The sequence below is a fragment of the Hypanus sabinus genome, chromosome 9 (genome assembly GCF_030144855.1).
Source record: "Hypanus sabinus isolate sHypSab1 chromosome 9, sHypSab1.hap1, whole genome shotgun sequence".
In the NCBI taxonomy this organism is placed as follows: Eukaryota; Metazoa; Chordata; class Chondrichthyes; order Myliobatiformes; family Dasyatidae; genus Hypanus; species Hypanus sabinus.
The window spans coordinates 153,374,772-153,605,952 of NC_082714.1; the positions used below are offsets into that span (position 1 = coordinate 153,374,772).

Below are 231,181 nucleotides of genomic sequence, written 5' to 3' on the forward strand. Positions count from 1 at the left end.
CGTTTGGCTGGGTTAAATAAGCTATTGTATTGACGGGTCTTTTATGCAGGATTCGATGGTATGTTGGAGTAATGCTGGAGATGAATTTACACCAAACAGGAGCCTTGTATACTGGAGCAAGCCTTTGTGGGTTGCAGTAGTACTGAGGTTCTTAGACTGCCCTTCTAGCTCGAGCTGTGGGCATGCATGTGCGAGGTCAAGTTTAGTGAAGATTTTCCGCTTCCTAGTGTTGTGTAGGTGTCTTTGGAGTTGGGTACGTCTCGGTGGGTAGGCACTGTGACCTTGTAATCTCCACATATCCTTACACCCCCAGCACTCTTGAATACTGGCACAATGGGGGTTGCCTAGTGTGGGGATCTCTCAGGTTCAATTATCCTGTTTTCCTAAAATTGTGAAAACACCGCCACAGTTTTGGCGCGAAGTATGTACGGCAGGGAACATGTCTTGAAGAACTTTGGTTTGTCTGTGCCTGATTCTAGAATATGTTCTGTGGTACCCTTGAACTTACCTTCGTCAGGGTTGCTGAAAAGAAAGTTATACTGCTTGAGTAAGCTCTTGACCGAGATGTCAGTTTTCATCTGATACACACATAGGACGGACACTTGCTGTAGCTAATTGCACGTGAGTAACTTCAACTCCTCCCTTAGTGACATGCACTAATAGTTGGTGTGATCGATTTTCATGCTCAAGAAGATCCCTGTCACAACCAAGCAGTTGTAACTGCTCCTCTATGCAGGTATTCAGTCTGTAATGTGGGGGCGTAAGAGTCTTCAAAGAGTTAGGGCTAAACATATCTATATATGTCTTCACTGCAGATTGTAACAGCACATCCAGTGTCGAGTTCAAAGGGAATGGGTCGCAGTTAATCTTTAAAACCATCTGCATAGGGGGAACTGGCCCTAAGGCATCTGAGTGTGCTACGAACACGCCACCCCCCACCCCCGGCTCCATAACTGTGTACGATACGGTTGTAGAACATTCTGGTTTAAATGGAGGCCAAGATCGGCAAACTCTTGCCAAGTGTCCTTTCTTTTAGCAAGTATTAGCAGACTGAGAGTTGGTGTCAACAGTCAGTAGGCTTCTGGTGAAATTCACCATAACAATAACATCAGAAACGCGGAGTATAACACCTTTTCTTTTAGCTAGGGACACTTTATCAAGGTAGGTATGATCTGCTGCAGTTGCTGGTGATAGGGACATCGCCTCTCCTTGTACTTTGTACTGTTGCAACAAAACTGCGTTCTCATCTGTCAGTTCCAGGACATTAGCAATATCAAAGTCTGGCTTTAAGTGTGAGCTCTAGGTCTGTCAATAGGCAACGTTGAATGTGAGCGTCATGCATGCCAATGACCAGGCAATCTCATCATATCTTCTCGAACAGCACCAAAATCACAAAATTTGATCAATTTTCTTAATTTAACAACAAACATTGCTACGGATTCATTTTCTAAAGGAATACAAGAATTGGATCTAAAGCATGGCACAATAACTGATGATTTAGGATTGTAATGAGATCCAATTAATCTCACAAGTTCCTCAAGATGTCGAAGAGGGCAAAGCACCAAACTATGGACAATTTCATATGTTCTTGGACAGCATACACTGAGCAAGATGTTGGCTTCATTATTGCGATCAGTGATGTTGTTTGCCATGAAAAAAAAACAGTTCAACCATTCGACATAAACATTCCCAGGGTACTGTGAATCACGGTATTTTTCAACATTTCCAATTATGCTCATTGTTCAAATGTAAGCATGTTTTCCAAAAGAGTGAGTACTGACGAAGAGTCTCGGACCAAAACGTCGACAGTGCTTCTCCCTATAGGTGCTGCCTGGCCTGCTGCATTCCACCAGCATTTTTGTGTGTAACACAGATTTAATCCCATTTTTGCCGCCACTGTTACAATTCAGGAAAGACCTGGAGGTTCGAACAGAACGTTTCTCGTGTATAGTGCTGCTGAATCAGTCAGCTTGTCTCGCAGTCACCCGGAAATGGTGAACACATTCACGCGCACAGGATTAGTAGCTCAAACGTTAATTGACAGATGGACAAGCCCGCAAAATCGACCAATCCCATGATGCCACACATCAGACTGATAAACAGTCACATGGTGGATAGGACACTTTCCAGTCCTGAAGATCGGTCTCAGTCCAAAACACTGACTACTTATTCACTTCCATAGATGCTGCCTGTCCTGCTGAGTTCCTCTGGCATTTTGTGTGTGTCTCTCTGGATTTATGTTCTTTTGGCAGATTGTTATCTCGGTTGTTAAGAGAAGCATGCTCAAAATGCTGGAGGAACTCAGCAGGTGACCCGTTTGTAGCAAGGGGAATAATTGAGCATTTACCCTGTTAATCAAGCTTGGTGACAGCCCTGCTCTATGATGAATTGTAATTTTATGCACTTAATTTTTGTGTAATGATACTTCATTTATTTCATTCCCTTCTGGAGAAATTGACCTGCTTTCACTAAAAAAACTTTTAAGAAACTTTTAAGGGTCTTTTAAGAGACTCCTGGATGGATACATGGAGCTTAGAAAAACAGAGGGCTATACTGTATGTAAGCCTAGGTAGTTCTAAGGTAAGGACATGTTCAGCACAGCTTTGTGGGCCGAAGGGCCTGTATCATGCTGTAGGTTTTCTATGTTTCTATATTTCTACTTTCTGCTTCCCCATTTTTTAAATAAGGTCTGTTTTCTGAGGAAATTGTCTTTGCTTGCTGTATAATAGGTTCTCAGTCATACCCTGTCCTGCCATCTATTCGTTGATGGAAGTACTATTGTCAATAAATACTCTGCAAAGGAAAATGTATTCTGAGATTCAGAGACTTATCATATGAGGGGCATTTGATGGCTCTGGCCCTGCACTCTCTGAAATTCAGAGGAATCAAAGGGGATCTCATTGAAACCTATCAAATGTTGAAAAGCCTCAATAGAGTGGATGCAGAGAGAGTGTTTCCTATGGTGGAGGCGTCTAGGAGCAGGGATCCCAGCCTCAGAATGGAGGAACATCCATTTAGAATGGCAACGAGGAGGAATTTCTTTAGCCAGAGAGCTGTGAATCTGTGGAATTTGGTGGCCAAGTGTTTAAGGCGGAGGTTGATAGGTGCATGATTGGTCAGGGCATGAAGGCAGGAGATTGGGACTGAGAGGGAAAATGGGTCAGCCATGATGAAGCAGACTTGATGGGCCAAATCTATAATCCTATCGTATATCTCATGGTCTTATATGAAGCTTCTTGTTTTTATGGAACGATCTATGACAGGAAATAAGGAGGATATGAATGTTATAACTGTGGGATTTTGCAAATTTTAAATGAAAAAGGGTTTGAAAAGGAATATAACTTTGATTTCCATTTTCTGGCTTCAAGGTGAAGATAGCCTGCAAAGTCAGCCTCTCTATGGAGAGATTAACTGATCTCGCTCCACATTAAAGGTTTATTATTATATTGTCCTGTGAGTCATAAAACTCTGTTTATCTCTGCCACAAACCACATGGCAACTCTTGTGTTAAGTGTTTGTGGAGATGAAAAACATGTAATAAACCTACCGGAACTAATTAGAAAAGGCAAGTAATAAAACATCGACTAAATTAGTCTTTAAAGGCAAAAGGCCGATGAAATGAGGATCACATCAGTGCAGCTGAACATTGACTAACATTTTGTTTTGCTTGTGCTTGCGACTGTGGAGGATTTGAGGTGGGGAAGAGGCATCATCACCTTAAACTCTGCTGTTGTACAAAGGTTGAACAAAATTCTGGCAATGGGAGCTATAGAAGGCCTTCAAAGGAAGTATGATTTAGCAGAATAAACAGACTGGTAGGAACTGTCGTAAGCTTGAGTTGGTACAGTGTAGGAGGAGACACAAAGAAATTAGAAAAAAGAAATCAAAAAGAAATTCGAAAGAAATACATGTGAATGAACAGCATTTGTGAATACCCATTCAAAATTCTTTGTCGTAGATTAATGTTCATGTCTCCAATGTCTCACATCTATCACAATAAGAGCTGCAAGAGGGTAGCAGTCAAATCACTGGACTGACTGCCACTGCTCTGATCTGCAGTGACACAAGAGGCATAGATGTTGGAACTAAGTGGGTGAAGTAGCTTCTGTGAAGTGAAGGATCTATTGATGCATGTTCCCTATGCAATCTCTTGTTTTCACCATGACATCTGGGCAGCTGAACTTCAAGTACTTTAATAAATATCTGGCATTTAAGAAAAACATTCATTTCAGTAATTAACCGATTGTCATTAGGAAGTCCACCTAGTTCACTAAGAGCACAGTACTGGGTGGTATGGTAGCGAAAAGCTTTACAGTGCCACCAATCACCGATTGGGATTTAGTTCCTGCCACTGCCTGTAAGGAGTTCATATGTTCTCACTGTAACTGCATAGGTTTCCTCTGGGTGCTCTGGTTTCCTCCCACCTCCCAGAAACAGATGGTTGGCGTTAGTAAGTTGTGGGCATAGAAAGTCCGTTATTGATTTCCCCTAACATGAATGAGTGGTCAAGACTTCAAGATTCAAGATTTCGAGATTGTTTAATGTCATTTCCACTATACAAGGGTGTGGTGATGTGGGTAGTATGGTGGAGGTGTCGATCAGCTTTACTGCTTGATCAGTTGGGAAAGTTATGATCTGGGCCATGTATCTCAATGTCCTGTGACAAAAGGACCTTAAACTGTGGCCCTGCTCCAAAGGGATGTTTGCAATGTCCATTGGAGTTCTGGACCTTGTATTGTACCAGACTCTGCCATCCGACAAGGGACAGCAACCTGCACTGGAAGACCAGTAAGTTATGTCAGAGCAGAAGGGGCCTTTCACTGGGCAGATAATCTTCCAAATGCAGTTGGTATTTAAGGATCGACTTTCTTCGCCATACATGTTTACTTGTGTTTGGAATTTGCTGTGTTTTATAAACATGACATGCAACAAAAACATCATTGTTTCCATGTTTGCTGTATCATACATTCTCAACCACACCCTGCCCTGGTGACTGACGTACTATTGTCAGTAAATATATATATATTTTGTCAATAAAAGACACAGGAATGTAAGGATTAATCTATGAGAACCTTTGATGGCCCCTGTCGTGTTCTCACTGAATCAGAAACAGAATCAGGTTTAAAATCACCGGTGTAATGTCGTGAAATTTGTTGTCTTTGTGACAGCAGTACAAAGTAATGCATGATAATGGAGAGGAACATGAATTATGTTAAGTATATACAGTGGCATGCAAAAGTTTGGGCACCCCTGGGCAAAATTTCTGTTACTGTGAATAGCTAAGCGAGTAAAAGATGACCTGATTTCCAAAAGGCATAAAGTTAAAGATGACACATTACTTTAATATTTTAAGTAAGATTACTTTTTTTAATTTCCATCTTTTACAGTTTCAAAATAACAAAGGAAAAGTGCCAGAAGCAAAAGTTTGAGCACCCTGTATGGTCAGTAATTAGTAACACCCCCTTTGACAAGTATCACAGCTTGTAAACACTTTTTGTAGCCAGCTAACAACCTTTCAGTTCTTGTTTGGGGGATTTTCATCCATTCTTCCTTGCAAAAGGCTTCTAATTCTGTCAGATTCTTGGGCCGTCTTGCATGCACTGCTCTTTTGAGGGCTATCAACAGATTTTTAATAATGTTTAGGTCGGGGGACTGTAAGGGCCATGGCAAAATCTTCAGCTTGCGCCTCTTGAGTTAGTTCATTGTGGATTTTGAGGTGTGTTTAGGATCATTATCCTGTTGTAGAAGCCATCCTCTTTTCACCTTCAGCTTTTTTACAGACAGTGTGATGTTTGCTTCCAGAATTTGCTGGCATTTAATTGAATTCATTCTTCCCTTTACCAGTGAAATGTTCCTCGTGCCACTGGCTGCAACACAAGCCCAAAGCATGAACAATCCACCCCTGTGTTTAACAGTTAGAGAGGTGTTCTTTTCATGAAATTCTGCACCCTTTTTTCTCCAAACATACCTTTGCTCATTGTGGCCAAAAAGTTCTATTTTAACTTCATCATTCCACAGGACTTGTTTCCAAAATGCATCAGGCTTGTTTAGATGTTCCTTTGCAAACATCTGATGCTGAATTTTGTGGTGAGGAAGCAGGAAAGGTTTTCTTCTGATGATTCTTCCATGAAGGTCATATTTGTGCAGGTGTTGCTGCACAGTAGAACAGTGCACCACCACTCCAGAGTCTGCTAAATCTTCCTGAAGGTCTTTTGCAGTCAAACAGGGGTTTTGATTTGCCTTTCCAGCAATCCTATGAGCAGTTCTCTCAGAAAATTTTCTTGGTTTTCCAGACTTCAACTTGACCACCACCGTTCCTGTTAACTGCCATTTCTTAATTACATTACAAACTGAGGAAACGGCTACCTGAAAGCGCTTTGCTATTTTCTTATAGCCTTCTCCTGCTTTGTGGGCATCATTTATTTTAATTTTCAGAGTGCTAGGCAGCTGCTTAGAGGAGCCCGTGGCTGCTGATTGTTGGGACAAGGTTTGAGGAGTCAGGATATTTATAAAGCTTTGAAATTTGCATCACCTGGCCTTTCCTAATGATGACTGTGAACAAGCCATAGCTCTAACAAGCTAATTAAAGTCTGAGACCTTGGTAAAAGTTATCTGAGAGCTCAAATCTCTTGGGGTGCCCAAACTTTTGCATGGTGCTCCTTTCCTTTTCTTTCACTCTTAAAATTGTACAAAACAAAAATAATACACTAATCTTGCTTAAAATGTTGTAAAGAATGTTTCATCTTTAACTTTGACTTTTGGAGATCAGTTTATCTTCTACTCAATTAACTATTCACAGTAACAGAAATTTTGACCGGGGTGCCATTTTGTCACATATTATGAAAGATGGATCTGAATGCCTGATTGCATTTGCTTCAAGATCACTGATGAGTGCAGAACGCAACTATGCACAGATGGACCGAGAGGCCTAGTATGGGGAATAAAGAAGATCCACCACTACCTCTATGGACAAAAGTTTACGCTAGTGACAGATCACCAGCCCCTTGTGTCCATTTTCAAACCCAGGAAGGGAATTCCAGTGATGACTACTGCCCGGCTCCAATGTTGGACACTGTTCCTAGGAGTTCATTCTTATGACATAGAGTTCAAGGGTAACAAACAACACAGCAACGCTGATGACTTGTCAAGTCTTCCTCTATTAGCAACTGAAGAAGAAAAGAATTCATACTGTGACCCAGCAATGGTGTTCCATCCTCACTGCCCTGATGGACCAGTAACAAATACAAAGGGAAACAAGGAATGTCCCGACATTGTCAAAAGTCTATGACATCACCATGCAAGGATGGCCAGCTCATAGTAACCCTATGTTTCCAGAGTTCTCAGCAAGTCAAGACCAACTGTTGGTGTGTCAAAGAACTCTGACGTGTGGATCTTATGTTGTGGTTCCCTCTAATTTGCACACCAGAGAGTTAGAAAATCTGCATGAAGGACACCTAGCTGCAGTTAAGATGAAGAGTCTCACCTGGAGCTACGTGTGGTGGCCGGGAATAAATAAGCAGATTGAAGACTTGACCAAAAGCTGTTTTATATGCCAAAATGTCCAAAATGCACCCCCACAGGCACTGTTACACCTGTGGGAGTGGCCGTCTTCACCATGTCAAAGAGTACATATTGACTTTGCTGGGCCATTCTTGAAGAGATAATGGTTATGGTCTTTCAAGAATCAATTGATTCTGGCATGGTCCCAGAAGACTGGAAGACTACAAATGTCACTCCACTCTTTAAGAAAGGAGGAAGGCAAAAGAAAGGAAATTATAGGCCAGTGGTTGGGAAAGTGTTGGAGTCGATTATTAAGGATGAGGTCTTGAGGTACTTGGAGACTAATGATAAAATAAGTCAAAGTCAGCATGGTTTCTTGCCTGACAAATCTGTCAGAGTTCTTCAAGGAAGTAACAAGCAGGGTGGACAAAGGAAGTCACAAGCAGGATGTCATTTACTTGGATTTTCAGAAGACATTTGATAAGGTGCCACACATGAGGCTGATTAACAAAGATAAAATCCTATGGCAGTACAGGAAAGATACTGGCATGGATAGAGGAATGGCTGACAGGTCGAAGGCAGAAAGTGGGCTACCAGTATCTAGTGGTGTTCCTCAGGGGTCAGTATTGGGACCATTACTTTTCACATTGTTAGTCAATGATTTAGATTATGGAAATAATGGCTTTGTAGCAAAATTTGCAGATGATACAAAGATAGGTGGAGGGGTAGGTAGTGCTGAGGAAGCAATGAGATTGCAGCAGGACATAGACAAATTGGAGGAATGGGCAATAAAGTGGCAAATGGAATACAGTGTTGGGAACTGTACGATAATGCATTCTGGTAAAAGGAACAATAGTGCAGACTATTATTTAAATGGGAAGAAGATTCAAACATCAGAGGTGCAGAGGGACTTAGGAGCCCTTGTGCAAGACTCCAAGAAGGTTAATTTACAGGTCGAGTCTGTGGTAAAGAAGGCAAGTGCAATGTTGGCATTTATTTCAAGGGTAATAGAATATAAAAGCAAGGAGATAATGCTGAGGGTTTATAAGACACTAGTCAAGCCACACTTAGGGTATTGTCAACAGTTTTGGGTCCCATTTCTCAGAAAGGGTGTGTTGTCATTGGAGAGAGCCCAGAGGAAGTTCATGAGGATGATTCCGAGAAGGAAGGGGTTAACTTATGAGGTTTGGCAACTTTGAGCCTGTACTCACTGGAATTTAGAAGAATGTGTGGGGATCTCATTGAAACCTACCAAATGTTGAAAGGACTAGATAGGGTGGATGTGAACAGGATGTTTCCTATGGTGGGGGTATCCAGATCTAAATCCCTATGGTGGGGGTATGTAGATCTAGCCTCAAAATTGAGGGGTGACCTTTTAGAACAGAGGTAAGGAGGAAATTTTTAGCCAGAGAGTGGTGAATCTGTGGAATGCTCTGCCAAAGACTGTGGTGGAGGCCAAGTCCATGGGTATATTTAAGGTAGAATTTGATAGCTTCCTGATTGGTAAGGGCCTCAAAGGAATTGGCAAGAAGGCAGGTGTATGGGGTTGAATGTAGTCCAGGATCAGCCATGTTGAAATGGCAGAGCAGATGATGGGCTGAATAGCCTAATTCTGCTCCTATGTCTTATGGTCCTATGGTCTTATGGATTCCATGTTCCTGATTGCTGTGGAACTGGTTGGAGTCAACCACCTCAGCAAAGACCGTCTCTGCTCCGAGGACCACCTTCACCACTAACTGCTTACCCAAACAAATCGTGAGTGACAACTTACCACAATACACATCAGAAGAATTCCGTCTGTTTATGAAGAAAAATGGTCATTTCAAGTCAGCTCCTCACCACCCAGAAATGAATGGGTTAGCTGAAAGGTTTATCCAAACCTTCAAGAAGTTCATTAAAATGATGGGGAAGGAGGACATTTCCCTACAGCACAAGGCAGACAACTTTCTTTTTGTGTATTGGAACTCTGCTCATGCAATGACAAATCAAACAATGGCACTGCTGTTCATGAACAGGAATCTGAGATCTCATATAGAACTCCTAAAACCTGACCTCCGGAGGGAAGTGCAGGATAAACAGTTCAGCCGGTTACCAAGTGAAGCAGCAAGGAGTTTCGAGATTGGGCAGGACGTCTTAGTGCATGATTGCCGAGAAGACAAGTGGATATCCCGTAGGATAGCTGATACATCACTGACGTACACGGTAGATGTTGGAGATCAGACATGGAGCTGTCACGTGGACCAGATACTGGATGCTCAATCGAAGAACACACCTGAGTCGACTGCATCCAACAAGATGGACACATTACAGTCACTGGACTTACCTCTCAACGATGATCATGTCACTGAGAGCAATGTGACAATGAAAATCAAGAACGTTGTCTTACACAAGACTCCTATCAAACCTGATGCCACCCCACTGGCCCAGAGGTGCAACGGGAATGTTATGGTTGACAAGGCACCTACCAAACCTGTTACCACTCCACAGGTCCACAGGCACTATCCTGAAAGAAATAGAGCCCCACACAAAAGACTGAACCTTTCAGAACTGTGAAGTTAGTTATGGACTGTTATTGTGAAAGCATGTTTATTTAGCATATGTGTATATCAGAGGGAAAATGAATTTTTTGTACATATACAGTTTTATGTTGCATTAATCTAAAGGGTAAGAAGTGTGATGTGACACCAATCCCCCTTTCTGGTAACACATTGATCCGTTGTCTGTGCATGCACATTGTTCCCCCTGTCTCTCACCGTAACGTGAATACACCAGTTAAAGCCTGAGTGTGTGCTTTTATTTAATTAGTATGTAGTTGGACATGGACATGCCACTCTCCATGGTACATCTGTAGAATTTTGTGAGCGCCCTTGGTGACATACCAAATCTCTTCAAACTCCAAATTTAATATAGCCTCTGCCATTTGTAGCTGCTTCGATATGTTGGGTCCCGGATAGAGCCTCAGAGATATTGACACCCAGAAACTTGAAATTGCTCACTGTCTCCACTTCTGATCCCTCAGTGAGGACTGCTGTGTATTTGCTCATCTCACCCTTCCTGAAATCCACAATCACTTCCTTGGTCTTACTGATGTCGAGGGCAAGGTTGTTGCTGCGACACCACTCAACTAGCTGGTATATCTCTCTCCTGTACAGCCTTTTGTTAACATCTGACATTCTGCCAACAATGGTTATATCATCAGCATATTTAGAGAGGGCATTTGAGCTGTGGCTAGCCGCACATTCATGGGTATAGAGAGAGTAGGACAGGGCACTTAGCACACATCCCTGAGGTGCGCCAGTGTTGATTGTCAGCAAGGTGGAGAGGTTATTTCCAATCTGCACAGATGGAGGTCTTCCAGTTAGGAAATCAAGGATCCAGTTGCAGAAGGAGGTACAGAGGCCCAGGTTCTGAAGCTTTTCAATCAGACTGTAGGAATTATTGAGCTAAATGCTGAGCTGTGGTCAATAAACAGCATCCGGACATACTGTAGGTATTTGTATTGTCCAGGTGATCTAAGACCACGCGAAGAGCCAATGAGATCACATCCACTGTGCACCTATTGAGGTGATAGGCAAGTTGCACTGTGCCCAGGTCTTTGCTGAGGCAGGAGTTAATTCTAGCCATAACCAGCCTCTTAAGGCACTTTGTCATCATACATGTGAGTGCTACTGGATGATAGTCAGCCTGTTCTTCTGCCCTTCATGGGCACTGGTGTGATTGCTGCCCTTTTGAAGCAGGTGGGAACCTCCAACTGTAGCAGTGAGTGAGAGATTGAAAATTGAAAAGTTTAGAAGATTGACAGGTGATCTCTTTGGAACCTATTGAATATTGAAAGGCCTAGATATAGTGGACATGGAAGAAGAAATTGATACTCATGCTATCAGGTTGAAGGCTATCCAGACCAAATATAAAGTGTTGTTCCTTCATTCTGAGGATTGCCTCATCTTGACACAAGAGGAGGCCATGGACCAACATGAGGGAACGGGAATGGGAGTCAGAATTAAAATGTTTGGTTGCTGGGAAGTGCAGCTTTTAGTAGATGGAACGGAGGAGCTCAATGAAATGGTTCCCCAAATTACGACAAGTCTCACCAATGTAGAGGAGCCCTCATTGGGAGCACTGGGCACAATAGACGGCCCCAGCAGATTCACAGGTGAAGTGTTGTCTCATCTGGAAGGACTGTTTGAGGCCCTGAATGTAAGTGAGGAAGGTGAATAGGCAGGTGTAGTATTCTGGCCTCTTGCAGGGATAAATGCCGGGAGGGACGTTAGTGGGCAGGGAGGAATGGACAAGGAAATCACAGAGGGAGCAATCATTGCGGAAAGCAGAAGCAAGGAGGTAAAAATCTGTTTTGTGGTAGGATTATAAAAAGTGGCTTAAATTGGTTACAGTGCAGTGACAGACTTTCGAAGTGATAACTAGAATGGTTGATCGGATTAATTGCTTGTGGGAAGGAACTATTAAGATGGTGTTAAGTTTTTGTTTTAATAGCCCTATAGTGTTTTCCAGAAAGGAGGTTTTGGAAAAGGCAGTTGTGTCAGCAATGGCTTTTCCTGTCTGCTTCTTTGTCCTGGACAGGTCCGTCCAGGTCAAATTTCCAATTTTTCTATTGGGAGCGACCAATAGAGAAGGTTAAAGATTAGCTTTATTTGTCACATGCACATGAAAACATACAGTGTAATGCGTCTTTTGTGTCAATAGGCAACACAGTCTGAGGATGTGCTGGGGGGAGCCCACAAGTGTTATCATGCTTCCAGAGCCAACATAGAATGCTCACAAGTTATTAATCCTAACCCATGTGCCTTTGAAATGTGGGAGGAAACTGGAGATCTGGAGGAAACCCACACATTCCCGGGGAGAATATACAAACTCCTTACAGTGGTGGGAACTGAAGTCCAATCATGCTAACACATCCTGCGTTGGGCAGATATTTTGAAAGAACTTCAATAAATACTGCCACACAAAATACTCTGTACAGAAATGCTGTCCCTTTCTCCCATGCTGTACTCTCCTCTCCTATCAGATTCATTCTTCTTTGGCTTTCACTTCTTCCACCTATCCCCTGCCAATTTCTCACTTCATCACCCTCCCCTATTCACCTTCCCCTCACTTGGTCTCAACTATCACCTGGAAGTCTGTACTCCTTCCCTACCCCCTCCCTTCCCCGCCCGCACCTTCTTACTCTGGCTTCTTCCCCCTTCCTCTCTAGCCCAGATAAAGGGTCTTGCCCCAACCATCAACTGCTTCCTTCCCTCCGGAGATGCTGCCTGACCTGCTGCGTTCCTCCAGCATCTTGTGTATTTATTTTATAAACTTGACACCTGCAAACAATTTCCTAACCTTAAAGATCCACACCAATTCACCCCACAGCTTCTCTCTTCTGAAGAATGGGGACCCTTGCGAGTTCCTAATCAACATAGCCTGTTAGTCTATTTAGTGATTCAAGATTCACAATTCAATTTCAAGTTCAACTTTATTGTCATCTGACTTTACATACATGCAACCAAACAAAACAATGTTCCTCTGGACCACAGTGCACCCACAAAACATATATCACACACAGCACATAAAACAAAATATTGCCATAATAGTGTCAATGCTTTGGATGGCTTTGTGGCTGGCTTTGCAGACGATGCAGGGACAGGTGGTGTTGTGGAAGTGGGGAGTCTGCAGAGGGCCTTGGATGGATTTAGGAGAATGGACAAAGGGGTGTGGATGGAGTACAGCTTGGTGAAGTGTATGGTCGTGCACTTCGGTGGAAGGAATAAATGTGTAGACAATTTTCTAAACAGGGAGAAAAATCAAAAAATCAGAGGTGTAAGGGGTGTTTTTTTTCTTCCTTTCTTTTTCCAATGTTTCTTTTTTTCTTCTTTTTTCTTCTTTATTAGTTATTAGATTAGTAGATTAGCTAATTTTGCATTATATTTTTTTCTTTTTTTTGTTTTTTTTATATCATATATTATGAAATATTTAGACTTACCATGTTCATACATATACTGTATGGTTTATGTCTTGGTAAACTCATTTATACTGTAACTATTGTTTATGTCTTTTTTCATCTGTAATGGAATTTGTATGTTTGTAATTTCTTTATTAATATATCATTTGTATTCTGTCCATATTATTAATAATAATAAAAAGATTTAGAAAGAAAGGGGTGTTCCCTAGATGTAAGAAAGGCAACTGCAATGTTAGCATTTATTTCAAGAGGACTGGAACACAAGAACAAGGTTGTGATGCTGAGGCTTCCTAGGGCATTGGTTGGACCACACTCGGAGTATTGTGAGCAGTTTTGGACTTGTTGGCTGAGAGATGTGTTGGGGAGGGTTCAGAGGGGATTCGTGAGAATGATTTCAGGAGTGAAAGGAGTGGTGTGTGGGGAGTTTGATGGCTCTGGGCCTGTGCTAGCTGGAGTTCAGAGGAATGAGGGAGGGGAATCTCATTGAAGCCTATCAATTGTTGAAGGACTGGGGTGGAGTAGATGGAGAAGGGATGTTTCCTGTTGTGGGTGAATCTGGGACTGGGGGGTGTATCCTCAGTGTGCAGGGATGTCCTTATGGAGCAGAGAAGGGGAGGAGTTTCTGTGGCTGAAGCATGGTGGATCTGTGGAGTTTGCTGCCAAAGATGGCTGCATTCGTGATGGAGGTAGATGGGTTCTTGATTGGCCATAGTGTTGTGTTTTGTGGGGAAGGGGTTGGTGCAGGAGGCTGGGATTGAGAGTGATGGGAGATCGACCATAGTGGAATGGTAGAGCTGACTCAATGAGATGAGAGACTTGGTTCTGCTCCTACGTCTTATGGTTTTATAAATGGGTTAATAAAATATAATTCAGAATGCATATAGTACACAGCACAGGTAAACAGCAAGCAGGAAACAGCTTGCTGTCCTAGTGGTGGCAGAGTATTCATTACCCTCACAGCCTGGGGGAAGAAGCTGTTACCCAGTCTGTCAGTCCCAGTCCTGATGTTCCTGTACCTCCCTCCTGACAGTAATGGGTCAAAGAGATTAGGGGATGGGTGGCAGGGATCCTCAAGCACGCTTTGTGCCCTTCATATACAACACTCCTGGTAAGTACCACAAACGGGGTGAGGGAGACCCTGGTGATCCTCTCGGTGATTCCTACTGTCCTCTGTAGGGGTCTTGCGGTCTGATGCCTTACGGCTTCCGTACCACACAATGATGAAGCCAAGCAGGACCTTCCCAATGGTGCTTCTGCAGAAAGTTTTCAGAAGTGTGTGGCGGGGGAGGAATGCGGGGAGTATTCCTCGCGTCCATCTCCTCAGAAAACGTAGGTGCTGCAGTGTCATCTTCACTAGTGACGAGGTGTTGTGGATCCAGGTTAGATCGTCTCTTAAGTGCACACTAAGGAACTTCAGGATTGTTTATTGTTTTCTTCAGTACACAAGTGTAAAGGAGAATGAAATGACTGTTACACCGAATAAATGAGTATTAAAAACACAATAAATATAAATATATAAAGCACCCTATAATGCACAATGTTCAGTTAACTATTAAGCGTAGCTGCTTACAGATAAGAGTAGCTTATGTACATAGATTGATTGTATTTAGATAAAGTCAATACATCTAAACTATTCTTAGATGGGTGCATGGAATGCTTTGCCGGTGGCAGTGGTAAAAACAGAATCAATAGGGTCTTCTAAGAGGTTTCTTAGATAGTACATGGAGCTTTGAAAAATAGAGGGCTATGTGCTAGGGAAATTCTAGGCAGTCTCTACAGTAGGTTACATGGTCGGCACAACCGGATTGCCGGAGAAAGACACGTATTTAATATTTCAGGTCTCCGACCTTTCATTAGAACCTTCCCACGCGTTATTTTAATTCCCCTTATCGCATCGTGGGTATTCCCACTTCTCTCGGCCATGTGCTGTAAATTTAATCTGCTGTAAATTTCTATGTCCTATTTTAATCTTATGTATTCTATGTAGATCATAAATTGGACTCTGTTTATTGGAAGGTGCCCAAGCCATTGATTGTCACAATCCTTCTTGTCAATAGAGCAACAAACTATCAGCCGGAGGAGCTCAGCACTTTGAGCAGAATCTGCGAAGGAAATGTTTTATGCTGGAACACCTCATCAGGACTGATGCTGGGTTTTGACCCCAAAACTTTGATATTTTCTTTCCCCCACAGATGCTGCTCGACCCACTGAGGTCTTCCAGCAGATGGTCTGTTGCTCCAGGCTCCACCATGTGCGTATTTCCTCAGGGCACCAAACGCAATAATGCAGAAATCTCTTTCATGTTTTCAAAATCTTCAAAAGGCAAAATCAGAACAAGAATCAGAATCTGGCTTAATATCACCGGCATATGTCTTGTAGTTTGTTGTTTCTGAGGCAGCGTCGAGCGGGCAGCGGAGTCCATGGAAGCAGAGTCCTGGGCTTTGGCTAAGTGGGCTTCGGCGTAAGGGGACTTCGGTAAACCTGTGTGATTGCTTGCTGAAGGGAAGAAGGTAAGGTCGCTAGGTGCTTTTTAGACTTATTCTATTAATTCAGTTCAGGTATGGGGGAGACAGTCAGAGCAGTGGTGTGCTCCGTATGCAGTATGTGGGAGGTCAGGGTCAACACAGTTGTCCCTGATGACCACACCTGTAAAAGGTGCGTCCAGCTGCAGCTCCTATCAGCCCGAGTTAGGGAGTTGGAGCTGGAGCTGGATGAACTACGGATCATTCAGGAAGCAGAGGCAGAGATAGATAGGAGTTATCAGGAGGTAGTCACACCAAAAAACCAAGAAGTAGGCAGATGGGTGATGGTCCAGAGATGCAGGGGGAGCAGGCAGAGAGAGCAGAGCACCCCTGCGGCCATTCCCGTTAACAATAAGTATACCGTACTGGATACTGTTGATGGGGATGACCTACCAGGAATGAGTTGCAGTGGTCCTGCCTCTGGCACAGAGGTTGAACCCTCAACTAGAAAGGGGAGGAGGGAAGAGAAGAGAGCGATAGTTTTAGGGGATTCTATAGTTAGGGGGGCAGATAGGAGATTTTGTGGGGCAGATCGGGAGTCTCGGATGGTATGTTGCCTCCCTGGTGCCAGGGTCCGGAACATCTCAGATCGGGTGCAGGCTATTCTTGAGAATGAGGTCATGAACCCAGATGTAGTGGTCCATGTAGGGACCAACGATGTAGGTAAGGTGAGTGAGGGAGTCCTGCTTAGAGAGTTCAGGGAATTAGGAGTGAAGCTGAAAGGCAGGACCTCCAGGGTGACAATCTTGGGATTTCTACCTGTGCCATGTGCAAGTGAGGCGAAGAATAGAATGATTATGCACATTGATACGAGGCTGAGAGCATGGTGCAGGAAGGAAGAGTTCAGGTTTTTGGATAATTGGTCTTTGTTCCAGGGACATTGAGATCTGTTTCGAAGGGACAGTCTACATCTGAACCGGAGGGGTACTAGCATTCTTGCAGGAGTGTTTGCCAGTGCTGCTCGGGGGGTTTAAACTAAATGTGCAGGGGGCAGGGATCCAGATCCAGAGGGTTGGTCAGAAGGAGCATGGGGTTAAATGTGTAGAAGGTTTGGGTGATCTTGAGAAGGTCATCAAAATTCAGGGTGCAATTAGCCCGATGGAAGTTCAAGGAGCTGGGTTAGGTACAGCAGACAGTGTTTTAAGCAAAGAGAGGAGGAATGGGCTAAGAATTCTATACTTGAATGCGCATAGTGTCAGAAATAAGACAGATGAGCTTGAAGCTCAGATGAAAATGGGGAACGACAATATTGTTGGGATAACGGAGACATGGCTGCAAGGGGATCAGGCCTGGGAATTGAGTGTACCAGGGTACACGTGTTATCGTAGAGACAGAAATATGGGAAGAGGGGGTGGGGTGGCCCTGTTGGTGAGGAATGAGATTCAGTCCTTAGCAAGAGGTGACTTGGGAACAGGGGAAGTAGAGTCTGTGTGGATTGAGCTGAGGAACAGTAAGGGTAAAAAGACCCTAATGGGTGTTGTGTACAGGCCCCCAAACAGTAGCGTGGATATTGGGTACAAGTTGATTAGGGAGTTAACATTGGCATGTGCTAAAGGTAATGTAGTCGTTATGGGAGATTTCAACATGCAGGTGGACTGGGAGAATCAGGTAGGTGCTGGACCCCAGGATAGGGAGTTTGTGGAGTGTCTAAGGGATGTATTCTTGGAACAGCTTGTGCTTGAGCCAACCAGGAACGAGGCTATTTTGGACTTGGTGATGTGTAATGAACAGGAATTGATAAGTGATCTTGAAGTAAAGGAGCCATTAGGAAGTAGTGATCATAACATGATAAGTTTTTATCTACAATTTGAGAGGGATAAGGGCAGATCAGAGGTGTCAGTGTTGCAATTCAATAAAGGAGACTACGGAGCCATGAGGGAAGAGCTGGCCAAAGTTAAATGGGCGGATGCCCTGGCAGGAAAGACAGTGGATCAGCAGTGGCAGATATTCTTGGGCATAATACAAAAGATGCAAAAGCAGTTCATTCCAATGAGAAGGAAGGATTCAAAGAGGGGGAAGGGGCCACAGTGGTTGACAAAGGAAGTCAGAGATTGTATAGCATTAAAGAAAAAGAAGTATGACAGGGCTAAGATGAGTGGGAATACAGATGATTGGGAAAGTTTTAAGGAACAGCAGATCTTAACTAAAAAAGCAATACGGAGAGAAAAAATCAGGCATGAGCTCAGTCTAGCCAGGAATATAAAAGGGGATAGCAAAAGCTTTTTTAGCTATGTGAAGAGAAAGAAGATAGTTAAGAACAATGTTGGCCCCTTGAAGAATGAATTGGGAGAAATTGTTATGGGAAACAGGGAAATGGCAACAGAATTTAATGCGTACTTTAGATCTGTCTTCACCAGGGAGGACGCAAGCAATCTCCCAGATGTATGGATGGGCCAGGGTCATAAGATATCAGAGGAATTGAGACAGATTGACATTAGGAAAGAAACTGTGATGAGTAGACTGGCAGGACTGAAGGCTAATAAATCCCTGGGTCCAGATGGTCTGTATCCGAGGGTTCTAAAAGAGGTGGCTCAGGAAATTGCGGATGCATTGGTAATCATTTTCCAATGTTCCTTAGATTCAGGATCAGTTCCTGAAGATTGGAGAGTGGCTAATGTTATCCCACTTTTCAAGAAGGGAGGGAAGGAGAAAACGGAGAACTATCGCCCTGTTAGCCTAACGTCAGTCTTGGGGAAGATGCTTGAGTCCATTATTAAGGACGAAATAGTGGCACATCTAGATGGCAGAGATAGGATTAGGCCGAGCCAGCATGGATTTACCAAGGGCAAATCATGCTTGACTAATCTGTTGGAGTTTTTTGAGGGTGTAACAAGGATGTTAGACGAGGGTAAGCCAGTGGATGTTGTATACCTAGATTTTCAGAAGGCATTCGATAAGGTGCCACATAGGAGATTGGTGAGTAAAATCAGAGCTCATGGCATTGGGGGCAGGGTTTCAACATGGATAGAAAACTGGTTGGCAGATAGAAAGCAAAGGGTAGCAGTGAATGGGTGTTTCTCGGACTGGCTGGAGGTGATTAGTGGGGTACCACAGGGCTCTGTATTGGGACCACAGCTCTTTACGATTTATGTCAATGATTTAGATGAGGGCATTGAAAACTATATCAGCAAGTTTGCTGACGATACTAAACTGGGTGGCAGTGTGACATGCGAAGAGGACATTAGGAGAATACAGGGAGACTTGGATAGGCTGGGTGAGTGGGCAGATACTTGGCAGATGTCATTCAATGTGAATAAATGTGAAGTTATCCACTTTGGAAGCAGGAACAAGAGGGCAGAGTATTGTCTGAACGGTGTAGAGTTAGGTAAGGGAGAAATGCAAAGAGACCTAGGAGTCCTAGTTCACCAGTCAATGAAGGTGAATGAGCAAGTGCAACAGGCAGTGAAGAGGGCAAATGGAATGTTGGCCTTTGTTACAAGGGGAATTGAATACAAGAGCAAGGATGTCCTTTTGCATTTGTACAGGGCCCTGGTGAGACCACACCTGGAATATTGTGTACAGTTTTGGTCTCCAGGTTTAAGGAAGGACATTCTGGCAGTTGAGGAAGTGCAGCGTAGATTCACTAGGTTGATTCCTGGGATGGCAGGGCTGTCTTACGCAGAGAGATTGGAGAGATTGGGCTTGTACACGCTGGAATTGAGGAGATTGAGAGGGGATCTGATTGAAACGTTTAAGATAATTAAAGGATTTGATAGGATTGAGGCAGGAAATATGTTCCAGATGTTGGGAGAGTCCAGTACCAGAGGGCATGGATTGAGAATAAGAGGTCAGTTATTTAAAACAGAGTTGAGGAAAAACTTCTTCTCCCAGAGAGTTGTGGAGGTGTGGAAAGCACTTCCTCGGAAGACGGTGGAGGCCAATTCTCTGGATGCTTTCAAGAAGGAGCTAGATAGATATCTGATGGATAGGGGAATCAAGGGATATGGGGACAAGGCAGGGGCTGGATATTGATAGTGAATGATCAGCCATGATCTCAGAATGGCGGTGCAGACTCGAGGGGCCGAATGGTCTACTTCTGCACCTATTGTCTGTTGTCTATAGTACATAGCAATACATAATAACAAGATCTGTGAATTGCTGTAAGTGTTAAATTAAATACGTTGTGCAATAAAAAATAGCGAGGTGGTGTTCATGGGTTCAATGTCAGTAGTTTCCTCTCCGTTTTCACTATTGCCAGTCATGAAATTCCCGGGGAGAGACTCAGGAATACCATCACACTTGGATGTAGAAGGATTCTTCATTGCTGTTCCCTATCAGCCTTGTTTTACCAGTCCGGGTTGTCAGCCCTGAGCTGAACCTGGAGAACCGGTGCCCGGGTCCACTGCAAGTCTGGCCTCTACTCTTTGACCTTGCGACCCCACCAAGAGCCAAAGCATTAAACCCCTGACTCCAGCCAGCATAACTCTCCAGGTCACTGAGGCATGCAAGCCTCCAAACTATTGCAAGGTTTGGTCCTCTTGGAGGAATATTTTTTTTTGTAATTTTAACTTTTAGTTACGTATTGCAAAGTACTATTCCTGCAAAACAACAAATTTCACGACATCTGCCAGTGATATTAAACCCGATTTTAAGTTATAGATTTCTGGTCCAAAAGGCACAATCTTAGTAATATTTGCAGAAATGAAGGGACTGGAAATACTCATAAGGTCAGGTAGCATTGCCGGAGGGAGACACATATTTAATATTTCAGGTCTCCGACCTTTCATCAGAACCTTTCCACGCGTTATTTTAATTTCTCTTATTGCATCCTGGACGTTCGCACTTCTCTCGGCCAACTAAATGTTCAAGATTGAATGAGCTGCGCAATATCAAACAGTCGGCTCTTGTATTTCCAGTGCTTGGATCCGATTTGTAATGTATCCCAAGTAACAGGGTGCCTTTGTTTACAGGCGTACGTCGAGCTTAATGCTTCCAGCGTGAAAAAAAAAGTTGTAAATATGCGGCGTGCGGTATGCTGCAGCGGATCTGCTCTCCGCCGCGGCTACTTCGACTTTGGACATGCCTGCGTGCGGAAGGTGATGTCGAGGGGGAGGACGGAGATGTGCTCGCCGTGGTGATGCGAGGCTGGGAGACGGCGAGCCCCGAAGTGCGGCAGTCATTGTTCGGAGGTGGAGGCGAGGGGAGGGGGAAGGGTGTAAAAGTCTCGCATTTGTGTATCCTGGGGCCGTATGGAGTGTGAGTCCGGCCTTTTGAGTAAAATGCGGAGTGCATGCAACAAAAGCTGCGCACCGGGAAGACGAAACCTTCAGAAAGGAAGCAGTTTTTGCTAAATATATTGGATGCAGAACGGCAAAAAGGTGGTGGTGGTGGTGGGGGGGAAAGAAATCAGAGATTTTCAGCCGGTTTGGTTAGAAGGCACACTGAATGTGATGTCGGCAAGACGCTACCATAACTTCCGGACCGTCGCATTTTTTAATTGAGAGTGGTGCAGTTTTTTTTGTGATCAGTATTTACGGGGACTGGGAAGAAGAAGGAAGCCGTGAAGGAGCAGGGGGTTGGAAAGCGGCGCATGCAGCGGCTCGTCTTTGTGGAGGTTCCTCGCCCCTGTCCGCCGAACAATAGAATTGACCCCGAAAACTCATTGAGGGGAAGGCTTGTCACTCTTCCTTCCAGACCCTCGGGGGCTTTCACCGTGCAAATCCTCCCCGTGCATTAAAGGCGTGCGGGGACGCGCACACGCGGACGCGGAATCTTTTTTTTCTCTTCTTCACACACTCATTTATAAGGAAGGGGACATGGCTGTTGCAGGAGGGCTATTCCACCATGGGATGCCACAACTCGACCACGGGGTCCAGAGCGAAACCCAAATCGCGGAGCTGTGCAGGAGTTTGGAAGTGGGCACCGTCATCACTCTGTACTTCTCCAAGAAGTCGCAGAGGCCGGAGAGGAGAACCCTTCAGGTGAAGCTGGAGACCCGGCAGATAATCTGGAGCCGGGGTCCCGAAAAAGTGGAAGGAGAAAGTAAGTTGCTTATCGCTACGCATTAACATTGAGGACCCTAACTTTGGGAATTGTTTATACCCACCCCCCGCCTCCCAGTTCCAAACTGTTCACAGAGACGGAGGTAAAACAGAAAGGGTTAGAAATGCTCAGCAGTTCGGACAGTAACTGCGGAAAGAGGAGCCGTTTATGTTTCAGAGGACAGGTTTGGTCAATCAATGGTAATGTAGTATGGGGAAGGGACATGGCAGAAATACTCAGCAAGTTGGTCAGTTTCTCAGAATCTGGTTTAATATCACTTAATATGTTATGAACTTTGTTGTTTTGCAGCAATAGATTGCAATAAATAAAAAAAACTTTAAATTGCAATCAGAAATAAATATAAATTAGTACAAAACACGAGTAGAACAGTGAGGTAGTGTACATGGATTGAGTGTCCATTTTCAGAAATCTGATGGTAGAGGGGAAGAAGCTGCTCCTGAAATACTGAGTGTGGAAAGAGAAACAGTTTATGTTTCAGGGAACAGATTTAGTAAATCGGTGGCAATGTCTGGGTAAGGGAGCTGCCAGAGATGCACAGCAAGTTGGTCAGCATCTGTGGAGGGAGGGAAGTTGCTGGTCTGGTAACCATTCCATCAGAAGGGGTTTTGATGAAAGGACACCAGTCTGGAATGTTGGCTTTGTGTCTCCCTCACACACTGCAAAGCAAAAGAATACTCACTCATAGCAGATGGAAAGTAAGTGTTGGACCTGATTGTGAAACTCAGGGTCACGGATGGCTTGGGATTTTCAATTATAATTCCCATGTTGTTCCCTGTTACATGGAAGTCAGCATCTTGAAACGTTAATGCCTGCTATATTTTAGGTTTAGTGATGTGGTACAATGATTGGAGGTGGTTAATTACAGGATGTGCAAACCTGAAATACATTTCCTTGAGGAAGTTAAAAGAATATCTGATCAAGGTGTGTGAAACAGCTACAAAGGATTTTATTAAACTTGGATCTGAGAAGCTGTTTTTTTGTGGCCAGCAGTTATTGACAAGGGTTTATGATCTTTAGAAGTTAGTGAGGCCATACAGGTATGATATTAGGAAGTGTTCTTTTAGACCCAAGAGTGTCTGCAGATGCTGGAAATCCAGAACAACACGCTCAGAATGCTGGAGGAGGTCGAGCAGCATCTGTGGAGAGGAATAAACAGTCGATCGGGACTGGAGAGGAAGGGGGAAAGAGCCAGAATTAGAAGTTGGTGAGAGGAGAAGGACTACGCGCTGTCAGGTGACAGGTGACACCAGTTGAATGGGAGGGGCGATGAAGTGAGAAGCCAGGAGGTGGTAGGTGGAAAAGGTAAAGGATTGAAGGAGGAATCCGATAGGAGAGCAGAGTGGACCATGGGGTAAAAGATAGGAGAAGAGGTACCAGAGGGAGATGATGGCCAGGTGAGGAGAAGACGAGGTAGGTGGGGACCCATAAAGGGGAGTGGAAAAAGAAAAAGGTGAGGGGGTTGGGAAGTTGGAAATCAATACTTGTGCTGTCAGACAGATATGAGGTGTTGCTCCTTAAACCTGAGAATGTCCTCATTATGGCAGTAGAGGAGGCCATAGACCGACATATTGTAATGGGAGTGGGAGGTAAAATTAATATGGGTGAGGCGGCCATGTGCCTAGACTGAGAATGAGATGTTTTTCCTGAAACTTAATGTTTGAGCTTGTTGTTAAGAGAAGACACGATCGTTTATCAACCTGCAATGTTTTAGAATTTAGAGTCAGTGCAGAAGCAGGCACTCTTGAGTGACTGAGTCTGTTCCAGCCATCAAACACCCATTGACATTGATCCCACTCTGTCACCCCCAGTATCCCCGCAACTCCCACAGATATTACCCCTCACCAACACACTACAGTGGCCAGTTAACCTACCCTTGGCGGGGGGGGGGGGGGGGGGGTTGGGAGTAAACCAGAATGCACTTAGGAAAGCCCCGCGGTCAGAGGGCAAGGGTGCAGACTCAACCCAGTGCGAGATAAAGCAGAGGCCAATTGGCAGGAGGCAAAGGGTGGGAATAAAGGGAGCCTTGTCTGGTTGGCTGCCAGTGACTACTGGTGTTTCTCAAAGGTCTGTATTGGGACCGATTCCTTTTATGTTATATGTAAATAATTTGGATGATGGAATTGGTGACTTAGTTGCTAAGTTTGCAGATGATATGAAGATGGGTGGAGGGGCAGGTTGTTTTAAGGAAGTAGAGGGGCTACTTCCTTAAATACAAAAATCCGTGGCACAAAGGGATTTAGGAGTCCTTATGGGGATTCTCTAAAGATTATTTAGTAGGTTGAGTCTATGGTGAGGAAGGCAAATGCAATGTTAGCATACATTTCAAGAGGACTAGAATGTAGAAGCAAGGATGTAATGCTCAGACTTTATAAAGCACTGGTGAGGCCTCACCTGGTATATTGTGGGCAGTTTTGGGCCCCTTGTCTTAGAAAGGATGTGCTCAAACTGGAGAGGGCTCAAAGGAGGTTCACGAAAATGATTCCAGGGTTGATTGGCTTGTCATATGAAGAGCGTTTGATGGCTCTGGGCCTGTATGCTCTGGAATTTAGAGGAATGAGCGGTGATCTCTTTGAAACCTATCGAATGGTGAAAGGCCTTGATAGAGTGTTTGTGGAGAGGATGTTTCCTACGGTGGAAGAGTCTGAGATCAGAGGACGCAGCCTCAGAATAGAGGCGTGTCTTTTTAGAATGGAGATGAGGAGGAATTTCTCCCCATAATCTTTGATGCCATTACTAATCATAAGTCTTTCAACCTCCATTTTAAATATATTTAATTACTTAGCCTCCAAAGCCATCCATAGCAATGAAATTAAAGATCAAACACGAGGAAATCTGCAGATGCTGGAAATTCAAACAACAACACACACAAAGTGCTGGTAGAACACAGCAGGCTAGGCAGCATCTATAGGGAGAAGCGCTATCGACGTTTCGGGCTGAGACCCAAAGGAAAGATAGTAAAAGATTTGAAAGCAGAGGGGGAGGGGGAAATGTGAAATGATAGGAGTACTCTGGAGGGGGTGGGATGAAGCTAAGAGCTGGAAAGGTGATCGGCGAAAGTGATACAGAGCTGGAGAAGGGAAAGGATCATGGGACGAGAGGCCTAAGGAGAAAGAAGGGGGGGAGCACTAGAGGGAGATGGAGAACAGGCAGAGTGATGGGCAAAGAGAGAGAAAAAAAACAAACAATTAAATACGTCAGGGATGGGGTAAGAATGGGAGGAGGGGCATTAACAGAAGTTAGAGAAGTCAATGTTCATGCCATCAGGTTGGAGGCTACCCAGCCAGTATATAAGGTGTTGTTCCTCCAACCTGAGTTTGGATTCATTTTGACAATAGAGGAGGCCATGGATAGACATATCAGAATGGGAATGGGACGTGGAATAAATTCATAGCAATGAATTCCCAGATTCACCCCCCTCTGGCTGAAGAATTTTCTCCTCATCTCTGTTCTAAAAAGTTAACAAATTTCACGTCACATGCCGGTGATAATAAACCTGATTCTGATTCTAAAGGGACGTCCTTGCATCCTGTGAGGCTGTGCCCTCTGGGCCTAGACTCTCCCGCTATAGGAAACATCCTCTCCAGATCCACTCTATTTCGGCCTTTCAATATTTAGTAGGTTTCAATGAGATTTCCCCCCCCCCCCCCCCCACACCCCTTACAACTCCTCATATGTTAAACTTTTTCATTTCTGAGATCATTCTTATGAACCTTCTCTGGATTCTCTCCAATGCAAGAACATCTGTTGTTAGATAAGAGGCGCAGAACTGCTCACAATACTCCAAACGTAGTCTGACCAATGCCTTATAACGCCTCAGCATTACATCCTTGCTTGTGTACTCTGGTCCTCTTGAAATGAACACTAACATTGCATTTTCCTTCCTTACTACCGACTCAACCTGCAAGTTGACCTTAAGGGCATCCTCCACGAGGTCTCAGATCGTAGGCTGTGAGGCAGTGTGATAATAGAAACTTTGTCCCAAAATCTATGTGTTTATGGTCAAGTTTTCATAACCACAGGTTATTAGGTAAGCAAGTGATAGGATCAAAAGCACATCAGTAAGAGTGGAACTTTGGCTGCGAGATGTTTTTAAAGACGATTCTGTGTATAAAGACCTTTTCAAACCTTGAGGACTCAAGGAATTTGACAGCCAAAGAAATGTTTTATTAGTAAGTTTTAGTAATACCAGTTTTGTACGAGCAGTGATGTGGTAGTGACCAAGTAGCGCCTCTGATATTCTCTGGCTGGGAACGTGGAGATAAGTTGTCTGCTTGAATTTGAAATGATGTCCTTGGCTCACCTATGTGAGACAACAGGAAAGGATACTCTTGGAGCCTCCAATGGTGTTGGTGTGTTAATCTGGTCTGTTCGTTGAGTAGGACAAATAACTATGATCTTTAGTTGTGCTGCTGACTGAGATGTGGTTGACGTCTGCCTGGTGATTGAGGGGGCAGCATGGTTTTATTTCTGTTGTATGTACTGAACCATTTCCCCTTGCCTCTGATGCATTGGTTAGAATTGAATGCAGGAAGATGTGTCCCATTTGCAACATTTTGTAGGGATTCTTGTTCCTTGGCATTGCGGACAATTTGCTGCACTTGACTTTACCTGATAAGACCATGAGACATAAGAGCAGGACAAGAGCAGTGGCCCATTGAGTCTATTCTGTCATTTTATCATGGCTGATCCAATTTTTCTCTCGGCCCCAATCTCCTGCCTTCTCCCCATATCCCTTCTTGCCCTGACCAATCAAGAGTATATCAACTTGTGCCTTAAAAATAAAGACTTGGCTTCTGCAGGTGCTTATGGCAAGGAAATCTACAGATTCGCCACTCTCTGGCTAAAGAAATTCCTCCTCATCTCCAGTTGAAAAGGACACCCCTGTGTGTGTTCTGGTCTTAGACTCCCACCATAGGAAACATCCTGTCCAGATCCACTCTATCAAGGCCTTTGACCATTCAGAAGTTTCAGTGATGAGACCATTGTGGGAACTGCCATGAAACAGATTTCTGAACTGGTTCACTGTTCTTTCTGTGGCTGGGAGGAGACAATAGATCTTGTATTTATAGAGTGTATTGCTGGTCAGTTGTGCAGTGCCATCCGCACTGGGCTTCAAGGTGAGTGGTCCCGGGTTCGAACCCAGCCTGCTCCTTGCACGCTTTCCGTCCGAGCTGGGTTGAGCGTCAAGCTAGCAATTTGGACTCTCAAAAAAAAAGTCAGAATGCTAAAGAAGCGACAGTTGCCTCCCAGTGTGCCACAAGGTGTGAGGAGCAATGATATGGAGTGTGAGAGGTTGCAGCCCCTGTTAGAGTGTCTGAAGGGGCTGCTCCTCAAGTTCTGGTTGCACTTCAGCCCTGCACTTCTGATCCTACGGTCCCCTAGTCAGGGGATTTTCTGGTAGCCTTGATCCTAGGCCTGGCCATTCACAGGTCCAGGCGATGGGGAGTTGACAGCTCTGCCTGAGCTGCATATTTGCCCCTGTTCCAGGGTTATGTCTGTGCCTAAGTGTACTTGGGGGAAAGAGCGTACAGTCTCTTATGGGCACCGTGGGAAAGTTCTGAGAACGGTGGCTCCGCAAGGGCTTGTAGGCGTAAACTTTTGTATGTTTGTGGGGAAAAAACAGTGGACCACCCATGGATAGGGTAGAAGGTTCCTTGCTGGGTGGGTGGTGTGAGAGGTAGAAAGCTACTTCAAAGTTCAAAGTAAATTTATTATCAAGGTATGGATATTTCACCATATACTACCGTGATTAATTTCCTTGCAGGGAGTTTCAGGAAAGTAATGATGCATAATGGAATTTATAAAAAAAATGTACATAAATGAAGACTGGCATGCAACTAATGTGCAAAATGAGACAAAATTTTCAAGTAAAAAAATATAAATAATTCTGTGAGAATGAGTTGTCGATTCTTTGAAAGCAAGTCTGACGTTAACGGAATTAGTTCAAGATTGTTGATGGTTACACTTAAGTTCACAAGCATAAAGGAGAGCAAAATGATTGTTACTCCAGATCCACTGCAGCGTAAGAAACTACAATATGCATGAGTTCAGAGTTATGATGAGTGAAGTTATCCGTGCCACTTCAGGAGCCTGATCATCGTAGGATAATAACTGTTCCTGAACCTGGTGGTGTGGGGCCTATGGTCGCAGTAAGAAGAGAGCATGGCCTGGATGGTGGGTGAACTTGATGATGGATGCTGCTTTTTTTGTGGCAACTCTCCATGTGAATGTGCTCAGTGGTAGGAAGGGCTTTGCCTGTGATGGAGTGGGCTAAATCTGCCTCTGCTGCCTAATCAGGGCTTCTCGGCTATGAGAACCTGCAGAGTACTATTGATCAGGCACTCTTCAGCATGGCTCATTTCAAATGCCATTTCCAATGAATGTCATGCAGTGACGTGCCTTTTCCCCTTATACTCACAGACTTGTGGCTTGTATGAAAACTTCCCTCATTTATCTCTGGATTCCAATATGTTTTTCTCATTTCATTTGAAGTTTTTTTTCTCTGCTAAGCACATCACTGTGGAAGTCTGGCATTTATCGACCCATTTGCTGTGAATGTTATTTACTGGTGCACATCAGGGGTCTGTTAGGAATCGCAAACAGACACAGGAATGGTCAGGCATCTTCAGTGGGACAAGAAACTGAGTTAACTTTACAGTTCTGACACCCTTCTTGCATGACCTGTTGAGTGTTTCTCGCATTTCCTGTTTTTATTTCCAATGTGTCTTCCTCGTTTCGATTTCCATTGACAGCTAAGCTATGTTGACAGGTCTGAAGTTGTGTCCCAGGCAAAAATATGCAAGGATGGCAGGTTTCCCTGTTTTTAATAGGAATGGTTGTGTCCTTGCATTGATCTGGTAGGATTTTAATATGAATTTATTAGTGTAAGTTTATCATATTGTCACACAGGATATTGTGTCCGGAGGTGCAGAAGCCTTAGGTCCCACGCCACCAGGACCAGAAACAGTTATTACCCTTCAGTCATCAGGCTCCTGAACCAGCAGGGATAACTTCACTCACCCCAACTTTGAAACTGATTCCACAACCTATGGACTCAGTTTCAACTCATGCTCTCAACATTATTTATTTATTGTATTCGCAGATTTTGTCATCTTTTGCACAATGGTTGTTTGCCAGTCATTGTGTGTACTTTTTAATTGATTCTACTGCATTTCTTTGTTCTATTGGGAATGCCCGCAAAAAAGTGCCTCAGATGACAAGTATGGACTTTGATAATGCACTTACTTTGAATTTTTTTTTGTCATTGTAAGAGTAGCCCTAACTAGACCTGTACAGATGCTCAGCATAGTATCATCAATCGATTGTGCCAAGATGCCCTTTATTTTCTCCTCCAATACTGTGTGGAAATATTTATGTACTTTAATTATATTTTAGTTATACAAATAATAATGCAAGAGATCTGCAGATGCTAGAAATATTGTGCAACAAACACAAAATGTTGGAGGAACTTGGGCAACATCCAGAGAGGGGAGTAAGCACTCATCGTTTCAGGTCTTTATTCTTTGGAGCCTAGAAGGTTGAGGGGGGGCTTGATAGAGATATTTAGAATTATGAGGGGGATAGATAGAGTTGACATGGATAGGCTTTTTCCATTGAGAGTAGGGGAGATTCAAACAAGAGGACATGAGTTGAGAGTTAGGGGGTAAAAGTTTAGGGATAACACGAGGGGGAACTTCTTTACTCAGAGAGTGGTAGCTGTGTGGAACTAGCTTCCAGTAGAAGTGATAGAGGCAGGTTCAATTTAAAGTAAAATTGGATAGATATATGGACAGGAAAGGAATGGAGGGTTATGGTCGGTGGGACTAGGTGAGAGTAAGCGTTTGGCATGGACTAGAAGGCCAAGATGGCCTGTTTCCGTGCTGTAACTGTTGTATGGTTATATGGACCTGATAAAGGGTCTTGGCCCGAAACGTCAGCTGTTTATTCCTTTCCAGGGATGTGGTCTGACCTGCTGAGTTCCTTCAGCATTTTGTATGTGTTACCGCATTACCAAATAACCTCCAACACAGCAGCATCTTTCAGCAATCTGAGGACTCTTTCCTCTCTATGCCTTTTCATTATTGATCATCTTAAGAGTTGCACATAAAGGTGCAGCAGGAACTATGAATGGATTACTTGTGAAATTGTTAGCTGGGACTCACTGTGAAGCAATCCCTTCTCCAAGATCTTTTAGTTTCTTGATATTCATTGTGTAGGTCCATTCGGGGAGAGTTTTCTCGTTTTTAAAAAAAAACTTTGGCTTTGTAAGTTCAAGACAGAATGTGAGGAATTGGAGGAGAAGAATCTGATGATTATACACTCAGTGGCCACTTTATTAGATACAAGATGTACTAATCAAGTGGCCACTGAGTATACGTTCATAGTCATCTGTTGCTTCAACCCTTCCGATTCAAGATTCAATGTATGTTCAGAGATGTTCTTCTGCACTCCACTGTTGTGATGTGTGGTTATTTGAGTCACTGCCACCTTCCTGTCAGCCTGAACCAGTCTGGCCGTTCTCCTCTGACCTCGCTCATTAACAAGGCATTTTCACCCACAGAACAGCCAGTATTTGGATGTTATTTTTGTTTTTTTGCACCATTCTCGTGCACTCAGTCTGTGTTTATTTGTCTGATCAGGAGCAACCACCACTTTGACTCTCCCAAGAACATGGATGAAAGGAAAATGGTGGGTTATGGGCTGTGTAGGAGGGAGGGGTTAGGTTGATCTTGGAAAAAGTTCATATAGGTTGGCACAACATTGTGGGCTGAAGGGCCTGTGTTCTGTTCTGTTCTACCTGCAAATGTTACACAGTCAATAGGTGAGCTCCTTCAGCAGATTAAAGTGGACACCTTAAGTGGGTCTTTTCAGCCACATCTCCTGAATCATTTGTATTTGTTGTCTTGATCTGTTGTTGGTGGGGAGGAAGGGATTTGAACTTGTGCTACTGCTTGATCACAAGACTTGTCCCCAGATGCCGGTGCCGCTGGACTGAACAAACTCGATTTCTGTAGATGCTGGAAATTCTGAGTAACACATGCAAAATGCAGGAGGACTCAGCAGGTCAGGCAGCCTCCATGGAGGAATAGAGTCGTCACTTTGGTCCGAGTAATGTTAAATATGTTGGGGGGCAGGATGGAGATGCGTCTTTACTGAAGGAAGAGTAAGGTTCTCCTTCTCTCCGCTATCCTCGGGCGAGGTGTAGCACCTGCTTTGACCCTCCCACCCCCGATCAGGGTCAAGTGAAGCCATGGGAGCAGGTGGTGATTAGTACGAGCAGCCAGTGCATATCACAAGTCCTGGTTATGCAACCACTAACGCCAGGCGGACAATCTCTGAAGAGTATTGATAATGGCTGCAGTCACCCGTCTTGTAAAGACACTGCCCAGAAGAAGACAATGGCAAACCACTTCTGTAGAAAAATTTGCCAAGAACAGTCATGATTATGGAAAAACTATGTTTGCCCATGTCATACAGCACATAACAAACAAACAAATGAACAAATGTTAAATATCCTTTTTGCTGCTGTCGTTTTAGAATCAGGTTTGGACGGTTTCAATCAGTGGCTTAGTTGATGCAGAACAGCAAACACCAACACTCTCAATGATTGAGGAACTGCCTCTTCCCCTCTGCTGCCAGATTTCAGAATGATCTGTGAACCCATGAAGTACTACCTCACTATTCCTCTTTCACGTTATTTATTTATTCCAAAGTATGTAAATGTTATCACATGGCACCTTGAGATTCATTTTCTTGCAGGCATTTACAGGAAAATAAATAAATAGAACTGTACATAAACAAGACTGACAAACAACCAGTGTGCAAATGAAGGCAAATTATACAGATAAAAAATTAATACTGTACAGTAAAAGTCCTTGGAAGTGAGTGTGTAGGTTGTGGAATCTGTTCTGAGAGGAGGTGAATGAAGTTATCCACATTGGCTCAGGGGCCTGATGGTTGTAGTAATTTGTGGTGGCGTATAGTAGTTTTAAAAATTTCTGCACTGTACTGCTATCACAGAACAACAGATTTTACAACATTGATAATAAGCATGAATCTGATTCCGAAGTGTCCAGTTCACTGTTGGATAGAGGCTCGTTTTACCTATTACCCAAAATGTTGACTGCCTGACCTGCTGAGTTCCTGCATCATTTTGTGTCTGTTGCTGAAATTTCCTGCATCTGCAGAATCTCTTGCGTTTGTAAAGAGCAGCAAACTTGGAAATATCTGAGTAGATAAGATCATCAAAATAGAGGCAAAGGGGTGCGTTTTGAACAGCCAGCGGGCTGAGGTGGGTGGGTGAGGTACGGTGAGTTGAGGTGTGTCATTGTTTTTGAGGAGTTGAGATGTACGATGGGTGGGTGCCAGTCAGCAGCTCATGCAAGAATTCGAGTACGGACGTGTCAGAAGTTTGACAAATAGTTTCAATGAAAGGCAAGTGTGGGTTGGGAATGCATACATTTGATGCAGTTGTGTGATGGCATATTTGGGCTTGAGCACATCAAGGGAACTGAATTCCAATCAGTCGAGTCATTATTGGGAATCTGATTCAGCATCTCCTGTGTGGATAGATTCAGCTTGTTTTCTACCAGCTTCCTACCACCTGATTATGTCACCCAATAAGCATTTAAATAAATGGAGGCAGATAAGTGCTATTTAGTACTTATTATGGATGTGTGTAACTGACTTGTCTTTGGGTGTGTTTACTTCACTCGCCTCAACTCTGAGTTAATTCAAGAACCTTTTGGACTCAGTTCAATAATTCATGTTCCCAATATCTATCTGTCTGTCATTTTTCATTGATTCTGTTTTATTTCTCTGTTCTACTGGGAATGTCTGCCAGAAGATGAATCTCAGGTTAGTATATGATAACATTTTGCATACGTACTTTGACAGAAATTTGACTTTGACTTCTCCTGGGTGGGCTAAATGCTGCCATCAGATCAGAGGCTCCCATCCGTTCGTGGCCTGTCTGTCTGGAGTGTGCACTGACGCCGCGGCGTTTCTGCAAACGTGCAAACCAAAAGAGAAAGCTGTTTCCTGGAAACAGAGATTTTGAGTTTAATTTTCTTTGCTTTACTTTTATTTCTCTGTCTCTGGCTGTGAATGTCGTCACTGAGGTTATCTCTGTTACTGATTACTTTGAGTAAGTTCTGTCAGGCTGTCACTATCCCTTCAGACATCCCGATGGCCTGGGCATCGCTGGTGAGACCACTGGATCCCCTGTCCCTCCGCAAGCAACAACTCAGCTCTGTTGGCCGCTCTTCCACTTCTGAGACCAGTTGAGAGTAAACGCAATAGAATGTGACTAGAATCACTTATGTGGTCACACCAGCAAAGGGCAGCTGTTTATTCCACGATTATGTGGGATTGCCAAAGCATAATTTAGGTCTGATTGTTGATCCTTTTTGAACCAATTTAAAATATACATTCCTGACTGTTTCCCTTTTCTCTACATAAATAGCCAATCCCTAATTGTAAGAAAGATGGAAAATGTTTAATAAATTGAAAACTTGTGAATAGAAAAGGCTGGGTGAAATGACTTGGGTGTTTCAGTAATGTATATTCCCATGGGCAGTGCTGGCAACTGTTCATTACAGTGAAAAATAGATTCAAGATATGAACCCTAAAATGTCAAAACTTATAAAATGAGTGTTAGTAAGCCTAGGATACCTGAATCTTGTCTCCAGGATTATGTTGGTCCCTCATGAGGTTAGTGGATGATGTGACATGTAGTGGTTAATGTATCGCTTTATAGCACTAGCTGTACGATGCAGGTTCAATTTCTGTCGCTGTCTATAAGAAGTTTGTACATTCTCCCCTTGGCTATGTAAGTTTCCTCTGGGTGCTCCAATGTCCTCCCAAGCTCCAAAGACGTACCAGCTAGGCTCGGTGGTTTGTAGGCATGCTGTTGGTGCTGGAGGCATGGTGGCACTTGTGGGCTCCCCTCCCTGCACATCCTCAACACAAAACAATACTCTCGTGAACCTCCTCAGGACCCTTTCCAATGCCAGCACATCTTTTTTTTAGATAAGGGGCCCAATACAAGACTCCAGGTGCGGTCTGACCAATGCCTTATAAAGCCTTAGCATTACATCCTTGCTATTGTATTCTAGTCCTTTCAATTTCAATATAAATGGGAACATTGTGTTTGCCTGCCTTACCACTGATTCAATCTGCAAGTTAAACTATCCGGAATCTTGAACAAGGACTCTCAAGTTAATTTGCTCCTCTGATTTTTTAAATTTTCTCCCCCACTTAAAAAATAGTCCATGCCTCTATTCCTTTGACCAAAGTGTATGCACTTCCCTATGCTATATTCCATCTCTTTCTTTGCCCTGTCTGTGTAAGCCCTTTTCCAGAAGCCTTGTTTCTTCAACACTAGCTGCCCCTCCACTTCGTATTGTCGGCAAACCTAGCCACAAAGCCAGCAATTCCTTCATCCAAATTATTGACGTACAGGTGAAAGGGAGCAGTCACAACTCCAACCCCTGCAGAACACCGCTACCCGCCGGCTGCCAATCAGAAAAGATCTCTTTTATTTCTTCTCTTAACCTCCTGTAACACCGTGGGCTCTTAACTTGTTAAGCAGCCACATGTGTGGCACCTTGTCAAAGGGTTTCTGAAAATCCAAATACACAACATCCACTGGCTCGCCATTGTCTATCCTGCCTGTTATTTCCTCAAAGAATTACAACAGATTTGTCAGGCAAGCTTTCCCCATGTTGACTAGCTTGTCACGTGCTTCCAAGTACCACAAAACCTCATCCTTAACGGACTCCAACATCTTTCTAGCCAATTAAGTTAAGCTAACTGGCCTATTATTTCTTTCCTTTGCCCCTTAATTTTTAAATATTTCCTTCTTAAAGAGTGGAGTGCAATTTTCCAAACCACCTGAACCATTCGGAATCAAGTGATGCTTGAAAAATCACTACTACTGCCTATATAATCTTGTCACTATCTCGTCAGCTATCTCTTTTAGAACCCTAGGGTGTAGTCCATCTGGTCCAGGTGACTTAGCTATCTTCAGAATTTTCAGTTTCCCAAGCACCTTCTCTTTAGTAAAAGCAACTGCACTCACAATTCTTATATTCTGTTCGTGTTTTTCACAGTAAAGACTGACACAAAGTATTTATCAAGTTTGTCCGCCATTTCTTTGCCCTTATTACTACAGCATCGTTTTCTAGTGGTGCAATATCCACTCTTGCCTCTCTTTTACTCTTTATGTATCTGATCTAAAAAAAGTGCATTATATCTTATTTGATATTATTGAATAGCTTGCCTTCATATTTCATCTTTTCTCCTTATGAAATTTTTAGTTGCCTTTTAAAAGCTTCCCAATCCTCTACTTTCCCACTAATTGTTGCTATATTATATGCGCTCTCTTTCGCTTTTATGTTGTTTTTGACTTGTCAGCCATGGTTACCTCATCTTCCCTTTGGAGTACTTCATCTTTGGGATATATCTCGGCTACATCTTCCGAAATGCCCCCAGAAACTCCAGCCAGTGCTGTTCTGCCATCATCCCTGCTAGTTTCCCCTTCAAACCAGCTGCTCTATCATGCCTCTGTATGTCTCTTTCCTCCCCTGTGTTACTGATATCTCATTTTAGCTTCTCGTTCTCAAACTGCAGGGTGAATTCTATCATATGTCACCGCCTGCTAAGGGTTCCTTTACCTTAAGCTACCTAATCAAATCTGGGTCATTATGTAGCACCCAATCCAAAATTTCCATTCCCCTAATGGGCTTAACCACAAGCTACTCTTAAAAAGCTGTCTTGTAGGCATTCTACAAATTTCCTCTCTTGGAATCCAGCACCAATCTGACTTCCCCAATTTACCTGCATATTGAAATCCGCCATGACTATTGTAACATTGACAATTTTACATGCACTTTCTATTTCCTATTGTAATTTGTAGCCCATGTTCTGGCTACTGTTTAAAGGCCTGCATGCTTGTCCTAGCAGGGTCTTTTTACCCTTGCAGTTTCTTAACTCTACCCACAAGGATGTTACAATATGACCTTTTTCTAAGGATTTGATTATTTTTTTTACCAAGAGATGCACCCCACCCCTCAGCCTGCCTTTCAATACAATCTGTAACCTTAGATGTTAGGCTCCCAATTATGATCTTCTCTCAGCCACGACTCAGTGATACCCACAATGTCATACCTGCCAATTTGTAACTGCGCTACAGAATCATCTGCCGTATTCCATATACTGTGTGCATTCAAATACAACACCTTCAGTCCTGTATTTATCACCCTTTTTGAGTTTGGCCCTCTGTTACACTTTACCTCATCCTACTGACTGCATTTTGTCCAATCATCTGCCCGTCTTTCCACACAGTTTCACTACACGCTGCATCTAGTTGTATACCTACTGCCCCATCCTCAGCCCTACCACTTTGGTTCTTAACCCCTGCCAAATTAGTTTAAACCCTCCCCATCAGCTCTAGCAAGATTATTGGTCCTCATCAGGTTAAGGTGTAACCTGTCCTTTTTGTACAAATCACACCTTTCTGCTGAAAAGATCCCAATGATCCTGAAGTCTGATACCTTGCCCCCTGCACCAGCTCTTCAGCCACACATTCATCCTATTCTTACCCTCAGTGGTGTGTGGCACAGGCAGCAATCTAGAGATTACTGCCCTAGAGTCCTGCTTCTCAGCTTTCTACCCAACTCCCTGAATTTTCTTTTTAGGACCTTCTCCCTTTTCCTACCCGTGTCATTGGCATAATATGTACCGTGACTTCCAGCTTTCACTGTCTCCCTTTAGAATGCCGTGGACCCAATCTGAGACATCCCTGACCCTGGCACCTGGGAGGCAACATCCCATCTGAATGTCTGTCTCGAATCCACAGAATCTGCTGTTTGCTCCTCTAATTATGGAATCGCTTATCACTGCTGCACTCCTCTCCCCTTCTGTTCTGAGCCACAGAGCCGCATGCAGTGCGCGGTCACATTTCATATTTCACTGTATGTTTTGATGTGCACGTGACAGATAATGCAAACCTTGATCTTAAAAGCTAAAGGCTTTGGCTTTTGTTGACTTTATCTCTGTCAGCATCTCATTTTAAACAGGCAGGGATAAGTCATGATTAAGAACAATAATGTTTACGAGATTATATTCTTTTCTCACACCCCTGTCTGCCCACGAACTGTGTTTTTAGAACGTTGATGTCCCACCGTAGTTTCAGATGAATTAGAAGGCTACTCAGCCCATGTGCTAGCTCTAATGAGGGCAATCCTATCAGTCCCATTTCTCATTTTTTCTCTCTCTCTTAAACTTGTAAGCGATGGTGAAAAAAACTATCGACCAGCAAATTACTTTTCCTTGGGTGCAGTTCTGATTCTGTTTTGAAACCCGTGCTTGGTTCTGTGTTTACAACCCTTGCAGTCTCAACACAATTGTTTCTGAAATGGGTAAATATTTTCCTCATGATTCCCCCATTGTATACTTTGCTGAAAATGTTGTCCTTGGTTCTTGAACCATTGGATGGCAGTCAAGTGAATGGACAACGAGGGACAGTGAATCCTGAAGATGGCAGTAATGCAACAGTGTGGATGCCAACTGCCGTAAAAACTCAAGGAAGACGAAGAAGAACCATTGGATCCTGGGAGCACTTCCATCCATCCATCTGAACTAGTCATGATTTCTTTGGTTGAAGGACAACATCTAACCTTGTCGATGGAAATGAATTAAGATTTGACTATGGGATTTTGAGTACATGTGGTTTAGGAGAAAGAGACCCTGTGCTTACCCTCAGGCCAATTTGATGAATTGGATTTCTGGCGATATTGTGGTGAAGAAAGCTTTTGGCACACTGGCCTTTGTCAGTTTGGGCAATAAGAATTGAACTTGGGAGGTCGCAGTGCTTGTACAAGGTTTTGGCGAGGCCGCTGTTGGGGTATTGTGTTTGGTCTTGGTCACCCTCTTATAGGAAAGATGTTACTGAACTGGAAAGAGTGCAGAAAAATTAAGAAAGATGTTGCCAGGATTTGAGGGATTGAATTGTACTATTGAGTTATTATATAGGGCAGTGGTCCCCAACCACCAGGCCGTGGACTGGTACTGGGCTGCAAAGCATGTGCTACCGGGCCACGAGGAAACAATATGATTTGGCGGTATGAAGCAATATGAGTCAACTTTGATACGATATCAAATCATATCGTTTCCTTGCGGCCCAGTAGCACATGCTTTGTGGCCCAGTACCGGTCCGTGGCCCGGTGGTTGGGGACCACTGATACAGGGGCTCCCAACCTTTTTTTTACAAACATGGTGTTATCTATGTCACCTGCCAGGTACAATTATAACTTTTAAAAGACATTTGGATAAGTTGATTGGAAAGTTTCGGAGGGTTCTGGACCAATTGCTGACCAGCTTGGATGGGGCATCTTGGTTAGTACAGCTCTATAAGCTGTCTCTTTTGGAATGTTCATAAGGTTCAGGAGCAAAATTAGGCCATTTGGCCCATCGAGTCTGCTCCGCTATTTCAACATGGCTGATAAAATTCCCTCTCAGCCTCAATCTCCTGACTTCTCCCTGTATCCCTTCATGCCCTGACTAATCAAGAATCTATCAACCTCTGCCTTAAATATACCCAGTGACTTGGCCTCTACAGCCCCCCATGGCAATGGATTCCACAGATTCACCCCTCTCTGGCTGAAGAAATTCCTCCTCATCTCCATTCTAAAAGGACACCACTCTATTCTGAGGCTGTGTCCTCTGGTCTTCGACTCCCCCACCCTAGGAAGGACATAAGGAGGATTTTTCTACCTTTTGAGATTAATCAGACGAATATGTGTGATTCATGTCACACTGACAAAAGCTAGACCAGGTCAATTCAGCAGATCTCACCTGAAGGATCGTGTCGAATTAGTTGGATTCATTATAACAGCTCCATAATCACATTTAGGGCTGCTCATCTTGAAGTTATTAATCTCGTCACCAATCCTCCAGGGTTGGTTATTTTATTTTTATTCAGTCTTTTTTCTGCCTCATAGCCAGGAGCATTAAAGTTGAAGTGCAGATTCAGTGTAGTCTCATTGACCACTGGAGTAGGCAGGAAAGGATGCATGCTCTTCTCAATGTTTCAGGTGCTTCTGTTCTGATAGAACATTTTGATAGAACATTGATTAGTACAGCACAGTACAGGTCCTTGGACCCATAATGTTGTGCCGACCTTTTAACTTACTCTAAAATCAATCTAATCTTTCTGTCCCACATAACCTTCCATTTTTCTTTATCCATGTGCTTATCTAAGAGCTTATTAAATGCCCCAAATGTATCTGCCTCTACTGCTTGCAGGGCATTCCATGTTGATAGAACTCCCTGTTTATAGAACTTAACCTCTGACATCCCTCTTGTATGTTCCTCCAATTGCCATAATATTATGCCCTCTTGTTTTAGCCATTTCTGCCCTGGGAAAAAGTCTGGTTGTCAACTCTGTCTATACCCCTTATCATCTTGTACACGTCTATCAAGCCATCACTTATCCGCCTTCACTTCTAAGAGAAAACCCCTAGCTTGCTCAGCCCATCCACATAAGATGTGCTTTCTAAATTCAGGAAGTATCCTCTCCACCCTCCCTAAAGCTCCCAGGTCCTTCCTATAATGAGTGGGCCAGAACTGAATACAGTATTCTAAGTGTGGTCTAACCAGGGCGATAAAGAGCTGCAATATTACCTCACACTTGAACTTGGTCCCTTAACTAATGAAAGCCAACACACCGTGCACCTTCTTAACAACCCTATCAACTTGTGCGGCAACTTTGAGGGATCTATGATCCGGAGGAGGCAAAGAAACAAGTTACTTCTCCTGAAACCGTCCACTGCTGTTGCAGATTAAAAGATTTGTCGGTGAATTGAAAACCTGTTGTCACCAGTGAGGCTGGCCAGTTGGTTCTCTCTGGTACAATTGCTTTTGTCTGAGGCATCACTTCAGAAAAGAGAGGGCAGTCAAACAAACAGCGTTTAAGACGTGCCTGGGTAAGCACCTAAAATACAGGATATGAGCCAAGTGCTGAAAGGTGAGATTAATACAGATGGGTACTCATTGGTTGGCACTGATGGCCTGTTTCTATGTGATTCAGTGAGATTAAAGTTTAAAGTACATTTATTATCAAAGTATGTATACTATATACAACCTTGCGATTTGTCACAAAACAAAGAAACCCAATAGAACCCATTAAAAGAAGACAAACACCCTATGTGCAAAAAAAGGAACAAATCACACAAACAATAAAAAGTTAATAACATTCAGAACTAAAGTCCATAAAAGTAAGTTGACAGCCATGAAGCCAGTCATCACTGCAGCCAATCCAAGAGCTCGTTAGTTGCAGGCCACAGCCTCTGTTCGGTGCAGAGATGAGTAAACCTTGCCAAGCAACAAGGTGAACACAGGCCTGTCCCTCGCCTCCAGCCCTCAATCCGAAGGTAGAGCGTTCCTATGAAACCGTTTGTAAACCGAAATGTCGTAAATCAAAGAAGCAATTGCCGTTAATTTATATGGTAAAAATTTTTGAGCGTTTCCAGACCCAAAAAATAACTTACCAAATCAAACCAAGTAACACATAAAACCTAAAATAACATGAACATATAGTAAAATAGGAATGATATGATAAATATATACCCTATATAAAGTAGAAATATTGTATGTATGGTGTAGTTTCACTTATCAAACTCAGGAGGGCAGCGAGCCAAAATTGATTTGGAGAAGAAAAATCGGCACGTACACGCATGTGCACGTACATGGATACGTACGCACGTACACGCATGTGCAAACAACTACCTGCGCAAGGCTTCACGGTCATTGTAGTCTTCTTCGGGGTAAACACAAGTATAAAGCGGGCTTTTTTCGTAAAAGTGAAAATCCTCTTTGGTTAGCGAAAACGGGTACTAATGTAGGCCTTTTGTAACAGCGAGCTGTCGTAAAGCGAATGTTCGAAAAACGGGAGTCACCTGATATACCAACCTTCTCAATCTGGCCCAAAGCTAAAATCGGCCAAGCCTCAGCTTGTTCCTCACTCTCAGAACTGAACACTGCTGTTTTCACGTGCTCTTGGACCTGGGCCCCTCTGCCTCTAGTCAAACAATACATACTGTGCCAGTCACAGTCATCTTCCATTCATGTGGCAAAAATGTCAGGTCATATAGGCAGTTCAAAAGCACAACTTCAAAATGGAAGTTGTAGGCTATAGATAGTGATAGTTTCCTGGAAAAAATGTGAGTAATAAATGAATAGTTAGTAGTTTTGTTTGTTTCCAGCAAGGCATCGCTGTGCTTGGAGCACCATCTTAAACCGGATATAGAACAAGCATTATTGGTTTGCTCAAATTATTCACTCAATTTGTCTTTTTTTGCACATTAGTTGTCTGCCAGTCTTTGTTTAGGTATAGTTTTTAATAAATAATTTTTTTTATATATTCCTAAAAATGTCTACAAGGAAATGAAACTCAAGGTAGTTTATGGTAACGTGTACTTATAAATTTTACTAAATAAATTTTATTTAGCGTTTGACAATAGTTGTGTATCTTGCTTTTACTTTGGAGCAAGTGGAGGCCTTTTTGAACCACTGACATTATTGATACCATTTGCTTCCCAGAGGAAGTGCTCTACATCTCTTTCATGACACAAAATAAAGGCCCAATGTGTCTGTAAAATGCAGAAGCCCTATAAAAGGCTCCATCCAGTGTAGTAGACAATCACAGTACATCATGGGCTGATGACAGAGCAAGCCTCTACCCTTGCGAGTAGGGTTGACACAGAGCACGGGCAAGAATAACCACCCAGAACCCTACTTTTACCGGACTACGTGAGTGATGGACTTTGCTAAACAAAGGCGGGTGTCATTGGATGTGTGCCTCTGTTGGGGGCAGTCCAAAGATGGGACAAATTTGCTAGTCTGGGAAAATGATAGATTTCTAAATCTAGCCTACAGCCAAGGTTAAGAAAGATAGAGAAAGCAGAAATCATAACGTTTATCATATTTTCTTCCAACATGGAAGGAGGTCATTGGACGTACTGAGTATCTGCCTGCACTTGGACCAATTCCATTTTCTCCTGATCTTATAAGGTAATTTCTTCTGTGTCCATCAACTCTGCCAACTTCTACCATTCACCTTGCATATAGGTGCAATGTGCTGTGGCCAGTAAGCTTACAGACCTGTATGTTTTTGAGATGGGAGAAGAAACCAAGTACCTTCAATAATTCTGTGAAGTCGCAAGTGAAATGTCTCAACTCCACGATGGCCATACTGGAGGTGAGGATCGACCGTGGGCCCGCGGCCAGTGAGGTTCGTGTGGATAGAGTTGGGAGGAAGCCAGAATAAGAAAGTGCAGCGAGGGAGAGGAGTGCAGGCTGGCAGGTGATAGGCAAACACCTATTGGAACTGTGGTAACACCATCACTAAGTTATACCCATAACCTCTTGCATCTCATGTTTCAATATTTATTGCTTACTTATTTACTCTTACTGTTTTGTTTTTTTTTGTATCTGCACAGTTTGTTGTCATTTGCACATTGATGATCTGTCTTGTGTGTGGTTTTTCATTGATTCTGTTGTGCTTCTTTATATTTCCTGTGAATGCCCACGAGGAAATGTGTCTCAGGGTTGTAGGTGGTGACATATATGTACTTTGATAATAAATTTACTGTCAACTATGAAACTAGGTGAGGAGGATGGTGGGTGGGTGGGGGAGGATGTTGAAATAGGAAGCTGGGGGGGGGGGGAGTGACTGATGAAAGAGATGATGAAGAATCTCAGCCCCAAAGCATTGACTCTTTATTCCCCGGCAAAGATGCTGCTTGATGTGCTGAGTTCTTTTTGTGTGTATTGCTGTTAAACCAGGGATTTCCGACCTTTTTTATGCCATGGCCCCCTGCCTTTACCTGAGGGGTCCTTGGAGCCCGGGTTGGGAATCGCTGTATTAAACACTTGAGTTGCCTAAATGATAGAACGTGGAGTGTTTCAGTGGGATCCGCACACTGCCAGGAGAACCGAGGCCCAGGCGTTGACTGTTTACTCTTTTCCATAGGTGCTGCCTGGCCTGCTGAGTTCCTCCAGCATTTTGTGTGTGTTGCTAAGTGGAGGAGGTTTACTTCAGGCATGTGATGTAGCTAATTCTCATAATGTGGATGACTTTGCTATGATGACAAAGCAATGGTAATGGCCTCCAGAGAGATCTGATCAGGAATCATGGCGAAGCAAGAGCGTGGTTGGAAGAGGTTGATAGACTCGTGGGGAGACGGGGTGTACCTCAGCGCAGAAGAGTGCAAAAAAAATGCATGAGAAACACCTAGAGTCGAAGGAAAAAGGTTGTAACCAAATAGAACTTAAATGTGAAATAAAGGCTGAAAAAAATCTATAACCTTCAGGTTTTAAAGTGACTTTATTGAGAAATGACTTTGGTTAGGTCATAGTTGGCACAGGCTGTGTGCTTGTTATAGCTACATTTAATCTTGCGGCAATCCATATTTTCTCCTGGCTGAGACCCTTCCATCTTCTCCTTAAGCCCAGCTCAGTGGAACTGCAGGTATCAATAAGATTGAAAGAGTGCAGAGAAAATTTATAAGCATGTTGCTGCAGCTCGAGGACCTGAGTTATGGGGAAAGAAGGTCGAATAGGTTAGGCCTTTATTCTCTGGAGCGTAGGAGAATGAAGAGAGATTTGATAGAGGTATGCAGATATTATGAGGGATATAGATATGGTAAGTTCAAACAGGCTTTTTCCATTGAGGTTGGGTGAGACCAGAACTGGAAGTCATAGGTTAATGGTGAAAGGTGAAAAGTTTAAGGGAAACATGAGGGGAAGCCTCTTCACTCAGAGGGGGGTGTGAATGTGGAATTAGCTGTCAGCGCAAATGATGAGTATGGGTTCAAGTTCAACAGCTAAGAAGATTTTGGATAGGTACTTGGAAGGAGGGGTATGGAGGTCTGTAATCTGGGTCGAAGGGATGAGGCAGTTCATTATGGACTAGGTGGGATGAAGGGACCTGCCTGTTGTACTGCTCTATGACTCTGCTCTGCTCGCTACCCCTTCAACCTGAACAAAGATGGCGAGTTGTCCTCCAGCAGTGTCTCACCTTGCCTGCCAAACTTCTTACCCCTGTAATATCTTTTCTGCATGAGATCGGTTGTGGGGTGCTCAGATCAGTTTTCAGAGGCATACGGGATACATTCATATCTTGTCTTTTATTTTGTGTTTCGCCAAGATAAATGGGTTTATTATTCTCACTTGTACTGAGGCGCAATGAAAAATGTAGTTTTGTGTGCTCTTCACACAGATCATTTAATCACATCTGCAGGCAGATAATAGGTGTAAGACCATGAAGAGGGCAAGAGTCCATCTTATTGTACAAGAGCTCCGTCCAATATTCTTATTACAGAGGGATAGAAGCTCTGCTTGAGCCTAGTGTTAGGTACTTCAGGATTTTTGAGTCTTCTGCACGATGGGAGGGGGAAGAAGAGAAAACATCCAGGGTGAGTGGAGCCCACAGTTTTGTTGGCTGCTTTACTGAGCAGTAGGTTGTGGAGGTTTGCTCATTCACTCTATCGAGACTGGAAAGGCGTAACGGGTCAGGTGGCTCCCTCCTGTGCTTTTGTAGCAAGAAGACTTTCTTCACCAGAACTGTTCGGGCTCCAGTGTCATTGATCCCTGACCACATCCTGGGGCTCAGCTGGGGTGTGGAAGTATGATAAACTGAGCTGTGCATCTGATGTCAGTGTAGCTGTTTCCATCTTCCGTAAAGAATATTGCCCCCCTTTTTTTTACTGAACCGCATTGCTCATTTCTTCCTTTACCCTCTTCTTCCACTTGTTAACACACAAGATTCTGCAGATGCTAGAATCCGGAGCAAGACGTGCACAATTCTGGAGGAACTCAGCAGGTCAGGCAGCATCTATGGAAATGAATGAAAGGTTGACCTTCTCCACACCAGCCTATTACCTCTCCCAGGTGCCCTTCCTTTCTCCCATGATCCACTCTCCTATCAGACTCCTTCTCCTTCCCCTTTCCTTTTCCACCTCTCATCTCCTGCTTCTTACCATCCACCTGTCCCCCACCCATCTGGCTTCAGACGTCTCCTTCTAGCTTATACTTCTTCCCATCCCCCACCTTCTTATTCTGGCTTCTTCCCCCTTCCTTTCTAGCCCTGGCGAAGGGTTTCGGCCTGAAACATACACTCATTATTCCTCTCCATAGATGCTGCCTAAGCTGCCGACATCCTCCACCATTTTGTGTGTGATCTTCCATTTGTTGTCAGCTTGTGTGCAAATTATCGGCTCGTGTTTGGTATTTGTTTCTCCTTAACTGCAGTCACTGTGTCTCTCAGCATCCATCATTAGAGATCGGCACCACCCAAGTCATGCTCTTCTCGCTGCTGCCATCAGGTAGAAGGAACAAGAGCCTCATGACTCGCACCACCAGGTTCAAGAACAGTTATTACCCCTCAACTATCAGACCCTTGAATAAAAATGGAAAGCTACACTCACTTGCCCCGTCATTGAAATGTTCCTACAGTCACTTTAAGGACTTTTTCTCTTATTATCTCATGCTCTTATTGTTTATTGCTATTCATTTATATTTGCATTTGCACAGTTTGTTGTCTTCTGCACTCTGGTTGATCTTTCATTGATCTTGTTGTAGTTACTATTCTATCGATTTGCTGAGTTTGCCTGCAGGAAAATGAATCTCATCGTTGTGTTTGCTAACGTACATGGTAGTCTGATAATAAGATTCACTTCTGGTCTTGTTCATTGCATCCAGTGCTCTCAGTGTGTCCTGCTCTACATCGTTAATACCAGGAGCAGACTGGGTGCCCGCTTTGCCAACTTCCTGTGCCCTGTCCTCCGTGGACATCTGGTGCTCCTGGTTGCTGGCCATTTTAATTCTCCTTCCCATTCCCACCATCGCTATGTCGGTCCTCAGCCTATCACTGTCGGGGTGAGATTAAATACAAGCTTGGTCAGGGGGTCCCTGGCATAAAAAAAGTCCCTGACTTAGAGGAACAGTGAGATCAAGTGTGTAGATAAGGAGCACAGTAAACTGAGACAATACAAGGCCAGGACCAGCAGTGACACTGTAAGTAGCAGCTAGCATAACGTTTTGTCGTACAGGTGACCCGGTTCGATTCCCTGTAAGGAGTTTGTATCTTCTTACTGTTACGTACCCCGTAACTGGGTGTCTTACCAGCAAAGACAGAAGTGTCCATTGGAGTCTGGTACTATTTTCAAAACAGTGTTTATTAGTAAAATATACGAATCAATATCAACAATGCAAATATACAGATGATACATGTCGAGTTGTTGTGGCCATTCAGGTATGACCCCTCTGTCCTTTAACTCTAGACCTTTCTTCTATGGTGGACTTGTCACCCAGGCAAGGGTGGACACACACACAAGCCCCCACTGGCCTCGCTGTAAACACTGTGAGTTAAAATTGACTGATCCTTCGTTCGGTCTCCGATGCCCCACACTTTTCTCGTGGGTTCCAACACTTAAGTAGTGCTCACCAGTGTGTCTCTTGGTGCGTCTGAGGGGTGTTTCCCCAGACCTCGCTTTTATCCCCACTCACGGGGTCTCAGGTGTCAATCAGTTTTGAATGGCTTAGTCCATCAAACCAGCCCACTCTGGCTGTCCACTGAGGAATTTTAATGAACAGAATGGTACCAAGTAAACAGTCCTCTCCGGAGCCGTGAGTCTTACAGGAGTCATAATATGGTCTCTCTCCCCCGGTGTTGTCTCGCCCTTGTCTGAAGCAAATGTTCCAGTCCCAATATGTTTTTGTTCCATCTCTTTCTCTCTCATTAGCAGCCTGGCAACAGTAACGGTTTGTAATTCTCCCGGGGAGGGGGACATGGGCAGCCCTGTACCCTTCTGCCCATCAGAGTTTTTCATCTTTCGTAACATTACCATGTCCACGTGGGTTTCCTCCAGGTGCTCCGGTTTCCTCCCATAGTCCAAAGACCTACCAGTTGGTAGGTTAATTGGCCATTGTAAATTGCCCCGTGATTAGGCGAGGATTAAACCGGGGGATTGCTGGGTGGTGCGGTGTGTAGGGCCGGAAGGACCTTTTTCACGTTGTATCTCAATAAATAAAATAAAAACATAGTATATGACCAGGGAGATGAAGAATGGTGGAAAAACAACAAGGTTGGAGGTCCACACAAAATGCTGGAGCAACTCAATTGTTCAGACAGCATCAGTGGAGGGAAATGGACAGTCAATGTTTCTGTCTCGAACTGGACTGAAAGATAAAGGGATGGTAGCCAACAGAAAAGGGTGAACTGCAAGAACTGGCTGGTGATTGGTGGATCCAGGTGAGGAGGAGTGACAGGTAGATGGGAGCAGGAAAACAGATGGAAATTAGCAGGTGATAGTGTAAGTGACAAAGGTGTGACTATCATGAAAACTGATGGGAGAGGATAACATCAAATGAGAGAGATGGAGAGAGCAGATGGGAACTGTGTGGAGGGGTATCAATGGGAGGGACATGTGATAGACAGGCAGATGGTGTGGGTGGAGGAGCTGGGGTGGATGTAGGAAGAACTGGGAAGGTCAGGAGGAGAGAACAAAGGGTTAGGATCCATAAGAGCATAAGATATAGGAGCTGAATTAGGCCATTTGGCCCATTGGCTCTGCCATTTGATCATGGCTGATTTTTTTTCCATTCCCCTGCCTCTTCCCTATAACCTGTGACACCCTTACTAATCAAGAACCTATCAACTTCTGTTTTAAGTATACCCAATGACTTGCCCTCACAGCCATCTGTGGCAGTGAATTACCAACCTCTGGTAAAAGGAATTCCTCCCCACCTCTGTCCAAGTGGAACCTCTTTCTATTGTGAGGTTAGGATCCTTTGGTCCTTGACTGTTGGAAACGTCCTCTCCACATCCACTGCATCTAGGCCTTTCAATATTTGACAGCCTCAGAATCGATGCAGAATGGCCTAATTCTGCTCCTGTGCCTCATGGTATCAAAACATATAATTGCTTTACTCGTCTGGTCAAAGTCACATCCTGTCTGGAATACATTGGCACTGGCTGGACCAGACGGTGATAGAACATGTAGGCGATACTGGTCAGCCAGTTGTAAGCTGTGTGAGCGAAACGTGAGATGTTCTTACCGTTTGCTTTTGGCCCCTTTATATCAATGAGGAAGACTGAGTATAGACAGGATGGTGTGGGACTGGGAAGAAGAATGAGTGAAGTGGAACTGGAAGCTTGAGGTGGTTATTGAGGATGATGTACGTGCGTTCAGCAAGGTGGGCACCAGAGCCCTTTCACTGGAGAGGAGTCCACATCATGGTGTCCAGAGCAAATCGGAAGAGGTGTAGGAGAATCCTGCCTCACTCGGAATGGCATTTGTCTTCAGTCTGCACTTCTTACACAGTCTGGGGGTGGAGGGGGGAATGTGACTCCAGTCCCAGCAACGTGATGGTCTGATCATTCAGTCGTTATGTGCTGCGTCGTATGATTCCAGTCACATTTCGCTCTCAACTGGTCTCAGAAGTGGAAGAGCGGCCAACTGAGCTGAGTTGTTGCTTACGGAGGGACAGGGGATCCAGTGGTCTCACCAGCAATGCCCAGGCCATCGGGATGCCTGAGGGGATAGAGACAGCCTGACAGAACTTACTCAAAGTAATCAGTAACAGAGATTATCTCAGTGATGATTCACAGCTGCAGACAGAGGAATAAAAGTAGTTAAAGGAAAGCAAATTAAACTCAAAATCTCTATTTCCGGGAAACAGCTTTCTCTTTTGGGTTGCAGTGTCTGCAGAAGTGCCGTGGCATCAGTGCACACTCCCGACAGACAGGCCATGAACGGATGGAAGCCTCTGACCCAGTGTCACCTCTTAGTCAGCCTGCCAGTACAAGTCAAAGTATGTATACAACCCATCATCGTATACCACCTTCAGACTCATTTTCTTGCAGGCATTTACAGTAGAACAAAGAAGTACAATAGACTAAATGAAAAACTATACACCAAGACTTACAAACAATCAATCTGCAAAAAGGAGATGGGGAGGAGAGGGAGAGAGCAAAGGAGTGAATACACACAAGAAACAGAAGAGGTCTGATTCGCCCACTGCCTGAATAATCTCAACCTAACCCTAATGTGCAGCCACTACACTACCCTATCCACCAGAGTTGAGGCGAGTGAAGTAAACACACCCAAAGACAAGTCAGTTACACACATCCATAATAAGTACTAAATAGCACTTATCTGCCTCCATTTATTTAAATGTTTATTGGGTGACATAATCAGGTGGTAGGAAGCTGGTAGAAAACAAGCTGAATCTATCCACACAGGAGATGCTGAATCAGATTCCCAATAATGACTCGACTGATTGGAATTCAGTTCCCTTGATGTGCTCAAGCCCAAATATGCCATCACACAACTGCATCAAATGTATGCATTCCCAACCCACACTTGCCTTTCATTGAAACTACTTGTCAAACTTCTGACACGTCCGTACTCGAATTCTTGCATGAGCTGCTGACTGGCACCCACCCATCGTACATCTCAACTCCTCAAAAACAATGACACACCTCAACTCACCGTACCTCACCCACCCACCTCAGCCCGCTGGCTGTTCAAAACGCACCCCTTTGCCTCTATTTTGATGATCTTATCTACTCAGATATTTCCAAGTTTGCTGCTCTTTACAAACGCAAGAGATTCTGCAGAGGCTGGAAATCCTGAGTAATGCACACAAAATGATGGAGCAACTCAGCAGACCAGGCAGCGTCTATGGAGAGAGATTAACAGTCAATGTTTCGGGCCAAGAGGCTTCATCAGGACAGGAAAAGAAGGGGTAAGAAGCCACAATGAGGTGGTGGGGGTGAAAGGAGACTAACCTGGCAGCTAATAGGTGAAACGAGGTGAGGGGAAAGGTGAATGCCCCCTCCAGCTTGCCAGCCTCTTTCCAAGAGTGAACTGAGCTTTTCAGGATCAGAATCAGAATCCTTTGTTATCGCCAAGTATGAGGACACATACAGGGAATTTGATGCCAGTTTTCCTGAGCTCTCTCTGTATAGAATTAAAAGCAAACAAAAACAATAGTGTAAATAATCATACACTATATACCATGAGGTCCACCTCATTGAATGTACAGGTGGACTTGATTTATAATAGACTAAAATGCAGGTGTTCATAAGACTGATGGCATACGGAAAGAAACTGTCCTTGTACCTATTTGTCCTGGCTTACACTGATCTAAAGCGCCTACCAGAAGGAAGGACTTGGAACAGGTGATGTCCAGGGTGTGATGAGTCTACAATAATGCTGCTTGCTCGCTTCCTGACTAGATGCATATAAGTCCTGGACCGAGGGCAGCTTCACACCAATAATCCTTTCCGCAGCCCTGACGGTTCTTTGGAGTCTATTCTCGTCTTGTTTTGGTAGCTGATCCAAACCAGACAGTCATGGACGAACAGAGAACAGACTGGATTATTCTTGAATTGAATTGAGTCAGCAGCTCCTGAGGCAGGTTGTACTTCCTGAGTTGACGTAGGAGATACAACCTCTGCTGAGACTTTTGGATAAGAGATAAGAGCCTTTCTGTTTCAAAATCAGAATCAGGTTTATTATCACTGTCGTGAAATTTGTTGTTTTGTGACAGCAGTACAAGCGCAAGAAATGGGGGAAAAAATACTATAAGTTACAACAAATGCAATTATTACAACCATCAGGCTCCTGAACCAAGATGGATAACTTCTTCTCTGAACTGATTCCACAACCTACACACTCACTTTCAAGGACTCTTACTGTACAGTATTAAGTTTTGATCTGTACTATTTGTCTTCATTTGTACACTGGCTGTCAGTCTTGTTTATGTATAGTTTTTCATAATTCCTATTTATTTTACTGTAAATGCCTGCAAGAAAATGAATCTCAAGTTAGTATATGGTAACATTTACGCACTTCAGTTAAAAAAAAAAAATAACGTGAAAGAGGAATAGTGAAGTAGTATTTCATGGGTTCATGGATCATTCTGTAATCTGGCAGCAAAGGGGATGAAATTGTTCCTAAAACATTGACAGTGTTGGTGTTTGCTGTTCTGCATCAACTGAGCCACTGACTGAAACCATCCAAACCTGTTTCTAAAAGGACAGCAACATAAGGATATTTAACATTCATGAGGAAATCTGCAGATGCTGGAAATTCAAGCAGCACGCACAAAATGCTGGTGGAACACAGCAGGCCAGGCAGCATCGATAGGGAGAAGCACTGTTGACGTTTCAGGCCGAGACCCTTCATCAGGACGAGTCTTTAACATTAACAGGAATTTAACATTCGTTGGACACGCACAAAATGCTGGAGGAACTGAGCAGGCCAGGCAGCATCTGTTTTCTCTTGTTTATGATTTAACATTCGTTCTTTTGTTTGCTATATTCTTGGCACATTTTCCTACGGAAGTGGTTTGCCATTACCTTCTTCTGGGCAGAGTCTTTATAAGACTGGTGATTCCGGCCATTAGTAATATTCTTCAGAGATTGTCTGCCTGACATCAGTGATTACGTAACCTCAAGGGAAAACCTAGCTTGACAAATCTGTTGGAATTCTTTGAAGAAATAAAAGGCAGGATAGGCAAAGGAGAATTGGTTGATGTTGTGTACTTGTATGTCTGGCTGGCTGCTGGTGACTAGTCATGTTCTGCAATGGTCTCTGAGTTGGGACTGATTTTTTTTACATTATATGTCATTGATTTGGAAGATAGAATTGATGGCTTTTTTGCAAAGTTTGCAGATAATATGTGGATAGGTGGAGGGGCAGGTAGTTTTGAGGATGAGGTTGTAGAAGGATTTAGACAGATTAGGAGGATGGGCAAAGAAATGGCAGATGGAATAGTGTCGGGAAGTGTATGATCATGCACTTTGGTAGAAGAAATGAAAGGATTAACTATTTCCTAAATGGAGAGAAAATACAAAAAACTGAGACGCAAAGGGACTTGGAAGTCCTTGTGCAGGATTCCCTAAAGGTTAATTTGCAGATTGAGTCAGTGGTGAGGAAGGCAAATACAATGTTAGCATTCATTTCAAGAGGACTAGATTATAAAATCAAGGATGTAATGTTGGAATTTAGAAGAATCAGGGGTGAACTCTTTGAAACCTATCGAATGGTGAGATACCTCCATTTTCCCATTATCCATGGAGTTTACGTCAGTTTTGTGTCCACTATAGCCTACATGTGTATCCAACCCTCTTGCTGTATTAACCTGGTGATCTAAATGTACATGCTTCCTGTTTGAGTGTCGAGATTAGTAGAGTTAATGATCATAAGCCATAGGAGCAACAGTAGGCCATTTGGTCCATCAAATCTGCTCTAACTTTGACAATATATATGTGTATGGTTGAATGACAATAAACTTGCACTTGAATAGTAGCTTCCTATTGCTAAGGAATATGAGTGAACCTAGAGTTGTTTTAATACCAGTGCATTAAAAAACACTTCAGGTATCAGTTGGTTCTTAATGTGACTGGCTTTGGTTCCGTTACACTAGTCGTGCTTAAAGACGCACCCAGGGGTTGCTAGCCTGGCGTCCACAGACCCCTTGCTTAATGGTATTGGCCCATGGCATAAAAAAAGGTTAGGAACCCTGGAAGCCCAGCATGAATGGCAAATGGAGTGTACACCCCCACCTACCTGTGGTCCCCACTCACTCTACTGTGAACTCGGAGCCTCTAAAACTACAGTGGAAGCAAATCAAAGTCAAGTTTATTGTCATACGCACAACTACTAGTAGGCAAAGCTGCAATTAAAAACTCACTCACAGTAGCATCACAGACGCATTTGTTCATTGAGATATAACACAGAAAAGGCCTTTCCAGCAATTCGAGCTGCTTAGCGAGCCCCCACTTTAATCCGAGCCTAATCACAGGACAATTTACAATGACCAATTAACATACCAACCAGTACATTTTTGGACTGTGGGAGAAAACCAGAGCTCCCAAATAAAACCCACACGGTCACAAGGCGAATGTAGAAACTCCTTACGGACAGTGGAGGGAATTGAACCCGGGTAGGGTAAAGGGTTGTGCTAACCACCACACTACTGTGCTACCCTAGCATTTTATGAATAGTGTTCACAAGAAAAATATAAATTAAATGCAATTGTTACAAGAAAAAGCACAATTGAAACAAAAAAAAAACATTCAATTTTAGCGCAAAATGATGAAAGTGTTACAAAGCTGTATTGATCAAGGCTTTGTTGGTGAGTTGAAGATCTGAATAGTTGAAGGAAAGCGGCTGTTCTTGAACCTGGTGGTGTGGGACTTGAGGCTCCTGTACCATCTGCCCAGTGGTAGTTGCGAGAAGATGGCATGGCCCAAATGGTGAGGGACTTTGATAATAGGGCAGCTTTCTGAAGGCAGCACCCCCTGTAGATGGTAGGCAGAGGTATTGGGCAAAATTCATTCCTGTATGCAGCTTTCAACATTCTTGTGCTTTTAAATCACTGTGCCAGACCATGATGCAACCAGTCAGGATATTTTTAGTAGGACACCTGTAGAAGTTTGTTACTGTCTAGTGACAGTCTAAGTACATGGATGGTAGGGGAATGAAAGGCGATGGTCCTGTCGATGGGAGAAGGCAGCTTAAATGATTTGGCATGGACTAGGTGGGCTGAAGGGCCTGTTTCTGTGCCGTACTTTTCTATGACAGGCAGAATCTCCATAACATCCTAAGGAAGTAGATGAAATTTAAAAAAAAGTATTTACACTCACCAGCCACTTTATCAGGGTACGCCTGTACACCTACTTGTTAATACAAATATCTAATTAGCCAATCACGTGGCAGCATGCAAACGTGGTCACAGCGTTCAGTTGTTCAGACCAGACATCAGACTAGAGTTTTTTTTAAAAATCTAAGTGACTTTAATTGCGGAATGATTGTTGGTACCAGACTAGTGGTGTCTCACAAACTGCTGGTCTCCAGGGATTTTCACACACCACAGTCTCCAGAGGTTACAGAGAATGGTGTGAAAAGCAGGTCACCCAGGGAGTGGTAGTTCTGTGAGCAGAGCCACTCTGCTCATGAGAGAGGTCAGATGAGAACGGTCAGACTGGTTCAAGCTGACGAGAAGGTGACATTAACTCAGATAGCCACCGGTCTGCAGAAGAGCATCTCTGAATCACAGACATGTTGAACCTTGAAGCAGATGGGCAGCAATGTTTTTGGAGAGCAGTGGTTTCCTCCATAGAGTCGTTCCATAAGCACAATCTTTAGTGTGTTTTTTTTATATAGTGGGTGCATGAACGGAGACTTTAGCAAGTTCTAGAAATTTCTGCAGGTCTTTTGCTGTTACCCTTGGGTTCTTTTTCAGCTCCTTCAGCATTGCACCCTTTGCTCTTGTTGTGATCTTGCAGGATGCCCATTCCGAGGGAGAGTAGCAACAGCACTGACTTACCTCCATTTGCAGATGATTTCTCTTACCTTGAATTGATGAACACTCAGGTCTTTGGAAATGCTTTTGTAGTCATTTCCAGCTTCATGCATCTCGACATTGCCTCTTCCAAGGTCCTCTGAAAGTTGTTTTGATTGTGGCATGGTGTACATAAACAGATCTTTCTTGAGAAGAGCAGGCTCTGTCAGTAACCTGACTTTGTGATTTTGTTTATATATAGAGCAGGGCACCTCTACAATCCACACCTCCAATCTCATCTCATTGATTGAAACACCTGATTGCAAATAGCTTTTGTAGAAGGCATTACCCCAGGGGTTCACATACTTTTTCCAACAGATACATGTAATATTGGATCATTTTTCTCAGTAAACAAATTAACAAGTATAATGTTTTTTGAGTTTATTTAATTGGGTTCTCTATCTAGTTTTGGGACTTGCATGAAGATCTGATCACATTCTAGGTCATATTTATGCAGAAATAGAGAAAATTCTACAGGGTTCACAAACTTTCTAGCACCACTGTATGTTCACAAATAATGTCAGGTTATTTTATTAAGCATTTGTTCAGTCTTTCCTTGCAAAGTATTGCATTCTTCTCCTCACTTCCTGTAGTAAGCAGGCCAAAGTTCTAATGTGCCAAGACTTTTCAGGGAAGGATGTGAAAAATATAAACACAAGAAATTCTGCAGATGCTGGAAGTTTGAAGCAGCACACAAAATGCTGGCGGAAATCAGCAGGTTAGGCCTATGGAGTTCCTCCTGCATTTAAGATGTGAAAAAGAAGCCGAGTCAGAATGTATGCTGAAGGCATTAGTCAAATTCTTGTCATCTTATTTTTAGAGGAGTCAGATGGTCAATCTCTACGGTTTATGCTGATAAAACAAAGTTAGCATCAAGTGGCTTTTGATTGTATCAGAAGGCCCCCGTGATTGCTTTAATTTGCATGTTACTGATCCAGTTTCTGTTAGTGCATTTGTGGCTGGAATCTTGTTACCAGGTCAAGGCATGCACCTAGGTAATCCTCCCCAGTGTTTGAAGTTGAGAACAAAGCGATTGTGGACACAAGACGCTCTCATTATCTGAGTGCCAAGGAGGGTAGTGGTTTGTTGTTGTACCTGAGCTGCATGGGTGGAAAGATCCCAGGAATGGGTTTATTATCTTCACCCACAAAATGCTGGAGGAACGCAGCAGGCCAGGCAGCATCTATAGGAAGAAGTACAGTCGACATTTCGGGCGGAGACCCTTCATCAGGATAATGTTTGACGAAGGGTCTCAGCCCAAAACGTCGACAGTGCTTCTTCCTATAGCTGCTGCCTGGCCTGCTGCGTTCCACCGGCATTTTGCGTGTTGCCTGAATTTCCAGCATCTGCCGATTTCCTCGTGTGTGGCTTATTATTGAGATACCGCATGGTATCCTCCATGAGATCCTCCAGCCCCTCGAGACACGCCACTCAGCAGCCCGCAGTTTACCCCTAGCCTAATCACAAGACAATTTACAATGGCCTACTAACTGGAACGTCTGTGGAATGTGGGAAGAAACTGGAGCCCACGGAGGAAACCCATGGGGAGAGTGCGCAGACGTCTCCCAGGCAGCATCACCTGTGCTATAAAGTGTTGTGCTAACCACCATGCTATCATGCTGCCTTATCAATCTAACCCGTTCCTCATTATCCCAAATGTATGAAACGAGCTACAGTCATTGGGAGGATGGGGAGGGGGGAAGGAATCAATTGGGTCTCAAACATTATTTATGTGGACTAGGGAGCTTTGCTGTGAGAATGGGACGTGAGCATCCCAACTACATAATAATCATTTCTCAAAGCCCTGAGATGATGGGAAAGCACCCTCTTGAACTTCAGTCAAATTTATTGTCGTGTGCATAAGTTTGGTGAGGAAATTAAAAACTTGCTTGCAGCAGCATTACAGGCGTATTGTACAGAGAAGATAAAGATTAAAGATTAGCTTTATTTATCACATGTACTTTGAAACATCGAAAAGTACAATGAAATGTGTTGTTGCGTCAACCAACGCAGTTCTGAGGATGTGCTAGGCACAGCTTTCAAGTATCACCATGCTTCAGGGCCCGACGTTGCATGCCTAGATGCTCACTAAATCTAACCAGTACGTCTTTGGAATGTGGGAGGAAAACCCAGCGATCACGGGGAGAACGTAAAAACTCCTTACAGGCAGCAGCAGGAATTGAACCCCTATTGCTGGCACTGTAGGGCGTAATGCTAGCTGCTGCACACACACAATGAAAATTTTACGAGGCAGTGAAGAGACCAAGATAAACACAAAGTGCACTGCAGATGCTGTGGTCAAATCAAGACGTACAAAAATGCTGAATGAACTCAGCAGGTTGGGCAGCATCCGTTGAAAGAAGTAGTCAACGTTTCGTGTCGTATCTGTGACCCTTGGCAATCGACCACAGCTCAGCACATCACAGGAACCATCCTCCCCTCTGTGGGCCCAGCCTGTGCGAAGTAAATCAGCCAGCATCATCGAAGGTCCTATACATCCTGGATATTTGGTCTTCTCCCCTTTCTATTCGGGGAGAAGATACAAAGGCATGGAACCATACACTACCAGGCTTAAGGATGGCTTCTATCCCACTATCAGCAGACGTCACTGTCATCTTGACCTCTTATGTAAGATGGCTCCACGATCGACCTAATTATGATCTTGCAGTTTATCGTTTACCTGCACTGTACTTTTTCGATAACTTTTACACTTCATTACAAATTGGGAGGCACATTTGTGTAGCCTTTACAGCGTACCAGCTGGAAGATCGGGGACTCGACTCCCACTGCTGTCTGTAAGGAGTTTGTACCTTCTCCCTGTGATTGTATGGGTTTCCTCCAGATGCTCCTTTTCCCTCCCATATTCTGAACATGTGAGGTAAGGATTAGTGAGCTGCAGGCATGCTACGTTGGCACCCGAAGCAAGGCGACACTGGCAGGCTGCCCATCACAATCCTCGCTGATTTGGTTTGATGTGGGCAACTGTATGTTTTGATGTACAAGTGACAAATAAAGTTAAACTGTCTTTTTGTGATTGTTTTACCTTATTCTAGCTCGGTGCACTGTGTAATGAATTGATCTGTATATGCAAGACAAACTTTTCACTCTACCTTGACACCTGTGACAATAATAAAGCAAACTTCTAATGATGGTACCCAATGAACCTGTGTAAACGGGTTTTGTGGAGTTGCTGCAGTGCTTTTTCCAGATGACAAGGCACTCGCTGTGTGCTGTGTAGGGGAGGAGTGAATGTTGTGCTCAGACAGGCTCTGGACTTGTAGGTGGTGGAAAGGCTTTGGGGGAGGAAGATATTGCAAACTTACGCAGAACGAGCAGCTTCTGAGATACCCTTGTAACCGCAGTGTTAAAGTGCTGACACTCACCAACACATACTACAGACTGGCTGATATTGATGAAACTCTCACGAACTGCTATTAATAAATCATGTACTTCAGAGTCAGAATCAAAATAAGACTATAAGATGTAGGAGTAAATTAGGTCATTTGGCCCATCGAGTCTGCTTAGCCATTCAATCATGTCTGATCCTATTCTCCCCTCCTCAGCCCCGCTCCCCAGCCTTCTCCCCATAACCTTTGATGCCGTGTTCACTCAAGAACCCATCAAGCTCTGCCTTAAATACCCCCAGTGACCTGGCCACCACAGCTGCCTGTGGTAATAAATTCCACAAATTTGCCACCCTCTGGCTAAAGAAATTTCTTCACATCTCTGTTTTAAATGGACGCCCCCCCTATCTGGAGGCTGTGCCCTCTTGTCCTAGATTCCCCCACCATGGGAAACAACCTTTCCACATCTACTCTGTATAGGTCTTCCAACATTCGAAAGGTTTCATTGAGATCCCTCCTTATCCTTCTAAATTCTGGTGAGTATAGACCCAGCGCTATTAAACATTCCTCGTATGATAACCCTTTCATTCCCTTGTGAACCTCCTCTGAACCCTCTGCAAATTAAAATAATTCTGAGAACAAGAGTAATAAAGAGACCTTGGAAGTGAATCTGTCGGTCAGGCAATTGGTTCAGAGTAGTGGTGAGTGCAGTTATCCTTGTCCATTCGGGAGCCTGATGGGTGTAGGGTTAAAACTATCCCTGAACCTGGTGGTATTGGGACTTGAAGCCCCTGTACCTACTGCCCGATGGTAGTAGCAAAGGCCATTATAAGGACTAAACCCAATGCTAGAGTATTTTATTAGTGACTGAATTTAAAATTCCCTTATAAAATTGCGGGATTCAAGCCTCAATTTCTGTTGAAAATGTTGCCACAGGAGGTGTCATTATTAGGTCAGCAAGCTGTTTACTCTATGGTGTACTGTTTACCTGTGCTGCCTGCATTTTGAATTATATTTTATTAACTTGTTTATGGTGATATTTTGTTTTACGTGCTGTGTGTGTGTTATATGAGTTGTGGGTGCACCATGTTCTGGGGGAACATTGTTTCGTTTGGTTGTATATTTGTACAGTCAGATGACAAACTTAAACTGTATCTAGATTGTTAAGCCTAGGACTGAACTAAGATGTTATCATAATTCATACGTAAGAAAACTGTGAAAGTCTATTGTGGCTTTCCCTAACGAACGAGGAAACTCATAGCGGTAGCAAGTGTAACTAACACTTGAGTTTTTTTTTGCCAGATAATTGCCTTGCAGTTTTGTAGTGTTCTACATTATGCCTGAAGAGAGCTTTGTGAAAATAGTGTATTTGGACTGTGGATTTCCCACTAGCAGGAGAAAGGGAGAACATTTCACACAAGTACAGTCGGCCCTCCTTATCAGCGAGGGACTGGTTCCGGGATCCCCGTGGATTCCAAAATTCGTGGATGGTCAAGTCCCTTATTCAACCTGTCTCAATGCGGTGGACCTTAGGACCCAGCGGAACTCCAGACCTCATTAACCTATCTCAGTGCGGTGGACATTCGGACCCAGTGGCAGAGATCTAAATCCGCAGTGTTTCTGTTCACGAAGATAATCACGATCTTGATTGAAAATAAAGTGAAAATAATAAAGCGATTGGAAAGAGGTGAAATGCCATCGGTCTTTGGGAAAGCGTTAGGCTACAATCGGTCAACAATCGGAACAATTTTAAAGGATAAAGTGAGAAAGGCTCTGCCCTGATGAAAGTTACAATTATTACCGAGCGATGCAGTGGTTTAATTATTGGGTTTTGGGTTTTTGATCCTCCACATCAACCCGGAATGGTGGAGAGCGCACTCAAAAGTGGTCTGTCACTGGCTTGCACTTGGGAATGGTTCCCGAGCCCGGCGCTGAAACATACATTCTTAAGTGTTTTATATGCATAGAAAGGTAAAATATATACTATATACTAAGACCAACGTTTGACTAACTGACGCTAAATAATACCGGATGTACCTGTTCCGACTTACTTAGTAAGAGAACTTAAAAAATTTTTTGATCCCGATCCAGGATAATCCACGCACATGCTCCCGTATGCTTTAAATCATCTCTAGATTACTTATAGTACCTAATACAATGTAAATGCTATGTAAAATAGTTGTTATACTGCATTGTTTAGGGAATAACGACAAGAAAAAAAGTCTGTACATGCTTGAACAACAAGTGCTGGAAGAGCACTTCCGTGTTTTCGTGTTTCGTGGTTGGTTGAATTTGCGGATATGGAGGGCCGACTATATTTCACAGTGTAAAGTGTGCTAAGTAGGTGTTGCTCCCTTGAGTCATTCCACACCGTTGTCAATAATAGCACATCCATGTCAACTGCGTGACCTTTGCTCTCTTTGTGGCCTGGAAGGAAAATGCTGAGTTTATTCTCCCTAACCCCTCTCTGCCCATCTGATCTCTTTGCAGTTTCCATCTTTCTTATTCTCTGCCTCCTTCTCTTTCACTCTGCCTTCTCTCATTATTCTACACCCTCTCTTTCTTCCATTCTCTCTCACTTTTCTTTCTTCTTCAGTCTCCTTGTTCTCTTTCTCTTTCTCATGCACCCACACTTTCTCTCTGCCCACCTCTGCATTGCATTACACCAGCATGTGGACAAGTATACAGTTCGATATTAATTTGTAAGCTATGTCACCCATTCGTACATGCTGGTTGTCTGTTGAACTTCCATTTTTTTTTGTAAAGTTCTTTTCTTCTGATGAAAGCCTTTTTAACAAGGGTTTAGAGTTCCCTTTGTTAACGTTAAAATCTACAGTTACTTGTGCATGTTGTGATGTTTGCTTTACTTTTCACACACAGGAAGTCATTGCTCTGTGCTGATCAGGGTTTCACAAACAACTTTTTTACCACTTTAACGGAGAGCAAGAGGTTGACAGGGCTGTGGCTGTGGGACATGATTGTCTGGATGAGTAACTTTGGGTTTCAGTCTTTGTGTCTGTTTCCCTGCAGTATGGGATTGGGAGTCTTTTTGTTTGGAATTGGAATTACTGAGATACAGTGAAAAGCTTCTCTTGCAAACTGTTGACACGGGGCAGATCATGACATCATGCATTGAGGTAGAGTCACAGAAACGGTTCCTTTGGCCCGCCTACTCTATGCTGAATTATTATGCTGCCTCGTCCCATCAACCTGCACCCAGACCAAAACACTCCATTCACTGTCCGTCTCCCCTTCCCACCCACTTGCCTTCTCCCTCACCTAGCTTCACCTGTCACCTTTCAACGTATACTCCTTCCTACCCCCCCCCCACAAAACAACCTTATTGTGGCTTCTTCACCCTTCTTTTCCTGACCTGATGAAACAATAACAGAATAAAGTGTAATAGCTGCAGAGAAAGAGGAGTGCAGGTACAAGATCATAATGAGGTAGACTGTGAGGTCAAGTGTCCAACTTATCACACTAAGGAACTATTTAATAGCATTGTAAAGTGGGACAGAAACTGTCCTTGAGCTGGTGGTATGTGCTTTTCTATCTTTTTATGTGCTTTTGGCCATGCTTTTTCAGGCATTTCTATCTATTACCTGATGGAAGAGGGGAGAAGATAGGTAGATACTTTATTGATCCCAAAGGAAATTACAGTGTCACAGTAGCATTACAAGTGCACGGATATCAATATTGGAAGAGAAGTGGAAAGAATGAAAAATAAGTAACCACAAACAGTCTAACGGGGGGGGGGGGGGGGGGGTCATCACTTCCCTGGCTTTAGATTGACTCATTATAGAGCCCAATGGCCGAGGGTAAGAATGAACTTAAAGCACTCTTTGGAGCAGGACGGTTGTCTTAGCCAACTTTGTCTTAGGAGAGAGAATGTCTGGGGTTGGTGAGGTCTTTATGCTGGCTGCTTTACTGAGGCAGTGAGAAGTATAGGCAGAGTTTGACCCAGCTTTACTCCTCCACCTGATCTCCGTGACCCTTCCACCTTAAGTTTGAAGTTTCCAATTAGTTAAATCTCAGCAGCTTTTTGTGAAGAGGATTCCAGGCTTCGCTGTCCTCTGTGCAGTATAAAGGATGCTCCAGCATAACCTTGAACGTACTTTAAGCTGGTGCCTTTGTCTCAGAGTTGCCCACTTTGCTGGTCTCCAATGTTCCTGGTAGATTGTATTGAAAGCATGGTATAGAAACTGGCCATTAAGCCCAGTGAGTCCATGTGTCTGTGTCAGTGTTTCTGCTGTAGATTTGACAGTAATAAACCAAAAACCCTGACTTCCCCCCTCTAAATCTATCAGCATAACTTTCTCAGTGGCTTGTTCAACCTTCCCTTAAATGGATCTGCACTATTTGTTTCAATGAGGTCCACATTTTCACAACCCACTGGCCTCTAACCTGATAGCAGGAACTTCCAGTAATTTTTGTCCCTGCCCTTTCTCCATTTTTCCATTCCCCATTCTGGCTCCCCCTTTCTCACCTGCCCATCACCTCCCTCTGGTGCCCCTCCTCCGTCCCCTTCTCCAATAGTCCTATCAGATTCCTCCTTCTTCAGGTCTCTTCCTTTTCCACCAATCACCTCCAGCTTTTCACTTCACCACCCCACCCCGCAACCACCTACCTTCCCGCTCAGTTATCATCACCTAACACCTTCCAACTTGTACTCCGTCCCCTCTCCCCACCTTCCTTTCCAGTCCTGTTGAAGGGTCTGTCCAAAACATTATCTGTTTATCCTGCTCCATAGATGCTGCTGAGTTCCTCCAGGATTTTGTGTGTATTACATTGGGTGAAGAGATTGGTTCCACGTTTCCATTGGGTTTCATGGTGATTTTCTATGGTTTGGTCTTCTACACGGGTAGAATAATTTTCTCTCCCGTGCAGTCAGTCAAGCCTTTAACTGGTTTTAAATTCTTTTATTCAGAGAAAGAGACCCAACTTGTTTACTTTTGTCTCTCTAGCCTAGTATTTCTGACATTGTTTTTCTAAGACCAGCTCTGTGCCAGAGCCTTAGTTTCCTTTTTGCAATGTTCTCCCAAGAACAGTACGCAGCACTGAAAATGTGTGCTAGCCAAGGTGTAGTACAGATATAGCATAATTTTTCCCGTGTTTCAGTTCTGAAATAATCCCAACTGAATGGGCTTTCTTTTTGTGACCTTGTAGAGCCAGGCACAATGATGAATGATCACTGAATGTGTCATTCACCATGGAAACAGGCCCTGCGGCCTACCTAGCTAGGTGCGTGAGGTGTATATAAATCCTAGACAGGGTGAATACACACAGACCTTTTCCCAGAGAAGGGGAATGAATGTTTGGCATGAGAAGGGAGTGATTTCAAGTTCAATTGTCATTCAAGCATACACTGCTAAATGAAACAGTGCAGAACACAGTACATACAGCACATGTAGTTACAATACCACATTCAGTCATAAAAAATATGAGCACAAGTCTCTAGGTGGTATGGTCTGAAGATTGATGTGCATGGGATGTTGTCCTGGAGCCACATTTCTGCAAGAACAAGAACACTGAAGTTCCTCATCTCACGCTGGGTCAGCCACAGGCAGCCCTGCTTGTCTTTAGGGAGTGAACACCAGGGTGAAGCACCAATGGGAGGATCCAGCCTCCAACTCAGCACAGATTCCAGTGTGCCTGCTGCACCTCTTTCCTCTCAGATACCACCACCGGCGCCTCCTCCCTTGGGTGGCTGTGGCATGTGGGCCTGGTCTGTGCAACAACCATGGCCTCACTGCTTCCCCACCATCGGACTCACCAATGAACTGGACTGGGAGTGTTTTGTATTGCCGGTGTCCATTAGGGTCTTGCGATCATTTAATCATAAAGATAATCATTTAAGGCAAACATTTGCACAGTTTGTTGGACTCAGAGAGGGTGCTGTGACCAAATACGCCTCAATCTTAAAGGACATTCTGCAATTAAAAGGGAACTATGAAGCAACTTCTTCACTCAGAAGGTATTACGACTAAGTAACAAGCTGCCAGAGAAGGGTCTCAGCCCGAAACGTCGACTGTACTTCTCCCTATAGATGCTGCCTGGCCTGCTGCGTTCCAGCAGCATTTTGTGTGTGTTGCTTGAATTTCCAGCATCTGCGGATTTCCTCGTGTTTGCCGGAGAAGTGTTCCCTCTAAGCTGGGCGAGTGCATGGCCAAGCAGTAACTGAAATGCTCCCGTGCACATAGCTTATGTTACTGTGTAGCTGGAATTTTCTATAACTGTGGGCCTGTTCCTCTGCTGTACAGTTCTATGTTCTATGTTAATATAATTTTGAAATTATTCTAACAGATTAAAAGTGGAATGGATGGATGATCTAATGAGGATTAACACATATCTTTAATCTGGAAGCAAAATTAGTCTGGACAGTGTTTATAGAAAATGCATTTGTAATAAAGTCAAATGAGGAAAACGTTTATGAAATGTGAGTTTTTTTGTTCTACTGATTTCATTATACTCGTGATTGTGAACAAAGTGACTGGAGAAACATTGAGGCTAGTGGACACAAGTTTATTCAACAAAACTGTGCAGGTCTCATATTCAAGACACTCTTGAACGGAGAGGCCTGTGTGACCCGATATTACATAACATTTTCTCATGCTAAAAATCAAAGGTAGCAACAGGACAATTTTATATTTACAGTGTATTACAAAGCTTCCTTTCAATTACATACAGTTTTCAAACACCTCTGTTGTGTCTCCATAACCACATAAAAACACGCATGCAGGAGATGGCTTTAACTGGTGTATTCACATTGCAGCGAGAGAGAGCAATGCACATGTACAGACAACAGATCAGATTATAGTGCTAAGGGGGATGTCATTGCTCTAAACAGCATTGCAGGTGTATGAGTTGTCATTGCATGAACAGAGTTTCGATACACAATAAGGAAGTTGTTCGCCTTGTGCTGCAGAGTCCATTCTTCTAATGGACTATTTGAAGGTTTGGATAAACCTTTCAGCTAACCCATTTGTTTGCAGGGTAGTAAAAAGTTGACTTGAAATATCTTTTTTTTCTTTTCTCTTTTTTTTTCCTCTCTCTGTCCCTCTCACAATCATTCCTTGCCTGTTCTCCATCTCCCTCTGGTGCTCCCCTCCCCCTTTCTTTCTCCCTAGGCCTCCCATCCCATGATCCTTTCCCTTCTCCAGCTCTGTATCCCTTTTGCCAATCACCTTTCCAGCTCTTGGCTTCATCCCTCCCCCTCCTGTCTTCTCCTATCATTTTGGATCTCCCCCTGCCCCCACTTTCAAATCTCCTACTATCTCTTCTTTCAGTTAGTCCTGACGAAGGGTCTCGACCCAAAGCGTTGTCTTTGCTTCCTGTAGATGCTGCCTGGCCTGTTGCATTCCACCAGCATTTTGTGTCTGTTGCTTGAAATATCTGATGCCACTTCATAAACATTTGGAATTCTTCTGACATGTATTGTGTCTGTTGTTACTCACAATTTTTCTGGGAAGCCATTTCTGGCAAAGGTGGTCCTCAGAGCAAAAATGGTCTTTGCTGAGGTGGTTGCCTTCATTGGATTAATCTCCAGCCAATTTGAATGAGCATCCACAGCAATTAGAAACATGGAGTCCATGACTGGCCCAGCAGTCCATATGTTCTCTTTGCCATGGTGAAGATGGCTACTCCCATGGGTGTAATTGTGTCTGTGGGGGTGCATTTTGAACTGTTTCTGGCATCCTGTACAGCCTTTAGCCAAGTTTTTAGTCTGTCTATCTATTCCTGGCCACCACACGTAGCTCCGGGCGAGACTCTTCATCTTAACTGTACCCAGGCGTCCTTCATGCAGAGCTTCTAACACTATGGTGTGCAATTTAGAGGGAACCACAACACGAGATTTACACATTAGCGTTCTTTGACATACTGACAGTTGGTCTCTCCTCACTGAGAACTCTGGAAACATAAGGTTATCAAGAGCTGGCCATCCTTGCTTGGTGATTTTACAGACTTCCATCAATGTCGGGTCGTTCCTTGTTTCCTTTGTATTTCGGAATTTGTTACTGGCAACTGGCAGAAGAGATGCAACACTTCTGCTGGGTCACAGTATGAAGACCTTTCTTCTTCAGTTGCCAATAGTGGAAGGTGTAACAAGCCATCAGCATTGCTGTGTTGTTTGGTACCCTTGACCGCTACGTCATAAGTGTGGGCCCCTAGGAATAGTGCCCAATGTTGTAACCAAGCAGCGATCATCACTGGAATTCCCTTCCTGGGACTGAAAATGGACACAACACTGATCTGTTGCTAGCATAAACTTTTGTCCGTAGAGGTAGTGATGGATCGTCTTTATTCGCCATACTCACTCAGCCTGGTAAGCTCTTTACCAGGGTCCTGGAGGTGCTCTTCATCATTCTTAGCAGTCACAATGTTGTTATCAAGGTAACTTTGTGTTTCTGGGATATCTTGGAGCACTTGGTCCATTGCTCTTTGCCAAACTGCTGGAGCTGATGCGATGCCAAAGACGAGACTATTATGCTAGAACAGTCCCTTGTGAGGATTGATTGTGAGGAACTTCCTACTTGACTCCTCAGTCTTCCATTTGCCAATGTCCTTGTGACAAGTCAATCTTTGAAAGCCTCTCCCCGCCTGCCAAAGATGCAAAAATGTCTTCTGTTTGTAGCAGGGAACACCGAACAGTATGCAGCACAGGGTTGATGCTCACCCTGAAATCCCCACATATGCGAATGGCTCTGTCCTTTCCTTTCTTGATCACCGTGGCAATGGGCATGGTCCAATCACTCCACTCAATCCTACAGAGAATTTCAGGTGCCTCCAAGTTCTGCAGTTCAGCATCCACTTTAGGACGTCGTGTGTAAGGTACTGGATGTGCTTTATGGAATCTTGGTGTTGCCGTTTCATCCAGTTCAACTCTGGCCTTCATGCCTTTGAGTTTACCAATCCCCTTCTCAAACACCTTCTCATTAGCATTAAACAGCTGTGCCGGTCTCGGTTAGTGCTACCACTTGGGCTCCCGTTGCCTTTTGATGCCACACTGAGAGCTTTGATTCAGTGCCAGTCTAGTTGGATTTTTCTCAATCATTCACATCCGAAAAGTGCTGGCCCTCCACTTTTCAACACATAAAGCCCTAACTGTTGTGTTCAGCCTTTGGGAGACACTTATGCCTGTGTAAGTCTGTAGCATCACTGAGGTCTTCTCTAATGATATCTCAGAAAACAGTCTGGTGTAGTCAGCCTCTGGAATTATGGACAAAACTGACCCTGTACCCAGCTCCATTTTCAGTTTTACACTGGACGCATTTATTGTGATCCATTGATTTTGTGGTCTGCTTCAGTTATACTATGCAGTTCAAGGCATGACAGTTCACCTTTGTCAGACTCTTAAGTCGTCTGATTCTCTTGCACATTTGGTAACGTAATGCATTTGCTTAGTTTTGTGTTTAAGACTCTTCACCTGCTTTGTGTTTTTGTCTGTCTTGCACTCTCTGTTGATGTGACCTTGTCTGTGACACATTCTGCGGAGTTTTTCTTTGAACCAACAGTCATTTGCGTCATGGGAGGATTTGCTGCGTCGATAACATCGTTGTCTTTTTGCATCATTTGGGGATATTTTGTGCATTTCATATTCTAATGCAGTTCTGCTGCATCCTTTGCTGCAGTCTCTAATGATATTTCAATGGTTAATGCCCGTTCTAAGGTTAGGTCTCTTTCCAGTAGTAGCCTATACTTTGACTATGCATGCCACATACAAGCCTGTCCCTTAACATACCAGAAAGTCCATCTGTGAAGTGTCATTACTGGGAAAGTTTGCCCAGTTCTGCAATGTATTCAGAAATGCTTTCATCTTTTAACTGATTCCTTTTGTAGAATCTTAATCTCTCATCTATTGACAATGGTTTAGGGCTCAAGTGATTTTGTAAAATGGTTTCAATTTCATCGAAAGTCTTGCTTGCTGGCTTTTCAGGGGTTACAAAGTTACGTAGAGACTGTATGTCCTTGTACCCAATAAGCTAAGTGGTATAGGGACTTCCTTAGCTCTCCCACGTTACAACAGTAGTCCCCAACCTCCGGGCTGCAAAGCATGCAGGGGTGCAGCGGTAGGCGGCACGCACCCAGCACAACTTTAAGAAAAAAGCCAAAAATAAACAAGCTAATTAATTAGGTGCCGCCCGGCACGTAAATCTCTGATCTGGACCGACATTTATGTGCCGGGCAGCACCTAATTAATTAGCTTGTTTATTTCGGCTTTTTTCTTAAAGATGTGCTGGGTGCATGCCGGCTACCGCTGCACCCCTGCATGCTTCGCGGCCCGGTATCGGTCCGCGGCCTGGAGGTTGGGGGCCACTGACTTTACAATACAGTTCAACTCTCTCGGTATACGACTTTCAACCTATGTAATTTGTCAACTTTCCTGACTGAAGCCATCAGATTTGGTGCGTCTTCCACTGTTACTCACAGGCCCTTAGGCCTCCTCATGCAGTTTAACTCTCACTGTTCAGTTACACACCCACGCTCCAGATACCCAATGTGAATGTTAATCTCCACTGACTCTGGGCTACGTTCGTGCATATTCAGGCACCTGAGGTCAAAAGGAGCGTTTCTTTATTTGCAATCAAACCCAAAATGTAGCTCCAAGAAGACAATTGTTCAGAGCTGCATTTTAAATTCAATCTACAAGCCACATTCAGATCTGAAGACTGGCTGCTGTTAAAACTAGCATTTGCTATATACCATAAGTCCAGAATATGTCCTCACGCTTTTCAATTATATAAATTCATAGTATGTATATTACTAAAAAACTATCTATAGTGCCACGCAATTTTCAGGCCTTGTAAACATTTCCTGTTCACAGCAGTTTTTTGCTCCATGTTGTTTAAAAAAAACTTGGAGGGAATATTGGTTGAGGCACAATAACAATAATACCATTAAAAATAAAACAACACACTAGTCCTGATGAAGGGTCTCGGCCCAAAACATCAACAGTGCTTCTCCCTGTAGATGCTGCCTGGCCTGCTGCGTTCCACCAGCGTTTTGTGTGTGTTGTTGTTTGAATTTCCAGCAGCTGCAGATTTCCTCGTGTTTGCATTAAAAATAAAACATTTGGACAGGTTTGCTGATGGGAAAGGTTTAGAAGGACATGGGTCTAATGCTGGCAAAGGGGCAAAGGGTTGTTTCTGTGTTATACTGTTCTGGGATTCTATACCGTCCCATTTTCCAGCACTCCTGATGCAAGAGTGACTGTCACCCAGTGATCGCAGCGCTCCGTGATCCCCGTATTCCTCCACCCTACCTGGCTTCACCTGACGATGAGAGGCTTGGAAAAGCCTGGATTACCACACCGCTGGGCCTGTGGCTCGGCTGCTTTCAAGTGTAGAACCCACCCCAGTAGCTTGCTGGGTTTTCCGCTGGTCTGATCCCTGCTCAATCCTGTCAGGACACCCAGAGGGGGACCAAAGTGATAGGGTTGGGGCTTGGGACAAGATGCTGAGTGGATGTTTCCATTAATGGGGGAGTCAATGATAGGACAGTACGTCCCTTTAGAATGGAGATGAGGAGGAGTTTCTTTAACCAGCGTGTTGAATCTGTGAAATTCATTGCCACATGCGGTTATGGAGGTCAAGTCATTGTTTATATTTAAAGGGGAGGTTGATAGGTTCCTGATAAGTCAGGGTGGGGAGAAGGCAGGGGAATTGGGTTGAGAGGGGTACTAAATCAGCCTTGACGGAATGGTGGAACAGTTTCAATGGGCCAAATAGGCTACTTCTGCTCCTGTGTCTTAGGGTCTTTCAGTAAGACAGTAGAGGTGGAGTAAAGCAGCAGGGCTGGGTTTGGGACAAGACAGAAGAGGCTGATGTACTGAAAGAGGAAAGGTTGTGTTTCATTACCCTCTGCCTTCCCTGCTGGCGGTGCTGATACTGGCCCCCTCCCGCCCCTACTCCTGTTACACTGCTGGCAGGAAGCCACTTCCTTGACAGGAAAGTGCTGACTACAGCTGGCACAGTACCCAGTCTGCTCTTGCTATACTTCACACATATCTGATTTTGAAGCACCATGCTAAATAGCTGCTAACTTCCTTTTGTGTGCGGTACTTTTTTTGCAGCATTTTGGAGGTGTCACTGTGCAAAATGCTTTCCTCAACTGCTCTTTGAACCTGCCGTCGATGCCTTTTACATTGAAACTGTGAATGCAAGGGATTGTGCAGATGCTGAAAATCTGGATTCTGCCTTCTTCCCCCCCCCCCCACTTCCTTTGCAGTCCCAATGAAGGGTCTCGCTCGGCATGAAGGGTTGACTGTTTATTTCTCTTCATGGATGTGCCTGACCTGCGTCGTTCCTCCAGTGTTTTGTGTGTGTTTCCCTTTTAGATCTGAAGGTGCGTTTTACATTGCAAAGAGCACAAATGTGCAGGTGGGACCCGGCCAATCAGATGAAACCCATTCCATTGAGTTAACCAGCAAGGCAATGTTTCTGCTTATGTCCAACACTGCTGCCATAATTCCTCCTCCCGATGGGTGAGAAACTTCAGCTTCAAGTTTATTAGAACCTAGAACGCATTACAGGCTCTGATGTTCTGCTGACCTTTGAACTACTCAAACCAACCCTTCCCTCCCACATAAACCTCCAATTTTCAATCATCCTTGTACCTATCTAAGAGTTCCTTAAATGCCCCTAATGTATCTGCCTCTAGCACTTCCTCCACGCACTCTGTATAAAATAAAATAAAAATACCTTTGACAACCCCTTTGTATTTTCCTCCAATCACCTTAAGGTTATGTCCTCTGTATTAGCCATTTCCACTCTGGGAAGAGGATTCTATCCACTCAATCAGTACCTCATATCTTCTTGTACATCTTAGTCAAGTCGCCTCTCATCCACCTTGGCTCCAAAGAGAAAAGGCCTAGCTTATGTTCAACATAACACGTGCTCTCTAATCCAGGCAGCGTCCTGATAAATCTCTGCACCCTCTCCTAAAACTTCCACAACCTTCCTATAATGAGGGATCAGAACTGAACACAATATTCCAAGTGTGGTCTAAGCAGGGTTTTCTACAGCAACAACGTTATCTTGCGGCTCTTGAACTCAGTCCTCTGACTAATAAAGGCTAACACAGCATGTGCTTTCTTAATGACTTTTCAACACGTTGTAAGCAACCATGCAGAGAGTATAGGCTTTTTACAAAACCTCAATACATTACAAGATGATCATAAGACAGAGGAGTAGTATTTGGCTATTTGGCCCGCCATTCTATCATGGCTGATTTATTATTCCTCTCAACCCCATTCTTCTGCCTTCTCCCTGTAACCTTTGACACCCTTGCTAATGAGGAGCCTCCACTTTAAATATACCCATTGAAGTGGCCGTTCCAGCCACCCGTGCTGATGAATTCCACAGATTGGATCAAACATAATTGGGCACCGTGGTAGCAAAGCATGTGTAATAGCACGAAGCTATTACAGGTCAGGGCATCAGAGTTGGGTGTTCGATTGTGGTGCCATCTGTAAGGAGTCTCTGTACGTCCTCTCCGTGCAATGCGTGGGTTTTCCCCAGGTCCTTCGGTTTCCTCCCACGGTCCAAAGATGTACTGGGTAGGTTAATGGTCGTTGTAAATGGTCCTGTGTTTAGGTTGGGGTTAATTGGGGCAACATTGCTTGAGGGGCCAGAAGGGTGTACTGCACGCTGTTTTGCTAAGTGAGATTAACATAAATAAATACGATGACATGAACTTAAATTACCATGAATTAGATAGTAATGAGATCCAAGACGTGCCCTCTTCTCACTTCTACCATTAGGGAAAGGTACAGAAGCCTGGCAATGCACACTCAGTGTTTTTGGTGCAGCATTTTCCTCTGCCATCAGATTTCTGAATGGTCCATGAATGCTACCTATTTTTCTCTTTTTTTTTGCACTGCCTTTTTATTCCTTATCCCCAGCTATGGGTAAATAGCCTTGTGGGCAGCCTCGGGAGAGACGAGGGCTACGGGAGTAAACCCAGACTGCAAATCTGGAGTGGAGCCCCTAAGGCAACTGGATGTGATTGAACAACCTTCTGGCAGTTCCTGCAGCCAAGCTGGTGAGAAACGTATTGCTTCATAAGTTTTCCTGTGGACCACACTGGTGAGGCCGAGAGGGAGATCTTGACAACTGAGCATCTCAAGATCTCCATACCCTCCGCCCAGGCTTGTGATGGTGATTATCATCACCCATTGTCCTTCGAGACAGATGGTGCCAACCACCACCATTTTTTAATGGTAACTTATAATAATTTTTACGTGTCGCACTGTACTGCTGCTGCAAAACACCAAATTTCACAACATATGCCAGTGATTAAAAAAGTTGATTCTGATCCTCAACTTCAGCCATTTGCAAAATAACAGCAAAGTAAGTGTAATGAAACTGGTTCAAGATCGAGAGAGAGGAGAAAAGATGGTGGGAGGTAATATTGCACAGGTTGGCTTGCGAAGCTGATGGTGGAGGGGAAGGAGCTGCCACTGAACACTGAGTTGTGGGTCTTCAGGTTCCTGTACCTTCTGTCTGATGGTCCCATGGACGTTGGACATCCCTGGTGATGGATGCCACATTCTTGAGGCATCGCCTCTTGTAGATGTCCTCAATGGTGGAAAGAACTGCACCCAGAAGGAGAATGTTTCTGTTGCTATGAAAACTCCCCAGACAGATGGGGGCGGCACGGTAACGTATCGCACTTACAGCGCTGTCTGTAAGGAGCTTTTACATTCACCCCGGGACCTAGTGGGTTTCCTCTGGGTGCTCCTGTTCCCCCCACATTCCAAAGACATACGGGTTAGTTGATTGTGGAGATGCAATGGTGGTACCAGAAGCACGGTGAACCCTGCAGGCTGACCCCAGCACGTCCCTGGTCATTGTTGCAATCGACATGCTTCACCGTATGTCTCAATGTACACATGCCAAATACAGCTAACCTTTAAAGGCACTGTATCAGATCAGAGACCCTTTGTCAGAGCTGAGAAGAAACTGCTGGAATAACTCATTGGTCCAGCAGCATCTGTGGAAGCAGAAGGTTAGTTGACATTTTTGATCAAGACGCTGCATCTGGAACTTCCACAGTCTCTTGCCTCTCCACTCTCAACCTCGGTGCAGGCTTTTGACCCGAAACGATGACCGTTCCTTTCCTCCTCTCAGAAGCTGCTCGACCCACTGGTTGCTTCCAGCAGGTTGTTTGTTGCACCAGGTCCCAGCATCTGTGGTCTCTTGTGTGTCATGTAAAGAAGGTTACAAAGTGTCAGTGTGCAAATGGGAGTCAGAGAGCAAAAATATGAGTGAAAGAACATGGGAGTTGTGATAGAGCAGGAAGAAACACTCCACAGATCAGGCTAGAGTAAAGAAAAGCAAGAAAGAAAACAAAACAAGCTTAAGTAATACAGTGGATTCCAGTTAACCAGGGACAAATCAGGACCCAGGCATTTTGGCCTAATTAATCAGGTACCCATTTCATGGAAACATTTAAAAAGGTAAACAAAAGACAAACTGAGTAACAAATTACAGATGTAAAGATGAAACACAGAACAAATTAGAGCACTAACAATACTACTGCAGTAGTATAAAACTGTGAGTTAGTTATTGATGGAGGATTTCATCCAGTGTATATTGCTGTGTTCTTTTGATTTAGTGTAAATGAACAAAGTTGGTACTTAGTGTAGATAATTGACTTTAGATTGCCTTTAGACAATCCTTTCAACATTGCATCCTCCAAGTCTTTGTTTTCATTATAACATTCAGGATAATTGTGGGTATCCTGAAATGCAACTTCCTGAAGTAGTGAAATTGTTTCATTTTCGCTTCCTGGTCATTTCCGACATCTCCAACCCTGAATGTTGGAAACTGCAGTGAGCAAAACAGTTCTGAATTTCCTTGCTGCTTATTTGTCACCAACTATCAGTGCCAAAAACTGATAGATTTTTGAACACAAAACACAGGTAACTGACGCTATTTAGAAACTGTTGGATCTAAGCATGGCATAGTGTCTAACAGTCACACAAGTGTGCACAACTAACACTAGTTAGAAACTGTTCAGCACAGTCTCCAGTCCCAGTTAATCAGCGTAGATTCCCAAATAAATGAAGACAGTCCTGGCTATTTTCTTGATTAGTTTTTGTTCTTCAGGATTTGTCCTAAATAAGTGGCTGCCTCGTTTAAGCAATGGGCCAATTAACTGGAATCCACTGTATTTCTGAATTGATGAAGGTAGAGTGTTATATATCGACAAGGGAAAATGTGCAGAAGCTGGAAATCCAAGCAACACACACAAAATGCTGGAGAAACTCAGCAGGCCGGGCAGAATGTATGGAAAATGGTGCAGTCGACGTTTCGAGCTGAGACCCTTCAGCAGGACTGGAGAAGGAAAGACGGGTAGGAGTTAGAAGGAGGGGAGAGGGGAATATGGATTTTAGTAAGGTGTTTGACAATATTCCATGTGGTAGGCTCGTTCAGTAAGTCAGGAGGCATGGAATCCAGGGAAACTTGGCTGTGTGGATTTAGAATTGACTTGCCCACAGAAGAGACAGTGTGGCAGCATCGGTGACTTCTGTTCCACAGGGATCTGTTCTGGAACCCTGCTTTTTGTGAAGGGTGGGTTAGTAAATTTTCAGATGACACAGAGGTTGGTGGTTGTCATGGGTTACAATGGGACATTGGCAGGATGCAGAGCTTTGCTGAGAAGTGGCAAATGGAGTTCAATCGGAAAAGTTTGAAGTGTTATACTTTGGAAAGTCAAGTTTGAAGGCAGAGTACAGCAGGATTCTTAACAGTGTGGAGGAACAGAGTAATCATAGGATCCACATCCTTTGATCCCTCACAGTTGCTGTGCATGTTGGTAGGGTGGTTAAAAAGGCATATGGTGTGTCGGCCCTCATTAGGGGATTGAGCTCAAGAGCCATGAGGCGATGTTGCAGCTCTATAGAACTCTGGCTAAGCCACACATTAGAATATTATGTTCATTGCTGGTCATTTAGGGAGGAAGTGGAAGCTTTAGAGAGGGTGCAGAGGAGACTTACCAACATGCTGCCAGGATTAGGGAGCGTGTTGTTTGAGGAAAGACCATGCAAGCTAGAGCTTTACTCATGGGAGTGAAGGAGGATGAGGGGGAGGGATGGAAAAAGACAGACAGAAACAGATTCTCCTGCATTCTACTTGACTCGTAAAGGTCTGTCCCTTGCAGCATTCGTCTGTCCTTCCCCCATCCTCCCCGTTGCTTCTTTGCATGCTCTGCTGCTCCTCCCTCCCTCCCTCCGTACCCTGAACGTCCCTGAAAGGGCAGGATCAGAGCAGTAGTCTGGGAGAACTTGTGGAGGATTTGGAGGTACCAGAGACAAGTGCACAGGCACATTGGATCTAGAGACAGCCTTTGATTCTGTGCTTCAATTCAGTGTAATATCGTCACTGGTACTGAGAAAGAGTGAAAGGCTTGACTTGAGTATTGTTCATACACATGAAATCACTGAGGTAGAACAGTGTGAAGTAGTTAAACTCAATAAAGTATTAGCTGCACAGAAAGTACAGTGCGGGTGCACGACATGCAAAATTGTGATTTTTTTTTTATCGTGTATGATCCTAAACTCCATAGCCATGTTATTAGGTACACATGTACACCTGCTTGTTGTTGCAAATATCTAATCAGCTAATCATGTGGCAGCAACTCAGTGCATTAAAGCATCAGATGTGGTCCAGACCGTACATTAGAATGGAGAATAAATGTGATCTAAGTGACTTTGACTATGGTGCCAGGACGGTGGATTGAGTATCTCAGAAACTGCTGATCTCTTGGGATCTTCACGCACCGCAGTCTCTAGAGTGTACAGATTAAAGCAAAAAACATCCAGTGAGCATTAGTTCTGTAGGTGAAAACCTGATAATGAGAGAGGTCAGAGGAGAATGGCCAGTCGAGTTCAAGCTGACAGGAAGGTGACAGTAATTCGAATAACCACACGTTAAAACAGGAAGCACAGAAGGTACCTAATAAAGTGGCTGCTGAGTGTATGTAATCGTCTGATAACGCAGGGTAGAAGCTGTCCTTGAGCCTGACCTGGCGGTATATGTTTCCAGGATATTTTCAAAATCTAGTGCCCGATGGAAGGGGGAGAAGAGAAAATGTCTGGGGTGGGTGCAGTCTTTCATTATGCCGACTGCTTTTTGAGAAAGGGATGGAAGTATTCAGTAACCACAGTTGAAATAATTTTATGAACATCCAAATTGATGCAAATTTAGCATTTTCAGTCGGACAGCAGTGGTGGAGGGGAAATGGAAAAATGTCACATCTGTTACTTCAGGAAGGGCGTATCTGACGTAATACTGAAGTGCAGCGTTGGGGTGGCGTCGATGGAATTTTACCCTTTGTGCTTATCTTGATGATAGTTGTCATACTGCACCAAGATGATGCCGAGTAATAGACCCCACCATCAATCTCCTGACCACAGAGGGAAAAATATTTCTGTTTTATCATTGCAAAGGCCAAGATATCTTAATTTGCTACTCGGGTAAAGTTGATGCTTTGGGTTAGTGTGGTGTGGCAAGTGCTGTTTCTATTGGGTAAGCTGCAACTTGAAAAAGAACTTTCAGACTTTGAAAGATGTTCAAACAGATTTTTAAAAAATATGTGCTTTTGATTTCATCTGTGAAATATAGGTCACGTTTTGTTGGGGCAGGAAACCACTTTTTTTGGCAGATATCTGCATTCTTTAAGCACTTCTTCACTGGAATCGGTAGACTTCATTCAGCTTTAATAAGGTTTACGGCAGGCGAGTACCTGAGTGATGAATGCTAAATGCTCGTGAGAGAGAGAAATCTAAGCAGGTTGCTTGCCTGGATTAGAGAGCATGTCATAGGTTGCGTGAGCTGGGGCTTTTCTCTTTGGAGTGGGGAATGAGAGGAGCACAGATAAGAGGTGTACAAGACCGTACGAAGCGTTGCTAGAATGGACAGCCAGCGTCTTTATCCCAGCACGGAAATGACTACCCTGAGAAGGCATAACTCTAAGGTGACTGGAGGAAAGTTTAAGGGAATATCAGAGAGTGGAGGTGCATGGAATGCTTTGCCAGGGGTGGTGGTAAAACCAGATACAGTAAAGTTACAGTTTCAAAGCACTTTTACTATCGAAGTATGTATATAGGATACAACTCTGAGATTCATCCTTCCGCAGGCAGCCACAAAACAGCCATGGGACCTATTGAAGAAAAATCAAGCACCCAACACACGATTTAAAAAAAAAAGTACAAATTGTGCTAATGCTAAAAAAGCGAGTGAATGGCACCTAGAGTGTGAACCATCGAGCAAGTTGTTTTCAGGATTGCTGTGTTCGGTTCAACGCCACACCAGTAGGCAAAGCAGGCCGTCGGGCCACTCTTTGCCGAAGTACCCCGGTCCGTATCAACTGCCCCGCCCAAACTGCTCAAAATCAGCAAAAAAAAGACCAGTAACCAGAATCCAGGAATACATGCAACAGGAACCTCAAAGTCCCCAAAACCCTTGGATAGGCACATTGCTGTTAGAGTAAAGGAGGGTTACCTCGGAGGGAAAGGTTAGAATGATCGTAGGGTGGCACATTAACACAGGGGTTAGCACAGGGGTCAGCAACGTTTACCACTGAAAGAGCCACTTGGACCTGTTTCACACAGAAAAGAAAACACTGGGAGCTGCAAAACCCGTTTAACATTTAAAATGAAATAACACTGCATACAACGTTTTGTTTTGCCTTTATGCTATGTATAAACAAACTATAATGTGTTGCATTTATGAAATTGATGAACTCCTGCAGAGAAAACGAAATTACATTTCTGCATGCAACAAAAACATTTTGAACTCCGAAAAAAAGACATTGGGTTGAAGGTTACTTTTAAGTAAAATACTCAACGTCTATTTGAGTCCTTCTTGTATTTATGAAAAACGCCAAACTTAAATTTGCCGCCAGCAGCAAACCAAAAATAACGTCAGCCAGCAGTCAACCTGAAAAATAAAAGGACTATTTCACTGAACAATGAAAACATATGAATATACGTAAAATAATAGGCAATTAAAATATTTATCATACTTGTTCAGGTTGACTCATACCTGACAATGCAGTCGTATTCAGTAGGGATGGATTGATGCTTAGGGGAGTGACCGGGAAGGATAATGTGTTTTTTTTCCTCTCTGAACTCACAGAAGCGTTTCCCAAACGATGTTTGCATTGCTATGATTGCAGAATGTAAATACTCCGAATTTATCATGTCGTGACCTTGTTTGAACTCTCTCAAATTGGGGAAGTGAGACAATGTGCCTTTCTGTAAATCTCTGGCAAGCAATGTCAACTTGCGCTGGAATGCCAAAACATCCTCCAACATGTGCAGGGCTGTACGTCCTTACCCCGTTGAAGAGCTGTGTTCAGCGTGTTCAGGTGCGCTGTCATGTCTACCATGAAGTGTAGCTTTTCCAGCCACTCTGGCTGTTCCAGCTCAGGAAAGTTGAGCCCTTTGCTGCCCGGGAAAGTTTTCACTTCTTCCAGACACGCGACAAAGCGTTTCAGCACCTCCCCTCTGGACAGCCAGCGATAAAAACACGTTGTAGCGGTGTGCTACACGCAGTCAGTAAACTGCAGTCAAAGATAGCTTTATTCGAACTAAACAGCCTTGCTTTTAAGCCTCCCTCAACCCGCCCCCCATGGGCGCGGATGCTGCAAAAGACACGTACTCACAAACCCCCATAGGCTATCTCCCTTAGCCTGAACGCTGGCTAACTGTGAGCCGGTTCGGATGTGTCAGGAAATGGGTCGCCACAACGTCTTATTTAGATTGTACAAGATCACCATAATCTTCAGATTTAGATTTACATTTCAAAAACTAACAAACTAACATAAAATACATTTTAATTAAATACTGACCATGTAGCGGTGTGCTACACGCAGCGCTAAAATTACGACACGGAGTCGGTAACTGCAGTCGAAAGAAAAAACTTTATTCGAAATCTTCAGCCTCACTTTTAAGCCTCCCTCAACCTACCCCCCCATGGCGCAGAGGCTCCAAAGCTCTGTGCTCGCAAACCCCCGTAGGCTATCTAATTGTGAGTTGGTTCGGATGTGCCAGGAAAAGGGTCGCCACAACCAATTATTTCCCAAAGCAACAGGGAGCCGCAGCACAGACGTAAAAGAGCCACATGTGGCTCCGGAGCCGCGGGTTGCCGACCCCCGGGTTAGCACAACGCTTTACAGTACAGGTGACAGGGCTTCATTTCCTGCTGCTGCCTGTAAGGAGTTTGTGCGTTCTCCCCAAGGGTGCGTGGGTTTCTTCCCGCGGTTAAAAGACTGTGCTGGCCATTAAATGCCAATTTACATTAACCTTACACTAGTCCTGTTTCTATTTCTGAGTCACGGGAGACAGCAGATGTTGTGATAGGGTGCAAGGAGCAAGCCGCTGGAGGGCGTCACTGGGTCAGGTGGTCTCTGGGGGCAGAGTGTGACCGTTGAGATTTTGTACCCAAGACGCTGACCAACACTCTGCCTCCGTAGATGCTGACTGACCTGCTAAGTTCCTCCAGCAGTTTGTTTTTTCTTTCATTTTTATTTTGCCAGTGTTTCTATCAGTTTCCCCAGATATCACCAATTACCCATACTCTAGGGGCAATTTACAGTGACTAATTAAACTGCTGAGCTATAGCTGTCCCTTAGGGATGTGGGTGAAAGCCGGAACATCTGGAAGAAATGCATGCAGTCACAGGGAGAATTTGCAAACTTTACAGTCCCCAGAAGGAAATGGACAACATTTCAGTCCAGGTCATAAAGTCCTAGGAAAGTACAGCACAGTGACAGGCCCTTTGGCCCATCTAGTCCACACTGAACCATTTCAACTGGCTACTCGCATTGACCTGCCCCCGGACCATAGCCTCCCATACCCCTACCATCCATGTACCTATCCAAACTTCTCTTAGATGTTGAAATCAGGGTCACATGCACCACTTGGGCTGGCAGCTCATTCCACACTCACACGACCCTCTGAGTGAAGAAGTTTCCCCTCGTATTCCCCTTAAATTTCACCTTTCACCCTTTACACATGACCTTTAGTTGTAGTCCCACCCAACCTCAGTGGGAAAAGCTCACTTACAATTACTCTATCTATACCCCTCATAATTTTGTGTACCTGAATGGGCAAAAGGTTTCAATCTGAAACATCAACCATCCATTTCCCTCCATGGATGCTACCTGACCCATTGAGTTCCTCCAGCCTTTTAAGGTGTTGCTCCAGATTCCAGCATCTGCAGTCTCTTTGTGTTTGCACAAGCGTCTTTGGGAGTGTCAGGATTGAACCGGTGTCACTGTGGCTGTGGAGCATCTCTACAAAGGTTTCCACGGTGGTGCTGAAACAGAGGCAAGGGAGCAGCAGTGACCAGCAAAGCAACAACACTTTTATATTAGTGCAGCAGAGAAAACGCTTGAGAGATGTGATCAAGGGCTCTAATAATCATCCAAAAAACGTTGCATTCCAATCGCGCATACACGTTTGCCCCACAACATTTAGCATGTGTGCCTTCTGAAAGGGGGCAGATATGCCTCCAGTTTCAGTAAAGTGAAACTGCACAAGTACATGTACGGAGCATCGCAGGCACATAGCACCGTCCTGAATACATATCATTCAGAAGAAAGTAGAAGTCATACACAACTTTTATAGGAAAGCACTATTGAAATTGAAAATGTTCATTTCAGTGTAAAGTGATCAATTAGTCATGGTGTTGCTCTACCGAAGTAGCAGTTAAGGTCAGACATCTCATGCTCTCAGATTTACCTTTTTGCATTTGCACATTCTTCTTTTAAAGATTGGTTGCTTGTCAGTCTTTGGGTATAGCTTTTCGTTGATTCTATTGTGTTTCTTTGTCTGCTGTAAATGCCTGCAAGAAAATGAATTTAATGGTAGAAATGGTGACATATACACACTTTGATAATGAATTTACTTTTGAACTTTTTGAACTTTTATGCTGATTATGCCACGAGCCAAGTGGTTGGAGGGAAGTAGCTGATCTTGAACCTACTGATGAGGGACTTCAGGCTTTTGTAGCAGCAAAGTGGCATGGTAAGGAGACATTTGTCAAGCTGGGCCTCTTCCATAATGCTACCTCTAAAGTTCCTGATTTGGAACAGCAGGAAAGTTACTCTGTGCATCCCTCATTAAGGACCCTCAGCACTGTGGACGTGTTCTCTTCTCCACACTACCATCAGGGAGGAGGTACAGCAGCCTGAAGACCCACACTCAACGTTTAAAGAACAGCTTTTTCCTCCGGTCCATCAGATTTCTGAACAGTCCTTGAACTCTACTTCACTATTCAGCTTGTGCTATTTATCTTTTGTAACTTATCATAATTAGATTTGTCTTGCACTTGCATTGCTGTCACAAACCAAAGCATTTCATGACATGTGAATCTGATTCTGATACTGATTTAAGCAAACTGGGCCATTTATCCTGGATCAGAAAGTTGCAGAAGGTCACAGGTTTGGGGAAGTGTCAAAGAAGTTGCTAACAGTAATCTAAGCTTAGTTATAACCTTACTTTTAATGAATAATTAGTGGTTATATCAGCTTTGGTCGTTTGTGGAAACCACATAACTACTTAGTATGTCTGTGATGTTCACAATGATTTTGAAGTGTGTTGTCTGTTCAGGGGATTTTAAAACCTGCTCACATTGACTTTATTTTTTACTTTGAAACTTACTTTAAAAACTCTTATGAACTTAATTATACGTACAAAAACCTAACATCAGTATCTTTTTCCCATGATTGGAATGTTTTTGCTCTAGAGGGCACGTATTTAAGATGAGGAGAGAAGGAGAAGGACATTTTAAATGCACGAGACAAGTTTTGTTTTACACAGAGTTGTGAGGGTGGTGGGGGCACAAGAGTGTTTAAGACACTCCTAGCACGATGTTATTGCTGCGTGGACTGTTCAGGAATTTGATGTTTATTTCTGGTGCCCTCCGTAAGGAGTTTGTACATCCTCCCTGAGGAATGTGTGGGATTTCCCTCAGTGTTCTGGTTTCCTCCCACAGTCCAAAGATGTACCGGTTGGTAGGTTTATTGGTCATTGTAAATTGTCCTGTGATCAGACGAGGGTTAATCAGTTTTGTTGGGGGTTGCTGTGTAGTGCGGCTAGAGGGTCCTACTCCGTGCTGTATCACTAAACAAACAAATAAATAAATTTTTCAAAAATTAATGAAATAAAAATATTTCCCTCCATGAAATGCTACCTGACCTGCTGAGATCTTCCAGTCATTTTGTTTGTGTTGCTCTGTCACCTGCAGACCTCTTGTCTAATGGGTTTATGTAGTTTGGCTCAACATTATGGGCTGAGGGCCATGCTGTCTACTTAAGTGTTCCATTAAAAGCATGAAAAACCCAAGGAGCTGGGTGTAGAGAAGGAGACTCCCTCTCTTTGTCAGTGCTGTGCCAGCAGGTCGATTGAAGATGTTGTGGTGGAACAGAAGAGCAGTTATGTTGGCATTCGATGCACCGGACCGCTCAAAATTTAACGTTCCAGTGTGCAAGTTTTGGAAGCCTAAGATGTCCTTGACGTGGACTGACTGTTATTTTCCAATTGGCCCGTTGGCTGATGTTCTTGAGGGAGGAAGCCACTGCCACTGAATTCCTGAGCCCATTGCTAATGCTTCGTGAGCAATGACCTTCCATTTTGTGATGGTACTGGAACCAATTCCTTTCCTCAGCGTTGGAAATAAATTCAAAAGCAGGAGTATCGGGTTGGATATATTTAAAGTGGAGGTTGATAGGTTCTTAGTTAGACAGGGTATCAAAGGTTTATTTTACTTACTTATTTAGAAATACATCACGGAGCAGGCCCTTGCGAGCCATTGAGCTGCGACTATTTACAATAAGCGATTAACCTATCAACCTGTAATCTTTGGGCTGTGGGAGGAAACCAGAGCATCCGGAGGAAGTCTACACGCACATGGGAAGAACATACGAGCCTTCTCACAGAGGACCCTGAAAGTGAACTCCAAACTCCGATGACCTGACCGGGGTTGAGAGGGAAAATAAATCAGCCACGATTGAACGGCAGATCAGTCACTGGGCCAAATTATCTAACTCTGCTCCTATGTCTTCTGGGCTCATTCCTGCCTGAATCACTCACGCCTGACTGGAGTTGCAGACAATGAAAATGAATGAGAAGTTGCGTCCTCTCTATTGCCATCCCAGTACAGTAACCTCAGGAAACTGAAGGCAGTTTAGTCTGACCATAAGACATAGGAGCAGAATTAGCCCATCCGATGCATTGAGTCTGCTCTGCTCTGGTTGAGAGGGGTAATAAATAATGGCTGATTTACTACCCCTCTCAACCCCATTCTCCTGCCTTCTCCCTGTAAACTTTGATGCCCTTAATAATCAAGAACCTATCAACCTCCGCTTTAAATATACCCAATGACTTGGCTTGTGCAGTAGTCTGTGGTAATGAATCCCACAGATTTACCACCCTCTGGGTAAATTTGTCATATTTGCTCTAAAGGGACATCCTTGTATTCTGCGGCTGTGCCCTCTGGTGCTAGACTCCCCCACTACTGGAAGCATCCTCTCCACATCAATTCTTATCTAGACCTTTCAATATTCAATGGGTTTCTATGAGATTCCTTCCCATTCTTCTGAACTCCAGGGAATAAAGGCCCAGAGCCACCAAAACACTCATTGGCCCTTTCATTGCTGGGATCATTCCCGTGAACCTCATTGGAGGCAGGTAGGCAGGTCACAGACTGGGAGGTGAGCCAGTTTATAGAGTAGGAGAAGAATGATGGTCATGCGGGTGGGGGGGGGGGGGGAAGCAGGTGTAGGTCACTTGGCCCTTAAACCTGCCAGCTCTCTCTTCCCTATCCCCTCTCTCCTCCCCTTTCCCGCCACCCTCTCCCTCCACCCTCTCAATCTGCGCTACCAGTCTTCCTCCCCTCTTTTTTCTTTCTCTTTCCACCCCCTCCTCCCCCATCCCCGTCTCCTCCCCCTCGCTCCCCACCCCTCTCTCCACCCCCTCTCCTGTATGTGTGCCTCTATCCTACACACACACACACACACACACACACACACACATCTTCTCTATCCAATCTAACTTTGCTTTGGTTGTGACACAGCAGATGACATGTTGGCTGCATGAGAGACTATTGTAAGTGTGTATGGCTTGGCTGCTTGCAGTGCTCACCCTCTGTGTGTTTTAATTGCTTTGGAGATTGTGTAAAAGTTGCTGCAGTACTATTTCAAAGAACAGCAAGGGAGCTCTGTCCATCATTTTTGCCACAACGTTAATATTATTGTCACGTTGCTCTTGTTCGGGGCTTGTTCCATATGCATTTTACCTGTCGCCTTTTCTGCAACAGAACTGTGAATGCACATCAGAAATACTTCACAGGAAAACCTGAGTCCTCAACTCTGCTGAAATTGTCTATGATCATGGCTGATCTACCACTTCCACCATTTCAAAACCTCATCCATCTCTACTTTAAATATCTCTAATGATCGATCATTACAATTGTATGGAATTGAGAATTTCAGAAGTTTACCACTTTCCCACTAAAAGAAATGTTGATGCATCCCAGTCTTAAATAAAAACATAGAAAACCTACAGCACAATACAGGCCCTTCGGCCCACAAAGCTGTGCCAAACATGTACTTACATTAGAAGTTACCTAGGGTTACCTATAGTCTTCTATTTTTCTAAGCTCCATGTACCTGTCCAGGAGTCTCTTTAAAGACCCTATCATATCTGCCTTCACCACCTTGGTCGGTAGCCCTTCCACGCACTCACCACTCTCTGCATATAAAACTTACCCCTGACATCCCCTCTGTACCTACTTCCAAGCACCTTAAAACTGTGCCCTCTCATGTTAACCATTTCAACCCTGGGAAAAACCCTCTGACTATCCACGTGATCAATACCTCAATGACCAACCATTTATCTTGAAAATATGACACAATGTTTGGAAATCTCTCACTAGTGAAAACAATTTTTTTTCAGTTGTATAAGGAGTAAAAAAGAGGTGAGAGTTGATATTGGACCACTGGGAAATGATGCTGGTGACGTAGTAATGGGGGACAAAGAAATGGCAGATGAACTTAATAGATACTTTGCATTTGTCTTTACTGTGGAAGACACCAGCAGTGTGCCAGAGGTCCGTGAGCATCAGGGAGCAGGAGTGAGTGCCGTTGCTATTACAAAGGAAAAAGTGCGAGGCAGGCTGAAAGGTCTTAAGGTAGTTAAGTCACCTGGACCAACTGGACTTCATCCCTGGGTCCTGAGAGAGGTTGCTGAAAAGAATCTTTTCACTGATTCACTGGTCATAATCTTTCAAGAATCATTGGATTCTGGCATGCTCCTGGAGGACTGGGAAATTGCAAATGTCACTCCACTCTTTTAAGAAGGGAGGAAGGCAAAAGAGAGGAAATCAGAGGCCAGTTAGCCTAACCTCAGTGGTTGAGAAAGTGTTGGAGTCTATTATTAAGAATGAGGTTCTGAGGTACTTGGAGACTAATGATAAGTCAAATTCAGCTTGGTTTCTATCCAGGGTGGACAAAGGAGAGGTAGTGGATGTCATTTACTTAGATTTTCAGAAGACATTTGATAAGGTGTCACACATGAGTCTGCTTAACAAGATAAAATCTATGGTGTTACAGGAAAGATACTGGCACGGATAGAGGAGTGGTTGACTGGTAGGAGACAGCAAGTGGGAATAAAGGGGGCCTTTTTTGGTTGGCTGTCAGTGACTAGTGGTGTTCCTCAAGGGTCAGTATTGGGACTGTTACTTTTCACATTGTTTGCCATTGATTTGGATAATGGAATTGATGGCTTTGTGGCAGTTTGTGGATGATACAAAGATAGGCAAAGGAGTAGGTAGTGCTGAGGAAGCAATGCGATTACACCAGGACTTAGACAAGTAGGAAGAATGGGCAAAGAAGTGGCAGATGGAATACAGTGTTGGGAAATGTATGATAATGCATTTTGGTAAACGGAACGATAATGTGGACTATTATCTAAATGGGGAGAAGGTTCAAACATCAGAGGTGCGGAGGAACTTAGGAGTCCTCGGGCAAGACTCCTAAATGTGGTAGTGTGGCGACCCATTTCCTGGCACATCCGAACCAACTCACAATTAGATAGCCTACGGGGGGTTGCGAGCACAGGGCTTTGGAGCCGCTGCGCCATGGGGGGCAGGTTGAGGGAGGCTTAAAAGTGAAGCTGAAGATTTCGAATAAAGTTTTTTTCCTTCGACTGCAGTTACCGACTCCTTGTCGTAATTTTAGCGCTGCGTGTAGCACACCGCTACAGTAGCAACCAGGTTCCCTGAATAAATACAACATCAGATAGATTTTTTTTCAGAAATTAACTTGAGGTCTTGACCATGCGAAATCAGGCTTCCGGAAAGCGCCATTCTTATGGAGTCTGGGGGAATGTACGTGGATGTTAATGATTGGTGAATCTCTGTCTGATCTGATTGGAAAGAGCAAATATTCCAATCAGGAATTGAGTGTTGAGTGTCAGGTAAAAAAAGGTAAATGCAACGTTGGCATTTATTTTAAGTGGAATAGAATATAAAAGCGAGGAGATAACACTGAACCTTTATAAGACATCAGTCAGGCCGCACTTGGAGTATTGTCAACAGTTTTGGGCCCCAGATATCAGAAAGGACGTGCTGTTATTGGAGAGAGTCTAGAGGAGGTTCACGAGGATGATCCTGGGAATGAAACGGTTAACATATGAGGAGTGCTTGGCAGCTTTGGGCCTGTACTCACTGGAATTTAGAAGAATGCGTGGGGATCTCATTGAAACCTACAAAATGTTGAAAGGACTAGATAGGGTGGATGTGGAGAGGATGTTTCCTATGCTGGGGGTATCCAGAACTGGAGGGCACGGCCTCAAATTTAGGGGCAACCTTTTAGAACAGAGGTAAGGAGGAATTTTTTTAGCCAGAGAGCAGTGAACCTGTGGAATGCTCTGCCACAATCTGCAGGGGAGGCCAAGCCCATGCGTATTTTTAAGGTGGAAGTTGATCACTTCCTGATCGGTCAGGGCTTTAGAAATGCTTTTGTAGCCTTTTTCTGCTTCATGTATCTCTAAAGAACCTCTGAAAGTTGCTCTGATCATGCATAAACAGATCTTTCAGAGAAGAGCAGGCTCTAACAGTAACCTGACTTTCTGTGTCTTTTTTTTAGGGCAGGGCACCTCTACAATCCACACCTCCAATCTCATCTCATTGATTGGAACACCTGATTGCAAATAGCTTTAGTAGAAGGCATTACCCCAGGGGTTCACATACTTTTTGAACCTAGACTGTGTTTGTTTAAATGGTGTACTCAGTCCTGACAAGAAGTACAATTCTTCGTGTGTTACTAGTTTAGGCAGATTGTGTTTGTCTATTATTGTGACTTAGATGATGATCAGACAACATTTTATAAGTAATTAATGCAGAAAACTAGGTAATTGCAAAGGATTCACTAACTTTGTCTTGCAAATGTATATGTGCTCAAGGCTTTTGCACGGTTCTGTAGAACTGAGCTAAACTTTTCAATTAGATTATAACTGAGCTTTATCTAACTTGGTTATGGAATAATTTGGTACCTAATTTGAACGCCAAACATACTCTCAGTGGCCACTTTATTAGGTGCATCTGTAAACCTGCTTGTTAATTCAAATTATCATCAGCCAATTATGTGGCAGCACGTCAGTGCATAAAAGCATGCAGACATGGTCAAGAGATTCAATTGTTGTTCAGACAACACATCAGAATGGGGAAGAAATGTGATCTACAAACAAGAGAAAATCTGAAGAAGCTGGATATCTGACCAACACGCTCAAAACGTGTGTCCTGCCAGAGGGTTTCGGCCTGAAACGTCGACTGTACTTTTTTTTCCATAGATGCTGCCTGACCTGCTGAGTTCCTCCAGCATTTTGTGTGTGTTGGTGTGAATTGGGTGACTTTGACAGTGGAATAATTGTTGGTGCCAGAAGGGGTGATTTGAGGATCTCTGAAAATGCTGATTTTTCTTCAGAGTCTGTGGAGAATGGTGTGAAAACAGGAAACATACAGTGAGCTTCAGTTCAGTTGGTGGAAGTGCCTTGTTAATGAGAGATGTCAGGAGAAGAATGGGCAGCCTGGCTCAAGCTGACGAGAAGGTGACGGTAACTCAGGGAACCACACGGTACAACAGTGGAGTGCAGAAGAGCAGCTCTGAAAGCTTCAGCAACAGAAGACTATGAACATACACTCAGTCATCGCTTTATTAGGTACAGGAGGTCACTAATAAAGTGACCACTGGGTGTATATTTCTAACTACGCACACAGTCAGGCAATTCTGTACAAGAAGTTCCGCAACCCTTGGGTAAACTGTATTTTCAGAGACTGAAGTATTCACAGTGTTGCAGTCAAAACCTAGCTGTGGTAACAAATCCCTGGATTGCTGGAAGCTAATAGACATTGGGATGGTTTGTCTTGGATGGGAACTTGTGGTTTATGCCATTCCCCCGTGCCTGCTGTCTTTGATTGATGGATGATGTGGGTTTGGAAGAAGCTGGTAAAAAAGCTTTGGCCAGTCAGAGCATGCCGTCTGTTTGCCCTGCCCTGCCCCCCCCAACAGGCAGCCTTTCACGACTGAATCGGAAACAAGTTGCAAGAGAAATAAGTAATATGATATATGAGTAAATGCCTCTTGGCCCCGTGCAGAAACCGTGCTGATCCTATACAAGGGTTGGTGTGTAAGAGGGTTGTTTTGGGAGATTTAGGTAAATAAATTCTGCATAGTTTAACATTGGTGTTAACGTCTTGGTATAGTTCGACATTGGTTGCCTTTATGTTTCCTAGCTTCTGAAATTAATTAGAAACCTCTGGAGGAATAAATGGGCAGCTTAACTACAGATTCTCCACCTGACTGGAGTTCTGGTCTGATCTACGTAACATTCAAAGAATCCATTGAGCTGTCATTCAAGAGCCACTTATCACAGAATTGAAGACCACAAGACACAGGAGTAGAATTGGGCCATTCAGCCCATCAAGTCTGCTCCACCGTTCCCCTGAACCACTTGGGAAAGATCCTGGGAGAGCCATCTGCAGCCAAGAGAAGGCGTTGAGTTTAAGTACTGAAACTTCACCTGGATGAAATGGTTCCACTAAGAGACTGCATGTGTCGGTGTCAGGACCTCCTGGGAATTCATCCCAAACAAAAACACCCAGCTAGATGGGATATGTTGCCACTTTAGCTCATGGAGTGTATATGAAGTTGATTCTGGCTGGTTGTGGGGATAAGTCTGCGTCCCCAACCACAGGCTCAAAAGACCGATTCCAAGCATTCTGGGATACTCTGAGGCAGAGTGCAGCTGTGTTTTCAAGGTTTTAGCAGAGTGAGAGGTGGGCTCGTTGAAACACGCCAAATTCAGAATCAGCTTTAACATCACTGACACGTCATAAAATGTGTTGTTTTGTGGCATTGCAATACATACTAATACAAAAGACTATAAATTATCATAAATATGTAGTGGCATGGTAGCATGCTGTCGAACAACGCTTTACAGTACCAGCGACTCGAGTTCAATTCCCACCTCTGCCTGTAAGGAGTTTGGACGTTCTTGCCATGACCGTGTGGGTTTCCTCCCGCAGTTCAAAGCCATTCCAGTGGGTAGGATAACTGTTCATTATGAGTTGTCCTGTGACTAGGCTGGGGTTACATTGGGGGATTGCTGGGCGGCATGGCTCAAAGTTCTGAGAGGGCCTGTTCCACACTGTATCTCAATAAATTAAATAAATAAGTATAAATTAGGTAAGTAAGGGAAAAACGAGAACAAAAGAAAGAGAAGAATAGTGAGCAAGTGTTCATGGGTTCAGTGTCCATTCAGAAATCTGATGGTGAAGAGGAAGAAGCTGTTCATAAAACATTGTGTGTCTACGTTCAGGTTCCTGTCCCTCCTCCTCGATGGTAGCGATGAGAAGAGGACATGTCCACGGTGAAGGGGGTCCTTAATGTCAGATGCTGCCTCTTTGAGGCATCACATTTTGAAGGTGTTCTCGATTCTGGGGAGGCTAATGCCTTTGACAGAGTTGGCTGAATTTACATACTTTTGCTGTTTTTTTCCGACCCTGTGCAGTGGCCCCTCCATACCGGACGGTGATGCAACCAGTTAGACGCAAGATTCTCGTTACATCTGCAGAATCTTGCAAGGCTTCACAGGGTGGATGCAGGGATGAGAGTTTCACTCCCTGTCGTGTCCAAAATTTACGTTTAGGTTCAGAACAGGGATCAGGGCTGAGATGTAAAGAAATGTCATCTCAAAGGTAGTAAATCTTTGGAGTTCTTTGCCCATGAACATTGTGCATGCTCAGCCTTTGATTATATTCAAGAGGGGATGAAATGGCTTTTGAATCCTGGTGAGAGGCAGATGTTGCCTTGTTACGCACAGAGTGATGATTGCTTAGAATGGGTTGATACAACACTGGCTTGTTTAACTGTCTTTTAGACAGGCATGTGTATTGGCAGGGAATGGAGAGATATGGATCAAGTGTGGGCTGAACAGATTTAGTATAATTTTGACATTCAACTCGGACATTGAGGGCCATAGGCCATAAGACATAGGAGTAGAATTAAACAATCTGGCCCATCGTGTCTGCTCTGCCATTCAATCATGGCTGATCCTTTTTTTCACCGTTTCACGGCCTTTTCCCTGTAACCCTTGTTGCCATGTCCAGTCAAGAACCTGTCAGTCTCTGCCTTAAATACACCCAATGACCTGGCCTCCACAGCTGCATGTGGCAACAAATTCCACACATTCACCACCCTTTGGCTAAAGAAATTTCTCCGCATCTCTGTTTTGAAAGGCTGTCCCTTTATCCTGAGGCAGTGCCCTTTTCTCCTGGACTCTCCTACCATGGGAAACATCCTTTCCATATCTACTCTGTCTAGGCCTTTCAACATTCAAAAGGTTTCAGTGAGATTCCCCCCTTATCCTTCTAAATTCCAGGGAGTACAGACCCAGAACCAGTCCCGGCAGCAATGTTGTAAATTTTCTCTGTACTCTTTAAACCCTTTTCACACCTTTCCCCTTCTAAGCAATAAAATCTATTTGGATGTGCTGCCCTTCCAATGAGATCTGTATCTCAACTAATCCCTGGTAGATGTAAAATTTGGCACAATGTCAAAGAGCAGGGTAACTCTTTCCCCGAATATATTTATATTTCAATGATCATTTTTGAAAAATAAGTGCATTACACCCTCATTATCTCAGCTTGCTGAGAGCAAAATGTCTATTGCATTTCCTACCAACGGCTTCACTCCAAAAGCACATCATAGATGACAAAGTGCTTTATTGCAGGGTGTGGTTGCACGGTGGATATGTAGCAAGACAAGTAACCGATTGCTTGACGGTAAAGTTCAGATCCCACCATGGCATTTGGGAAATTTATATTTTGAGTTTAGGTCAAAAACCAGACTTGGGGAAAAAATAGTAGAATCAGAGTCAGGTTTATTAACGCGACCTCCTTCAAAAGCAACGACACATCTCAGCTCGCTGTACTTCACCCACCCACTGTAGTCCACTGGTCACTCAAATTACGCCATGTAGTGGTCGCTTTAAAACAAACAAATCCGGGGGGTGGGTGTGACACTGTATGACGCACTTCACAGTAACAGAGTTTTAAGTTGAAGAAAATCTGTTTGATCCTTTACTTAGAAATCAGCAAAAGTGAACAATCTTGTAACAATAAAAAAAGAAACTAAAACTAGCGATATTACGAAATAAGCGATCTTAGCATATTCAGACTTGAGCATTAGCGTTAAGCTTACATCGACGCTAGCCATCAACAAAAAAAAAATTACATACTGCCAACCTACCCCCGATCTAACCAGACTGATACTGAACAAAGGATAAAAGTATGAATATGTAACTATACTCGTCACTTCTACCACGTCCCAACCCACATGACAAAATTATTCTTAATAAACACACAACACAAAACACAATACAAACAGACAGAAAATAGATACATGCCTCCTTTTTGATATTCTTGTACTCAGATCTTTCCAAAGTTTGCCTCTCTTTAGCTTAGGCAGCCTCTCCCCAAGATTCAGCTGGGCTTTTCGGAATCGGGTTTATTATCACTGACAGATGTTGTGAAATTTGTTGTTTTGTGCCAGCAGTAGAGTACAGGACAAAAAAAATTGCAGTAAGTTATAATAAAAGATATATAAAAAAGTAAGTAGTGCGGAAGAAGAACAGTGAGGTAGTGCTCATGGACTGTTCAGAAATCTGATGGTGGAGGGGAAGAAGCTGTTCTTGAACGTGTTGTTTTGTAGGTCTTTAGGCTCGTGTACCTCTTCCTTGATGGTAGAAATGAGAAGAGCATATGTCCTGCAAGGTTTAAATGCTGAGGCTGTAAGGCACCGGTGAGGTTTCACTTTGAGTATTGTGAGCACTTTTGGGCGCCTTATCTGAGAAAGGATATTCTGACACAAAATTTTTTCCATGATTGAGAGGCTAATCAGATGAGATAGGTTTGATGGCTCTGGGCCTGTATTCACTGGAATTCAGAAGAATGAGGGGGAGGAGATCTCATTGAAACCTACCAAATGTTAAAAGGCCTCGATAAAGTCGATGGTGAAGGGTCTAAAACCAGAGGACACAGCCTCAGAATCGAGGCATGTCTGAAATGAAGAAGAATTTCTTTAGCCAGAGGTGTGGTGAATCTGTGGAATTCCTTTCCACAGGTGGCTGTGGAGGCCAAGTCATTGGGTATATTTAAAGAAGAGGCTGATAGATTCTTGATTGGTCAGGGCATGACGGCAGGAGATTGGGGCTGAGAGGGAAATGGATCAGCCATGATGAAATGGTGGAACAGACCCAATGGGCCAAATGGCCTAACTTTGCTCCTGTACCTTATGGTCTCGATGATGGATGCCACCTTCTCCACGTTCTTGAGGCACTGTCTTTTGAAGAGTTACTTCAAGTCATCGGTAGAAGGGTTAAAGGGGAGATGAAAGAAGAAAAATAAATCACCCAGATACTAGTAAGGATGTGGAATTCACCACCTGAAAGGATGAGGAATATAGAAATGGGTGTGGCAATGCAGCAGTTAGTGCTGCTGTCTCACAGCGCCTGTTAACCGAGTTCGATTCTGACCTTGGGTGCTGCCTCCATGGGTTTTGCATATCTTTGCCAGAATTGTTTGGCTTTCATGCAGGGCTTCCGGTTTAATCATCATCTTCGTGTGCTGGTGCCTATGACATGGCCGATCATGGTCCTCCATCTGGTGTTCTTATTCTTTTTCCTGTCCATGACCATGCTTGTTCTTGACAAATTTCTCGACAGGAGTGGTTTGCCATGAAGGAGTAGTACTTCATGGGTTCACAGATCATTCTGAAATCTAGCAGCAGAGGGGAAGAGGCAGTTCCTCAATCATTGAGAGTGTTGGTGTTTGCTGTTCTGCATCAACTGAGCCACTGACTGGAACTGTCCAAACCTGGTTCTAAAACGACAGCAGCAAAAAGGATATTTAACATTTGTTCCTACATTTATTATGTGTTGTATGACATGGGTGATCATGGTCTTTTCATGACTGTGATAGTTCTTGGCATATTTTTCTACAGAAGTGGTTTGCCATTGTCTTCTGGGCAATGTCAGTGACCCCAGCCATTATCAACACTCTTCAAAGATTGTCTGCCTGGTGTCAGTGGTCACATAACCAGGACTTGTGATTTGCACCAGCTGCTCACATGACTACCCACAACCTAAACTCATGGTTTCACGTGGCCCTGATTGGGGAGCTGAGCAGGTGCTACACTTTGCCCAAGGATGACCCGCAGGCCAGCGGAGGGAAGGAGCACCTTGCATATCTCCACCCTGCCATCAATGTGGAGGTATACTGCTCAACTATTTGGATCCAGAGAGTAGAAAATGAACCGAAGTTCAGCCCCACTACTTTGTACCAGCCAAGGACCCCAGCTGAGCCCGTTCCATCTGCCTGTGTTTGAACTATCTACTGCTCTTCTCGTTGTTACCATCAGCCAGCAGGTGCAGGAGTCCAGTATTCCACACCACCTGGTTCAGGAGCAGTCGTTACCCTGTAGCCATCGAGCTCCTGGACTGGCTTCACTTGCCCCAGCACTGAACTGTCTCTGCGGCCTGTGGACTCACTTTCAGGGTCTCTGCGGCCTGTGGACTCACTTTCAGGGTCTCTGTACCCTGTGGACTCACTTTCAGGGTCTCTGCGGCCTGTGGACTCACTATCAGGGTCTCTGAGGCCTGTGAACTCCCTATCAGGGTCTCTGCAGCCTGTGGATTCACTTTCAGGGTCTCTGCGAGCTAGGGACACTTTCAGGGTCTCTGCAGCCTGTGGACTCACTATCAGGTCTCTGCACCCTGTGGACTCACTCTCAGGGTCTCTGAGGCCTGTGGACTCACTTACAGGGTCTCTGCGACCTGTGGATTCACCTTCAGGGTCTCTGAGGCCTGTGGATTCACTTTCAGGGTCTCTGAGGCCTGGGGATTCACTTTCAGGGTCTCTGCAAGCTAGGGACACTTTCAGGGTCTCTGAGGCCTGGGGATTCACTTTCAGGGTCTCTGAGACCTGTGGACTCACTTTCAGGGTCTCTGCGACCTGGGGACATTCTCAAGGTCTCTGCAGCCTGTGGATTCATTTTCAGGGACTCTGCAGCTCACATTCACTATTGTTTACTTTTTTAAAAATTATTTACACGATTTGTGCTCTTTTACACTTTGAATGTTTGGAGGTGTTTGTTGGGTGTGTTTTTTTTTGTGGATTCTATTGTTCTTTTTTGTTTTCCTGTGGCTGGCTGCAAGAATATGAATCTCAAGGTAACAAATATACTTCGAGGATCACCTTTTAATGTAGATAAGTAGCAGAGGTGTACACCAAAGTAAGGGGATGAGGAATGGGTTGAATGGGTTTGCCCTTCTGGGAGCTGGCATAGACTAGATGGACCAAATAGCCTTTTTCTGTGTCGTAGTAAGTAAACTAAACATATAGAATGAATGTGAAAAGTTACATCCTGCAAATCTCAGAACACTTGCTGGAGGGTGAGATTAAGATGAGATTTTTTTTGGCCAGCACAAATTCAATGGTCTGAATGGCCTTGTGTCTTGTAAATGTAGTATTATTCTGTCTTGCAGTGCTAAATGGCCAAAGTGTGATGACATCTTTCAGTTGGTGAGAGTCACAGTGGGTAATGTGGTATTTCTGTGGTCGAACATTATTCCTGGAGTAGTTTGAACTCTGAAGTGGGCATTTAATGTGGTAAATGCAGTTTTCATCTTTGCCGGATGGTGTTTCACACCAGATTCTGACAGGGACAGGTGAACCAGTAGGAAAATGGCATTTGTTCTGTCTTAAACACAATAGATTCTGCAGATGTTGGAAACCTTGAGTGCCACACACAAAACACTAGAGGAATTCAGCAGGTCAGGCAGCATCAATGGAGGGGAATAAACAGTCGACGTTTCAGGCTGAGACTCTTCACCAGGCCTGAAATGTCAACTTTCTTTTCACCCTCCGTGGACGCGTCCTGCCTTACTGAGTTCCTCCAGCATTTATTGTGTCCTCCACATTTCAGCCTTTGGATATGTAAACCTGAGCCACCTAGCAGTGGAAGAACACAACCAGATTCAAAAGGAAAATTTTGTTTCTCTTTCAGTCGATATTCGGGAAATCAAGGAGATCCGCGCAGGAAGGAATTCCCGGGATTTTGAACGGTATCATGATGACACAGCCAGAGCCGACCTGTCCAAGTCTGACTCCTCGCACTGTTTTGTCATTCTATATGGGATGGAGTTCCGACTGAAAACACTCAGTCTCGCAGGTAATCCCCCAGCTCCATGAGCTCTTTTCCATGTTTGTAATCAGTTTCATATTGGGCATCAAAACCAACTGATCTCAGTATTAACTTGCACCTTAGATATTTAGGTTGATTTCAAATTGTCCTTAGGCCTCCTTAAGCCATGTGAGGTCCCTAGACAAGATGTTTAGCAAATAAAATTAAAAGTGAGGCACCATCATGACCTCTCCATGCTGGCAGAGGAGCCCTGAAACCCAGAAGCCTTAGGAGAAGACTGCTACCGCTGGTGCTGTGACCAACGGCGTAAGGCAGTGGCAGAAAGCATCTCTTTGGCTATTAACAACGGGAAGCACCTCTGCTAACCCAGACACTCATAGCCTTTGTCAGAGCTAGAGACCAACCCCAGCCTCGGCCCAGATCACCTGCAGATTTGCTCGTCATGGTATCTGACTGGCAACTGAAAATCGATCCTGGCAAGAAGTTAAAATTGCCTGACTTAATCGCACCATTATCCCTGAGGCCTGACATGGTAATTCTGTCAGAAGCCTTAAAGCAGGTGGTCATGGTGGAGCTGACAGTGCCTTGGGAAGACTGGATTGAGGGGAGTGCTTGAATGTAAGAAAGCTACATGCCAGGAGCTGGTAGAGCAGTGCCAGAGACAGGGGTGGAGGGCATGATGTGAGCCTGTAGGCTTGGGGTTTAGAGTTTTGCTGGCTGGTAGCTGTGCAGAACCTGCTTCCTCCTTGGCAAAGAGCCATCGGAACCATCACAGAGGTTGCTGAGTGAGTCTCCGGATGCCTATGGATCGATAGGTGTGAGCTGTGGACCATTACGGATAGGAGACAAACCAGGGTCTGATCAACCCTGGGTCGCTTGGGTGAGGGTGTCTGATACTGGACGATCTGAAACTCCCGATGACCCCAGGCTACATCACTGATGATGTGTCCCAGCGCGTCCCAGGATGTACCTCAGCATCAAGTAGCATCATTTTTCCCTCAGGTATCGAGGTACAGGGAGAATCTTTATTTCGTATACCATCCACACAGATCATTTCAATGCATCAGTACGTTGAGGTAGTACGGGAGGAAATCAATAACAGAATACAGAGTAAAGTGTTGCAGTTACAAAGAAAGTGCAGTCCAGGCGGACAATAATGCACACAGTTGTGACGAGGTAGATTGTGAGGTGAAGTCTCCATCTTGTCGCACGTGAGGACTATCCAACGGTCTTACAATGGCAGGGTCGAGCTGTCCTAATTTTCAGCTTTTGTATCTTCCGCCCAGCAGAAGAGGGGAGAAGCCCCGATATCTGGGTTTAGTTGGGGTCATCGATTACTGTCCTGTTTCCGTTCTATGACTGTTTGTCTGGTGGCTCTGTGATGATCGAGAAGTGGTTTGGCAGAGAGGAGAGAATGGGGAGAGGGAATTGCCTCACCACTTGCAAACTCAGCAGCCTTTCAGTATCTTAATAGGAAATAAATGGCCCTTCCGAAGGCTGATGTAAAAAAAATCCCTTCACCGCCTATAACTGGTTCCAGATTTTCTATAATGTAATTGTGAATGACATTTATGCTCCATTAGAGGAGAAACGAGATACTGTAAAGGGAAATTCTATTCCAATATTAGATTGATTGGTGCTGGCTCTGTGTAGACACACTACCTATTTGCCACCAGCACCACGGGTTAGTTTTTGGGGATTGTTTAGACCCCTTCTCAAGCTTCCATCCTGATCTCTTTCACAGCTACTTCGGAAGAGGAGATGAACATGTGGATAACTGGTCTGAACTGGCTTTTGATGGACACTGTGAAATCACCGACGCCACTTCAGATAGAAAGGTAACAAAAGAAACCCTTCAGAATGACGACAGGGAGGCCACGTGTGGGTGTTAGTTTCCCACATTATTAGTGAGTCTGCTCTGTGGGGATACTCCATGCAGTTGAATATTCATGGAACTTGGAGTGTCTGTACTCAGTAACTTGATTATAAAATCTGATGGCAAACTGGGAGACCATCTAACCTATCGTCTCGTGATAGCCCTTTGAATGAGCCATTCCAACACTCCTCATTCTTCCCCCAAAATCTTTCTTTTCAGATTTTGCTGTGATTGTTATATTATTTTTCCTTTTAAGGAATTGAATGCCAAATATAATCCTCTGAGCAGAAAAATTGCACCATATCTCTGTTTTAAATGTGTTATCACTTATTTTTTAGACAATTTAGACCCATTCCTATATTCTCACACATCAGTAATTTCCCTCTTCACCCTTGCTGTCTGACCTGCTGTGTGTTTCTGCCATGCCTTAAAGGTGGCCCACTCCCAGACGATCACCGTCAGGAATGAGTTGAAATTGTACCCACCCCTTTTTCCGTATTGCAGTCTGCCTCCAGCATCTTTCACATACTTTATGGCCTGATTACATGCTTCATCCCCGAAGAAGCTGAGCGCTGATCCAGGGTCTCGGCCTGAAATGTCGACTCTTTATTCCTTTCCGTAGACGCCGCCTGACCTGATGAGTTCCTCCAGGATTGTGGGGGTGGGTCACAGCAGCACAGAGGTTTGCGCAGTGCTATGAAAGCGAAAGTGACCAGGGTTCAATTCCCAGAAGGGCCTGTTACCATGCAGTATCCCTAAGTTTTAAAAAAAAGTTCAACGTAAATTTAAGGCATGGCATGGTAGCATAGTGGTTCAGCCAACGATTTACGGTACCAGCAACCAGGGTTCAGTTCCTATTGCTATCTGTAAGGAGTTTGTGTGTTCTTCCTGTGACCCTGTGAGTTTCCTCTGGGTGCTCCAGTTTCCTCCCACAGTCCGAAGACGTAACAATTGCTAAATGAATTGCTCATTGTAAGTTGTCCTGTGATTAGGCCAGGGTTAAATTGGGGGTTGCTGGGCGGTACAGTTCGGGGGGCCAGGAGGGCCTCTTCCTTGCTGCATCTCAATAAAAAAATAAAAAAATAAATGTACGTTTGTTGCTCTGTCTCTTTCCAGCTTCTGCAGAATCTCTTGTCTTTGTGACTTACCCAAAATTAGGTCTTTTTATGGGTTGGGCGTTTAAACTGACGAAAGTAGAATTTTCTTTCGTACAGAGCTAGTTGGATCTCTGGAATTCTCAGCAGCTGATGGAAGTTGGGTCTTTGGAAGTCTTTAGAATGGAGCTGGGATAGAGTACATATATATATAGTTAGGGTGCCTAAGACTTTTGCACAATACTGTAGTAATTTTATGTATTGCGCTCCACTGCTGCCACTAAAACAACAAATTTCACGGCATATGTGAGCAATGATAAACCTGTTTCTTTTGTTTTTAATTATTTATTTATTAGATTTTAGAAATTACAAAGAATAAATGTGATGATAAAATAGTAAGAAAAATAATATTAACCCTCCCCCCCTCCCCCCCTCCCCTTAACCCTCCCCCCCCCCAACCCTTATCTAAAGAAAGGAAAACAAGGAAGGAAGAGAAAGATTGCCTGGATATCGGAGGATCCCCTCTAATGCTCCATGGAGTTCAAAATAATTTTGATATTTATTTTTTACTTTCCCCAATTACTATAATTTTATCTTCAAAGGACCTATGTATTTAATCCTATCTTTTGTAAGTATGGGAACCAAATTTTCAAAAATATATCATATTCATTTCTTAGATTATACGTAATTTTTTCAAGTGGAATACAACTATGTATTTCATTATTCCAACGATCCGTAGATAAATATAGATCAGATTTCCAAGTAACTGCAATAAGTTTTTTGGCTACTGCCAATGCAATTTTTATAAATTTTTTCTGATACTTATTCAATTTAAGTTCCGGTACAATCCCTTCAATGTCTCCTAATAAAAATAATAGTGGACTATGTGGGAGTTGTACTCCAGTAATTTGTTCCAATAAAAGTCTTAAATTTATCCAAAATGGTTGGATTTTAAAACAAGACCAAGCAGAATGTAAAAAAGTACCAATTTCTTGATTACATCGAAAACATTGGTCAGACATATTTGAATTTAATCTATTTATTTTCTATGGTGTTATATATAATTGATGTAAAAAATTATATTGTATTAATCTAAATCGAACATTTATTGTATTTCTCATACTATCAGAACATAATCTTGACCAGTTTTTTCCATCAATTTTAACATTCAAATCAGATTCCCATTTTTGTCTTGATTTATGAATTCCTGATTTAATTGTCTAATTTTGAATCAAATTATACGTACAAGATGTAAATGTTTTAATTTTTCCTTTCTGAATAATATTTTATCATGTGCATCAGCCAAGTTCAAAAAAACTTCTTGTATAAATCTTGCATCATTTTCATTTGGTGCATAAAAGTCCATAATTCTGAAAAAATTTGACAATGTGTAATCACATATCTCCCCCCAGAATCAATTATTACATTTTGTATTTTAATTGGTAAAGATTTATTAACCAAAATTGCAACTCCTCTCGATTTTGAATTAAATGAAGCTGCAATAACATTTCCAACCCAATCTCTCTTTAATTTCTTATGTTCTGTTTCTGTTAAATGTGTTTCTTGTAAAAAAGCTATATCTCCTTTCATTTTCTTAATATATGTTAAAACTCTTTTTCTTTTCACAGGTCCATTAAATTCCATTAACATTAAAACTTAAAAAATTAAGTAAATTAATCATTCATAATACCTTGGGAACTCTTTAAAATTCTCCATGTTGCTATGAGTCTCTCCCCAACCATCCAGGCAAAAAAGAAGTAAAATAGAAGAAAGATAACTAATATATAAGAAAAAAAACAAAATACCCTCCCACTAATGTTGCGAATAAAAACAACACAACATTACCCTCCCCTCCCTTTTACGGGTCATGGCAATCACCATGATTGTACACGTGAAACTCGCAGCCATCGATCAGGAGCTCCTCCAGCTCCCCCGCAAAAAAAAAATATATTAGTGAAGAAAAGAAAGAAAATAATTAATGTCTCTATTCCCAATTAATACTCCTCGACTATTCTTTTTTCCTTATAAATGTCCATCAAGTCCAACCTTGTTTCAGTCTTCGTCATTAGTCCATTTCATTTCTATAATTCTTTACTCCTCTTCATGGACATCAGGTAATTCTTGTACAAATTTCTCCACTTTCCAGTAGTCAACAAAGAAACTTCTTTCTCCATTATCCAGGAAAATTATCAATTTTGCTGGGTAGCGCAATAAAATTTTATAGCCCTTTTCCCATAAAGATTTTTTCACTGGATTAAATTCCTTCCGCCTCTTCAGAAGATCGTAACTTATGTCTGGATAAAAAAAACTCTTTTCCCTTCCATTATCAATGGCCCATTTCTCTCTTTAGCACCTTGAGTAGCTGCCTTCAAGATCATTTCTTTATCTTGGTACCTTAAGCATTTTATCAAAATTGATCTTGGATTTTGATCCTGTTGAGGTCTTGGCCTTAAAGCTCTGTGTGCTCTTTCAATTTCAATTACTTGACTTCCTTCTTTAATTTCCAAAATTTTCGGAATCCATTCTTGAAAGAATTTTATTGGATTTTCTCCCTCTGTACCTTCCATAGGACCAACAATTTTAATATTATTTCGTCTATTAGAGTTCTCAAGTGCATCCATTTTTTCCATCATCCGTTTTCTTTCTATTGTCCAGGCAAGATTATTGACTTATATCTTATCTATTCCTTCAGTGTTTTCTTCCACTTTTACTTCCATCTCTTTAACTTTATTATCTATCTTCTTTTGTTTTTCCACCACATTATCGAGTGTATTCTGCATCCTTCTTATATCTGTTCTTATAGCTTTTAATTCATTCGTCATATATATCAGGATATCTTTTATGTCTCCTTTAATCTCTTCCTTCTTTTCCTCTTCATCTTCCTCTGAATTTCCCAAAGAGTCTGTTTCTACTTCCGATTCACTTCCAATTTCACTTCCAGCCGTAGTTGAGATTTGTAGTTTTGTTAATATCTGTTCATGCATACTTTCGCGCATGCATTGTTCTTGCCGTTTCTTCTTAGAGACCGCCGACATTGCTGCAACTTCCTGTCCCGCATCATCAGAAGTGCCATGCACTTCTCCGGGAGGAGATCCAACTTGAGTCCGAGGCTTTGCCGGGACGGTTAGGCCTTTTTTCCCGCCAATTTGCGCAGTCTTCGAAGTAGTAGCTTTCTTCTGTTTCGGTTTAGGAGCCACATCAAAAGATAATCCTGAGTTGCTTATAAATAGTTTCTAGTAGGTATTTGTTAATTCTTCTTCATTTAAACCCTATTTCATTACTTTTTACGAGGGAGCTGGATTCCCAACGTCTCGATCCTACGTCATCATGTGACACCCCCCCCATAAACCTGCTTCTGATATGGGTCTCTGTTGTAGACTGAGAATGGGAACGGGGCAGGGAGAAGGGGATCGTGGTTGAGGAGAGGGGAGGGGTCTGGTGGCACCCGTGAGACATCGTGTAATAATCAATAAACCAATTCTTTGGAATCAATTGACCTTCCCTGGTGTCTCAGGGCTGGGTGCGTCTGCACCCGCACCACACCTCGCCCAGGCACACCTTTTCTGCCACCTGTCCCACACCCCTCCTGTGACACTCCACCCTCACCATTCCCAACATCCTTTGCCAGACTTACAGACTCACTGTCCACTCCACATTGACAAATACAGTGCTGTGCAGAAGTCTCAGGTGCTCTGGCTATACATACATGCCTAAGACTTTTGCACAGTACTCTCTCTGATAGATATTTAGCTGGATAAATATCAAGGAATAGGGAGGTATGGAAAAATGGCACAGAAGACGAGCTGAGGCCCATAAAAATTGTAAATACAAACAGAAACTGGAAATCCAGGGTAACACACACATAAAATGTTGGAGGAACTTCCATCAGGTCTTGGCCCAAAATGTTGATGGTTTATCCCTTTCCAGGGATGCTGCCTGACCTGCTGAGTTCCTCCAGCGTTTTGTGTCTGTTGCCTTCCTCTGTAGCTTCCCCCCCCCCCCCCATTTTCTTTCTTTCATGGCCTTCTGCCCACTCCTATCAGACTTTCCCCTTCTTCAGCCCTTTATCTTTTTCAACAATGAATTAAAAAAAAATTATATTGAGTTTTTAATGATTTTTAATGAAAGAAAGAAAAAAATTATCAACCCTTCCCCCCTCCCCCCTCCCCCCTAACAATCCCTATAGAAAGAAAGAAAAAGAAGAAAGAAAGAATGCCTGGATATCGGGAGATCCCCACATGCTCCATGGAGTTCGTAATAGCTTTAGTATATATATTTATTTATTTCCCCAAATAACCAGTAATTTTATCTTCAGAGCACCTATATATTTAGTCCTATCTTTTGTAAATAAAGGCACCAAATTTTCAGAAATGTTTCATATTTATCTCTTAAATTATAAGTAATTTTTTCAAGTGGAATACAGCTAAAGATTTTGTTCTTCCAACGATCTATACTTAAGTATGAATCCGATTTCCAAGTAACTGCAATAGCCTTTTTGGCTACTGCCAATGCAATTTTTATGAATTCTTTCTGATATTTATTCAATTTTGGTTTCGGTTTTATCCCTTCAATATCGCCTAGTAAAAATATATTGGGTTATGTGGAAATTGTGTTCCAATAATTTGTTCCAGTAAAACTCTTAAATTTGTCCAAAAAGGTTGAATTTTAAAACAAGACCAAGTAGAATGTAAAAAAGTATCGACTTCTTGATTACATCGGAAGCATTGATCAGATAAATTTGGGTTTAATTTATTTTTTGTGGTGTAATATAAAATTGATGTTAAAAATTATATTGCACTAATCTTAACCGGACATTTGTTGTATTTGTCATACTGTCAAGACATAATCTTGACCAACTTGTTTCTTCAATTTTAATATTCCAAGTCAGTTTCCCATTTTTGTCTTGACTTATGAATTCCTTGTTTAATTGTCTGTTTTTGAATCAAACTATACATACAAGAAATAATTTTTTTAATTTTTCCTTTTTGAATTAAAGTTTCTATTTCATTAGGTTTCAGCAATAAACTGGGTCAAACAATGTTATCTCTTAAATAAGCCCTTAATTGAAAATAACAAAAAAGAGTGTAGTTTGATATTTTGTATTTATTATTTAATTGATCAAATGACATTAATATACCTCCTTCAAAACAGTCTGCTATATATCTAATCCCTTTTTGAAACCAGTTGTATAAAAGTTGGTTATCCATTGTAAAAGGAATAAGTTTATTTTGAATTAAAGGTCTCTTTGCTAATAAAGATTTCCTTATCTCATCGTCAACATTTATCTTATTCCATAAATCAATCATATGTTTTAATATAGGAGATTCTTTCTTTTCTCATATCCATTTAGATTCCCACTTAAGTATAAAATCTTCTGGTATATTTTCTCCTATTTTATCTAGTTCTATTCTAATTCATGCTGATTTATCTTCATCAAAAAAAATGCAATAAATCTAAGTTGATTTGCTTTATAATAATTCTTAAAAGTTTGGAAGTTGTAACCCTCCTAGATCAAATTTCCATGTCAATTTTTCCAATGATATTCTTGACATCTTACCTTTCCAAAGGAACTTCCTCATACATTTATTTAATTCTTGAAAAAACTTCTGGGGTAGGTGTATTGGTAATGTTTGGAATAAATATTGTAATCTAGGGAATATATTCATTTTTACAGCATTTACTCTGCCTACTAATGTTATTGGTAACATCATCCATTTATCAAGATCTTCTTGAATTTTTTTCAATAATGGTAAATAATTTAATTTATATAAATTATTTATATCATTATCAACTCTTATACCTAAATATTTTATACCATTTATTGGCCATCTAAATTGAGTTATTAATTGACATTGACTATAATCTCCTTTAGTAAGAGGTAGAATTTCACTTTTATCCCAATTTATTTTGTACCCCTGTAGCGGTGTGCTACACGCAGCGCTAAAATTACGACACGGAGTCGGTAACTGCAGTAGAAGGAAAAAACTTTATTCGAAATCTTCAGCCTCACTTTTAAGCCTCCCTCAACCTGCCCCCCATGGCGCAGAGGCTCCAAAGCTCTGTGCTCGCAAACCCCCGTAGGCTATCTAATTGTGAGCCGGTTCGGATGTGCCAGGAAATGGGTCGCCACACCCTGATATTTTCCCATATTCTTCCAATCTAGAAGATAATTTACACAACGAATGCAATGGGTTAGTTAGATGAATCAGAACATCAGCAAATAAGTTAATCTTATATTTCTCCTGATTAACTTTGAAACCCATAATATCTGGGTCAGTTCTAATTAATTCAGCTAATGGTTCTATCGCCAACACAAATAAAGCAGGTGATAACGGACAACCTTGTCTAGTTGACCTTGTTAACTGAAATGATGTTGAAATTTGACCATTTGTCACTAGTTTAGCTTTGGGATTAGTATTTAAGGTTTTAATCCATTTTATAAAGGATACTCCTAATCCATATTTTTCCAATACTTTAAATAAAAAATCCCATTCCAATCTATCAAATGCTTTTTCTGCATCTAAAGCAACTGCCACATTCATTTCCTCCCTCTTTTGTGCCAAATGAATTATACTAAGTAACTGAGTTACATTATCTGCCGATTGTCTATTTTTGATAAATCCTGTTTGATCCATATGTATTAATTTTGGTAAGTATTTAGATAATCTACTAGATAAAATTTTTGCTATTATTTTATAATCAGTGTTTAACAAAGAATAGTTGTATATGATGTTGGCTTTAAAAGATCTCTATCTTTTTTTGGCAATACTATTAAAATAGCTGTCAAAAAAGGATTCTAGAAGTTTATGCTTTCTTTCCGCTTGGTGTATTAACTCCATAAAAGGAGGAATTAGTAAATCTTTAAACTTTTGTAAAATTTGGGCGAAAAACCATCTTCTCCTGGGGAGTTATTACTCTGAAGTGATCCTGGAGCTTCTTCGACCTCTTTTAATGTAAAAGGCACATCTAATCCCTTCTGTTCTTCCGAATCCAATTTTGGAAGAGTTATTTGTGATAAAAACCTTTCTATCTCGACATTATCATTTTGTGATTCTAATTGATACAGTTCAGAATAAAAATTCTTAAAAGTTTCATTCATTTCTAAAGGTTTATAAGTAATTTTATTTACACTTGTTCTAATTACATTTATCGTTTTGGAAGTCTGGTCTGTTTTTAACTGCCAAGCAAGAATCTTGTGTGATCTCTCACCTAGTTCGTAATATCTCTGTTTAGTTCTCATAATTGCTTTTTCTGTTCGATATGTTTGAAGTGTATTATATTGTAACTTCTTGTTAACAAGTTGTCTTCGTTTTTCTTCTGTCATATATCTTTGAGATTCTTTTTCTAATTTTGTAATCTCTTTTTCCAATTGATCTGTTTCTACCATATATTCCTTCTTAATTTTAGGTGTAACTTATTATCTGGCCTCTCAAATATGCCTTCATTGCTTCCCACAATATAAATTTATCATCAACTGAATGTGAATTTGTATCTTAAAAAAAAACTGAATCTGCTTTTTCATAAAATCACAAAAATCTTGACGTTTTAATAATATTGAATTAAATCTCCATCTGTAAATTGATTCCTCTTTATCCATCATTATCATTGTCATTATCAAGGGGGAATGATCTGACAATATTCTTGCTTTATATTCCATATTTTTCACTCTGTCTTGAATATTCATTGATAATAGGAAAAAATCTATCCTTAATTAAGTTTTGTGTCTGTTTGAATAAAATGAATAATCTCTTTCTTTTGGATTAATTCTTCTCCATATATCAATCAAATTTAAATCTTTCATCAGTGATAAAGTTAATTTTGCTACTTTTGATTTTATAACAATCTTTGTTGATCTATCTAAAACTGGGTCTAGACAAAAGTTAAAATCCACCTATTAATATTTCGTCATGTGCGTCAGCCAAATTCAAAAAGGCCTCTTGTATAAATTTTACATCATTTTCATTTGGTGCATAAATATTCATAAGTCCATAGTTCTGAAAAAAATTGACAATGTATAATTACATATCTTCCCACCGAATCAATTAATACATTTTGTATTTTAATTGGTAAAGTTTTATTAACCAAAATTGCAACTCCCCTTGCCTTTGAATTAAATGGAGCTGCAATAACATTTCCGACCCAATCTCTTTTTAATTTCTGATGTTCTATCTCTGTTAAGTGTGTTTCTTGTAAAAAAAAGCTATATCTATTTTCATTTTCTTAATGTATGTTAAAATTCTTTTTCTTTTCACCGGTCCATTAAGCCCACTAACATTAAAACGTAAAAAATTCAGTAAATTAGTCATTATTTTTAATAGGGTTACTCCAATCAATAATAATACCTAATCTTTCAGCTTTCGTAGTACCTTGGAGAATGTTTTTAAAATTCTCCGTGTTGCTATGTGTCTCCCCCCACCGGTCATCCAGGCAAAGAAAGAACGATAGAAGAAAAATAGATTATAAAGAAAAAAGTAACAAAATACCCCCCCTACAAATGTTGTGGATTAAAAAAAACAACATTACCCCCCTCCGTTGTACGGGTCATGGCAATCGCCATGATTACTCACGTGAATCCCATAGCAATCGATCCGAAGTTCCCCCAGCTCCCCTGTAACATAAAAAGGTATATATACGAGAAGGAAAAAAAATGTCACTACTCTCAATTAATATTTCTCAAATTTTTACCGTTCTCCCCATGTATCATATAATTAAGAATATATTTAAATATTCTTTTGTCCTTAAATGTCTATCAATTCCATTCACTGTCCCTGTCTTCATCTTTAATCCGTTTCACTTTTAAATCTTTGGCTGTGGTTAGCGAATATTTGGGAGTTTTTGTGCAAGCTCTTCTGCTTACCGATAATCAGTAAAAAAAAATCTTCTTTTTCCGTCATCCAAAAAAATTATCAGGGTTGCCGAGTGACGCATTATAAATTTATAACCCTTTTCCCATAAAACTTTTTTCGCTGGGTTAAATTCCTTCTTTCTCTTCAGAAGGCCATAACTTATATCAGGATAGAAAAGAACTGTTTTCCCTTCTATCATCAATGGCTCGTTTCTCTTTTTGGCACATTGGGCAGCCGCCTTCAGGATCTTTTCTTTATCTTGATATCTTAAGCATCTTATCAAGATTGATCGTGGGTTTTGATGAGGTCTTGGTCTTAAGGCTCCGTGAGACCTTTCATTTTCAATTAACTGAGTTCCTTCTTCCATTTCCAAGTTTTCCGGGATCCATTTTTGAAGAAAATTTATTGGATCCTTTCCCTCTATACCTCCTTCAAGTCCAACAATCTTAATATTATTTTGTCTACTAAAATTTTCAAGCACATCCACTTTTTCCAACAACTGTTTTCTTTCTGATGTCCAGGCAGAAATATTGTCTTCCATTTTATTCATTCTTTCAATGATGTCTCCTGTTGTTTCTTCCAAGTCTTTAATTTTCTTATCCATTTTCTCCTGTTTTTTCATCATTTTGTCAAACATAATCTTCATATTTTTAATATCTTTTTTATCTTTAATGCTTTTAATTCATGCATTATTTGCACCAAAGATTTTCCTATGTCTCCAGAAAAACTTTTACCTTCATCTTCGTCTGATTTATCCAGAGAATCTGTATCTGCCTCAGATTCACCTTCACTTCCAGTTCCGATCGTAGCTGGGATTTGTAGTTCAGGTTGCTCATGTTTGCGCATGCCCCTTCCTTCACGCATGCGCAATTCTTGTTGCTCTTTTTCTTTGGAGACGGTTGATGTTGCCGTAGTTTCCTGTTCTGTATCGCCGGAGGTAAAATGCACTGGAGCCCGCGGCTCCTTCATGGCGGCGGGCCTCGATTCTTTTCCAACTTGTGCTATCTTCATGGTAGTAGTTCTCTTTTGCTTCTGCTTATGAGACATATTTTGGAACAATCCTGAGTAGTTTATAAGTAACTTTTAGAAAGTATTTACTAACTTTTCTTCACTTAAACATTAATTTACTGATTTTTTACGGGAGAGCCGGATTTCCACGTCTCGATCCTACGTCATCACGTGATGTCCCCCCAACAATCAACTTTGTAGATCTTTCGTTCAGCCACTTCCCCCTCTCTTGGTTTCACCTATCCCCTACCACCTTGTACTTCTTCCTACTCTTCCTCCCAACCTCTTTCTTTCCAGTCCTGATGAGGGGTTTCGGCCCGAAACGTCAACTGTTTACTCTTTTCCATGGATGCTGCCTGGCCTGCTGAGTTCCTCCAGCATTTTGTGTGTGTTGTTATTAACACAGCCTGTTGTGTCTATACATACCTAGTTAGGCATGCTAAAATAAAACCTGATTTTTCAGATCTGACCCACCCTACAAAAGGATTCTGCACCACTCCCTTCCCAAATTGCAAACAATTTTGGGGTGGCAAAACTAATCCAAAATCAAAACAAAATGATTGCTGCTAGCCTGTGACCTTCATGGTGTTGTTATACTTGTATGATTTGCCCTCAGTTCCAATGAAGTGATTATTCCAAAGAGTCTAATCCTTAATTTTGATCCTTTATTGGCAATTAGCAAACCTACAGTGTTGAAGTGATGATCTTGAAGCATTATTCAAGCTGAGCATTATTCAGCGATATTAAGTGGTCAGCTAAGATATGACCTCCACCAGTCCTAAGCTACAAACTGCTCCCAAATAAGCCAGGATACGGAACTTATTCCCTCCACTTTTACTGTGACCTCACTCGCGTGACTAGTTACCATAATGAATGCACACCACAGAATTCAGAACAAATAGAGAACAGATGCTTATCTCCTACAAATTGTTTGGTGGTTAGTATTGGTTTATTATTGTCACATGTACCATGATAGAGTGAAAACTTGTTTACCCTCAGAAAGCTATTTGAGTTGGAAGAGATGACCGAAATGAAAAGAACCACAGATGCTGAAAACCGGAGGTAAAAATGGAATAATTGCAGGAAAATTCCACAGGTCAGGCAGCACCTGGGAAAGTGAAACAACATTGATGTTTCACTTCTGACAAAGGGTCTTTGATCTGAAATGTTGACTTGGCTGCTGCCTAATCTGCTCATTATCTTGGATTTGGATAGCTAAGAGATCAGAATGAGGATCAGTGTTTGAAAATCAGAATCAGGTTTCATATTAGTCACATACATCTGGAAAATTTTGATTTGCGGCAGCATTACAGGTGCAATACATAAAAGAACTATAAATTACAATAATAAGTACAGAAAAATAAATAAGGCATGCAAAAAGAGGGAATGCCCTGGGTGAAGGTGGTCCTTAATGACAGATGCCACTTTTTTGAGGCATCGCCTTTTCAAGATGTCCTCGTAGGCTAGTGCCCATGATGGAGCTGGCTGAGTTTACAACCCTTTTCAGCCTTTCCTGAGCCTGTGCAGTGACCACTCCATACCAGACGGTGGTGCTGCCAGCTAGAATGCTCTCCGTGGCTCACCAGTAGAAATTTATCATCGTTTATGTATAACGAGGCTGATGTCACCAGTAATTCCTGCCGGCCTTTTAATTTTGATAGCTGCCTTGGGAAGCATTCATGACAGAGCATGTTTACAGTGCAATTCCAATGATAACATTTGGCAAAGGATTGAAGTACAAAGATAGGGACAAGGGAATCTGACTTCAAAATGGGACTGGAATTGTTCATACTTTCAAGTCTGATTATTCCAAGTATAATCGCAGTTCATCTGAATATTACAGCTGTCCTTGATCTTGGCAGATCACAAATGCAGTGAATTTTCTAAAAGATTAATTCATGTTTTCCCCTTTTTTAAACTTACTTATTTCCCTTTCTCACTTTCCTTCTCTCCCTTTTACTTCCCCCCTCCCACTTCTGTTTGTATCCAATCAAATCAAGTTTAATTGTCATTCAAACCAAACATGGATACGGCCGAATGAGACAGCATTCCTCTGGGGGCAGGGTATGAAAACATACATGCACATTGGCAATAGTGAGAAAGGAGGCACAAGGAACATTTTTAGTACAAGACCCTGAGCAACAAGTCCTGAAAGTTCATGGTTCCTGCAGTCCAGTCTGTAATTCCACCGGTCCTACACTGGAGGGCAGCACTGGTGGGGAGAGTCTACCCCCAACCCAGCACGGGCGCCATGCTACAACATAAGCCCGTGGCTTGAGGCCAAGTCCTCACTACAACCAAGGCGACACTGCTGCCTCGCCGCCTGTCTCACCACCAAACAAAGGACCCAGGCCTGCAGCAATCAATGCCCAACAGGGTCTTGGGCTCGCAGAAGAATGTGCAAGACAGCCACTCATGGCTTCACTACATGCTACCAATTCGTGCCAACTTGAAGGCACCACCTTCAGTGCCCCCAAGTAGTAGGCAGCAGCACAGTCTGCACCCAGTTCAGCTCTCCTAAACCCAATATGGCTCCTCCTGTGGCCTGATGGCCCAACTCGAATCCCTTAGCCTGCCTGGCGTGACTTGCTTCCCTTGACCAGGCGGCAAATGGTGAGGAAGGCAAATGCGATTTTCGCATTCATTTCAAAAGGACGATAATATGAAAGCAAGGATGTAGTGCTGAGACTTTATAAAGCATTGGTGAGGCCTCACTTGGAGTATTGCGAGCAGGTTTGGGCCTCTTATCTAGGAAAGAATTTGTTGACATTGAAAAGGGTTCATGGAAATCTTTCTGGGATTGAAAGGCTTGTCATATAAAGAGTGTTTGATGACTCTGGGGCCTTTATTCACAGGAATAAAGAATGAGGAGTGACCTCATTGAAACTTATCAAATGTTGAAAGGCCTCAATTAAGTGGATGTGGAGAGGATGTTTCCTATGGTGGGGGAGTGTAAGACCAGAGGTTACAGCCTCAGAATAGAGGGAGTCCTTTTAGGACAGAGATGAGAAGGAATTTCTTGAGCCAGAGAGAGGTGAATGTGGAATTTATTGCCACAGGCAGCTGTGGAGGCCAAGTCTTTACGTATATTAAGACAGAGGTTGATAGATTCTTGATTAATCTGGGCATAAAGGGATACAGGGAGAAGGCAGGAGATGGGAGCTGAGACAGAAATGTATCAGCCATGATGAAATGGTGGAGCAGACTTGATGGGTCATATGGCCTAATTCTCCTCCTATGTCTTATGGTCTAATATTGGGTATATTTCTGTAAAGAATTCTCGATCTGATTTGTTGAATATAGCCATATCATTTTTATTAATGAAACTTATTTATTAATAACAAATTAACATTAAAAATAACTGGATACTGTACATCTGAAAGAAAATGAAAAATGCTGGAAATATTCAGCAGGTCAGGCAGCATCTGCAGAAAGAGAAACAAAGTTAACACTTCAGTTTGAAGACCCTTCTTTAGAACTTGGAGAGAGAGAGTGAGGAGAGATGGATTTGAGAAAGAGACTGTCTCAGAAAGGAAACACAAGAGTTTCTGCAGATGCTGGAAATCCAGATTAGCCCACACAAAATGCTGGAGGCACTCAGCAAAGTGAGGCAGCATCCATGGAGAGAAATAGAGTTGTAGTTTTGGGCCGAGACCTTTCATCAGATCTGAATGAGGCAAGAGTTGCCATGAGGATGAGTTGTGGAAGAAATCATCCAAACACTGGGTTACACCGGAGCAGCTGATTGGTTAAATGTTAGGAACACTCAGCAAATCAGAATCAGGTTTAATATCACTGGTATATATTGTAAACTCTTGTTTTGTGGCAGTAGTACATTACAATATGTAATAGTTTCTTAAAAACTTATAATTACAATAAATATATTTTAAAAATTAAATTAAATACGTACTACAAAAAAGGAATATTGAGGTATTGCACATGGGTTCAATGTCCATTCAGAAATCGGATGATGGAGGGGAACCTATGATATTGAGTGTGTATCTTCTGGCTGCAGTACCACCTCTTTGATGGGAGCAATAGGATGAGGGCATGTCCTGGGTGAAGAGGGTCCTTAATGATGGATGGCGCCTTTTTCAGGCTGCATTTCCCATGGGTAAAGGAGCCCTAATGGTGAACATCTGGGCTGGGAGACCAAACGCAATTTGGGTGGTTGTTTAGTAGCACACCTGCATTTGTCTGTTGGTGTGACCCTGGGCTTCCTGTCACCTGCAATTCAATTCCCCATCTCACACACATTGTGGCCTATCTGTCTGTGGCTGTCAGCACTGTTACAGCAGTTAATGAAGGCATAGAGAGAGAGAGAGAGAGAGAAAGACAGACATACAGAGGGACAAAGAGAGAGAGACAGGAAGATAGTCAAGGACAGAGGGACAAGAGCAAAGAGACAGAGAGGGAGAGAGACTAGAGAGAGAGAGAAAGAAAGAGACAGGCAAAGAGATAGACAGAGACAAAAAGAGTGTGTGTGTGTGTGTGTGTGTGAGTGAGTGAGAGAGAGAGAGAGAGAGAGAGAGAAACAGGCCAAGAAAGAGACAGACAGACACAACGAGAGAGTGTGTGTGTGTGTGTGTGAGAGAGAGAGAGAGAGAGAGAGAGAGAGAGAAAACAACACAATTGGGAACATTAGTAGACCAATGAAGGAGTTCTTCAAGTAGGGCTTTGGAAGGGATAAGGTGGCATGCAACATGAAGAGCATTCACCATGTCCTCTTCTCATTGCTACCATCAGTATACTCATAATTCCTCCTTCTGATGGGTGAGGAACTTCAGGTTGAAGTTTTATCGTCGGAATAGGCAAACAGAGTATAAGTGCCATGAAAATGTGGCTTTTCTTGCAGAACATTTTAAAGATGAGATCGAATGTGAGATAACGTTAGCTTGAATTAACATAGATTAGCTAGTAATGAGATCCAGTACTCATTGTAAAACTGGGGAAAGGTCAGGAGAGATGAGGGTGAATGGGACGAACTTAGATGGGGATCTTAGTATGGATGAGCTGAGCTGTGGGGCTGGTTTCTGTGCTTTTGCCAAACAGTCACCCAATTTATGTTTGGTTTTAACAACCCAGTGCACTACTTGGTGGTGACCTCCTCTGCATAGGAAAAATGCTGCCTAATGTCACGTGGCCTGTTTTCAGCATTTTGTTCAATTTTATCAATCAAATTTGCAAATTCCATTCTACTGAGTGCCAAAGGTTTAAAAAGAAAGACCACCGTGTACAGCGGCCATCATCATAGTGGCTATTGTCGGAATGGACTGAGGCAGAGTGGGACGGCTTTGGCTCAATCAGGCTTCGGCGAGAACAGGCAGAGGCGAGGTTTGAACGGGGCACGACTGCGCAAGCACGTGAAAGTCGGACCTTGAGGCAGCGGGAGAATTTAAATAGCGAGCAGAGGCTGAGTACGAGCTTCACTCCAGGTGAGGTAAGGCTGGGTACGCTCCTTTAATTAATCTAATTAGATTAGGAGTAGGTAATGGAGGCAGCAGTCAGGGCAGTTGAGTGCTCCGTTTGCAGTCTGTGGGAAGTCACGGCGAACACAACTGTCCCTGATGACTACACCTGCAGAAGGTGCATCCAGCTGCAGCTCCTGACAAATCATGTTAGGGAACTGGAGCTGGAGCTGGATGAACTTCGGATCATTCGGGAGGCAGAGGCAGAAATAAACAGGATTTACAGGGGGGATAGTCACCCTAGGAGTCAGGAGACAGGTAGTTGGGTGACTGTCAGGAGAGGAAAGGGGAATAGACAGCAAGAGTCGAGCACCCTTGTGGCCGTTCCCATCAACAATAAGTATACCATTTTGGATACTGTTGGTGGGACGACCTACCAGGGACAAGTTGCAGTGGTTGTGTCTCTGGCACTGAGACTGGACCCTCAGCTCAGAGGGGAAGGAGGGAAAAGAGGAGAGCAGTAGTGATAGGAGATTCGATAGTTAGGGGGACAGATAAGAGGTTCTGTAGAACAGATCGAGAATCCTGGATGGTCTGTTGCCTCCCTGGTGCCAGGGTCCGCGATATCTCGGATCGGGTTCTCAGTATTCTCAAGAGGGAGGGTGAGCAGCCAGATGTCGTAGTCCATGTAGGGACCAATGACGTGGGTAGGAAGAGTGAGGAGATCCTGAAAGGTGAGTTTAGGGAGCTAGGTGTCAAGTTAAAGGACAGGACCTCCAGGATAGCAATCTCAGGATTGCTACCAGTGCCATGTGCAGGTGGGTTTAGAAATAGTAAGATAGTACAGATCAACACATGACTGAAGACATGGTGCAGGAGGGAGGGCTTCAGATTTATAGATAATTGGGCAGTTTTCCAGGGAATGTGGGACCTGTTCCGGCGGGACGGTTTACATCTGAACTGGAGGGGGATAAATATTCTTGCAGGAATGTGATAGGTCAGCTGACAGATGTATGTGTTGGGGAGCACTTTGGGTCCAGTGATCACAATAGCATTAGCTTCAATATAATTATGGAGAAGGACAGGACTGGACCTAGAGTTGAGATTTTTGATTGGAGAAAGGCTAACTTTGAGGAGATGCGAAGGGATTTAGAGAGAGTGGATTGGGTCAAGTTGTTTTATGGGAAGGATGTAATAGAGAAATGGAGGTCATTTAAGGGTGAAATTATGAGGGTACAGAATCTTTATGTTCCTGTTAGGTTGAAAGGAAAGGTTAAAGGTTTGAAAGCACCATGGTTTTCAAGGGATATTAGAAATTTGGTTGGGAAAAAGAGGGATGTCTACAATAGATATAGGCAGCATGGAGTAAAGGAATTGCTCGAGGAATATAAAGAATGTAAAAGGAATCTTAAGAAAGAGATTAGAACAGCTAAAAGAAGATACGAGGTTGGTTTGGCAAATAAGGTGAAAGTAAATCCGAAAGGTTTCTACAGTTATATTAAAAGCAAGAGGATAATGAGGGATAATATTGGCCCCTTAGAGAATCAGAGTGGTCAGCTATGTGTGGAGCCGAGGGAGATGGGAGAGATTTTGAACGATTTCTTCTCTTTGGTATTCACTAAGGAGAAGGATATTGAATTGTGTAAGGTGTGGGAAACAAGTAAGGAAGTTATGGAACCTATGACAATTAAAGAGGTGGAAGTACTGGCGCTTTTAAGAAATTTAAAAGTGGATAAATCTCCAGGTCCTGACAGGATATTCCCCAGGACCTTGAGGGAAGTTTGTGTAGAGATAGCAGGAGCTCTGACGGAGATCTTTAAGATGTCATTAGAAACGGGGATTGTGCCGGAGGATTGGCGTATTGCTCATGTGGTTCCATTGTTTAAAAAGGGTTCTAGAAGTAAGCCTAGCAATTATAGACCTGTCAGTTTGACATCGGTGGTGGGTAAATTAATGGAAAGTATTCTTAGAGATAGTATTAATAATTATCTGGATAGACAGGATCTGATTAGGAGTAGCCAGCATGGATTTGTGCGTAGAAGGTCATGTTTGACAAACCTTATTGAATTTTTTGAATAAGTTACGAGGAATGTTGACGAGGGTAAGGTAGTGGATGTAGTCTATATGGACTTCAGCAAAGCCTTTGACAAAGTTCCACATGGAAGGTTAGTTAAGAAGGTTCAGTTGTTAGGTATTAATGCTGGAGTAATAAAATGGATTCAACAGTGGCTAGATGGGAGATGCCAGAGAGTAGTGGTGGATAATTGTTTATCGGGATGGAGGCCGGTGACTAGCGGGGTGCCTCAGGGATCTGTTTTGGGCCCAATGTTGTTTGTAATATACATAAATGATCTGGATGATGGGGTGGTAAATTGGATTAGTAAGTATGCCGATGATACTAAGGTAGGAGGTGTTGTGGATAATGAGGTGGGTTTTCAAAGCTTGCAGGGAGATTTAGGCCGGTTAGAAGAATGGGCTGAACGTTGGCAGATGGAGTTTAATGCTGAGAAGTGTGAGGTTCTACATTTTGGCAGGAATAATCCAAATAGAACATACAGGGTAAATGGTAGGACATTGAGGAATGCAGAGGAACAGAGAGATCTAGGAATAACAGTGCATAGTTCCCTGAAGGTGGAGTCTCATGTAGATAGGGTGGTGAAGAAGGCTTTTGGAACGCTGGCCTTTATAAATCAAAGCATTGAGTACAGAAGTTGGGATGTAATGTTAAAATTGTACAAGGCATTGGTAAGGCCAAATTTGGAATATTGTGTGCAGTTCTGGTCACCGAATTATAGGAAAGATATCAATAAATTAGAGAGAGTGCAGAGACGATTTACTAGGATGTTACCTGGGTTTCAGCACTTAAGTTACAGAGAAAGGTTGAACAAGTTAGGTCTCTATTCATTGGACCGTAGAAGGTTGAGGGGGGATTTGATCGAGGTATTTAAAATTTTGAGAGGGATAGATAGAGTTGACGTGAATAGGCTGTTTCCATTGAGAGTAGGGGAGATTCAAACGAGAGGACATGATTTGAGAGTTAGGGGGCAGAAGTTTAAGGGAAACACGAGGGGGTATTTCTTTACTCAGAGAGTGATAGCTGTGTGGAATGAGCTTCCTGTAGAAGTAGTAGAGGCCAGTTCAGTTGTGTCATTTAAGGTAAAATTGGATAGGTATATGGACAGGAAAGGAGTGGAGGGTTATGGGCTGAGTGCGGGTAGGTGGGACTAGGTGAGATTAAGAGTTCGGCACGGACTAGGAGGGCCGAGATGGCCTGTTTCCGTGCTGTGATTGTTATATGGTTATATGGTTATAGGTAGGTTTGCTAGAGAGGCTCCAGTGGATTTAAACTAGATATGAGAGGGGAGGGGAACTAGAGTGTAGGTACAGATGTACGGGAGAAGGAAGAAAAAGAAGACAGTGAAGTTCTTTGTACTGATAGAGATAAACAGACAGGAAGAGGTGGAGAATTTCTTAAATGCATTTATTTTAATGCTAGGAGCATTGTAAGAAAGCTGGATGAGCTTAAAGCTTGGTTTGATACCTGGAAATATGAAGTTGTAGCTATTAGGGAAACATGGTTGCAGGAGGGGTGTGATTCGCAAATAAATATTCCTGGATTTCGTTGCTTCAGGTGTGATACAATTGGAGGGACAAGAGGGGGAGGTGTTGTGTTGCTTGTCAGAGAAAATATTACAGCGGTGCTCTGGCAGGATAGATTAGAGGGCTTGTCTAGGGAGACTATTTGGGTGGAATTGAGGAATGGGAAAGGTGTAGTAACACTTTTAGGGGTGTATTATAGACCACCTAATGGGGAGCGAGAATTGGAGGAGCAAGTTTGTAAGGAGATAGCAGATATTTGTAGTGACCACAGGGTTGTGATTGTGGGATATTTTACTTTTCCACACATAGACTGGGAAGCCCATACTGTAAAAGGGAGGGATGGTTTGGAGTTTGTAAAATGTGTGCAGGATAGTTTTTTTGCAGCAATACAGAGGTACCAACTAGAGAAGGGGCAGTGTTGGATCTTCTGTTAGGGAATGAAATAGGTCAGGTGACGGAGGTATGTGTTGGGGAGCACTTTGGGTCCAGTGATCACAATGCCATTAGTTTCAATATAATTATGGAGAAGGATAGGACTGGACCCAGGGTTGAGATTTTTGATTGGAGAAAGGCTAACTTTGAGGCGATGCAAAAGGATTTAGACGGAGTGGATTGGGCCAATTTGTTTTATGGGAAGGATGTAATAGAGAAATGGCGATCATTTAAAGGTGAAATTTTGAGGGTACAGAATCTTTATATTCCTGTTAGGTTGAAAGGAAAAGTTAAAAGTTTGAGAGAGCCATGGTTTTCAAGGGATATTGGAAACTTGGTTAGGAAAAAGAGAGATATCTACAATAAATATAGGCAGCATGGAGTAAATGAGGTGCTTGAGGAATATAAAAAAATGTAAAAAGAATCTTAAGAAAGAAATTAGAAAAGCTAAAAGAAGATACGAAGTTGCATTGGCAAGTAAGGTGAAAATAAATCCGAAGGGTTTCTACAGTTATATTAATAGCAAAAGGATAATGAGGGATAAAATTGGTCCCTTAGAGAATCAGAGTGGACAGCTATGTGTGGAGCCGAAAGAGATGGGGGAGATTTTGAACGGTTTCTTTTCTTTGGTATTCACTAAGAAGGATATTGAATTGTGTAAGGTAAGGGAAACAAGTAGGGGAGTTATGGAAACTATGACGATTAAAGAGGAGAAAGTACTGGCACTTTTAAGGGATATAAAGGTGGATAAATCTCCAGGTCCTGACAGGATATTCCCTAGGACCTTGAGGGAGGTTAGTGTAGAAATAGCAGGGGCTCTGACAGAAATATTTCAAATGTCATTAGAAACAGGGATGGTGCCGGAGGATTGGAGGATTGGAGTATTGCTCATGTGGTTCCATTGTTTAAAAAGGGTTCTAAGAGTAGACCTAGCAATTATAGGCCTGTCAGTTTGACGTCAGTGGTGGGTAAATTAATGGAAATTATTCTTAGAGGTGGTATATATAATTGTATGGGTAGACGGTCTGATTAGGAATAGTCAGCATGGATTTGTGCGTGGAGGTCATGTTTGACAAATCTTATTGAATTTTTTGAAGAGGTTACGAGGAAAGTTGACGAGGATAAAGCAGTGGATATTGTCTATATGGACTTCAGTAAGGCCTTTGACAAGGTTCCGCACAGAAGGTTAGTTAGGAAGGTTCAATCGTTAGGTATTAATATTGAAGTAGTAAAATGGATTCAACAGTGGCTGGATAGGAGATGCCAGAGAGTAGTGGTGGATAACTGTTTGTCAGGTTGGAGGCCGGTGACTAGTGGTGTGCCTCAGGGATCTGTACTGGGTCCAGTGTTGTTTATCATATACATTAATGATCTGGATGATGGGGTGGTAAAGTGGATTAGGAAGTATGCAGATGATACTAGGGTAGGTGGCACTGTGGATAATGAAGTAGGTTTTCAAAGCTTGCAGAGAGATTTAGGCCAGTTAGAAGAGTGGGCTGAACGATGGCAGATGGAGTTTAATGCTGATAAGTGTGAGGTGCTACATTTTGGTGGGAATAATCAAAATAGGACATACATGGTAAATGGTAGGGCATTGAAGAATGCAGTAGAACAGAGTGATCTAGGAATAATAGTGCATAGTTCCCTGAAGGTGGAATCTTATGTGGAGAGGGTGGTGAAGAAAGCTTTTGGTATGTTGGCCTTTATAAATTAGAGCATTGAGTATAGGAATTGGGATGTAATGTTAAAATTGTACAAGGTATTGTTAAGGCTGAATTTGGAGTATTGTATACAGTTCTGGTCACCGAATTATAGGAAAGATGTCGACAAAATAGAGTACAGAGAAGATTTACTAGAATGTTACCTGGGTTTCAGCACCTAAGTTACAGGGAAAGGTTGAACAAGTTAGGTCTTTATTCTTTGGAGCATAAAAGGTTGAGGGGGGGGACTTGATAGGGGTATTTAAAATTATGAGGGGGGATAGATCGAGTTGACGTGGATAGGCTTTTTCCATTGAGAGTAGGGGAGATTCAAACAAGAGGATAGGAGTTGAGAGTTAGGGGGCAAAAGTTTAAGGGTAACATGAGGGGGAATTTCTTTTCTCAGAGAGTGGTAGCTGTATGGAACGAGCTTCCAGTAGAAGTGGTAGAGACAGGTTTGGTATTGTCATTTAAAGTAAAATTGGATAGGTATATGGACAGGGAAGGAATGGAGGGTTATGGGCTGAGTGCAGGTCAGTGGGACAAGGTGAGAATAAGCGTTCGGCACGGACTAGAAGGGCCGAGATGGCCTGTTTCCCTGCTGTAATTGTTATTTGGTTATATGAAGGGGCCACTGCACAGGATCCGAAAAGGCTGCAGAGGGTTGTAAACTCAGGCTGCTCCATCATGGGCAATACCCTGCCTGGCTAGCATCAAGGCGATGCCTCAAAAATCTGGGATCAGTGTAAACTTGGCCAGCTCCATCATGGGCATTAGCCACCCCAGCATCGAGAACATCTTCAAACGGCGATGCCTGAGAAAGTTGGTAGCTATCGTTAGGACCCTCATCACTCAGGTTATGTTCTTTTCTCATTACTGCCATCAGGCAGAAGATACAAGAGCCTGAAGATATGCACTCAACATTTTAGGAGCAGCTTCTTCCCCTCCACCATCAAATTTCTGAATGAACAGTGAACCAGCCCATGAACACTACCTCTTCTTTTCACTACTTAATTAATTTTTAATATGTACTTCTTACTCTAATTTTATAGTTTTATTTTACGTTTTTTTGCGTTTTGCACTGCACTGCTGCCACAAAGCGACACCTGTCAGTGATAATACGCCTGGTTCTAGTTATCAATCCTCTCAGCAAGCTGTTCAGGTTTGGTTTGAGGTTTCTTTCCTAGCTGCTGAAACTGTAGCTGAATTCTGTCTGTTTTTGTTGCAGGTGGCTGAGGAAGCAGTTCTACAACATGGATCGCAACAGAGAAGATCGGTAATGGCAACCAGGGGTCCTTTGAGGGCAGGGTAATCGTGAGAGTCGGGTTTTGTCATGTGGGGAGAGAGCATTTTATTTTACCATTTATTGATTTCCCTCTCTCTTTGATGATCCCTCCACCAGATGAACAAGTCCTAGACCAGGTTGAATACTTACGGATAAATATATTAATAGTGCATTCAGGTGAGAGGCACCAAATAGTGGTGCTTTCGAAAAATCTCGTACACCTCAGCCAGTGCTCTGCTCATACTGGATTAACCTGACGTACAAACTGAGGTGCACATTAGAAAAGATATACATAACTCTCGTTATCATAACAACACTCACAAAATGCTGGAGGAATTCAGCAGATCAGGCAGCATCTATGTAGGAGAATAAACAGTCGACGTTTAAACAGGACAGTGTGCTTGTACGATTCGTTGACTTAATGGCCCTGCCCGTACATGAGATTGCAGGTATTACTAAGCAAGCTTTGCCAACGCGATCAGTTAGGCAACTTAGTTGGCATGGTTGAGATTAGCTGAAAGGCACTGTTTCATACAGTGTAGCTCTTTGAAACTTTATTAATATGTTTAGAATTCAGCACTGCCATCTAGAGGAGTTAGCCCATCACAGCAAGCTTCACAGAGGTGAGAAGGCAACCGGGCCAGTCTTGGATACATTGCGCAAGTGCTCCAAGTTAGTGAACATTCTCACCTCTAAGTTTGAAGGTTTTGGGTTCAAATCTCATGCCTGAGAGTTGTGCATTATGTCTGGGTCAAGACCTTAGTGGATGGCCTTCTGGGTGAGGTGGATGTTCAGGACCTCTCACTGTATGTGCCAACTACCATATTGTATCCACTGGCATGGCAACTGCTCTGCCAAAGGTCTCAAGAAATCGCAGCGGTTTGGGAATGCAGTTCAGTCCTCACACAAACGAGCTTCCATGAGACCAGAAGAGATGGGAGCAGAATTAGGCCACTCGGCCCATCGAGTCTGTTCTGCCATTTCATCATGGCTGATCCATTTTCCCCCTCAACCTCATTCCCTTGCCTGCACCCTGTAATCTTTCAGGCCCTAACCAATCAAGAACCTGTCAACCTCTTGCCTTAAACACACCCAATAACTTGGCCTCCACAGCTGCCTGTGGCAATAAATTCAACGGATTCAGCACCCTCTGGCTAAAGAAATTCCTTCTTATCTCTGATCTATGCTGATGGTTCTGAGGCTGTGTCCTCTGGTGCTAGACTCCCTCACTGTAGGAAACATCCTCTCCATATCCACTCTGTTTACACCTTTCAACATTCGATAGGTTTCAGTGAGATCCCCCCCTCATTCTTCTAAATTCCAGCAAGTACCGCTCCAGCCTATGGCAAACCCTTTCATTCCCAGAATCATTCTCACAAAACACCCTCTGAAGTCAGCAAATATTATCTTAAGTAAGGGGCCAAAACTGCTCACAATCACCAGTGTCTTATAAAGCCTCAGCATTACATCTTATGTCTTATACTTAGTCTTTTCGAAATGAATGCTAACATTGCATTTGCCTTTTTCACCACCGACTCAACCTGCAACATGTTTCCCACCCATTCACTCTGTCAAGCTTCACACTGCCTCAGGAAAGCAGCTAATATCAGCAATGACCCCTCCCACCCAATTTGTTCTCCCTTCTCCCCTCTCTTGTAGGACAGAAGATGCAAAGTCTCCCAGCACAGCCTACAGCCCATCAGAGAGTTTCTATCCCACTGCTACTAGACCCTTCAAAGAGCCTATCATACACTTAATCTCCCAATCTACCACGCGGTGGTCACATTGATTTTTCTGTTTGGACTATACTTTCCCTGGAACTACAACTCTATATTCTGCTTGCTGGTTTCCTTTCCACTAGCTCGATATAATTACATGTGAGCAAGGGAGGCAGAGGAGTGCTTATCAGACTGTTCCAGTCGGTGGACTAGATCATTTGTGCAAGGTCTATAAACCCATGAACACTACTTCACTATGTCTCTTTTGCACTCTCTCTCCATATCTCTCACCCCCATCACTCTCACGTTTGCATCTCTTTTTCTCCATCTTTCTCTCTCACTCCATCTGTCTCTCCATCTCTCTCTCATTTCCCTCCATCTCTCCTCCTCTCTCTTTCTGTCGCTCCATCTCTCCTTTTCTATCTCTCTATCTACTATATCTATGTATAAATAATTAAAAATTCATTCATATGTCTTCAACTGTGCTCTACCACAAAACAGCAAATTTAATTACATAGGTTAGTGATAGTAAGCCACATTCTGAATATGATTCTAACATGTTTGGGTGGAATGCTAAATGAAAGCTTTTCACTTTATCTTAGTTTATGTGGTAATAAACCAGTAGATAACTAATTTGAAACCCAGTCTGAGCAACTGTATTATTTGTAATATCTAAGGTAACATTACGTTCAGTTGGCTTGGTCATGTATCTACACTCTTACTGGAAGGGCTGCTGTTTTAGCTTGGGTCTTCATTGGTTCAGTGGGTTTCCACTGGGCTTTGCGATGGTAGTGTCCTTGGGGTCCTGTCCCTGGCTCCTGAACCACTCCCTGCTTACTGGCCCATCACATCATGCTTACAGCTTACACACCCTTGAAGTTAAATGATAGCAGACTTTTATCTGTGAAGAAATCACAGTAGTTATCCTTGCATGACCCACCCCCAGCTCCAAACATCAAATCCTTTATTCGATCCTTTGTTAGCAATTTGCAAACTTACAATCTTGAAGCGATTAGACTTAAGCGCACCCAAGTGTAATTGAGCATTACAGTCTTATCCGCGAGTTCCACATGCGCGAATTCAACCAACCGCGAATCAAGAAAACCCGGAAGTGCTCTTCCAGCACTCGTTCTTTGAGCATGTACAGACTTTTTTCTTGTCATTATTCCCTAAACAATGCAGTGTAACAACTATTTACGTTGTATTAGGTATTATAAGTAATGCAGAGATGATTTAAAGTATACGGGAGGATGTGCATAGGTTATTGTGGATCGGGATCGAAAAAAATCAGAAGTTCTTTTACTGAGTAAATTGGAATAGCTATATCCAGTGTTATTTAGCGTCAGTTAGTCAAACATTTTTCTTAGAAAATAGTATATATTTTACCTTTCTATGCATATAAAACACTTAAGAAACGTATGTATTTCAATAATTAAACCACTGCATTGCTTAGTAATAATTGTAGCTTTCATCGGGGCAGGGCCTTTCTCACTTTATCCTTTAAGATTGTTCCGATTGTTGACCGATTTTAGCCTAACGCTTTTCCAATGACCGATGGCGTTTCACCTCTTTCCGATCGCTTTATTATTTCCACTTCATTTTGAATTGTGATCATGATTATTTTCGTGAACAGGTACACTGCAGATTCAGAGCTCTGCTGGGTCCTAAAGACCACAGCTCTGAGACCGTGTAAATAAGGTCCGGGGTTCCGCTGGGTCCTAAAGTCCACCGCACTTAAACAGGTTAAATAAGGGAGTGAGCATCTGCGTTTTTTGGTGTCCGCGAGGGTTCCCGTAACCAATCCCTCACAGATAAGGACTGACTGTATTGAGTGGTCAGCAAAAGATACATTGTTGGCCAGTCCCAAGCTACAAACTGCAAAGAAATAAGCAAGAATACTTAACTTATTCCCTTTGCTTTTATCATACCCACACTCGTGTGACTAGGTACCATAATAAAAGGTTCAAGGGTTCATTTAGTATCAAAGCAAGTATCCATAAACAACTCGGAAATTCGTCTTCTCCAGATAGCCACGAAACAAAGAACATGAAAGTTATTGCGGGAGAAACATCAAACCCCCACCTCCCATACAAAAAAGAACAGCATTCGGATTTTCATCTCCCCCCCCCAAAACCCCCCTTGTCCCGTAGAACATGAAACAAGAACATCAACCCCCAAAAAACAACCCTTCCCCCACACAAAAAACTAACAGAACAACCTCCCTCCCCTCCCACAACAAAACAGAAAAGGAACAGGTAATAAAAAAAACAATATAACAACCACAAGACCATAAGATATAGGAGCAGCAGTAGGCCATTTGCCCCATCGTGTCTGCTCCACCCTTCAATCATGGGCTGATCCAATTCTTCCAGTCATCCCTACTTCCCTGCCTTCATTCCACACCCTTTGATGACCTGGCTAATCAAGAACCTATCAATCTCTGCCTTAAATACACCCAATGACTTGGCCTCCACAGCCGCTCGTGGCAACAAATTCCACAGATTTACCACCCTCTGACTAAAATAGTGTCTCCACATTTCAGTTCTAAAAGGACGACCTTCAATCCTGAAGTCGTGCCCTCTTGTCCTAGACTCCCCTAACATGGGAAATAACTTTGCCATATCTAACCTGTTCAGGACTTTTAACATTTGGAATGTTTCTATGAGATTCTTCCCTCCCCCCCCCCCCCCCCCCCCATTCTCCTGAGCTCCAGGGAATACAGCCGAAGAGCTGCCAGACGTTCCTCGTACGGTACCCTTTCATTCCTGAATCATTCTTGTGAATCTTCTCCGAACCTTCTCCAATGTCAGTATATCCTTTCTAAAATAAGGAGCCCAAAACTGCACACAATACTCCAAGTGTGGTTTCACGAGTGCTTTATAAGTCTGAAGTTCACAATCCATAAATACAATAATTCTTTTTTTTAAATTTTTTTTATAAGTTTCTACAATGCAACAACAAAAAAAGTTAAAAAAAAGGTTTATACAGTGCAAAACAAACATATGAAATGTACAGTTCATAACAGTTAAGGAAAAACACCCATAGTGGAATCATGTAAAATTAGCTACCACCCCACCCTCCCACTACCCAACTCCAAGCCAACCTTCCAGTATATAGAAAAATTAATCAGAACTTTTATCACCACGGAGCTGTATTTATATAAAAAAAGATATATGCAATAATTTAATCTATAATTCAATCCAGACCGTGATACTGTCCTACGATATCACTGACATTCATCGGAAGAGGGACAGCACGTGAGGCAGAAAGGCCTACCCACCTGCTACAGGGAGCTACACAGCAATAGGCCGCTCACAGACTCCTTCTCCACAACAAACAAAAGGCAGGCAATCAGCACTGAAACTCTTGCTCGCCTTCTGCATTTGCCTCGATGTCTCATTCTTCCTCTATGCTTTAATTGGCAAAATGCAGTAAAATGTCGGCCTGCGCCCTGTCTCAAAGTTTCTTCACGTCGAGGCCGTCCGAGTATGCATTCACTTCCCAGAATCTTCTCGGAGTCACTCAAACGACCCCCAAACTGAAATTTGCAGACTTTAACCATATAACCATATAACAATCACAGCACGGAAACAGGCCATCTCGGCCCTCCTAGTCCGTGCCGAACTCTTAATCTCACCTAGTCCCACCTACCCGCACTCAGCCCATAACCCTCCACTCCTTTCCTGTCCATATACCTATCCAATTTTACCTTAAATGACACAACTGAACTGGCCTCTACTACTTCTACAGGAAGCTCATTCCACACAGCTATCACTCTCTGAGTAAAGAAATACCCCCTCGTGTTTCCCTTAAACTTCTGCCCCCTAACTCTCAAATCATGTCCTCTCGTTTGAATCTCCCCTACTCTCAATGGAAACAGCCTATTCACGTCAACTGTATCTATCCATCTGTGAACAACAGACATAAAAGAAGTAAAAAATAACTTTATTGTTTGCTATCTGGATGATGTCAACCGAGGGAGCATTGTACGCTGGCGCCATCTTGACAGTGTTAATGGTAAACGCACAACACATAATAAGATGCAGATAGAGAAGAGATGCATGTCTCCTACAATAGCAAAGCTGTAGTGACAGTGTGTCTTGACCCAAAAGGTCGACTATTCATTTTCCTCCAATCAAGGCCCACATGCAATACAGACCATAATTGCCCCCAGATGTTGTGACTGTCAACTAAAACCACCAGAGAGTCACACAGCTGGTTGTATAAAAGCCATTATTTGGCAGACTCAAGCTGGCAGCATTTGGAGTCACTCTGGAGAGAGGCTCTCTGACCCAACATTACATCACATTTTTATGTGCTAAAGATCCAAGGCAAAAGTAGGACAATTTCTGTAGTTACAATGCATTCATAGTACTTCCTTTGAGTTAAATATAATTTTCAAACATGTATATCTTCACACCGACACTCCTCCAGACACCCTAGACTGAACATCAAACACTGCTGTCTCTGTGCTGCATTCATGTAGACTCCTGAGGTGAATGGGGTGTTCATTGCATTCATGCATATGCAGACATCTCAGGTCAGTCAGGTGTTTTGTGAGAGAGTAAAAAGAAAACCATGCATTATATAGTGTTGCAGAGAAATCGCAGAGTGGGTAGACAAATAATTGGGGATCAAGAGATCATCGTTTAGCAGAGGAGAGCTCCAATATAGTTGCTCTGCTGCAAATCACAAAGCAGGAAGAACTCTGAGGATTATTGGACATTTTTCTTTTCGTAGGGTCACTGTGAAGGATTTGAAGAACATGCTGTCTCAAGTTAATTACCGGGTGCCCAATATGAAATATCTGCGGGAAAAAATCACGGTAACTCTTCTTGAATTCAATCTATTCAGCCAGACAAAATTTTCATCTTGCATGCTTATCAGATGTAAATACATGTTAAACAATGCTAATGTTCTGAATAATATACATGTCGATATGCTAAAAACTGTCATTGCACGTGTTTGTAAGCTATACGGTGTAATTTTACACATGATGTTATATGGTGTTGACAGAAATAACAGACATCAAAGCACTTTCAAAAACTTGAAAATATGCTTAATGTTTATCTGATTTCAAACTTTTACTTGTAATGTACTACAGATGGAGACTGCATGTGTCCCTTCTGTCTCAATTTTGCTATTCTTTTGCCAAGTCTCTTTGAGATATGCCTACTCTGAAGGAGATTTCCTCCTCTCTTTGGGACTTCTGTGAGACTTCTCCCCCTTGTGATCTCTGCTGCTCTACGGATGTCAGCTATATGCTCACCCAGACTTGCTTCAACAACCACGTGTCCATCCTGGGCACTTGTCTTTGTCATCATTTTGTGCCACGTGGCTAACTACTAGTACACCACCCCCCCTCCCACCCTCACACACGCACACTTTCTCCCTTATTTCAGCCCCACCATTTCTTCTCTTTCTCCTCTCCCACTCCCTCAATCTGCCCTGCACCTAATCTTTCCTCCCTCCCCACCTTACTTCCTTCCCGTTATTCCATGATCTACAGTCCTCTCCTGTTAGATTCCATCTTCTTTGGCCCTTTGTCTGTTAGCTCCACCTATCACCTGCCAGCTGCTTGAATCGGTCCCATTCACTCCTCTCCTCTCCTACCTGCTTATCTTCCCGTCAACTGCCAGCTCAAACTCCACCCCTTCCTCCCCCTCTCTTTTTCTGCTGGCTATCTCCCCATCCCACTGCCCTCCAGCCCCGATGAAGGGTCTCGATCTGAAAAGCCAACAGTCCACTTCCCTCCAAAGACGCAGCTTGACCCCCCCTGAGTTCCTCCAGCATTATATATCTGTTGCTGTGGATTTCCAGCAACTGTAGAATCTCTGGAGTCTCCACACTCCTGATCCAGTGTCTCCCGTTCAAATCAAAATTACCATAACTCTGAAATGGCCAACGTTTCAGGAAACACCACTGTAATGAAATCCAACTGTTCACTTGGTTGTGACTGCTTTTCTGTTCTACACCAGGATCAGGAAGCTGTGGGAGCTTCCAGTCTCCCCATCTGACCAGTAAACTGGCTTATCTTTAGTGATGGAAGTGGTTGCATCATTAACATCTTTTCCTGCTCTCAGGATATGGAACTACGGAGTGGAGATGTCACATACTGCCAGTTCGCTCAGCTCTATCGTAGCTTGATGTACGACGCTCAGAAAAATGTGAGTAATGGAAGTAGTGCAGGGTTTTAAAGAGACGGATATGGTTACGACACCCATGGCCACGATGGTTCAGCTGTGATCACTTTGGTTATGTAAAGAACTATAATAAGTATTTCCTGGAGATGTTTAATGATGAAGTTTAATTATTACTACACTGTTTCCACTAAGGTGTTGCTCTGTTGCTCTAATTGGATGCAGCTGGAAAAAGTTTACGAAACATGGAAGATTTTCATTGTTGCTACAATTACAGAGAAAGCGCAGGGAGGTAATAGAGTGCAGGGGCCGTGAGAGGATAGATTGTGAGGTCAGAGATTTGTGTGAGAGGGCATATAGTGAGAAATTTGTCTGGAGCGTAATGAGCAACAGAAAAGAAATGCTGGAGGGACACAGCAGGTCGGGCAGCGTCTATGGAGCAGGATCAAGGATCAAGACCCTTCACCTGCTGGGTTCCCCCAGCATTTTGTATGTGTTGCTCTGGATTTCCAGCTTCTCTTGTGTTTGTCGTGAATAATGGTTGTGCCATTGCTGATTAACAGGACTCTGAGAACTTGTCAACCATAATTTATTTACTTGTACACAAGGGGATTAGTTCAGCCCCTCTAAAGTTCTTACTCAGGATTGCCAAATTTTAGCTCATAGAAACTTTGTGCACTTCTAAATCTGGTTATTTGCATACTTAAGTACCAATCATTATACATACAGAACTGTGCAAAAGTCTTAGGCACATATATATAGTGAGGGTGCCTAAGATTTTAGCACAGTGAAGTATTTGTTAACGTGTAGTGGGGAGTGAGTTTGTAAATCTGGCGGGAGCAAAGGATATTGGGAGTGGCGAGGGTGCGGTGTGAGACAGGTGGCAGAGAAGGAGTGTCAGGCAGAGTGTGGTCTGGGTGCAGACACACACACCCAGCCCTGAGACACCAGGAAAAGTAATTTGATTCCAAACAATTATTGATCTTTACCGAATGACTCTCTAGTGCTTCCCACTCCCTCCCCTCTCCCGTCCCCTTTTCCCAAGCATGATGCCCTCTCCCTGCCCCCTTCTCACTGTCAGTCCACAAGAGAGACCCATATCAGAATCGGGTTTATCATCACTCACATAGGTCAAGAAATTTGTTTCTTAACAGCAGGAGTACAGTGCAATATATAAAGTTAATACAGTACTGTGCAAAAGTCTTATGCACCCTAGCTATATGTATTGTTACGTATTCAGGCAACAATAAATATATGAGTTCGGCAAGGGTTTCTTATAACAAACAACACGTTTATTAAACACAGAAAACAAACCCCCCAAAAGTAAACAAACACTACCGTAACCGGAAACAGCTGCTGAGCGGCAGCCCAAACAGTTCTTAAAGTGATATTGCAAAAACAGTTCTTAAAGTGATATTCCAAAAACAGTTCCTAAAAGTGATATTCCAAAAACAGTTCTTTAAAGTGGTATTGCCAAAAGTTCGTTACGCTCACAGTCCATTTAAAAGGAGAGACTTTATAAGACGATTTAGGTTCTCTTTCACGTCGCTTGCTTCGATCCCCGACGTCGAACTTCCCACGAAGAATTCACAAAACAGAACGGCTTAAAGGCACTGACCTTTTCTTCTCCACTACCTTCAATCCTTTCTAGTTAAACCTAGGGATTAACACGAAGATAGTCAACGAAATCCTTCCAAATAAGGATCAAACAAAGGTCGCCCCCGTTTCACCGTAGAAAGCGATTCTCCTCGATCTTTAACTTCCAACTTCCAATCTTCACTCTCCACTAATTTCGAACTAACAGAATCATAAAGAACCTGCTGGCAATGACCTTTTAAACTTTAGCATTAAATAAAAACTTCATCCTTCAGCTAAACTGCGTCATCACTTAAAACACGCAGTGGCATGAAGTCAACCTGGCAAATCCAGCCACGAACTGCCCCTCCTCACAGGGTGGGGTCTACCTTTTATAACCTGTAAAAAAAACCCATCACATGATCTCTACTGGCAGGAAAATGATGTCACTGTCATGTGTCACGAGTACGTAACACCTCCCTCCAAAAAAACATTTTTGGTCTGACAAGAACAAAAATTTTTAACAATTGCTTACAAGAAAAACAAAGGTATAAATTTTATAACATATACAATACACAACACCATCATATAACGGCTTATAACTCACAATACAGTAGGAGTGTTACAATGGAAAAAAAAACCACTCCATAAAAAAAATTACAGTGTACATTCAACATCGAGATAGACAATCAGCAACCTCATTATCTTTACCTTTAATATGAGTTATCACAATATTGTACTCTTGTAACATCAAACTCCAATTTAATAATCTTCTGTTTTTGTTTTTCATCTTACTCAGGAAAACTAACGGATTATGATCAGTGTAAACAATAAGTGGTTTTTGAGTTGTACTAACATATACCTCAAAATATTCCAAAGCTAAAACAAGAGATAACAATTCTTCCTCTATTGTCGAATAATTTCTTTGATGCTTATTAAATTTCTTAGAAAAGTAAGCTACTGGATGATCAACCTCATCACCCTCATTCCTTTGCATTAATACTGCTCCTGCAGCCTCATCACTAGCATCTACAGCTAACGAAAAAGGTTTTCCAAAGTCAGGTATCTTAAGCACAGGTTGCTGACATATCATTGTTTTCAATTTTTCAAATGCTTCTTGACAAGGCACCGTCCATACAAACTTCTCATTCTTCCGCAGAAGGTCAGTTAATGGAAGGGCAACATTAGCAAAATTCTTACAAAATTTCTGATAATATCCTACCATTCCCAAAAGCCTTCTGAGAGTCTTTTTCCCCGTTGGAGTGGGAATCTCTAAAATTGCCTGAACTTTTGCCTGAACAGGAGCTACCTTACCTTGACCCACAACATAACCAAGGTAAGTCACAGTGGCATGTCCAAATTCACTCTTAGCTAAATTAATAGTTAAGTTAGCTTTTGAAAGCCTTTCAAACAATTTCTCCACCGCAATAATGTGTGCTTCCCAAGTATCATTTCCTGTCACTAAATCATCAATATAAGCATCAGTATCTTTCAATCCCTGAATCACAAAGTTAATCATCCTCTGGAAAGTACCTGGGGCATTCTTCATCCCAAATGGAAGAACATTATACTCATATAACCCAGGTGGAGTTACAAATGCAGAAATCTCTCTACCTCTGTCTGTTAATGGAACACACCAATACCCTTTCAATAAATCAATCTTTGTAAGGAACTTTGCTTTTCCAACTTTATCTACACAATCATCTACTCTAGGAATTGGATATGCATCTGTTTTCGTTACAGCATTCACCTTCCTATAATCTGTACAAAACCTAATACTACCATCTGGCTTTGGCACCATAACACATGGCGAACTCCAATTCGAGTTAGAATGTCTAATGATATTATTCTCTAACATATATTCAATTTCTTTCTCAGCAAGTTCACATTTTTCCATGTTCATCCTATATGGATGTTGTTTAATAGGTTTGGCATCCCCAACGTCTACATCATGTGAAGCTATAGTAGTCCTTCTCGGAACATCTGGAAACAACTCCCTATATTTAAAAATCAACTCCTTCATCTGTTGTCTCTGCTCTAACTGTAAATGTGCCAATTTTTCATCAATATTTTCCAGAATGGTTGAATTTGGTAACCTAACAGAAACAATGTTGGATTTAGAATGAAAGTCAGATGAATCATCTATCATGTTCCTAGTTAAATCAAACTCATTCTCACTAACCACAACAGTCACAGTATCACATTGTTTCTCAAAATATGGTTTCAACATATTTAAATGGCAAAGTTGTGTTGACCTTCTACGATCTGGAGTTTTTACCACGTAATCCACATCATTGATTTTAGACACAATTTCATAAGGACCATGAAATCTAGCTTGTAAAGGATTTGTCTGCACTGGGAAAAGAACCAACACCTTATCTCCAGGCTTAAACATCCTCATCCTAGCTTCTTTATCATACCAAGTCTTCATTTTCTCCTGAGCCAACTTTAAATTTTCCTTAGCTAAGCTACAAGCTTTATGTAACCTGTCCTTAAATTTCAACACATAGTCCAACAAATTAGTGTGTACTTCCTTATTAATCCACTGTTCTTTCAACAAAGCTAAAGGTCCTCTAACTCTATGCCCAAACACAAGTTCAAATGGACTAAAACCTAAAGATTCCTGTACCGCTTCCCTTACTGCAAATAAAAAGTAAGTTTATACCCTCATTCTAGTCACTTTCATTTTCTACACAAAATGTCCTAATCATATTCTTGAGGGTAGAATGAAACATCTCCAAGGCACCCTGCGATTCTGGATGGTATGCAGACGAAGTGATTTGCTTAGCTCCCAATTTATAAACTATCTGTTGAAACAATCCAGACATAAAATTACTGCCTTGATCAGTTTGTATCTCCTTTGGTAATCCAAAATAAGTAAAAAAATTTATAAGGGCCTTTGTCACAGTCTTAGCTTTTATATTCCTAAGTGGTACTGCCTCTGGAAACCTAGAAGAAGTACACATGATAGTCAACAAATACTGATAACCAGTTTTTGTCTTTGGTAATCAACACAATCTACAATAACTTTAGAAAATGGTTCACCAAATGCTGGAATAGGTTGTAATGGAGCTACTGGTGTAACTTGATTTAGTTTACCCACAATTTGACAAGTATGGCACGTTTTACAAAACATCGCCACATCTTTTCTTAGACCAGGCCAGTAAAAATGTTTTAAAATCTTGTCCACAGTTTTCCTTACCCTTTGATGTCCACCTAAAGGCACACTATGAGCTAAAGTCAAAATCTCATTTCGATAAACTTTTGGAACAACTACCTGGTAAACAACATTCCAATCCTCACTTGCAGGAATTGTAGGTGATCTCCACTTCCTCATCAACACTCCTTTTTCCAAGTAATATCCTACTGGCACCTTATCAATTTCACTATCTAGTAAAGCCTGCTCTTTTAATTTTATAATCTCAGAGTCTCTATTCTGCTCTGCTATCATCTCCTTCCTAGACAAAGATAAATCTTTATAGTCAGACTTATTCCCAGAATCTTGTTCAAACAACGAAGATAAGAACGTCTCTGACACATCCTCAAAACTCGAATCCTGAGTTGAACAGTCCTGAATAACAACCTCATTCTGCGCATCAATCTTTTTAGCCATAGCTCTAGTCACAACACAGGAAGAATCTGTGTTAGAATTCAACTCTGGTTCCTCTGACTCCATTGTCAAATGCACTTCAGGAAAAACTTGTCCACCTGCCAAGTCATTACCTAACAATAAAGAAATTCCCTTCACAGGTAAGCTATGCTGTAATCCTACTTTAACAAATCCAGTAACTAACCCTGACTTTAAATTTACTTTATGTAAATGTACAGGCATAAAATCACTTCCAACACCTCTTATGTAATTTACCTCACCAGTATCAGACTCTTCATTAAACTTCAACACACTGTCTAACATCAGTGATTGAGAAGCTCCAGTATCCCTAAGGATTTTTATTGGCACCAGAGTAGATCCTTCCTTCAAGGATACAAACCCTTCAGTTACAAAATGATCATATCCCTTTCTAACTTGGTCAGACTCTAACAAAGCCTCATTTGTTTTTATCAAACCCTGTAACTTTACAGGTGCTTCAGTATGTTGCACACAAGCATCTGGAACTGCTTCCTTCTCTTTCTTTTTCAATTTGAAACAGTTAGCTATTACATGGCCAGGCTTCTTACAATAGTTACAAGTAAGACCAAACTGTCTTTCCTTCACAGGCTTTCCTTTCTCATCAACTTTCTCATTAACCTCTGATTTAATTTCAGATTTACCTGGAGTCTCCATGTTATTTTTCCTCTTAAAATTTCTGCCCTGAGGAAATTTGTTCTTATGGATCAAAACATACTCATCAGCTAATCTAGCACAGTCCTGCAATTTATCAGCATCCTTCTCATTTAAGTAGGGCCTTACTTCAACAGGAATGCTTCTTTTAAATTCCTCCATTAAAATCAGCTCTCTCAATGTATCATAGTCCCCATTTACATTTTTAGAAGAAACCCATCTCTCAAAACACATAGCTTTATCATAGGCAAATTCCACGTAAGTTTTTTCCACAGACTTTTTCAAACTTCTGAATCTTTCCCTATATGCTTCTGGGACTAACTCATATGCGTTTAAGATATGCCTCTTTACAATATCATAATCAAGTGCTTGTGCAGCTGTTAAAGCTGTGTAAACTTCTTGTGCTTTGCCTTTAATTACACTCTGTAACAACACTGACCATTTATCTTTCGGCCACTCTGACATCCGAGCAATAGTTTCAAAATGTTGAAAATACCTTTCCACTTCTGTTTCACTAAATGGAGGGACCAATTTAATTTCTTGACTAGCAACAAACGTTTTTTTAGAACCAGAAGACTGATTTCCAGACCTTAATTCCTCTGTTGCATGTGCAAATTCCCTCTTCTTTTGTTCCGCCTCCAATTTACACCTCTCCAAATCAGCTTTACTTTGTTCCAATTTCATTTGTTCGATTTGCAACTGCATCTCCAGATTACTTATTGGAAACGACTCTAAAATCGATTCATCAAAAACACCCGAGACCACATAGTGTGACGCGATTTTTCTCTGTATTACAGCCTTAGAAGTAGTCTGCAAAATACCTTTAAGTTGCAATCTACTAGCTATCTCAAACACCTCAGTTTTCTTCGCCTTCGCCAATACCTCCGCAGCTGGCGAAGCCAGAAACTCATCAATATTCATTGCTGCCGAATACCACAACAAGCCAAACAAAAGAACTGAGTAATCCCCGTTTCCAAAAAACCGATTTAAAAGTTAGCAAGCATTTAAACTCAAATGATTCAATCCCGGACGAGCCCCCATAATTAATGTTACGTATTCAGGCAACAATAAATATATGAGTTTGGCAAGGGTTTCTTATAACGAACAACACGTTTATTAACCACAGAAAACAAACCCCCCAAAAGTAAACAAACACTACCGTAACCGGAAACAGCTGCTGAGCGGCAGCCCAAACAGTTCTTAAAGTGATATTCCAAAAACAGTTCTTTAAAAGTGATATTCCAAAAACAGTTCTTAAAAGTGGTATTGCCAAAAGTTCGTTATGCTCACAGTCCATTTAAAAGGAGAGACTTTATAAGACGATTTAGGTTCTCTTTCACGTCGCTTGCTTCGATCCCCGACATCGAACTTCCCATGAAGAATTCACGAAACAGAACGGCTTAAAGGCACTGACCTTTCCTTCTCCACTACCTTCAATCCTTTCTAGGTAAATCTAGGGATTAACACGAAGATAGTCAACGAAATCCTTCCAAATAAGGATCAAACAAAGGTCGCCCCCGATTCTCCTCGATCTTTAACTTCCAACTTCCAATCTTCACTCTCCACTAATTTCGAACTAACAGAATCATAAAGAACCTGCTGGCAATGACCTTTTAAACTTTAGCATTAAATAAAAACTTCATCCTTCAGCTAAACTGCGTCATCACTTAAAACACGCAGTGGCATGAAGTCAACCTGGCAAATCCAGCCACGAACTGCCCCTCCTCACAAGGTGGGGTCTACCTTTTATAACCTGTAAAAAAAACCCGTCACATGATCTCTACTGGCGGGAAAATGACGTCACCACCATCACAAGACCATCACCTCAAGTTCAGTACAGCTTCAACCCCAGTCACATGACAAGGGCTCCACTGTCATGTGTCACGAGTACGTAACAGTATCTGCTTGAGACTTTTGCACCAAACTGTATGTGCCTAAGACTTTGCACAGTACAGTATTTCAGGTGTATATAATCAATAAGTCAATCAGTTAAAGACCAATAATATTTGAGAATGAGTAAAATTACTGTCCAATAGCTAGTAAGTGCCATCAGGCTTAATTTCGTTAGCATCTTTATCTTGTCTGGGGTGTGTCTGGTGGCCACGTTCAACTACTGGGACTGCACCGTGTCTGCAGTCTGCCAGCACACCACCTTAACCCTTGCCTTGCCACAACTTCCACAATTGACATGGGCTACAAAGGTCAAGTGACATATTTCTGTGGTGTAGTTTTTTAAGTCGCTGCTTTCAGGTGGAGAGAGGAATGCAGGGAGATGAACAGATGGTGTTCTGGTCAGCGGCCAGTTTATATGCTGTTCCTGTGTTGCGACTGCGCTCCTAATAAGATTTCTCTTGGGGTTGGGTGTGAGCCAGAGGTTCACAAGACTGATTATGGGAATGAAAGGGTTAATGTATGAGGTGTGTATGAGGAAATGAAGGGGGATCTCTTTGCAGCCTGTCAAATATTGAAAGGTCTAGTGAAGAGGATGTTTCCAATAGTGCGTAATCTCGGACCAGAATGCACAACCTCAGAATAGAAGGATGTCCCTTTAGAACAGAAATGAAGAGGAATTTTTTTGGAAGAGGGTGGTGAATCTGAGGAAATATTGCCACAGGTGGCTGGGGAGGCCAAGTCATCGGACATATTTAAGGCAGAGGTTGGCAGCTTGATTAGTAAGGGGGTCAAAGGTTATGGGCAGAAGGCAGGAGAGTGGAGTTGAGAGGAATAATAAATCAGCCATGATGGAATGGTGGAGCAGAGTTGATGAGACAAATGGCCTAAATTGCTCCTGAATCTTATGGTTTAGGGGAAATTGCAGAGGGGTAATAGTGTACTGTGCTCAGTATACAGGCCAGCTGGACTCTTGTTACATCGTTGACACTACGGGCAAGGAGAGAATTTTTTTGTATGTATGGACAGAGACCCTTGTTTCTGATTCTGTTTTGTTTTTCCTTTGGCAGATGGACATCCCTTATCTTCAAAGGTAAGTGGACAAAGTCTTTAGATGTTATTTGCCGAGCCTTGGTGACACATAGCACCCTTTCATGCTTGCTGAAAAAATGTGAGTTAGTTTGATCCTATCCCTTCAGCTGTCATAGGACTTTGGACATTCAACCTAGTAATCTTAAATCATGTGAAGGCGTCAGATTCAGATTCAGTTTAATATATATTTCAAAGCTCAAAGTAAATGTATTAGCAAAATGCATATGTCACTTGATACAACCCTGAGGTTCATTTTCCTTCGGGCATACTCAATAAATCTATAGAATAATAATCACAACAGAATCAGCGAAAGACCGCACCAACTAGGCCATTGTTTCAACCAGAGCGCAGATGACAACAAACTGTTCAAGTACAAGAAGAAAAAAAAATAGTAATAACTAAATAAGCAAGAAATATCAAGAACATGAGATGAAGAGTCCTTGCAAGTGATTTCATTGGTTGTGGGAACATTTCAATGACGGGGCAAGTGAAGTTATCCCCTTTGGGTCAAGAGCCTGATGGTTGAGGGGTAGTAACTGTTCCTGAACCTGGTGTTGCGAGTCCTGAGGCTCTTGTACTTTCTTCCTGATGGCAGCAGTGAGAAGAGAACATGGCCTCGGTGGTTGGGGGTCCCTGATAATGGATGTTGCTTTCCTGCAGCGGCGCTCCATGTACATGAAAACATAACAGCTAAATGCGCCGTTTGCATTAACAACCAACGCTCCTCAGGGTGCGTAGAGGGCAGCCCACAAGTGCCGCCACGCATTCTGGCGCTAACGTACAGTGAGTAGCACGCTCAGAATGTTCGGCAGAGCGACACAGAGCGCAACAAGCCCGCTCCTCCCTCCCGCAGTCCCAACCCACCCACACAGACGGGCAGTCCTCCAACCCCAGCACACGCCTAACTGAATACAGCCATCTTCGTGGAATAAGAAACAAATGCTACCTACTGCATCAAGGTTTCATGAGCTTAGGACACAAAGTGTCTTTTTTTAATTGGAAAAAAAAACACAAGATCCTTCCAGCCTTTTAGACTGTGAGGCCCACAAGCAGAGAACCCTCAAGTGTGCAAGAAAAGGTCTCCACTGACTACCATCTTGATTTAAGGGTTCCACAAATTACCTTCGGTCTCTGAGCATTGAGCTAATGATCTATAACCTCGGACAAAGACCTTCTGCATGCTACCTGCTGTGTGCTGGCTTGAATTGTGCACAGTACTCTGCCACGATCGGCTCACTGTCCCTCAGCAGTGAAGGAAATTAACCTGGCTGTGCGTTGTGTGTATTTACTGGCAGTTTGTGGCATTGCGGGTACCATCACTGACAGTAACTGCCCATGTTCCCCACCCAGCTCTTTGCATGCAGCAGTGACTTCTGACTGGCTAAACTTTTAAAGTCATAGATTAACACAGCCCTTTGGCCCATCTAGCCTGTGGCAGCCTGGTCACCTGTCTAGCCCCATCGACCTACAGCAGGACCACAGCCCTCCTTAACCTTCTCATCCATGAACCTATCCAAATTTCTCTTAAATGTTGAAATTGAACTCGCATCCACCAGCTCCGGTGGCAGCTCATTCCAATCTCGCACCACCCTCTGATTAAAGAAGGTCCCCCTCAGGATACCCTTAAATATTTCACCTTTCACCCAAAAGATGTTTTCTTCCCTCATTAGAAAGACATAAATGTTAGGGTAATTAAGTTGTTGCATGAAGCAAAATAGCGACAGTTGTGGGCTGCCTCCAGCATATATTATTGATTTATTCAGCGATACAGTGTGGAGTAGGCACATCTGGCCCTTCAAACCCCAGAACCCCCCCCCCCCCCCGACAAACTCAATTAACTCGAACCTAATCGCAAGACAATTTACAATGACCAGTCAAACCTACCCAGACAAAATGCTGGTGGAACACAGCAGGCCAGGCAGCATCTATAAGGAGAAGCACTGTCGACATTCCGGGCCAAGACCTTTCATCAGGACTCGGCCCGAAACGTCGACCGTGCTTCTCCTTATAGACGCTGCCTGGCCTGCTGCGTTCCACCAGCATTTTGTGTGTGTCGTTGTTTGAATTTCCAGCATCTGCAGATTTCCTCGTGTTTGCAACCTACCTAGTACATCTTTTGGACGGTGGGAGGAAACCGGAGGATCCCGGGAAAGCCCACGCATTGCACGGGGAGGACATTCAGCCTCACTACGGAACCACGTCAGAATTGAACTGTGAACTCCGGATCGCCCCCCCCCCCCCCCCGAACTGTAATAGCGTCATGCTAGCTGCCATGCTACCGTGGCACCCACATCCTCGTATGGGATTGACCGCTGATACACACGGAGCATTTCACTGTGTGTTTTGACGTGAATATGACAAATAAAGCAAATCTTTATCTTTGAAATATTTAAGACATACTTCCTCTCACTCATTTGTCATTTCCAATGTTTGAAGCATGCTGTCTATGTCGTGGTAGTTAATAGTGTTATTTCTATCCCAATTCTGGCAACATATTGTGTTCGTTATTGAGGGATAGTGCAGAGCACACTAGGACGCTGGCATCCCTCAATAATGGACACACAGTCTATGGAGGGACACATGCTGACCACGGAGCATTACCTAACAAGCAGTAAAGGATACAAAGGAATGGTCTAATAGAGTTGTCTAAAATCACGAGGGCCAAAAGCAGGTTGAATGCACACAGGGAAGACAAATCTCATGGTGGTGTACTGCATATGTACTTCGAATTTTTGAATCTTTTTTCCATCGAAGGGGAATCTGAAGCTAGAAGCATAGCTTCTAAGGTGTGAGAAGAAAGATTTAAAAGCGACATGAGGGCAATCCCTTCACAGTATAAGAAACTTGCCATGTGAAGAAGTTGAATGAGGTACAATAACAATATCAAAAATAAGCATTTTGGTAAGTTCAAAGTACATTTATTATCAAAGTATATATGCAGTATACATATATGCATATGTCTTCCCACAGACTACCACAAGCAAAGAAAACCGCGGAACCTGTTCAAAGTAAAACATCAAACCCCTCAACCCAGTGTCCAAAAATAATTAAATCACGCAAATGACAAAACAAGTACAAATGAAAAACACAGAACATAAAACGCCAACCTACAAAAGTGATGGAAAGAGTCCAGACATATTCAGTTTCGGTTCAGTTCAATCTCGTGCTGTAAAATTTGTTACTTGCAAGCTGTCCCAATCTAAATCATGGACATGAATAGGAGCGATATAGGTGGATATGTGTCAAATGCAGGCAAATGTAACCAGATTAGACGGATTTCTTGGTCGGTGTGGATGAATTTGGCCAAGTAGCCTGATTCTGTAATAAGATCAAGTGAGTTATTGCTGGGAGTGGTCATTGTACCTTGTGCTTAAGCTTCTGTCAGAATAGCAGTTAAACCTAGACATGAGTGTTGGTCATTTGAATGCTCAGGTGTGTTAGGCGAATAGCAAAGAGTATTTAATTGGATCTTAATTGGGGGCGGCATGGTAGCGTAGAGATCAGTACAACAGTGTACCAGCGACCCAGGTTCAATTCCTACTGCTGCCTTTAAAGAGTTCGTATGTTCTCCTCGTGACCGTAACAGCTTCCTCCCATAGTCCAAAGATGTACAGGTTGGTAGGTTAATTAGTCATTGTAAATTGATCTGTGATTAGGCTAAGATTAAATCGGGGGTTGCCAGGCAGCATGACTCGAAGGCCCGGAAGTGCCTATTCCATACTTTATCTCAGTCAATAAATTAATTAATTCATTAAGGTGTGTAAGGCTAATTGATCTTCCTGCAATAGTCAGGCGGCATTAAGTGTAATAAATATTATTTAAGTGTTGTTGCGTTTAGAGACATGGAGTCATAAAACGCGGAAAGGTGCAACATTTCGAATCGGAAATAGAATCAGGTTTATCATCACTGGCATATGTCGTGAAATTTGTTAACTGAGCAGCAGCAAAACAAACTGATAAACATAGAAAAAGATTAATTGCAGTAAGAGTATTTATCTATATTAAGTGGTTAAATTAAAAATAGTAGTGCAAAAACAAAAATAATAAAAGTGAGGTAGTGTTTGTGGGTTCAATGTCCGTTCAGAAATTGGATGGCAAAGGGGAAGAGACTGTTCTCAGATGACTGAGAGTGTACCTTCAGGCTTCTGTACATCCTTCCTGATGGTAACAATGAGAAGAGGGCATGCCCTGGGCAACGGGGTCCTTAATAATGGACACTGCCTTTCTGAAGAGTTCTGAGGTTTAAGGTGAACATGAGGGGAAACTTCTTCACTCAGTGGGTGAGTAGAGTGTGGAAGTGATGGATGCAGGTTTGATTTCAGTATTCAAGAGAGTGCATGAGGGACTGTGGTCACGGAAGTTGATTAGACTAGGCAGAGTGTTAGTTCAGCATGTACTGGAAGGGCCTGTTTGTATGCTGTCGTGCTATGCCCTGGAGTTTGCTGTGTCCATAGTACAGTACAGCATAGTACAGGCCCTTCGGCAAACAATGCTGTGCCGTGATCAATGCAACTCTTCCCTCCTACGTGGCCGATAACCCTCCATTTTTCTTTCATACGTATGCCTCTCTAGACATCCGTAATGTATCAGCCTCTACTACCACCTCCAACAGATCATTCCAGGCACATACCACACTGTGTAGAAAACCCGTCTCCATTCACTTGTCGTCTTTAAACATTTCCCCACTCACTTGAGAAGGATGTCCTCTGGTATTGCCCTGTGCCGCCCTGAGAACATAGTGTTGGCTGCCCACCCTATCTGTGCCTGTTACAAACCTCTACTGTCAAGTTGCCTCTCATCTTCCTATGCTCCGAAGAGAAAAGCCCTTGCTCCCTCAGCCTTTCCACACAAGACATGCTCTCAGTAAGTCTCCTCTGCACCCTCTCTAAAGCTTCCACATCCTTCCTATAATGAGGTGACCAGAAAGGAACACAAGTGTGGTCCAACCAGAGTTTTATGGAGCTGCAGTGTTACCTTGCAGCTCTTGAACTTAGTCCCTCATCTAATGAAGGCTAACACTTAATACACCTCATTAACACCCCCTCAGCTTGTTTCGAGGTATTTCCTAAATGTTGTAGTTCTAATTGTTTCAGTAGAAATTGCAAATGGTCAGCGATATTTTCCCCATTCGTGGTAGAACAGGGCTCTTCGACAGTCTATCTTTTTCAGCTGCTGGTAAAGCCATAAACCTTGGAACTAAATACTGGGATGTGATCAGTAGCTCAAGGACTTCAGTCAAATGGTAGCCTTGGAGCCCGGCTTGAAAACCTTGCCCACACACACATCATGAACTTGAAAACCATAGCTACTGTCTCCAAGGGTGACGAGAATCTCCCGACTTACATAGAGCTTGAGATACTTGTCAGAATCTTGTGTCAGGCAGTGATTTTGCATTGCTCTTCTCCCACTCTGGAATGTTTTTTTGTGACTCAAGTTAAACCTGCCACGTTTAATCTCATTTGGCGATACCGAGTGGAACAGGCCCTGTCAGCCCAGTGGGCCATGTCACACAGCAATCCCCTGATCTAACCTTAGCACAATCACAGGATAATTTACCAAGACCAATTATTAGACTGTGGGAGGAAACCCATGCAGTCATGGGAGGAACGTATAAGCTCTTTACAGCTGACATCAGAATTGAGCTCTCAACTCCGGAGTGCCCTGAGCTGTAATAGCATCATGCTAACTGCTACGCTACTGTGGCGCCCTAACTATAATGGCTTTTTTATAAATCCCAAGTATCCTTGTTCCTTAATGCTTAGTTCCCCTTTAAAGTCTATGTGGCAATAAGTTCATAGTCACCTCTTTACCGTGTATCTTTATCCACTTCATTGGCATTTCTAAAATCATTATGTATTTATAATTACTTATTATTAAAGAAATAATTGTTTGTTGTTAAGTAATTTGTATATCATTTATTAGAGTCATAGGATTATATATGGGTATAACTTTATGGTAAGAGCTAGCGGATTTAGTTGTAATCTGAGGAAGAATTTATTTTCATCCAGAGCATGGTTAGAATCTAGTGCACCATCGTGGGAAGATGGTACTCACGTGCTTATGAAGCATTTAGATCAGGGATTCCTAACCCTTTAGATGCCATGGACCCCTGCCAATAACCAAGGGGTCCTTGGATGCCAGTTTGGGGGCTCCTGATTTAGATGAACACTTGAAGCATCATGGTATAGATGGGCACAAGATGAGTCCTGGGAAATTGGATTAGTGTAGGTCAGGGGTGAATGATGAAGCCATTTCAAGGAGCGAACTGGCCAAATTCGGCTCCTGTGTCTTATTGTGATTATCTGAACGGCATTTTGTCCGTTTAGTTTTGGCTACGTGTGGATGAGATCCATCATCTGGAGCAGGAGTTCCCAACCTGACGTCCATAGATGGGTCCTGCAAGTGGTAGGGGTCCATGGCATAAAAAAGATTGGGAACCCCTGCTCCAGAGGGAAGATTCAGGATCCTTCACCAGTTGCCTAGGCTCAACCCAGGCTCATTTCCATGGTTAACGACTTGTGACCTTTCTGCTTAACAGGAGCTGTGATAAACTGGAACTTAGCAAAGTGTCCCTTCAAGATTTCCAGCAGTTTCTGCTGGAATACCAAAAGGTAAGGGAAACCACTCAGCCCTTCCCCTTGGCAAAGTTTCTTTTTAAACGATTTATTTATTGTGAACCTGCCAATATTGCCCATCCCCTAACTTCCTTTGAAAACTGGCGGTGAGCCAGCACCTTGAACTGCCACTGACCGTGCACAGAAGCTCTGGAACAGAGGAAGAGCTTGTCGGATTATCTCAGAGGGCAGCCACATTCCTGTTGGCCTGGAGTCACAGAGAAGTCAGCCTAGACAATGCTGTTGGATTTTCTCATTTAGTAGAAGTTTAATTCCAGAAGGTGAGCACTCCAGGCAATCCGGCTGTTACATTTTCAGCTATTCTTGACATCGGCTTACTACTTATTACTAACCGGTCGAAAGCTGTCACCTCCTCTTCGAAAGGGCGGCACAATAGCGTAGTGGTTGGGGTAATGCTGTTACAGGTCCAGTGAAGCAGGTACGATTCCTGCCGCTCTCTGTAAGCAGTTTGTGCGTTCTCCCTGCAACTGTGTGGTCTAGAAGAGCCTGATGATGTGCTGGATCTCTAAATAATAAGTCAAGAATGTGGCTTCAGAATTAATCTTACATTTTCTGTTTTTATTTTTGATAGGGAAGTTGCTTAAAAGCCAATGTAAATTCAAAGTGTGTGGATGAGTGCATATGTTTTCCTGCTGGGGGTTGAGGAGTCATAGAAGAGCACAACACAGAAACGGGCACTTCGGCCCATCTAGTCTGTGCTGAACCAGTTAAGCTGACTAGCACCATTGACCTGAACCCAGACCACACTCTTGTAACCCTCTGAGTTCCCCCTTAAATTTTTCACCTTTCACCCTTAACCCATGTAGTCCCACCCAACATCAGTGCAAAAAGTTTACTTGCAGTTACCCTGTCTGTTGGAAGGGGGATTTTTGCTATTAACTCACTTGCTTCTGCTGTGAAGAAGGGTGGTGGTAGATGATGAGCAGGGAGGCGGTGTGTCCATGTGGAAATAAGAACAAATCAATCTGATATAAGTTTGAAATCTTCTATTGTCATCTGCCGGAGTACTTTTCATAGTCTTGAATTCTATCTCAGTAATTACTGCTCACTCAACTAAACATTCAGTAATTCACCATTCATAACCTTCATCCTTCTGACCTTCTGTTGTCCAGGAACTGTGGGCGACGGATATCCAGCGGGTACGAGAATTCATGTTCAATTACCTCCGAGATCCTCTTCGGGAGATCGAGGATCCCTTCTTCTACCTCGATGAAGTAAGATTACCCTCATACCGTGAAGCATGGCCTATTTGTCAAGGGATTTGGTTTCTCAATTGCCTACTGACCAATCGATCAGGTCAAGAAGCATATGTGGGGACGAATTGTCGAAGTTTGGGGTCAAAACCCTGGATCTGGACTGTAGAGATACATAGAGGGGTGTGTTAAGACAGGATATTGAGGTAACTAGTGGATTGAGGATGGGAATATAATAACATAGTGGAAGGGTGGACTGGCACTTGTAAATGCATTGGTGGGTTCAGCATGATAAAGTTATTGTTTCAAACCTTTCACTTCTTTCTTTCACATTCTTTTCAGTTCTTGACTTTCCTCTTCTCCAAAGAAAACTCCGTCTGGGACTCGAGATTTGATCAGGTCTGCATCGAAGAGATGAACAACCCGCTGTCACATTACTGGATTTCATCGTCACACAACACGTGAGTAATGGCCCCACCAACCCTGCAGTCGGAATCACCTCCACGTTAACTCCATGTACTTAAAGTGGTAATGTAGTCCCAAATACCTGTTTTATATAGTGTATTTACAAGTGGTCCTGTGAATAATTCTAAGTGAATAATTTAATCCAGGTAAAGTTTCTCTACTTAAACTCAGACCTCTCTCGCCACTTCTCTACTCTGGCTGTACAGATTGCTCTTTCTGTATCTTTCCTAAGTAGTTAGAAAGGAGGTGAAGAGGAATTTCTTCAGGCAGAGCATGGTGAATCTGTGGAATTTGTTGACATGGATGGCTGTGGAGGCCAAGTCATTGGGTATATTTGAAGTGGAGGTTGATAGGTTCCTGTCTAGTAAGAGCGTCAAAGGTTATGGGGAAAAGGCTGGAGAATGAGGTAGAGGAAAACTAAATCAGCCGTGATCGGATGGTGGCGAGGGCTCAGAGGAGCTGAATGGCCTGCGTCCGCTCCTCTATCAGAATCAGGTTTATTATCACCAGCATGTGTCATGAAATTTGTTCACTCAGCAGCAGTGTTTCAATACAATACATAACATAGAAGAAAAAATAATAATAATAAAATAAGTAAATCAGTTACAGTATATGTATATTGAATAGATTGAAAATTGTGCCAAAACTGAAATAATGTATGTTTAAAAAGTGAGGTACTGTTCATGGGTTCACTGCCAATTTAGGAATCAGATAGCGGAGGGGAAGAATGCCATCTTCCCCTCTGTCTTGTGATGTTTTGGGATAAAACTTACCTCTGCTTCTCCCCTGTTGCTTTTGTAGTGCAGAACACTGCAGTTAAATTGCTGGACTAGTTTCTGGAGTGGAGGATCTTGAGTTCCAAACCACCACAGCAGCTGGGGTGTTGAACTTCAGTAACAAAATAAATCTGAATTTTTAAAAGAAGATAGTGTCAGAAATTCTTATAAAAACTGACTGATTTACTTAGTACCCTGAAGAAAAGGAAATCTGTTGTTCTTACTCCAGCCCTTGGGTATAGCATAGGAAAATGAGGGGAAATTTGACAGAAATTTAATAGTTAAAATACTTAGTACAAAAAACAAATAATAAAGTAGTGAGGTAGTGTCCTTGGGTTCCATGTCCATTTAGGAATCGGATGGCGGAGGGGAAGAAGCTGTTCCTGAATCGCTGAGTGTGTGCCTTCAGGCTTCTGTACCTCCTTCCCAATGGTAACAATGAGAAGAAGGCATGTCCTGGGTGGTGGGGATCCTTAATGATGGACTTTGCATTGCTAAGGCACCGCTCATTGAGGATGTCGAGGATACTGCGGAGGCTAGTACCCGTGTTGGTGCTGACTCATTTTACAAGTTTCTGCAACTTATTCCAATCTTGTGCAGTAGCACCCCCCCGCCCATCCCAGACAGTGATTCTGCCAGTTAGAATGTTCTGCGTGCTACATTTATAGAAGATTTTGAGTGTTTTCGTTGACAAACCAAACCTTCTTAAACTCCGATTGAAATACAGCTGCTGTCTTGCCACCTTTATAGTTTCAGTGCTATGTTGCGATCAGGTTTGGTCCTCGGAGATATTGACACCCAGGAACTTGAAATTGCTCACTCTCTCCATTCCTGATCCCTCAGTGAAGATTGGTTTCCCGAGGTCCACAGCCAGCTCTTTGGTCTTGCTGACGTTGAGTGCAAGGCTGTTGCTGCGACACCCTTTCATCACCATCTAAAATTCTGCCAACTATGGTTGTATCATCAGCAAATTTATACATGGCATTTGAGCTATGCCTAGCCACACAGTCATGGGTGTAGAGAGAGTGGAGCAGTGGGCTAAGCACACACCCCTGTGGTGCACCAGTGTTGATTGTCAGTGAGTTGGAGATGTTATTTCCAATCCACACATACTGTGGTTTTCTGGTTAGGAAGTTGAGGATCCAGTTGCAAAGGGAGGTACAGAGGCCCAAGGTGATTTGTTGATAATTATTTAGTGACTTTATCAAGCTGGCCTGGTTGAAACCTCCCAGAATGATGGGGAAGACATCAGAATGTGCGGTTTCCTGCCTGTTGATTACATCGCTCAATTTGTCTAGAGGCTGCTTGATATTGGCCTGAGGTGGGATGTATACCGCTAAAATTTTGAGGGGTGTAGATAAATGCAAGCAGGCTTTTTCCTCTGAGTTGAGGGAGAATGAGAGGTCATGGGTTAAGGGTGAAAGGTGAAATGTTTAAGGAGCACATGAGGGGGAGCTTCTTCATGCAGAGTGTGGAACCAGTATGAGGTGGATGCGAGTTTGATTGCAATATTTAAGGGAGGTTTGGATAAGTCCGTAGATGGGAGGGCAATGGAGGACTGTTGTCCAGGTGCAGAATGATAGTATGGTATGGACTAGATTGGTTGAGCGGCCCGTTTCTGTGCTGTAGTGTTCTATGACGCTCTTAAGTGTAGGGGACTGAGATAATTTCCTATTAGGGAATGAGACAGGACTGATAGCCTAGTGGGAAGGTTTGCTAGTCCTACTTGGGGGTTGGGGGGGGGGGGGGAGGTTTAAACTAGAGTTGCAGGGGGATTGAAACCAGAGTGCCAGAACAGGTAGTGGGGTGCTTGTGGAGAAAATTATTGTGAAGTCTACATACAAGGTCAGGAATCAAAAGGTCGAACCTGTTGGAACTAATATTCTGAGCAGCATATATTTCAGTGCAAGGAGTATTGTAGGAAAAGTGGATGAGCTTGGGCATGGATCAACACCTGGAATTATGACATTGTAGTCATTAGTGAGACTTGGTTGCAGGAGGGGTTGGAATGGCAGCTCAGTGTTCTGGGGTTCCATTGACTTAGACGTGATAGAGCTGGTGGAGTGGCATTACTAGTCAAAAAACATCACAGCATTGCTCAGGACAAACTGGAGAGCTCATCTAGCGAGACTTTATGGGTAGAATAGAGGAATAAGGAAGGTAAAACCATGTGAATGAGATTCTATAATAGACCACCCAACAGTCTGTGGGATTTAGGGGAGCAAATTTGTCGAGAGATTGCAGACTGTTGCAGGAAACATAAGTCTGTGATAGTAGGTGATTTTAACTTTCCACCTGTTGACTGGGACTCCCATACTGTAAAAGGGCTGGATGGGAAAGAGTTTGTCAAATGTGCTTAGGAAAGGTTTCATACATTTAGAAGTTCCAACTACTAGAGTTTAAAGAGTCCAACTACTAGAGAGAGTGTGATACTAGATCTCCTATTAGAGAATGAGACAGGGCAGGTGACAGAAGTTTGTGTAGAGGAACACTTTGCATCCAGTGATCATAATGCCATTAGCTTCAACGTAAATATGCAGAAGGATAGGTCAGGTCCTCGGGTTGAGATTCTAAATTGGAGAAAGGCCAATTTTGATGGTGTCAGGAAGGATCTGGCAAGAGTGGATTGGGACAAATTGTTGTCTGGCAAAGGTGTACTTGGTAAGTGGGAAGCTGACAAAAATGAAGTTTTGAGCGTACTGTCTGTATGTTCCTTTCTGAATAAAAGGCAAGGATAACAGGTTAAGGGAACCTTGGTTTTTGAGAGAATTGAGCCCCTGGTTGAGAAAAAGAAGGAAGTGCTTAGCCAGTATAAGCAGGCAGGAACAAATGAGGTACTTGAGGAGTATAAGAAACACAAGGGATCACTTCAGGAGGGCTAAAAGAAGACATGAGGTTGCTCTGGCAGATAAGGTGAAGGAGAATCCTAAGGACTTCTACAGATATATTAAGAGCAAAAGGATGGCAAGAGACAAAATTGGTCTTCTGGAAGATCAGAGTGGTAATCTTCGCATGGAGCTGAAAGAAGATGGGGGAGATCTTCAATGGATTTTTGAATATGTGTTTACTCAGGAGAATGACAGAGTGTATAGATGTGAGGCAAAGCAGCAGTGAGGTCAAGGACCCTGTACAGATTACAGAGGATGAGGTGTTTGCTGCCTTGAGGAAGATTAGGGTGGATAAATTCTCAGGGCCTGACAAGATGCTCCCGTGTGGGAGACTGGTACAGGAATTGCAGGGCCTGGCAGAGATATTTAAAACATCCTTAGCCATGGGTGAGGTACCAGAGGATTGGAGGATAGCTAATGTTCTTCTGTTGAAGAAAGGTTCTGAGAATAAGCCAGGAAATTATAGGCCGGCGAGCCTGACATTGGTAGCGGGAAAGTTATTGAAAGGTGCTCTAAGGGACTGGATATTTGAGTATCCTGATAGATAAGGGATATTCACATGGCTTTGTGCGAGATAAGTTTGTGTCTCACCAATCTTAGAGTTTCTAAGGAAGTTACCAGGAAAGTTAATGAAGACAAGGCAGTGGATGTGGTCTACAAGGATTTTAGCAAGGCCTTTGATAAGGTTCTGCATGGTAGGTTGGTCAGGAAGTTTCAGTGATTTGGCATTCAAGATGAGGTAGTAGATTGGATTAGATGGTGGCTTTGTGGGAGAAGCCAGAGGGTTATAGTAGAGAGTTGCCTCTCCGACTTGAGGCCTGTGACTAATGGTGTGCCACGGGGACTGGTGCTGGGTCCATTGTTGTTTGTCATTTATGCCAATAATCTGGATGATAATGTGGTAAACTAGATCAGCAAATTTGTAGATGACGCCAAGATGGCGGGTGTAGTGGACGGTGAGGAAGACTGTCGCGGCTTGACACAGGATCTGGACCAGCTGGAAAAATGGGCTGAAGTTTGGCAGATGGAATTTAGTGCAAACAAGTGTGAGGTGGTGCACTTTAGGGTAGGTCTTATGCGGTGAGTGACAGGGCATTGAAGAGTGCACTAGAATAGAGGGATCTGGGAATGCAGATCTATAATTCCGTAAAAGTGGTGTCATAGGTAAATAGGGTCATAAAGAAATCTTTTGGCACCCTGGCCTTCAGGAGTTGGGATGTTATGTTGAAGTTGTATAAGAAGTTGGTGAGGCCTAATTTAGAGTGTTGTGTGCAGTTTTGTCACCTACCTATAGGAAAGATGTAAATAAATTAAAAGAGCGCTGAGAAAATTGACAAGGATTTTGCCAGGACTTGGAAGACCTGAGTTATCGGGAAAGGTGGAATAGATTAGGACTTCATTCCCTAGAACGTAAAAGATTGAAGGGAGATTTGATGGAGGTGTACCGAATTATGAGGGGTATAGATAGGGTAAATGCAAACAGGATTTTCCACTAAGGCTGGGTGAGATTACATCTAGAGGTTATGGGTTAAGGGTGAAGGGTGAAATGCTTAAGGTAAACGTGAGGGCGAACTTCACTCGGAGGGTAGTAAGAGGGTGGAACAAGCTGCCAGCACAAGTGATGGATGTGGGTTTGATTTCAACAATTAAGAGAAATTTGGATAGGTACATGGATGAGAGGGGTATGGTGGTCAATGGTCTGGATGCAAGTCAATGGGACTTGGCAGATTTATGGTTAGGCATGGACAAGATGGGCTGAAGGGCCTGTTTCTGTGCAATTGTGTTCTATGAAAGTGACCCATGCATTTCAATTGATATTGAGCAATAGGTTGTTGTCTAGCCAGTGACATCCACACCATGTATAAGGCTACAGAATTCCATGTTGTTACATTAAGAGTGTGGGTGGGGAACTCTGATAATTAAGCATGCGAGGACTCCAGTGGAGCGATTTTTGGTTAATACACCAACACACTGTCAGTTCCAGGTTGGATGCTACACTGTGGTTTCCAGTGAACCTAGGTAAATGCAGGAGGCAAAACCTGGGCAGCTTAAAGAGAGCATGGCAGACAGGGGCCTGGTGAGTTTAAAGGCTGCGAAGGAACAAGGCCCACTTGAATCTGGAAACAGGGCTGCGTTGAGTTTACAGGGACTGTTTGATTGGGTCTTTGTTAAGTCTGAACGGAGTGTGAGAAATGAGGCGGCGAGTTTAAAGAGAGTTGGAAATGGGCCACAGTGAGTTAGTAGAGAATATGGGAAACAGGGCGTTGATGAGTTTAAAGGTTGTGAGGGAACAGGGGCCCACAAAGTTTGGGAACAGCAGAGTGTTGAGTTTAAAGGGAGTGTTTGATTGGAGCACAGTGTGTTCATAGGGAGAGTGGGGAGAAGGGTCCTCAGTGAGTTTGAAGGGTGCTTGGGAGCAAGTTCCTAGTGAGATTAAAGAGGGGATAGAGACAGGGAGCATGGGAATAGGGCCTTGGTGAGTTTATAAGGAGTGTGGGGAATGCTTCGATAGGCAGCTCTGGGATAACTGGGGAGCGTGGCTCACGGGGTCAGTGGTTCCTGGAGCTGTGTTCTATCCGGCCTGCCTGGGAGGGGCTGGATCCACAGATTAGCTCCGGCTCTTGGGCACTGCACCTGCTGCTATCGCTCCGTTCATCCTGTGTACTGATAAGCCTCTGGATGGAAGTACAGCAACACGATCCAAGGTCCAAAGGTAGATAGGAAGTAGCTGTTCCAATTGAACACCTGCGAACAGTTTATCCTGTCAAGTGGTTTAAGCTTGCACAGCTGCGGATGTGCAGACTGACTGCCGGCTCCCTCACACACATGTCATCCTTTTCCCTCAGCACCATTTCTCTTTGTCCTACTGCCTACCTTCATCATTAATTTTATTTAGAGATACAGAGTGGTAACAGGCTTTTCCTTCGCAGCAATTCAGCTGTTTAACCCTCGCCTAAACACAGGGCAGTTTAAAATGACCAATTAACCTACTTACTGGAATTATTAAGGATCCCACCCATCCATCCAGCATCCTCGTTGACTTTCTACCATCAGGCAGGGGACTGATGCATAAAAACAAGAACGGTCAGAACAGGGAGCAGTTTCTTCCCTCAGACTATTAGACTTCTGAACTACCTGCTGCACCACATTTAATGTGCCACTGGTTAATCTGTTCAGTACTTTATTTAATTTATGCACTTCAGTTTCTTTATTTATGTGTAATCCATCTGTAAATTTCATCTTTTTGTGTGTTACGTGTGTCATGCACACTATAGTGCTTTACACCCTGGTCTGGAGAAACACAGTCTTGTTTGACAGTATACATATATGTCGTTAAATGAAAATAAACTTGACTCTGGACTGAGGGAGGAAACCGGAGAGCCCAGAGGAAGCCCACATGGTCACAGAGAGAACGTAGAAACTCCTTACAGACCGCACTCGAATTGAACTCCGAACTCTGTGATGCCCTGAGCTGTTATAGGGTCGCGCTAACCACAACGCTACCATGGCACCGCTCTGTGTTCTAATTTCTTTTGACTTTTATCCTTCAATATTTTCAACAACCTGAGAATCCACACCCCTTTGGGACTGAGAAAGGCAGAAGTTTCCAAAGCAACATACACAAGATGCTGGAGATGTGTGGAAGTGAATAGACAGTCGAAGTTTTGGGTTGAGACCCATCATTAGGACTGGAAAGGAAGGGAGGAGATGCCAGAATAAAAAGATGGGGGGAGGAGAAGGAGGACAAGCTATTCAGTGGTGGAGGGGTGGATGAAGTGAGAAGCTGGGCGGTGATAAATGGGAAAAGCAAAGGGCTGGAGAACACTAAATCAGATCAGAGAAGAGAGTAGGCCATCTGAGAAAGGGGAAGAGTAGGAAAAGAGGGTAAGAGGATGGAGAGGTGAATAAATTGTTTCCAAACCCTTGGCTCAGATGGAAGTGGCTGACAACTAATCTGGAAGCAGAAGGGTAGAAATTACTCCCTGTCTGCTTGCACTCCTCTGAAATTCGAGTCCCTTGACCCGTATCGGACTGATTGCACGAATGTGCTGAGTGCATCTGCAGCTGATAGTTTGTGTGGGGAATCAAATGTTCCTCTTACATGCCGAGGCTCTTTCTCTCTCCTTGTGCGGGCTTTCGAGTGTGCAGATTTTCATCTCAGCGGGCCCAGTTCATTGTGGGTAACGTGACACAGTAAAAATGTTAAATCACGTTGCTTCGTTGTCGTTCTTGCTCTGCGCCTACATGACATTTCTGAAGCATTCCAGACAACAGCGTAACTAGAAAGGTTTTGGCTGCTCAAGCGGTAACTTCCGATCGGTTAGGCCACAGCAGTAATATTCTGTGCAGTTCCGATTGCTATGCTGTAAGGATGCAGATTGCACTGCAGAGGATGTAGAGGAGATTCTCCAGGATGTTACTTGGGTATTGGCATTGGTTTATTATTGTCACATGTAGCAGGCCGCCCTGATCAGAATCACACAGAATAGCGACCAAAAACAGAACACGAACTACAGAGCCCAATCCCCAAACCACACCAATTAAACCTCGAAGGTCAATGGGGAGAGCAACGAGGCAAGAGCTAGAGAGGAGGGAAATCTAGTGTGCTAAGTCAGCGGTGAAAGCGGAGAGAAAATCAGCGAGATTTAAAAGCTTTGATCAGTCGCCGAGATGAGCATTTAGATCTTCCATTTGTGAAAGTGCCGCATTGAACGAGGAAGATATAACTTGTGGTTTGCTCTGCCTCTGTGCCGTTGGGATGGTTAGCGTGCATCAGCAGTGAACTTTCGTCTCTCGGTGTGCCACCTCTGACTCTCACCTCTCATTTCAGTTACCTGACCGGCGACCAGTTTTCCAGTGAATCCTCGCTGGAAGCTTACGTTCGCTGCTTGAGAATGGGCTGCCGATGTATTGAGTGTAAGTCGGACTGCCTGATATCAGCCTGTACAAATTGTTTTATTTATTTCATTCGGAGCAGGGCTTCCCAGCCTGGGGTGCACGGGTTCCCTCGGTTAATGGTAGGGATCCACAGCATAAAAAAGTTTGGGAACTCCTCATTTCATGATACTGCACTTCTGGCCCAACGAACCATCCAATTATACCTATGTGAGCAATGAACTTACTAATCTGTAAATCTTTGGAATGAGGGAGGTAACTTACCCAGTCAAGGGGAGAGCGTACAGACTCCTTACAGACAGCAGCATAAGTGAACTTGGGTAGCAGTTCCTTTAAAAGTGTTACACTAAATGTTACACTATCATGCCACCCCAAAAATTCTTCTTCCTCCTCACAGAACTAAACATGACAGCTGACTCGTTGGATGAGCAATTGGGCAATAACTGTTTGGAGCCAGCTCCTTTGGGAGAGAGAGGGAATTGGAGGCACAAGGTGGTCTTAGACCGATGAAGATGAAGAATGCCAATATGAATCTGGGGAGTCAGGAAGGGCGCAGGTGTACAAGATGGTTGATGGGACGGTAATCTGGTATCTGCAGCCTCCCTGGGTTTAATCCTGACATCTGGGACTGTCTGTATGGCACTTACACATTCTGCCTCCTGTGGGTTTCCTCCCGAGGGCTCTGGTTTTGTGGGTTTGTTAGTTACCCCTGGTGTGTAGGTGTGTGGACTGGTCTGGGTGAGGAGTTAATAGGAGTGTGGGGGAAATAACATGTTTTAGAATATGACTGGTGTAAAACGTCCTGCTTGCTGGCTGGCACAGACTTGATTTCCTGGTGTCTCGATGGGCTGAATGGCCTAATTCTGCTCCCATGTCTTATCGCCTAATGATGAACCTGTTGTGACTCTTTTGCAGTGGACTGCTGGGACGGACCTGAGGGAATGCCAGTTATTTACCACGGCCACACGTTGACTTCAAAAATCAAATTTAACGACGTTCTGACTACAATCAAGGAGCATGCGTTTGTCACTTCTGAGTAAGATGCTCTTTCCTTAATTCTTCTGATAATCTTTATTAAGCAGATACAGAATTGGCCAAACATGCAAAAGAAGACAAATTTAACTAATATGAAATAAAATACATCAATAATTCTGAGAACATGAATAAAACTATAAAACTTATGGCATAGGAGCAAAATTAGGCCATTTGGACAAAGAGTCTGCTCTGCCATTTAATCATGGTTAATTTGCACTCAGTGGCCATTTTATTAGGTACAGCAGTGGAACTTGGCGTGGTCTTCTGCTGCTGTAGCCCATCCACTTCAGAGTTTATGTATTGTGTGTTTTGAAATGCTCTTCAGCACTGTACTGCTCAGTTATGAGTTACTGTAGCCGGCCTGTCCATTCTCCTCCGACCTCTCTCATTAACAAGGCATTTTTGCCCACGGAACGAAGTGCCGCTCACTGCAGTTTTTCGTACCGTTCTCTGTAAACTCTAGAGGCTGTTGTGCGTGAAAATCCCAGGAGATCAGCAGTTTCTGAGATGCTCCATCCACTTCATTTGGAGCCAACGATCATTCTGCGGTTAAAGTCACTCAGATCACATTTCTTCCCCATTCTGATGTTTGGTCTGAACAACAACTGAATCTCTTGATCATGTCTGCATTTTTTTATGCATTTAGTTGCTGCCACATGAGTGGCTAATTAGTTATTTGCATTAATGTGCAGGTGTACAGTTGTACCTATTAAGGTGGCCACTGTGTCTATTTTCCCTCTCAGCCCTATTCTCCTGCCTTCTCCCCATAACATTTGACACCCTTATTCCAGAACCTATCAACCTCTGATTTAAATATACCCAATGACTTGACCTTCACAATCATCTGTGGCAATGAATTCCACAGATTCACTACCCTCTGGTTAAAGAAATTTCTCCTCATCTCTATTCTAAATGGATATCCATCTATTCTGAGGATACGAGGTACAGGAGGAGCTTAGCAGGTCAGGCAGCATCTATGGAAATGAATAACTGCTTAATGCAGAGACCCTTCTTCAACCTGATTCTGAGGCTGTATCCTTTGGTCCTAGACTCTCTCATTAATTGGAAACATCCTCTCCGTGTCCAATCTATCAACACCTTTCGTTTATATGCCAGTCTACACATTTATCAGTCATTTGAACAGCGGATGTCCTTCTGTCCAGTACCTCTGGTAGCAACTGCTCTGAATGTTCAGGCTGATATTATCACTGCAGTTTCTGCAGAGAGTTTAGCACAATTTTTTTTAAGCATCCTATTTGGCCCAGATCCAGGTTTTAAGTGCCCAGTGTGAAGGTATGATGCTGAGGCTGTGTGTGAGTCTACAGACATTCAGAGGCCACTCTGTTGCCTGTGTTATGCCACCACAGGATGCCAACACCAATCTTCAATGTTCAAAGTAGATTTAATATCAAAATACATTAATGTTTCCATATAATAGCTGCAGGCATTTACAGAAGAAAAGAAAATATATACAATGGGATTTTAAGAAAAACTATATATAAATAGACAAAGATTAGCAAATGACCAATGTGCAAAGACTAGCTGTGTGGGGGAAAAATACTGAGAACATAATTTATAAGGAGTCCTTGAAAGTGAATCTGTAGATCGTGGAATTGTTCAGAGTAGGGGTGAGTGAAGTTGTCCACAACTTCAGGAGCCTGATGTTTGTAGGGTAAGAACTGTTCCTGAACCTGATGGTGTGGGACCTAAGGCTTCTCTACCTCCTGCCTGATGGTAGTGGAGAGAAAGAGGGCTTGGCCTAGACAGTGGGGGAATCGGGTTGCTTCCGTAGCGAGTTTGTTGCCTGCTTCTGTGTCCAGCTTTTCAGCATTGAGATCTGACAGCCTTTGAAACTAACAGAGTAGTTACTCGCAAAGAGGTGAAGCTAGCAGCAGGGCTAGTGGATCATTCTGTTCCCCTTAAGTTCTTCACAGCATGGAATGTGATAGACATCTCGTGGCTGAGGTCCGTGTGCATTCGTACTGACACCAGTGTTGGATTCAGTAGCAACAGCATCAGTGCCAGATGAGGCCATGCTCAGGGTCACCTGAGGCGTCCCCTTCCCCAATGATCTAACCTGGGGATTCTGTGTCCCACCCAGCCCTTAGAGCATTAATCTTGCCTTCTGTCTCTCGGCAGGTATCCCGTAATCCTGTCCATCGAAGACCACTGCAGCATCGTTCAACAGAGAAACATGGCTAATGCCTTCAAGAAGGTTTTCGGCGACATGCTGCTCACCAAACCGGTTGACATCACTGCAGATGGGCTCCCGTCACCCAATCAGCTCAGGAGAAAATTCCTGATTAAGGTCAGCAGATTGTCTTTGATCTTTGCTGTTTGCTTTGATCCATTCAGAGAAGGTATAGAAGAATTTAGGGGAATGTCTGCAAGAATAAGAAACTGGAGATATTGGCATCAAAAAGAAAGATATAGTTATGAAGAGCTGTTTAAACAGTGTATCTTTACTGTGAGCATAGAATAACACAGCACAGCACAGATCCTTCATCCCACGATGTTGTATCAACCTTTTAACCACTCCTTGATTAGTCTAACACTTTCATCTTGCGTAGCCCTCCATTTTCTTTTCATCCCTGCGCCTGTCTAAGAGTTTCTGTAATGTCTCTGCCTCTGCCGACTCTCCTGGCAGCACATTCCACACACCCACCATTCTCTGTTTAAAAAAAAAACTAACTCTGACATCCCCTTATATTTTCCACCAATCACCTTAAAATTATGCCCTCACATATTAGCATTTCCTCTCTGGGAAAAGACGCTGGGTGTCCATTCTTTCAATGTGGTGGTAGAACATAAGGAGCAGGAGTAGGCCATCCGGCCCATCAAGCCTGTCCCACCATTCAGTAAGATCGTGGCTGATCTGTCCATAAACTCAGCTCCATCTACCTGCCTTTTCCCCTTAACCCTTAATTCGCTTACTATGTAAAAATCTATCTAACTGTATCTTAAATATATTTAGTGAAGAAGCCTCAACTGCTTTCCTGAGCAGAGAATTCTACAGATTCACCACTCTCTGGGAAAAACAGTTTGTTGATAGGATACAGATTCAAAGCAGATGTTGCTAAATGCATCCAATTCTAGTCATTAGAAAGGATGTGCTGGCAGTTCCTATCAACAAATGGTTTGAGGCCACTGAGAGACAATTTCAATGCAGACGCAGATTTAGACTAAGTCCGACTTTAATCTGAACTCACTGCTTGTAGAAATATTTAAGGCAGAGCTAGTCAGGGTTTTAGGTACTTAAAAATTAACTTTTAAAACTGCACTCAGATGTTCACTGTGTTCAGTTCTGGTCACCTCATTGTAGGAAGGAAATGGAAGCTTTAGAGAGGGTTGAGAGGAGATCTACCAGGATTAGAGAGCAGGTTTTATGAAGATGGGTTGAGTGAGCTAGGGATTTTCTCTTTGGAGTGAATGAAGGTGAGAGGTGGACCAGATGATGAAAGGCATATCTCAAGTGGATAGCCAAAGACCTTTTCCCAGGGTGGAAATAGCTAACACAGGGTGGGGGGCATAATGTTAAAGATGTTGGGGGGAAATTATAGGGTGTATACACAGGTAGATTGTTTATAGAGAACATGGTGGAACATGCTGCCAGAAGTGTTAAGGCAGATACATTAGGGACATTTAAGAGACTCTAGGTAGGCACCCGGATGAAAGAAAAATGGAGGGAAATGTGTGAGGTAAGGGTTCAGATGTTCCCAACATGGGGTCCATGGACCTATCGTTGAATGGTATTAGTCCACTGCATAAAAAAGGTTGGGAACCCTGGGTTAGGTTGTTCTTAGAGCTGGTTAAAAGGTCAGCATGGTATTGTGGGCCAAAAGGCCTGAACTGTGCCATGTTGTTCTATGTTCAACATCTGAGGAAACATCTGTTAGAAGAGAAGCAGAGTTGACATTGGTTAACTGATTCTCTTTCTGTGGATGCTGACTGTTTTCAAGGCACTTCCCAACAGATGTCCTCAGATTTTATAAAAAAGATTTTATATATATATACACACACACATATATACACACACACACACATATATATATATAGGTTTTTATATATATTCTGTATTTTTTTTTATTGAGATACAATGCAGAATAGGTCCTTCCAGCCCTCGAGCTGCAAAATCCAGCAATCCCCCAACTTAACCCTACTCTACTTACAGGACAATTAACAATGATCAATTAACCCCACCAACCTGGTACGTCTTTGGACTGTGTGAGGAAACCCATGTGCGGTCACGGGGAGAACGTACAAACTCCACATAGGCAGCGGCAGGAACTGAGTCCGGGTCGCTCTACGCCATCATCAGTCCAGGTTCAATTTCTGCCACTGTCCGTAAGAAGTTTGTACGTTAATCTCTGTGACTGTTTAGGAGTCCTCCTGCATTCCAAAGACGTACAAGTTAGGAACAAGGGTTTTGGCCTGAAACGCCGACTGTTTATTCCTCTCCATAGAAGCTCCCTGACCTGTTGAGTTCCTCCAGCATCTCGTGTGTGTTGCTGAGTTGTGAGCATGCTCTGTTGGTGACGGAAGTGCGGTGATCAAACTAAAGGAGGTAGAGTGATCAGAGCTGGACAGTGTGTGCTTCTGACTGCTTGAGTTGGGTTGAGGCTTGGTAGATCACCTGCCCATGGGGGAGGTTGGCTGACCTTGGCATATTCCTGTACAGGTGTCCCCCGCTTTACACCACTTCGCTTTTACAAAAGACCTAAGTTAGTAACCTGCTTTCACATTACAAAGAGGAATTAAGCTTTTACGAAAATTTTTCCCATATTAATTAATGGCTCTTTATTTTACGCCATTTCAGCTTAAGAAAGGTTTCATAGAATTGTCAACGTCCCCAGGTTGTGTTGGCTGTTGACTCAAATGACACATTTCACATGTGACCAATAAACCTAAACTTTTTCCTTAATGTTCACTCTTCGAGTGGACCACAACCTTGTCGTGGTTTGGAGGCTTGCGTGCCTCAATGACCTGGAGAGCTATGTTGGCTGGCGTCAAGGCTTTATGCTTTGGTAGGGACCCATGCCAAACAGGTCAAAGGGTAGAGGTCAAACTGAGCATGGTCAGCTGATCCTCTAGGTTCAGCTAAGGGGTAGCAGCACCTGACCGGTAAAACAAAATTGTTACACAAGCAGCAATAAAGAAATCTCCTACATCTGAGTGTGACGGTATTCCTGAGTCTCCACCTGGAGCTTGCATGACTGACAACTATGAAACTGAGACACTGACATGATGAAGGAAGCCCTGAACACCACCAGAGATGGAGGACCTCCATTGCTGTCCTAAACACAGTGGCATAACGGGCAGTACATAAGCTCTTCACTCTTCAATGTATAGCGGAGCTGTGTGCTCTCTCTCTGTGTTTAGAGATAGAATATTGAATAGTTTGCCGTTCCTGTCCTGCATCTTTCAGTCCAGGCTCTTGCTCTGTTCATGGCTCCTGTCGCTCCCTTTCTTGCAGCATAAAAAATTGGCTGAGGGCAGTGCATACGAGGAGGTGTCGGCCTCTGCATACTCGGAAAACGACATCAGCAACTCGATAAAGAATGGGATCTTGTACCTTGAGGATCCGATCAATCACGTGAGTCCCAGTCTGCTCTCTTGCCAGCAGTTCAGAATCAGAATCAGGTTTAGTAGCACCAGCATTTCTTGTGAAATCTGTTTTCTTTGTAGCAGCAGTACATTGCAATACATAATAATAATAAAAACTCTGAATTTCAGTATGAAAAAGTAGTGAGGTGGTGTTCATGGGTTCATTGTCCATTCAGTAATCAGATGGCAGAGGGGAAAAGCTGTCCCTGAATCATTGAGTGTGTGCCTTCAGGCTCCTGTACCTCCTTCCCGATGGTCGCAATGAGAAGAGGGCATGTCCTGAGTGATGGTGACGGGAATGTGGATGTTGATGACAATTTATTGTTCACCTACAATTGCCCCTTGAATTTCTATTGTCATTGTGATAAAATTGTATACACAATGGTGAATACACACACAGGAGGTTAGGATTTAGGGATGAGGGGTTAGGGGAAGTAGGCAGAGAGTTAGGGAAAGGAGCCGGAGGTTGATGATCAGAACGGGTCGCTCTTAGGCTGGAGGCTAGTGATCCCCAAGGGCAGATGTTCAAACAGGCTATGTGCTACGAGGATGAGGGCCAGTGATCCCTGAGGTCAGCGTGTCCTGGAGTTAGTTAGACCTGGGACTGGAGGCCTGAGGTCGGTTGGAAGGTTCTGAGGTTGGGGGCCTGTGGCCTGTTCAGGGGTTGAAGCCCAGAGGTTAGCAAGTCTGAGGCCTAGGTCAGGATTGGAGGTCAGAGACCTGGAGGTGATCTGTTGTGGGGTTGGTGGTGGGGTGGGGGGGGGGGGGTTGTGTGTGTGTGTGTGTGTGCGCACTAGAAGGGGTGGGAACGTACTTGTTCTGCTGCTGTTGTTGCTGTTTTTTGTATGTTGAATGGACCTCTTACACGAAAATGATGATCTCTTGACCTCACAATTTACCTCATGTTATTTTGCCGAAGATTGTGAGCTTACAATGTTTGTGCCGGAATGTGTGGCGACACTCGAGGGCTAGTGCCAGCACGTCCTTGGGTTGTGTTGGTAGTTAACGCAAATGAAGCATTTCGCTGTATTTTTTTATAAATGTGATAAATGAATCTGAATCTGATCTAATCTACCAATTTGGACGTGGGGATGATGAAAGAGCTGCAAGTCAGGCAATGTGAACCTGTCCTAAATTATCCCTGTTTCAGTACAGTAGAGTTCATACCACTCGATGCTCCACCAAGGCCTCGATGTGTCTGAATATTTTGCCTCACAATTTACCTCATCATGGCACTTGTCCCTCATTGTCTACCTGCACTGCACTCTCTCTGTAACTGAAACACTTCATTCTGCTCTCTGTTTATTGCTTTTCCCTGGTACTTGTTATGGGATGCACCTGACCACTTCAGCCTCTGGGGCCTTGACGCACTGATTTTCCGGGGTATGGATAAATCGTGCAGTCCCTTTGAAGATACTGGCCCGCCCTGCTGATTGGTGGCCATGTTTTGACGGCAAGTTTTGGATATCTAAAGAGCACCTGGACTCAGGTTCAGTGTTCAGTCATCAGCCCAGCTCTGGTTCAATCTGCAATTGCGTTTAGGTTTTCTGCCGTGTTTGGATTCTGGTCTAGTCTTGTCAGGTTGTCATCTAGCATCTAGTCAAAAAAACCTGTTCTCATCTCGGTCTCAAAATTGTGTCTCGATTCTACTGGGATACTCCAGTACTTGTGTCCTTACCATCCTTGACGTAGGCCTCTCAATGTACTTGGGCTTTGACGTCCTGTGTATGGATTTTACTATTGTTGTGTTATCTCAGCAAAGGTGACAATAATAAACCAGCTAGCAACTGTGATCCTACTCATTCTGGGCCTTAGGGTTCATGTGGTGATGTAGCCCTCTCCCTTCCCTATGGGAAACTTGAATATGTTTTGGATTTCTCGTTGCCATCCTCCAAGGTTACAGAGTGATGCCTTCTCCACAAAGCCTTTATGCCTCCCCGTCCAAAGTGGAGTTCACAGGTCTGTACCTGTCTTCCTTGAGCTGAGAAAGGCCTGTAATCTTCCTTCAGAATTCAGACCAAGTCCACCTTCCCATTTGAAAGGAGCCTACCAAGGTGCACTTTGAGCCAGAGTATAGTGGCTCATTTCCCACATCAGAGATGTGAGTACAGAAATCTGGACTGAGACTGCAGTGTAGAACGTAGAACAGTGCAGCATAGTATAGGCCCTTTAGCCCACAGTGTTATGCCAACCTTTTAACCTACTCTCAGATCAAATCTATCCTTTCCCTCCCCACGTAGCCCTCCATTTTTCTATCATCCTTGTGCCTTTCTTTGAGTTTTTTAAATGTCCATAATGTATCTACCTCTGCCACCACCCCGGCAATATGGTCCACACATAGACGACTCTCTGTGTAAAGAATTTACCTCTGACATCCCCACTATGCTTTCCTCCAATCACCTTGAAATTATGACCCCTTGTATTAGTCACTTCCACCCCAAGAAAAAGTCTCTGTCCACTCAATCTATGCCTCTTATCATCTCGTACACCTCGATCTATTAACTCTCATCTTCTTTTGCTCCAAAGAGAAAAGCCCGAGTTTGCTCAACCTGTCCTCATTAGACATGCCTCCTCGTCAAGACAGCATCCTGGTAAATCTCCGCTGCACCCTCTCTGCAGCTACCACGTTTAGTGCTGAGGGAGAGCAGGATTGTTGGAGAGCCTGGTGTTAGGGTTTATTTTGAAGGGCTTCATTTGCTTCTGATTGGGACTTACTCCATCTTGTACGTCGTTCATTCCCCTTGCCAGTATAGAACAGGAATTAAACATTATACAATTAAATTGTACAAGGCATTGTTAAGGCCGAATGTGTACGGTTCTGGTCACTGAATTATAGGAAAGATGTCAACAAAATAGAGAGAGTACAGAGATTTACCAGAATGTTACCTGGGTTTCAGCATCTAAGTTACAGGGAAAGGTTGAACAAGTTAGGTCTTTATTCTTTGGAGCATAGAAGGTTGAGGGGGGACGATAGAGGTATTTAAAATTATGAGGGGGGATAGATAGAGTTGACGTGGATAGGCTTTTTCCATTGAGGGTAGGGGAGATTCAAACGAGAGGACATGAGTTGAGAGTTAGGGGGCAAAAGTTTAAGGGTAACACGAGGGGGAATTTCTTTACTCAGAGAGTGGTAGCTGTGTGGAATGAGCTTCCAGTAGAAGTGGTAGAGGCAGGTTTGGTATTGTCATTTAAAGTAAAATTAGATAGAAATATGGACAGGAAAGGAATGGAGGGTTATGGGCTGAGTGCGGGTCAGTGGGACTAGGTGAGAGTAAGCATTCAGCACGGACTAGAAGGGCCGAGATGGCCTGTTTCCGTGCTGTGATTGTTATATGGTTATATGGTTAGACCTTGAAGTCTAGTTTCTGCAGAGGTAACAGAGTAACATCTCCTTGAATTTTTGTACAGCCAGCTGATAATGCTCTGTGCTTGCTGTTCTGTAATCTGTGTGTTTACCCGTGGTTTTCCCAGGAATGGAACCCACATTTCTTCGTCCTCACAAGCAACAAGGTTTATTATTCGGAGGAGACTACGTTAAATCAGACCAACGAAGATGAGGAAGAACAGAGAGAGGTAAGGTAACTTCTCTTGGGCATGGAAACCTAGTAGAAGCTGTAATCTAAGGGGGTATCATTGCATCAGTAATCCAGAGGTACACAAGGGTGGTAAAATAGCGGAGTAGTTAACGTAACACTATTACAGCATCAGTGACCTGGGTTCAGTTCCACTGCTGGACCATAACCTTCCATACCCCTCCCATCCACATACCTATCCAAACTGCTCATAAGTGTTGAAATCAAACCTACATCCACCAAATTGTGCCAGCTGCTCGTCCCACACTCTCACCACCCTCTGAGTGAAGAAGCTCCCCTTCATGTCCCCCTTAAGCATTTCACCTTTCACCCTTAACCCACGATCTCTAGTTCTCGTCTCAGCGAACTTCAGTGGAAATACCTGCTTGCATTTACCCCTCATAATTCTGTATCAAATCTCCACTCATTCTTTCTGCACTAGGGGATTTGCATACAAAGTGCTGGGTATTCTTGCAGCAGAATGGCCTGTGTTCACAAGTCATGGCAGGTGTTATCAGGTTCCTGCAAGTGCTTGAATCAGGCACAAGGTTCAGAACACCTTGCACTAAAGCTGATAAGGTAAATCAAATGAGCCTTCTGTTTCAAGTAGATTGCTGCCTAGTGCTAAGCTTTCAACTGGAACTCTCATCTGCAGGGTAGCTGCTGAAAATCAGATTTATCATGCTAGATGAGTACTTTAAAATGTATCTGCAAGGTCAAAGTATTGTGGACTTCTTTCCAAATTCCCACACCTTTGCTTTCTCCTCCAACTCTCGCACCCTGATTACACCAGGGGTAGGGGAGGAAATGCATGGCAGTGGGAGAGGGGTTGAGTGGGTTTATAGCGCAAGTCCTGTCCATTGGTTTGTACCCCGCACAGTTCTAATGCCCAGACAACTTTCTAGCCCAGCATCGGCACGGACCTTCACGTGACGGAAAAGTGGTTCCACGGGAAGCTCGGCGCCGGGCGTGACGGCCGACAGATTGCGGAACGGCTACTCACAGATTACTGCCAAGAGACCGGAGCGCCCAATGGCTCCTTCCTTGTGCGTGAGAGCGAGACGTTTGTGGGAGACTATACCCTCTCGTTCGGGTAGGTTGAGATAAAATGTCCATGAGTGTGATAATGGCCTTGGAGCTTAGAGGACCAAGGTTTTCCAGAAATTGTTTAAAGTCTAAAGTCGAGTGCAATATTATAAACACAAATACTTATACAGCTGCAGAGGTGCACTACCAGAGTTTGGTCTGGGCCCCCAAATCCCAAGAACTTTCTATAGCGGCACAATAAATAGCATCCTGACTGGCTGCATCACAGCCTGGTATGGGAACTGTACTTCCCTCAATCGCAGGACTCTGCAGAGAGTGGTGCAGACAGCCCAGCACATTTGTAGATGTGAACTTCCCACTGTTAAGGGCACATACCAAGACAGGTGTGTAAAAAGGGCTTGAAGGATCATCGGGGACCCGAGTCACCCCAACCACTAACTGTTCCAGCTGCTACCATCTGGGAAACAGTACCACAGCATAAAAGCCAGGACTGACAGGCTCCGGGACAGCTTCTTCCACCAGACCATCAGACTGATTAATTCACGTTGGCACGATTGTATTTCTATGTCATTATTGACTGTCCTGTTATACATACTATTTACTATAAGTTACTATAAACTGCACATTTAGACGGAGACAACATAAAGATTTATACTCCTCATGTATATGAAGGATGTGAGTAATAAAGTCAATTCAATTCAACCTTACTTCCTGCAGTGTCACAGGAACACGGCTTCAGAATCAGATCTGTATCAAGGAGCTACTTTTTTTTGCCGTATACATTTACATTTATTAGTAATTTGTTGTGTTGGCGTGACTTGGAACAAAAATCAACAACACTCAACAATTATAAAGATTTATATAAAATAAAGTTACAGATGCCTGCATGTATTTACAATGTGAACAGCATTATAGAAAGTGGTTTGAAGTGCAGTGTAGTGATGGTTTAATAGATGGAGGAGAATGGGTTCATTCAACTAGAATGGTTGACCAGATTAACTGCCGGGGGGGAAGGGGGACTGGAACTTTTATTTACAACCATGCTGTTTTATGCACATTTAGATCACTGACAAGTCAGAATCAGGTTTTATATCACTGGCATATGGCATGAAATTTGTTAACTTTGTGACCACAGAATTTGTTGTTTTGTGGCAAGACAGGGTGAAAGAAGTACTACAAGTTACAATAAAGAAATGAAGGAATCAATGAAAGGGGAATAGTGAGGTGGTGTTCGTGGCCCACTCAGAAACCCAGTGCCGGCTGAGATGAAGCTGTTCCTGAAACATTGAGTGTGGGTTTTCTCCCCTGATGGTGGTAATGAGAAGAGGGCATGCTCGGGGTGGTGAGGGTTCTTAATGATGGATTATACCTTCTGTTGAATATGTCCTCAGTGGTGTGGGTGATTTGAGCCTGTGATAAAGCTATCAGAATTACCTTGTAGAAATAAAATGCTATGCGGTAGAATCATAGGTAGGATCATGGCATTATACACAGCGGGGAAACAGGTCCGCCAGCCCTCTCCTACATCTCTGGCAGCTTGATCCTTAAACCTACTTTCCTCTGTGTTGTAAAAGTTACGTCAGGTCCCTTTTAAATCTTTCCCCTTTCTCTTTAGCCTAAGCCCTCTAGTTTTGGACTCCTCTACCCCAGGAAGAAGACCCCTACCTACCCTATTTATGCAGTTCTTGATTTTATAAAGATCTGTAAGGTCATCTCTCAGACTCCTGTGCTCCAGGGGTAAGTGTCTTAACCTGTCCACGCTGAGGTCTCCGTTGGTCAGGGTTGATGATGGAACTTGCATTCTAGCTGTCTAGAAATGCGGGCTAGGGCAGCACGATATGGAGAGCCAGCTGTGCCCATATAGCAAGCTCCTCTTCTTCCCCTTTTCCCTCCCTCACCTTATCTCTTTGCCCACCCATGACCTCCCTCTGATGCTCCTCCCCCACCTTTTCTTTCTTCCATGGCCTTCTGTCTCTTCCCAGCTCTTTAGTTCATCCCTCCCCCTCTAGGTTTCACCTGTCACCTGGTGTTTCTCTCTACACCCCCCTCCCCCCCGCCGCACCATTTAAATCCACTCCTCAGCTTTTTTTCTCCAGTCCTGCTGGAAGTTTTCAGCCCGAAATATTGACGGTCCTCTTTTCCATAGATGCTGCCTGGCCCGCTGAGTTCATCTAGCCTTTTGTGTGTGTGTGTTGCTCAGATTTCCAGCAAGCGCAGATTTTCTCTTGTTTGCGACAGATAAAGCTCTTCTTGCTTTTTTCCATCTTCATGTTTGAGATGGTGACATGGTGCTGTGTGGGAAGGTACACGGGTAGTTGTGCTTTAGGTGAAAATAGAACGTATGAGGAGGAGATGAGAGGTTCTAAATGTACATGAGAGAAAGAGACCGATGAGAAGCTGCAATGACAATATGGTAGATGAGATGGAAAAATAAATGAGAAGATAAGGGAGTGTGGTATTAGAGAAAGTTGCTAAGGACTATGTGCCAAAGATGGTTTAGAGGCAGAGCTTCCCAATCTGGGGTTCGCAGTATTGGCCCATGGAATAAAAGGGTTTGGAACCCCGTGACTTAGAGGCAGTAGATGAACACTAAAGAATAATTTGATCAGTAGACAGAGCAAATAGTTTGAAATTGGTTTATTATTGTCACACTTTCAAAGGTACAGTGAAAATCTTTGTTTTGCATAACTATTCATACAGATCACGTCATTACGTAATGCATTGACCTCATGCCGGGTAAAAACAGTAACAGAATGCAGAATAGTGTTACATCTGCGGGTATGGAATAAGGTACCAGTTCTGCTATTTATCTTGGAGGTTTATTTCACTAGTGAGCTTCACTGGTTATTTCTCGGAAATCGAAACAAAAGTTCTGTCTTCTCCGCCAGGCGCTTTGGAAAGGTGCAGCACTGCCGGATTCATTCCCGACAAGAGGCAGGCAGCCCCAAGTTCTACCTGACGGACAACCTGGTGTTCGACAGCCTGTACGCCTTGATTTCACACTACCAGAAACAGCCGCTTCGCTGTAACGAGTTTGAAATGCGTCTGACCGAGCCAGTACCCCAGACCAATGCCCACGAAAGCAAAGAGTAAGTACGGACTTGACTTGATCTGAATCTGGTTTAACATCACTGGCATATGTCATGAAATCTGTTTTGTGGCAGCAGTACAGTGCAGTACATAATAATAAAAAAGACTATGTATTACAATGAGTAGATATTAATAAACAAGTGATGCAAAAAGGAAAGGGGGAAAATATGAAGTAGTGTTCACGGGTTCCTTGGCCATTCATAAACCTGATGGCAAAGGGAAAGAAGCTGTTCCTGAATCATTAAGTGTGTGTCTTCAGGCTCCTGTCCCTCCTCCTTCAAGGTAGCAATGAGAAGAGGGCATGTCCTGGGTGATGGGGGTCCTTAATGACGGATGCTGCCTTTTAGAGGCATCACTTTTTGAAGATGCCCGCGATGCTGGGGAGGTAGTGCTGATGATGGAGCTGACTGAATTTACAACTTTCGGACGCTTTCCACAGTACATCAGTAGAAATTTGCTAGTGTCATTGGTGACACACCAAATCTCCTAATGAAATATAGACACGTCATGCCTCCTTTGTAATGGCATCAATATGTTGGGCCCAGGTTAGATCCTCTGAGATGTTAACACCCAGGAGCTTGAAACTGCTCACTCTTTCCACTTCTGATCCCTCGATGTGAACTGGTGTGTGTTCCTTTGACTTCCCTTCCTAAAGTCCACAATCAGTTCCTTGGTCTTAACTGCTGTGGCGGGTGAGGTGGTGGTTGCGGCACCACTCAACCAGCTGATCTGTCTCACTCCTGTACGCCTCCTTGTCACCATCTGAAATTCTGCCGACAATGGATGTGACATCAGCAAATTTAGTGTTTGAGCTGTGCCTGGACACACAGGCATGGGCGTAGAGAGAACAGAGCACTGGACCAAGCACACATCCCTGAGGTGTGCCAGTGTTGATTGTTAGTGAGGAGGAGATGTTATTCCCAATCTGCACAGACTCGCATCTGCCGGTGAGGAAGTCAAAAATGCAGTTGGAGGGGGAGGTAAAGAGGCCCAAGTTTTGGAACTTGTTGATTAGAACCGAGGGTATGATTGTGTTAAACACTGAGCTACAATCAATTTTCAGCAGTCTGATGTATCTTATTTGTTAAGTGCACATTGAAACTAACTAATCTCCAAAGGAATAATAAGAGAGAGCCTTGCTGACGGGCATTTACAGAGTTATAGAGCATTACAGCACAGAAGCAGGCCCTTCAGCCCATCTAGTCCTTGCCAAACTATTATACTGCCCACTTCCATCAAACTGCACCCAGACAACAGCCCTCCGTAACCCTCCCTATCCATACAGTTATCAAACTTCTCTTAAAATGGTGAAATCAAACCCATATCCACCGTTTTCATTGGCAGCACTTTGAATGAAGAAGTTCCCCTTAAATATTTCACCTTTCACCCATAACCCATGACTTCTAATTCTAGCCTGCTTGCATTTACCCTATCTCTCCCCGACATAATTTTGAATACCTCTATCAAATCTCCCCTCGTTCTCCAGGGAATGAAGTCCTAACCTATTCAACGTTTCATTTGAACTCAGGTCCTTGAGTCCTGAGCTGTGTTTGCCTCACGTTGCTTTATGAGCACAGAGGTCCTGTTTGTCTTTTGCAGTCTGCCTTGGAAGACGGCCTATGCTGTGACTCAGCAGTTTTCTCTTTTCTGAGGTGTTTTCTTTCAGAGGTAATCCTTGCTTCCTTCCACCAGGAGATGCTGTCTGGGTCCGGAGCATCCCAGGAGGTTGTACTGCTGGTCCAGATCGCTTCCTTAAAAGAATAGTGAGGAGCGCTGAGAGTACCATCGTAGGCTCTCTAGCACCCATCAAATATATCTATCAGAAGCACAGGGCCCTTAGCATTATCAATTATCCCTCCCATCCATCCAACAATCTCTTTGACCCCCTACCATCAGGCAGGAGGTACCATAGCATCGAGACAAGAACTGTTGGGATGGGAAACAGCTTCTACCCCCAGGCTGTGAGACTACTGAACTCTGCCACCACCCAGGTCTCATTACATATGAAGCACCAGTAGCATTATACTGTTTACTTTTTAACTTGTGATGTAAATGCACCTTATTATTTGTTAATTTATTTCTGATAATATTATTAATATATACTTTGGGTTGTGTGTGAGTTATACATTCTGCGTTGGGCATCTTGGTCTGGAGGAACTTTGTTTCGTTTGGCTATGTACATGTATGCAGTTGAAATGACTATTAAACTTGAACCTGAACTTCAACACCCCTCGCAGCGAGTACTTCTTGCTGCTACAGCTGTGCGCTCTGTGATGGAGCTTCACAACGGTGTCGTGGTACAAGGGCAGGCATCCAGAATCTCTCCTCCCCACCTTCTGGTAAGCTCCATCTGCTGGTACAGTTGTTGTGTGACAAATGTCGGCCAGGAAGCTTCTTCAAACTCGGGGACCGCGATGAACGCAATCACCAGGCCAACAGTTCTTGTGGGTGGGAGGTAGAGAATAGAGAGGAGGGAGCAGATTTTGACCTAAGGGCCAGGATTGGCAGGAGGAACAACTTGTTACCCTGTGGCGTATCCATGCTGAAGTTGGTGCTGCCCCCTAGTGTTCGCTTGGCAGAAGACAAGCTGTATCGTGTTCAACTGCAGACAACTGCAACTCTCATGGAATCAGGGACTTGGGCTATACAGGTGTCCCCGCTATCCAAAGGTAGAGCGTTCCTACGAAACTGTTTGTAAGTCGAAGCGTCGTAAAGTGAAGAAGCAATTGCCATTAATTTATATGGGGAAAATTTTTGAGTGTTCCCAGACCCAAAAAAAACCTACAAAATCATACCAAATAACACATAAAACTTAAAATAACTCAAACATATAGTAGAAGCAGGAATGATATGATAAATATACACCCTATATAAAGTAGAAATATTGTATGTACGGTGTAGTTTCACTTATCAAACTCGGGAAGACAGCGAGCCAAAATCGATTTGGAGGAAAAAAAAATCGGCACGTACATGCCTATGCACGTGCACACATACCCATGTACACGCATGTGCAAACAACTGCACGCACAAGGCTTCACGGTCATTGTCTTTCTCGGGATAAACACAAGTATAAAGCGGGCTTTTCTCGTAAAAGTGAAAATCTTCTTTGGTTAGCGAAAACAGGTACTAATGTAGATCTTTCATAACAGCGAGTTGTCGTAAAGCGAACGTTCGAAAAACGGGGGACACCTGTCTTTATTTTGTGTGACTACTATTTTATTTATATGTGCTTGCTCATTTAAATGTGCCTTGTTCTCTGTATGACGGTTGGTACTGTGTTTTGTACCTTGGCCCTGGAGTAACATGGTTTCATTTGGCTGTAATCGTGTATGGCTGAATGACAATTCAACTTGAACTTGTTCATGAAGTGGTGGGGGTGGGGGGACATGGGAGAAATGCAGAGAAAGAGCAGGGGGGCAGTAGTCCTGGGAAGGGCAGTAGTGTTTCTGCGGAAGTGTTCCACCAGGCCAGGTGACCAGACAGTGGCATCTGATGCACATCTGGAAGGCTGTCCATCTTGCCAGCATCTGCATCCTCTGGCATGAGGGTTAGTAACCAGGAGGTGTCTGTACCTCCTTCCTGATGGTAGCAATGAGAACAAGGCATGACCTGGGTGATGGGGGTCCTTAATGATGGATGCCACCTTTTTGAGGTATCACTTCATGAAGATGTCCTGAATAGTATAAAGGCTAGTACCGTGATGGAGCTGACTAAATTTACAAGTCTCTGCAGCTTATTTCAATCCTGCGCAGTAAACCCCCCCCCCCCACCCCCAGTACCAAACGGAGATACAGCCAGTTAGAATGATCTCCACAAAACATCTGTAGAAATTTGTCCCAATGTCCAAATGTTGTTAATCTACCTGCCTTAACTACTTCCTTTGACAGCTAATTCCATACATTGACCACTTCCTCATTAAAAAAAACAAATGCCCCTCAGGTTCCCATTAAATCTGTCTCTTCTCACCTTAAGCGAATATCTTCCAGGTCTTGATTCCACAACCCTTGGAATCATCTGTGGATCTTGATTCCCCAACCAAAACACAGTGGAATGAGTGGTGATCTTATAGAGGTGTATGAAATTATGTATAAAAGATTGAATGATTTTATACACTTATATAAGGTCATCCTTCATTTTCTGACAGAAAAAATCCCAACCTGCTCAACTTCTCTTCATAACTCAAGTCCCAGCAACTTCCTCGTAATTCTCCTCTGCATTGTTTCCAGTTTAATAGTATCTTTCCTGTGGCAGGGTGACCAAAGTTGAGCACGCTGTTCAAAATGTGGTCTCACTAACAGCTCACACATCGTAACAAGGCAGGAACAGTGGTGCAACCACTTGAGTCGAGTGATGTTCCCCCAAGATGATTCCTCAGGTGGCTGTGGAGACACATAATTTGCGATGTTGGGGCGGATTCCCTTAATGGACAACGTTGTTTAACTCGGGGAGGTTGGCACACAGGCAGCCACCACATGACCCTTGGCAGACCGGGGGTCGGGGTCCAGTGGCGTGGAATGCAAGTCTGGGGACCCTTCATTGCTGCCATGACGCGTCATCATCTTCTGCCAGCTCCACCGTTGAGATTTTGGTTGGATTTCTCTTCGTCTGGAGCCTCCCCCCTGACCTTACTGCTGTGAGTGACCCTACCAGGAGCAGAGCTCCGAGTAGCATCATTTTTTTGGGATCTCAGGAACTCACAAACCTCTCCACCATGACAAAGTGACAATCCTCAGAGAAGGGAACTTAGCATCCCAACTTCTAAATTCAGTGCGGCGACTGATAAGGCCAATGTGCTAAAAGCTTAAGACAAGGTTGGATAGATTTTTGCATAGTAGGAGAACTAAAGGTTATGGGGAAAAGCCAGCTTGGTGGAGATGAGTCCATGACCAGATCAGCCATGATCTTATTGAATGCTGGAGCAGGCTCAATGGCCAGATGGCCGACTCCAGTTTCCTATTCCTTATGTTCTTACCTCACCAGCCTGTCTACTTGTGACACTTCTTTCGGGGAATCAAATAGTTGTACTTCAAGCTCTTGCTTTTCTACAACAAATGCAAAAGGGAATTGGGTAAATATTTTACAGTGAAACATTTGCTGGATGTCGTACGTCTGTAAAATGTCTGTATGTGCTCAAACAACAAGTGCTGGAAGAGCACTTCTGGGTTTTCCCGATTCGCGCATGCGGAACTCGCGAACTTGACTGTACAGTGAAAAGCTTGCTGTACATACTGTTCATACAGAGCTAGAGTAAGTTAAAACACTTAACAACGCAGTTCTTGGCAGCTTTTGTGATGCGCTCTCTTTTCCCTTTGTCGCTCAGATGGTACCATGCCAACCTCACACGAACCCAGGCCGAGCACATGCTGGTGAGGGTACCTCGAGATGGTGCCTTCCTAGTTCGGAAAAGGAGTGAGCCCTCCTCCTATGCTATCTCGTTCCGGTAAGTGTGAAGACGTTCTTGCCCTTCAATCATTACTGTTCACTTGGCTGCAGGGGCTCAGCTCCAACAATACTCAAGAATCTCAACTCTTGTCTAGGGCAGGGGTTCCCAACCTGGGGTCCACAGAGCCCTCGGTTAATTGTATGGATCCATGGCATAAAAAGGGTTGGGAACCCCTCCTCTAGAGGATTAAGTCTGCTTGATTAACTCCCCCTTTCATCCACCCCAAAAGTTCACAACCTTTAACAAATATTTAAATCTATTGCCAAGATGAGGCCACCCTCAGGATGGAGGAACATGTATTCTGTCTGACTCTAACGGCAGTCTGTCTAACGGCATGAATGTCGATTTCTCCTTCCGGTAAACAAATTCCCTCTCCCGCCCACCATATTCCAAACACTTTTACCTCTTCTCACCTGCACATTACTTACCCCTGGGTCCCCTCCTCCTTCCCTTTCTGCTATACTCCACACTCCTATCAGATTCCTCCTTATCCAGCCCTTGACCATTCCCACCCACCTGGCTTCACCTACTGTATCACTTTACAACTAGCCTCCTTCCCCTCCTCCCCCCCCCCCCCCAAACTTCTTTTATTCTGGCATTTTCCCCCTTCCTTCTCAGTCCTGAAGAAGGGTCTCGGCCCAAAACATTGACTGTCTATTCATTTCCATAGACGCTGCCTGACCTGCTGAGTTCCTCCAGCATTTTGTGTGTGTTGCTTCTTGATAGGATGCCTTATTTCCTTTGGCAATACCGCGCTGCCCCAGCAACACCCGACAACTCCAATTTAACCCTAACCTGTGGACCAGTTAACCTAACCGGTACATCTTTAGACCGTGAATGAAATTGAAGCACCCGGGGGAAAGGGCCCCGTTCCACGGGGAGGACCCACAGACACCTTACAGATGACGCCATTATTGAACTCTGAACTCCGTTGCCCCACACTGTAATAGCATCGTGTTAACCGCTATGCTACCTTGATGCCCAGTGCTTTCAGATCTTTACAAGTGTTTTCAGTGGTGCATCTAACAGATGGCACTCTTTAGCTTGGACGTTGCTAGGAGGTTTCTAGCATGGGACTGTAGCTTCCTGAATCAGAGGTAGTCCACTCAACTGCGATGTTACCTACTAATTCCTGTACTACTTTTCTCACTCAGAGCGGAAGGAAAGATTAAGCATTGTCGTGTGCATCAGGAAGGGCAGATGGTCAGCCTGGGAAGCTCAGAGTTTGAAAGCCTTGTTGACTTGGTCAGCTACTATGAGAAACACCCATTGTATAGGAAGATGAAACTCCGCTACCCAATAAACGAGGAAGCCTTGGAAAAAATCGGCACAGCGGTAAGTGCAGCTGGCCCGCCGCCATCTGCAGCAACAACTCCCGCGTTGTAGCTCCCTCTTCAAAGCTCAAAGTAAGTTTATCATCAGAGTATGTATACAGGTTTCCCCCGCTATCCGAAGGCAGAGCATTTCTGTGAAACAGTTTGTAAGCCGAAATGTCGTAAAGCGAAGAAGCAATTACCATTAATTTATATGGGAAAAATTTTTGAGTGTTCCCAGACCCAAAAATAACCTACCAAATCAAAGCAAATAACACATAAAACCTAAAATAACACTAACGTACAGTAAAAGCAGGAATGATATAATAAATAAAGTAGAAATATTCTATGTATGGTGTAGTTTCACTTATCACAATCGGGAAGACAACGAGCCAAAGTCGATTTGTTGAAAAAAATCGGTACGTACACGCATGTGCAAACAACTGCCCGCACACGGCTTCACGGTCATGGTAGTCTTTCTCGGGGTAAACATGTGTATAAAGCAGTCATCTTTTTTTCATAAAAGCGAAAATCCTCTTAAGAACGAGCTGTCGTAAAGCAGACGTTCGAAAGACGGGGGCCACCTGTATGTACCCAGATACTACCTTGGGATCTATTTTCTTGCAGACATTTCCAGGAAAATTAAATAAATACAATAGAATTTGAAAAAAATATATATACACAAAGACTGACAAGCAACAAATGTGCAGAAGAGCCCAAATTGGGCAAACAAGAAGTGCTAAAGTGAGTCTGTAGGTTGTAGAATCGATTCAGAGTTGTGGTGAGTGAAGTTATCTGTGTCAGTTCAGGAGCCTGGTGGTGGGAGGGTAAGAACTGTTCTCGAACCTGGTGGTGTTGGGCCTAAGGCTTCTGCACCTCCTGTCCGTTGATCGTTGAACAAAGAGAGGTGGTGGGGAGTGTGTTTGATGATGGATGCCACTTTCTTGTAGCGGCGCTCTTTGTAAATATGCTCAGTGTTGTGGTGTGTTCTCAGGATGGAAACTCTTTGCACTAGTCGGAGGTTCTTCTTAAACTTTGGCCAACAAGAGTACAAAGTCCAGGATGTGTGAGAGACTGTTGTCTGATAAACCTGCTTTGTGTTGCTAATGATGACTCAACTGTCTCCATGGTGGCAGCTCACTGACAGCAAGAAATATCCACTTGTAGATGAATACCTGGAATTTAATTCTCGTGTTATGTAACCCAAGAGTGAATCATGTGGATGGTTTTACTTGAGCATTTGTTTGGAAGCGTTTCGTAATTTGTTGGCATTTAGCCTCCAGAGCCCTCGGTCGATGCTTTTAGTTGTTGGTCTCTGCCTGAAGTGGGAAATTGAACTTATTTCTTGGGACATGGGCAAGACGTCCATATCTGCATCTGCTGTCCACCCCTGAGGTTCTAGGGAACAGACTTTCGCACGTGGTGGGTGAGGTCTACTTGTGGCTTTGAGCTCCCTCTGTGTCACGGGATGACTCTCGGGTGCAGAGTATCACGACGTGTGCTGGTAATATCGGAACCCAAGTGCAGAGGAAACACACTGGTGTGGAGACAGCGATAAGAGCATATTCATAATAATTCTAACGGAACGTTGGTGGCTCGGCTGAGCAACACCGTGAGACGTAGCATTCTCAAAACTAAGACCCTGCGGTTGGCACTAATATGGCATCCACTTAAATAATGCAAATGACATGGAATCCCTGAGTGTATCAAAATAAACTTAACAAGCTTAAGCAGAAAACACCAGGAGACCACATTACAGATAGCAGGTTGCTTGAGGAAAACAGAAGGAGCTCTAAACAATTAATGACTCTCATGAATGAAACAACAATTAACCAATTCGGATGCTTTAAAAACCTCAGCGTCCAAAGCTCTCTGGCGCCCCACACAGTCTCGAAGAGCTCATTTCACAGAAGGCCAGCCCACCCGACTGCCCTGAATCTGGATAAGGTGTGAGTAGGCTGAGACCAAGGGCCACTTGGTGTTTTGTAACAGAGTGCAAGGTGAATGGGTTTAACGCATTTTCTCCCTTCCACAGGAACCAGACTACGGTGCTCTCTATGAAGGACGACAGTCGGGGTTCTATGTGGAAGCCAATCAGATGCCAACGTTTAAGGTCAGGATTTACCCAGTGGATCTTGCCTTGCCCTCTGCTCCCACGTGTGTAGAAGCCTCTTTCCCTCAATTGACATGTACTGTGGTCGGGTAACATCTACTGTCTGCATCGGTCAGCCTTGTAAGATCAAACGCTGAGGTCTTGATAGGCTGCATTTTAAAAGGTGTGGCAGGACTTTGGTTGGAATGTGGTCACTGAATAAGTAGCATAGAGCCTTAAAGAGATTGGTGCAAACATTAGAGGGAGCAATAGACTCGTATGCAGTTAGGGTCTAGTTTAACGGGAATGGAAGGAGTTTCTTGTGAAGCCACAGCACCCGCACAAGTCTGATGGGCCAAGCAGCTTGTTTCTCTAATTCATTGGAGGTGTGGGTGAGGGTGCCATATGCTGGGAGTTGGGTCAGAGAGTTGCACAGCACCGAAACAGGTCCTTCAGCTTAACACATGCCGGAGGAACTCACCAAGTCAGGCAATATCTATGGAGGGAAATAAAAAGTCAACATTTTGGGCTGAGATCCTTCATCAGGACTTCAAGGTCTTGGCCTGAAACGTTGACTGTTTATTTCCTTCCATAGATACTGCCTGTCCTACTCAGTTCCTCCAGCGTCGTGTGTGTTGCTCAGGATTTCCAGCATCTGCAGAATCTCTTGTGCTCCCTTCAGCCTTACGTATCTGTGCTGATCAACTTACTTATCTGAGTTAATCCCCTTTGCTGGTGTTTGGTCAATATCGCACTAAACCTTTTGCATCCATGAACCCACCCAAAATTCTTTAAACCATTTTAACTATATCCGTGTCAGCCACTTCAGCAACACCCACATCGACAGTAATATTAACGAGCTGGCTATTGACACAGTACTCTTCCCTTCACTCACACCTCCGAGACCCCATATCAGGAAATAATGTGCTGCTTTTTCCCTCAAGCACTGGAGTATCACGTACATAGACAGCTTCTCCCTTTGGATGCTTCATATTGAACAAAGCGGGTGTGAGGAAATTCAGGCAATACGCAGGGCTGACAAACTTAAGGCACATGCAAAGATTTGGCAACATGCAGTGCCGCTCCCTGATTCTTCAAACTCCTCCCATAGTAAAAAGATACACAGTGATTATCTTTATTGCCAAATGAAGCAGTGAACGATTTCCTTTACAGCACGAGAGCAGTGAGATGTTTTCGCGGGAAATGTCTCATGCCAGCTTGGCGCCAACAAGAACAGGTGACAGTGGATTTTGAAATCCTCACTGTACATAGCAGTGTTTGGATAGTATTCGATTCACTTCAGTTCAGTTTAAGTTTAATTGTCATTCAACCATACATCAATACTCATGAATGCAGCCAAACAAAACAGCGTTACTCCAGAGCCAAGGTACAAAACACAGTACCAACCGTCACACACAGCACAAAGCACATATAGCACAGACAAGGTAGCGGGCACATAAAGATATCAGTAAAATACAGCCATGCAATAAAAAGTTCAGACTCAAGCCATCATAGAGCAAACACTGGGTGGGGTGGGGGGGCAGCACCAACTCCAGCCTGGACGCCAGGTCATACTATATCATGATATTATACCCAAGAGATTTTTTGGCAATTATCACCAACTTGGGCGCGTGCTGTCAGAAAGGTTCACCACCCCTTACCGTGAATATTCAGTGTAGTGCTTCAAAGGAAGGCAGAGTCAGTACCAGTGTAGATACAAGTGGACCTGATCATCTCCACTGCTGGTACTCATTCAGTCTGTGGTACCGTACCAGTGCATCTTCAGCGTCTGCAATCAGTCATTGTTTTAAGGAGGAAAAAAAACTGAAGATGTGGGAAATCTGAAATAAAAATTAGTAATCATGGAATTTCTAGACAGGTCAGGCAGCATCTTGCACTGACCTTGTACAGGTAGGTCTTGTACAAAAGTTGAACAAAAGGCTCTGGGAATATGGGTCCATAATTTGTTGAAGGGGGAGTTACAGGTAGATAGGGCTATAATGAAAGCTTTTGGCACATTAGCCTTCATAAATCAGGATATTGCGAACAGGAGATGGGATATTATGTTGAAGTTGTAGATGTCGTGAAGGCCTTATTTGGAGTATTGTGTGGAGATTTGGCCACCTACCTACAGGAGAGATATAATTTAGGTTGAAATAGTACAGAGGAATTTTGCAAGGGTTTTGCTGGGCCTGAAGGGCCTGAATTATATGGAAAGATTGAATAGGTTTGGACTATTCCTTGGAACATAGAAGACTGAGTGGAGAATTGATAGAGGGATTCTAAATTATGAGGGGTATAAGATAGGGTAAATGCAAACAGGCTTTTTCCACTGAGACTACAACTAGAGGTTAAGGGCGAAAGGTGTAATGTTTAAAGGGGAACATGAGGAGAATCTTCCTCACCCAGAGAGTCGTGAGAGTGTAGAAATAGCTGCCATCACAAGTAGTGCATGCAAGCTCAATCTCAGAGAAGTTTGGATAGGTACATGGAAGGGAGGGCTATGGTCTGGGTGCAGGTCAATCGGACTAGACAGTTTAAATGGTTCAGAATGGGCTAGATGGGCTGAAGGGTCTGTTTCTGTGCTGTAGTTTTGTATGACTATGACTCATCTTTGGAAAGAGAAGCAAATATTTTAGAAGTGAAAGAAACGAACATGTTCTTCGGGTAGCAAAGAAGGTGACAGAAGTGTTTAATCATATATGATAGCTGCTTGATTTCACAATCTACGCTTTATTCTGCATTGCTATTGCTTTATCGTATGTGACCTCAATGCACTGTGCAGCAACTTGATCTGTATGATTAGTTTGCAAGATTAGCTTTTCACTGTAACACACCCAAAATGCTGGAGGAACTCCTCAGGTCAGGCAGCATTCAACAGGAGCTTTTCATTGTGTCTTGCAAACATCAATATCTCAATGCAGTTGGAGCCAAGTGTCTATTTTCTGCCTGCCTGTATTGTATTTTGTGTTGCATGCTTATCTTGGGAAATCTGTCAGGTGGGTTGGGGTGTGGTAGAAGTGAAAATTATAGTTACATGTTCACACTTTTTCTTGGTTCAATTTTAATCTGATTAGATGAGAGGGTAGGCCAGTGGAATGAAATCTTTTGGTTGACTGCTGACACCTAAGAACGTTAATTCCTTTATTATGTTTAAATTCACTTAATGCTTAAGTACACTTAAGTGTGCTAAGATTGCTTAATACTTAAGTACGCATAAATATGCTAAGGTCACTTAATCCTTAAGACTGTTTCAATACTCTTAGACAGCTTGTTTTATTATATATCACTAGTTTTAGTTTCATTAGTTTTTTAAATTGTTACAAGATTGGTCATCTCTGCTGGTTTCTTAATGAGGGATCAAACATACTTTCTTCGGCTTTGGAGCGTGTCATACAGTGTCAATCCCCCCCTCTTCGACTCTGAGTAGTTTTTGGTTTGTTGCAGTGTACGGTGAAAGCATTGTATGACTACAAGGCACAGCGGGAAGACGAGCTGTCGTTCTGCAAGAATGCCATTATACAGAACGTCGACAAGCAGGACGTCGGGTGGTAAGCTCACACAGAAGGCTTCGTCTTTGCCCAGAACCCGACTCCCTTGTGACTTGAACAGTGCAGGGCTTGCAGTGGGTGCTGAGCATAGCTGATGGTACATTTGATTTTGGGTCATATTGGGCCTAACGTAACAGACAAGTACATTGTGTTGTTCTAGTCACAGTGATTTTCTTTATAGAGTCATACAACACTGAAAGAGGCCCTTCGGCCCATCCAGTCCGTGCCAGCCTGTTTTTCTGTCTACTCCTGTGCCATAGCCCTACATGTACCTATGCAGACAAATGTTGTAATTGAACCTGCATCTACTAGTATCCCCCTTCATGGAGAAGATCCCCCTCAGATTCCCTTTAAATATGGTATGGTACAGTAAGTAGTGGTTAGCACAATGCTCTTATGGTACAGGCATGGAAATAATCCCTATCACCCAGCTCACCCATGCTGTCAATGGTGTTAGCCCCAAACTAGTCTCAGTTGCCTACCTTTGGCTCAAATCCCTCTAAACTCCTCCTGTCCATCTACTTGTGAGGTGCGATTGATAAGTTCATGGCCTAAGGTAGAAGGATTCAATTTTAGAAAACCTAGCACATTTATTTTTCAACATTGTCCCCTCTTACATTTTACACACTTAGTCTGCAGCAGTGAATTCCACAAATTTGTCACCTTAATTCCTCCTCATCTCCATTCTAAAGAGATGTTGTTGTACTCTGAGGCTGGGCCCCTTGGTCCTTGGCTCCCCCACTATAGGAAACATCCACTTCTTCAGAAACATTATCTAAATAAGAGGTTCCCAAACCTTTTTTTATGCCATGGATCAATACCATTAAGCAAGGGGTCTGTGGGCTCCCTGATCTAAAGTGTCACAATGTTCACCCCATTCTTCTGACCTTTCACCTCCAGTGCTAAACTGAATCTAATACTAGAGATGGGAGATAGAGCAGAGAAACAGGCTCCTTGTCTCTCATGGACTACACGTCATGTGGTAACTTCTACACTACAGCTACCCTGACCTTTTTTTTTTATTCCCATCAACTTCCACAGTCTACCAGAACCAGAAGCAGGTTAACATCACCAGCAAATGTCATGACATTTGTTGGCTTTGTGGCGGCAGTACAATGCAATGCATAATAATAGAGGAAAAGAAATCTGGGAATTACTTTCTTCCCGGGCGCCTCTGGGAACGGCTGGCTAGCCTTCGATGGCAGACTCCCAACGGCACCGGAAGACCCGCTGTTCTCCAGCCGCTCACGTCTAGGGAACACGCACTCCAGTTTAGGATGCCACTCCCACCCGAAGCCCGGTTTGTGTGAGTGCTGTTTGATTGGCTGCCCTGTTACAGCTCATTGCCAGGAAGTGACAGACCGCACGCTGCCTATAATTAAAGGAAGTATATTTAGGAATACTAACTTAACTAAAGGGTTAGTAAAGAAAAGAAAACGAAAAGGGCCCATATTAAATGTGCACAGGTTGGAGTTGTGCTCTGCAGAAGAGTTAGCAGGCTCCCACACCTTGCTCATCGAGTCACGGTCCCCACCGGGTTGAGTCCTACGACCAGGTATCTCCAGTGTTTTCTCGCCTCGTCTCCCACCGAACAAAAGGTAAAAGCTCACACTGGCACGAAGAAAACCTGCTCCCGAAGCCTTCTCTCCTGATCGGACGGCTCACATTCTGAAGCACCTCTTATCTCTAGCCATAACCCAAACACTGCTTCTACAGAAAGACCATTACATGAAATACCCTGCAGCGTTAGCAGTGAAACCTTTACCAGGCTGTTATATTTATATATAGTTCAATTAAGTAATTAGTGTAAAAATAATTTTAAAAAAGTAGTGGGGTAGTGTCCATGGGTTCATCGTCCATTCAGAAATCCGATGGCAGAGGGGAAGAAGCAGTTTCTGACTCGTTGACTGTGTGCCTTCAGGCTCCTGTTCCTTGTTCCTGATGGTAGCAATGAGAAGAGGGCATGACCTGGGTGAATGGGGGTATCACTCACCCACACATTTGCAATGGCCAATTAACCTGCCAGCCCAGAAGCCGGAGCATTGGGAGGAAACCAGTGCACTGGGAGAACACGCCCAGATCACTGGGAGAGTGTGCAGACTCCGCTGAAACAGCACCAGAGATGAGAACTGAACCCTGGTCACTGGAGCAACGGTGCCTCTGTGGTGCCATAAACTCTTTGGCTCTCTGGGAGCAGCCAGGGCACACTGCGGATTTTAATCGCACTTTATCTTCCAGGTGGAAGGGTGACTATGGAGGTAAACGGCAGCTTTGGTTCCCTGCTAATTACGTGGAAGAGATCATAAACGTAAGTACATTGGTGCCAGAGAGATGGGTAAGAAACTTTGAACTGGATGGGCTCAAAAGAATATTTTAAATGAAGAGCTTATTTCTCCTCTTAAAGATTTTATTGGCTGCTCTGAAGCTGTGAAATTGGTAAATCAAGCACAGATTCAACACGAGAATTCAGAGTTTCCTCACTCTCACTCTTCTCCCTTCACTCATAGCGTCTAACTGAGAACAGTCCTCTTGGAGACATGTTGAGAGGAGTTCTGGATGTCCCTTCCTGTCAGATTGGTAAGTGGCAAGTATTGCTTTGGTTAAATCTTGCTTGGTTTCTTCACACCCGGCCATGTTCCAGGGATTAGAGACCTCACAGGAGGGGAAAGTGAAGCTCCAAGGCTATCTGCTGATGCCGGAAATTAGGAATTAAAACCGAGACTTGGAAAGAAGTCACGGACAGCCCGGGGACATCATTGTTCATGTTTCCCACGTTAACAATTTCAAGTACATGGAGCAGCATGGTGGTGTTTTGTGGTTAGCACAACGTTTTACTGTACCAGCTCCCTGAGTTCAATACCCATCACTGCCTATAAGGACTTCATACATTCTCCCTGTGACAGTGTGAGTTTCCTCCCACAGTCCAAAGACCTTCCAGTTGGTAGGTTAATCGAGACCATAAGATATAGCAGCAGAAGTAGGCCATTCAGCCCATCAACTGCTGGTGGGCTGATCCAATTCTTTCTGTCACCCCCACTCACCTGCCTTCTGCCCTACAACCCACCTATCTCTGCCTTAAATGCATCCAGTGACCTGGCCTCCACAACCACTTGTAACTGGCCAATGTAAGTTATGCTGTGATTACGCCAGATTTTAAATCTGGGGATTGCTGGGTGGTGTGGTTCGAAGGGCCTATTTCAATAAATAAATAGACAATATAGCTTAAAAATGAAATGAAAGCAGAAAATTCTGGAAGTACTCAGCAAGTCGGGCAGCATCTGTGGAGAAGTAAACAGTTAAGGTTTCATGTCTGAGATACTTCAGCTTGTTTCTCTGTTCTGATGGTCTAGATGGCAGTGGAGGTTGAGGGAGGGGGTGATGGGTGGATCAGCGGAAATACCTCTGACAGGGTGAACACTGGGTAAGGAAATTGAGTGATATGGGAATAGGGCAGAGAGTGGCTCTGAAGTTGACGACCAGCCATACTGCGGATGGATGCTGGAGCAGGCACTAAGGACTGTTTATTTTCATGTGTGTTGTTTCTTTCCACACCTTGTGGCATATCAGGTGGCAACCTTGCCCCTTTTTTTTTTAGCATTCTTGTCTGTTTTTCACGAGGCTAGCTTGTGAAAGTTGCTAGCTTGACGCTCAGTGGAGCACAGATGGAGGGCGTGCAAGAGCTGGCTGGATTTGAACCGTCGAAGTCTGGTGCGGGCACCGCTACACCACCGGCTGGCTTACTTTCCTATGAGAGTGCTTATTATCCTGGTATCATGACGATCTGTGTCGCTTCCAGTGGTTAGTTTGTATTCAGCTTAGCATGTAAGCGCACTCAGAGCGGCCAGTTTTATAGGCCCACGTTTTGTTCTTCAGTGAGGTGTGAGTGTAACGGTGACTGCAGAGGCACAGAAAGCAGAGAGACTGCCTCGTGTCACCTGTGATCGGCTTCTTTCCTAAACTCGGCTACAGCCTGGGTGGAGTTTGCATGTTGTCCCTGTGACTGCATGGCATTCCTCTCGGAGCTCAGCTTTCTTCCAGCACCCTAACGACGTTGGTAAGTGAATAAATTGGCTTGTGTTGATGAGGAGCAGAATCCAGGCTGCACTTGCAGACAACATAGGGAGAATAAAATGGTGAAACATTACAGGCCCTTCGGCCCACACTTTTGTGCCAACTATGTAACCTACTGTTGAAGCTGCCTAGAATTTCCATACCACATAACCCTCTTATTTTCCTAAGCTCCATGTACCTATCTAAGAGTCTTAAGGGCTCTAAAAGTTATTTCTTTAGCGGTTTGATCGGGGTATGACTGCGCAAGCGCGTGGACATCAGCCAGTAAGAACAGCGAGAAGAGTTTAAAAGGAGACAGTTTTATAGAGAGGGCGACGGAGTAGGGGGGGACCGAGTAGGAAGGCTTTGGTTCAACAGGGCTTCAGCGATAACAGGTAGGTTGCCTGTGTAGAATTTAGACAGGAAGTATGTGTGTGAGGCCAGTGTTCTGTGCTCAGTATCAGATGTGGGAAGTCCTGGAGACTCCCAGCCTCCTGGATGGCCATATCTGAGCCAGGTGCGTCGAGCTGCAGCTCCATAGGGACTGCGTTAGGGAACTGGAGATGTAGCTCAATGACCTTCATCTGGTCAGGGAGAGTGAGGAGGTGATAGGTATGAGCTATAGGCAGGTAGTCATACCAGGGACTTAGACAGATAAGTGGGTAACAGTCAGGAGAGGAAAGGGCAGAAGTCAGAGGCTAGAGAGTACCCCTGTGGGGGTCCCTCTTAACAATGAGAACTCCTGTTTGAGTACTGTTGGGGGGTGGGGGGGATAGCCCTGTGGCTCAGAAGGGTAGGGAAAGGAAGAGGATGGCAGCAGTGATAGGGGATTCTGTAGTTAGGGGGTCAGACAGGTGATTCTGTGGTCACAGGAAAGAAATTCGGATTGTAGATTGCCTCCTAGGTGCCAGGGTCCGAGATGTTTCTGATTGCATTCACGATATCCTGAAGTGGGAGAGAGAACAGCCAGAGGTGTTGGTACATATTGGTAGCAACGACAAAGGTAGAAAAAGGGAGGAGGTCCTGAAAATAGACAACAGGGAGTTAAGAAGGAAGTTGAGAAGCAGGACCACAAAGGTAATAATCTCGGGATTACTGCCTGTGCTACAGGATAGTAAGTATAGGAATAGAGTGAGGTGGAGGATAAATGTGTGGCTGAGGGATTGGAGCAGGGGGCAGGGATTCAGATTTCTGGATCATTGGGTCCTCTTTTGGGGCAGGTGTGACTTGTGTAAAAAGGACGGGTTGCACTTGAATCCCAGGGGGACCAATGTCCTGGCGGGGAGGTTTGCTAAGGCTATTGGGGAGAGTTTAAACTAGTATTGTTGGGGGGTGGGAACTGAACAGAAGAGAGGGAGGAAGAGGTGGTTGGCTCACAAATAGAGAAAGCTTGGAGACAGTGCAAAAGGGAGGATAGGCAAGTGATAGAGAAGGGATACACTCTGACTGATGGTTTGAGATGTGTCTATTTTAATGTAAGGAGTATTATGAACAAAGCAGATGAGCTTAGAGCATAGATCAGTACTTGGAGCTATGATGTTGTGACCATTACAGAGACTTGGATGGCTCAGGGACAGGAATGGATACTCGAGTGCCAGGCTTTAGATGTTTCAGAACCGACAGGGAGGGAGGCAAAAGAGTTGGGGGTGTGGCACTGTTGATCAGAGATAGTATCACGGCTGCAGAAAAGGAGGAAGACATGAGGGATTGTCTACGGAGTCTCTGTGGGTGGAAGTTAGAAATTGGAAGGGGTCAATAACTTTACTGGGTGTTTTTTTGAAGACCACCCATTAGTAACAGGGACATCAAGGAGCAGATAGGGAGACAGATTCTGGAAAGGTGTAATAATTACGGGGTTGTTGAGGTGGGAGATTTTAATTTCCCAGACATTAATTGGCATCTCCCTAGAGCAAAGGGTTTAGATGGGGTGGAGTTTGTTAGGTGTGTTCAGGAAGGTTTCCTGACACAATATGTAAATAAGCCTACAAGAGGAGAGGCTGTACTTGATTTGGCATTGGGAAATGAACCTGGTCAGGTGTCAGGTCTCTCAGTGGGAGAGCATTTTGGAGATAGTGATCACAATTCTGTCTCCTTTACCATAGCATTGGAGAGGGATAGGAACAGACAAGTTAGGAAAGTGTTTAACTGGAGTAAGGCGAAATATGAGGCTATCATGCAGGAGCTTGGAAGCATATCCATATGTTCTCAGGAAAATGTACGGAAGAATTGTGGCAAATGTTCAGGATATTTGCGTGGAGTTCTGCATAAGTAAATTCCAATGAGACAAGGAAAGGATGGTAGTAATTCTTCTTGACTAGATTTACAATAGCCTTTGTACACCACGGTTCCTGTACTAAGGCTGTTGTAAATCTAGTCAAGAAGAAAATAAAAGCTTACAAAAGGTTCAAAAAACTACATAATGATAGAGATCTAAAAGATTATAAGGCTAGCAGGAAGGAGCTTAAGAATTAAATTAGGAGAGCCAGAAGGGGCCATAAGAAGGCCTTGGCAGACAGGATTAAGAAAAACACCAAGGCATTCTACAAGTAGGTGAAGAGCAAGAGGATAACGGATAGGACCAGTCAAGTGTGACAGTGGAAAAGTGTGTATGGAACCGGAGGAGATAGCAGAGGTGCTTAATGAATACTTTGCTTCAGTATTCACTACGGAAAAGGATCTTGGCGATTGTAGGGATGAGTTGCGGTGGACTGAAAAGCTTGAGCATGTAGACATTAAGGAAGAGGATGTGCTGGAGCTTTTGGAAAGCATCAATAAGTCACCGGGACCAGATGAGATGTACCCCAGGCTACTGTGGGAGGTGAGGGAAGAGATTGCTGAGCCTCTGGCGATGATCTTTGCATCATTAATGGGGACGGGAGAGGTTCCAGAGGATTGGAGGGTTGCAGATGCTGTTCCCTTCTTCAAGAAAGGGAGTAGAGATAGCCCAGGAAATTTATAGACCAGTGAGTCTTACTTCAGTGGTTGGTAAGTTGATGGAAAAGATCCTGAGAGGCAGGATTTATGAACATTTGGGGAGGTATAATATGATTAAGAATAGTCAGCATGGTTTTGTCAAGGTCAGTTCGCGCCTTACAAGCCTGATTTTTTGAGGATGTGACTAAACACATTGATGAAGGTAGAGCAGTATTGCAAGGCATTTGATAAGGTACCCCGTGCAAGGCTTATCGAGAAAGTAAGGAGACATGGGATCCACGGGGACATTGCATTGTGGATCCAGAACTGGCTTGCCCACAGAAGGCAAAGAGTGGTTGTAGATGGGTTGTATTCTGCATGGAGGTCAGTGACCAATGATGTGCCTCAGGGATCTGTTCTGGGACCCCTTCTCCGTGATTTTTATAAATGACCTGGATGAGGAAGTGGAATGATGGGTTAGTAAATTTGCTGATGACAGCAAGTTTGGGGATGTTGTGGATAGTGTGGAGGGCTGTCAGAGGTTACAGTGGGACATTGATAGGATGCAAAACTGGGCTGAGAAGTGGCAGATGGAGTTCAGCCAGATAAGTGAGAGGTAGCTCATTCTGGTAGGTCAAATATGATGGCAGAATATAGTATTAATGGTAAGACTCTTGGCAGTGTGGAGGATCAGAGGGATCTTAGGGTCCATAGGACGCTCAAAGCAGCTGCGCAGGTTGACTCTATGGTTTGAAAGGCATATGGTGCATTGGCCTTCATCAATCATGGGATTGAGTATAAGAGCCGAGAGGTAATGTTGCAGCCATATAAGACCCTGGTCAGACCCCACTTGGAGTACCGTGCTCAGTTCTGTTTGCCTCACTATAGCAGGGACATGAAAACCATAGAAAGGGTGCAGAGGAGACTTACAAGGGTGTTGTCTGGATTGGGGAGCATGCCTTATGAGAATAGGTTGAGTGAACTCGGCCTTTTCTCCTTGGAGCAACGGAGGATGAGAGGTGACCTGATAGAGGTGTATAAGATGATGAGAGGCATTGATCGTGTGGATAGTCAGAGGCTTTTCCCCAGGGCTGAAATGGCTAGCACAAAAGAGCACAGTTTTAAGGTGCTTGGAAGTAGGTACAGAGGAGATGTCAGGGGTAAGTTTTTTACTCAGAGAGTGGTGAGAGCGTGGAATGGGCTGCTGGTGACGGTGGTGGAAGCGGATACGATAGGACCTTTTAAGAGACTCGTGGATGGGTACATGGAGCTTAGAAAAATAGAGGGCAATGTGTAACCCTAGGTAATTTCTAAAGTAAGGACATGTCCAGCACAACTTTGTAGGCCAAAGGGCCTGTATTGTGCTGTAGGTTTTCTATGTATCTGCCTCTCCCACATTCACTGGCAGAGCATTCCACGCACCTACCAACCTCTATGTGAAAAATTTAGCACTGACACCCTTCTTCCAGCCACCTTAAAACTATAACCCCTTGTGTAAGCCATTTCTGCCCTGGGGGAAAAGCCTCTGACTATTCACCTGAATGGCCTGTTCCTGTGCTGTATCTCTGTATAACTGCCCGTGATCTCAGTGACTTGGAGACACGAGTCACGGTAGTTTCTGGAATGAGGATCAACAAACAATATGCTCCCTACAATTCTTTTTAACTGCTGTGTGGCCCAACCATTGCTTTGAGCAGGGAGTGTTTACATGGCCTGAAAACGGCGCGGCAATTTATGATCATATTTTTAAAGATTCCAGCTGCACGACCGCAAAGGCTTTGCGCGCAGGAGCATTTCAGTTACTGCGCGGCCGCATGCCCGCACAGCCTCAAAGGAACAGTGCCGGCAGACGAACTCGTGGAGGAACTCAGCAGCATCTGTGGGAGGGGAAAGGAACTTACGGTGCTTCAGGTCGAAAATCTGACACCAGGACTCAGGCTCACCGTTTCTCCTGATGCAGGGTTTCGACCCCACATGCCTACAATTCTTTAACCTCCCCACAAATGTTGCTTGACCCACTTAAGTTCCTGCAGTGGATTGTTTATTGAAATCAGTGCCTTATTTATCCATTAGAGGGCAGTATGTGTTGGCACTGGCCTAGTGGGCAAGGCATCAGACTAGTAACCTGAAGGTCACTGGTTCGAGCCTCAGCTGAGGCAGCGTATTTGTGTCCTTGAGCAAGGCACTTAACCACACATTGCTCTGCGACGTCACCGGTGCCAAGCTACATGGGTCCTAGTGCCCTTCCCTTGGTCAACATCAGTGGCGTGGAGAGGGGAAGGCCTGCAGCTTGGGCAGCTGCCGGTCTCCCATACAACCCTGCCCAGGCCTGCGCCCTGGAAACTCCAGGCGCAGATCCATGGTCTCTCGAGACCGACCGACGAATGCCACCACCAAGAGGGCAGTATGGAGTCAGCCTCCCTCAAGGGGTTTGAGGCCACACTTCGCTTCGTTCTTCAAAGGAACGCATACCAAAACCTGAGGGGGAGGGAAGCTGTTCAGTACGTTGCAAAGACATAAAACTGTTATAAATTACAAAATAAATAAATAGTCCAAAAGAAACAGAGTAACAAACACAAAATGCTGCAGGAACTCAGCGGATCAGGCAGCATCTTTGGAATTGAGTAAAGAGTCGACGCTTTGGGTCGAGACCCTCCTTCCGTCCTGACTCTTTATTTTTATTTTGGTTTGCCAGCGTCCCTCGTGTTTAAAAGAAAAGGAATGGCAAGGTAGTGTTCATGGAATCAGAATCAGGTTTAATATCATTGCCAAATGTTGTTAAGCAGCAGCAGTACAACACAATACATAATAACAAAAGCAGAATTACCGTGAGGAATATATAAAAATAAATGTTAAATAAATAATGCAAAAAAATGAAGAAATAAGTAGTGAGGTGGTGTTCAGGGGTTTAATGTGCATTCAGAAATCAGATGGCAGAGGGGGGGAAGAAGCTGCTCCTGAATTGTTGAGTGTGTGCCTTCAGGCTTCTGTACCTCCCCTCTGACGCGAGCAAAGAGATGAGGGCACATGCCGGATTGTGAGGGTCCCTAATGATGTCTGCCTTTTTGAGGGCAAAGTGGAGAAAGTGAACTGGAGAGGGTGGTTACCTTGGAAAACGCATGGTTCCCTTTGGTAGCAGATTGTAAGCTGACTACTGTAGCAGTGTAATTAGGTTACCTGTCTAGCGTCGATAGTGGCTACAGAATACTGAAAGGCCTGGGTAGAGTGGATGTGGAGAGGATGTCCCATCATTAAGTTCAAGTTTATTGTCATCTGACTGTATAACCAAACGAAACAACTTTTTTCTCAGACCGCAGTGCACCCACAAAACATTTATCACACGTAGCTCTTAAAACAAGATATTACCGCAAATAATTTATTGAAGTATAATTCAACGTTTATGTAATGTGCAGTTTGCTGTCGTAGTGGTGAGACCTCAACACTGGCAGAGTATTCACTAGTCTCAGCCTGAGGATAGAACCGCAGCTCCTATACCGCCTGACAATACTTCTGGCAACAGTGTCTGAAAGAGATTGTGGGGTGCGTGGCAGGGATTGTGTCCTTTGTATTCAGTGCTCCCAGAAAATGTCACAAATGGGGGAGGGAGCCCCTGCTGGTCCTCTCAAGGGATTTTACTATCCTCTGTAAGGTCTTGCAGCTTCTGTTCCACACAGTGATGATCCAGACAGGACAGTCTTCACAGCGTTCCTGTCAGAATGGTTAAGAGGGTTGCTGATCCAAGGGCCTCGTTTGAACTGAGATGAGGGGGAACTGGAGGGCGGCGGATGTGTGAAGTTCATTGCCAAAGATGGTTGCAGAAGTCAAGTCACTGAGCGTCTTTAAAGCAGGGATTGATAGGTTCTTGATTGATGAAGGAGTTACGGGTTGCATGGAGAAGGTAGGAAAATGACATAGGGGAAAAAAATCAGCCATGGTTAATGGTGGAGCAGACTTGATGGGTGAATGGTTTAATTCCGCTCTGAATCTTGTGGCCTTATGGGATTGATGTAGATGGTCAGAGCAGACTCAAATGCTTCGAAGTACCCCAATGACTCTTGTTCCCATCTGTCTCACTACAGCTGTTCACCCAGACGGGAAAGGCAGTCGTCCGTACGTTTTCAAAATAAATGCCGGCTCGTTTGCTTCCACGGGGGCAACGATGGACTTGGCTGCGGAGTCACTGGAAGACCTGAACGACTGGGTGACCAAGATCCAGGATGCAGCTCGGAATGCAGGTGCCAGGGTAGGTCCCACAGTCCGAAATGAGGCCACCTCCTCTTGGATTTCTTCTTGCCTGGTTTAGGAATTATAACAGAAAGTATTTTTACATAAAATGTTCTGTTTTGTAAATAAAAACTTAGAGTTGTACAGAATTGTAACAGGCTCTTTGGCCCAACTGGTCAATACTGACCAAGGTGCTACCTAAGCTCGTTCCACCTTTCGCCTGCATCCCTCTAACCCAACCTTTGTTATGCTACGGACCAATACCATTAAGCACGGAGACCGGGGATCCCAGGTTGGGAAACCCTGCTCTAAACCTTTCCTATCCGTGTACCTATCCAAATTAAATATTGTTAGTGACTCTGCCTGAACGATTTCCTCGGGCACCCTGTCCCATGTGCACATAGCCCTCAGTGTGAAAGAGTTGATCTTATGGTTCTTTTTGAACCTCACCCTTTTCAGCTCTAACCTCCACCCTCTAGCCTTTGATGCACTTTCCCCTGGGGGGATTAAAACTGCATGAGCTCACCCCATCTCTGCCCCCTCGCGATCCTATACACCTCTATTAAGTCACTGGTCTCTCGGCGAAAAGAATTCTAAGTTCACAGCTCATCGTTGGTTGCAGGCACTGTGTAGGACGGGGCTGTGAGAGAAGTCTCACCAACGATCTAGAGCTGGAAAGTGGAGGGATTGTATTTCTCTCACTAGCAGCCTTTCTGCATGTCCCTATCTCAGTAAGGACGGTGATACGTTGGTAAGAAAGAAGGCTCCATTAAATTTATAATCGGGAAACAGGTTCATTTACTTGAAGCAGTTGCTGGAATCTATCAAATTATCCCAATAATAATTGTCATCTCTGCAGCTGAGGCTGAGACAGACCTAATCTCCCAGGAGGAGGACCACAGGGGTACTGATAACTGTAGTAAGAATGGCACCCCAGAAATAATCATCCCTGGATCTGTTGCCTATTCAGATTGGCTGTTGTACAATTACACTCAGTGGCCACGTTGTTGGGTACCACCTGTTCATGGTCTTCTACTGTCTAGCCATGTGCTTCAAGGTTTGGTCTGGACGCTACTGCTGTCACACATGATCATTTGAGTTGCTGTTAGCTTGAACCAGTCTGGCCATTCTCCTCTGACCTCTCTCATTAACAAAGTATTTTTGCCCAGAGATTTGCCGTTCACTGGATTTCTTTTCTTGTTTATTACACCGTTCACTGTAAACTCTAGAGCAGGAGTTCCATGGATCAATAACATTAAGCAAAGTGTCTGTGGATTCCAAGTTGTGAACCTCTGCTCCAGAACCTTCTGCGTGAAAATCCCAGGAGATCAGCAGTTTCTGAGATACTCAAACCACCCCATCGGGCACCAACGATCATTCCACAGTCAAAGTCACTTAGATCACATTTCTTCCCCGTTCTGAGGTTTGGTCTGAACAACAATTGAACCTCTTGACTAAGTTAGCATGCTTTCATGCACTGAGTTGCTGCCATATCATTGGCTGAGTAGATACTTGTATTAACGAGCAGGTGTACCTAATGAAGTGGCTACTGAGTGTATTATCTGAGTTAATACAGCTGGCTCACACACTGTGCGTATCCTGCAGAAACCAGATATCCATTGAGTGCAGAGAAACTGAGGAAAAGACCCCTTCTGAATGAGGTCATATCATGGCTACATTCAGTTACTGTGTGGGAAACTTGCATTGTAGTGGTATTGATGTGGGCCTTTGTCTTTCCTTAGAAAGAAGAAGGCAAGATGATGGAGCGCAGGAAGAAGATTGCACTGGAGCTTTCTGACCTGGTGGTGTACTGCAGACCTGTCCCCTTTGATGAAGAGAGTAAGTGATGTTGGGTGAGCCAACGGGCCTGTTTGCAGTATGGCCGTGGACTGCTCTGGCATTGCACTGATGTACCGCATTCTGTACTCGCCTTTGTTCTCCCTCTGGGCCCAAACCGTTGCCGTGGCAATGGGTGGTAGGTGGATGATGCCAGCAGACTGTTCTTCCAGTTGGCATGGGTTGGAGGAAGTGAACCTCGTGCACTGTTCAGATCTAAGGGAGGATATGCTGATTGGAGGGGGTTCAGAGGAGGTTTACTAAAGTGATTGAAAGACTCGTCACACGAGGAGGCTCTGATTGCTCTGGGTCTCTACTCACTGGTGTTCAGAAGATGAGGGGTGACCTCACTGAAACCTATCAAATGATAAAAGGCCTCAATAGAGTGGATGTGGAGAGGATGTTTCCTAGGGTGGAGGAGTCCAAGACTGGAGGACAGCCTCAGAATACAGGGGCATCTTTTTATGAGGAGGAATTTCCTTAGCCAGAGAGTGCTGAATCTGTGGAATTAGTTGCCATGGATGACTGTGGAGGCCAAGTCATTGGGTATATTTAAAGTAGAGGTTGATAGGTTCATGATTAGTCAGGGCATGAAAGTTTACAGGGAGAAGGTGAGAGTTTGGGACTGGGAGGGAAAATGAATCAACCATGATAAAATGGCGGAGCAGACTCGATGGCCTAATTGCCTAATTCTGCTCCTGTATCTCATGATCTTAAATTGGAATCGTGGCCAGCCCTGACATTGCAGGCCAAAGGGCCTGTTTCTGTGCTGTGTTGTACTGTGTTCTTTTGGGCCAACAACAGAGAAATTAGCTTTATTTATCATATGCACTTCAAAACATACAGTGAAATAATATGTTGTTTGCATCAAATCAAATCAGCAAGCCACACTTGTAGCACCAACGTAGCATGCCCACAACTCCGTAACCCTAACCTTAGGTCTTTAGGATGTGGGGGGAAACACATGCAGTCCTGGGGAGAACGTACAGACTCCTTACAGAGAGCGGCGGGAATTGAACCCCATTTTTATCGCTGGTGCTGTAGAGGTTTGCATTAACGACTACACATGCAGAATTAGACCATAAAATACAGGAGCAGAGTTAGTCCATTTAGCCCATCGAGTCTGTTCCACCATTTCATCATGACTGATCCATTTCCCTCTCAGCCCCAATCCCCTGCCTTCTCTCTGTATCCCTTCATACTCTGACTAATCAAGAATCTATCAATCTCTGCCTTAAATATACCCAATGACGTCCTCCACAGCCACCCATGGCAACAAATTCCACAGATTCACCATTCTCTGGCTAAATAAATTCCTCCTCATCTCTGGTCTAAAAGGACATCCATCTGTTCTGAGGCTGTGTCCTCTGGTCGTAGACACTATCTCATCATTGGAAACATTCTCTCCACAATTACTGTATTTTTCTGCATCAGTAACAATCCCCCCCCCCCCAAGGTTCTCCCACCCCTATGGACTAGGGGAAGTTGATAGTGCCCAGTTAGTCCACCAGACCACAGCAAGAATTTGCAGACTCCACACCAGTACTATCCAAAGACAGGATTGAATCTGGATCCCTGGAGCTGTACAGCAGTAGTTTACTCACTGCGCCAGCGTGCCGTCAAGTCAAACAGTGTGTTGACTCATTTCCCGATCCTAACAATAGCAACTAAGGCACAGAACCATTTGACAAATGTATTATTTTTATTCTGCGTAGTCCACAGAGCCACCTTGTGGCTGTCTCCTGTATGTACAGTACGGTGCAAAAGTCTTGGACACATGTACAGTATATGGCCAGAGTGCATAAGGCTTTGGCACAGTACTGTGCTTGTCAACGTAGAGCAGAGAGCACATTTGTAAATCCGGCGGAGCAAAGGATGTTGGGAATAGTGAGTGCGGAGCGCCTCAGGAGGTGTTTGGGACAGGTGGCAGAGAAGGAGTGCCCCCCCAGCAGAGGGTGGCATGGGTGCAGACTCACACCCAGCCCTGAAAAACCAGGCAAGGTCACTTGACCACTACAAAATGTCTCTCTGGTACTTCCCGCTCACTCCCTTCTCCCTTCCCCTTTTCCCAACCATGAACCCCTTCTCCCTGACCCCTTCCCACTCTCAGTCCACAACAGAGACCCATATCAGAATCCAGTTTATCATCACTCACGTGTCATGGAATTTGTTTTGTTTTTTTTTTGAGGCAGCAGTGCAGTACACATCCACCCCTTCTGTATTTAAAACAAAACCTACTTCTGACATTCTGTTAACTTAAAATTATGCCCCCTTGTTTCAGCCATTTCTGCCCAGGGGAAAAAGTTGCTTGCATCCACTCTATTTACGTCTCTTGTCACCTTATACAGCTTTATCAACTTACCATTCATCTTCCTTCCCTCCAGAAGGAAAAGCCCTGGCATGTTGAAACACTCCTTATAAAACACAGTATTCCTGGTAAACCTTCTCTGCACCCTCTCAAGCTAGAAGGTGATTGGTGAGACAAGGTGAGGGGGGAAGGTGGGTGGTACGGTGGCATACTAGAAGGAGCTAGGTGAAGCCAGGCGAGAATGAAGGTAGGTGGGTGGGGAGGGTGGATGAAAGGGAGGAGGGGAAAGAGGAGCAGGATTAAGTCTGCAAAGACCAAGTGTTTCAGGTTGTATACTCTATGCATTCTCTGATAATGAACAGAACCATTTGAACCAGGGATGCTGCCTGACCTGCCGTGTTCCTCTGGCATTTTGTGTGCATTACTCTGGATTTCCGCCATCTACAGAATTTCTTGTGATTAGGATTTGTCTTCTCACGAAAGTCAGTCTGTGGCTGGGAGGGTATCGAAGTGCTGGGTACTGGGAGGGTAGTGAGTGTGTGTTCAGAAATATGAAAGCAGTAGCCTTTGTGTTGCAGAGATTGGGAGTGACCGGGCCTGCTACAGGGATATGTCATCGTTTCCGGAGACCAAAGCTGAGAAGTATGTGAACAGAACCAAGGGGAAGAAATTTCTTCAGTATAATCGCCTGCAGTTGAGTCGCATCTACCCTAAAGGGCAACGCCTCGATTCGTCCAACTACGATCCATTGCCCATGTGGATCTGTGGCAGTCAGCTCGTGGCATTGAACTTCCAAACACCAGGTGCCTACTGAGTTCCTGTCTCTAACATCATAATACTGAGGTATCGGGGAGAGTTGGTGGGCAGAATACAGTGACGGAGAATTCCCAGAATTATGTTAAGATCTCACATAAATATCTCTCAGAATGCAACTGTCCTGTAGTAATGGAGTCTAGGACCAGAGGGCACAGCCTCAGAGTACAAGGATGTCCCTGTAGAACAGAGATGAGGAGAAATTTCTTTAACCAGAAATTGGTGGATCTGTGGAACTCATTGCCACCGGCGGCCACGTTATTGGGTATGTTTAAAGCACTTCTTGACAGGTTCTTGATTAGTCGGGGTGTCAAAGGTTACAGGGACAAGGTAGGGGAATGGGGTTGAGAGGGATAATTAATCAGTCATGATAGAATGGCAGAGCAGACTCGAAGGGCCAATGGCCTAATTCTGCTCCTATATCATATGCTCTTATGGTAATCTAATTGTAAAATGTAGCCATGTACTAACTTTCAGCACATGGCTGAGTACTGGAGTGCCTTCCTGCTGCAAATCGAGGTGTGTGCAGTGAGTCAGGGAATACTGAGAGCCTTTAGTTCCAATAACCAGTCTACCTACGTATGTGTGTATGTACAAACACACACACACACACATCTCCTCTCACTCAGTCTTTCTTATTCTCTCATTTGTATTCACTCATTCACACACTCTCTTTCAGCCCAAAATTAACTCACTCATTCACGCTCTTCCTGTCTCCCTCCCACACTTAATGACTCAAACTCTTGTTCTGTCTGACTTTCAAACTCATAATCTCCCTATTGTACGTGTCTCCCACTTAGCCCCTCTACTCCTTTCTCCCCTCTCCCTAAGACTGACTCAGTCACATTCTCCGATCTCCCTCTCACACTCACTCTCACTCTTCTCCCTCTGCATCCCTGTCTCCTTCCCTCCCCGTCTCCCTCTTTAAACCAGCCCTGCAACTCAGTATAATCACATCTGGCTTCAGCTGTGATCGCTGTGGCATGTTAAGTGTCATGGTTAGCATAACACCTTGCAGCGATCGGAATATTGGGCTTCTATTATCTAAATTAATTACAAACATAAAACACAATTATTGATTGCATAAGTAGTCACCCCCCCCCCCCCTTTAATATGACACACCAAATCATCACTGGTGCAGCTAATTGGTTTTAGAAATCACATAATTAGTTAAATGGAGATTTTTTTTTTGGAGTTTGTTCGTGCAGTCAAGATGTTTCAATTGATTGCAGTAAAACTACACCTGCGTGTGGAAGGTCCAACTGCTGGTGAGTCAGTAACCTGGCAAAAACTATACAATGAAGACAAAAGAACACTCCAAGCAATTCCTCAGAAATGTTATTGAAAAGCACAAGTCAGGAGATGGATACAAGAGAATTTCCAAGTCACTGAATATTCCTTGGAGTACAGTTAAGTCAGTCATCAAGAAACAGAAAGAATTTGGCACAGCTGTAAATCTGCCTAGAGCAGGCCGTCCTCAAAAACTGAGTGACCGTGCAAGAACGGGACTAGTGAGGGAGGCCACCAAAAGACCTATGACAGCCCTGGAGGAGTTACAAGCTTCAGTGGCTGAGATGGGAGAGATTGCACAAACAGCAGCTGTTGCCGGAGTGTTTCACCAGTCTCAGCTTTATGGGAGAGTGGCAAAGTGAAAGCCACTGTTGAAAAAACCTCACATGAAATCTCGGCTAGAGTTTGCCAGAAGTCATGTGGGAGACTCTGAGGTCAGCTATAAGAAGGTTCTCTGGTCTGATGAAATCAAAATTGAGCTTTTTTGGCTATCAGACTAAACGCTATGTTTGGCAGCAGGCCCTGGAAGGGTTGTGAAGGTAGTCGTCATTGTAAAATGAATGCAGCAAAATACAGGGAAATCCTGCAAGAGAAATGCAACTTGGCAGAAGATTTGTTTTCCAGCAAGACAATGACTCCAAGTATAAAGCCAAAGCCATGCAGGAATGGCTTAAAAACAATAAAGATAATGTCCTGGAGTGGCCAAGTCAGAGTCCAGACCTCAATCCAATTGAGAATGTGTGGCTGGACTTGAAAAGGGCTGTTCACTCACGATCCCCGTGCAATCTGACAGAGGTTGAGCAGTTTTGTAAAAATTGCAGTGTCCAGATGTGCAAAGCTGATAGAGACCTATCCACACAGACTCAAGGATGTAATTGCTATCAAAGGTACATCTACTAAATACTGAGTTGAAGAGGGTGAGTAATTATACGACCAATTATTTTGTGTTTTATATTTGTAGTTAATTTAGATCACTTTGTAGAGATCTGTTTTCACTTTAACATGAAAGTCTTTTTCTGTTGATCAGTGTCAAAAAAGCCAAATTAAACCCATTGTTATTCAATGTTGTAAAACAATAAAACATAAAAACTTCCAATGGGGGAGGGAAGGTGGGGGGGTGAATAGATTTAATAGACACTGTAGATAGCTCTATTGTCACATGCACCTTGAAACATTTATGAAATGTTTTGTTTACATCAACAACCAACACAGTCCGAGCGTCAGGGGCAGCCCACAAGTCTTGCCGTCTTCTGGTGCTAACGTATCATTCCTACGCTTACTATCCTCAGTCTTTGGAATGTGGGAGGAAACCGTAGCACCCCGAGGGAACCCACATGGTCTCGCGGAGTACATACAAACAACGACGGGAATAGAATCCCAATCTTCCAATCGTTGTCACAGCACTACCATGCCACATCAATCATAGATGAGGCCAGCGTCAGATCAGCTGTGATTACACTGAATGGCGGGGCTGGTTTGGAGGGGGGGAAGTAAACGGGGAGGGATGGTGAGGGAAGGAGAGGGGGATGGTGAGGGAAGGAGAGGGGGATGGTGAGGGAAGGAGAGGGGGATGGTGAGGGAAGGAGAGAGGGGTGGGGAGGGAAGGGGAGAGGGGTGGGGAGGGAAGGGGAGAGGGGTGGGGAAGGAAGGGGAGAGGGTTGGGGAGGGAAGGGGAGAGGGATGGTGAGGGAAGGAGAGGGGGATGGTGAGGGAAGGGGAGAGGGGTGGGGAGGGAAGGGGGAGGGATGAGGAGGGAAGGGGAGGGAGGGAGAGGGGGTAGGGAGGAAAGGAGAGAGGGATGGGGAGGGCAATCAGAGATCATTGTATTTATTTTTAGATATATATTTTTCAACTGCTCTTCTGCGCTATTTCTCCATAACCCTCGGTTCCTCAATTTATCAGATACTTGGAGAGAGATGTTGAGGGCCTGAAAGACAGCTTCTCTACCAATACAATACTTCCTCAGTAGTTCATTGGAGTGTCAGGCTGCGATCTCTGGGATGGGTTTGCATCTACAATCTTCTGGCTCAGAGGCTTAAGTGTCAACAGGGAAGCCACGCTGAGCCCCCCAGCTTTGCTCCTTGGACCGAGTAACCCCTGAGAGACCATGGGCCACCTCCATGTCTGCAGTCGTGCTCTAACCTTTATTCCCTGTGTGTGTTTTCGTTCCTCAGACAAACCCATGCAGATGAACCAGTCCTTGTTTGCGTTGAGCGGGAAGTGTGGGTACGTGCTGCAGCCGCCCATCATGAGGGACGAGCAGTTTGACCCCTTTGACAAGCACTCAGTGAGGTTGACAGAGTCGCTCAGCATCCAGATGCAGGTCAGTGGTGCATTCCAAAGCAAACTTCCTGTCCCGTTTTCCCATCAGCGGAGTGTAAAGTGTGTTGATGGGCTGCTGAATAGTAAGGCTGTCAGAGGTTACTGTGAGAAGGCAGGAGAATGGGGTTGAGAGGGATAATATTTCAGCCAAGATGGAATGTCAGAGCAGGCTGTAATGGTTGCTCCCATGTCTTATCCGGTAGCCTAGTGCCTAGAGCCGATGACTCACAATAGCAGTCTGGAAACCTCTTTAACCAGAGCGTAGTGACTGCTGTGGGAGCCAAGTCATTAAAGCGTAGGTTGATCGGTTCTTGATTAGTAAGAATGTCAGAGGTTACCAGGCAAAGGTGGGAGAGAAAGTAAATCCGCTGTGATCGAATGAGAGCCGAGTCAATGTGCCAACTGGTTTAATTTTCTCCTGTGTCTTATGGTCTTACAGGTAGTGTCAGCTTCTGATGGATTCATTAAGTGATATCAAGTTTAAAGCCATAACACCATCACAGAAGGATGTCAAGGCTTTGGAGATGGTGAAGAAGAGGTTTTCCAGATCCTGAAACAGGCAGTTAGAGGGTGTGTGCTATGACAAGAGGTTGTTTTCTTTGGAGCAGCGGAGGCTGAGGGGAGGTCTAATAGAAGCATAGATAGAGTAGACAGATAGTGTCTTCATCCCAGGGCTGAGAGTATTCTTTAAGGCTGGATGGTGGGGTGGAGATGCATCTCTACCAAAGGACGTGTAAGGTGCTCCTTCCCTCCACGAGCCTGTAGGTCACCCTTGGGCGAGGTGTAGCCCCTGCTTAGCCTCCTGATCAGGGTCACGTGAAGCCATGGGAGCAGATGATGGATGGTCGTATGAGCAGCCGGTGCAGATCACAAGTCCTGGTTACGCGACCACTGACGCCAGGCAGACAATCTCTGAGAGTATTGATCATTGCTAGGGTCACCTGTCGTGTAAAGACACTGTCTAGAGGACAGTTATGACAAACCATTTCTGTCATAAAATTCACCAAGAACAGTCATGGTCAAAGTCACAATAAAGGTCACCCTTATCATATGACCCAGCACCTAATGAACAAATGAAGACAGAGCAGGCAGGCAGCATCTTATTTCCAGGGTTAAAATGCCTGATGCTGGAGGGTATACTTTAAGCCGAGGAAGTGGTGGAGTAAATTCAAAGGAAATATGAGGGGCAAGTTTTTTTTTTACACAGTGGGAGGTAGATGCCTGGAATGCTCTGCCTGGGTTGGGGACATTAAGAGACATTTAGATTGGCGCATGAATGTGAGGAAAATGGAAGGATATGGATGTTGTGTAGGCAGAACGGATTAGTTTAATTTGCCATTTGATTGGTTCAGTACAACATTGTGGGCCGAAGGGTCTGTTCTTTGCTGTACTGCTGTGTGTTAGTTCAGCTGAGGGAGTAAAGTGATGATATTACACAGCAGAATGATCGGCGGTCAGGACGAAGCTTTTGTGTAGCATTTAGTGTCCAAAGAAGCTAACTCTCTTAATGGAAATGTTCATAAGTGCCTCTCCCAGGATGTATCAAGAGCAATTCACAGCGACCGAGTAGTCACTGCTGTGATGTAGGAAGGCCCTGTTTCTGTGCTGTTACACTCTGTGACATAGGTGCCATTAGCTGACTTAACATGGCCACTCCCAGTTCCTGCATGTGTTACAGCAGAGTATTGTTGATCCCGTAAACAGAACAGAGTCCAGGACTGGGCTGTGGATGTGTAGGCATGTTGTGTGGACACATGTAGGAGAGGTGCACCCTAAGGATAATTTCCCTTCTCCTCCTCGTCGTTCTGCTCCAGGTCCTGGGGGCTCGTCACCTCCCGAAGAACGGCAGAGGGATTACCTGCCCGTTTGTAGAGGTTGAGGTGTGCGGAGCTGAATATGACAACTGCAAGTACAAGACTGAAATTGTAGGTAAGACTGCCTTCGTAGTGTCCCAAGATGGCTGTACTGTTGCCCCAGTCCCCATTGTAACTTTCTCCATGATGAAGTCAAACAGGTTTTTATTTTGTGTCCATTCCAGCCTTCAGGGCGTAAGTGCCAAGACTTTGACAAGAATTCCCTCAGATTTGTTTCTATGATTTGCCCAGATTGTGATTACCCTTACAATTATAGAAGGATTAGTACACCTGGCTGTTTGAATACCCTTTTTAGTACATTGTTTGTCAGTCTCTGTCTGTGTGTAGTTTTCCGTTGTTTCAGTTGTATTTCTCTGTGCTACTGTAAATGCTTGCAAGAAGATGAATCTCATGGTTACTTAGTGGCCACTTTATTAGGTGTCTCCTGTGCCTTTGTTATGTTCCTCCTGTACCTACTGAAGTGGCCCCTCTGTGTCTTCTGATGCTCTAGCCCAGGGGTCGGCAACGTTTACCACTAAAAGAGCCAATATGGACCCATTTCCCACAGAAAAGAAAACACGGGGAGCCACAAAATGAAATAACACTGCATACAACGGGTTTTTTTTTTGCCTTTATGCTATGTATAAACAAACTATAATGTGTTGCATTTTTGAAATTGATGAACTCCTGCAGAGAAAACGAAATTACATTTCTGCATGCAACAAAAACATTTTGAACTCCGAAAAAAAGACGTTGGGTTGAAGGTTACTACATAGTTAGCCTACCTTGGATCGAAGAATTAAAAGAATGCGCGCACTGGCGGGTGTCAGGCATTGGCAGTTGTGATGTATATTAATAGCGATAAAAAACACGTTGTAGCGGTGTAGCGCTACACGCAGCGCTAAAATAAAGACTGCAGTCAAAGGTAACTTTATTCGAACTAAACAGCCTTGCTTTAAAGCCTCGCTCAACCCGTCCCCGTGGGCGCGGATGCTCCAAAAGACACGTACTCACAAACCCCCGTAGGCTATCTCCCTTAGTCGGAACGGTGGCTAATTGTGAGCCGGTTCGGATGTGCCAGGAAACGGTGTCTCCGCAAAGTTTTCATATTGTACAAGATCACCATAATCTTCAAATTTCGAATTACATTTCAAAAGCTAACAAACCACGGGGAGCCGCATCACAGAGATCAAAGAGCCGCATGTGGCTCTGGAGCCGCAGGTTGCCGACCTCTGCTCTAGCCCATCCACTTCAAGGTTCGAAGTATGCGTTCAGAGATGCTTTTCTGCACACGACTATTGTAACACATGGTTATTTGAGTTACTGTCACCTTGAGCCAGTCTGACCATTCTCCCCTGACATTTTCACCCACAGAACTCTCACTCACTGGATGTGTATTTTGTTTTCATACCATTCTGTGTAAACTCAAGAGACTGTTGTGTGTGAATTATCTTAAGAGATCAGCAGTTCCTGAGATACTCGAACTACACCACCTGGTGCCAACAGTCATTCCATGGTCAAAGTCACTTAGATCACATTTCTTCCCCATTCTGACGTTTGGTCTGAACGACGACTGACCCTCTTGACCATGTCTGCATGCTTTTACGCATTGGGTTGCAGCTACACAATTGGCTGATTAAGTGTTTTCATTAACAATAAGGTGTATCTAATGAAGTGGCCACTGAAAATAATTTTATTTTGAACTTTTGGACTCTTAGCATTTAACATGATCATAGGGGATCTCCTACATTAGCTTTGTGAACCTTGACTGTCCTGCTTATTTAGAAATCTGTCAATTTTTGCTGATGATCTCAGTGAGTACTTCTTCAGACATCTGAAGTAAGAGAATTCCAAAGATTCTCCACCCTCTGAGTGAAATATGGAAGCATAGGAAACCTACAGCACAATACAGGCCCTTCGGCCCACAGAGCTGTGCCGAACATGCCCCTACCTTAGAACTACCTAGGCTTTACCCATAACCCTCTATTTTTCTAAGCTTCAAGTAGCCATCCAGGAGTCTCTTAAAAGACCCTATTGTATCCGCCTCCACCACTGCTGCAGGCAGCCCATTCCACACACTCACCACTCTCTGAGTTAAAAACGTACCCCTGACATCCCCTCTGTACCTACTTCCAAACACCTTAAAACTATGCCCTCTTGTGCTAGTCATTTCAGCCCTGGGGAAAAGCCTCTGACTATCCACACGATCAATGCCTCTCATTATCTTGTACACCTCTATCAGTTCACCTCTCATCCTCCATTGCTCCAAGGAGAAAAGGCTGAGCTCACTCAACCTATTCTCATAAGGCATGCTCCCCAATCCAGGCAACATCCTTGTAAATCTCCTCTGCACCCTTTGTATAGTTTCCATGTCCTTCCTGTAGTGAGGTGACCAGAATTGAGCACGGTACTCCAAGTGGGGTCTGACCAGGGTCCTATATAGCTGCAACAGTACCTCTCGGGTCTCAAGTCTCGGTGAAGGGTCTCAACCCAAAGCTTTCATTACTCCCCTACAGATGCTGAGTCACTTCCGCTATGCCATGTGTGTCCTTAGACAAGGAGATTACCACTTGACTTTATTTTTCTTTTATGGAGTGGATGGAATATAATTACTTGTGTATACACCATAAGACATAAGAGCAGAATTAAGCCATTCAGTCCATCGAGTTTGCACCACCATTCCATTATGGCTAATTTAGTTTCCCTTTCAACCCCATTTGCTTGACTTCTCCCTGTAACCTTTGACGCCCTTACTAGTCACGAACCTGTCAACCTCCATTTTAAATGCCTTGGCCTGCACAGCTGCCTGTGAGAATAAATTCCACAGATTCATTACCCTCTGGCTAAAGAAATTCTCCTCAGTTCTGCTCGAAAGGGACGTCTGAGGCCGTGTTCTGTGGTCCTAGACTTGCCCAGTATAGAAAACGTCCTTGTCATGTCCACTCTTCCGAGGCCTTTCAGTGTTCAACAGATTTCAAGATCCCCACCCCCATTCTTCTAGACACCAATGAGTTCAGGCCCAGAGCCACCAAACGCTCCTCATAGATTAACCCTTTAATTCCTGGAATTATTCTTGTGAACCTCCTCTGGACCCTCTCCAATGTTTCATGGATGTCTGTGAAGAGTAAGAGTTTCAGGTTCTATACTGTATACATTCTGTGATATTAAATGGAACCATTGACCCATCATTTCTTAAATAAGTGGCCCAAAACACTTATACACTGTACCTTGAGCAATTGAACACATCCCATTTACAGGAGCTAATCAGGATGCGACTCAAAACCACGTTAAGAGGTTTTTGAAAAGACGGCCCAAAGCTTGCTCAAGGATGTGGGCTTCAAGAAACATCTTCAGAATCAGATTTATTATTACTGACATACCATGTGATGTGAAATCTGTTGCTTTGTAGCAACAGAATAGTGCAATGACATAAAATTCTGTAAGTTACAAAACAAGTAAGTTTAGAAGGGGAGTTCTAGAGCTTGGGCCTCAGGTAAGTAAGACTTGGCCACCAGTGATGGGCGAAAGGAGGCTGCCGATCCCCAAGAGGCCACGATCGGGCTTGCTGAGGTCTCTGCCCCTATTTCCCACTCAGTAAAATGTGGCCGTCTCTAACGTTTCTGTGTCACTCCCTCACAGCGGTGAATGGACTCAATCCTACGTGGACAGCCAAACCATTTTCCATCAACATCAATAATCCCGAATTCAGCTTCTTGCGTTTTGTTGTTTACGAGGAGGATGTCTTCAGTGACCAGAACTTCTTGGCGGAGGCGACCTACCCTGTTAAAGCCATCAGGACAGGTAAATGAGCAATCACAGCCTTCCTCCACTTCTCATACGTCAGTGTTACCTCATCTCCATTCCATTCTGACAGTCTTTGCCTTTCCAAAAGTTGCTTTATTTCTTCTGCTGTTGCCTTTGTTCCTCTGCCCGGAGAAGCAATAGACTTTACCTCATTAAATATATGAGGCACAGTTAAATTTTTGCACAGGTTATGGGGAAGAGGCAGGCAGGCAAGTCCTTGGCCAAGTCAGACGTGGTCTTATTGAATGGCGGAGCAGGCTTGATAGGCCAAATGTCTACCACCTGCTCTTAGTATCTGATTTTTATAATGTTCATTCCTTCTTGACCACAGAATATACCAGTACAAAAACACACCAAGAACTCCCCATTTCTACTAATCCAACACCTTACTTACTGCCCATTATGCCACTGGCATTTAGGGCAGCAATGAAGGTCCCCTATCTCTGGCAGTACTCCGGGTTTCCTTCATCATGTCAGTAGCTACCTCTTTGCATTGCTGTCAGTCATACAAGTCCGGGGTGGGGAGTCTCGGGAATATCATCACACTCAGAAGAGTTCTTCATTACGGTTTCTGGAACAATTTTGTTTTACCAGTCAGGGTTCAATCCAGGAACCTGGAGGAGTGGTGGGTCACTCTTAGTCTGACCTCCACCGTTTGACTTGCTTGGTTTGAGTGACCCGACCAAGAGCCAGTCTATCAAGCCCCGACTCCAGCCAACATAGCTCTCTGGATCATTGAGGCACGCAAGCCTCCAAGACCAATGAAGGGCCGTGGTCCTCTTGGAGGAATCCTACAACAATCCCATTTTAACCTGCCCGCACTCCCATCAGCGTCCCTACAGATTCGATCACTCACCTACACATCAATGGCAATTTGCAGCGGCCAGATACCCAACTAGACAGCTCATCCTCGGGATGTGAGAATACCTGAACATCTCACGTGGTCACAGGGAGAACCTGTAAACTCTATGCAAGCAATACCAGGGGTCGGGATTCCTGGAGTTCCTGAAGTTACACTCTGTTCGTTTCTTTAGGCACCTCCTGTACCTAATAAAGTGGCCACTGAGTGTATGTTCATGGTCTTCTGCTGCTGAAGTCCATCCACTTCGAGGCTTGATACGTTGTGCATGAGATACATCCCTACCAAAGGAGGTCCAAGGCGCTCCTTCCCTCTGCTGGTCTGCAGCTCACTGTTGAGTAGGCGTAGCACCTAATTAAGCCCCCCGATCAGGGTCATTTGAAGCCGTGGGAGCAGATGGTGGATGGTCATATGAGCAGCCGGTGCTTGTCACAAGTCCTGGTTATGCGACCACTGACACCAGGCAGACAATCTCTGAAGATTATTGATAATAGTTGAGTGTATGAGGCACCACATGCAAAATGCTGGGGGAACACAGCAGACCAGGCAGCGTCTATGGAAAAGGAGTAAACAGTCGATATTTCGGGCTGAGACTCTTTGGCAGGACACATTTTACTCTTTTCCACTGAGTTCCTCCAGCATTTTGTGTGTGTTGCTTGGATTTCCAGCTTCTGCAGGAGATTTTCTCTTGTTTGTGAGTGTATAGGCAGGTAGAATTCCACCATTGCATTAAGTTGCGTTTATTGCACTTTCTATCTGCAATTTTCCACAAGCCTCTCTGACTAACCTCCATGTCCCTTTCATGGCTTCATTTTTATCGCAACGAAGAACAGTTCACCTGATCTTTATTATCTGGACCCAGCTCATCGAAAGAGCCGGGAGGAAGGTGCGTCCAGACCTTTACTTCCTCGGGATGTTCAGCTGGTCACCGAACACAGGAACAGATGTTGAAATACGTTGTGTTTTTGTGTCGAAATATCCTGACTGGTTGCATCGTAGTGGCTACTGCACAGGGATTTAAGAAGCTGTATGGGAGAGTGGATTCTGCCCAATACAGCAGGGGCACATCCTTTGCCACCATTGGTTATAACTACAGGAGGCACTGCCTCAAGAGGGCAACATTTACTTCTTTATTTAGAGGTACAGTGCACAACAAGCCCAGCAGGCTGTGCCGTACACAGCAATTTAACCCTAGCCGAATGACAGGACAATGTACGATGACCAATTAACCTACTTTGGATTGTGAGAGGAATCCCACACGGTCGTGGGGAGGGGGTGATGTAGAATTGGACTCCAACCGCCAACACCCTGAGCTGTAACAGCGCTACGCTAAGCGCCACACTACCCTGGCGCCCTGTAAGATCGCTTTCCAAAGATCCCCATGTAGTTTCCACCCTGTTACCCAGTCTGTGTACTTGCCCATTCTCTCTCCTCCCCCCCCCACCCCACCCATTGCACTGTTTTCCTTTCCAGCTCTGACTGTGCCTCTTACGCTGCCTCAGGTTACCGATCGGTGCCGCTGAAGAACAGCTACAGCGAGGACCTCGAATTGGCGGCATTGTTGATTCACCTGGAGATCTTGGAGTCCACAATAAAGGTAAAGCAAATTTGAATCAGACCCAGTGTGTCTCGTGTGAAATAGAATTTAGGTGTCAGGGTGTAAAACTCCAGTAACCTGTAATTTTTGTGGTGACAGGTTAACAGGGTTTATTGAACTTTTATTTTTCCCTAGTGCCTTAGTACTATATATTTTAAAATCTAACACAATCGTATAATCATTCAGTGAGCTGAGAGAGGGATCCTGAGAGTAAGTTTCATAAGACCTAGCAGCCAGTGTTAGGCCATTTGGCCCATCAAGCCCATTTGACCTTGGTGGGTTTCTTTTTCCCACTTTACCCCATTCTCCTGCCTTCTTTCCATAAGCTTCGACTCCCTGACTATTCAAGAACTTATCAATCTCCACTTTAAACGAATCTGCAGATTTGCCATCCTCTGGCTGAAGAAATTCCTCCTCATCTCTGACGTCCTTTTACTCTGGTTCTGGACACATCCTCTCCACGTCCACTCTGGGTCAGAAGTGTGGGCTGAAATACTTGACATAGTCCTGCCCAAACGTTCCAGAACTACGGTGTTCCCAACTCGATCCCGGCACTAGCCACTCACCTGGCACAAATTCCCAGTAGGTGGATCTGTGGATAACAAGGATTAGTGTGTGGGTTTATTTAAAGATAGAATGTGGAACAGGCCCTTCCAGCCCAACAAGCCACAGCGCCCAGTAATCCCTGATTTAACACTAGATTAATCACAGGACAATTTACAATGACCAATTAACCTACTAACTGGCACATCTTTGGACTGTGGGACGAAACTGGAGCTGCTGGAGGAAACCCACTTGATCACGGGGAGAACGTACAAACTTTTTTTTATATATACAAACAGCACTGGAATTGAACTTTGAAATCTGGAACATCTTGAGCTGTAATTACGTTGTGCTAACCACTGTTACCATGGCGCCCACATCATGAGTGAACCAGCTGCCAAACTAGGATATCCAACCAATTCAATGCCAGATTACTGGAATAAAAATGACCTCTGTCCTGAGTCAGAGCTCATTGTGTTATAGAAGTTCCATCCCCTCCCCGTCATGTTTTGGTCCTCTTCACCCAGGAGAACGGCGATGCTGTTCTGTCCGTGGTGAACTCATCGCTGCGGGATCGTGGCGCCGACCGCTCCAGCCAGGGGCAGGCCTACAGGGGCCGAGAGGGGTCGTTCGACGCCCGGTACCAGCAGGACGACTTGCGGTCTTTCCAGGAGCAGCACGTGGAGCACGCCGAGAGCAGGGAACGGAGGTAAAAGCTGTTACGCTAGGAGCCCTGAGGTGGATCCGTAAAGATGATGAACTCTGTTCATCTGAGTCAGGCCAGGTTTGGAGAATGGTGACAACTCCACCTAACTGACCTGGCATAGTCACCACTGCTCCCTCGTCCTCTCCCCACCCATATTTCACTTTTTAATGTATGTAATTTCTCTTTGTATGCTTCCGTTGAATCTCCCTCACCCACACTTTTGGGAGGGGATTTCCAAATCTCTGCTTAAGATTTCTCTTCATCTCCCTCCTGTTGTCTTTAGTGAATCACCATTCAGTCATGTCTATTGTCTCTCTGTCCATTCTTACCAGAGGAAGCAGATTTTTCCCCTCCATCTATGTTAGCAAAAGCTGGCAGGTGGTGTAGTGGCCTCAGCACCGGATTTCGAGGCGAGTGGTCCCGGGTTTGAATTGGGCCGGCTCCTTGCACGCTTTCCATCCGTGCTGGGTTGAGTATCGAGCTGGCAACTCTGCCTCATACAAGCAGACAAATGCTAAAGAAACGGCAAGGTTGCTGCCCAATGTACCGCAAGGCACGGGGAGGAACAACAAAACATTATCAAAAGCTCTCAATTTTGAATCCTTCTCTAGAATAATGATGAAAGCGACAATAATGTCTATTCAGATACCGTCCTATAAATAGAGAAAACATTTCCAGATAACATTGCCAAAAGCAAATTGAATCACATCAAGAGATGTTGGGGCAAATGGCCAATAACCTGGTCAGAGGAGGCAGATTCCTAAAGGAGAATGAAAGACAGAGAGGAGTATGGAAGCAATTCTAAAGTTGGCAACTGAAGGCAAAGGTCTTACTTTTGGAGACCGAGTTAGAGGGCATTCAAGAAAGCAGATATTTACAAAAAAAAAGGACTGGTGATAGAAGAGACTTAAAGTGCTGGAATCTGGAGCAATAATTTGCTGGAACAACACATAAACACAAGTGGAAATCCAGAATAACACACAAAATGCTGGAGGAACTTGGCAGGTCAGGCAACATCTATGGAGGGGAATAAACAGTTGACATTTTGGTCTGAGACCCTTCATCTGGAAGAAGCCAGAATAAGGTGGGTGGGAGGGGAAGGAGTACAAGTTGGCAGGTGAGGGGGAAGATGCGATGAAGTGAGAATTTGGGAGGCAGTAAGCAGAAGGAAGGGGCTGAAGGAGAAATCTGTTAGGTGAGGAGAGTGGACCATGGAAGAAAGGGAAAGAGGTGATGAAGGAAGTTGTAAGAGGGGGAGCTGGAATGGGGACTGGAAAAAGAGAGGAAGAGGAGATTGGGGTAAGGTACCATAAGTTAGAGAAATCATGTCATCAGGCTATCCAGATGGAATGAGGCTCAATAGATCACACAGGAGGGAAAAGCACAGTCAATGGTTTGGGTTGAGGCCCTTCTCCAGGACTGGAACGAAAGAGGAGAGATGGCCAGTACAAAAGGGTGCAGGGAGGAGTGGATTGAGAGCTGGTGGGAGATAGGTAGGACCGTTTGACCAGGGCTTGTAGGCAGATGAGAGAGGGGGGAGAGTGGGAATGAGGCGAGAAGCTGGGAGGTGATAGAAGTGCCAAAGGATGAAGGAGGTGGAATCTGATAGGATGGTGGATTGTGGAAGAAAGGGAAGGAGGTAAGGAGAGGAACCAAGGGGAGAAATGTGGGGGAGATTAGCTGATCCAAAGGATGATGGCGGAGAAAGAGAAAAGGGTCTGGGAGTAAATAAAAGTGCTCTGAGAAAATTAAACTGAATTTTGAAGAAAATTAGATTTACGTGGCACACTAGAGAATGAGGGGAGATGTTATGAGAGGTATAGATGGTGAATGCATGTAGGCTTTTTCCCGTTAGGGAAGAGGTGTCATTGGTTTAGGGTGAAAGGTGAAATATTTGTGGGCAATCTGAAGGAGAACTTCTTCACTCAGGGTGACGCGAGTGTGGAGTGAGCTGCCAGCAGAAATGACAGATGTTGGTTCACTTGTAACCTTTTTAAAGAAAGTTTGGATAGCTATATAGATGAGAGGTTAATGGAAGGCCAAGATCTGGGAGCAGGTGACTAGGCAGAAGATTAAGCCAGCATGGACTAGATGGGCTGAAGGCCCTGTTTTTCTGCTGTAGTATTCTTTGACTCTGTGAAAGGGGATTTCCCTATATAATGCATTTGGTCCATTGAGTCTGCTTCACTTATGTTCCCTCTCAACACCTTTCTCTTGCCTTCTCCCTGTAAACTTTGACACACTTACTGATCAAGAACCTTCAACCTCTGCTTTAAATATACCCAATGACTTGGCCTCCACCACTGTGGCAATGAATTCCACAGATTCTGCAGCCTCTGGCTGAGGAAATTCCTCCTCATTTGAGGTACCATTTGTGAAAAGAGAAACAGGATTCACAGTTTCAAGACTTCTGTTTCAAGTAGCCAACACCTGTGAATTTTTGAATTTTGACTCGTGTTTTTCTGAACAATGCCCTTACAACTTTTCTCCCAGGTGTTGCTTCCAGCAGCATCCAGGGAATTAAGGTTTAATTCCTGGAGGCAGAGTAGCCCAGAGGTGAAATATGGAGTTGTTAATGGGAGGACAGTGAAAACGAGTTAATGTATCCTTCATTTTAAAGTTAGAAGAAAGGTTGCTTCATTTGTCACTGTTCATCAATAATAAACAATTCTAGAATTTTCTTGAACAAACTTTGTGATAGATTTTTTCCAGAATATGACCTTCTCTGTGTGCACACTGCATTATATCCATCCATTTTGGTAGACCCTTCAGTGTACTATCACAATTGTAATCTAATTATCAATATCTTACTGAAATATTGCATCAATCCCATGTGCACTTTATTTTTCTGATGGTGTACACCAAAGCAGTCTTATTTGCGTAGGACTATTGTTTGAGTGTAGGTTGATGGGATTAGGCAGAAGGTTGGGTTGGCGTAGACTGGATGGGCTCAAGGGCTTGTTTCTGTGCTGTAGCAATTTATGACTAGATGACCTGAAATGCCAACTGTCTATTTCTCCCCAAAGGTGCTATCTGACCCACTGAGTTCCACCAGCATTTGGAGTCCGCTGTTGCTCTGGATTCTAGCATCTGAAGTCTTCTGTGTTCCCATATTTTCCTGTTTGTTTTCAGTATATGGTGGTCCATGTTCTGTTAAATTGCAGTTGAATGTTCTAATATTTTAAACCAGGTTAAACTCCCCTAGAGTCATTGTGCAATTAGAAACAGCAGAAGACATTATTATGAATATTAGTTTTTATTTATGTACTCTTAGAGTGGAAAGTAGTGAACTGTGCAGAATAAATTAATCCCATGAAGAGTAAGCACAAAAAATAGAAAACCTTCTGTTAGTTATATATGTAAATCTGAGTGAAGTTGGTTGGGATATGTCTATATTTATGTCTGTGTGTATGCATATGTTACATTGTTTATATTTATTGTGGCTTATATATTCTTATTGTCTGCATTCATTGTTATTGTTTGAGTCTAAAGCTTTAGAAATTTCATTGTTCCTTTGATAAGAACATAAAATTCATGGATGTGAAAGGTGATGCAGCCCACCCAGTATATCCTCACTGCAGTTATATCAATGTTCCTGCCATCCCATCTGGTAGATTATTTCAGACACATGTAACCCTTTACCTAAGAATGTTCTGTCATACTTCACCATTTAATTCATATAATCTCTAATGCCTGTCTTTAATCACATTTTTTTCTCCCAGGCTGTTGAGGAGGACTAGGGTAAGTGGAGACAACAGATGAAACCTGTCGGATGCGGTCCGTGTGGATGCCCTACCAGTTCTAGGGATGTGGACTGCTGCAATTTGGTTTCTATGGAAACTCTTGCTGCTCGGGCCTATTTCAGGCAGCTTCTTCAGTACGAGTCGTAGCCCTTGCGTTCACAGGAAAGTACATTTCAACATCAGAACAGCTGACTTTTATTTTAACAGGTTGATGAAACATAGTTTTGAAGAGATGAAAAAGAGGATAATTACCTCAGCGGAGACTGGAAGTATTCACTATTGTGTTTTTAAAATGTGCGACCAAGTCAGTCATTCGTGAGCCTCTGCTTATTAAACTGTGAGAACTGTTCTTAATTAAAGAACAGAGCAAATATATAGTGTGTGCCTGTGTAAGTTCCTTGTAACATAATGGTAAGAATGCCTTTTACCCAGAGGCATAATACACCGTGAAGTAGAATGTGTTTAATAAAGACTTGTCTGTGATGTAAGTACTTGTCCTGTGCAGTCTATTCAGAAGCCATTGGTTTTCTTATTCGGAGGCTGTTGGGGTATTCCTTTCAGTGGGGGAAAAAAAAGTGTTTGTCATAGGTTGTTGCAGCCACATGTATTCGTGAAGAAATGTTAAATGATACACCAGCCAACTGTCGTGAGTGGCCATTACCAAGCACAGTGGTACCACAGACTGTCGAGTAAGGGGCTGCTTTCAAGAGAAGTGCCTCACCCTTGAAGCCCAGAAAGGAAAGTCTGATGGTCAGGGAAAATTCCCACATGGAAATGTCTGCCATTTTGTTATGCAGTAGCAGTACGGTGTGATAGAGAGGAAAACTGAATTACAGTATGTATATAAATTAAATACAAAAATAAAATATTTTTAAAGTAGAGTGAGCTAGCATTCATGGGTTCAATATCCATTCAGAAATCAAATGGCAGAAGCTGTGCCTCAATCATCGAGTGTGTCCCTTCAGGCTCCTGTACCTCTTTCCTGATGGTAGCAATGAGAACAAGGCATAACCTGGGTGATGGAGAGGGTGGGGCCCTTAATGATGGATGTCACCTCTGAGGCATTGCTACTTGAAGATGTCCTGGATACTTTGGAGGCCAGTGCCCATGATGGAGCTAAGTTTACAACTCCCTGCACCTTATTTCAATCCCCCTAAAACCAAAACCAGACAGTGTTGCTGCCAGTTAGAATGCTGTCCACAGTACATCTGTAGAAATTTGCAAGTGATTTTGCAGGGAACTCCATGTACTCATTGTAATGCATTGAATTGGATAGCACAGCAACAAGCCTTTCAGCCCATCATCACCATCAAGTATCCATGGAAACCAAGCTCATCTACCCCGGCACTCAGTCTGTAGCCTTCTATGCTGTGATAATTCAAGTTCCTATCTAGATACATGCGTTTCCAGGTAATGTACAGGATTTTACAGATGTCCATTGTTTGGAAAATACACAAAATTCACTCTATATGGTAACTGCACCTCCACCATATTAGCAGTGAATGGGTTCAACAAAAGCACATAGGACTGACTACCAAAAGTAGAGAGAGAGAGCACGAGGAAACTAATTTGTTCATAGGAACAAATATTTTGTAACTTCAAAACTTTGAACTAATACAAAGAGATGGAGAGAAATAAAAAGAAAAGGGATTGAAGTAGATCCAGAGAGAGAAATAGACTCAGGAGTCCAAAATGCAGGTCGAACTTGGAGTTTACTTCTAACTAGGTATCATGTGGTAGCATGATTATGTGTTTCTATATACAACCTGTAATTGTTTAAACAAACAAAAACGCTTAATCAATATGCAGATACAAGGTTACTCAAATATTATTGAAGTGTTAAATACACAATGAAATGTTGGCACATACATCAGACTTTTGAAATTAATAATACTATTGGAACTTGTTTGTAGGGGTGGCCCTGAATTGGGAATTCATAAGAGGATTAAATGTTGTGAAAGCCCTTGCCTCCACCATCCGTTTGGTCAGTACAATGCAGATTTTGGCCCCACTCTGGGTGAAACAATCATTCCTCTGATCCCCTTCTAAGCCACTTAGCTTTTAGGTTGAACCTGTGTTCTCTGCCTTTTGACATTACCATCATGGGAAAAGCCCACCACTTATCGAATCCCTCTATTTATGTGGCTCGGGAGGAGGAATGGTTGACAATAGCACATATCTCAATGTAATGGGAATTTACAAAGATTCAGCATGATATCTAAATTTGACAAACTTCTATAGTAGTGGAAACTTCTATAGTATGTAGTGGAAAGTATATTCACTGGCTGCATTACAGTCAGCTATGGAAACACTAATGCCCTTGAAAGAAATACAAGAAGTAGTGGATTTGGCCCAGTCCATCATGGGTAAACTGAGCATATCTACACAGGGTGTTGTCACAGGAAAGCAGCATCTATCATCAGGGACCCCCACCATCCAGGCCATGCTGTCCTCTCACTGCTGCCATCAGGAAGGAGGTACAGGAGCCTCAGGACCCACACCATCAGGTTCAGGAAAAGTTATTACCCCTCAAACATCAGACTCCTGAAGCAGGGTGGGGGGGGCAACTTCATTCAACTTCACTTGCCCCTTCTCTGTAATGTTCCCACAACCAATGGACTAACTTATTATTTCTTTCCTGTATTTGCACAGTTTGTTTTCTGCACACTGGTTGAACACCCAAGTTGGTGCAGTCTTATGGTTACTATTATGGATTTATTGAGTATGCTCACAAGAAAATTAATCTGAGGGTTGTATGTGATGACATATGTAATTAGATTTTTAAAAAATCTACTTTGAACTCTGATCTTTGAAATAGAATTTTAGTCAAAACCAGGCAGTAATGGTGGGCTGATACTAACATAGCACGTAGAACAGTACACCACAGCACAGGCCTTTCGGTCCAGTGTTGAGCTGACTTTATAACCTCTCCCAGATCATTCTTACTCTTGCCTCCTACATAGCTCTCCAGGATTCTGTACAATTTTTAAATTTCTTTTATTTATCGAGATACAGTATGGAATATGCCCTTCTGACCTTTTCCAGCTGTTGTCCCCAGCAATCCTCCATTTTATTCCTATTCCAATCACAGGACAATTTACAGTGACCGATTAACCTATTAACTAGAAACCAGAACACCTGGAGGAAACCCACAAGGAGGATGTACAAACTCCTTACAGGCAGCGGCGAGAATTAAACTTGGGTCACCTAAACTGTAACACATTGTGCTAACCACTACACGACCATGCTACCCAAGGTGATGTTGAGGTGATAAACTCAGGAGTAGCTCCCGAGTTCTTCAGGGCTGAAGAAGGAATCTGATAAGAAGAAAACCTCTGGTTCCCCCTCTTCCTTCCACAGTCCACTCTCCTCTCCTATCAGATTCCTTCATCTTCAGCTCTTTACCTCTTCCACCTATCACCTCCCAGCTTCTTAATTCCTCTCCCCACCCACTTTTTTCGCCTCACCTTGCTTCTGCCATCACTTGCCAGATTGTATTCTTTAACCACCCCCCCCCCCCACTACTTATTCAGGTTTTTGCCTCCTTCCTTCCCAGTCCTGAAGGATGGTCTTGGCCTAAAATGTCAACCTTTTATTCCCCTCTATTGATGTTGCCTAGGCTGCCAAGTTACTCCAGTAACTTAGGTTCTGTAGATGCTGGAAATCTTCAGCAGCACATGTTCAGGAACATTGGAGGTAATTGGTATGGATGAAACCTTCAGTAAAGGATGGGATGAACTGAGGTGGAGAGAAGTGGGAACTGCCATAAGAACATAAGAAATAGGAGCAGGAGACGGCCATCCGGCCCATCGAGCCTGCCCCACCATTCAATAAGATCATGGCTGATCTGTCCGTAAACTCAGCTCCATCTACCTGCCTTTTCCCCATAACTCTTAATTCCCCTACTACGTAAAAATCTATTTATCAGTGTCTTAAATATATCTAGTGAAGAAGCCTCAACTGCTTCCCTGGGCAGAGAATTCCACAGATTCACCACTCTCTGGGAAAAACAGTTCCTCCTCATCTCTGCCCTAAATCTTCTCCCCTGAATCTTGAGGTAGTGTCCCCTAGTTCTAGTCTTACCTACCAATGGAAACAACTTTCCTACTTTTATCTATCCCTTTCAAAATTTTGTATGTTTCTATAAGATCCCCTCTCATTCTTCTGAACTCCAGAGAGTATAGTCCCAGGCGATTCAATCTCCCCTCATAGGTTAACCCCTTTATCCCCAGAATCAACCTGGTGAACCTCCTCTATACTGCCTCCAAACCCAGTATATCCTCCCTCAAGTATGGAGACCAGAAATGCACACAGTACTCCAGGTGCGGCCTCACCCGTACCCTGTATAGTTGCAGCATGACCTCCCTGCTCTTGAATTCAATCCCTTTGGCAATGAAGGCCAAATTTCTGTCAGTCATACTGATGGCAGGTATGTTGCCGGGTGAATGTCAGTGTCAGATATCTGTGCGCTACTGGGGGACTACTGGTCTTCTACATAGTCCACAAAAGCCTGCTGTGCTTTCAGTGAATGAAACCTGTCAAATATTGAAAGGCCTAGATAGAGCAGACATGGAGAGGAGGTTTCCTATTGTGGGGGAGTCTAGGACCACAGAACAGAGGGACGTTCATTTAAAACAGAGAAGAGGAGGAATTTTTTTTAGCCAGAGGGTAATGAATTTTGATATTCATTTGTCACACAGCTGTGCAGGCCAATTCTCATGAAAATTTAAAGCGGTGGTTATAGGTTCTTAATTTGTAAGGGCATCAAAGGTTACAGGGAGAAGGCAGGAGAATGGGGTTGAGAGGGGTAATAAATCAGACATGATGAGCCTAATTCTGCTCCTATGTTTAATGGAATGCCAAAATACCCTAAAATAATATGGTGGAAAATTGAGTTAGTCTTCCTGGCTGAAGATTTTTTTCTTCCCCACCATGATTTGAATGATTATCGGTTTCTCTTTCCAACATTGCTGGTTGACCTGCTGCGTATTTCCAGCATTTTCTGCTCTTCGTTTTGTTTCTATGGTTAAATTATTTGCTATGATTTCAACTGCACCTCTAAGTGAGTTGGCATGTGTGGAGGGAGGCATCTCAGTGCGACTCTTTTCACAATTAGCCTCAAATATTTCATCTCATTTTTGTTTCTCATTACATTTGTGATGGCTTCTGAACATGAGCTCCCCTGTTCTATTGCTTTGTTTGTAGCTGTTGGCGCAATGGAGCCTTCCCAACATTTTGTCGGTGTTCAGATGTCCTGTCCAGAATCTGTGGTGTTTTTAAGTCACCGTTTAGTATGGGATTCAAATCAGTTTCCTCAGAAGGCTCTGGACAGCTTCTGATTGTTAATAAGTAGGACATGTGAATTGCTGTTTCTCCAGTCTGGCACTTTCACTGCCCGCAGCTCTGTGTTCTGCTGGGTAAAAGCTGGAAAGGATTTCATCCTAGTGTCAAATCCTGCTCTAGGGGGAAAAAAAATCAGTGAAGGACAAGCTTCTATATTTCAGAATTTAGAGTCAGGTTTAAACCAGATAAACCCGATTCAGAATTTTTTCTTTTGTCAGTTTTCCAAAGTGAATTGTCTAGCTAGCTAGCTTGTTGTAGAGTGTACTTAGAGTCATTGTCAATACTCCCTTGTTGCTTTACTGGCATGCTTGTTATGACACAAAAAGAGGCCATTCCCCCATTGAGTCCAGGCCAGCCCCCGGCAGAACAAGTCCATTCCCTGCCCCCTTCTTACCCCTTTGCTCTTGCAACATCTCTCTACCACATGCCTACCAACTTCCTATGTTGATTACTTTGCCACCTACCATCACTGAAGAGATCGTTTAGCCAATTAACCTCCCAGCACAGGTTTGGAGTGTGGGAGGTAAAACAAACACTGGGGTAAAGCCGGTACATCATAGGGAGATCGTGCAGGCAAGACCGGAGGTCAGGATTGAACCCCGTTACCTGGAGGCAACAGAAGTGACCACAGCATCACTACACTATGTCCCAGCTTCGTTGTTCAATCAAGCACATGGGACAGCAGATGCTGGAATCTGGTGCAAGGTTTTAGGAACAGCTTCTTCCCCTCTGCCATCAGATCTCTGAATGGTCCAGGAACACACCTTACTGTTCCTCTTTTGTACCATGCATTTATTTTTTTTATTATTATTGTAACTTGTAGTATATTTTTGTATTGTACTGCTGCCACAAAACAAAACAATTCATGAACATATGTAAGTGATAATAGACCTGATTCTGATTGAGGGACTCAGTGAATCCCATCGAGAACATCTTCAAAAGGCAATGCCTCAAAAAGGTCCGTCATTAAGGACCCCCACCACCCAGGACATGCCCTCTTCTTATTACGATCATAAGAGCAGAGGTACAGGAGACTGAAGGCAAACACAATCTTTTAGGAAGAGCTTCTTCCTCTGTGCCATCAGATTCGTGAATGGTCCAAGAACGCTGGACATATGTCAGTAATAATAAACCAGATTATTTACCTATCTATCCACCCAATTACTCATTGAGATACAGTGCAGAATAGGCCCTTTGAGCCCCACTGCCCAGCGATCCCCCGATTTAATCCCAGGAGAGTTTACAATGTCCAATTATTAACCTACCAGGCAGTACGCCTTTGGACTGTGGGAGGAAACTAGAGCACCCGGAGAAAGCCCATGGGGTCACAGGGAGAACATACAAACCCCTTACAGGCAGCGGCAGGAATTGAACCTAGCTTTCCGGTAGATCAACGCATTGTGCTAGCTGCTGTACCGCCCCGATTCTCGTTCTGTTGTATTAACTCCGAGTTGATGAGCACTTGTGGGGGGTGGGGGGGCATTGCCGATGTTTCAGGTTAAAACCCTGTATCAGGACAATTCTTCCCCACCTGCCATAGATGCTACATGGCCTTCTGATTTCCACTAGCAAATTTTGTTGCTTCATTACTGAGCTTTTTTTTACTTCATTACCGTGTTAACTCACCGTGTGCATTGCACAACTGGGACTGTTTTCTTTTCTACCAAGCCGCTATTATTTATCTGTACATCCCTGAGAGTGACAACAAAACACTCCCTGGGGTTTGTTGCTGTTTACTGATCGCAGCTAGTGTGGGGAATGGAATGCTTTTGTGATGCAACTGCAATTATACCTAGTTTGGAGAACTGTCACTTGGTTGATGCAGACTTAAGTGGAAGGGGGAAGGAAAAGGAAAAGGGAAACAAGCTGGTATTTAATCCATTAGTTCCACAAATGGGACTACGCGATTCAAATGATATCATTTAAAAACAGAAAGGTACAGCACAGAAGCAGTCTCTTCAGATGGTCAAGTCCATGCCAAGCCATCTAAATTGCCTATTTGCATCAACCTGCACTGGGACCATATCCCTCCGTACCCCTACCACCCATGTTCTTATGCAAACTGCTCTTAAACATTCAAATTGAGCTCGCATGCACCCCTTGCACTGGCAACTCATTCAACCCTCTGAATTAAGACGTTTCCCCCTCATGTTCCCCTTTAACTTTACCCTTTTCACCCTTAACCCATTACCTCCAGCTGTAGTCCCACCCTTCAGTGGAAAAAGTGCACTTGCATTTGCCCTATATATACACACCCATCATTATTTTGATACCACTATCAAATCTCCTCTCAATCTTCTACTTTCCAAGAATTAAAGCCCTAACCTATTCAAATTTTCCCCTATAGCTCAGGTCCTCCAAACCTAGAAACATCCTCAAATTTTTCTCTGTACTCCAACATCTTTCTTGCAGGTCGGTGACCAAAACAGCACACAATACTCCAAATTAGACCTCACCATCTTTTATACAACCTCAACATAATATCCCATCTCCTGTATTGTGACAAGAACCACCCCTTCCTAATATTTAAGATGCTGAGGCATTAATTTTGTACTTTTTTTTCCTTTTGTGGTCCCTGCAGTCTGGCTGTACTTGGAGTGTAAAGTCTCCACAGAAGCAATCAGTGCGGGAGGAGATGTGAAGCATTACAATTACAGCAAGCAGCCAGTATTCCAACACCCAAACCCTGCCAGACAGCTGTTATTTCCCCAATGCCATCTCTCTATCCTTTTGAGAGAGTTGTTTAGACGTGTGCTGGCATTTTTACACAGCTTTCCTCCCAATGTCTTTTCTTATTTCAGTGTAAGTGCTTTCAGATGTTGGCAGCGTGCTGAACGTGGTCCAGTCAATCTTACCCAGACTGCAACCCCCTCCCCCTCCCCCTCCCCCCCCCCCCCCCCGCTTTCTCCAGAGTACATAACAAACAAAGAGTGGATGAGAACCAGGACACTGTCGTTCTGACTTAAACTCTGCCACCATGGCGCTCGTGCCTGATTTGCTCGCCTCCAAACAGAAATGTTCCCATCTTTTCCTCCTCAGCTAAAAATACCTGAAGCAAGAGGGGTGCTTGTTACTGGACTTGAGATGTCTCAAGTATTTTAATCCTGTTACCACCCCGGGATAAATGAGATTTGGCTAATTAAATAGAAACACAGAAAACATACAGCACAATACAGGCCCTTCGGCCTAAAAGCTGTGCTGAACATGTCCCTACCTTAGAACTACCTGGGCTTTACCCACAGCCCTCTGTTTTTCTAAGCTCCATGTAGCCATCCAGGAGTCTCTTAAGACTATCATTTCTGCCTCCACCACCGCCGCTGGCAGCCCAATTCACTCACTCAACACTCTGTGTAAAAAACCTCTGCACCTACTTCCACACACCTTAAAACTGCCCTCTCACGCTAGTCATTTCAATCCTGTGAAAAAGCCTCTGACTATCCACATGACCAATGCTTCTCATCATCTTGTACACCTCTGTCGCTTCTCATCCTGCGTCACTCCAAGGAGAAAAGGCTGAATTCACTCAACCTATTCTCATAAGGCATGCTCCCCAATCCAGGCAACATACTTGTAAATCTCCTCTGCACCCTTTCTATGGTTTCCATGTCCATGCTGTAGTGAGGTGACCAGAACTGAGCACAGTACTCTGTGGGGTCTGACCAGGGTTCTATACAGCTGCAATATTACCACTCGGCTCCTAAGCTCAATCCCATGGTTGGTGAAGGTCAATGCATCGTATGTCTTCTTAACATAGCAGCTTTGAGTGTCCTATGGACTCTGACACCAAGATCCCTCTGATCCTCCACACTGCCAACAGTCTTGCCATTAATGCTATATTCTGCCATCATATTTGATCTACCAAACTGAACCATCTCATATTTATCTGGGTTGCACTCCCATCTGCCACTTCTCAGCCCAGTTTTGCATCCTATCAATATCCTGCTGTAACCTCTGACAGGCCTCCACACTACCCACAACACCTCCAACCTTTATGTCATCAGCAAATTTACTAATCCATCCCTCCACTCCCTCATCCAGGTCATTTATAAAAATCATGAAGAGTAAGGGTCCCACAACAGATCCCTGAAGCACACCATTGATCACCAGCCTCCATGCAGAATATGACCCATCAACAACCACTCTTCGTCTTCTGTGGGCAAACCAGTTCTTGATCCACAAAGCAATGTCCACTTGGATCCCATGCCTCCTTACTTTCTCAATAAGCCTTGCATGGGGTACCTTATCAAATGCCTTGCTGAAATCCATATACACTACATCTACAGCTCTACCTTCATCCTCAAAAAAATTAATCAGGCTCAAAAGGCACAGCCTGCCTTTCACAAAGCCATGCTAACTATTCCTAATCATATTATGCCTCTCCAAACATTCATATGTCCTGCCTCTCAGGATCTTCTCCATCATCTGACTAACCACTGAAGTAAGACTCACTGGTCTATAGTTTCCTGGGCTATTTCTACACCCTTTCTCGAAAGGAGGAACAACATCCGCAATCCTCCAATCCTCTGGAACCTCTCCTGTCCCCATTGATCATCGCCAGAGCTCAGCAATCTCCTCCCTCAACTCCCACAGTAGCCTGGAGTCATCTCGTTCGATACCAGTAACTTATCCAACGTGATGCTTTCCAAAAGCTCCAGCACATCCTCTTCCTTCATATCTCCATGCTCAAGCTTTTCAGTCTGCTGCAAGTCATCCTTATAATCGCCACGATCCTTTTCCATAGTGAAGACTGAAGCAAAGTATTCATTAATACCTCTGCTATCTCCTTCGGTTCCATCCACACTTTTCCACTGTCACACTTGGTTGTTCCTATTCACTCACATCTTATCCTCTTGCTCTTCACATACTTGTAGAATGCCTTCGGGTTTTTCCTTAATCCTGTCTGCCAAGGCCTTCTCATGGCCCCTTTTGACTCTCCTAATTTCATTCTTAAGCTCCTTCCTGCTGGCCTTATAATCTTCTAGATCTCCATCATTACCTAGTTTTTTGAACCTTTTGTAAGCTTTTCTTCTTGACTAGATTTACAACAGCCTTTGTACACCACAGTTCCTGTACTCTACCATCCTTTCCATCTCCTTGCAACATACCCATGCAGAACCCCATGCAAATATCCTCTGAACATTTGCCACATTTTGTCCGTACATTTCTCTGAGAACATCTGTTTCCAATTTATGCTTCCAAGTTCCTGCCCGATAGCCTCATATTTCCCCTTACTCCAATTAAACATTTCCCTTACATTTCCCTGATTTAGACGAGGGAATTAAATGCAGCATCTCCTAGTTTGCGGATGACACAAAGCTGGGCGATGGTGTTAGCTGTGAGGAGGATGCTAAGAGGATGCAGGGTGACTTGGATAGGTTAGATGTGTGGGAAAATTCATGGCAGATGCAATTTAATGTAGATAACTGTGAGGTTATCCACTTTAGTTGCAAGAACAGGAAAACAGATTATTATCTGAACGGTGGCCGATTAGGAAAAGGGGAGGTGCAAGGAGGCCTGGGTGTCATTGTACACCAGTCATTGAAGGTGGGCGTGTAGGTACAGCAGGCGGTGAAAAAGGCAAATGGTATGTTGGCATTCATAGCAATAGGATTTGAGTACAGGAGCAGGGAGGTTCTACTGCAGTTGTATGAGGCCTTGGTGAGATCGCACCTAGAATATTGTGTGCAGTTTTGGTCCCCTAATCTGAGGAAAGACATTCTTTCCATAGAGGGAGTACAGAGAATGTTCACCGGATTGATTCCTGGGATGGCAGGACTTTCATATGAAGAAAGATTGGATCGACTAGGCTTATATTCACTGGAATTTAGAAGATTGAGGGGGGATCTTATTGAAACATATAAAACTCTAAAGGGATTGGACAAGCTAGATGCAGGAAGATTGTTTCCAATGTTGGGGAAATCCAGAACGAGGGGGTCACAGTTTAAGGATAATGGGGAAGCCTTTTAGGACTGAGATTAGGAAAAACTTCTTCACACAGAAAGTGGTGAATCTGTGGAATTCTCTGCCACAGGAAACAGTTGAGGCCGGTTCATTGGCTATATTTAAGAGGAAGTTAGATATGGCCCTTGTGGCTAAAGGGATCAGGGGGTATGGAGAGAAAGCAGGTACAGGGTTCTGAGTTGGATGATCAGCCATGATCATACTGAATGGCGGTGCAGGCTTGAAGGGCTGAATGGCCTACTCCTGCACCTATTTTCTATGTTTCTATGTTTTTAAACTTGTCTGTTCCTATCCCTCTTCAATGCTGTGGTAAAGGAGATAGAATTGCGATTACCATCTCCAAAATGCTCTCCTGCTGAGAGATCTGACACCTGACCAGGCTCATTTCCCAATACCAGATCAAGTACAGCCTCTCCTCTTGTAGGCTTATCTACATATTGTGTCAGGAAACCTTCCTGAACACACCTAACACACTCCACCCCATCTAAACCCCTTGCTCTAGGGAGATGCCAATCAATATTTGGAATATGGAATGAAAAGTTATAATCAGTATTAATGACCATGAAAAGATGGTCATAACAGGCCATCTGGTTCCATGATGTCTTTTTGGAAATGGAACTAGCCAGCATAAGGTGGAACCACCGACAAGTTACTTTAGCCCCATAGCGTAGTGGTTGGTGCCCAAGTGTTGCCTGAAAACTGTCCTAACACATTTGCTAGGATGTTGTTTGTGGACTTTTCCAGTATATTTAACACCATGAAACCCCATCTCACAGGACACAAACTCCAGCAAATGAATGTAAACCCCTACCTTATACTCCTGATCCTCTCCTTCCTCACAGACAGATATCAAAAAGTGAGATATAATGGTTATATGAGCACCAACAGGCAAGTGTCAACCGGAGCACCACAGGGCTCGGATATCTCACCAGTCCTGTTCACACTGTACATAGACGACTGCAGAAGCTCACCAGGCATGCAGTGCATCAAGTACCCAGATGAGACAGTCATCACTGACACTACCAACTCAGATGACTGCATCAATGAGCAAATCAATAAATGTGCTGGAAGGTGCACAAACAATTATCTGGACCCAAACCCCAGTAAAACTAAGGAAATGACATGCATTTTAGAAAACACCAGTACACTGTCCCAAACCTGGAAATAAGAGGTCAGTCGATAGAGTGTGTGGGTGAATACAAGTTCCTCGGCACAACTATAGACAACAAAAGCACCTTTAAGACCAATGGTGGCTCGATTCTCTTAAGGGCCAACAATGCCTAATTTTTCTGAGGAAGATGCAGAAACTTCAGATCCAGCCATTGATTCTCCGGACATTTTATAAGTGCTTCATTGAGTCAATATTAACCTACAACATCACGGTGTGGTTTGGAGCAATGAATACCATCTATCTCAACGGAATTGTCAGAATTAGTAGTTAAATCATTGGCCAGGAACAAGAATCACTCAATATCATCCATCAGAGACAAACAATAAAGACGGCTCAACAAACAACAGCAGACGTTACACATACTGCACTCTCATGCCATCTGGATGCTGCTATAGGTCCCTGCCCACCAACACCAAAAGAGCCCCATTCAGTTTTGTGCCTCCCTCCATTCGCCTCTTCAACACCCAATTTTGAATATATAGCATGCATAGCACCTTTGACAATAAAAACTGTTCTACTATGTGTATTTGTATTTTAAATTACATGCATTAGTATTTATTTTCTGCTGAGTATTTTATATTGTGTTGAACTATATATAGTGTGGTGTTGTGTATCTTCAGCTCTGATGTTGTTCTTACCACTGCACAAATGAAGTCCCTCCTGAAAAATAAAGTGAATTATAAAATACATAGTTTCAAGACTCTTCCCCCCCCCCCCCCACTTCTTTTTCCTGCCCACTACACAGCTGGTATTTAGGGCAACACTGAAGGTCCTGCATCGCTGGTGGTTATCAGAGATTCCTTCATCGTGTCAATAGTTTACACTCAGTCTTCACTGCAGTCAGTCATGCAAGTGGAGTCATCCAGGTGGAAACAGTCTGCTTTGGACAGAAATTTAACCTATATTCTGTAGCTTTCTGGTTTCCCCTTCCACCCCCCACTTCCCAAATAAGGCACCAATTGTAGCTCCGACCTTGAGCTACAATTTGTAGATTGTAAATCTGTAAAAGACTTTTCATTGTTTTCTATTTTAGGATTTTCACTTCCTTTTTCTTTATCTAAATTGAACAAACAAATAACTAATCCTATAATCAAATACACATTGCGAATTTGTTTTCAATTTCGTAAATTTTTTGGTTTGAATAAGTTTATTTTATCATGCCCTATAATATCTAACTATTTCTTTCGGCCCTCTTTTATGGATCAAGCTTTTCTTGTATGGAAAACAAAAGGTATAACATGTTTTCGTGATTTGTTTTTGGATGATAGTGTTATGTCCTTTGAACAGCTATCTAATAAATATAATTTATCTAAAACCCATTTTTTTAGATATTTGCAAGTTAGAAATTTTTTGTATAATGAGTTGCCCATACACCTTCTTAACCATCCTATCGACTTATATGGCAACTTTGAGGTGTCTCTGGATGTGGACCCCAAGATTTCTCTGTTCCTCCAAACTGCCAAGAATCCATCCATTCTATCTTCAACCTTCCAAAGTATAACATTTCACTTTTCCGGATTGAACTCCATCTGCCTCTTCTCAGCCCAGCTCCGAGTCCCATCAATTACCTGCTACAACTTACAACAAACAACCTTCTACACTATCCGCAAGATCATGTGCCCAGGATATCAGTTCTCTTTCAATTCTGGAGACCTGAAAAAGCAACTTCACTTATTGCTTTATGACTGGAAAACCTTGGACTCTTACGCCCTGAAGTTTTTAGAGTTCTCTAAATATTCCCTTCTACCTTCCCTCCCTTTTTTTAAAAAAATATATGCAGCATGTTTATAGGTCCTTCTAGCCCAATGAGCCTGTGCTGCCCAATTAAACCCATCTGACCAATTAACCCAATAACCTGTACGTCTTTTGAAGAATGGGAAGAAACCGCAGCACCTGGAGAAAACCCAGCACCTGGAGAAAACCCATGCATTCACAGATAGAACGTACAGGAATTGAACCCAGATCGCTGACGCTGAAATAGCACTATGCTACCTCTACGCTACCATGCTGCCCCATGAGACAACAGGTCCCATTGAGATGATCTTTATAATTTAGAGCAACAAAACAAACTAAACACACAAATGAGATTTTTAAAAACTGTTCAAAGCACGGTGTAGTGTCAAACAGCCACCCCAGTGCACGCGACTGTTCGGCAATAGTCTCGTGTCACAATTAAACAGCATAGTGTCCCAAATAAACAAAGGAAATCCCAGCCATTTTCTCGTTTAGTTAAGAGTTGACCAAAATAAATTGGAAACATCAGGTGCGGGCCGAATCAAGGTGGTGGGACATTGGCCCAAGAGAGTATCAAAGCAGCAGGGTCTGGGTCTAGGAGCAAGAAATGACCCGAGGTCTGGACAATTTAAGCACCGAGTTAGATTGAAACGGTTGGGGTGTCGGGGCCAGAGGCGAGGGACGGGCAGATGTTCTACTACGTTTACTCAGCTCTGTGCTGAACTGAGACCATGGCCTGCTCCTGAATGAGCTGCTGGCTTCATGTCTGTGGACTCGCTTTCATAAGCTTCAGTTCCAAATGTTATTTGCTTTCTTTTCATGTTTGCATGTTTTTTTTAAACCTCTGCACATTTGACGGTCTTTTTTTTTTAAAAAAATGAGTTCTATCGGGTATCTTGATTCTGTGGCTGCCAGTAAGGAGAAAAATCTCCAGTTTGTATAGAGTATACATGCTTTGATAATAAATGCACTTTGAACAAATAAGCGGCTGCCCTGATTAACCAGAATCCACTGTATTATAATAAGATATCAACAGCAACAATAAAAGGTATCAGGGGATATCATGTGTTCAGTCAAAACAGAGAATAAGCAAATAGCAAATCTGCTGTATCCAGACCCTGTTAAAAGATATGAAGGAAACCTTAAAAAATTAGTAAAGAGCCTTTATTGATTTAATATACATCTTACAAGGTTGTCAAACTGAGGAGTGGTAGTGGGGACAAGCTCCCACAACCTAAAAATGCACCTCACGGCGAGCGCCTCAAATAGCCTCTGACAACCAAGTCCAGCTCCTGGCCTCGTGTGGCTTCGCCTCTAAGCCCGGCGGAACTGTTTCTACTGACAGGAGAAGGGGAAAAGGCAGGACCTGGCACCTTAAAACCAGTGCTTCGGGTAGATGGAGCTCGTCAGCCTGGGAAGGCAGTCCATCTGACAGAGGGAAAACTCTGATTTCAAACCTCCGCTGCCTTGCAGCCATTCCCACTCATGAGAAAGGCTTTGGGAGTAAACCCTGAGGACAAATCTAGAGCTGGAGTCCCTAAGGCGGTCTGACGTTGCCTTCAACCTCATTGCAACAACACTGGGCAAGCTGTATCGGCCTTTGCCCTTCCCTTTGACAACATCAGTGACGTGGAGAGGGGAAACTTGCTGCATGGGCAACTGCTGGTCTTCCATGCAACTTTGCCCAGACCTGCGCCCTGGAAACCATTGCAGACACAGATCCATGGTCTCACAAGACTAACAGATGCCACCACATCTTACAATTGCATTAGAGAAAATAAAGGAATTTAAAATTGGCACATTCAATCTGATGGCTCCACTCTCCATTATTAAGTGAAAGAGACTGAGAAATTTCCCATATATTAGCCATAACTTTGCAAAGCTTTTTCAATTTGCAAATTGTAGCTCAAGGTCGGTGCCTTATTTGGGAAGTGGGGGGTGGAAGGGGAAACCAGAAAGCTACAGAATATAGGTTAAATTTCTGTCCAAAGCAGACTGCCCCCACATTTAGCAAGTGCGGATCAAAGATCTGGCATGTGTGGATCCCCTCACAATTCACTGTAATGCTAGAAATAGCTCCACGAATAAATAGTTAAGGAATGTTATACAGAACGAATGATCAAGGGCAAAATGAACAATATTTAAGATGACTTAGTGATAAGGTTTGCTTGTTTGTCAAGAGACAGGATTCATAAATGGTGCCACACTCTTCAAAGGAGACTTTGCCTTAGGGAGGGGTAGATTTACAAGCAGCTTTCCTACACTATCATAAGTGTTTCAAGGGTTAAAATCACAAAGGAGAGTGCAAAAAACATGGCTTATGTTCCACCGAGTTAGATAGTCGAGGGTTGATTTTGGTGAAGGATCTAAAGGATTTCATACGATCGATGGAAATTATTTCTAGTGATAGGGTAATGAGAAATGTAAAGTACAAATGAAAATCACAGATTTGAAGATTTCCTCACAAAATGGATTGGGAATGTTGAATTTTCTCTCCAGGCAGAGCACAGACTGGTGGAACAATCAGAACTTTGACGACAGTATTTGGAAGATTTTTATTGGGCAAATTTATATTCAGTGGCCACTTTATTAGTACACTTGCTTGTTGATGCAAATATCTAATCAGCTGATCACGTGGCAGCAACTCAGTGCATTAAAGCATCAGACCAAAAACATCTGAATGGGGAGGAAATGTGATCTAAGTGACTTTCACTGTGGAATGATTGTTGGTGCCAGAGACGATGGTTTGAGTATCTCAGAAACTGCTTACTCCTGGGATTTTCATGCACAACAGGAGTTTACATAGAATGATGAGAAAACAGTTCAGAAAACATATATCCAGTGAGTGGTAATTCTATGGGAAAAATGCCTTGTTACTGAAAAAGAATGGCCAGACTGGTTGAAGTCAACAGGAAGACTTCAACAGTAACTCAAATAACCCCGTGTTACAACGGTGTGCAGAAAAGCATTTCTGAATATACAACATGTCAAACCTTGAAGTGGATGGGCTACAGCGGCAGCAGACCATGAACATACACTCAGTGCT

At 43.6% G+C, this 231,181-nt stretch overlaps 1 protein-coding gene across 3 annotated transcripts; it reads left to right on the top strand.

The window, feature by feature from the left end:
• The first annotated feature begins 20,915 nt into the window (after positions 1 to 20,915).
• On the top strand, positions 20,916 to 214,414 carry plcg1 (phospholipase C, gamma 1). Of its 3 annotated transcripts, XM_059980816.1 has the most exons (32): positions 20,918 to 21,963; positions 95,385 to 95,549; positions 97,267 to 97,360; positions 120,715 to 120,762; positions 127,230 to 127,314; positions 128,573 to 128,656; positions 137,444 to 137,466; positions 144,004 to 144,076; positions 145,213 to 145,314; positions 145,636 to 145,754; positions 154,254 to 154,339; positions 155,234 to 155,354; positions 157,493 to 157,661; positions 160,827 to 160,946; positions 164,429 to 164,530; positions 165,435 to 165,622; positions 168,465 to 168,665; positions 173,987 to 174,106; positions 175,264 to 175,444; positions 177,458 to 177,535; positions 180,962 to 181,065; positions 183,304 to 183,373; positions 183,573 to 183,642; positions 192,108 to 192,271; positions 193,995 to 194,091; positions 196,975 to 197,199; positions 200,674 to 200,822; positions 202,636 to 202,750; positions 206,314 to 206,475; positions 208,840 to 208,934; positions 210,005 to 210,186; positions 213,906 to 214,414. In XM_059980816.1, the coding sequence occupies exons 1-32, from the start codon at positions 21,738 to 21,740 to the stop codon at positions 213,943 to 213,945; spliced, it is 3,858 nt and encodes a 1,285-aa protein (XP_059836799.1). In that variant the 5' UTR covers positions 20,918 to 21,737; the 3' UTR covers positions 213,946 to 214,414. The 3 variants fall into 3 exon arrangements, with proteins under 3 accessions (XP_059836800.1, XP_059836799.1, XP_059836801.1); XM_059980817.1 differs by lacking the exon at positions 210,005 to 210,186 and having other exon boundaries at positions 20,916 to 21,963; XM_059980818.1 differs by lacking the exons at positions 20,918 to 21,963; positions 95,385 to 95,549; positions 97,267 to 97,360 and adding an exon at positions 113,302 to 113,786.
• The last annotated feature ends 16,767 nt before the right edge of the window (positions 214,415 to 231,181 follow it).

Coding starts and splice junctions, on each gene's coding strand:
- plcg1 (XM_059980816.1), top strand. CDS start 21,738: ATGGCTGTTGCAGGAGGGCTATTCCACCATGGGATGCCACAACTCGAC. Junction 174,107..175,263: donor TCCTATGCTATCTCGTTCCG/GTAAGTGTGAAG, acceptor TTTCTCACTCAG/AGCGGAAGGAAAGATTAAGC. Junction 181,066..183,303: donor GACAAGCAGGACGTCGGGTG/GTAAGCTCACAC, acceptor TTTATCTTCCAG/GTGGAAGGGTGACTATGGAG.